Below are 288,358 nucleotides of genomic sequence, written 5' to 3'. Positions count from 1 at the left end.
CAGGCAACACAGGAAAAAATGGGCCAAAACTTTTACCTTTTGTGGTACAACAGTTTGCCACTGGAGCAATACCCTTAAGAGGACATGGGTATCTTTTTTCTTTCTTTTTTTTTATCCCTAAAAGGTACATATTAGTACCTTAGATTGGTAATTTGTACCCTTAAGGCACTGATATGTACCTATTAGAGGTAAGCAAGGTACAAAGATGTTCTTTTAGGGGTACTGCTCAAGCTGTTGTTCCCCAAAAGCAATATTTGGCCCCTTTTTTTTATGTATATAGACTAATGTTATACATCAACAAAAAATTCTGAAACAACAGACAACCCTATTATTTGTATGGCCATCATATAAAAAGGTCTAAATCCTTAGTCTAAGGCCGTGGAAAATAATTAAAGGTACTCTCTTTATAACTGCACCTTCACTTCACTTTTCCTTTTATTCATTTCCCCCAATATCTGTCTCTCCCTTTATTTTCTTGCACCTGTCACTTTTTCACCAGCAAGTTTACTGTTATGACCTTGTTTCAAAACAACCACATGATTGCAATTTGTTTGCACAGAATGTTGTTATTTATCTTAAAATGACTTAAATATCCTAGATTTAACAAACCCATATTTCATGCAAATATATGAAATCACATTTTCTAAAGTGCCTAAATGTCAAAATTAGTTCAATTTGTTTTTTGCACAATCCTAACTCTGAACATACTATTGCATTATTAGGCTGTGACTCATTCATTTTCACTTTGGTACATTGGGAAGGCATAAATATGAAATTATAACAACAATAATAATAATAACTTAAAAAAACAACAACAACAAAAAAACGGGGCAGTGGGCCAAATCAGCTGCACCTCAGGAATTCTCCCAGTGCTCCCGATGACCAGTCCGGGCCTGTTACATGAATGTAAAATTAAGGGCTTAATTGGATCATTAAAATGTCTTAAATCCACATTTCAAAGGTCTTAAAAATGCAATGGAACTGAAAATTTATATTTTATTTTCGCTCATTGCTTTTTTAGAATCGTAAAACTGTTGAGCACAGAGTGTGTGAGACACATCAGATTCACTTTGTTTTTAATTAGTGTAATCTCAAACATTTTGTGGACAAAGGTTTACCTGTTTTATTGCTGTTTTCCGCCTAAAAGTACTAAAACAGTAACAGAATACATGTAACAGCGTTACGTAATCAGGATACAAAAATCTAGTTACTGTAATTCATTGCAGTTACATCAAAAAACTAAGTATTGAGATTACAGTTACATTTTGTAAAAAGTGGGAATACTATCAGGATTACAGTTGTTTCATAAATAAAAGAGCATTTTTGACATAATAAAGCTATATTTAGCACTGCTTTATCATAGTTCCTGGTTCTGTTGACACTCATGTTGACGCACATGAGTCGCTGGCTGGTGCGTGTGCAAATAACACCCGTCTACAATTATTCTCCTCAAACTCAGGATGATCAAAAATTCTGCATTCGAATTTTAGTGCATCAGACAGCCTTAGGCTGTTTACAATGACACAAAAAATCCGATCTTTCGCTCACATCTGACACAGATCGGAATTTGCACACGTGTAAACACAAAAACCTGCGCGAGATCTGTTTTTTTTTTCCGCATCCGATCTGAGCCACTTCCAAATGTGGATTTTAATCGGATACACATCTGATATCTGGACATCCGAACTACGTCTAACACACATCCAATTCTCAACAGAACTGCTAATACCTGTGAGATGGATGGATTATCGGCAAAGGAGAAGTGCTCACTAACACAGATTTAGACAGATTTGTGAACAATATTTGAGAGAGAAAGGCCTTTTGTGTACATAGAAAAAGTCTTAGATCTTTGAGTTCAGCTCGACAAATGGGGGCAAAAACAAAAGTGTTGCGTTTATAATTTTGTTCAGTGTAAATAATTTTTATAGCACTGCCATTTAAAACCCGAGGGTCTACCATGTGCATAGTAAAGCGATCACTGCAGACAATCCTTTTGGGCTGGAATTAATGTAAACACGGATATCGGATACCAGTCGTGTCTAACGTGAATGTAAACAGACGGGCCAAAAAAAATCGGATATGGTCAAAAGATCGGATCTGTGCATTAAGATTTGCAGTGTAAACGCAGCCTTATATGTGGCACACAAGATGCGATGACGATGTAGGTATCGTTGCATTTTAATGCTTTTTTTTAGCCTATCCAGTTGAACGCACTGGATGTGGCGCTGCTCATTCAAAATATTGCAGAAAAAGAGAACATCATTGCAGAGATGTTGTTTACCTCAAAACTGGAACCAAGTCATTCACACAGAACGCATATTATCACATTTTCTATAGGGACATCTATCACCATTGTACTCGCGTCTCGCACGAGAGTCGCATTTTTATAAAGCCATGTAAATTAATGTAAGTTCAACTTAAAAAAAAAAAAAAAAAAAACATGTCTTGAGACTTTATGGCAGTTTTTCTGTATCCCACTGCATCATCTCATGTTTTTAAATGGAAAAAGTAGGCTACTCTTTGTGATTGGTTTTCGGTCCTTAGTATTAAACTATAAATACTTACATGATGCTTGTTGTTTCTAATTGTTTAAGCAACATAATTAGTTATATATGGTTTATAAACATTATTTTAAACATTATGCACTTTTTTTCAAAGATAGTCTTGTTTTTTTATTGCTTTGAAGAATCATGTATTAGTACGGTAATATTTTGCTCGATGCGCCCTCTTCTGGCCTCAGGAGAGAAGCCAAAACTTTTTCCCCCCTAACAGAAATTATGCCTTTTAAATTCGAATATAATTTGAATATTGGTAATATTTTAGTACAAAATTTGAATTAAGTTTTTCAGCCAATTTGACAGCCTTAAAAGGAAATAACTGTTGTACAGTGTAAGCTATGCATGAAGAATCTTGCTTTAACGAAGTAGGCTACTAAACCAACTTGAAAATTTGCTGTACATTTGATGGAAATCATGTTAGCTAAAATTTTGTGTTTGTTAATGATTTAAAATTCCATGGTGTGCATGACTGCAGTTGTGTGTAAGTTTTCTGTAGGGGTGTCCCCGACTAAGGATTTTCATAGTCGAATCAGAATTTTCGAATCTTGCCAATAGTTGAATCATATGTTTACATTACCAAGATTCAAGTCATACATTCGACAGTCATTGCTGATGTTAACACACAAGGAAAATGTGTAACGGACGCCTCGCAGAATTCCTAAGAATTCACAACATTTTTTACAATAGTGCTCTCTAGGGCTGGGTATCGAGTTCGATACTTTTTAGGCACCGACCGAATTGCCTCGATACCATCAAGTATCGAAAAACGTCTTGTCGTTCGGTACCAAATTTCGATACCTAAGGGTTTAATCTCATCAACGTTAATGAGGCAATAAGCCTGCAGCACTAGGTGTGTTCGACTAGAAGTGGCACGGCGCAGATTGATCAGTGTTTGACATCCGCCAGAGTGATTCGAAAGCGTATGGAGCAGTCTGCTCTCTATATCGCGTGGTTTTGTTTACTACACACAAACTGAAGCGCGCGTGACGCTCGCGGTGATTTCAGCGTCTGCTGTCTCACTAAATGAGGGCATAAACACATGAACAACATCTCCAGAACTGCTCTGAGAGTCACTTCATGAGCATTTTACCGTTTGATTTGAGTAAAACTAGTGTCATATCATATACACACAGAACTGTAAAGGTATTCACGGCAACCCATCAAAATAAAAGTTTGGTTTAACTTGGAAGACACTGAGGCAGAAATCCATTACTATTGTTCAGCAGAATGTACATACTGTTACTACTAGACTACTATTAAAATTATTAAAACTTTATTTTTTTAAGTAATAATCACACACAATTTCTTCCATGTTTTAATTTTAATAGTAAACCCCCTTTGTTTGCAAAATAAATAAATAAACTTTGACTTTCAATAATTTAAAGATGAATTAAATTAATGTTTTATGCCTTCATTTGAAAACCAGAACACATAATTTCTGAGGAAAAATAAAACATTTCATAAGGCTATTTTAAGAATAAATTTGAATAAGTTTTTATGCATTCAAATAATTAGTCATACTACACCAGAATTTAATAACATTAAAACATATGGTGAAAGAAAATAAAACACCCACTTATGAAAGAGGATAAAGATTTTTATTTTCTTGTAGTCTTTAACAACCTGGAATAAATGATGATTCTGTCTGAGTTATGCATTTTAAAACGAACATGCACTAGTGTAAATGTAGCCTAACAGATGTGTAAACTGAAAACTATTTGAACTGTATTCAAATTATTTGCACTGATTTATTGCATTGGATATATTTTGTTCCTTTGTGCAGTGGCTCAGGAGATGAGGCTTTGAGTCTGTATAAATGTCAACAAGCTGAAAAAAATAAAACAAAAGTTTTTTTGAGATAATGTAATCTTGTTAAAACTGATTTCATAAAATTGGTAACGAAAAAAAGTATTGTTCAGGAACCGGTATCGAGCTTAAGGTATCGGTATCAATATATACATTTTTTAAACGATACCCAGCCCTATTGCTCTCATTATAAAGTTATGTATATGACAGTAGTTTTACTGTTTTGCATTTCTGTTTTGAGCTGCGCGCACTGAAGATGACCAGTAGAATGAAGCATATGATAGCAGGTTTTTAATCAATGGGATTTAAATAATAATTTATCTTACGTTAAATTACGACTTATAGGCTATCTGCCCCAAATGCACATGACAAGATGCGCGCTGACTAGATAATCACCGTAGTACTACAGCACTTTACTGCAGCACAACTCAACCTGTTTTGAGCGTGTTGCGCTCCAGGTTGTTAAGACTGCACCAGACAGCCAGCTCCTTAACCTCCTGTCTGTAAGCAGACTCGTCACCGTCCTGAATGAGGCCGATAAGTGTGGTGTCGTCTGCAAACTTCACCAGCTTGACAGAGGGGTCTTTAGATGTCTTTGGTGTACAGGGAGAATAGCAGTGGGGAGAGGACACAACCCTGGGGGGCGTCAGTGCTGATCCTACGGGTGCTGGATGAGAATTTTCCAAGCCTCACTAGCTGCATGTCAGGAAGCTGTTGCTCGACTGACAGATGGAGGTGGGCAAGGATAGCTGAGTAAGTTTGGGCAGGAGGAGGTCTGGAATGATAGCGTTAAAGGCCGAGCTGAAGTCCACAAACAGGATCCTTGCATAAGTCCCTGGTCTATCTAGGTGTTGCAGAACATAATGCAGTCCCATGTTGACTGCATTGTCCACAGACCTGTTTGCTCTGTAGGCAAACTGAAGAGGATCCAGCAGGGGTCCAGTAATGTCCTTCAGGACATTAATGAATTCTGTATTTCCAGCAGAAACGGAATACTGAATAGAGGGCAGGGTTTTATTTTAGCGCTCCTCCTCTCTGTCTCTCACTCATAGAAACCTAACGGTCAGAGGGGTGTGTTTAAGGATATTCTGCCCAAGTCGTCAAACTGACGTCATCAAAAAAGGAATGCCATTCCAGAGCGGAAGTAAATGTTCAGATTTTGATTAAAGATTACCAAGACAAACAATTTTTTCAGCGTATTAAGTTGCACGGATTAATTGTTAACATCAAGACTAGCAATGTGCGAAAGTAAATAAAATCCATTTTGATTTCATGCAGACTTTAAAGTTCCCCTTAAGCCCCCCGAAAATACTGATGTTGTGTAAATGCATGGACAAAACGCATGCGTTTTCTGTTTTAATTGAAAATGGTGTTGTGTAAATGCCTTGTTAATGATCATGAGTTCAGTTTAAGAAGGCAAGAAACATTTTTCCAAAAAACTAAAAAAAATAATTGTATGAATTTTGACTGTTAATTTACAAAACAGCAAAAAATGTGGGGCCCTTAAAATGCTAACTTTTGAAAACCGGTATCAAAGTGGAAATCCCAAAGTTTACATGCTACAAAAAAAAACTAATTTGTGAAAACAGTGACATCATGCGCTTGTGTATTGTTCAGTCTATAGGCGCATAGTCTTTATTTACAGTGACATTGCCATCTACTGGCCTGTCAGCATAATACAGCCTTTTTAGTTTTCATGGATCCATGTGAACAGGGAATGTTTTGACAATGTTGTTGTCTATACATATAAAACGTCTTTTATGTCTGTAAAAATTAACAGAAAAAATGTTTAGCTTGCTGTCGTGTTGAATGCACCTTAAGTTCCTTTTAGTTTTCCAAATGTCCCAATTGATTTTCATTACTTTAATGTTTTCATTTAGGCCTGATGAAAGTGAAAGAAGAACAAGATCTGAATGAAGTGGTGGAGAAACATCAGCATCAGAAAGATCCTTCTGTCAATGGAGAAAAATCAGTGAGCTGCTCTAAAACTGAAAACAGTTGCTCACAAAGCAACATTCAAATAACAGAAGTCAAAAGGCTCTTCACCTGCTCCGAGTGTGGAAACTCATTCACTCGTAAAACATACCTTAAGAATCACATGAGAATTCATAATAGAATAAAGCCTTTCAGCTGCTCTCAGTGTGGAAAAAGTTTTACGCAAAAAGGACACCTTAAGGATCATTTGGTAACTCACTCTTCAGAAAAGCCTTTCAGCTGCTCTGAGTGTGGAAAGTCTTTCACACGTAAAGGATACCTTAAGACTCACATGTTAATTCATGCTGGAATAAAGCCTTTTACCTGCTCTCAGTGTGAAAAGAGTTTCAAACAGAAAAGAAGCCTTGACAAACACATAATGATTATTCATACTGGAAAAAGGCCTTTCACCTGCTCTGATTGTGGAAATACTTTCACACGCAAAGAAAACCTTAAGAATCACATGCTAATTCATATGGGGAAAAAGCCTTTCACCTGCCCTCAGTGTGGAAACACTTTCCGCCAAAGAGGAAACCTTTGGAATCACATGAAAATTCATACTGGAATAAACTCTTTCAGCTGCTCTCAGTGTGGAAATACTTTTACTTGTAAAGCAAGCCTGAAGAATCACATGTTAATTCATGCTGGAATAAAGCCTTTTACCTGCTCTCACTGTGGAAAGAGTTTTACATATAAAGGATGCCTTAGGGATCATTTGGTAACTCACACTTCAGAAAAGCCTTTCACCTGCTCCCAGTGTGGAAAGTCTTTGTCACGTAGAGGAAGCCTGAAGAATCACATGTTAATTCATACTGGAATAAAGCCTTTTGTCTGTTCTCAGTGTGGAAAGAGTTTTACACAGAAAAAACAACTCAATGAGCATGTTCATATTCACAGCTCAGAAAAGAATTTCACTTGCTTTCAGTGTGGAAAGACTTTGTCACGTAAAGAAACCCTTAAGAATCACATGTTAATTCATGCTGGAATAAAGCCTTTTACCTGCTCCCAATGTGGAAAGAGTTTCACACAAAAAAAACAACTTAATGTTCATGTGCGTATTCACACTTCAGAAAAGTCTTTCACCTGTCCTTAGTGTGGAAATGCTTTCACATGTAAAGGAAGCTTTGTAAGTCACATGTTAATTCATACTGGGAACAAAAAGCCTTTTACTTGCTCTCAGTATGGAAAGTGTTTCGCCTGTAAACAAGGATTTAACAGTCACATGAGAATTCACACTGAAGCGATTCCTTACGCATGTAATCTGTGTGAAAAGTTTTAAATGGAAGACAAGTCTCGAAGCTTATCTGCACTTTGCAGTAAGGTGATTTAAAAGTGCAGTATGCGATTTTTGAGAAAGCTGTTGAATGTTAGTCAGACTGAGCCCCACAATGCACTTGTAGTCAATCAGCATTAAGGGGCGTGTCACTCGTAAATAATTTATTCACTGTTATACCTTAAAATAATTGTAATATCTTTAATGTACTTGAAGCATGCAGTGTTAATTTTGACAGCAATGTTTATTTAGTTTTAGTCATAGCCTTTTGCATAGATTTAGCATATAGCATATAGTCTACTATATATAAGATTTTAGTTGACTAAATTTACAGTAAATTTTGTCAACTAAAATCTTAATAGAATGTTAAATTGTAATGCATTAAAATTTTCCAAACTTATTCACTTCTGGAGAAAAAAAAAATCTATAAATTTGATATGAATATGAATGATATTAAGGTTTGAACATGCAACACGGACAGATTTAAATGCTGTGACAATGTCTTCATTTATCTTGAAATGAAAATAAACCATTTCTCAACGAAACAAGAATATGGTCTTTTCAATTAATGATATATACATTCTCTATAACAACATGCACACAGTATTCTTCATTCTTTCAAACAGACATTGTGTAAATTAAGTGATGTTCTCTTTTTCTTTCTTTCAGCTTTCTTTGCAGCAGTGAAATGCTGGAGTCTGATCTGGAAAATTTGGAAGATGAAGTGGACAGGGAAGGGGAGAAGAAGAGCTGGTAATCCCTGATCATGACACCGGTCAAGACATTTGCAGAGCTTTAACAATGCCTTTCAGTCAATCTTAAGTTTAAAAGGGTATATTATGTATAAAGTTAATTCAACTTGCTTTTTTCCTCAGATAAGATAGTATTAAAATGTTTCTTTGCTACTAGTTTTATATCGCTACTATATTGTTTTGCTGCTTTCATATACGCACACGAGACACCACATGCACACACACTTCACTCGCAGAGACACAGATCGGCGATCATGCTAACACACGGAAATAGTCATGAGCATGAACACGTCAACGCTGCCGACCAAGTTTTATTAATATAGTAGCTTATATGGAATACTATTTTTACTGATACTGAATCGCTATTTTTCTCAGCAACTAGGGGGTAAAATTTGTTTTGAAGTAATGAAACTCACAGCTTCACTTTTGCAGAATGAGACGCACAGACACAATTCACACATGCAACTTTCATCTCTCTCTCTCTCGATAATTAGGCTAATTCAAATCAATAATATAATTCATGCATTCAAATACATGTGCTCTCACTGCACTACATCTCTGTGTCTGTGGGTGGTTCTTTGCCTCCGTCACGATGAGAATACTTAACGATTCATACATTAAATAAATTAATGTGCAGTTAGCCGTAGATTACATAAATGACAAGAATAATTCTAATAATAAAATATAGCCTATATAAAATAAATACAAGTTCTAAACTGCTTAGTTCAACCTCAAGTATTACTGTTATGTTGGTCCATACAAAGTGTACCGGGACCTCGTTGCTTTCACAAATCATGAGGAAATCGAACTACAAATGGACCCACAAACGAACTGAACTCAGACCGCCTCTGGAGGTAGTCTGAGTATGGATCGTTTTTGGGACCTTTTAGTGGGGTCTGAGATCACTTGTTTGTTCACACATATGAGCTGAACCACTCCGAGAGCATTTGCAGGGCTCAAATGAACTAGGAGTGAGCACACCCTAAGATTAATGCACAGATCCACATCTTGATATTCTCCCAACTGTTTACGTTCACTTAAGATATAAGAGACTGTAACTTGAAAACTCACCAAAACTGTCATTTTTACATAATTGTGTGTTTTTGACCATTCAGGCGTGTTGTGATTGGCCGAATACCTCAAGCGTGAGACGGAAATGTTACGCCCCTTACCGGCGTGATGACACAAAAAACAATAAAACCCATTATAAACGAGGCATTTGTTGCATCCAGTGGGGACATAATTACTGATTATAATGACTTATACTGTCTTTTTACGTGTGGCATCGCGCCGCATAAACATTACCATGTCTGCATTTGTGATTGGATAAACGACAAACAACAAGCGACAAGCGATACTCTACACTGCTCAAAACTCGCGTTTGAATAGTCAGTGGCAAATTCTTCAAATAAGAAAACGTACTTACAGGCTGTGAGTCAGAAGCGCCAGACTGTTCTTGCAAAGTTGGAATTGCCCCACTATATAGAAACGGCCTTTGTGCACAGCTGGCAGGCTACTCCCAGCTTCAGGAAACAGTCCTCCGTAAAATGCACTGCACACACTCTAATATTTGGGTTGAACTGTTCTGGAACAGTGTTGTAAATACAACTTAACCACTGATTTCTAGTGTGCTCTTTTTTTTTTTTTTTTTTTGAAGCCCAAACAAAGTAGTTTCGCTTTCACAACGAAACACAGCGTCTCCAGGACATGGCGCCGGCGGCAGCAACAATACTACAGCGAGAATAAAAATCACACCCCCTTTCTTTGCGTATGCATTTGGGTGGTGTTTTGCAAATCTCCCCACACCGTGACATAGACGTGGGGGTGTGTTAGAATGAGCTGTTTTAGGGGGTGTGGTCGAGTCTTAACTTTTATAAAGAATATCTCTTTGGTTTTGAGACTTTAGTCTTTACAACTTCAGGGATCTTATCTATGCACAAACAGCTTGTAACACACCAAAGAGAAAGGAAAAATTGAAATCGCATCATATGACCCCTTTAATGTTTGCCTACAAAAGCACTGGCTCTGCACCCCTTTACCTAAATTCATTACTTCAGACTTGTGTGCCCTCTAGAAGCTTGCATTCTGCAAGTGATTGTCGCTTAATTGCGCCATCCAAAGAGGCACAAAATCACTTTCACATTAAATGTTCCCTCCTGGTGGAATGACCTGCCCAACTCAATCCGTGCAGATGTGTCCTTAGACTTCAAGAATTGGCTAAAAACACATCTCTTCCATCTTTATTTGACCCTCTAACTCTAGCACTCTCTATTCTAATTATATTCTTTATAAAAAAAAAAATAAATAAACTTTTCTCTTTTGTACTGTTTTATTTTTATTTTTTATACAGTTAACAAAAGCAAAAAAGGCCTCTTACACTAGCTTACTCTATTATTTTTTTCTATTCTATCGGTTTTTTTATTTATTATATAATAAAAAAAAAAAAAACTTTGCTACATGTACTGCGTTAAACTGAGACTTGTTATAGCACTTGCATATCAATTGATTTTGATTGCTTCCATTGTCCTCGTTTGTAAGTCACTTTGGATAAAAGTGTCTGCTGAATAACTAAATGGAAAACAATTCTGTTATTATTTATGTAATCTATGGCTAACTGTGCATTAATAGGCTATATTTAATGCATGACCGTGGCAAAGAACCACCATAAATTTGAACCCCTAGTGGCTGAGAAATAGCGATTCAGTATCGTAGCTATAACATATATTACATTGATTGTAGCGTTGACAACAAGCATCCATGCTTGTGAATATTTCCACACGAGTGTAATCTCCGATCTGTGTCTCTGCAAGTGATGTGTGCGTGCGTGGGCTGTCTTGTGTGTGTCAATGAAAGCAACAAAAGTTATTAGCAAAGAAACATTTTAATACCATCTCATCTGAGGAAAAAGAGGTTGAAAAAAGTCTAATGAACTTTTTACATAATGTTCCCTTTTAATTTTAACTTTGACTGAAATGCGTTGTTAAAGCTCTGCAAATGTCTTGACCGGTGTCATGATCAGGGATTGTCAGCTCTTCCTCACCCTCTTCCCTGTCCTCTTCATCTTCCAAATTTTTCAGTAGGACTGCATGTCACTGCTGCACAAAAAACTGGAGTTTGGGTTCTTGTGAAGTTGCGGTGCGAACAAGAAAGGGTCTGAGATCATATAAGCCTCGTTCAGACTGTCAGCCCAAATCCGATTTTTGTGCAAATCTGATTGAAATCCAGTCATATTTAAATAATCTGAACGACAACAAACTACATGAAATACGATTTGTGCAAATCCGTTTTGAGCTACATTCGTATGTGGTTTGGAATCCTATTCAAATCGCATTTCTGGAAATCCGTTTCAGTCTGAACGGTCAGATCGAATTTAGCGTAGCTTTTTCACGTCCTCGTGCCACGTAAAACGTAAACACGTCAAACGTTTTTGCAGAAAACATGCTGAACATCTTGGCAGAAACAAGCTAGTGTCGTTGCGAAGTGCAAGTCAAGCGGAAAAAAAAACAATATACTGCTAGTATACGTACCTCTTTGTGTTTTGAATGTAGCGGAGACCAAAAGAAAAACAAAGTAGCGGAGACAGCATCATGGAATAAAGCCGCACATTCAAGCTTCCTGCGTTTCCTCACACGACAAAATAATACTACAGCGCAACCGCGATGGTAAGACAACATCTGTATTGCAAACTGTATTGCTGTTACTGTTGTTTTTAGCGTAGTCATAACACAATGGCATTAACATAGAAACCAATGCACATTCAGTAAAAACGAAAGAGCGCTTATGCACACACAAATTGGATATGAACAGTTGCAATATGCTGTGTGTACAGTCAGTTATTCAAATCCGTTTCCATCCGGATATACACAAACTGATTTGGGCTGGCAGTCTGAACGAAGCTTAAAGTGCTGAAGAGGACCAAGAAAAGAACCGGGCTCTCTTTTGAGTCCACTTATTGTGAACACCAAAAAGACTGATGTCACTTTCGTCTGGGTCCCTCTCTGGTTCACTTTAAGTGAACTGGGTTTGGTTCCTTTAAAACAAACTATACGTGAAAACTCCCACAGATGCAAAAAGACATGAAAGAGATCTGAATTCAGTACTCTGGGCTTCTTGATGAGCATTGCGGGGACCATGACTCATTCTTAATTTATCCTTTATATTTCCAGGAAAGTCCCATTGAGATAAAAGGAAATATCTTCAACCAGGGAGTCTTGGCAAGTAGATAAAACATAAGAATGACTGCACTTGTAGATAACAGTGTCTTACCTTTGCAGGATCAACTGGACGAGACCAGACAACAGAGTGTGGTGAGTATGGGTATTTCTGCAGTCCAGGTAATTGTGAAGAATCAGTATTCAGTTGAGTTGCAGGCTCTGGCACTTATGGAATTACTGAATCCTTAACACTGTGTGGGTTATATTATGTAGTTTACACTATACAGTTTAACAGTTTTGTTCAATAAAACCATATCATTACTTGTTTGTGAATTAAAAAAAAAAAAATTAACCAATTATCATCACCTCATTATTGTATATGTATTTGAAGTAATTTTAAATGCTTTATTTCACTTAGGTCTATTTTTATTACCACAAAAAATATTATTTGATTAATCATCAAAATAAATAATACTATTTATACATACATAATACATAGACTGGAGAGTGCACTCAAAGCTTTGTAATTCATATAAAATCATAATTTGGTGGAAAATGTATCTAAATTATCATTCTTGAAAAGGAAATGCGATGTAAACATGAAAATTTATCTGGAAGTGTTTTTTTTTTTATGCTTTTGGACTAAAGCCCCAGTGTTGTTTTGTGCTTCCTGTGAAATAAACAGAAACAGATGCAACTGAATAAGCATGTGTGTTCTCTTCCTTTTGTGAAATAAAGTACGTACTACTATTTCTGCATGACTACTGTGAAAACCTGATGAGGGCCATCGCTAGGGGTGAAAGGTGGTGACGATTGTAGTGGCCCATGACTGTGGGGGGCCCTCCGGCGATTTCAACCGACTGACCGAGGCCAGCATGAAAGGCGCTCAGGACAGCTGACAGGCCACTGCTGCGCATCGTCACGAAAGCTTATTGTTTGCATGTGTTTTAAGCTTTGCCAATTGAAACATTCAAGAGATTTAAAAGCATGTGAAAGAACTCAACTGCATACTTGCTAGGGTTGCCACATTCAGCGAGGCAAAATAGGACACCCATTCATGGAGAAAAACCCCACCAAGGCCACAAATAATCAGTGAGGAACTCAAAGCTCAGCAATAAACCATGAGCAAACATGCTCAATTATGTAAACTCGCAACAGAACACATTAATATTGTTATTTTAAATTTGATTATAATTATTTGTAATCTTTTTGACATTTCTGCATCTGTTACCTGGAAGGGATGAATTTTTATGTTTTATTCAATTGCTTAAATTAGTACTACATTGTCATTATTTGTCCCATTTTTATCTAAATAATTTAGCACTTTTTAAAATGCCAAATTGTATATGACATATGATTATATTTATGATTAATATAAATGATAAATTAAACAGGGTCTAACATTAATTATAATCCGTTAATTAATTTGTCTAATAATGTTTAAAAATATAATTATTTCTACCAAGCTCTGATAATGTATGGGATATTACAGTGCATCCGGAAAGTATTCAAAGCGCTTTAATTTTTCCACATTTTTTTATGTTAGCCTTATTCCAAAAATGTATTAAATTAATAATTTTCCTCAAAATTCTACAAACAATACCCCATACTGACAACGCAAAAGAGGTTTGTTTGAAATCTTTGCAAATTTATTAAAAATAAAATAATTGGGTAAAAAAAAAAAAAAAGTCACATGTACATACGCAAGTATTCACAGCCTTTGCTCAATACTTTGTTGAAGCACCTTTGGCAGCAATTACAGCCTCATAACTTTTTGGGTATGATGCAACAAACTTTGATCATCATCATCATTTGGCAATTATCTGCCATTCTTCTCCTCGCCTCTTCACCTCTCAAGCGGTCTGCTTGGATCGGGGCTGGCAGACACTTTCAGGTTTCTCCAGAAATATTTGATTGGGTTCCACCTCAGGCTCTGGCTGGGCCACCTGAGGACATTCACAGTTGTCGTCTATAAGCCACACTTTCTGTGTGCTTAGGGTCATTGTCCTGTTGGAAGGTAAACCTTCTGCCCAGTCTGTGGTTCTGAATGCTCTGGACTGGGTTTTCATTAAGGCCATTTCTATATTTTGGTGCATTGAGCTTTTCTTCTACTCTGAAGAGTCCCTGCCGCTGAAAAACGGCCCCACAGCATGAAGCTGCTGCCAGCACACTTTACTTTTGGGATGGCACTCTGAAGGTGATAAGCAGAGCTGGTTTTCTTCAAACATGATGCTTAGAATTGAGGTTCATCAGACCAGAGAATCTTGTTTCTCAGAGTCTGAGGGTCCTTTAGGTGCTCTTTTTTTTTTGCAAATTCCAAGTGTGCTTTCAAATGTCTTCACGGAGGAGAGGACTGAGTTTGGACACCACCATAAAGCCCAGATCGGTGGAGTGTTGCAGAGATGTTTGTCCTTCTGTAGGTTTCTGCCATCTGCATACATGATCATGGAGCTCAACTAGAGTGACCACCAGGTTCTTGGTCACCAGTCTAGACAAGGCCCTTCTTCATCAGTTGCTCAGTTTGGCAAGGAGACCAGCTCTAGGAAGAGTCCTGGTTGTTTCAAACTTCTTCCATTAAGGGTAACAGAGACTTCCTGCTTCTGTGAACCTTCAATGCTGCAGAAATTTTTCTGTACCCTTCCCCAGATCTGTGCCTCGATACAATCCTGTCTCGGCGGTCTACAAACAATTCCTTGGACTTCATGGCTTGGTTTTGTGCTCTAACGAGCACTGTTAACTGTGGGACCTTATATAGACAGATGTGTGCCTTTCCAAATCATGACCAATCAACTCAATTTACCACAGGTGGACTCCAATCAAGTTGTAGAAACATCTCAAGGATGATCAGTGGAAACAGGATGCACCCGAGCTAAATTTTTGAGTGTCATGGCAAAGGCTGTGAATACTTGTGTCCATGTGATTTTTTCGTTTTTATTTTTAATAAATTTGCAAAGATTTCAAACAAACTATTTTCACGTTGTCATTATGGGGTATTGCTTGTAGAATTTTGAGGAAAATAATGAATTTAATCCATTTTGAAATAAGGCTGTAACATAACAAAATGTGGAAAAAGTGAAGCACCGTGAATACTTTCTGGGTGCCCTGTATATTAACACATATATTATTGACTATCCAAATTTTAATTCTACCGTTAGAAGCACGGATGTGTCTGTCACTTTAAAGGTATGGTTCACCCAAAAATGAAAATTCTGTCATAATTTACCCAGATTGTTCTAAACCTGCATAAAGTTCTTTCTTCTGTTGAACACAAAAGAAGATACATTGAAGAATGTGTTTAACTAAACAGCTTCTTACAGGTATTTACTGACCTGATTCAAAAACTGTATTTTTCTACTTACAGAAACTACATTTCTAACAGTTTGTATTACAATAGCATCTAGACAGAACAACAGAGAGCGCGGTGAAACTAAACTTCTTCCTCTGAGGTTTATTGGTGTTTGGCAAACAAACGCATGTGTTTTAGCGCCACCCGCTGGACTGGAGTGAAGCGGAGAGAGGAGGGAAATAATACAGGGGAAATTACTCGGTGCGTGTACAAGATGCACATATTTTTATTTATTTTTTTAAATTACGATCTGCACAAATAAATGATAAGGAGTTAAAATTAAAGACTGGTATTTGAGCAACATCAACAGTCTTCGTGAGTGTGGATTAGAGGAGAAAAACAAGCAAATTATTAGTCAAATATTTCTTTGAAAAATCACACAAAGTTGTTGCATGTAAATATGGAAATTAAGATAAATGAAAACACGTGACAATGATCAGATGTAGCCTATTTTAAAATAATAATAATAAAATAAAAAAAGAACATAGGATATGTGTTGGCCTATTTGTCCTTTCAAATTCAAAAAGTCAACTTTTTGAATTCAAAAGGAAAAATATAAACAAAAATATCCTATGTGAAAATATCCTGATCAAATATCATGGTTTTCACAGAAGGCATAGTCCCAGACTAAAATGTAAATCTAAGCTGTCTCATCTGAAATAAACTTCCTATGATTGATCTTAAAATATATCAATGCCTTTCTTTTGTCTCAAGATGGACACCAGTTATGTTTTTTTCCAAAGGTACATTCATAAAAATTACTTAAATGTCCTAATTGAACTATGGCCTAAAATCCTGGTTTCTAAGCCCTGTCAGTGAAACCAGGCCTATAATTTTAAGTTATTTTCATTTATTTGTGCAGATCGGCTTTTTTTAAAGGAAAAAATAAACAGCACACCTTATAGACGCACAAAGTAATTTTCCCCTTATTATTTCCCTCCTCTCGCCACTTCACACTCCAGTCCAGCGGGTGGCGCTAAAACACACACGTTTGTTTGCCAAACACCAGTAAACCTCAGAGGAAGAAGATTTAGCGCCCTCTCTGTTGTATTGTCTTGATGCTGGCTTAACAAAAACTGTTAGAAATGTAGTTTCTGTAAGCAGAAAAATAGTTTTTGAATCAGGTCAGTAAATACCTGTAATATTCTGATCTGACAGTCGTGACTAAGTTTTGAAGCAAGCAGGAATATCTGGAGGAGTATCATCTGAACTGAGATCTGCTGCTGTGAAGATGGTGTTTGTTAAAGAGTGTGAGGAGAACATGAGTGAACCAGAAACCTGGAGAATAAAACACGAGGAACCAGAAACCTGGAGAATAAAACACGAGGAACCAGAAACCTGGAGAATAAAACACGAGGAACCAGAAACCTGGAGAATAAAACACGAGGAACCAGAAACCTGGAGAATAAAACACGAGGAACCAGAAACCTGGAGAATAAAACACGAGGAACCAGAATCTTTGAGAATAAAACACGAGGAACCAGAACCGTTGAGAATAAAACAAGAGGAACAAGAATCTTTGAGAATAAACCACGAGGAACCAGAACCTTTGAGAATAAAACAAGAGGAACAAGAATCTTTGAGAATAAACCACGAGGAACCAGAACCTTTGAGAATAAAACAAGAGGAACAAGAAACATGGAGAATAAACCACGAGGAACCAGAAACCTGGAGAATAAAACAAGAGGAACCAGAACCCTGGAGAATAAAACAAGAGGAACCAGAACCCTTGAAAATAAAACACGAAGAACAAGGAGGTTGGTGTTTATTCTTCATTCATATACTGACTGTTTGTGCCACATTAGTCTTATGAAGCTTTAATCCTCTGGGGTCTGAGGGGTTTTGGGGCCCTGGAGAAGTTTTGACATGCCCTGACATTTGTGTTTTTTCAGTATCTTAAAAAAAAAAAAAAAAAACATTAAAGTCCGATGTCTGTATTCAGCACAAACTGCTACAATAATATGTGAGCAGAATTTTATTTTATTGGATCCTGTGATACTTTTTTCTTTGATTAATAAAAAGTTAGAAAGAACAGCATTTATTCAAAGTCTTTACTATCAATTTTATCCATTTAACATATCCTTGCTGAAAAGTATTAATTTCTTTAAGAAAGAAAGAAAGAAAAAAAAATACTGACCCCAAACTTTTGAATAGTAGTGTATATTGTGACACAAAATTTCTATTTTGAAATATTGTTCTTTTAAATCTTCTTTTATCACAGGTCCCAAAAATATTAAGCAGTACAATTGTTTCCAACACTGATTATATATAAATCAGCATATTAGAATGGTTTCTAAAGAGTCATGTGACACTGAAGACAGGAGTAGGTGTGGTGGAGTAATGATATATATAAAGGATAGTATTCAGTGTAATGAAATTCAGTGGATAAACAGCCAGGAGTTGGAATGTATTGATTTAAACATTGTTTTATCACCACAAATGTCGTTTACTCTTCTTGTAATTTATCGTCCCCCTTCTTCAAATTGCAAATTTTATGAAAAATTCATAAAGTAGGTCGTTATTATGGGTGATTTCAACATTAACTGGGAAGATAAATCCACTAGAAAAAATCTTAAACGGATAACTGATAGCTTTGATCTTAAACAGTTAATTAGTGGACCTACTCGAATAACTAATTCTACTAAAAGTCAAATTGACTTAATATTTAGTAATAGACCTGAGAGAATTGTGAAATCTTTTAACATGTTAACTGGCCTGTCTGACCATAATATGATCTTGATGACTAGGAAATTAACAAAGAAGAAGTTTAGCTCATTTGCTAAGAAATGTGAATCCTTTGGGATACCAAAGAATAACCAGGAGAATTTTAAATGCGCTATTCAACAGATAGAATGGGATAATCTGCTATCGGGTACTGATTATGAGAAAGATAGTCAAATTTTAACAAAAAGACTAGAAAATATTATTAAAGAATATACTTACAAATTTAGTTATAGAAAAAAAAAAAAAAACATGGTACCATGGATAAATGTAGATATTAAAAATTTGATGAAAGAAAGGGATCATGCTTAAAGAATCTCACTAAAAAGTAAACCAAGTCATGATAGACATTGATTTACTATGTTAAGGAATTGTGTGGTAAAGAAATTAAGAAAAACTAAAGCAGACTTCTTCCTTACCATAATAGATAAAGCAAGAGGCAATCCTAGAATTATTTGGAACCAGTTAAAAAAAAACTAACAGGACAACATAATGAAGACAGGACAATTTTAGAACTTAAATTAAAGGGAAAGTCAATAAACAATCCAGCTGAAGTAGCAGAAATTTTTAATCATCATTTTATTGACTCTGTAGATACCATTACACATTGCCTTCTGCCTGCGTATACTAATTTCTGTCCAGTTACAACAGTGGAGCCTGTTTTTAGTATAAGACCTGTTAGTGATTTGGATATTATGAGAACAATTAGATCTCTTAAACCATCTAGAGCAAAAGACAAATATGGTATGGATGTTATTATGCTCAAAGAGTCTAGCTCGACACTAATCAAACCTATTACTGGAATTATTAACCTTTCAGTTTCTCAAGGTAAATTTCCAAGTGTTTGGAAGTCAGCTGTTGTTGTTCCAATATTTAAAGATGGAGATCCCTTTTCTGTTGATAAGTATAGGCCAATCAGTATCTTACCCACCATTTCTAAGGTTATGGAGAAATTAGTTGCAGAGCAAATTAGTCATCATTTGAGTAATAGTTATTTTTCCTTGCATCAAATGCAGTTTGGTTTTAGAGCAAAGTATTCAACAGAGACGGCAAATAGTTTTTTTTTAGAGAAAATATTAAAACTCTTTTAGACAAAGGTGGTGTAGTTGGAGTCGTGTTCCTTGATCTGAAGAAAGCCTTTGACACCGTTAATCATAGAATTCTTATGTCTAAGTTATCTAGTTTCAATTTATCTTTGCATACACTCAATTGGATAGAATCATATCTGTCAGATCGACTTCAGTGTACAAAATCACCAATCAACTGATTTAGGTACTTCTACTGGTGTTCCTCAAGGATCTATTTTGGGTCCACTGTTCTTTGCTCTCTATATAAATGATCTTCATTTGGCATGTCCTGGTATTAATATACAAATGTATGCGGATGATACTGTAATCTATTTACATGGTAATAGTTTCACACAAGTTGCAAATGACCTTACAAATCCCATGGTTAATGTGTCGCATGGCTAAAAGAGAATTGCTTGCATCTAAATGTTTCCAAAACAGTATGTATGTTTTTTTCTAAGTCAAATAGTTTTACTAAAGAGCCGGATGTTTATGTGTCAGGGCTGAGGCTGCAGGTAGTGTCCCAATATAAATACCTTGGAATACTGTTTGAATCTAAACTTACATTTACAGCTCAGGTTAAAAAAGTTTGTAAGCAGGTTAAGTTCATTCTCTATAATTTTAGGTTTATATGAGATTATATGTCATTTGACGCAGCTAAGATGTATATGCATTCTATGGTTATTCATCACATGACTTACTGTTTAACGACTTGGTCTCAGGCGAGTTTAATGACTCTAAAACCATTAGAGTCCTTATATAAACGTACACTTTCATCAATTTTCATCATTGTTCGATATTGAAAAAGTATAATCTACTGAGGAAAACATGATTAAGTATGCAAATGCATGCTTGATGTGTAAGATCATTTATGGTTTAACTTCTCCCCCTCTTAATCAGTTAGTCAACGTTAGAACAACTGTTTATCGTTCTACAAGAGGTGCATTGAGAGGAGACTGTATTATACCACTTAGATGGAGTGAGTTTAGTCAATCCGCATTTTCTGTTAAAGCTACACGAGAATGGAACACTATTGCGACAACCATAAGAGATCTAGATACATATAAGGTATTCAGGCTTCAATTAAAAAAATGGTTAATTAGTACTCAGTTATGTAAACATTAGAATTATATATTGGTGGCTGTCCTTTTTATTTTGGATTGTGTTATGTATTTGTTTTTATTATTACATTTCTATTGATTGTTCTTATTAATATATTGTTTTATGGATTGTGCTATGTAATTGTTAAATGTTAAATTGTCAACTATTATGTATTCTAATCACATTTTTTTAAGGTGACTTGTAACATCTGTCCAGGGACTACAGATGAAAAATAGCCTTTGGCTAATTCTGGTACATTTACAGAAATGTTTTATTAATGTACAATGTCCCTGTTAACTAAACAAAATAAATTAAAATAATTTTTTTTTTTTTTTTAAAGTAATGATGCTGAAAATTCAGCTTTGCTTCACAGGAATACATTCAATTTTAAAATATATATAAGTAGAAAACCTTTATTTTAAATTGCAAAATATTTCACAATATTATTATGTATTTTTTATCAAATAGATACAGCCTTGATGAGCATATAAACTTCTTAAAAAACTACTTTACTGATCCCAAACTTTTGAACGGCAGTGTATTATACTGTTAAAAAAAAAAAAAAAGTTTTCTCAGGCAACCTAAAATGTACATCTTTGAGTTATATCAAGGGTCAAATATAAATAGCACATTAAAGTTAAAAGTTACACGCTTTTTCTATGTGTGCGTTGTACAGGGTATAAAGAATGTTTTTGCTCAGGTGGCCAAAATGTCCGCCCAATAGAGAAAAGTTTTGCTCAGCAAGAAAAAAAAATAGAGGGAACATTAGCCATAACTATGTCAGCATCACTTGGCCACTGAGTGTAGTTTGGGTTCCTCCTCAATGCATCCTATAAATGTTGTCACAAGTCATGCACACATCCAGTCTGTTTTTCTTCAGCACCAATGACTTCCATAGTAGGTAAAAATATACTATGGAAGTCAGTGGTGCTCATCAACTGTTCAGATCCCAACATTTTTCAAAATATCTTCTTTTGTGATCAGCAGACGAAACTCATACAGGTTTGGAACAAGTGGGGAGTAAATGATGACAGAATTTTCATTCTAAAAGTGAACTACTTTAATAAAAGTAAATTTTGCATGCTTCCCATCTCAAGCTCAGTGCTTTTATAGGACTGTAACGATTACCGGTTTGACGATAAATCATGATAAAATTCCCTATGGTTAGTATTACCGTTTCATATTTTAGTTATCATTAAAACCGTATTCGATTACCACGATTTGAACAAATCACGATAAATAAATATACTCCAGCATAAAGCACAGTTTTCAGTAACAGTCTCATGTGCGCACAGCAGCAGAGTAGTGTAGGGTTTGATATGTAAATTATTTAATTTAGCTCAAAGGGAATCATTTACGATTTTATAGGGAATTTGAACAGAATCCCTGTTTTGCGGCTGATCACTGAGTCGGCCGGCAATTCACTGAACGAGCCGTATAACATTAACTCTGCACTGGATATTAAAATCCAAAATATAGTGAAAACACTATTAATAAGCACAGTAACAAGATCGGCAGATTAAGACATTAACTTGTAAGCACAAAACACAAGATACTTCTCTTTTCAATATAAATAAGACTTTATTTATATAAACCTAAGACAAACTAATCTAACACATGAACACACGCATTCACACGTTGCAGAAAGAGAGAAAGGATGAGTTTAGAGAATGAGAATGTGAAATCCCAAGTTTATAGCAATATGTGCCATCACATAGAACTGAACAACCATCAATCACTTAATTAACCCTCGCATTGAGTTTCTCAATGAGGCTAAAATTTATATTAAATGCACCAGCTCAGAATCTGGAGGTTACTTGCGTTGCGTTGCGTTGCCTTGTGTTACAGGGATTCCCTTTTGTCGTCGTCGTTGCAGGAAAAGGGGTTTCCCAAGTGCTGATTGGCTGGACGTTCAGTAGTCGTTGAAGTGATGTCTTGGGCGTTGGCTGAGGATGCAGAGTTGGTCTGGTTGAAGTTTCGAGGCGGTCACAAGCTCGAGTTGAACTCGGAGACAAGGCGTGGCGGCAAAACTTAAACTGAGAACACGAAACTCGCAACGGAAAATAAAAGAAAAGAAAAGAAATAAAGGGTGTAACGAGACTAGGTGGTTTTTCTTCTCATCGTGGCGGAAAAGCTGGGAGGTTTTAAAAGAGTGCTGAGGGAATTAATGAATTAATTATATGAATGTACCTCTGAAGGTTTTGACTGTCTTCATAAACGATTCAATAGCATATTGTTTTCATCTTCGCTCCATGTAATACCTAAAGGAAGTGTTCTTAATTGCAATACTGCTTTATCCACGGAGTTTACGGGAAACAGCTGTTAATTAGCGCCACCTAGTGTCAGAGAGTGGATTTACAGAGACTTATATTTACATTCAACTGGTGTGCAGTTTCTGTCTGGCCAAAAATGGACAAAAGTTGCATGCCCTGCTGTAAATTTTGACCGGTTAATGAAAAACAAGCTTATGTGGATTCTACACATTTAAACAATTCAGATAAATTATCTAGAATTATTTATGGAGCCGATAAAATACATATAATCAATTATCATTGTGACTTAATCATTTTCTTTATTTAAAGGCTGCAATGTGAGGTTTACCTTTTTATGAAACTTTTTCAAAGCTTTATTTGAACATTTTTGATTAGATATTTGAACATGCTATTAAACTGTTGTCAGTAAAGTTGTCATTTAAAATACGAACATCATTGGTAACGTTATTGTTTTAGTGATTATGCAAACAAAATGTCATTTTATTTGTTGTTTGTTGATTTTTAAATATAAAACGTGGAAGTGATTTATGTGTCGGTACTTTTTGAACATCTCCAGCTCATTTTAACAATACCGTGATAATACTGATAACTGTGATAATTTTGGTCACTATAATCGTGATGAGAAATTTTTACTTTTATTTCAGAGTTGATTGAAGAAAAAGAGGAGGATGAAGAATCAAGTGAAGTTGAGAAGAAAAATCATGTCAAAACTGGAGTAAAAACTTTGAGTTGCTCTCAAACCAAAAATAAAGATTTAAAGAAAAGAAGAGCCAAGAAATCTTTCACCTGCACTCAGTGTGGAAAGAGTTTGACAAGCAAAACAAGTCTTGTGCGTCACATGAGAATTCATACTGGAGAGAAACCATTCACTTGTGATCAGTGCGGGAAGAGTTTCACACAGTCATCAAACCTTAAGGTACACATGAACATCCACACTGGAGAGAAGCAGCATGCATGTGAACAATGTGGTAAAATGTTTTTATGGGCTTCAGTACTGAAGGAACACTTGAAAGTTCATACAAAGGAGAAGCCCCGTTCATGCCATTTGTGTGGTAAGAGTTTTTTGCGTCTACAAAATTTGAAAGTACTACAGAAAATACATACTGCTGTGGGAGAGTACATGTGCTTTAAGTGTGAAAAGACTTTTACTTCAGCGACCTGTTTAAAACCGCACGAAAGGATGCAAACTGGAGAGAAACCTTATAAGTGTTCACACTGTGACAAGAGATTCAATAAGTCAGGGGACCTTAAAATACACAAGAGGATCCACACTGGAGAGAAACCTTATATGTGTTCACACTGTGACAAGAGATTCATTAAGTCAGGAGACCTGAAAATACATGAGAGGGTCCACACTGGAGAGAAACCTTATAAGTGTTCACACTGCAACAAGAGATTCAGTCAGTCAGTACATCTGAAAACACACGAGAGGATCCACACTGGAGAGAAACCTTATAAGTGTTCACATTGTGACAAGAGATTCAGTAAGTCAGGAGACCTTAAAATACATGAGAGGATCCACACAGGTGAGAAACCTTATAAGTGTTCACATTGTGACAAGAGATTCAATAAATCAGGAGATGTGAAAACACATGAGATGATCCACACTGGTGAGAAACCTTATAAGTGTTCACACTGTGATGAGAGATTCAGTCAGTCATCAAATCTGAAAAGACACGAGAGGATTCACACTGGAAAGAAACCGTATCACTGCACTGCACATAGGAAGCGTTTCATTCAATCATCTGCTCTACACAGTCATACAAAAAAGTAAGGTTCCGTACACACGGAGATGAATTTAGCTGTATACTAGGGATGTCAGTCGATTAAAATGTAATTAATCTATTGAATTAATCTAATTAATTACATGACTTGTTGATTGATTTAATTAATCACAAAATAATTGACAATACCAACAAAATATCATTTAAAGCTATTTTTTGTGTTAAATGAGAAAGTATCAAGTAGACATTACAAATTGTAGCTTTACAAAGAAATATTTAATTGATTACACATCAACATGTAATCTAACGGCCTAACATAAACTATGGAACATAAAAGAAGATCATTTGAAAAACATCTCATTATTTTTTGTTTATATCCCTGCTTATGTGATATCGTATGATATAAATATGAGACAAAAACTCATACAGGGGCATTTTTTTGGCAGCGGCTATTTGCACTAAGTGTAAATAGCAATTAGATGCTATTTATACTAAGTCAAAATAGCACATTTTCTCTGTATCTCTGTGGCAGAATTACAGCACCACATACTGGTCTGACATATATACTACATCATTTTGAGTCAGTTTCAATAGTTGTGTAAGCAGATATTTCTTGAGACTATGCCTTGTTTACAGAAGAACGAGGGGGGATAAAAGTTCAGACAGGGAAAGCTCTGGCTTCGCGCAGATGAGCCCTAAGTAGATCATCTTCAGGTCCAGCACTTTCAGATCTGATGCTGCCTCCTCACCAAATGCAAAACAATAATGCATCAAGCAATAAAATATTATCTGGATAAATCTGTTCTAAACAGACATTACAAGTGACATAAAAAAGAAACATTATCTAAAGTTTTTACAGTCAATAAAGTTCATCTTCATCTTCAAAACCAGCAGATTCAACTGAGATTCAGATCAACTCAAACATGGAGTTCCTCTCCAAAGAACAATGTCAAAAAGTGTTATCCTTGTATGCCATTTTGCTTCGTGATATAAGTGATATCATTGTGTTTTCTTATGAGTTTCATATTATGTTCAATTGTCTTATAATGCATATGTATCACTTGTAGTTTGCTTACTCTTTCATGAAGGAAAGTAGATGCTTTTTACAAACTGTTCTTGTTCAGGACACTGTTTCTTGTTCAACACTTTTAAGAGAGACTGGGATTTAATTTTAATTTGTTCTTCATTGTTGTTTTTAAAATGACTGGGTTATTCTTCCATTTAAGATGTATTTAGAAAATGCAGATGCAAGACATACTGTCATGTAGTTTTGCAACTGTTTCTTCTGTGCTTCTCTTGTAAATAAGGATGAATAGCTGAACCCGGTATTAAACGAACCCTGTGGCTAAATTACGAAAGACTGTAGTATTGATAACCTCTAATGTTAACTGTTCTGCTTTTGGTGCGGGTTAAATTAAGGAAATACACTTACAGTTTGTTACTGCTACATAAATATTGTCAAGCTAACTGTATCTTGACAACTGTTTCTACATGTGACAATATCAAGACATTCGTCACTGATGTTTTTTCGTTATTTTGCAATCCAGAAATGAGATCTCTCTGTTACTTTAGGGCTGTGCAATTAATCTAATTTTATTTACGATTGAGTTTGACTTTCGAGGATTATGAAACTGCAAATGTTTCAACAATGATTTCATTAACAGCATGCATTTTGAAGCAGTTGATTTAAATGTTGGTTAAATTAATAATAAATATATACATAACATTTTACTCCTGTGGAAACTGTAATGCTAGAATTGCACGTCTGAAATAGATGTTGTTCAATCAGGACAAAAAGAAATACACACACAATTCAGAGAAATAAACCTGAAAACATACGGTACAGACTTAAGCCCTGTTTGGACGGTAATTGTTTCTCAGGGGGACATAAGTGATTTTCACCATTTTCAGGGAGTAGTTGGGATTTTAATGCCGCCCGAATCCAGGATGTCGGTGTTTTTCTTTCACCACCCCCGTAAAAATCCCCGGCCAAATTACCTACTGTTTTTTGAAAAACACCAAGGTCGTGTGGTAATTTAATTGCCGAGTTTATGAGAAGAAATTGATTCAAAATTCAGTGTATAAACCCTTTTCGAGCACTCCAGAACACCGTAAGGTAACTGTTGTACATCGGTGTAATTTGCATACATATTTATTTCTGAAATGCTGGAAAGTATTTAAAAGAACAATACTTCATAACTGCTCCACCACAGCGAGTGAGAGCAGAAAGAGAAGAAAAACACCTACAAATTCCAAATGGGTCTTTATTATGGCAGCAGCAGCAGGTATGCAATACAATTTTAAAATGTGCAGGCCTAATATAAACCGATTATATATCACGTATATATACACAACTATAGTGGGTCTATTTTCCTATTTTTAAACAGCAGATTTAAATAATAAATATGACTATATATTATAAAATATGCTTGGAATAATAAGAATACATTTATATAATAATAAGTATTTTAAAGTACATTTTACACAAGAATAAATGTGACTGGCCACGTGAGCAGCGCGTTCCCGGGTTCGTAGGATCACAGATCTCACTCCTCCACTGGGAATAAATCACCATCCGAATCCATGAGTTTTATCACTAAGGTGATATGTAAATTTATTAATACAGACGTCCATATGAGAAACAATTACCGTCCGAATCGGGTTTAGATATGAAGCTTCATTTCCAAGTTGATGCAAGGTAAGTTTTTAATTTCAATACAGTATAGAGCAACATAGTAACAGAGGCTTCTATTGTAATATTTATTGTACGTTCAAATAAATTTCTGATACTAATACCAGATATATTTTCATGTTTAATATTTCCTGCATAACTACGCACATAAAGAAATATATTTTGTGTTGGATCACCTGTGTCGTCAAAAGACACACCAACCTAAACGATTTCAATATATGGCTTATCCTGCCCAAAAAGACCATAAACATTGCAGATAACATCTGAAGTAAACATTAATTTATGGCAGCGGCTATGTACACTGTGTAAATAGCAATCAAGTGCAATTAGCAATGGATGCTATTTACACTAAGTGAAAATAGCAGTATTTTTTAGTGATATGCTATTTACACTAAGTGCAAATAGCTACAGATTATATTTTATACTATTATAAACAGTATATTTATACTACTATTTATACTACTTATTACAAATAGTGGTAGTTATCTGCACCTTAGTATTGTAGTAGTACATTATAAAACAGTATGCAATAAGTTATTGAGTGTAAATTTAAAATTTTAATTATTAAATGGATGCCACCTTATTGGGACAATAAAGCCCTCCCTACACCTACCCTAACTCTACCCGATACTTTATTTTCAACTTTTTGATTATTTCCTTAATTTTTATTGAAAATAAATGCTTTTCTGATGTGATGTGAAATTTGAAAAAAAAAAAAATGTTCACCAAAAGGCAGATTCGAACCTGGGTCGTTCGCATCAAAAGGGCTCCGACATGTTTTACCATCATCACCACTGGAGCTGACGATTGATGATTTGATTTGTAATGTTGACTAGCCCAATCACACGCTGGTGACCGGAGTTAGTGTAAATAGCCTCTGCCAACAAGGCAGGCTATTTGCACTTAGTGTAAATAGACACTCCGTTAATTTACACACACATATCCTAAAAACTAGTCCTGTGTGACTGATACGCTTCAAATCGGGTGATTTTCAGTCTGTGTTTTGCCTGTCAGTGATGCTCTCAGCTGGTAGGGAATAGTAAGATGGCTGATTGAACACTTCGCCACTTGATGACAGTTTTGAGCGTGTAAGAATTACAGAACCTCAGACACTTTGAACTTCTGAGATGGACAACACACACACAGTTTATTAACATACAGACATCTGTTTCCACATCCCACTGAGAGAAAATGTGGGAAAATGCCTCTCACATATGCATCAGTTCCTTTTCATCCCCTTCCTTTCCCTCACCCATCCTTCCCTTCACTCAACTCACTCGGAATGCTCAATAGTAGAATATAATGGTCTACATCATGGTTCCTCAAATCTTTCCCTGGAGGACCAATCTGCTGCAGAGTTTAGCTCCAACCCTGATCAAACTCACCTACCTGCGATTTTCTAATGATATTGAAGACTCTGATTAGCATGCTCAGGGGTTTGATTAGGGTTAGAGCTAAACTCTGCAGGAGTGGCCAAGATTTGAGGATGCCTGGTCTACATGAATGCAAATGATATTTAAAGTCATGTTTGGTATTATTTGAATTGTCTCAGGGCTTCTGGTACAATGGTCTCATTCTTACAAGAAGTAAACTAAAAGGTAATACAGATCCTAAGAGTTTAGAGATATTTTGCATATTGTAGAGGGCAGGTCAGTTCCCAGTGCTTTTCACGCAGAATTACCTTTTGTCCCAAAAGGTGTTAACTCGATCAATGCAAATTCCAATTTTTAGCTCATGTCTCCATCTTGGGGGATGTTGTTCTTGGTCTGAAGTACTTAAGGAAAAGTTGCAAAAGGATTGAGGACTTCTGTAGCTGGAATGAGCCCATAGGATGAAGTGTGTTCACACACTTCATTCTATGTATTTTTCTGAAGTCAGGTATACTTAAATTCATCTTTGAGATTTTGATGTTTTGTATTGATTTGATATCTTTGAATTGGCTGTATGATTGGCATAATACATATTTACCTGACTGATAATGAATTGTTACATTTGATTTTTATTCGGACTTACTCTGAAATTATTTTCTCAAGTAGATTAAGTGAAGGCGTATGTTACCGCAAACATGCGTCCAGGGTTAGTACAGACTAGATCTCAGGTTAGATGGAGCATGGGGCACATCAAGTGAGTTTCTAGATTCCTGACTAACTGCTTGACTTTAGTTAAGTTGTTATATAGTTGCATTAACTATGGGGGACTAGATAAAATACTGTCGAAATACTAGCATGGTTCGGGCATATTTCATAGTACTAGCAATAACCTCTGGTTTTTGTCTCAGATATAGTTAAGTTGTTATGTAGTTAGATCAACTATAGGGGGCTAGATCAAAACACTATTGAAGTATTAGCATATTTCATAGTGCTAGCCATAACCTCTGATTATTGTCTAAGCTTTATTCAAGTTGTTATATAGTTAGACTAACTATAGGGAGCTAGATAGAAACACTATTGAAGTATCATAGTGCTAGCCATAACATCTGATTATTGTTTGAGCTTTAACTAAATTGTTACATAGGTGACTGTAGGGGGCTAAACAGAACCACTATTTAAAAATGACAAGCATGAAGCGGTCTAATAAATAGTTAGTCAACCTCTGACTAATGATCAGACTGGAGGGTTTGTGACCGTGAGTTATGTTATGTATTACTCGTGTTTTCTAAGAAATACATGTGAGACGAGAGTGAGCGTTCAACTAAAACTTGCCGTTTATTTTCTTTCAAAGACACTACTGGATTAACTATGGCGTTTGCATACTCATAACGTAACATAGGAAAGTGTATAGGAACATAGAAGGGACCATTTGCGTTTCACAAATACACAACATATTTCCTCCCTCCTAATCTAAGCAGTGAGAAAATAAACATTACTTTAATCTCAAATGTATATTCAAACATACATTTCCAAAAAATAACAATACAGCAACTTTTTTTTTTTTTTTTTAAATGTAACTAGGGAATGAGGGTTGACTACCTCTATTCCCAGACATAACCCTGGGGATTATTCTGCCTCAATGCTGTGAGTTTGTCTCTAATTAGAGTATAAGTCTATTAGGAGGTCGACGTTCTCTCTGTGGATATGGCCGATTCGTTGGTACGCTCACAGTCACAGTCTTTTTCACGGGAGTTTGGTCTGAAAAGGGCATTGACGGACTTGTACTTGGAACAGTCTCCTTCACCGGGCTTGGTGAAGTCTCAGTCAGTGCATTTTCAAGGATTGGTGTGGAAGAATGCCTAGACAGCTGGTGGTAATCTGGAGCAGTTTCTAGGTAAGGATCTGTTGTCACCTGTTCTTTGGAGCTGTCACAAGAATTTGCAGCTAGTAACTGGTCTACATGTCTTTTCCAGATGAGGTGACCATCAGCGAGTCGACTGTGTAAGACACTGGCCCAGTTTGTGCAATCACAATTGCTGGTAACCATTTGACACCCTTTCCGTAGTTACGAGCCGGCACCTTGTCTCCAGGTCTGAAACAACGATGTTTTGCTTTTAGACGTCGTTCCATCTGTATGTTTTGTTTTGCTTGAACAGTCTATTTTGTTTTCTGAGGTTTCAACAAATCCAGATGAGTGCGGAGCTGTCTTTTGAACATTGCGGTGGCAGGAGACACTTTGGTGGTGGCATGGGGAGTGTTTCTATAAGAGAGTAGAAAAGTGTTGAGGCGTTGATTGAGTGATCCTTTACCCTGTGTCGACTTAAGAGCTTGCTTCAGTGTCTGGACAAACCGCTCAGCAAGACCGATTGTGGACGGATGATAAGGTGCTGATCGAATATGTTGAATTCCGTTGGCCTTCATGAAAGCCTCAAACTACTCTGAGACCAGCTGAGGCCCATTGTCACTGACAAGATGCTGTGGGAGGCCAAAACGACCAAAAATTGAACAAAGGGCTTCCACAGTTTTCACAGATGAAATGCTTTTCATTACTTCAACCTCTGGCCATTTGCTATGGGCATCAAGAAGAACTAAACACATATGGTCTTCCAATGGCCCTGCAAAATCAACATGGACGGTTCCTCAGGCCATTGCCAGGGATGTAACGGGGCTGGCTGAGGGGTATTTCTCAGCTTTTGACATGCACTGCACGATTTGGCCTTTTTTGCATATTGAGTTCAACTGTCACCTCAATTACCCCGATAACAGGAACTATCTCACCAGTGTAGGTCTTCAGTGTGACGTTGGAGGGCTGAGGGGTGCGATGTGGCAGCATTTCTTTAAATGTTGTTTCTGACACCAATGAAACTGCAGCTCCTGTGTCCACCTGCATACGTCCTGGTTTTCTGTCCAGAAAAGGAGTCACCCAGTAACCTCGTTCATCTCCTGAAACAGATAAAACACATAAAGCATCCTCGTCCTCTGTTTCCGAATTACTCTGTGTTTGCTGGGTGTTTTCCATTTGATTCACAAGCTTTTGTTTGAATTTTTGATGATGTTTCTTTGTAGGTCCCGTGTTTTTACTTGATTGTGTCTTTTTGTTTTTGCAGGCACGCTCAATGTGGCCTTTCTTGCCACAATTTTTAGTTCATGTCCTTGCACCAACAATCTCCAGGCTGATGCCCCACTTTTCTGCATCGATAACATGCCTTTTCTGAGTTTGACTTGCGTCTGAATAAACCTTGTGCACTTGAGCAGATGCACTTAGTTGTTGTGCCTCTTTTGCAGCCATTTCCATCGACGTGCTGATCTCCATGGCCTTCTGTAATGTTAAGTTACTTTCAGTTAGTAGTCGCTTTTGTATAGCCTCACTCCGGAGACCACAGACAAGCCTGTCACGTATAGTGTCACTCAGTGACTGGCCAAACTCACAGTGTTCGGATAATCATTTCAACACTGCCACAAATTGAGAAATAGATTCACCATCTTGCTGATTTCTTTTGTGGAACTGGAATCTCTCAGTGATAATCAGTGGTTTAGGTGAATAGTGCTCTTTGAGCAAACTCACTATTTCCTGATAGGGCTTGTCACCTGGTTTGTCTGGCTGTGTTAAACTCCGAAGCAGATTAAACGTCTTCACACCCATGACACTCAGAAAGGTTGGCACTATAGCTTCATCTTTGATTTCGTTTGCCAGCACGAAGTAGTCAAAACGTTCAGTATAGGCACTCCACTGTTAAATTGATTCGTCAAATGATCCAATACTACCGATTAATCCAACCATTTTGTTTTATTCACTCCTCTCTTTGTGTTTCTCTGTTCGTCAGCTCTTGCGATTCCTCTCCCCTCTTAATCCGCATTCCGTTGTCTGCCTCTTTCCTGTCTTTCACTCTAGTTCCTTCCAGCGAAGACAGTTCCTTCTGCTCAGACCATCGCGGCTCTCTGTACGGAGTCGCCATGCATTCACTCTGCTTCTCTCTCGCGGAGGATAGTGTGGTCGAGACGAGGAATTCACGCCGCGAACATCTATATCTTCAAATACTGACTATCTCTATGAAAACAACAATCTCGCGTGGTACTAAACGTCCTCGTCGCCAGTTATGTTATGTATGTTACGCGTGTTTTCTAAGAAATACACCTCACGAGTGTGAGCGTTCAACTAAAACTTGCCGTTTATTTTCTTTCAAAGACACTACTACAATAACTACGGTGTTTGCGTACTCATAACGTAACATAGGACAGTGTATAGGAACATAGAAGGGATAATTGTGCGTTTCGCAAATACACAACAGGGTACATGTACATTGGTCGGCATGATACACCTAATGTTTCCTAATGAACGAGTAATAAAGTAAAGAGATAACTAGAATAATCAAATGTCAGAAGAATAATAATTAGAAACAGACGAATAAATTTGCATTTCAACCTAAATTCAAGGTCATAGTAAAAATGGAGTCAGATTAGATAATAAAATGGAGTCAGATTAGAATTTATCCTAAACTTAATAACTTTGCACGCTGAAAAGACCGAACACACAGGAAACCTTAATCCACCATTGGATGCCTTCGTTGGGTCAAGTGCGTAGACCTGCGCAATGAGCGATCCAGTCATTATATAGATCAGCAGTTTACACAAAGCACCATAACATGATAGATATGCAGAGGCTGCACTGTAACTAGTTAATTATTAGGAGTTTGTAGGTTTAAAGGCAGGGTAGGTGATTTGGTTCAAAAGCATTTTTTTGATATGCTGGTTGAAAATCTTGATAGCAATCACTAAGTTAAGTGGTCATGTACATTGTTTGTGGAAGGCGAAAAACCATACAATTTGCGACCAATCAGATTATTTGGTCAGAACATTACGATAGGCTGTCCTCTCTGCCAAGTTTATCACAAATCAAGAGAAAAAAAATAACGCTGCATGCTTTTAGGACTTTCGTAAAACAGGGAACCAATGCAGCTTTCCCAATGCACAGGCCTACGCATTTAAAAAAAGTTGTCTTGAAGTCGTGCATCTTCAGAAGTGGAGCCAGTTAAAATTAGATTAAATTTAGATTAAAATTAAAATGGATTAACATTGGAATTCCTTATGATTTAACACTATTTGCTTAAAGTTTTGTTTTTGATGAGAAATAAAACCATTTTATATATATATATATATTTTTTTTTTCAACTGATGTGATGACAGTGATTAACCTCATTCTTTTGTCTCTATTCATAAAGACACATTTGCATAGATGGGTGAACAATCACCTGATTTTGTAAATGTGGTCAATTACATTTGCATTAAGCACCCAGTTGGCGCTTGTCTATAATTTAAATAGCTTACATTCACAAAATGAGCCTACAACAGCAGAAATACACCTTTTTAATTAAAGTAAAGGTCCATGTTTAATTAAATTGTCAATGAAATTAAAATGTAAAATGAAATGAGAAAAAAAACTTATATTGTATTTCAATTTAGATTTATACATGCAAATATTTCCATCAGTGTGGAACCGTCAGGCCCAGGAAGGGCCTAAACTATTGTAAAATAAAGTACAATACCACAGGTACCACCTGCTATGGCCGCCTGAGCTCCCAGCTCCGCCATGGCCTCTGTCTGTCTGTTCCGCTCTGGAGGTCCCCGTCCTGTGTTCCTGTCCATGTCCATGTCTGTCCTGAGGGGCCTCCAGAGTGCCCACCCCCCCTCCCTGGTGGAACTGTTACGGGGGGAGTTATGTCAGTCCTCTGTTGTGTGTGTCATGTGTTCCCGCCTCTTGTTTCCATATTTGGTCATGTTCCTGTCCTTGTTCTGTGTGATTATTAGTTTATTCAGTTCAGGTGTGTCTAATTATCTGTGATTGTCATGTGTATTTAGTTCCTGCCTGTTTAGTTAGTTTTCGTCTGGTCTACTCGTTATTCCCCGGTGTTCCTGTCTGTGTTAACCTTGCCTTGTCTTGCCCTGCCTTGTCTGGATTAATTAAAGACTATTATTTTGAAGTTACTCCTCGTCTGTGTGTTCCTCGTTCCTCCCTGCTGTGTGCACCGTGACAGGTGCGATCGACTAATGAAGCAGTCTAATGAAAATGCATAATATATGATATAGTTAGTTGATGATTATTTGTTCTGTGCATTTTGTTTGCTAATTATCTCACTAAAGGTTAGTGATGTTTTTGTTTGTTTGTTTCATTAAAATACATCGTAAATTCACTCACCTTGCAATAAATGCCTCCCATGAAGCGTCAGTAACGTATCTGTCTGTAGTATTCCCTCCTCCACACACACATTCAAATTTCCTCTGCTTTAATTTCATTGGTTGAATCTGTGAACCAATCATTTTCCTTTCTGTCCTCAGAACATGTTTGAGTAAGTAAAACTCCCATCTGCACAGACCGAACGTGTCTCCAGAGAGCAAACGGATCTGCTCATGCGCAAGCAAATAGGTAGGCTAATTCTTATACATTTTTATATTTATGTAGCCTACACAATAATATTCTTTTACACTGTAATCTTTTTATTTTTAATATTTGGCATGTTTGTGTGCTGCTGCGCATCCCTGTGTGTAATAAGCAAAGTGAACGTGCATTGTGGACCCGCCCAGAGGCGCATTTTCTACTAACGCGCTCTTTAAATAACAAAAAAAAATATTGCTGTCACAAGCCAGGCCTCTGTGGCTCTCTCCGATCACCACCGGAGGGCACCCTCACCCGAGTACTAACACGCTTATGGACTCCATTTCCCACACACCCCGTACCTAGGACTAATCACCGCCAGGTGTTCTCCATCAATCCAATTATATAGGCACACTCACACTCTCCTCCAACGCGAAGTCTTGTTTAGCCTGTCTGACATTTCTGAGCGTTTTACTTTGACTGTTCTTCCGTGTTTGATCCTGTACTGCCTTGACCTTTGGAATTCTCTGCCACCTGCCCCTTTGATTGTTTGCTTGGACTCTGACCTGATTCTTGCCTGCCGCCTCCCCCGACCCAAGCCTGGTAAACGTTTATGATCCTGGTTCACTGTGTTATCCTAGACGCTGTTGATTGACCTCTGTCTGCTTGTTATACTGATCTTAAATAAACACTGCAAATGGATCCGATTGCCTCTGACTCCGTGTTACAATTGCACCATTGACTTTAGACCAGGTTTGAGTTGGTCTATGGCGCAGTCTATTTTCAGTTCCTCAAAATAGCAATGCGCCAACAATGCACCTGAACACACCTCTTTTTTAGACCAGCACGCCCATGGGCGCACAAATGGGTGCTAATGCATTTGCTATTTAAACAACGTGGTGCAGGATGGGGAAATGAGAACTGTGTCAGGCTGAAACTAGCAAACTTGCGCTGCACCTTGCGCCACATTGCGCCGGGTGTATGATAGGGCCTCTTGTGTCAAGCTAGAAGGAAGAGATGATATCAGAATACTTTCTGTATAGACTTCTGCAAGGAATGGAGATAAAAGTTCAGAGAATGTCTTATAAAACTCTGTTGTAATACCATTGTTCCCTAGAGACTTGTTGACTTTGATGATTAATGGAATCGATAGGTTCCTCAAAACAGATAGGCTCATCACATCGATTTTTGTCATCTGCAAAGTACAGATGTAATCTACAGTAATCAGGTCAACTATTGAGTCTAAAAATGAGAACACATCATTTTCACCAAGCCTAGAGGTGCGTAACAACTTATAAAAATTATAGCAATAATCAGAAACTGTCTTGGGGTCATATGTAAGGATACCATCAGCATTTAGACATGCTAAGCTGAAGAAGTATGCAGAATTTGGTTTGCATTGCTCCATCCATCTCCTCCTAGATCGCACAAATGCACCAGCTTTACATTTGTAATATTATCAAGCTGGTTTTGTAAATTGCAAAGCAAAATAGTTTAATCATTTGAAAGATTTTCACTAATAACCACCTCTTCCTCAGCTTTCCTAAGTTTGGGAAGTGTGCTCCCATAGCTTCTCATAAATTAGCACAATGACATTTTAACCCATAAGAAAAAAGCGCAATGACGCCATTTGGGCGGAAATGGTGAAAGCAAGACTAAACCATTGAGTTTTAGGCAGTCAGTGAAACCTTTAATAGTGCAGCCTAGAGTGTTTTATTAACAACAATGTGATGGACAGTTCCGTGATCAACGAATAAGTACATTTATTAATGATATATTAGGAATAAACAATTCTTCCACAAAGCTCATGAATGACCTTTTTTTTATATGCAAAGAAATATTTTATGTTGAAGTCTTAAGGGGCCCCCCTTTTAACTGTAGAACAGGGTAGAAAAATTTCCATTAAAAAAAAATGTCCATTTATTTCTAAATTATGTGATTGATGTAAAAATCTTAATGATTATAGGTAGACTATATATTATATATATAAAAATGCAATTCATGATCCCTTTAAAGTGACAGTGAATTGTTTGGGTAACACTTTATTTTACAGTGTCCTTACATGTTACATGTACTTACTATTATGATAAAAATAAATTATGCATAATTACATGCAAGTAATCCCTAATCCTAACTATTAACCATATCGTATGTACATGTAGTTAGTTAGTATTACTCAATACTTAAATGTATAATTACACTGTAACAAGGTCACCTTAAAATAAAGTGTAACCCTTGTTTGTGGTCAAAATGAACATGGAATGACAAAGTAATTATTTCACCGTAAAAGCATATAGCCTACATGAATATGAAATCTGTTGTTATACAATCACTGTATGACTAAAAGGCTCATCAATATTAAAGGGCACCTATTATGCGAAATTAACTTTTACATGTTGATTGAAAATAAATGTGTGTTAGCAGTGTGTGTGTACACAACCACCCTAAAAAATCCAACCGCTCCTTTTTTAAATCTCCATAAATTTTAAGCAGTGTCTCAGAACAAGCCGTTCACAGAATCTGTACAGGCCCCACCCACGATTGTTGATTGACACTGCCGTATTAGCAGAGACTCCGCCCTGAGTGAGCCGCACACAATCTGCCATGTTTATCTTCACGCTAGAGCATTTAAAAGCAGCAATCAAGTAAAAAATGTCTTTAACCTCTTAACTCTCACCGTCTCCTCTGTGGGACGCCTACGTTTACGTCACTATTTTACAATCGAATCCTAATCTAATCATGACAAACTATATATCGTTGGAAAGGTCTAAGACCCCTAAATTGGTATTTTACCACTTTTTTTGTTAAAAAGTTATGTAGGAAAAGTAATAGATTAATTTATGACAAGAGTGGACCTGAAAAATCTACATCATAACAGGAGTTCTGACCTTTGTCACAGAAAGTCTTCTTAAGCCTGGAATACACTACATGATTTTTGCCCCGATTTTCCCCCGATTTTCCAGTCTGAACAAGTTGATGCTAGTTGAGGACAGTCGGAGCCAGTCTGCAGATTACAGCTGACAGATTCCACAGAAAATCGCGTAGTGTATGATGGTCACAGACTCAGATTTTCTAGCTTCAGACTTTGCGTCTCCTAGCAACAAGGCGCACGTTTCTGTGTGAGTTTGTTGTGATCGGAACGACTTTAAAGTCTGGTAGTGTATGATCTTCAGTCGCGTAGTGTATGATGCCCAGTTTACCTTTGTCACTATTTACAAAGTCGGTAAGTGTATGATGCCTAGTGTTTTAAAAATCTGTTCAGATTTTAAAAGTCGTGTAGTGTATTCCAGGCTTTAGTTGCCTTTTTCTCTATCATGTACAGTTGAAAACTTAAAATCTCAAAATTCATCCTTTGAAACCCATTTTAAAATCAGACATTGCATTACCATGGAAATGGTACATCAAAATCATGTTACAAAATGTTTTCATTCATGAATGATAAAAATTTCAGTTTGGATAGTGCACTATAATGTCTATGTTCAAAACTGTAAGTGACAGTTAAGGGGTTAAGGCTATAGACGTAATTCAGTCCAGAACAGTGGTTTTCTGCTTTTGTTTTATTGTTTGGGTTATATTAACAGTCTAGACAGCAGTATAGGTACTGTATATTACGATGCTGTCACTTAATACACAGATATAATATAAACATGCAATTTCTTTCCCAGCTGTTTAAAGGTGCAGTAGGACATCTTGGAAAATGCTAACTTTAGCCTGATAGCACCGAAAGCGAACGTCCCGCCCTCCCTGCAATTGCCATCAAAAGCCACGCCCCCTGAATGCATATATGCTCACAGACCAGAATACCAGAGACAACATTACTACAATAGGCTACAATATTCCAAAAAAAAAAAAACGTGTCCCGCATTTTTCATGTCACTACCGAAACAGAGAATGTTTTAATCCATTGGCTGAAACTGATTTTAGCTACACCCCTAAATTTATGATCAGGAAATATCCCTGTGTCCCCCTCTCTCATACCTAAAAGGTGTGAGTAGATAGGTCCCATCATTGTTTTAGGTAAATATGTTCAAAGGTCTGTGTGTAACTTTAAGGAACGTCACTACTGAACACCTTTTTTTTCTGCAATTAAGCACACTTTTTTGGGAGTTACTCCATAACATTTAGTTTTTGTGTTTACAACTGTTCAGAACTGTGCTAGTTAACCATGTGCTGATTAGCATCTTTGAGCTAGGTTCAAAAGTATCTAAAATTGTTACTACCGAAACATTTGGTGGAACTTTGATAGTGACATCTTTGTTTTTTTGAGTGTTATCGTAGAATAGAATTGTCACTACCGAAACAGTCACGGATGAAACATGTCACCATTGTTTCACTAGTGACAAAAGGGAACGCGTAATTCTCATATTTGGGGGAAATAAACTACATTTTAGTACGGTTATGCTATTTATTAATTTATTTATTTGTATTTTAGTATGTTTTAGTATGCAATTTAAAATTATGTAATGTTGTGTGGTTGCTACCAAAGCATTATTGTCACTACGGAAAATGTGCAGTCACTACTGAAACATGGGATGTTTTGTCAAAAATAAAGTATACTGCATTATCAACTAAGATGTTATGATAGTTTTTTGTTCAATGTACTGTATATTCAAACTAATTAATGCTTAAATTTGAAATCAGTATGATCAACTTTTTGCTTTTTACAAAGACAAATTTAATTCAAAATACAACAAAACTAATAAATTACAATTGAAATGGTGTTAAAAATGTAATTGTTATTGATTTACCTCTGATTTTTTATTTATTATTATTATTTTTAATAACATAGTAAAAAATATATGTAAGCAAAATCTTAATAGGTCAATATAACCCTTATAATTAAATTATTATTACTGTGTTTCAGTAGTAACAAATTTGGGGAGAGGACAAAAACTTTATGAAAATACAATATACATTTTCCTTTTGAAGTAAATGATTTTTATTTCTATAAAATGCAAAAGAAAAATTGGGGTGGTGCCGCGTGTGCAACGAAACACCGTATAACACCGACTTCTGCAGCAAGCCTAGTGTTTATGTAACTCTATTTTTGTTATGCACCAAATCGCGGGATGGCATGACCCACGTTATATTTTTTTGACTGCCCACTCCTGCCCGTAGTAAAGGTAAAATCACCCACTCCCACGAGGATCCCAATCCTAATGCAACTCTCTAATTTCAACCAAGGGTGGCTTTAAAATCCGTTCATGCCCAGAGCACCGCCGCATCATCCGGCTCTAGTTGTATTAAAGCAATATAAAAGTGTGAGTGATGTAGTGCTGGATATCACAGCCAAGCCACCGGACAGATATTCAGATCAACAGCACTCTTACTCATGAGATATGGATTAAATACCAGAACCATGATGAAAGCAGCAAGATCCAGACCTACAGGAGTAACGTTTACTGACTATTAAATGGTAAGATTCTCAGAGAGTCAAAACAATAGAAGAATGGAAAGAGTGTGTGAGTGAAGGTGGTTGTGATTGTGTGTAGATGTGTGTTAGTTACAGGATCAGAGAATGACACCGTTCCTCTGTCATAGTCTAGATACACTCTCACACGATCAAGCTTCCGTTTCACACGAAAGCCAGAACCTAAATACCGTCCTGACAGAAGATACTCCACACACCAGACATCAGTGTTGAAGAAATCACATCCCTTCCCCGTGTTTGATGCTATAGTCAGTCCAAGACACCAGCGTTGACTCTGTTTAACCTCCACAACCCAGCAGTGTGTTCCTGAATTAAAACCCTCTGAACCCAGAACACAGGGATAGAAGTCAAATCTCTCTGGATTAACAGGAAGAGGTTGTTTGTTCCTGCTGTTTGTCACACTGGTCAGATCATCAGACAGAACAAGCCATGGATTCGCAGTGTTTGGATCCAGAATCACGGGAACTGATGAGACACATTTAACAGATGCTGTTATTCTGATGTTCATATAATGATAAAGAGTGAACAGAACACAGATTATTATGAATTATGTACACTTGAACCCATCTTTCATGCACTAGTACACAAGTATAGTACAAGTGGTAGCTAAATACATTTTTAAATACAAAGATAGTATGTTAAAAGCGCATTTTAGTTCATATTCATGGTGTCTCAAAATAGCACAGTTGAGTACACTTAGATGATCTTAAATTTATCTTAAGAAGTACTAAAGGATCATTTTTAGTATATTAAGTACAAAATTAGTGTGCAAAAGTAGAGCACTTTAAGTACATCATGGGAAGTGTACTTGTTTTTCACTTGAATTCCTCCAAGTGTTCTAAAGAGACACGATCGAAATCCTTGTGGGAATTTCAGTGGCTTATTACAATTAATGTATCATGTAATGGACAACAGCCTATCAACCAAAATGTAACCTTTTAACCCAGGTGAAAAACAAGTACACTTCCATAATGTACTTAAAGTGCTCTATTTTTGCGCACTAATTTTGTACTTAATAAACTAAAAATGTTTCATAAAATATTTTAAACTCACGTGTGAAAGGGTTAATGAAGGGCTATCAGGAACAACTCACTAATCTTCAATCAGTAAACGAAAACCTAACGCATTACATCCGATCGCTCCCCTCACCAATGCCGAAGATGGTAAGCTTTGCTCTTCCTGATAAATTTGATGGATCTGCTGATCAGTGTAGAGGCTTCATTCGTCAAGTAAGAATCTACTTCGATCATCAAGGGGATAAGTTTGAATCTGAGGGGAAGAAGTGTGCGTTTCTAATGACTTTATTGACAGGTCGAGCGATCGATTGGGCAGCAGCAGTTTGGAACTCAGACTCACGATTTAGAACCTCCATAGATTACTTCATTCGACAACTCCGTTTGAATAGCCCACTGAGGGCAAGAATTTAGCTACTCAACTCCTCCACGTTCCACAAGGGCGTCGCATGGCCGCAGATTACGCCATGGAGTTCTGAATGCTCGCCGCTTAAAGCGGATTTAACGACATTGCTCTGAAAACGATATTCCAACAAAGTTTCAATCTTGAATTACAATCTGAACTAGTTTGTAAAGGGGAGGATCTATTATTTTCAGACTTTGTAACACTCGCTATTAGAATTGACAACTTGATGAGACAAGCTTACTGATGTTACTGAAAAGGAGTAACAACAGGGGAGTCTATCACAAACCATGAATTCCATCCCCTAGTTTACCCACAACCGAACCCAAGGCTAGCAGTGAACCCATGCAACTCAGTTTATCAAGATTATCTGACGAGGAAAGAATGAGACGTCATCAGCTCCGATTGTGTTTTTACTGCGGTGAAGCAGGCCACCGCAGCATCGGATGCCCACACAATCCCAAACAGCTCAGAGGGTGAATATAGAACATTTTTCTCTGTTAGATAATAAATCATTCTTGCTTCCTGTTACTATAAACACTGAAGATATCTCTCTTGAATTAACAGAGATGATCGACTCTGGGGCTGCCCTAAATTTGATCAGTAAAAACATCATCGAAGAATATAACCTCCCCACTCAACCCTGCATTCCCCCTATTAAGATAAAATCGACATTGCACCCATTGGAGAAGGAATAACACATCAAACACAAACACTTACCATGAATGTAGGACTATTTCATCAAGAATCCATTTCCCTTTATGTGGTTAACTCTTCTAAACATGAAATCATCCTCGGACACCCCTGGCTATCTGTGCACAACCCTGACATCTCCCTGCATCATGGTGAGCTCCTTAAATGGTCCCTGTTCTGCATAAATCACTGCTTCACCTGTCTTTCAACCAGCATAGAAAGTCCAGAGACCCATAGGACTGTAAACATCCTCTTGCTACAATGACCTATCAGAAGTCTTCAGCAAAACCAAGGCCACACGTTTACCACCTCACCGACCTGGGGACTGCGCTATTGATCTCCTTCCCAATGCCATGCCACCCAAAAGCAAAGTCTATCCTCTGTCCAGAATGGAAAACCAAGCCATGGAAGAATACAACGAAGAAGCCCTGAACTCAGGTTTCATTCGTGCCTCCACATCACCAGCCGTGGCAGGTTTTTTTTTGTGGAGAAGAAGGACGGAGGACTGAAACCTTGCATCGATTTCAGGGAACTCAATAACGTAACATGTTAAGTTCCGCTATACCCACTCCCATTAGTTCCATCTGCCCTTGAACAACTTTGTGAGGCCACCATTTACACCAAGCTTGATTTAAGAAGTGTGCATAATATGATCAGGATTAAGGAGGGAGATGAGTGGAAAACAGCACCAGTCTCACCACCAGGGGGTACTATGAATATCAGGTTATGCCATACAGACTTGCAAACTCACCAGCTGTCTTCCAATCCTTCATAAATTAAATCTTTTGAGATCTGCTTAACCGGTGTGTGGTTGCCTACATCGATGACATCTTGATCTACTCCAAGTCAGAAGAAGAACACATTGGTCATGTAAGAACTGTTCTCTCTCAATTACTAGAAAACCAACTGTACGTTAAGGCAGAAAAATGTGAATTCCATGTGAAGCAAACAACCTTTTTGGGTTATCATATTAGTCACGAGGGAGTAAGAATGGATGAGATTAAAGTCAGGGCAGTCACCTCAACCAACCACGATTAAGGAACTTCAAAGATTTCTGGGGTTTGCTAACTTCTATCGACGTTTTATTCGTAACTATAGCATTGTCTCTGCCCCGTTGACATCTCTCCTCAAAGGCAAATCCTCAAAACTTAAGTGGACAGAGGAGGCTAAAACTGCTTTCACCACTTTGAAAGGAAAATTTACCACAGCACCTATCCTGAAACACCCCGAACCTTGTTTACCATTTGTGGTTGAAGTGGATGCCTCGGACTGTGGAATCGGAGCTGTTCTTTCCCAACGTCATGACCAACCAGGCAAGTTATTGCAATGTGCGTTTTTCTCAAGAAAACTAACAGCAGCAGAACGTAATTATGATGTGGGTAAAAAGGAACTCCTCTCTATGAAAGCCGCTAAAGAAGAGTGAAGACACTGGCTAGAAGGAGCAGTTCATTCTTTTCAAGTAATCGCAGATCATAAAAATCTAGAGTATATTAAGAGAGCCAAATGTCTCAACCCACGCCAAGCTCTCTGGCCTCAGGCAGTAAAAACAGCAAGGCAGATGTACTTTCCAGACGTTATGACCCCCCTACTGAAAATCTCACACCGGAACCCATTCTTCCTCCTTCAGTGGTCAGTGACCTGGGACATCATGGAGGAGTTACAACAGGAACAACAACACGACCCAACACCTAATCACTGCCCCCCAAATAAACAGTATGTACCACACAACTTACGTCAACGAATCATGCAGTGGGTACACACATCCATTAGTTCAGGCCACCCCGGAATTTCCCGCACTCTTCGCTTGCTTCAGAACTCATTCTGGAGGCCATCCATGTCAAGGGACGTTACCACATATGTAAAATCCTGTCAAGTCTGTGCTCAGTCAAAAACCCCCAAGGAATTACCATCCGGACTCCTCCAACCACTGCCCATCCCACAACGTCCGTGGCCCCATCTCTCCATCGACTTCGTAACTGATCTGCCCCCTTCTGATGGCTTCACCACCATTCTCATCATTATTGACAGATTCTCTAAATCCTGTTGTCTGATGTCTCTAAAGAAACTACCTACAGCCATGGAAACAGCTCTAACCTTATTCCACCATGTCTTCCGAGTACATGGCCTTCCGGAGGGCACTCAATTCAGTTCCCAAGTTTGGAGGGCTTTCTGCAAACATCTGGACATTAACGTAAGCCTAACGTCAGGTTATCACCCTCAAACCAACGGCCAAGTCGAACGCCTCAACCAAGAGATCGGCAGTTACCTGCGAACATACTGCAGCCAAGAACAACAGCGATGGTCAGAGTTCTTGCCCTGGGCAATTGCCATTACAATTACCTTCTTTTATGTTCCATAGTTTATGTTAGCCTAAATGTTTATGTTTAATAAATGTTTTAATAAATTTTATGTTGAATCAAATAAAATATATATATTTTTAAAGCTACTATTTATAATGTTTACTTAATACTTTTTCATTTAACACAAAAAATAGCATTAAATAATCTTTTGGAGGTATTTTCACAGCCAGATGTAATTTGCGATTAATTAGATTAATTAATTGACACATTGTGTAATTAATTAGATTAAAAACTTTAATCGAATGACAGCTCTAGTTAAAACACAATACATTTTAATTTAATCTTTATTTGAGTGAATTTTTTTTTTACATTTAAGTACAGTAAGAGCATTTGGTTTCGTACTGTATCGTGTCCCTTGTCGGTGTCCAGCGCTTGCTTGGCCGTTTGTTGTGATTAACAGGAAAGTGTGTTCAAGTGCCAACAGAAGATTGTGTAAAGTATGGTCTTTGAGAGAGGCAGTCTTTCAGCGGGAGTTAAAATCAGCTCGTAAGTGTATTTTCTTGTCTCATTGGTGTTTAGCGCAGTTGTCGTTGCTAGGAAGTGCTTGTTTTGTTTGCTGTATGGAGACGTGCTGAAATCGTGTTTGGTCTCGTACTGTATTGCGCCCCTTGTCAGTGTCCTTTGTGAAGGCGTCCATGTGTGCAGACCGAAGCGTGTGGGGACCGTCGTCTCTGCCGTGTGGCTCCGCCGTGCAGGGGCGCCGGCGAAGGATGTAGGTATCGCTATTTGTTTTTCCTCTTTCCTGTTGCTTGTTTCAATTCTGTTTCAGTTTTTGTGGCCATTTCTTGCTGTGTATGTGTTGTTGCTGTTTTTTTGGCATGTGTGTTTGGCTCTGTGTTGTTTTTTGGGATTGCTGATGAATGAGTGCGGTTTTATTTGTGTTTGTTGTCTATTTTGGTTTTGGTAATGTCATTTTATTATTATTATTTTTTTTTTTTTTATTGTGTCTGCATAGTTTTTTTTTTTTTTTTATTAAGTTTTAGATTTATTTCATTTGAGTTAGTTTAGTACTTCAACATACTAAATGGAAATGAAATAATATATATATTGAATTTATTTATATGTGTATGTATGTATATGTGTGTGGCTGTACATACACATGTAGTTGTTTTTTTTTGGTGTTTGGCTTAGTGTTATGTTAGAATCATTATTATACTCATACCTTTTGTTGTTTTAGTATTTGAATTGTTTTTAGTTTTATTTTTTGTTTTCATTTAAATGTGTAGTTTTTTAAATGTTGTATGCATTTGTCATTTTTTTTATTTCTTTATTTTCTTACATGTGTATAGTATTTATAGAGTTTTAACTTTTAGTTTTAGTTACTTTTTCTTATTTGTAAGTCGCTTTGGATAAAAAGTCTTCTAAATGACTAAAAGTAAAGTACAGTACAGTACAGTTTTTATTTAACTTTTAGGTATAACACATTTTAATTTAATAATTTTTACGTTTTTTATTTACCTGTTTGTAAGCACTGTGCAGTGTTAATGTTCAAACTGTGTATTTACAATGTTAAAGTGCCTGACCCACGAGCATCCTAATAGAAATAAAACCGCCTCGTTTTTGAACCAGGGGTGCAAACTTGTCACCTTTCGGCGAAATTCGCCGTTTTCACCTTATAGGTCATTCACGTGAATCGTGTAGATCTGTAAAAAATAAAAAAATTATTGGGGGGGGGGGGGGGTTGTATCTGCGTGTCATCTGTGTCACGTCACCTGTAGCGTTTTTTCCCCTGTTGGCAAAGGAATGGACCCGTCCTACTCTGCCTCTGATTGGCTTACCTTAATGTCCTTTCCCTCATCCAACCAATCTCACTCCTGAAGCCTAACTTTTAGACGCTGCAGGCAACTATCCATATTTCCAGAGGCTACGTAAAACGTGAAGGAACAAGCTAATGGCAAGCAACTTATGACCGAACGAAGAATGTGCATCAGTGTGTTTTCTCTTTTTTCCGTTTTATTTCATTTATGAAGGTGATGTAAACTGAATAATTATATATTCTATTATAATTATATAATAATATTGTGTGTAGGCTATGTAACTTATATAGTTTTCATTTCATTCATTTCGACAACTTTACCGACACTTCATATAGTCTTTGGCTGCGTCCATTGCATCCGACACGTTTTTTGACAGACACGCCGCCAAAAGAAAATTTCGAGTTTCCCACTCGTAATAACGACTTTGTGGTGGCGTTCATGTGCGTTCAACTCGTACATGTATCTGACATGCCTGTAACAGCCTACTTCAAGACGGAGAAACACCTCGCATTTAGCCCGTCAGCTGCTTCAATAATTCGAGTGCTGAAATAAAGATTTACAGTGGTTTATTTGCCCTGACTAAGTTCGTGTATCTTAACAACAGTCCTTGTTGAGTTGTCGCTCAAACGTCTTTTAATCATATAAAGGTGTTTATCCTTGAATGGTGCACTGCAAAAAATGATTTGAGAATGTTTTTGTCTTGTTTCTAGTCCAAATATCTAAAAATTCTTAAATCAAAAAGCATTTTCTAGATAAGTAAAAATTGTCTTGTTTTCAGAAAAAAATTTGTCAAAATTAAGTGAGTTTTTCCTTAAAACAAGCAAAATAATCTTATTTCAAACCGAAAACAAGATTATTTTGACTTTTGACTTATTTTTTTTCTGGAAAAAAAATATTATTTGATTTAAGAATTATTAGACTAGAATTATTAGATTATTTGGACTGGAAACAAGACAGAAAAATGTAAGAAAAGCATTTTTAGCAGTGTGTAACATTTTCTCCCTATAAAGCACTTTGACTTGCCATTGTGTGTGAAATGTGCTATGTGAATTATGTCAATTAACTTGCCCTTAGTTTTAACACACCTGTGTGTGTGTGTGTGTGTGTGTGTGTGTTGGGGGGGGTATATCACCTTTTTCACCCCTGACGAGTTTGCACCCCTGTGAACTGTGCAGAGCTGTAGCTGAATAGGTGGGCATACTACGCTACTGTATCTTAGTCATAATGGTGGTACTCGGAGAGCTAAATGTTTTCTGAGGAGGTACTCGGTATAAAACGTTTGAGAACCACTGCCTTAGTTTATTCTTATTGTCTCTTGTATTTGACTTATGTTGGCTCAAATAAATTATTATTTTTATTCTGAGACTAAATTTTATAATTGTAACTACTCCTAACCAGGAGTAGTTACTCTACTAATACTAGTTACTCCAATTATAACTCTACCTCTCATTCCATCCTGGTGATCCGACAATAGATGCTCACATCTCAGCTTGTCAAACAGACATTTCTTGCTGGATGAAGTACCATCACCTTCAGTTCAACCTTGCCAAGACAGACCTGCTTGTGGTTCCATCAAACCCATTGTTTCATCACAATTTCACCATCCAGTTAGGCTCATCAACCATAACTCCTTCAGAAACATCCGGAAACCTTGGAGTTGTGATTGATGATCAGCTGACTTTCTCAGACCACATTGCTAAAACTTCCCAGTCCTGCAGATTTGCTTTATACAACATCAAGAAGATCAGGCCCTTTCTTTCGGAACATGCTTCACAACTCCTTGTTCAAGCTCTTGTTCTGTCCAGGCTGGACTATTACAATGCTCTCTTGGCAGGTCTTCCAACCAGTCCTATCAAACCTTTACAATTAATCCAGAACGCGTCAGCAAGATTAATTTATAATGAGCCGAAAAGAATGCATGTCACACCAATGTTTATCAATTTGCACTGGCTACCAATAGCTGCTCGCATAAAATTCAAGGCATTAATGTTTGCCTACAAAATCACCACTGGTTCTGCACCCCTTTACCTAAATTCATTATTTCAGACTTATGTGCCTCTAGAAGGTGAACGGCATAATATTGTGCCATCTCAAAGAGGCACAAAATCACTGTCAGACTGGGTCTCAGCATCTTGTGTTTCCCCTCTCGTGGCCTTATTTGGAGTTCCTGTTCTCGTTATGTGTTCATTAGTTAATCAGTCCCCAGCCCTGTGTTATTAATTATCTTGTCTCCCCTGTGTTCTTAAGCCCTGTGTATCTCAATAATGACCTTTTACATTAAATGTTCCCTCCTGGTGGAATGACCTGCCCAACTAAATCCTTAGCCATCTTCAAGATTCGGCTAAAAATCTCCTCCATCATTATTTGATCCTCTAACTCTAGCACTCTCTGTTCTAATTCTACTCTTGCCCCTTTTAGACTTGTACTCTATTAATTTACCAACTGCTTGTTTTCTTAAAAAAAATATATAATAAAATAACACTAGCTTCTCTATTCGTTTTGTATTATATACTGTATATTTGTTTTCTTTTTATTTATTATACAATTAACAAAAAGAAAAAAAGGCCTCTAACACACAGCTTGCTCTGTTCTTTTTCTATTCTATCTGATTGAATGTTCAAATAAGACAAAATTGTTTAAACTCCAAATGACAAAAATTCATATTTAAACAGACAGAATCCCATTAGACTCATCTGCCATTTTATCTAACATTTCTAATCTATCTATCTAGAAATTATCGACCATTTGAAACCTCCTTTCTGCTCTTATGATGTTCTCCCTCCATGTATTTTAAAACTAATTTTTGACTCTGTTGGACCTAGCTTGGTGTCTTTTCTGAATAAATGTTTAGTTTCATGGGCTATACCTGATAGCCTCAAAGAAGCTACTGTGACACCTCCTCTTAAGAAACCTTCTCTTGATGCTTGTAATTTTAATAATTTTCAACCCATCTCAAATCTTCCGTTTATTACTATAGCACTGGAGAAAATTGTTTGTTCAGCTACAGTCTTTCCTTAGTGCAAATCATATTTTTGAAAATATATTGACGTATTTTGAAATCATATTTTTTCCAGTCTAGTTTTAAGCCTCTGCATAGCAAAGAGTCTGCTTTATTACGGGTCCTTAATGATACTTTGTTGGCGATTGATTCTGGTGACTCTGTTATCTTAATTCTGTTAGACTTAACCTCGGCTTTTGATACAGTTGATCATAAAATTATTTTATCTCGACTAGAATATTTTGTGGACATCCAGGGAACTGTTCTTAGCTGTTCTAACGAATAGAAGTTTCTCTGTCAGATTGAGTAATTTTTCTTTGTTGCCTGCTAAACTTTACTCTGGAGTGCCGCAGGGTTCTATTCTTGCACCCATTCTTTTTTATTTGTATTTACTTCCTTTGGGCTTTATTTTCAGAAAGCATGGTGAAACTGAATTTCACTGCTATGCAGATGATACCCAAATTTTTCTACCTCTGAAACTAAATTTACATGCTGCTCTAAAATCTGTTTTCGCATGCCTGGATGAAGTGAAAACGTGGTTCTCTCAAATGTTTTTATTTCTGAATGAATCAAAGACCGAGGTTATAGTCTTTGGCCCTAGTGAAAATTCAGGGAGCAGAAGTATCGATCTGGACAACCTTGCTCCTTTTACTTCTTCCTGTATCAAGAACCTAGGTGTTTTCTGGGATCAGAGTCTTAAATTTGATAAACAAATAAATGCGGTTATTAGTTGCTGTTTTTTTCAGCTATGTCTTCTCTCCAAAATTAAATCTTTCTCTCTCTGTGATAAATCTCTCTCTGTGAAAACTTTAGAGATTGCTATCCATGTGTAACTGGTGTGAAAAATGCATTGATTTTATCTGACTTGTTTTTTTCTTTTATATTGTATTATTATTTATATTTTTTATTTACTGTTCATAATGTTCTAATTTTATTGTGTTTTGTAATAGGAGTGAGTTAATGATCTTCACAAAACTTTGTTCCTGTTAATATGTTAATAGAGTTATAAGTATTAATATAGCCGAACTTTTCTTTGGATGTTTGGTTTCCTGAGGGAGTGTCATTAGTGGAACACTTCATGAGTTTCCCCTTGCGCGCGTCAGTCAGTCTGATATTATGTGAAGCTGACGAGCGAGTGGGTTGCTCGATTCTCTCTGTGAATACCTCTGAGTGTGACCAGTGTGAGAGAAGCCGATGCACTATCGATCCACTGATGATCTCTCTTCATTTCTCTCAGAATAAACGTCACTGGATCTCACTGCCGAGTGTTTGAGTGGTTATTGTGCAATGAGTGACGGGTTCAGACATGCTACACATGCGCTCATTACATCTCGCTTGGACTACTGCAACTATCTTTATCTTGGCGTTTCTAAATCTTCCATCGCTCGTCTCCAATTAGTACAAAATACCGCTGCTACATTCCTCAAAGGACAACGTAAATTTGATCACGTTCTTTAAATTTGTTTGAGCTCAGATCTTCTGCAGTCAGACTCACTGTTCTGGACGATGTTCTGCATCTTCTTCCAGACTCTGAAGGGCAGGTTGCCCAAGTAACGTGACACATGAATCAAAGCTCCAGAAGGCGTCTGTGGATCCGGCTGTGATGAGATCTGGACTCTGGAAGAACATTCAGGATCAGAACTGCAGTGGATTTGGATCAGAAGCAGAGACACCAGCAGAACACTCACCTTTCCATTGAGACTGGAAACTCCTGCAGAACAAACACACCATTGATCATCAACAACTCAATCAATCATCAATCAACCAATTAATCCTCTGAAATCAGACCTTCAGAAAGCAGACATCACTGGCTTTCATCATCTCCTCCATGTCTTTGATTGTGTGTGAAAGAGCTGAGATGTGTCTGTTCATCTCCTCCAGCTTCTGCTTCTTCTGCTCCTCTTCCTCCCTCAGTGCAGTGATTGTAGCTTCTTCTTCATCTCTGAGAAACTGATGAAGCTTCTCAAACTGCTGTTTAATCTGATGCTCTGTGTGCTCAGCTTGAGACTGAAATCAAATAACATTCACTTCTATCATCTCAATCAAAACAAATCAACACAATCACATTATTCATACCTGTGAAAAACTCAAATACCAACTTAAAACGAATCCAGAAGCAGATTGCTGCTTGTCATTTACAGAAATAATGAACTGGAATCTATTATAATAAATATATCAGATCATAACTATTTATTTCACAGCTTTGTAGAATACTTGATTCTGATTGGTCAGTCACAACATTCCAAGGTATGTTATCCCTCGATAACAACTGGGAAAAGCTGATAACACAGGTTCACCTCGCCACTTGCTAGAAACAGTTTTTGTGTTTGGTTAGCTAATAAAATATTAAAGCTCAGTTCAATTTTATATATGTCCTAACACTGCGTGAAAAGGGTCATATCCGGTAAGTTGGGAATATGTGAAAAGTCAACACTCCCGGATGAGTTTGTGCGAGAAAATGTAATCTTTTAGGTTTAAGTCGGTTTGAACAATCAGGATAAGCGCAAGTAATTACTATTTTGATTAGCCGTCATACCCACAATCTCTGTGCACTGTGTAAACAATGAGTGGCGTATACGCGCGACGGATCACTTCCGGCGCTTGCGTAAACTACACCAGAGCACATACAGACGTCATGGACCGGATGCCGTGCACACGGTCAGGGCAGTTGGACATAGTGGTATATTAGAGGTAAAAAATAATAAAAATACTGTTAAATTTCTTGCACAAACCGATCGTTTCGTGTCTTAGGACAGCAATGTATCATCATGAGCCGCAGGGCTTAGTTTGGATTTGTCTGTGCATGTTTTTTTTACTCTCAAAGATTGTGTTCCCATTGACTTGCATTATAGGACTGACAGACTGCCACGGTTTGAGTTAAAAATCTTCGTTTGTGTTCTACTGAAGAAACAAAGTCATCTACATCTTGGATGCCCTGGGGGTAAGCAGATAAACATCAAATTTTCATTTTTGGGTGAACTATCCCTTTAAGGCAGTGGTGCCTGTAGGTGTACGGCTGTACGCACTGTGCGGACCATGAGCATTCAGACTGACCTGAGATTTGCCTCGCAAACATTTCAGCAGTTAGTAGCTATATGTGTCCTGTATTACTGTCGACTGGACCAGCCATGCCATTAATTATAAATTTATCAGTCTTTTGCACACCAAAGCCAATTTCTGCATATACAGTAAATACGCCAAATAGAAACAGAAAATCATGCTATACGCACCTTCATGAGATCGGGTTAGTGTACAATAATTAATTAGGCTATTTTACAAATGTAACAAATTCGTTGTATTCCCAATGTTTTACATTCAAGCTACCTGCCAAATTTATAGTGAAAAAGCTGGAAAGCATCTGGAATGCAATTGTTAAAGCTGTTATTAAAGCGTTTACTGCACAGATTTAAAAAAAAATGCTAATAAATAATTCGCATAGCCTATCAGACAAAACTGTGTTGCAGCAAATCCTTTAAATTTAAAGGTATTCAGAACAGAGCAACATAAAAATCATAAAATATAAGCAGCTATACAATTATAGGACAAAGTTTGACATATAGCCTATGCCATTATAATTTGTGTTTTATTTTTAAATTGTATAGAATAATAAAATAAAACGCAAATTATAATCGGGCCTGTTTTAGGCTTTTCTTTATTTTTATATTTTAGACATCCATCAATTATGGTGATGAAAAAGCGACTCGTCATCTCTTCATTGGACGTGCCTTTAGAGAGAAATGTACTGTACCTTTACGGATTACATAATTTAAAGAGTTTCTATTTTCAATTTGAATTATTTCATTTTAAAGTAGTAATTTAAAGTTTTCTATATATATATACTGCTCTACAAAGGCAAAAGACCTTAACACGCTAGAGTGTGAAACTGAGAAAAATGACTTTAAAGTTTTTCATTTATTATTTCTCCAGCCAAATTAATTATAGGTAGGACACTGGAAATTTGGCAATTAGATGTTGTAGTAATGAAAATTGTACATTAAAACATAAAAAAATTGTGAGCTCAAACTTTATTTTTACCCCTATTTTGAAGTTGTACTCTGCCTTTGCATTGTCTGCAAAAGACAGTAACTTCCACATTATCAATATTTGGTTGCTGATTACCATTTACAAAATCGTTACAGTAACACCTGTATAAAATCTAGCGATCATGGGACTATCTCATATAGGCTATTGTATATAGAAATCTGACTGTATTAATTGTTTTTTGACCTTAACAAGCAGACTAAAAGTTAATCATGTGAGTGGATACCGTTTTGCAGCCAATTTATTTGCTATGCTCAGTAACGTAAAAGAATGCTAGACATAGCGTAATTGCGTTTATATTGGCTTGAATTAAAATAGCCAAACCTAAAAGAACGACTTGTGGATTGATGTGAACGCCAGCAAGCAGGAATACTCAGAATGCTTGTGGATTAAACTATGGATTGATTTTATTGGGTTACAAGGTAGGATATGGATTTAATTGTGAACTGTTAGTACTGATTTTATAATTGATCATGCTACATGCTACGACATTCACTCCACACGCGTCCAACTAGAAGCAACAGCCTGGTGAATAATCTGCATTATAAAAAGGAAATAATAATAATAAAAAAAAAATCTTTAAAGGTTACTCACGATTATGTATTGCTGCGAAGGTATCGTCTTTGCAATGCTTTGTTATATGGAGCTGTTTGGTAGATCGCTATCTATCTAATTTGTTTGTCTAATAATCTGACAGATCAGATGCATGAAAGTATACAAATTACACTGTAATTAAAACGCAGCAGTCTTTAATGGATAGTAAAACAAAGGGAGAACACCTTATAACTCCAAGCCAGCACCGTAACTTCATATTGACACGCAGCTAAACAAAGGCAGAAAGCCATAACTCATTTTGAGCATTCCAAACAAAGTGAAAGAGCAGTAACTGGTGTTATATAGTGTTCTGCCTTGGTTTCTCCGGGGTTTTTTGAAGTTACAGTTAAGGCGACCCATTATTTTCTCGGAAAAACAACAAAATTGACTCAATATACTTATGCACATGATAAAGGATGTCTTGAGTGTCCCAAAAATATCAATAATGAATTTTCGACCAAAATCGAAGTTACAGTCTTTTGCCTTTGCACGGTAGTATATATATATATATATATATATATATATATATATATATATATATATATATATATATATATACACACACATATATATATATATATATATATATATATATATATATATATATATATATATATATATATATATATATATATATATACACATATATATATATATATATATATATATATATATATATATATATACACACATATATATATATATATATATATACATTAGGCGTGTCAACGTTAACGCGTTAATGCATGCGATTAATCAAAAAAATGTACGCGTTAATATTTTTTTTAACACAAATTAATCGTTTGATCAGGTTTGACCCCAATTTCTTCCCGTCATCGCAGCGCGGAAGGTCATCTATCATTGTGTGATGAGGGTACAGCACCAGTGTTGCCAGGGTAACAGCACAAGTGGCCTATTTTGAAAATACAGTCGCGGGAAAAAATTACAGAGCTGTGGGTTGCGGTTTTTTGGGCTACTTTTATAATGTACTTTGCGGTTGTAACATCACAAAAAATGTGAGTTTCAGCCAGAGCAGCAGAAATAAACATGACAACAGCCACTATAGATTATATAAGATAATAAACATAAACATATAAGATAATATTTCTACAAATTGTGAACAATGCCCCCAAAAACATCACTGTGTGTTATGACATATACATCTTTTCCTGGGCAATAACAGTGGAACTCTTCTGTAGGTATTGTTAGTCTAAACTAGTAAAGTGTATTAATTTATGAATAATTGTAAAAACTGCATATAAATAAACAATCATAGTTTCAAAATATATCTCCTTTGATAAATATTTTTCATAAAAACTGTGTTAAACAGTCCTGGACTTCCATGTATCAAAACTCTTCATAAATGATCCCCTCCCACCTCCACAAACACACACCCACCCCACCCCCCGGCTGCAAAGACTTGTGTTTGAACTGATCTCCGGTCGGTCACACTTCTTGAGGACAGACTGCAGACTAAAACATTTGTAAGCTTGCACAGTTCTGAGAAGAATCCACTTCAACATCATGTGCAAACCAGGTAAGACTAATTATCTATATTGTGTAAAACTAATATATTCAATGTCAAAATTCTATTACTGTGTTTTTCTCAGATAATGTTTCTTTTTTTCCATAGTATCCTACACTCAAGACTGGGGCAACTCATCTTCAGAAATTATAAACAGTAACGGAAGTTCATAAGGTTGTTTCGATCTTTTAATATTCATTTTTTGTATTGTTTTACCTATCCAATTAAATATTTTCTGTATTTTATATATATAATACTTTATGTCTTGTAGGTATACTGCAAAATTTATAATGAGGCTAAGAGGACGAAGTACTCATAGTTTCATCCTGGGAAGGCCCAGCTGAAACACTCAATCAAGGTTGTGTCAAAAAAGCCAAAAAGAGACAACGGTAACACTTTAGAATTATGTTCCAACATTAATGAATAACTACACAAGAACACATGAGTAACACAATATTAGTGCTCTAGTAACTATAGTTGTTGTATACAGTACATATACTGGCATTCACACATTAGCATGCACAAGCAGGTTGTTTTAATATTAAAAACCTGTTTGTAAACACTGCAAGAAAAATAAATAAATAAATGTTGTTTCAAACAAATATATATATATATATATATATATATATATATATATATATATATATATATATATATATATATATATATATATTTATCTGTGTTTAAAATAAAGTTTCCATTATCATAACTTGAAAATGAATGTTAACTTTTTAAACTTAATTTAATAAGTTGAAACAGCAAATATTGGAAAGTCAAATTAACTTAAATAAAGCAACTCAGCACTAGGATTGGTTGGTATGTTGGTAAGTTGGTATGACTTGTGCTTTTAAGTTGATATAACTTAAAATTTTAAGGCAGCCACAAAACTTAAGTTTTTAAGTTGAAATGGGTGAAAACTTTTTACAGTGTACTAGTAACTAACAAGCATCTCTGATTAATGAATTAGTGAGTAATAGTGCTTAGTCGAATGTGGTAGTTCACCATTAGCTAATTAGTAACTATTATTTTTTCATACCTCCCTAAGAACTACTGTATACAGGTTCATAATTAATATGAATAATACATAATGTATTATTAATTCTAAAGTAAAGGTCATGGTAACCCACTAGTAATGACTTAAGTATTAGATTAGATTAGATTTAGATTAGATTCAACTTTATTGTCATTACACAAGTACAGGTACAGGGCAACGAAATGCAGTTTAGGTCTAACCAGAAGTGCAATAGCAGCAAGTGCAGTATATACAATGGTTGAATAAGTGCAGGACAAGGATATGTACTGAATATATGTATAAATATATATAGAAAGATGGTTATTAATATAAACAGAATTTACAGGTGAATATGTATAGTGCATAAATATACAGATGGCTATTACTATAAACAGAATTTACAGGTGATATGTACTATCAATATAATATATATACAGATGACTATTACTATAAACAAGGTGTAAAAGTGCAGTGGAAGTGATTGCATATTACAATTAGACACGGTGCAAAATGTTAATGTAAACATTGATAATGTAAACAACAGTCGGCAGTGCAAATGAGCATAGTCCAATTTAGGTATGGTAGTGCAAGATACAAAAGTAAACAGTTGTTACTGTAATAAAAATTTACATTCAGTAGTGCAAATAAGGCAGATGTGAGGTAGGAGAGAAGAGTTAATAATATATGAGGAAGTGGATCAACGGGGGTTAGAGTTCAGTAAAGAGACAGCTCTGGGGAAGAAACTGTTCTTTAGTCTGCTGGTCCTGGTCCGGAGGCACCTGAAACGCCACCGGAGGGCAGGAGAGAAAACAGTCTGTGGGCTGGGTGAGAGGAGTCCTTAAGGATGCTGCGAGCTCGATGCAGACAGCGTTTCCTCTGGATGTGTTCGATGGCAGGTAGTGGAGTCCCTGTGATGCGCTGGGCAGTTTTCACCACCCGCTGCAGTGCCTTGCGCTCCGCAACAGAGCAGCTCCCATACCATACTGTGACACAGTTGGTCAGGATGCTTTCTATTGCGCAGCGATAGAAGTTCACCAGGATAGCAGAGGAGAGCTGATTCTTCCTCAGTGTCCTCAGGAAGAAGAGGCGCTGGTGAGCCTTCTTGACCAGGCTGGAGGTGTTGGTTTTCCACAACATGTCCGCCGAGATGTGGATCCCCAGGAACTTGAAACTGGAGACACGCTCAACAGCCATTCCATTGATGTGGATGGTGTCGTGTGCCTCTTGACTCCTTCCTGAAGTCCACGATGAGCTCCTTCGTTTTGGTGGTGTTGAGGAGCAGGTTATTTTCAGTGCACCATGTGGCCAGGTGCTGGATCTCCTCCCTATAGGCAGTCTCATCGTTGTTACTGATGAGGCCAATCACCGTGGTGTCGTCTGCAAACTTGACGATGGAATTAGATCCATACACAGGCTTGCAGTCGGAGGTGAAGAGGGAGTAGAGAAACGGGCTTAGCACACAGCCCTGTGGTACACCAGTGTTAAGTGTGATGGATGTGGAGCAGGTGAATCCTGATCAAACATTCTGGGGTCTGTTGGTCAGGAAGTCCAAAATCCAGTTACACATTGAGGTATTGATGCCCAGGTCTCCAAGTTTGGCTATTAACTTGGTTGGGATGACAGTGTTGAATGCTGAGCTGAAGTCAACAAACAGCATACGTGCATAAGTGTTCTTATTGTCCAGGTGAGTAAACACAGAGTGCAGTGCCATGGAAACTGCGTCCTCTGTGCTCCTATTGCTACGGTAGGCAAACTGGTGTGAGTCCAATGTGGATGGTAGAGAGTCTTTTAGGTGTTCCAGGACCAGCCGCTCAAAGCACTTCATGACGATGGGTGTGAGTGCTACAGGGCGGTAGCCATTAGGGCACCTCGGACTAGAGTGTTTTGGCACTGGCACAATGGAAGTGCATTTAAAGCATGTTGGTACGGCTGCTTGGGCAAGAGACAGGTTGAAAATGTCTGTAAAACCCCAGCGAGCTGCTCCGCACATGCCCTGAGAACACGACCAGGGATGTTGTCTGGTCCAGCAGCCTTGTGCGCTGATCCGGCTCAGTGCCTTGCAGACATCTGTGGAGGAGAGTATGATTGGTGGGTGGTCAGCTGAGGGATTGAGCTTGGTGGCAGTTTCTCTGTTGTCTCTTTCAAAGCGAGCATAAAAGTAATTTAGCTCGTTCAGGAAGTTGACATCAGTGGCTGCGGGGGTGGAGTGGGTGGGTTTGTAGTCACTGATGGCCTGAATGCCCTGCCACATGCATCGAGGGTCAGAGTTGGAAAAGTGTCCCTCTATCTTTAGCTTGTAGCAGTGCTTGGCCTTTTTGATGCCCCTCTTCAGGTTTGCTCTGGATGTGCTGTAGGCTTGTGCATCTCCTGATCTGAAGGCAGTGTTGCGTGACTTCAACAGGAGTCGCACTTCCTTGTTCATCCAAGGCTTCTGATTTGGATATGTGGTGATCTGTTTCTGGGTTGTAACACTGTCAATGGTGATATTGATATGATCCAATACAGAGGAGGTGTAAGAGTCAATGTCTGTGTGAGCGCCACTGGTGGCTTGAGAAGCAAACATACTCCAGTCTGTGTGTAGAAACCTTTCCTGGAGTGTGGAATCTGCCCCGCAGGCCACACCTTGATGGTCTTCACTGATGGCTTCACACGGTTGATGAGGGGTGCATATTTGGGGTGAGGAACAAAGAAAGGTGATCTGACTGTCCCAGGTGGGGAGGGGTGTCGCAACGTAAGCTCCAGCCATGTTTGTGTAAACATGGTCTAAGGTTTTGTTTCCTCTGGTGTGACAGGAAACATGCTGGTGAAACTTGGGTAGCACTGACTTTAAGTTTGAGTGATTAAAGTCACCTGCAACAATAAAAGCCGCCCGGGTGATCAGTCTGTTGTTTACTGATGGCTGCGTGAAGTTCTTTCATAGCAAGCTTGGCATCAGCATCCGGGGAATATAGGCTGCAGTTATAATGGTGGAAGTGAACTCCGCGGTAGATAAAGCGGTCTACATTTAACCATGAGAAACTCAAGGTTAGCTGAACAATGACTCCCAACAATAGCAGAGTTTGTGCACCAAGCTTTGTTAATGTAAATGCACAATCCACCACCTCTGGTCTTACCGGAGCCATCTAATGTTCTATCCGCCCGGAGTGTGTGGCGTCCCGCTAGCTCAATAGCGGTGTCCGGTATTCCGCTGTTTAACCAGGTTTCCGTGAAGATTAGGACGTTACAGTTCAAAAGTTTCTTGCTGTGTGTGATGCTGAGTCGAATCTCCTCCATTTTGTTCACTAGCGACCGTACATTGGCAAGGAAAATGCTGGGTAAAGAAATGCTTAGCTTAGCTCTTAGTCCTCCGCGCTTCCCCCGCCTTTGTTTACGATCTCGACGCCGCCTGCGAGCACTTCCGCCCGGCCGGGTAGGGTGCATAGCCTCGGGTGTCCTAGCGATCTCAGGAAGGAGTCGAAGATTGTCCATAAAAGTGTCGGAAATTTGCAAACCGATATCCAAAAGCTCACAACGGGTGTACGATGTGAAGGCACAACTGTTCTGCACGAACAGGCCCGAGATGAGTAAGAAAAATACCGCAAAATTGCAAAATCTGGAGAGACCCAGAGCCTCGCGATGTACTCGTGCCGCCATCTTGGGTACCAGTATTACAAAATTCTTCAGAAGGAATTACTAATTATTTGGATCAGTATTCTAAAGTGAATATCATGATAATTCCCAAGTAATGACTGAAGTCATTGTAAGCTTTTGAGAGTTTTGTAAAGTATTGGATAGTAACTATTCAGGTGGTACTACATCCTTCTAAAGGAATTACTCATTTTTGGATCAGTATTCTAAAGTGAAGTTCGTGATAACTCCCTAGTAATTACTGACGTCATTGCAAACTTTTGAGGTTTTTGTAAGGTTTTGGTTAGTAATTCATTTTGCTAGATTTGGTAACACTTAAATCATTACTAGTGGGTTACCATGATGTGCTGGAACAAGTTTGATTTTGTTACGGGGCTGACGAGACGAGAGGCGTGCGGATCCATTCGCAGGCTTTTATTAGGCAGAGACGTGGTCGTACAGGCAGGGTCAAACAATAGCAAACAGGTATAACATGGACGAGACAAAGAGTAAACAAAGACAAGCGTGGGTCGATGATCGGCGAACAGTATCTAAAGGGGCGAGACAGGAGAGGTAGTCAAAACGTCAGCGATAGTCCAGGCAGGGGAAAACACAATCCAACAAAGGCAGGGCGAGGCGAGGCAAGACAAGACAAGACTAGGGAAACTAACGGAGCTCTGTAGGGCAGCGATAATGCATGCAATACTCTGCAACGAGGGAGAGAATGTCCAGGGTTGAAATAGTGTGTGTGATCAGGTGTGCGTGTGATTAGTGCAATGAGTGATTGGTGACAGCTGTGTGCGTGTGATTGGTGAGATGGCTGATGGGAAATGCAGTCCATGTGATGTGTGGTGTGACCTCTAATGGTGAATGAACGGGAGTGCAGACCAGATTCGTGACAGATTTAAACATATTCCATGTTTCATGTTTAATTTGATTAGAGATTTAATTATTTATTGAGTACAATTCTTTAATGGCAGTATTTCTCCTATTCACTTTATTAATGGTTTAGAGCTCCATCTAGTGGCAAGTTTATTGTTATTTTAAATTGCGATTTCTGGTGTTCACGTAAATCAGGAAGTAGTGAGTGCTCCATGCCGGCAGCAGTAACTTAATGGCTCTCTTTAATCGCCAAATATTTCTGTAATCTTTATCCTTGCAACAGCATCACTTGTAAGTATGTATTTGATTTATATTAATGTTATATAAATGTAAACTTAACAGGTCAAAGTGACTTAATCATTTTCACTGAGCTATCGCATTAGCCATGTTCTACTTTAGCGTCCTATCGCTGTATTGTGTATTTACATAAGTAAAGGCCGTGTGCATTTCCAAGCATCACAGCATATTATATCAATGTGAATGTTGTTTTGCTTCTGTAGATTTGTTCATTTCTGAACATTATTCTTTAATGTGTTCATTTGTTTATTTGTAGTTTAACTCCATACCCAAGACCATTAAACCTGTGGGCAAACGAACTTCTTGTCTTCAGAGTTGTGTGAGGGAAGGGAGTTTATCTGACTGTCAAAACAAAACTAAAGCTATGTTGAGGACAGTACGCATGATCTTCATTTTAGAATTAATTATACATCATGCATAATTCACATTAATTATGAACCTGTATACAGTAGTTCTTAGTAGTTCTCCAGGATATATATAGAAAAATAGTAGTTATTGATTAACTAATAGAGAACTACCAGTTTCAACTGAGCGCTATTACTTACTAAATCATGAATCAGAGTTTCTTGTTAGGTAATAGTAGTTACTACAATGTTAATAGTGCATTAGTCACTTTTTCCTGTGTAGTTATTCATTAACAAAGGATCAGTATTCTAAAGTGTTACTGAGACAACAAATTGACATGATCTAACTCTTCTTAAATAGGCTATTAGTTTGTAGTGAGTATTTTCTGTGGTTACATTACTGTTGTTTTGCAGTTGCTGGAGATGAGGTCAACAGAGAAAAACACAGAAAGAGCATGGTGGAGGACAGAAATGGTGGAGCTCAATGTAAGATGAGGAAGATGTTGATAAGGATTCACGTTGGAGCTACAGTGAGGACCGGAGTTGACTGGGACCAGAGTATGTGAGCGGAGTACGGAGTAGAGCGGTGTGATTTTGAATGGAGCGAGGAGCGGATTTTTTAAAAGTCAGAGCGTCGTGGTTTTCACTCGCTCCAAGAGCGCTCCACCACCACTCCATCACGAGTACAATTCATGCCAACATCCCATAATATAACTGCATATTTAGCAATAATTCATGTTAAATTAGGGTGACCATACGTGCCATTTTTCCCAGACACGTCCTTGCCAGGATTTGTTTTGGCTTCGTTTTCCTGTTTTCATGCTTGCTGAAGGTAATGATCGAAAAGTAGTTTGACCAATAACATGCAGGCATTGTACATAATGGATCAATCATGATGTTTGTGAGAAGGTAGGATCTACGGTCAAAACGATGCATTTACATGTACATATTAGGTGTGTTTGACTTAAAAGCAGCACGGCTCAGACCGATCAGTGTTTGACATCAAAGTACCTCGAGAGCGTTTTGAAAGCATAAGGAACCATCTGTATGGTACTTTGATGTCATACACCGATCAGTCTGCACATGCAGACAAAGCCAAAACCTTGATATTTTAGGCAATATAGAAACCCTGGCCAGGACGTGTCTGGGAAAAATGGCAGGTATGGTCACCCTAGTTAAACATATTTAGCTAGTTTGATATAAATGGATCACTCAAATCAGAAAGAATGTGAAGTCTATGATGACGGCAATGGACATGAGCGGGAAGTTATAGTTCTCAAGGAATTTGTTTGTTCCTTCAGGATACTTAATATTTTCAGGTGAAAGCATGATTTAAACCGGTACAACACTTATTCACACGCAGTCGCTCTCTGTGCATAAGTGCATACGGTATGGGCAGCTTTCTTGTTTGAAAAGAAGAGGAGATGCTACACCATGGTAAACATGCCCCTGTCCCAAATATTTTGAGACCTTTAGCAGGCATCAATTTTTTAAATTAGCTCATTTTGTGCATAAAATTGTAAAATTTCTCAGTTTAAACATTTGTTATGTTATCTATGTTCTCTTGTGAATAAAATATTGGCTCATGTGATTTGAAAGTCTTTTGGTTTTCATTTTATTTAAATTGATTTATTTATTTAAAAAAAAACGTCCCAATTTTCGGAATTCGGGTTGTACAGTGTTCATCTGTATCCAATTTCAAATGAGCAGAAATCTGTAAGAAATGCAGCGATCTGTAGGTAAAATAACTGACGAAAACCTATTGTTATTTTCATCTAGGGATGTGCAACAGCGATCGAGTACTCGGCCGTGACAGCGATGATCGATCATGAAAACGATGATCATGGAAAAAAATTAAAAATAAATTCTGATTGGTTATAGCAGCACTTTGGCCAGCAGCTCTGATTGTTTAGCTTGCAACAGCATGTGGTTTAAAGTATAGACATGAGAAGAGAGATAAGCTTTGAAGTCATGTAGTGATGTCTGGGTTAGCTACATACCTGATTAATCTAATATAGGATGCATTGGAATATTATTAAAAAAATGCTGATCCTATAATAATGCAGCAGTGATTTTTTTTTTTTTTGTCATATTTGTTCAACAGTAGGCATACTTCAATTAAAATAGTTTTCGTACTTCGTATGGCTTCGAAAACACACAGGCGATTTTAGGAATCACTAGGTAATGTAGATGAAAATATAGCACAAATCTGCCATAAACATTAACGACATAAGCATTATAATGAGAACTTTATAGAATGTGAAATCTATAGTGATTTCTGTCCTTGCCCGTGTTTCAGCGCGCTGTTGAAAGCGCATCAAGGCGGGAGCTCTCTCTCTCTCTCTCTCGCTATAGCGAGTAACTGGGGGTTGTTGGTTTCCCCCTCGGTACAGATCACGTTCCGATAGAATCCCCCTCAGTAAATCGCGATCGCGTTCCCGGTAGAGCCCTGCACGGGCCTCAAATTTAGGCCCTAGCCTATACGCTCAGGCCCTTGCCCGGCACGTGTCCGACAGTTTAACAGAATTACCGGCCCGAATCGAGCCTGTCTTTTTTTCCCCCCTTCTCCCAAATCAGATTATAATACTGTTTCAGCTATTAAAATAGTTCAGTTTTGTATGTAATGGGCAAAGTGATTATATTTTGTTTCGTTTTTTTTTTATTAAGTTAATTTAGAAAAACGTTTGGAGCATTTTTTTGTTCGTTAAATAAGTTTTTTCTTTCTTAAAGTAACGACCAAGCGGCCAGCGGCAGACCGGCAGACTGATCATAGCCTATGTTTGATCAATTTAGCCTTCTCAAATCACCGATGTGAAAATTGGCCCGATCAAAGTCTGGCACTAGAGGCGTAAAAAAGTCGGGGCCGTCAGGCCCGGGCTGAAATGCAGGGCTCGAGCGTTCCCCTCGGTAGACATCACGTTCCCCACCATTGTCTGGCCCTTAGAATCTCCATTACGGTCATGTCCCCCCTAACGGTCATGTTTTCCCTAATAAAGACAATCAGTCAATTATTGGTTACACTATATTTTTTCTATCTGCCCCCACTCCTGCAACCATCTGTAAGAGTTTTAGGAGGGATATATTTTAAACAAAACCAATCAAATCACTCACTTTAAGGGTTTTGGGAGGGATATGTTTTAAATATAACCAATAAATTCACTGTGCTGTAAGGGTTTTGGGTGGGATAAATTTCAAGTTTACCAATTAAATTTTGCGGAAAGTCTGTGTGCTCAGTGGCCCAATAGCTGTATGGTTAGGGGGTGGGTTTAGTTTCAAATCAGCCAATCCAGTTTAACATGACTGATCAGAGCAGAGAGCAGAGTGCCACAAAGGTGTAAACGCCCCCTTCATTTAGGGGATTACTTGCCATGGCAACAAATGGCTGTTGCATGGAAGAATACTGCAGTAACATATGTCGAAATTGGTATTGTTACAGAAGTATACAGACATTTTACATTTACATTTATGCATTTTATCCAAAGCGACTTACATTGCATTCAAGTTACAGTTTCTACGTTTTATCAGCTCTTGCTTTCCCTGGGAATCTCTACCATTTGAGCTACAGGAAAGCCTGTGGTATTCCCCATATCTGGTCAGTAATACTCCCGGATTCATTTGAAACACTGCAGTGTATACAGGTCTGTATACACCTCTTTTCATGCAGTGTGATCACCCAGTTGGAGGTTATTCTGCAATAACGACCAGCTGGATGTAAATTATGCCTTACATAGTAATTCTACAGCTGTAATGAAAATGACTCTCGATTCTGTTTCCTCACCTTGATGTGTTGAACTGTTTTCTCAAACCCTCCTTTCATTTTTTTATTGTGTTTTAGATTCTCTTGTAAGGACTTCAGTGCTGTATTGAGCTTCTCCTAGAATTGAACAAAAACACAGATTACAGTGAAGAGAAGAAGAGAAGACATTCACGTATTCACAGATACTGATGTTTTGATAACATAAGGCTGTGGAAAAGAATTATTTCCTCTGTTTTGTGTACATTTCATACTAAATTGATTCAGAAATGAAAACCTACCCACTAAATAGCTCAGAGAAGCACAGTTAAAGTTTTGGAGTGGCCTCATAGTCCTAACTTGAACCCAATTGAGATAATGTGGCAGGACCTTAAACAGGCAGCTCATGCTTAAAAATCCTCCACTGTGGCTGATCTAAAGCAGTTTTGCAAAGAAAAGCGGGCCAAAATCCCACCACTGAACTCCAGTTATCACAAATATTCGGTTGTAGTTATCAGGGCTCTGAACCGGTTCAAGAAACGAAAACAAATTCTATAGTTCTATCGGAAACAAACGAAATTGTGACTGGAACAGAGCCGGAATCAGAAACGAAATCAAATTCTATAGTTCCGAACAGAATCGAAAATTTGAAATGGACATTAACCAGTTAATATCATTATTTTATCGTTCCATATAATATTTGAAATTTGCTGTCAACCAATCAGGAATTCAAATAGTATGGCCTATGCAAATGTGACGCTGATGCATCCGGCGAGTGAAATGCCCGCGTGCTCAGCTGTGAACTCTTCATAGGTAAGTCGCAATGGCAATGCATCGGCGTAGTTTATCTGAGGATTGTGTAAGATGGATTCAACAGATCTTACGCACCAGCAGCGATTCTGTGAATGGAAAAAACTGAATAAAACTATAGGCTTACATAAAAAGGAATATATACGCCTATACACTAAATATATTTCACTTAAATCAATGACAGATTAATTGTGACGTGTTCCAAAGTTCTCAGAAAGGAAAACAAGATGGCAGAAATGAGTTTTCTTTATTTTGCAAAAGCTTTACAGTTTTGTTTATTTAACAGTTTTATTTGTTTTGCAAAAACTTGACAGTTTTGAATGATGTCTTGCATCTGTATAACCAACCAGCGTTGGTATGGCCATATCGCGCTGGCGCCTCACGCGCACAAAGACACAACATATTTTTGCGACATTGCAGCCTGTTCATTATCAAAATAAAATACAGTAAAAGAAACGTATAAAAAGTTAAAGTGCTCCGTTGTCCAGTCTCTTGCATTCAGCGTGACCACTGCCTCACTGTGCTGATATAGGCTAGCCGATGTGAAGGATGGTGTTTTACGTCAATGAAAGTACAAAGCCTATAATAAATAATATTTTAGCATCCAGATACGTCGCGAATATGGAAACATTTGGATTCGTGCCGAATGTGCAACGACATTTTTATAGCCTATAGGCTATATCCTTAAATTTAGAGGATTTGTTGTGGAGAGAAACTAATAACTGTGTTTATAAGGATCGAGCCCTGAGGAACACCAGATTTTAAAGATATTTCAGATGAGGAGTGGTTTCCAATACTAACAACGTACCTCCTATTAGTGAGATATGAACGAAACCACTGCAACACCATGCCCCGAAGGCCAACACATGTTTCAAGACGTGATATAAGTGTATTATGATCAACTAAATCAAAGGCAGAACTGAGGTCTAACAGAACCAAAGCCACTAACTGGCCAGTGTCAGTAATTTAAAACCAGATTTAAATATTTCAGAGATTGAACTGACGGTCAGATAAGACTGAAGTTGGTTTAAAACCACTTTCTCTAAAATTTTAGAAAGAAAAGTCAAATTTGAAATAGGACGAAAGTTAGCCGGTAATGTGGGATCCAAACTAGTTTTTTTTTAAGATGAGGCCGCACAGTGACAAGTTTAAAGTTACCAGGTACAGTGCCAGTATAGAGACATTTGTTAATGACACAACAAGTCAGGGCCAACAGTTTCAATAATCTGTCCAAGAAAACGTGGAGGAATTACATCCTGGGGACACATAGTAGGTTTTAGAGTAGACATGATCTCGAATAGAGTATTCAAGTTTACAGGCTCAAAGACAAACCAGGTGGAAGGGGTGATTAAAATATCTGGCAAATTATATGACGTCAAAGGCATCAAAGATATAATTTGGGAAATCTTGTTATTAAAATGTCTTGCAAAATCCTCACAAAGAGAAACAGATGTCTCAGGAAACAGATTAACATTTGGGTGAAGAACAGATTCAACCATGGAAAAAAGAATGTTTGGCTTTATTATTATTATTATTATTATTATTATTAGGCTATTATTACTATTATTATTATTATAGGCAAAGACAATTAAAAAAAAAAAATTACAAAATTATTTTTTCTACTCGAACCGGTTTCGGAACGGTAATAATACAGAGGAACGCAGGAATAGAAACGTTAAAATATTGATTCTGCTCGGAGTGAACCGATTGACTTTTTTTTTTCGTTTTCAAGCCCTGGTAGTTATTGCTGCTAAAGGGGGCAACTAGTTTTTCACATGTGATAGCTGTTAAAAATGGTATTCAGTGTTTACTGAGGTTGACTTTATTTTATGTTGCATTTAGTTTGAAGATCTGAAACTATTTAGTATGAGACAAAAACAGAAAAAAAAATCAAAATGCGCAAATACTTTTTCACAGGACAGTAAATGTCATATGAAGTTGTGTATGTGAAACAAGAGGCATTTGTCTTACCTTGTATGATGAAACCACTTCACTGATGGGTCTAAATTTATGATTGTCGTGTTGTTTTGAATCTCTGCACACTAAACACACCAGTTGTTTGTCCTCCAGACAGAAGAGTTTGAGTTTCTCACTGTGTAAACTGCAGATGTCCTCAGATCCTGATGAACAACTCTCATTTTTCTGCTTCAGAAACGACTCACACAAGTTTTTTAACGCCAGATTATATGGTGGTTCTTCTCTTGACGATCTTCTCCTGCAGACAGGACACTCTTGGGTTTCCTTGGTTCTCCAGAACTTTTGAAGGCACTCTTTACAGAAACTGTGACTACATGACAGAAGAACAGGAGCCTTGAAGATTTCACAGCACACAGGACAGATATAATCATCTTCGTCTGCTGAAGCCATTCTCACTGTTCGAGCTCCAGCAACCTAAACTTTACTTTCACTTTCAGAATGATGGTTTTAAAAAGAATCACCATTAGAATCACAAAGATCTGCTGTCTGTTCAGAAACAAACGTCTCAAAAATCCTTCTTTAAAGTATATTTCTTTATTCTTCACTGATCGGTGATTCTTTATTGCTTTTGTTAAGACATGAGAGCCAGTTTGACAGAAAAGAGAAATGAGAGTCTCTTCCTGGTAAGTGCTGTAAGAGGGTGGAGTTTATGATCACCTGTGTGTTCAAATAGGTCAGACTACAACATCAGGATTTCATTTTTAACAAAATGCATTCAAAATTAAACAGCACTGACACTCTCTAAAGTGCAATGCCTAAAAAAATTAAAAAAAAACATTAGATCAAAAAGAACACATGGGAGAACACAAATAAGCATGCGTGTGTAGGGAGCAAATTTATTTCCTTATAAAATTAATTCTGAGGCCAAAACTCAGGAACTCTCCCAAAAGACAGATGCCATGCAATAAAGCCATGAAACTAACCTGGAGATCTCCAAAGAGAACAAACACCACCTTGACCAAACTTATCTCCTTGATAATTTATGACCCCATTCTCCCCCTGCCCTCTCTACCTCTCTCTCTTTTCCCCCAAAAAAGCTGTTGACATTAACTGTCAACATCTCAACTGACAGCAGATAGCCTACTGAATCGGGACAGCGCGTTTTTCTCAGCCACTCTTTACTTAAACTGCATCTGATAGAAGTGTCAACGGCTTTCATGCACGTCTTTTAAAATAAAAGTCTCGCATCAGAAAAACATTAAGAATTACGTTTTTTGTAGTTGATGTCGTTTCTTTGGCCGTACACTCCGCGACCCACTCAGAACGGTCTCACGACCCACCAGCTGAGAAACACTGTTTTAGACCGTGTGTCTTGTGTTAAATTAGGATAACTGTTACATGTGTGACTACGTTAAATTCATTCATCTCCTGCGTAGGTCACTTGGCTATTTCCCATATAGCTACAGTATCTATGTACAGGAGCAGGGTTGCCACACGATTACAATTTGATTCACAATTGCATTATCTTTTCTAAATGGCTTCTAATTGTTTCATTATGTAATTGGCATGATACAGCTTTACCTTTATATATAAACTGTTATATTTGATTTATTCTGATCTCTTCTGAAATCATTTTTTTTCTAGTAGATTAGGGTTGTAGTCTAGTGTAGTCCCACAAATCTGCGTCCAGGACAGATCATACTGAAGTACCAATGAATGAAGCAGGGGCTGGTCATTAGGGATCTTCTGATTTCTGTCTGTCACTGACTTAACAAGTTACAGTTTTTGTGATTATAGAAAAAATACACTTTTTATTATGTGCTAGCAGGGTGCAGCCTATTTAAAGGTATTATAGTCACCCTGTATCCTCTGAGTAAGATCAACTGACGAGTTTGTGCCGTGCGCGCAGTTGGCCAGTGAATTACTAAGCGACACTAGGTCGCTAATGAACGAATAATTGAAAGTATGGGATTTCCAGAATAATCAAATATCTAAATTAATATACAATCGATATCTGTGATCAGTTTTTAATTAGAAGTACAGTCTAAATTTAATGATCACTTGAAATTGGAGTCAGATCAAGCACGGAGCTAGACTAAAATTGAAACTAAATCCAGATAAATTCAGAGGCGCAAGTAAAAGACCGAACACACATTAAACCTTCGACCAGGCCGCTGGATTCCGTTGTTTGGACTAGCGGGTGGATCCTTACACGTGTTCTGTGTTCACTCTATAGACCTTATTCTCCAGATAAACAAGCGTGTAGCGATCTTTAAAATATTGTCTCTGAACTTATTTTTTGCAGTAACTTTGTGGTAAGTGTATTTCTATGCCATCATTGTCAAAGAGTAACTTATTTGAACGTTAAAGGGGTCATCGGATGCAAAATTCACTTTACAAGTTCTTCATCTACAGAAGAAGTGAGTATAAGGGTTTCTATAAATCTTTGCAAATCGCCTTTCCTAATAATGTGCTAGTTAGTTTCGCGGCTGAAGTTTACAATTTGCTCGTCACTCCACGGAAGAGAGGTGTGGGGTCAGCAGAGCTCATTAGCATTTAAAGCAACATGGACTAAAATATGGAAGGATTTTTCAGACTATTTTGAAATAGAATTGCAAATTGTATTTTCAATTGCATTTTCCATATGTGGATGCATAAATTGTGACATAATCCAAATGCAATTGCAACTCTTGCATTACCGTTTGCATTTTCGCTTTCGCGAACGCACAGTGACTGCCACATTTCAATTGAAAAAGCAAAGTCCATTTGCAACTGTACTTCCCATGTCTTATGAGTTATGAGCCTGTCATATACACTAGAACCACCAGAGGTCGCTGTATACCTAAAAGCGCCAGCGGGTAAATTTTACCCACACACATGGCAACTGTGTTTATATGGCTAAAGAACATATTATTTCACTGTATTATGTCACTGCCTTCACAAAGAAGTGTCTAGAGTCATGAAATGATTATGTCTAGTCATCAACTATATTTTTACCCTGTTGTTTTATGTTCAAGACTTTTTAATGCAGCCTACACTAATCCATAATGGTCAGTAAGCTAAAAAAAAAAGAAGAAAAAAAAGCCTGCACTGACATGAAAATTATGGGGGTTAATAATGGTAATTTTAGATGACCTTTCGGATGTATTTAATTATAAAACACTTTATAATCTATAATAACATTTATTAACAACTTATTTAATATTTTCTCTAAACCTTCTTGTATATTTAGACAAGCACCTGCAATTCTGGCCAAATTAAAGATACGTTGTGTGTGAATTTGCACATATTACTTTGCAAAAAAAAAATGAAAAAAACGTGTGCAGTTAGTTTTTAATATTACATTCTTGAGGATTCTATGCTTACATTTCTTTTCAGGAGCACTAGTGCTCCTACTTAAAAAAATAATAATAATAATAAAATAAAAAATAGGAACATACCTTCTGATCAATGACAGAAGGGTCATTCCTGGGATTCGTTAACATTTCAACTTGGAATATACACGTTTTTCAACTACATGTGATTCAGCTTCTAAATACCCCACATCATTAGGCACATATCAAACCTCCAAAAAATATTCATCATATTTTAATATATCATATTCAAAATATCATATTTTCCCACCTCAGGCATTATTTTCAGGTTGTTTTTCCTGCTTTTCTTTTTTTTTCTCAACCCCGTAACGGACAAAATGGGATTGGTTTAAAAAGAATTTTACACAGAAATTGTTATAAAACAAACATCTACCTACACTGTAAAAAGGTTGCTGTAAATTTTACAGTAATTTACTGGCAGCTGGATGCCAGTAAGTTACTGTAAAAAATGGCTACAGTATTATTACTGTAATTGTATTTACAGTATAATAATGTATTTACTGTATTTTAATTTACAGTATTATTATCGTATTTGAATTTACAGTATTTTTACCGTATTTTCATTTACAGTATCAGTGCTGTAGTGTTTATTTTCATGTAGTTTAAACATTTTTTTACCTGTAAAAAGCAATCAAATTGTGGTACAGCACTGTATTCCATGATTTTTACCACCCCAACCCCATAAAAATCACTCATGAGCATTAGCTCTGATAATATTCTTTTTAATTGTTGAACATTTTCTTTTTAAAAGTACAGATTACAAGTCTTGATCTCTAGGATGAACTAGCTGAACAAAGGGCATCACAACAGTCCCCTGGGCACTTTGTATCATGGCAAAACATACACATACTGAAAAGCAAAAACAAGTACACTAACAGTCAAAAGTTTTTGAACGGTAAGATTTTTGGATGTTTTTAAAGAATTCTCTTCTGCTCACCAAGCCTGCATTTAATTATTTATTTATTTTTACTATTTAAAATAACAGCTGTCTATCTGAATATATTTTAAAATGTAATTTATTCCTGTGATCAAAGCTACATTTTCAGCATCATTACTCCAGTCTTCAGTGTCACATGATCCTTCAGAAATCATTCTAATATACTGATAAACATTTATTATTATTATTATCATCATCATCATAACAGTTGAGTAAATTTTTTCAGGATTCTTTCATGAATAGAAAGATCCAAAGATTTTGTAACATTATACACTATACCATTCAAAAGCCTGGATTCAGTAATTTTTTTTTTTTTTTGTGGGGATTATAGAAATTACTACTTTTATTTAACAAGGATGGTTTAAATTGATCAATTTTATTGTTTTAGCCCTTAACATGTCAGATGGTAATCAGCAAGAAATACTTTTGTTCTTAATTGTCTTCCCTATATTATTCTAAAAATATTAATGTGACAAGGTGTGATGGGGTTGAAGACTGTAAATTTAAATTTAAGTTTGCTTTAAATTTAAATTTTTGGTTTTGTTTCTCTCTCATATTGTCCCCTTGTTTCTGGGTCAACATATCTGCATGGCCAACATTGTCTTTCTGCTGCAAATGTGGGCGCAATTTCTGATGTATGATGCTTGTCAACGTTTAAGTGGACATATTACGTCAAAAAATGATATTCAGTATATATATTTACTGAAACCATGACTATTTTATTTTCATGAAAATTATTAATAAATGAAGCAAATAACTCAACCCTGTCACAAGTTTACAACCCTGTAACAATGAGAAATACGTATATTTGTGATGGGGTTGAGTGTGACGGGCTTGTGGTTTTTCACACAAAATGGCCACTGCTGCTCATGTAGCATAGGAGAGTAGACTATATATCGCAGCAATAAAATAAACACATTGTATATACTTATGAATTAAAATAAAATGTTGAAAAAGTAATAATTTTCCATCTTAATTTTATATGACAGGGTTGAGTTGTTAAGCTTGACAGTACCCTCCCTGACCATAACATGCCTCAAAAATATGAATAAAAAGTATGATACCTGAAGAGGCCTGGATGAAGTCACATATGAGTGGAGACTAAATTATTATGGGCGTAGAATGGTTAGTGTGACGGGGTTGAGTTCAGACTGAAAAACATAACTTTAAAGTCTGTTTTTTATCAAATATTTTGCATTTTTTCGTAGAAAAATATTTTTTACAAGAAAGGAACACAAGTAAATGCTTACATTGTTGCCAAAAATCACAGACACTATGCACAATTTGTTAATAATTTAAGTTATATTAACATCACAAAATGCTTGGTTCAAGATAGATATAAGATTATTTTATGCTAAAAATATAAAGATGCAATAATTATTTGTATTAATTATAATGGGCATCCCAAAGTTTTGTGAAAAGCTTCTAACAATTCATTTTGGTGAACCACCACTTTAGAAACTCTGGGGGACTGAAATATTACTGAATCCCAGGAATGACCCAGAAATTAACCTTCCTATTGATATTTGACTCCTTAAAGTATTTTTTTATTTTATTTTTAAACCTTTGTAATGCTCTTTTTCTAACTTTATTAAATGTATGTCATCTTTTGTGCCAAAAAAATTTAGATTTATATACTTTTATCAAAAAATTTTAACTAAACAATAAATTCAGTTAAAATAATAAGATATAACAATAACAATCAGGAAGAATAAGTTTCCAGTCAAATGAAATCAGCATCAACAATTCATCTTTGCATGGCATAGAAGAGCACAAATGTGGCATTAAGGAATATTTAGAGAATTTAAGAAATTTTTGACAAGACTCAGAGGTGGCATTAATGCATCTCATAATCCTGATAAAAGCTGTGACTTTGTTTTTTAACTATATTTTTGTTGACGAAATAGAGCAAAATAGACAACAGTGTTCCTAAAATGTAAGTCACTTAATATTAACTTTTGTATAAAACACTAGCGTAGCCAGAAATGTTTAAGTGGGTGGGCCTACATAAAACTGGGTGGGCCACATGTGTAGCATATGAAAACTGCATGTCAAATTGCCAACAAAAAATACAACATTCATTACACGGTACTTCTAAAGCATGCATTAACATTAGTAATATGTTATGTTAATGTTCATTTCAAAATTTAGGACATTATTAAAATTAAAAGTTCTGTTAAAAGTATCTGTTAACATTTGCCTGAGCTGGTTAACAAAGATGAATAAACACGGTAACAGATGTATTTCTAATGTTAGTTAATGCATTAACTAACGTTAACTAAAGGAAGTTTATTAACCTTTTGAGCGGTACGGTCCCACATATGGGATTTAGAATGTTCGGTGACGTGGCATAACTGCCAAATTCAAACTGCGTTTTCGCGCGTTGACTGACGCTGAGATGCAGCTGCACTTGTCATATAATCGCATCTATGCAGTGTTTTTAACCACATAATGTTTATTTTATGCTTTAGACATTTAAATACACATAAGTACTAGTAAAACAATACATTTAGAGTTCGTAAAATACACTCAGATGTTTATGGAAGCAGCAATAACAATCCATTCAAATATAATTTTCAGACGTGTTTTATTAATATCAAATACACATAGTGTAAGTAACTATAAAGTTCACTCTATTCTTCTCCCATCTCACTTATATGTATTTCGCGAGAAATTGATGAATTTACGTGATATAAATCTGACTGACACGGGACTCTCTGAACTGCAGCGCGAACAAACATGGCGGCACCCATACATGGCGGCACCCCATGTGGGCCCCATACAGGCTGTAAATATGGGCCCTACATGGGTTTGTCCATGGGTTCCATGTGGGCCCCATCTGAATCAGCCCATATTAATCTCATATGGGGCCTGACTGGGTTTGTCCATGGGTTCCATGTGGGCCCCATCTGAATTAGCCCATATGAATCTCATATGGGGCCTGACTGGGGCTAAAGTGGGGCCCAAATGGGAAACACATACAAGACCCATATTGGTCCCACTTATGAAGCACATGTGGGATATACTAGGGCCCAGTATGGGTACTGGACTGGCCCCACATAGTGTATATGAGTGTTTTGATTAGGGTTTTTTGAGGCATCTCACCTGGACAATATAATTATAAATAATAATTTACTATATTGATAAAAGCAACATCAGTATTTCAGTTAGGTAAATATCAGTTTTCTGCATGAACATTCCACTCTTTATTAATTTACAAACTCGCAAAACATGAAAGTGTGCAATTTGAAAAATCATATATTAAAATGTTGTACAGGTTCAATATAATACTTTATTATCATTTTCTGACACATTTGTTATACTTTAACATTAACATTAACATTTTGATAAGCCAACAGGGTCATACCATCTCAACAACTGGTCTTATGTAACTAATCTTACATAACGTAAAAATTGACAGTTAACAGTTAAAAGCTTAATTCACCCAAAAATGAAAATTCTTTTGTCATGTCACTCCAAACACATAAGAAATTAATTAATTTTCAGAACACAAATGAAGATCTTTTTTTTTTTTATCTGAGCGATTTGTTGCTCCATTGAAAGTTTACTTCCCCAAAACTCTGATGCTTCAAAACATACATAAAGAGATTGTAAAATAAATCCATATGAATCGAGGGGTTTAATACAAGTCTTGTGAAGAGACATGATCACATTACATGGTAAACAGATTTATATTCAGCTTTTATTTACATATAAACATTGATCAGTGAATATATAAAGAAGTTCAACGGTACTAGCATGAGAACAAACTTCATTGGTTCTCACGCTTCAAGCAAGCAGGCTTGACTTTCCGTCTATTAAAACGTCATTGTCCGCTGATCAGTGTTTATATGTGCACAAAAGCATAAATTATATCTGTTCATTTAAAGTGACTGTCTCTTCAGAAGACTTAGATTAAACAGCTCAATTCAAATGGATTTTTTGTATGATCTTTTTAAGAACATTTAAAAGTGTCAGTTTTGGGATTTGACTTTTAATGGAGGGCCAGAAACCTCTAAAAATATCTTAATTTGTGTTCAAGTCAAGTCAAGTCAAGTTGAGCTTTATTGTCATTCCGCTACATGCGGGGCATACAGTGGAACGAAATGTCGTGCCTCACAGGACCACGGTGCTACATAAATACAGGCATACAACAATGGAGTAAGGCAATATAAACCTATACACAACTATCCTACTGATAGATTTTGACTATAAATATAAATATACTATCTATAAAAAAGTACCTATACAAACTAAAAAATACAAACTATACAAACTATACGAATGCTTCAGATAAGTACTGTACATGTGCAAGGAGAAACATTGAGTTCAAGCAGCTGGCTGGGGAACAGTGCAGGATGATTTGTAGTGCATGAGCATGTAAACATACATATATTACTGAGTTCTTTTGTGGGATTTGTGTACACAGCAGTGTGTGTGAAAAGTGACTAGTGCGCATAGAGGAGGAGAGTGTGCTACTACAGGTGGTTTGTACAGGCCCACTCACCTGTGTGTAGCACACTTGAATTGCACGTTACATGTTACAGGAGGTAGGGGTTTGTATGGGGGTTCAGAGAGGGGCGGGGTGATTTGAGTTCAGGGCTCTCACAGCCTGGGGAAAAAGCTGTTGAGCAGTCTGGCAGAGCGGGCTCTGATGCTCCGCACCGTCTTCCTGATGGTAGGAGCTGGAAGAGACTGTGGGAGGGATGTGTGGAGTCCTTCACGATACTATTGGCTTTGCTGGAGCATCGTGTGAGGAAAATATCCAGGATGGAGGGAGAGGGGCACCGATGATCCTTGCAGCGGTGTTCACTGTCCGTTGTAGGGTCTTGCGGTCTGCTGCAGTACAGTTCCCGTACCAGACAGTGATGCAGCTGGTCAGCACACTCTCAATGGTGCCCTGTAGAAAGTGGTGAGGATGGGTGGAGGGAGACTTGCTCTTTTCAGCCGGCGGAGGAAGTGTAGGCGCTGTTGTGCCTTCTTGGAGAGTGACATGGTGTTGGTGGACCAGGTGAGATCCTCTGTGATGTGCACCCCCAGGAATTTAGTGCTGCTGACTCTCTCCACAGTCGAGCTGTCGATGGTCAGTGGGGGGTGATCACCGGAGTTTCTCCTGAAGTCCATCACAACCTCCTTTGTCTTGCTCACATTGAGGACGGTATGCAAACTGGAGCGGATCGAGTGTGTTGAGATGAATGAAAGTCTTATGGGTTTGGAACAAGTAAATGAGGGAGAGTAAATGATGACAGAATATGCACATTTGGGTGAACTATCCCTTTAAGAAACATCAGTGCTCTTCTAAATTTGACACTGACAGAATGAAGAAACACAAAAACAACAAACTCACCTGAACTTACAGTATAATAATAAAATGTATGTGACCCTGGACCACAAAACCATATAAGGGTAAATTGTTCGAAATTGCGATTTATACATCACCTGAAAGCTGAATAAATAAGTAAATAATCTTTCCATTGATGTATGGTTTGTTAGGATCAGACAATATTTGGCTGAGATACAACTATTTGAAAATCTGGAATCTGAGGGTGCAAAAAAAATAAATCAAAATATTGAGAAAATTGCCTTTAAAGTTGTCAAAATGAAGTTCTTAGCAATGCATATTACTCATCAAAAATGAAGTGTTGATATATTTACGGTAGGAAATTTAAAAATATCTTCATGGAACATGATCTTTTCTTAATATCCTAATGATTTTTGGCATAAAAGAAAAATCAGTAATTTTGACCCATACAATGTATTTTTGGCTATTGCTACAAATATACCCCAGTGACTTAAGACTGGTTTTGTGGTCCAGGGTCACATATTCTGTCTCAAAAACTACACAATTTAGAAACAAACAAGAAAACAACACAAACTGATAACACTCCTGGAGACGGTCTTTCTCGTGCTGTTCTCTAATCTCTTTCCACTCGTCTCTGGTCCCAGTACAGCACTTGGAGCCTTTTCTGCCTCTTTTACATTTTAAATGTCCGCTTATTTTCAACAAAGATCTATGATATTATGATATTAAATTATGAGGATAAATTCGAAACGAAACGCTGAATTCATCAGGACTACTTTGTCAAGCGGAAGGTGTTGTCAGAGACGAATGTTGAGCGTGTATGTGAGACCCATTTAAATTCTGGAATTTGTGATCGTCCCTGCTAAAATGTGTAGGCTACAGTAAAAGAAAACAAATATATTTTGATAAATGCATAAGCAGGCTAACATTGTAATATTGATAATTCAAACAAAATGAAACATCACAATAGAAAATAATGCATTTTCATTTAAAAAGCAGTTATATTGATCAGATCCATAAAATCTATATTCTTTGTTAAAAAGCGACTATTAACCAAAAACATTAAAGGTATAAGGATGTATTTTAAGTGTGAAATAATTTTGCCCACATAGATCCCATAAAGGTCCCATATGTTCAAACTTATATGGGACCCAGATTGTGAAACACACATGGGACCCACATAAATTGCCCCATATGGGGCCCACATATCAGTGTTGGCTGGGACATTGTGGGTGGGACTAATTCCGAGTTCACACTGCACGAGTTTAGCCCGATTTTTCACTCGCCGACAGGTTTTGATAAATCGCCGATAAATGCCCGACATCGGAGGCAAATCGGAGCTCGTTCACGCGAGTGACAATCGCGCAGTGTGAATTATCAAAGACGCGATCTGAGAGAATCGCCGACACGTCGCCGACGCCCGCAAAATATTTGGCATGCTAAATATCTGGAGCTGTCGGCGATTCACAATCACGCTGTGTGAAATGATTTCTGACTGAAAACTACATCACGATGGGCAGAGGGAAGTTCGGTGAGGAGTTATAGACCATATCAGTATTTTAATATGTACAATTATATCATACAGAAACAAGCACAAACGCTTGACCAGTCGCAACATCAGCATAACAGTTACTGCAAAATTATTATTTACCACTCTTTGCAGAACACAATCCCTGTTCCCTGCATCTCCCTCCTGCAATCTGTTTTTGTTTTTGTAGCTGGAAATCAGCACACAGACAATTTGCGGGCTATATTTTTTTAATACTTGAGCTGATCAGCAAACTGTGTTAGTGTTGGTTGATAGGTGTTTATATTTGTTCAAGCTTGACAACCTTATGACTTTATTTTCTAATATATATATTTCTCATTACAGATAAGAACAAAGATTAAATTGTAAGAAGGGTTGCTTATAAAAGCATACAGTACATCTGAAACTGCTGAGACTGGTAAGGTTTTTGACTATATTTCCGACCAGGTACATTGTTCTGTCATTCTTAAATAGAAAACAAATCATCAATCATCATTTGCCTTTTTTGTGCGTGTGAGAAATATTAACATTTGTTGTTTTTATCAGATCAGCTGCTATAGAAGACAAAATGAAATCTGAGTGCAGAGACATGCAAAGGAATAGTAAGTATATTTTAATGTCGTATCACCTCTGTTATAGAGATTTTTGAATCAGGCCTAATAGAGGGGGATTCGGTCAATCTTGGAAGAAAAATGTTAGCAATGTGTCCATTCCAGGTGGCTAATTTGTGCTTCCTTTCAGTCATTCATGTAAAAATCTGTTATCTAATTTTGTTTCTGTTTTTTTTTTTTCTAAAGCTGCAAGACACTACTGACTAGGCTGTGCCCAGGTCTCCGGAACCTGCGACGACGCTCAGCTCCATTGGCCCTTAGTCTGCGGCTTCGGATCCACCAGCTCTGTCTCCATCGGTCGGCCCCCAGATGTCGGCAGCCACACCATCTACATCTTGGCTCCTCCCTCCCTCGACTCCGCCGTGTGTTGTCAGCTCTGGGATGCTCTGGGTCTGTGCCATGTGCCAAACACCATCTAAGCCGCCAGGACATCATCGTCATCCTCTCCATCCTCTCATCACCATCCCTTCACCACATCCTGCCATCATCCCCGCACCTTTGCCTCTCACCATCCCTACACCATCTCCTTGTCCACCTCCAAAACCCCTCCATCCCTCCCTATTCTGTTGCTTGAACTTTATCATCTTCAGTCTTTGCACACGCATCTATTCACTTTACATGTTTTTTTTCTTCGGAAAATTGCATTGTAATTTTTATTTATTCATTGATGTAAAATTCTTTACTTTTCAGTAATACAGGTATAACTGAAATGTTCTACAAATGGATAAGATGGCTCTTCCATAGCATTTCAGTCTTTTTTTCATTTATTATGGTTTTTTGTATAATGTTTTAAAATGTACTTGAGTATGTTTGTAGTAATATAAAAATACTATTAACATACTTGTATTTCAAGTGCATTTTTAATACATTTAATAGTATGTTTTATTAATAGTATAACCCAAGATGGCGGCGCGAGTACATCGCGAGGCTCTGGGTCTCTCCAGATTTTGCAATTTTGCGGTATTTTTCTTACTCATCTCGGCCTGTTCGTGCAGAACAGTTGTGCCTTTACATCGTACACCGTTGTGAGCTTTTGGATATCGGTTTGCGAATTTCCGACACTTTTATGGACAATCTTCGACTCCTTCCTGAGATCGCTAGGACACCCGAGGCTATGCACCCTACCCGGCCGGGCGGAAGTGCTCGCAGGCGGCGTCGAGATCGTAAACAAAGGCGGGGGAAGCGCGGAGGACTAAGAGCTAAGCTAAGGCTAACACCACACCGGCTCTCTTTACCCAGCATTTTCCTTGCCAATGTACGGTCGCTAGTGAACAAAATGGAGGAGATTCGACTCAGCATCACACACAGCAAGAAACTTTTGAACTGTAACGCCCTAATCTTCACGGAAACCTGGTTAAACAGCGGAATACCGGACACCGCTATTGAGCTAGCGGGACGCCACACACTCGGGCGGATAGAACATTAGATGGCTCCGGTAAGACCAGAGGTGGTGGATTGTGCATTTACATTAACAAAGCTTGGTGCACAAACTCTGCTATTGTTGGGAGTCATTGTTCAGCTAACCTTGAGTTTCTCATGGTTAAATGTAGACCGCTTTATCTACCGCGGAGTTCACTTCCACCATTATAACTGCAGCCTATATTCCCCGGATGCTGATGCCAAGCTTGCTATGAAAGAACTTCACGCAGCCATCAGTAAACAACAGACTGATCACCCGGAAGCGGCTTTTATTGTTGCAGGTGACTTTAATCACTCAAACTTAAAGTCAGTGCTACCCAAGTTTCACCAGCATGTTTCCTGTCACACCAGAGGAAACAAAACCTTAGACCATGTTTACACAAACATGGCTGGAGCTTACGTTGCGACACCCCTCCCCACCTGGGACAGTCAGATCACCTTTCTTTGTTCCTCACCCCAAATATGCACCCCTCATCAACCGTGTGAAGCCATCAGTGAAGACCATCAGTGTGGCCTGCGGGGCAGATTCCACACTCCAGGAAAGGTTTCTACACACAGACTGGAGTATGTTTGCTTCTCAAGCCACCAGTGGCGCTCACACAGACATTGACTCTTACACCTCCTCTGTATTGGATCATATCAATATCACCATTGACAGTGTTACAACCCAGAAACAGATCACCACATATCCAAATCAGAAGCCTTGGATGAACAAGGAAGTGCGACTCCTGTTGAAGTCACGCAACACTGCCTTCAGATCAGGAGATGCACAAGCCTACAGCACATCCAGAGCAAACCTGAAGAGGGGCATCAAAAAGGCCAAGCACTGCTACAAGCTAAAGATAGAGGGACACTTTTCCAACTCTGACCCTCGACGCATGTGGCAGGGCATTCAGGCCATCAGTGACTACAAACCCACCCACTCCACCCCCGCAGCCACTGATGTCAACTTCCTGAACGAGCTAAATTACTTTTATGCTCGCTTTGAAAGAGACAACAGAGAAACTGCCACCAAGCTCAATCCCTCAGATGACCACCCACCAATCATACTCTCCTCCACAGATGTCTGCAAGGAACTGAACCGGATCAGCGCGCACAAGGCTGCTGGACCAGACAACATCCCTGGTCGTGTTCTCAGGGCATGTGCGGAGCAGCTCGCTGGGGTTTTACAGACATTTTCAACCTGTCTCTTGCCCAAGCAGCCGTACCAACATGCTTTAAATGCACTTCCATTGTGCCAGTGCCAAAACACTCTAGTCCGAGGTGCCCTAATGACTACCGCCCTGTAGCACTCACACCCATCGTCATGAAGTGCTTTGAGCGGCTGGTCCTGGAACACCTAAAAGACTCTCTACCATCCACATTGGACTCACACCAGTTTGCCTACCGTAGCAATAGGAGCACAGAGGACGCAGTTTCCATGGCACTGCACTCTGTGCTCACTCACCTGGACAATAAGAACACTTATGCACGTATGCTGTTTGTTGACTTCAGCTCAGCATTCAACACTGTCATCCCAACCAAGTTAATAGCCAAACTTGGAGACCTGGGCATCAATACCTCAATGTGTAACTGGATTTTGGACTTCCTGACCAACAGACCCCAGAATGTTCGATCAGGATTCACCTGCTCCACATCCATCACACTTAACACTGGTGTACCACAGGGCTGTGTGCTAAGCCCGTTTCTCTACTCCCTCTTCACCTCTGACTGCAAGCCTGTGTATGGATCTAATTCCATCGTCAAGTTTGCAGACGACACCACGTGATTGGCCTCATCAGTAACAACGATGAGACTGCCTATAGGGAGGAGATCCAGCACCTGGCCACATGGTGCACTGAAAATAACCTGCTCCTCAACACCACCAAAACGAAGGAGCTCATCGTGGACTTCAGGAAGGAGTCAAGAGACACACACGACACCATCCACATCAATGGAATGGCTGTTGAGCGTGTCTCCAGTTTCAAGTTCCTGGGGATCCACATCTCGGCGGACATGTTGTGGAAAACCAACACCTCCAGCCTGGTCAAGAAGGCTCACCAGCGCCTCTTCTTCCTGAGGACACTGAGGAAGAATCAGCTCTCCTCTGCTATCCTGGTGAACTTCTATCGCTGCGCAATAGAAAGCATCCTGACCAACTGTGTCACAGTATGGTATGGGAGCTGCTCTGTTGCGGAGCGCAAGGCACTGCAGCGGGTGGTGAAAACTGCCCAGCGCATCACAGGGACTCCACTACCTGCCATCGAACACATCCAGAGGAAACGCTGTCTGCATCGAGCTCGCAGCATCCTTAAGGACTCCTCTCACCCAGCCCACAGACTGTTTTCTCTCCTGCCCTCCGGTAGGCGTTTCAGGTGCCTCCGGACCAGGACCAGCAGACTAAAGAACAGTTTCTTCCCCAGAGCTGTCTCTTTACTGAACTCTACCCCCCGTTGATCCACTTCCTCATATATTATTAACTCTTCTCTCCTACCTCACATCTGCCTTATTTGCACTACTGAATGTAAATATTTATCACAGTAACAACTGTTTACTTTTGTATCTTGCACTACCATACCTAAATTGGACTATGCTCATTTGCACTGCCGACTGTTGTTACATTATCAATGCTTACATTAATATTTTGTACAGTTAATCACTTCCACTGCACTTTTACACCTTGTTTATAGTAACAGTCATCTGTATATATATTATATTGATAGTACATATCACCTGTAAATTCTGCCTATAGTAATAGCCATCTGTATATTTATTCACTATACACATTCACCTGTAAATTCTGTATATTTATTCACTATACATATTCACCTGTAAATTCTGTACATTTATTCACTATACATATTCACTTGTAATTTCTGTATATTTATTCACTATACATATTCACCTGTAAATTCTGTTTATATTAATAACCATCTTTCTATATATATTTATACATATACTCAGTACATATCCTTGTCCTGCACTTATTCAACCATTGTATATACTGCACTTGCTACTATTGCACTTCTGGTTAGACCTAAACTGCATTTCGTTGCCCTGTACCTGTACTTGTGTAATGACAATAAAGTTGAATCTAATCTAATCTAATCTAATCTATTGTTTTTCACCAAAGTATATATGCTACTGTACTTTTTAATGTACTTTATGAATATTTGTAATGTACACAATATATAATACATTAAAGGTTTCTAAATATCAAAGTGTACGTGTGTGTATATATTGAAAAATATAATACTAATAAATATAATATAATATACTAGTAGTGTAATGCTAATGCATTTCTAATAAGCTAAAATACAATTGAAATGTACTTGAAGCACATTAAAATGATGCTTCAAATATACCTTACCTGTAGTTCATGAAGTATTAAAAGTACATTTTAAATGTATTTTTAAAAATACACTTAAATTGCACTAAATATACTTAAAGTGGTTCCAATTTAACACAATTTTAATATATTAAATATATTACAAGTAGATTAAAATTGAACTTAAACATATCTTGAAATACACTTAATATACTTAAAGTTGTTTCAAAATAATACATTTAATATGCAATTAGTACAGTATAATATAAATATATTAAGTGTGTCTGAAAAAGCACAATTTAAATATATTTCTTTTTCACCTGGGGAACCTGCCATGAATGTGGTAACTATAGCAACGTTGTGGCATCTCGGAGAGAATGGAGGCCCGCAGATTAGCTGGTTTTGTGTTAGCTGCTGTTGACAAAACATACATTAAACTGCAAAGACTGCCTACACTCTCCTGACCGCAATGTCTGGGTTGCTCCGAGACCACAGGGCTGGTGGGAGCAAATGCGGTGGAGGGAGACAGACTGGGTCCAAAACCTAAGAATGAGTAAAATCACTTACCTGCATCTCTGCCATTTACTTGCTCTGCAACTGGAGAAGAGAGACACGCATCTCCGAACAGCAGTCAGTGTCCAAAAGAGGGGTGGTTCAGAGAGCATGAACAATCATTTTCACACATGAATTGGCACCTCTGAGTCCTGACCTTAACCTCAGTGAAAGTCTTTGGGATGTGCTGGAGGAGATTTTACAAAGTGCCTGACCCTTGCATTGTCAATACAAGATCTTGACCAAAAATTGATGCACCTCTTAATGGAAATAACCACAGTTCTTTCAACAACCCAAAGACTTTCACTGAGGTCAGGACTCAGAGTGCCAATTCATATGTGAAAATAAATCTTCATGCTCCCTCACAACTACTCTTTTTTTAAAGTTTGATTCTGATTAAACTTGCCATTATCATCCTGGAATATGGTCGTGGTATGTCACCTGACATGGTTGTTTAAAAAATTATAAGCTACACACTCCATCCTAGTCTATACCATGCTAGAAACTTAATAATCACTGTAATAATGATCCAATCATAGACTCTTAATTATTTGAATATTACAATGCAAGCAACAACTTATTTATTTATTTTTTGGCAGGCAGTGTATAAACTATGAATTAAATATAAACTAAACAGTTTGCAAATTGAATGCTTGTTAAAGTGTAACCCAGTGTTGTTCTTGTCATACTTTTAAACACAGACACATTTACTAAAATTTTATTTAACAAATAAATAAAACCGTTCAATGTATGATCTTTTAGTCCAATGTTGCAAAAAAGCAGACTAGTACAATTTGGACAAAAGTGTGTACATGACACCTTAAAAAGTCAAATTACTGCTTTTATTTTCTTGTAATCTAACTTGTAAAGTGCGTGTGAATGTAAACTTCCTGACAGGTGTGTTGAGGAAAGCTGAAGCTAAACTATGCAGGACCTCCAGGACCGAGTTTGGGCACCCCTGCTTTACATGCATTTTAAAAGTTAGATTTAAAAAATAAATAAATAAATGTAGTTATATTAATTTAATTTAAAATAAAATATAAAGATGTACAACCTTTAACTGACATCACATGTTTTATTTTAAAACTCTAAAAGACCTCTGAGACCAAAGACTCAGACCAAAAAAAATGTGCATTCTAAATTACCTAGCTATCATATGCAATGTGTGTGTTTTCATAAATGTCTGAGTTCATTACAAGATAGTTTTACCTGTTTGTGTTTCACTTGAATTACTGGCACTGCAACTACTCTCTTCTCCTGACACAAGATAGACAGACACACAATTTGTTATGACAGTCTGTTACGTTGACTGTAACCTTATTTAGAACTTTCCCTTTCTACAAGTTCATCCTCTTAGGTGGGTGTTACACTCTTCCTGAACGGGTCACATAAGAATGTCCGTCAGTTTGTTCTGCAACAGAAATGGGCTGCCTGTTACTCTCACACTCAGTATCCGATGACGGCACTTGTTCTGACTGAGGAATCGGCCGTAGATGAGCCCGGTTTCTCCGAATCACTCCATCTTCTGTGCCAATCAGATAAGATCTTGGGGCTGACGTCTGAGACACCACAGATCCCTGTGTGACCGAACGGTTACAGACCAGGCGGGAGTCAGCCTAACCTAAAGAATGATTCTTGATATAATTTTTGGTTGTCGACTACGCCACTTAGGGACTTGCACCCTAAGAATATATTACAAGCCACCGGCTTTTATCTACTCAGAGCACACAGGTTCGTTATCAGCAAGTAACTGGGCAGAGTCATGGGTTCTACAAAAGGATATTTTATTATAACAAGCCTCAGTCACACTCTAAAAACCACCCTCAATGGAGCATTAGACAAACACTAATTCAACATACCTACAATAAATTACAAAGAAATGAGTTGAAAGGCTGAGATGTCAATACCAGCAACGGTAAATTACAACAGAGATCAACACATTCATCAACGTGACCATACAGGGCTGGAGGACATCTCGTTGGGCACCCCGGCTGGGAGTGGCCTATAAGAAAAGCAAAAAGTAAAAGCTCACTTCATACTCACACCTCACCACACCACACAAGTGAAAGTAAAGCACTCAAGTGCACAGGAGACCCCACTACCACAGCCCCAGGACACCCTCGTAAGTGGCCCTCAGCTCCTGTATGGAAATACAAGAAAATAATGAATACAAATATACAATAAACAATTTTACACCACTAGCGGTGTAGACTAATACAAAACAATAAATGGGTTCAGAATGGAACAGTTAGCTGGACTTACACAGCCCGAAAATCCAGCGTCCCCAATAATGTCATAAAAATCACATAAAGAAATAAATCACAATAATGAATATACGAACACAGGAGAATAACTCCTTTTAGTCTTTAACAAAACCAAAAGAATAACTCAACTTAAGTCACAAACACATACAACAACGACCAGACAAAATATCTTAAAGACAAGAGAAAAAAGAAAACTACACATCAATTCACCATTTCACCTTTCAGACAGACAACAAACCAGATTAACTGGAAACAAAAGAAGAGAAAATCAAAATCCAAGCGAGACAACAGCGCTGGCCGGGCCGCTCACACTACTGCCACATATTGCAGCACGTCATGCCCAACCTATCCAACACGAAGATACCAAGGGTCAGAATATAGTAAAATAAATGCTAATGGAATAAATGTTCAATACATACCGACGATGACAATTCTGTTTACCTCGGTGAACTATAACTGGTGCACGGACGCCGCGAAGATGATAATTCTGTTCACTTAGGTGAACTGCAGCTGCTGCACGGACGCCACTAACAACCCGCGCCACAAAACGCTGCAATGATACACATTATAAACGCACGCACACCAACATTAAGCCCACGTGAACGCCACTCACCTGAATAAACAGCCAGCCAACTCCCTCCTATCGGCTCCTGTATCAAAAGGTCCCACTGATTTGCTTGCTAACTCCCAGTCTATACCAGCACCAACAGAGAATATTTAGTAGTCATATCCTAGGAAAATAAATCACCCATAAACGCTTACAAATACCTTTTTCCTGCAGCACGAGCCGGAATGACAACACAATAGAGCGGATGTTACAACCGATTACATCACAACACGGCACAGCCTATTTAAATACGCTTTTCCTAATTGGACATAACCAATGAGTGACATCTACGTCACCCACTCACTACATTCTTCCCCCACCTTTTGCATCGTCGGCCCGACGGTGAGGAAAAGCTTTCAATCCCACGGTCTAAACATGACAGAAACACTACTGGTAGTTCCAAGAACCTCAGGGGCCCCAGTCTCCACCACCACTGCCCTAGGGAGTCGATGAAGATTGGGATGCTGCCCCGCTGTAGCCCGTGTAGTGCGCCGCACTTCTCTATCTATACTTAGACTTGGTAATACAGTCATCGGTACAACAGGAAGGCCTAACTCTGCAGTGACACCAATCCCATCCAGTCCAGAGAATGTCAAGCCCTCCTGCCCAGTCACTGATCCACCCACTCCGAGGGGAGTAGTGCCGCTTACAGGGGCTATGTTGACCTGTGGGGCAGGCGGCACAACAACCCATAGGTCTTCCTCCTCATCCCCAGGCAGCTCCTCCGGTTCTATCATGAGACTACCGAGAAGGGAGTCAGGGAAAGAATCTTCCAAGGGGGGGTCCCTGCACCAGCAAGCTTTCAGTAATGAACGATGCACCCGTTTTATCTTCCCGAGGTCATCTCTTGGAGCAATGGTATAAACCGTACCATTTTCTCCGGGGGCATGGACAACCCGGTATACCACAGAACTCCAATGGTCCTGGATCTTCTGCCGACCTCTCCGATTATAATCCCTGAGGTATACCAATTGGCCCTCCCTCAAAGGGACATCCCTGACACACTTATCGTGCTGAGCTTTGCGTTTACCTGCTTCAATCTGCAACCGCTCACGGGCCCCATCGAAGGCCACCTGCAACCTAGTTTGGTGCTCCAACACCCACTCATGCACTTCCTCCAGAGACTTCTGGGACCCTTCCCAGCAGAAAATCCACCGGGAGACGTGGCTCCTGCCCAAACATCAAGAAGTGCGGCGATACACCTGTAGATTGGTGCGGGGTGGTATTATAACAAAATAACATCTGAGGTAAGCAGGAAACCCAGTCACGCTTCCTTGAGACAGGCAAGGTGCGCAAGAGGTTATGGAGAGTCCGATTAAACCTCTCGCACTGACCATTGCCAGCGGGTGATTTGGAGTGGTTCGAGATTTCTCAACTTGATAAAGGCCACAGAGCTGTCGATAAGGGCCGACTCAAGTTCCGACCCTGATCAGAATGAATCCGAGCCGGTACCCGAACCTGAAAACCACTCAGCCACCAGCACCTGAGCTACAGTTTCCGCTGATTTCTTGTGGGCACAGCTAGAGTGTATTTACTAAAAACATCAGTCATAACCAGAACATTTTCATGTCCTGAACGAGCTGGCTCCAACACCGTAAAATCAATGGCCACCATTTCATTAGGTCGAGCAGCCAACACATGACCCATGAACCCCCGTGCTAATGGCTGAGTGGCCTTAGCCACCTGACAGCGCTCACATTGCCGACACCATTCCACCACCGCTGACGACATACCCGGCCAGTAGCACCTTTGTCGCACCAGTTCCGTTGTCCGCTCAACGCCCTGATGCCCATGTTGCTGATGGAGCTGTGTGAGGACCTTAGCCCTCATAGCGGCTGGTAAAATCAGCTGTAAATTTTCCTCACCTCCATCCGGGCGGAACACCCTACGGTACAGTACCCCATCCCGCATCACTAGCCGGTCTTTCTGACGCAATAGGATTCTACTTGGTCTAGAGAACTGTTGCCACTCTCCTCCAGCCAATGGTGCCTCTTGGCCCCAGCACCTAAACACCACCTGAATATCTGGGTCTTCTTCTTGCAACACATGCAAGTCGGTAGCCTCATAACCCGGTAAAGCCATAATGGCAGCCAGGCAAGCAGGTGCAGTTAACTCCACCTTCGTGGCAGTTCTTACTAGAGCCGGGATACAACTACCCACCGTCAACTGTTCCCCCTCCACGTTCCACACTGGATTTTGCCTAGAAAGGGCATCAGCATTTTGGTTACTGCGACCAACGATACCTCACCTCAAAGTCGAATGAGGCCAACTGAGCGGCCCACCTCTGTTCTGTTGCCCCCAACTTTGCAGAAGCCAGGTGGCTGAGGGGGTTGTTGTCCGTGAACACCGTGCACCGATTACCGAGCAGGTATTCCCGAAATTTTTCAGCCATGGCCCACTTGAGCGCCAGAAACTCTAACTTCATAGAGCTATAATTGCTCATATTGCGCTCAGTGGGCCTAAGGCTACGGCTGGCATACGCCACTGGTCGTACCCTCCCTCCTGTTCCTGAGATAAAACTGCACCCAACCCCGCATGGCTAGCGCCCACCTCAAGAATAAAGGGAGTGAAAAGTCAGCATAAGCCAAAACTGGGGTTGTAGTAAGCTTACGCTTTAACCCCTCAAAGCTCGCCTCACTCTGCTCTGTCCACGCCTCATCCAACCTTTGCTTCGCCGCTTCCCAGGCCCCACCCTAGTACACTCCGCCACCAACCTATGTAGAGGGCCGCCAACTTGGCAAAACCCTCCACAAACCGGCGATAGTAACTGGCAAAACCCAAGAATGAACGTAGCTCGGTCACCGCTCCTGGCCTCTGCCACTTTTCCACAGCTTCAATTTTACCGGGGTCAGTGGAAACCCCTGCAGCTGATATTACATGCCCTAGATACTTCACCTCTCGCTGGAGGAATGCACACTTTGACAACTTAGCCTTCAGTCCCTCACGTTCCAAGCGACTTAGCACCACCTCTAGACGTTCTACATGCTGAGCAACAGAGGAAGAGAACACTACCACGTCATCCAGATACAGAAGCAGCGACTGATACTGCTGATCCCCAAACAACCTCTCCATTAAACGCTGGAAAGTGCTTGGGGCGTTACAGAGGCCAAAGGGCATCCGGTTCCACTCGAACAATCCAAACGGAGTACAAAAGGCAGTCTTTGGGCGATCCGTTCCATGACAGGGACCTGATTGTACCCACTGGCCAAGTCCAGTGTGGAAAACCAACAGGCCCCTGCCAGAGAATCCAGGGTCTCCTCAATGCGGGCAAAGGAAAAGCGTCCTTCCTGGTCTTTGCATTCAACTGACGGTAGTCCACGCACATGCGGAGACCACCGTCCTTTTTCTGACCAGCACAATAGGTGACGATAAGGACTACAGCTTTCCCTTATAACCCGCCTCCAACAGCTGATTAATATGGGACTTGACTACCTCGTACTCCGTTGGAGGAACCCGGCGATGGCGCTTGACGGACCGGGTATCATCTTCAAGAGGTATCTCATGCAAAATCAAATCAGTACAACCTAGATCCCCGTCATGGCTAGAAAACACAGAACTAAAACGGTGGAGCAATGCCCTTACTTGCCCTTGCTCCACTACAGGCAAGCTTGATAAATCCACTGCCTCTATTCGTTCTTGTATCCCCAAGTCATCCTCTACACCTTGTGAATTAACAGTAGCCACGATCGATGGCACCTCAGTAATCCCCGCCGGCCAGCTCACAACGTAAGCGCCAATCAAGGTACCTATAACAGAGCGGGGGTAAAGAATTACATCAATAACCCCAACATTTACAATTGGAACATACACCGTCCCTCTCACCACCTGTACCAAGGATAAAGGGGCCAACAGCCCAGCAGGAAGCCCTGACTCAGGAGGCTCGAAAAATACTACTTGGTCTGCAAACTGGCCTGAACAGGTAGCTGGAACAAACTTCATAGTACCCCCCGGTATACGACATGACTGGCGGCCCCGCAATCTCACCCTTCCTTCATGATCTTCCCCAAGGGAGGTGGCAGCAGCGCCTGGCACTCCTGCAATGCTTGTGACAAGAAACAAGGGGCTTCAGACACCTCAGGCAAATCAAAGAGGGCAGGGCCATGCTGTCCAAAGAGTCCCTGATAACACCGGCTTAGGACATTCATCCCTAAAACACCCGGTGCTTGGTCACGTAACCCATTGGGAGGATCCCTGACAACAAGAACCCCGCACCCTGGGACCAATCGCCCGCATAATACAATATCCAACTCCATATACCCAATATAAGGAATAGGAAGGCCATTGGCCGCTCAAGCTGCAGCCACTGACAAGACTGCAACTTCTCCCGACCCATTGGCTCAAAGTGCTGCAGGAAACAACTCTCCGTGATGGTAGATACCATAGACCCCGTGTCTATTAGACACGACACTGAGATATCTCCAATTGAGACAACGAGATAGGGACATGACGACATTAGACGAGATCTTAGCACAGGACCACTTAATACTGAGCCAATAAATTCCCTCCCCGAGCCTTGACTCTGCGGCTCGGAGGGAATTAGTTTCCCGACAGACCAGAAGGAGGTGGCTGGCTATTCCGATCTACTACTGACCCTAAAGCAATTGAAGGTTGAGTGCGATGGGGAACCTGCAACCCATCACACTCCCGGGCAAAATGGCCAGGTCTCTGACACCTCCGACATATCACCGGTGCCCTATGAGGCGAATGACCGCGCACTTCCGGGCGACGTAAATTAGCCACAGTTTGAACGAGCTGGGTTATCTGTTCTTGTTGCAACCTCAGCATCTCCCTTAACTCTTTAAATTCAGAACTTTGGGTGAGGCTACGGACTTCAGCATGCGGCTCCCCCTGCACCCCATACTGGGTACCGTAAATCAATGGGACAGACTGACTACGGGTCCTTACTGCACCTGACATCCCTTCACGCTCCCAGCGAATAGCCTCCCACGAATGTCCAGAAAACTAATAGTAGCCTGTCGGCGCACCAGCTGCTTAAGTTCACGACGCAAGGAACTATCGGCTACACACTCTACAAACTGGTCTCGGAGCAACACATCCGCATTTAGCAACACAGTTGGAGACTGTTGCTTTACTCTTTCCAAAAGGCTCAGCAAAACGAGAGAAAACTCCAATAAAGTTTCTCCTTCCTGCTGCCTCCTGGAAAAGAAAGCCTCCTGTAAGGCTATGTATGACGTCGAACACCCATATAATTCACGTAGCACGGCAATAATCTTACTGGGATCACCACGTTCTTGCTCTGAGCGATATCGAATCTCCTCCCTTGCTTCCCCCTCTAGATGATCGACCAAAAAGAACGCCTGATCGGCTGGGGTAAGGTATCGAGCACGCATACAGGCCTCAGCCTCTTCCACCCACTCGTCGATACCTATCCCTGACTTACCACTGAATTTTAGACATCTCCTATCCCTAGGTATCAAAACAAGACGATCCGTCACTGGGGCACTACCACCACCCCGCTCAGGAGGAATGGTGGGTGCAGGGTCCACTGCACTAGCAGCACCATGCCCAGCAGCCACCACTCGCTCCTGTCGTAACTTCTCATTATCTGCTTTAAGCTGGGCAATTAGCCCTCGAAGTTCTTGCACTTCTTCCTCCATCACTTACCCAATACGAAAAAGAGGGCTGCAAAACCAATATCAAGGGAGAAGAACCGAATATCCACTCTCTAGCCCGCACAGCGCTGCTGCCTCGCCCCTGTACAAAAAACGCAAAAAAACCAAAACAAAAAAAACAAAAACAAACTCACCCTTGTTATATCACCACACACACTAGAACCCACGTCTCTGCCAAGACTGCCGGAACCCTGCCGACCACGCCAATTGTGACCGAACGGTTACAGACCAGGCGGAGTCAGCCTAACCTAAAGAATGATTCTTGATATAATTTTTGGTTGTCGACACGCCACTTAGGGACTTGCACCCTAAGAATATATTACAAGCCACCGGCTTTTATCTACTCAGAGCACACAGGTTCGTTATCAGCAAGTAACTGGGCAGAGTCATGGGTTCTACAAAAGGATATTTTATTATAACAAGCCTCAGTCACACTCTAAAAACCACCCTCAATGGAGCATTAGACAAACACTAATTCAACATACCTACAATAAATTACAAAGAAATGAGTTGAAAGGCTGAGATGTCAATACCAGCAACGGTAAATTACAACAGAGATCAACACATTCATCAACGTGACCATACAGGGCTGGAGGACATCTACGTTGGGCACCCCCGGCTGGGAGTGGCCTATAAGAAAAGCAAAAAAAGTAAAAGCTCACTTCATACTCACACCTCACCACACCACACAAGTGAAAGTAAAGCACTCAAGTGCACAGGAGACCCCACTACCACAGCCCCAGGACACCCTCGTAAGTGGCCCTCAGCTCCTGTATGGAAATACAAGAAAATAATGAATACAAATATACAATAAACAATTTTACACCACTAGCGGTGTAGACTAATACAAAACAATAAATGGGTTCAGAATGGAACAGTTAGCTGGACTTACACAGCCCGAAAATCCAGCGTCCCCAATAATGTCATAAAATCACATAAAGAAATAAATCACAATAATGAATATACGAACACAGGAGAATAACTCCTTTTAGTCTTTAACAAAACCAAAAGAATAACTCAACTTAAGTCACAAACACATACAACAACGACCAGACAAAATATCTTAAAGACAAGAGAAAAAGAAAACTACACATCAATTCACCATTTCACCTTTCAGACAGACAACAAACCAGATTAACTGGAAACAAAAGAAGAGAAAATCAAAAATCCAAGCGAGACAACAGCGCTGGCCGGGCCGCTCACACTACTGCCACATATTGCAGCACGTCATGCCCAACCTATCCAACACGAAGATACCAAGGGTCAGAATATAGTAAAATAAATGCTAATGGAATAAATGTTCAATACATACCGACGATGACGATTCTGTTTACCTCGGTGAACTATAACTGGTGCACGGACGCCGCGAAGATGATAATTCTGTTCACTTAGGTGAACTGCAGCTGCTGCACAGACGCCACTAACAACCCGCGCCACAAAACGCTGCAATGATACACATTATAAACGCACGCACACCAACATTAAGCCCACGTGAACGCCACTCACCGAATAAACAGCCAGCCAACTCCCTCCTATCGGCTCCTGTATCAAAAGGTCCCACTGATTTGCTTGCTAACTCCCAGTCTATACCAGCACCAACAGAGAATATTTAGTAGTCATATCCTAGGAAAATAAATCACCCATAAACGCTTACAAATACCTTTTTCCTGCAGCACGTAGAGCCGGAATGACAACACAATAGAGCGGATGTTACAACCGATTACATCACAACACGGCACAGCCTATTTAAATACGCTTTTCCTAATTGGACATAACCAATGAGTGACATCTACGTCACCCACTCACTACACCTGCATTTTCTCCAACGGCAACCACACATTTTGTCCTGGCTGCAAAACTGCGAGGGGTCGGGCCCTGTGACGCCTTTTGTGTACTGTACTGCTGCTGTTTTCTCCTCCCTTTCGTTTCATAGCACCGGAACTCTCTCATTCCCGGCCAGCCTGGGGACAACTTTTCCGAAAGCTGAGGCAGCGTAGTGCGAAGTTGCCTTCCCATAAGCAGCTGTGCTGGTGAATATCCATTCCCTAGTGGTGTGGAACGATATGTCAGGAGTGCTTTTCCCTTATCTCCTCCTCCTTTCCACAGGCCTTTGGAATGGGCATTGGCAACAATGGCTCACTCCACGCATTTTGGTGTTGAGCACAGACACTACATCGTTCCACCAACTGGCTGATATGTACAGACATACCAGGCCACCACACTGACTGACCAGCTCTGGCCCTGCATTTTACAATCCCTTGGTGGCCCTCATGAAGAATCTTCAGCATCTCTTGCCTCATAGAACTGGGTATGACAATCCTTTGTCCTCTCAAAAGGAGGTCCCCAACTATTGAAAAATGCCCTCGTTCTTGCCAATATGGCCACAGGTCTTTCTGCAGGTGACTTTTTTTCTAGCCACCCCGACTGGCAGTACTGGCGGATTTTCCCACAGACTGAGTCAGCTTTTTGTTCTTCAACTATTTGTTTCAGCCTTGTTTCTGTGGCTGGCAAGCCTTGCACAACTGAATCAATGAACACCTTCAGATCTGCCTCTTGCTCCATCTCCTCTTCTGAGAGCGTGTGCTTAATAGGCGCTCTTGACAGCACGTCCGCTGTGATCAGCTGCTTTCCCGGGACATGGATTATGTCATAATCAAAGCGCATCAGTCTCAGACGAAATCGTAAGACACGAGGAGGGAGTTGGTCCAATGCTTTAGTGCTCAACAAAGAGACTAGAGGCTTGTGATCTGTTTCTAGGGTGAACTTTAACCCCAACAGATAAGAAGAAAGATGTTCACAAGCCCACGTCGCCACTAATGCTTCCTTCTCTATCTGTGCGTAGTGTTTTTCCACTTCTGACAATCCTCGGGAAATGTAGACCACAGGCTTCCATCGTCCATTCTCGGGTTGTCTTTGGGTCAGCACTCCTCCTAACCCGAATGATGAAGCATCTGCTGACATTCTAGTCTCATATGTCGGGGAGTATTGGGCCAACACTGGAGTTGAACTGAGCTCTCTTTTCAGTTTCTGAAAGGCTTCTTGCTGGGGCGTGCTCCAACCCCATTCATTCTTTTCTGACAACAGCTCTTTCAATGGACATGTGAATGAAGCCAGGTGCGGCACAAATTTGCCCAGATAATTTGCCATGCCCATAACTCTCCTAACATCAGCGACACAGCTGGGCTCAGGCATTGCCATAATCGCTCTCACCTTGTTAGGATCAGGTGCAATTCCCTCTGAAGTAACACTGTGTCCAACAAACATTATCTTGTCCTTGGCAAAGACTCATTTGTCATTCAGTGTTAGTCCTTTCTCTTCAAGTCTGCTCAGAACCTGATGCAATCTTTCATTATGGTGACAAGTGTTTCATAACTGTAAGAGGTAGTCTGTCTTTTTTTTGAGAATGAGTTGGACTGTGTTCTGTAAAGGGAATCATTGTTTAGAGCCGGGGGTTCCCCGGATATATGTATAGGTTGAACAGACCGGAAGTAAAGTTGGCTAGAACGTTGTCCCTGTGTCCCGTCTCATGTTTACAGTCAACGTAACATGGTGTCAGAAGTTTAAGAGAACCAGTTAGTTACAGTGCCACTACAAATACTCGGGGATCGAGAGTGAGCACGTCGCTTTTAAGCGACGAATAAGAAGATTAAAGCGGAGATCAAAGAAATCGCGAATAGCGAGATGGAGAAAGAGGACAGTTGAGCGGATGAGAAACAGCAGGAAAATAAAAGGGAGTGACAATGGATGATGAAGCGGCAAGTGTGCCACATCTGATGCCGTCGCTGATGCCTCCAGGCAAGTTTGATTTCAGTGAGATGAGTGAATGGCCCAAATGGATGCGACGCTTTGAGCGTTATAGAATTGCATCCGGCTTAGACAAGCAGTCGCAAGAATATCAAGTTAACACAGTTAACACATCGGTGACGAAGCTGAGGATATACTGAATGTTCTTCCCCTGAATGAGGAGGAGAAAAAGCCGCATGAATGCCGTTTTCACTGTCTCATATGACTTTTTCTCCTCCTCATTCAATTGTCGATCACAACAATCATGTTACAAGCTGTTCATGCATAGATAAGATCCCCGAAGTCTCGAAACCAAAGAGATATTCTTTATGAAAGTTAAGACTCGACCACGCCCTCCTAAAACAGCTCATTCAAACACTATGCCAGCTATGCTCAAAGACTGTTTCTATAAAGTGGGGCAATTCCAACTTTGCAAGGACAGTCTGGCGCTTCTGACTCACAGCCTGTAAGTACGTTTTCATATTTAAAGAATTTGCCACTGATGATTCAAACACGAGTTTTGAGCTGTGTAGAGTAGCACTTATTGTTTGTCGTTTCTCCGATCACAAATGCGGACATGGTAATGTTTACGCGGCGCGATACAACGCGACGCGTAAAAAGACAGTATAAGTCATTATAATCAGTAATTATGTCCCCACTGGATGCAACAAATGCCTCATTTGTAATGGGTTTTATTGTTTTTGTGTCGTCGCGCTGGGACACGGCATCACAATACGGTAAGGGGCGTAACATTTCCGTCTCACGCTTGAGGTATTCGGCCAATCACAATGCACTGGATAGCTCGCCAATCAGAGCACACCTCGCTTCTCAGAATGATGAGCGCTTTGTAAAAATCAGCGCGTTTCAGAAAGGTGGGGCATAGAGGAGCAACAATAATGTACAGTATGTGATAAATAATGTGTTTTTTGAACCTTAAACCGCATAAACACATTGCATTACACCTAATACACAAAATAATGTTCTTTTTAGCAACGTCATATGAACCCTTTAAGATTAAATTATGTTGGTTTACACCATGGTTTTAATGGTACCTTAACATTTTTCAGATTTTGTTCTCTAAGTACTTGCTGTCAGGCCAAGCATTCAATAGTCTCAAGTAATCATTTCATGTATAAAATGAAACAGAAGCTAACTTATTGTAAAGTTTTAACCTAAATATTTTAAAGCAGTTGAATGAATGCTTGTATATTTATTTATTTTAGTGCTGTCAATCGATAAAAATAAAAAAATAACTAATTAATTGCACATTTTTCTGAAATTAATCGCGATTAATCCCACCTAACATTAAAGTTTTTAAATAAACTTTTATATTGCAATAATTCCACATTCAATCTTCAAATTAATGTGCAAACAACATAAAGACAGTACATTTTTTATATTTGTTTAATGGCATCTTTTTTTTTATGACTGAAGGCCAGTATCACTGATACCAATACTGATTTCTCTATAAAAACAGACATCACAATTCTACGCTGGAGGAAATCGTGCTCTCCTTCTTCTTAATATTCTTCTTCTTATCACTTTGTTATTTAGGCTCCGATTGCACATTAACTTGGAAATTACTAAACACGCGCTAACACGAGCAGCATCCATTTTTATTTCCACAAACACAGTGTGCTGCGTCTGACGTCACGTCTTCTTCTGCGCATGCGGGTCACTTCAGGGCCGTATACGGTTCACACATGAGACTGATGGCAGTCGCATTTAAATGACAATGTGAACAATTGCGCAAAAAATCCGATCTGAGCATTAAGACCTGCAGTGTGAACTAAGCCTTAGAGTATAACTGAGAGATATCAATTTTAACATTTATTAGACTTAAAAAAAGAAAAAAACAACAACTTGTAATTTAAGTGAACTTAAAACAATCTTCACATTGACCTGTGCCCTTCAGCAGAAATACACAGAAATTGAAGTTATCAAACACTAAATTCTAAATTAAATATAGATTAATCCTTAAAGCTATAAAAGTCATTTTTTTCCCACTTTTTTTTTCTTTGTCCTTTGATTAATAGACATCACAGCAGCTGGTTATTGGGTTATTTTGGTTGTTATTTCTACAAGAGCTGTCACTGCTGAACATGATGCGGATCTGACACGCATCATTTTCTCTCAACTCTTTTACCATTTCTGACCCACTTCAGGTCTCTGTTAATGAACTGATGAGTTGAATTGGGCGTGTTAGATGAGGGAGACAGTGATGGGCTGCTCCAGGACAGTTTTGAAAACCATTTCAGAGACATGCTTTTAAATGTGACTCATATAACATATTACATGCACGCACAGATTTAAGGGAGCATTAATCGCCTTAATCTGACCATGACATTGCATGCACGTAGTTTATTTCGCACTTTGATATGAAATGATACACTGTGAGCGCAGTACCGTTTCCGCGCTCGTTTGACTCGCGCTGAAGTGAAGCTGGAGCGCACGTCTGAAACGTCTCCTGTTTGATGTGGTCATAAAGACATTCTGCGACTGAATAAATGCACTTCTTGTCAAGAGAAAAAGCGACAGAAACAGCAGTTGTGAGAGGGTTGGCCAGCCCCCGCCCCTGCGTTAGTTAAATATTTGTTAACGCCTTAAACTGAAAAAAAAAAATAATCGCCTGAGTTAACGCGCTAATTTTGACACCACTAATTAATTTATTTTTCTCTCGTTTAGCTACTGTAAGAAAAAATCGCTTGACACAACAATCATTGTTGATTGAACAGGAGATTGAAGCCTACAGAGATGTCTTCAGTTTGCTCCAGAATAGGATTGCTTTTCACACGTTTAACCACACTGTTTTACTTTTAGTCATTGTTTTAATTTAACAAGTTTGTTTTACACTTTGAATAAATTACTTTGTTTAATTTCAATGTTACATTTACATTTATGCATTTAGCAGACACTAAAAGCGACTTACAGTGCATTCAGGCTATACATTTTTTTTATCAGTAGTGTTGAACCCACAACCTTTTTTTGCGCTGCTAACGCAATGCTCAACCACTGAGCCACAGGAACTATGTTAGAAAGTGTTCAAATGTTAATACCTTTGTTATAATATAAACAATTTTGTGTTTGTGTATGACTGTTAAATAAAGTAATTTTCAGAATTTAAAATTCTCATGACTTATTTATACACGTGATTTGGACAAGATCGGCTGGGTATGGCTCAGTTTTGGGGTTTCTGGTTAAAGGCTGGTGTTGATGTGGTTTTCTTATTGCTGAGAATCTGTACCTATAATAAAACCTGTTCTGGGCCACTTCAGGGCCAGTTATAAGTTATTAACTGACTGAGACTTGGCCCAGTTATGGCCCATGTGTAGCCCTTGTTTTTAATTCAGTTCATTCATTGCGGTATGTGGGCCGAGAGAAAAGTGGTTGTTTGGACCAGAGCTGGGCCAGAAAACAATTGCAGTTTCACAGACAATGCGTAAGCCTAATCCCAGACTAAAATGTAAGTCTGAGCCAGGCTCGGATTGGCTAATCGGGAGCACCCGAGAGGATTCCTGGTGGGCCGGTCTGTTTTTTGGGCCGTGGTGTTGTCATGCCACTGGGTTGAGATATGCTTATAACTGAGATTGCACATTCACAGCAGCCCCACTCTTTTTATTTATAATTTTCTCGCAGCCCCACTCGCAGAGTGCATCCTGCAGGTTAATGATGACTAGGGTTGCTAACGGAATCATTAGCAATAATACGGAATCGTCCCGTATAATGCATCAAAAAAGCCTCCCGTATGAAAGCTATAGCCTACGGAAACACAGTTTGTCCCGTATTCGCAATTGCAGGCATACGTCACATGACCAACAGCCCATAGGTATAACAAATTCTCAATTGATAATTATTGTTTTATTTGTGAACATAGCCATTTGAGGAAGGCTTTAAGACCAAGCGGAATTCTCTGCCAGTTGCTTCCGCTTCACAGCAAACGGGACTCGCTCTAACACCAATTCGCTTCACCGTCTGCGTTTTGATTTTGCCAAATCAGTTTGGGCGAATGCAAACAACTTATTGATCATGAGCCCAACATCCAGCAAGGCAGGAAAATATTCAGTCTACCTGAGAGAAGTCTTTCACGCTGTTAAATAGAGAATATACTTTAAAAATAAATAAATAAATAATAATAATAATAATAATTAGGGTAGCCTACTCTTAGACTTGGACCTCATTATTAACTACAAATTCAAGCAGCAGAAACAGCCCACACTCTCTAAGTTTTCTTTATTTGAAAAATATGCATTTTCATTCATTCAGAGGCTATATGGTTGCATTAAAATGTTTGTTTAGTGCCATTGTTTAAAAAAAAAAAAATGCTTTATTGACTGACATTTAATAGACATTCAGTTATGCTTTCAAATTTCATTCCATTTGTATGTAATTGCACAGTATTTTCACCTAAATTACTACACTACTTGTGCAGTCACTCTTCAATAATGGTAAAATTTACTCAGGCTGATGACATTAAAATTATTTTAAGAGTAATTGTACCTTAGGTTAAGCAAAACAAATGTGATTATTTCTGAGAACTTTTTAACTGCAGGCAGACATAGATTATGGTACAGTACAAATATTTTGAGTGTCCCTTATTTACTTTAAAAATACAATTGTCAATACAACAGTGCACTAATGCAGACTCATATACTGAGCTTTTAATTACAATATTTTAATATAGTCAATCGTGAACTAAAGTGGACCGGTCTAAGGCATGAAACTCCAGGGCTGAAAATGAGTCCCACTCCGGCCCTTGGTCTGAGCTGTTTCGGCTGAGAGAAACTTGCACTGATTGATCTTAAAATATATCAATGCCTTTCTTCAAATTAATTAAATGTCCTAATTGAACTATGCCCTAATTCTGACTTAGTCTAAGCCTTGTCTGTGAAACCAGGCCTATAATTTTATATTATTTTTTATAATTCTGGCCTATTTATTTTTATTATTATTATTATTTATTTATTTATTTTTAAGGAAAAAACAGCGCACCTTACACACGCACTAAGTAATTTTACCTGTATTCACTCCAGTCCAGCGGGTGGCGCTAAAACACAGACGTTTGTTTGCCAAACACCAGTAAACCTCAGATGAAGAAGATTAGTTTCACCGCTCTCTCTGTTGTTTTGTTTCGATGCTAGCTTAATACAAACTCTTGGAAATGTAGTTTCTGTAAGCAGAAAAATACAGTTTTTGAATCAGGTCAATAAATATCTGTAATATTCTCATCTTCACAGTCGTGACTAAGTTTTGAAGCAAGCAGGAATATCTGGAGGAGTATCATCTGAGCTGAGATCTGCTGCTGTGAAGATGGTGTTTGTTAAAGAGGAGAGTGAGGAGGACACGAGTGAACCAGAAACCTGGAAAATAAAACACGAGGAACCAGAAACCTGGAGAATAAAACAGGAGGAACCAGAAACCTGGAAAATAAAACAGGAGGAACCAGAACCTGGAAAATAAAACAGGAGGAACCAGAAACCTGGAAAATAAAACAGGAGGAACCAGAAACCTGGAGAATAAAACAAGAGGAACCAGAAACCTGGAGAATAAAACAAGAGGAACCAGAAACCTGGAGAATAAAACAAGAGGAACCAGAAACCTGGAGAATAAAACACGAGGAACCAGAAACCTGGAGAATAACACACGAGGAACAAGGAGGTTGGTGTTTATTCTTCATTCATATTTAATGGTTGTTTGTGGTACGTTAGGCTAAGCTTTAATCCTCTGGGGTCTGATGGTTTTGGGGCTCTGGAGAAGTTTTTTACACGCCCTGACATTTGTGTTTTTTCAGTATCAAAAAAAAAACATTAATGTCTAAAGGCTGATTACACTGTATTCAGTGCAAACTGTGCTACAATAATATGTGAGCAGCATGAATGTACACAGCAAGAGTGGATTTAACTCCCTCAGAGTTAAAATTAACACTTACCCAGTGTACATATGGGAATCACTGCTAAAGTGTTAAATTAACACTTTTGAAAGAGTTAACATTTTTAACACTCTGACAGTGTTAACTAACAAACTCTTAACATGTAAAATATCAAAACCAGAATAGATGATGAGAACACCAAAGTTGGTGTTGAAAGTTAACACTTATGGATTAACTGGTCAACACTGCACCAGTGTTCAGGTGAAAATATTAAAAAATAAACCCACAAAACAATACACGTTTACATTTATTTATTTTATTGAAACATTGTAAATATTTTTTCCCTACACCAAAATGTCTTCACACTCAATGTTTTCAATACATGTAAAGAACATGTTCTTACAACAATTAAACATCATAATGTAGAAGCAAATCAGTGCAAAGACACAAAAAACATTCTTATTTGGTCCATTAATGTCATAAGGTTTATAATGCTGACATTTAGGAGGTTAAACAACAGCATTCCATTCATTACCATAAAAGCTGAATGCATGTTAATGCTCACTAATCAAAGTCTATGCTGGTGTTTGGACCTCCTTGGAGAGAATACTCTCATCACAGAACTGCCCCTGTAAAATTGAAAAATAAATAAATATAAGTACAAACCAAAACAGGATCATTCCACATCCATTTATCAAAACTATTATCAGGTGAAATGTCAGAGACAAGTATGAATTGCAATACAAGAACTTCACCCAAAACTGAAAATTCTGTCATTATTTATTTATCCTCACGTGGTTCCAAACCTGTATGACGTTCTCTCTTCTGAGGAACACAAAAGGTTATATTTTGAATAATCTACAGAAGAAATACATGCGACCACTCTGATCCTTTTGCATCTTTTTCAAAAGCTTGATATTTATTGGCATATACTGACATTATAAGGACAAGCAGGTCTGAAAAAGAAAAAAGGGCATACCGCATTAGAAAAACAAAAGGGTGAGTAAATAATAACTTAAAGGGTTAGTTCACCCGAAAATTCAAATTACCCCATGATTTACTCACCTGCAAGGCAACCTATAGGTGTATATGACTTTCTTCTTTCAGACGAATCCAATCGGAATGATATAAAAACATTTCCTGGCTAATCCAAACTTTATAATGGCAGTGGGTTGGTGTTTCTGTTCAACAGTCCAAAACAAGTGCAATAAAGTGCATCCATCCATAATAAAACATGCCTTACACGTCTCTTAAATTTAAAACGTTATAAACACTTTTCTCTAGCTTGCGCTAAATGTTGTACGTGGAAGCCTTTCCGGGCGGATGACACAGGACGTCGGTGTAGTGCATGCACCGGTGAGAAGTGACGAAAGCGGAAGAGCAGAGAGCAAAACAAACGAATCATGAATTAGAAATACAAAACAAGGATTTGTAAAGAGAAATGTCGGAGGATTTCGATGTAAGCCAAGAAGAGAGTGGTTTGTCTTTGCTAAAGTAAGGAACATTTTCTTCCTTTGCTCCTGTAAACAAATGTTGGTTCTCGTGAGACTAGCATATTTCACTGGAGCCAAAACTTCACTAAAGTCCTACATCATCCACCCGAAACGGTTTGCGCACACGACAGTTAGCGCAAGCTAGAGGAAAGTGTTTGTTTTAAATATGGATATTTTTCTAACAAAAACGCATTGATTCACTACAGGAGGCCTTTATTCACTCCCCAGAGCCGTGTGAGGCACTGTTTATTATGGATGGATGCACTTTATTGCACTTCTTTTGGACTGTTGAACAGCAACACCCAATCACTGCTATTATAAAGCTCGGAAGTGCCAGGATAATAAAACTCAGATTGGATTCTTTTGAAAGAAGAAAGTCATCTAGGATGACTTGAGGGTGAGTAAAACATGGGCTAATTTTGTATGAACTAACCCTTTAATTTTCATTTTTGGGTGAACTATCCCTTTAAGGAAAAGCATTTAATTCACTGTAAATGTATATTGTAAAAAGAAAGTCAGTCTTACACAGTGTCCTAACTACACGCGACGCCACGACACGCGATAAAAGGTATCTTTCCATGTTAATCAGAGTTTTTGTCCTAACTAGCCGCGACGGCGACACGTGAAATTTCTAATTTAGAAACGGTTTCTATTTCCGCGATGTCGCGGCTGGAACAACAACATACAAACTATATGATAGTAGATAATCTCAGGTGATTATATGCTTTATTCAAAGTTAAACGTGTCTAATATGAGTTTAAATATCATACTGCGTGACCCTATAGCCATACTGAGAGCAACAACAGATAGTTTACCTCAGATCTTGAAAAATAAATTAAATCAAAGATATTAATTAATCAACTCACTGCGAACCAACGAGTGTATTCCATAACAAAGATGTTATCGGTCACTCAGTATGTATATTTAATGATGTTAAAAAGCTTTAATATTTATGAATTAGATTATAAACGTATCCATTTCGTTGCAAGAGCAGTGCGCTTCCAGAGAGAGCCCGCCCACACACGCTTCTGATTGGCTGTGATATTTGATTGATTCTGTCGCATCGCGGTGTCGCGTCGCGTCTGGTGTGGACACCCAAATTGCTTGTCGCTGGAATCTTGTCGCGTCGCGTGTAGTTAGGACACGGTGTTACTAGAAAATGGGTCTTCTAACGACAGAGACAAAGTCACAATTCCAAGTGCATACTGATCTCTGTACGGAGGTTGGACGACTCCTATCAAAATTAATGCACATAAATGGGATAGCACATAAATAAATGACAGTCCAAGCATATCAAAAACTTACAGTTTATATATATATTTTTTTAGAAAGAAATCAGACTCTTTATTATTAATGTTTTTTTTTAAATAAACATGACAATCAATAATCTTAAAATGTGCAATTGTGGCTTACCCATGTATTGGTGGCTTCATACTCTTCAAGCACATCATCTTCTTTTGATTTTTCTGTTAAGCCAGCATGAACCATCTGTAACAATATTAAAGAACTAGTTTACTTAAAATTGTAATTCCAAACCCATACGACTCACTTTTGCTGAATTCAAAACACAATTTAATGCTTAAAGATAATAAGATAATAAAGTGTCTAAAGTAGTTAATTGCAACTCATGTGCCATTCTTCAAGACTTGTGAGGGCACAAAATCACTTTGAATGATGAACAATGTAATTCACTCAGTATAGAGAGTTTGAGTTTACTGAAAGTGTTATTTTCAAATTAATTCAATGAAAACAGCACTCAAATCCAATATAAGGACACATCAACATTCACATCAATTCATGCTTAATGAAATCACAAAAATTGGTCATGAGACACAAGAACAAATGACTTATATTGTCATTTAGATTTGGGTAGTTTACAGTGGTTTGATTTGACAATATGACGTTACAACTAGAGATGTTCCGATACCCTTTTTCCCTTCCCGATACCGATTCCGATACCTAGGCTCAGGGTATCGGCCGATACCGAGTACTGATCCAATACTTGGGTGTGTATCTGGTTATACAGCTGTATGTACTACTAGCCCTGTATGAAACGATACAATTATTTTATGGTGTGCTTCACCATATACTGTGAGATAGATAGATAGATAGATAGATAGATAGATAGATAGTCTGGCGAGTAAACAAAAAAATATAATATATAATGTTTGGAAAATGGCACATCTTTTTAAATATCTAAAAGTACACTCTTAACATCAGTCAGTCAAGCATTATAAATATATTATGATAATCAAGTATTATTTAATGATATAACTTTAGCAATTAGAATTAAAACTTGGTAACCATGTATGAATACATATTAGTCATTTTAACTGAACTTAAGACTGGTGGTGGTGCTTTTTTGGTCATTCAGTGTTTCTGTAAAAAATGGGGGGGGGGGGGGAAACTATCAGTAATACTGATAAAGATAATCATACTATGAATTCTACTAAGAACAATATAAAACGCACTAAGGATTTACGAGCTGATGGATTCATGAATATTAATCAGGTTGTTTGCGTTCGCTCGAAATGATTTGCTGAAATCAAAACAGGGAGGATAATAGGTGAGCGCCAGCCAACGAGATTGTCGTTTGCGCATTAGCTCCGCCTACTACTGGAGAACCCAGCAGTTCTTAAAAGCTGAAGAATTCCAAAGGAACTCCGTTATTTTGACAGGAAAATACAACAAGGAATATCGTTTATATACCATGCAGAATTGATGCGCTACATGTAAGACTCTCTCTCTCTCTCTGTGTGAGGAAAAAGCAAAGCGACGGCGAGTCGTGCACTTCACACTAGAGCTTACGGTACGCCAAATACAGGTGCGCTGCGCATTCATTCAGATGAACTGATAAATAGCACAGATCGCTTAACGGAGAGTGAAACTCTGAAGCGCTCAGTCAGAGTGTTCGGAGGATGACAATATATCTGTGCTAAACTTATACATAGCCTCCAACTCACACACTGGCGAGTAAAATCTGAGCATTTATTAGTCAGTGGCTAATATTTCACATTATTTAGTCGCATATGCGAGTGATTTATTGGCAATGTGCTAGCACGTTTGTATTTCTTCTTCGCTGCTCTAAAAAAGTGGTTGCTTGTGGCAACACAGCACAACTTCCTGTGTTTTCATTCTGAGCAGCGAAGAAGAATTGATTTCCGATTTGCAGCGTTAAGCAAAGCTAGTGCGCATAACTATGGGTGTTTCTCAAACGGAAGGCTGCATCCTACAAAGGTTGCATATCTCGGCTGAAGGCCATCTCAATCGGAAGGATCATTGGAAGACAGCCTTCGTTTCGCGTCCTTCTTTCAGCTGAATTTGAAGGATGCATGGGATGTATCCTCCGCAACCTTCAATCACCCACAATCCTTTGTACCCATTCCATTTCATGAAAATAAACTGACGAAAAACGAGTCCGTACTGAGCTTGTCTGAATTTATTATGAAATCTAAGACAAAAATAATGTTTTCGGACATGAAAGGATAGATGTTATCTTTTGTTTTGGTGTAAATTACTTACTAAACGCTAAACTGCCAATAATTTATGCCACAGGGAGATCATGGCGGTTTTTCATTGTATTGCATTAATAGAAAGCCAAATAATATAAAGATTTGTAATACAAAGGTTTTTTTCCAAAACCAAGTTTTATTAGTGTTTTTGTGCCGTGACGGTAAGGGCGGGAACATATGTGACGTAGCCACGCGCACTTACTAGAGCGTCTCATTCTAGCGTTTATATGCCGATGAGGAGTCTAGCCTACAGGACTCTGAAGGACTGAACTAGGAAGGCTGCAGCCTCGGTAGGATCCAGCCTTCCGTTTGCGAAACACCCTATAGGTCTTGTTTAAGAAAATGGTATCGGATCGTACATGGGTTCAAGTACTCGCCGATACCGATGCCAGAATTTTTTGTGGTATCGGTGGAATTTCCGATACTAGTATCGGAATCGGAACAACCCTAGTTACAACATACATAAATGAGGTAAAACACTTCCCTTCAAATTCAAATGTCATCTGTGAGAAACGTTTCGGATCGTTTAGGCGCGCACATCTATAGATATTGTCATAAAGTAATATTATTTTATAAAATGCATATCGTAAATGAAGTAAAATACTTACTTTTGGCGTTTTCCTCGTTAAAACTAACTTCCTCATCTGCTCCGGAGCATCACGAGTGAACGAAAATATCTCTCTGAGAAAAAGTTTAAGAGTGCACAGCAGATGAATATCACTATAAATCAATATGATGTTATAAAATACATATAGTAAATGAGGTAAAACACTTACTTTCAGTGTTTTCCTTGTTAAAACCAACTTCCCCGTCTGCTCGCACCGCGAGAGAAAGAAAATATCTCTCTAAAAAAAAACATTTAGGAGAGCACAACACATAAGTATGGCTATAAATTAATATGATGTTATAAAATACATATTTTAAATGAGATTAAAACACTTAACGTACTTTCGGATATTCCCTTTTAGAAAAGTCCTCGTCTGTTCCGCATCGCGAGTGAAAGGAATGCCATTGATAAACGTTTTTAGGCGCACCCAACACATTTAAATAATTATAAAATGATATGATATTACAAAACACACTTTGTGAGTAGGATTAAACACTTTACATCGCTGTTTTCCATCCTAATATGCTCCGCATCGCGAGCAAAGAAAATGGCGTCTGTGAAAAATATTTCAGACGGATTAGGCTCGCACATGAGAAAATGTCCCGGATGTCACTAATAACTCTCAACAGTGTTAATGAGGGTAATTTTCCGTATTAACACCGTCCAGAGGGTGCTGTTTACACTAGCTAGTGTTAATCCTTTAAAATTCAACACCACAACTTTAACTCTTTACTCTAAAAGTCCTTAACACTGGGATTTCAACACTGGAGATTTTACTGTGTAGCCTACACTTTGTGTTTTTGAATAAACAAAGTTTATGAGTGGTCAGTGAAAAACCAAACAGTTGCTGGTCCCGTGACTTCCATAGTATTTTTCTTCCTACTATCAAATGTGGACCAGCTTCTGTTTGGTTACCCACATTCTTCAAAATAAATATATTAAAAAAGGTTTGGAACATGTTAGTGAGTAAATAATGACAGAAATTACATTTTAGGGTGAACTTTCCCTTCAATGACAAGCGGCAGCATGTTCTGTCCTTTTAAAGGCCGTTTCATACTGAGCGCAGTGTGAAAAAGTGAGGCGAATCGCCAACAAATGGAGCTTTCGCACCGAGCATGGAAGGATTGATTGATTGTCTTCAATTCACCTAGGATGTAATGATTAAAGGGATACTCCACCCCAAAATGAAAATTTTGTCATTAATTACTTACCCCCATGTCGTTCCAAACCCGTAAAAGCTTTGTTCGTCCTCGGAACACAATTTAATATATTTTGGATGAAAACCGGGAGGCTTGTGACTGTCCCATTGGCTGCCAAGTAAATTACACTGTCAAGGTCCAGAAAAGTATGAAAAACATTGTCAGAATACTCCATCTGTTATCAGTGGTTCAATCTGACTTTTATGATGCGATGAGAATACTTTTTGTATGCAAAGAAAATAAAAATAACGATATTTATTCAACAATTCGTCTCCTCTCTGTCAGCGTAGTGCCATTTTGGAGAGCATGGACGCAAAGTGCGTACGCTATTCTCTGTCATCAGTAACGCAAATCAAAGTTGATTTATTTATTTTGGCAAACAAAGGGGGGTTTACTATTAAAATTAAAACATGGAAGAAATGTTGTGTGATCATTACTTAAAAAAAAAATAAAGTTTTAATAATTTTAATAGTAGCCTAGTAGTAGCAGTATGTACATTCTGCTGAACAATAGTAATGTATTTCTGCCACAGTGTCTTCCCAGTTAAACCGAACTTTTATTTTGACGGGTTGTCGTGAATACCTTTACATATGATATGACGCTAGTTTTACTCAAATAAAACGGTAAAATGCTAATCAAGTGACTCTCAGAGCAGTTCTGGGGGTGTTGTTCACGTGTTTATGTCCTCATTTAGTGAGACAGCAGACACTGAAATCACCGCAAGCATCACACGCTTCAGTCTTTGTGTAGTAAACAAAACCGCACGATAGAGAGCAGACTGCTCCGTACGCTTTTGAATTGCTCTCGCGGATGTCAAACACTGATCGATCTGCGACTATTTGAAGACTATTTCATGGAACTTGCTCAGAGGCAGAGCGCTTTTGGAAAGCTGGAAATGGCGCGGCCGCGATTTCCACGCATTTTTAGAAGCTGTGAACAGGGAAATCTATTTAGATCACCTTATTGTATTAATTTGAATATAGATATTTGGCGCCAGATATCATTTCTCGTATCGCATGGAGAAGGATCGCCATATATCACCATATCGATTTATTGTCCCACCCCTATTCCACACAACTATTTCCAGCACTTTAAAGCTCTAAAAATCATCCAGTTTAAATGTTATGTTTAATGGGACAAAACACAATGTATATCAAATATGGTTTTCTGGTAAACAAACACTTATGTGAAATAAAAAAAAAATAATAATAATTACCACTATAACCAGTAGATGGCAGCAGAGGAGCACTTACTGGCTTATTAGTCATTAATTTCTACTTGCTTTATATTTGAAATTATAAATAACTATTTTAAAACATCAAATCATGAAGAAATCAAATTTTGTCAAAGTTTTGCACCGTTTCAGAAAAGTCACAAATCACCAAACTTTTCTTCACTTTGCTACTGAATCGCACATCAATTATAATGACTTAAAGTTGTTGGTCAGTTCTATACAATACTATAGAATAATAATGGTAGATTCAGTAAGAGTAGAATTAGGGATGTCAATTTTCAATTATTTCCATAATCGATCGTCGTTTAAATTAACAATCAATTAATCGTTAACCTTAAAACTGTGAAATGCGTCTATAGCAGTGGCAGATGTGCAAATGCCACTCAAAACTAGGGTTTGGCACCGGTACCTATGTAACCGGTATGTACTAGAACTGAATCAGAACGCAGATTTTGGTGCCATGGCTGAGCGATCGATTGAAATATTTGTCCTTTGTTTCTCCAAAATGAACGTAAGAAGCATCATCGCCGGCACCTCACGTGAAAAATAATTTCCCGACTGAGAAAATGCACGTGAACAAGTCGGAAAGCTCTAATAATACAAGCCCAACAAATCTTTGTAGTAACGCGAGCGTGCTGTTTTCACATTTCGACTTAAAAGCACAACTCGGGAAATGAGAGCATTCGAGGAGCGCGTGAATGCAGAAATTACACTTGCTCTGACGGCAGCAGGTAGCCCTCCATTAACTAGCTAAGCTAAACATTCTTAAATTAAAATGCCTAAAGCTAAAATTCTCTTGTATTCACGTTTTTAAACCTGTTGTCCAACAAAAGAGAACATTTTAACCTTTTTAGTTCACAACACCAGTTAAATGCTTCCTTTTGTGATCTGCTGTAGCTTCTTGTCACAGAATGAGGCAGAAAATATGTTCCATAGGCTACTAATACATCGATTGGCAATGGATTATAAATATACTTAATTATTATGAAAATACCAGAGATGGCTTGAATAACACAGATAAACTATACATTGTCGTAGTCGAGTGTTTATTGTATTTGTTTTATCATTCAAAACGTTTATATCTTGTTTACTCAGTTACATCCATAGCAATGCATTTGTCCATATTGGGGATTTCCTGGAGCTTCATGAGTTCCGCTACTTCTGTGACTGGATATGTGGATTTTTTTGTGCGAGGGCGCCCTCTGGCATCCAGAATGAATGAAAAAGACATGTGTTTAGTGCTAATGGCCAATCCAATTATTAATTGGTAATTTTAATGTATTTTTTATTATTTTTAAGTATCGGTTCAGGCACCGTTTAGGCACCGGTACCGTTTTAAAAGTATCGATTTGGCACCGGTATCGAAAAAAACCCAAACGATACCCAACCCTACTCAAAACACAGGCTTTCTCCGAATTAAAGGGGTTTTAATCTAAATAAAAGGCTAGTAGCAGGACTGTAAAATGGATAGATGTGATTTATGATCATTTGATAAAATGAAGAGAGCGCGCCGTAGTACGGATCATTTTACTTTGTTGGCTGTTTCAGATCCCGTCACGGAGACCGCTGAACGCGCCTCTTTAAATGGTTTCATTGTAGGCTACTCGTTGTTGTAATTTAAAACACAATTGCAATGTTTGTAATTGACATTATTGGCATTTAAAATAAAATGATCCCACACGTAACTGCGGCTCATGGGCCTGCGCTGCGCGGTCAGAGAACCGCTTCCAAAACCATCGGCGGAGCTACGACAAAACACACTGTTACCCTTTTGAAACATTTTAATGTGAGTATTATAACACAAGTGAGGTACAAACCTTTGTTTATAAGAGAAATAATGGGTTAGCAGGCAAATGTTACATCGTGACTGCGTTTGCATTCATGTTGTTCGATACCTGTACATTTAAAGCCATACGCGTTCTGTTCTGCCGGTTGGTCACGAGTTTCCAGGAATTTAATATTTACTGTTTCTTTTCCCAAATCCTCGCCATCTCACCCTCTAATTTTGCAGGTTTATTTTATTGTCGTTCACTTAATCACTGCTTTTGTATCTCTTACTGTGGTAAGCATGCGGGGGGAAATGAAAGATTTTGTGGCCATGAATTAATAATTCGTTCCTATGACTTAATTTGTTCCCTTATTTTAGTTAAATCATGGGTTTTCTTGGGAATAAATTAATGAAACCTAGACAGTGCCCACAAATTAAGTCGAACATAGAAACAAATTAAATTACGAATTATAGCTTAAGCCTTTATATAGACCTGTCCTGCTCGTGTCCCACAGCCCTGTCGACGCACATGGCTGTGGGACACGTTCAATTGTATGAAACAATTATATCTGGGGAAATTATAATTAAACATGACTAAGTTACTACATTTCAATACAAAATAAATTTATATTGTTTCTGTTTTAATGTACTTTTAAAGTTTGGATCACATTAAAAGCGTAATTTGTACATTAGTGTATTATTTTTGCCAAAGATCCAGCTCCGTCACGTCACTCACAGCCGCACGTGCGTGTTTTGCACATGCGCAGCACGCAGCCCAAAATTAAACTGCTTTAATCGATTGCATCTCTTATCGACCGATCGCCGATTAATCGTTGACATCACTAAGTAGAATATATAAATTTTCTATATGAAAATTAGATTTTGCACGTTATTGATGTTAATGAAAGTAAATTTTGCATGCTTCCCAACTCAAACTCAGTGCTTTACTGTCAAATGTGTATTACCAAGAAATAAACGTGTAATATTATTAGTAACTGCACGTATTACTGCAAAACAGTAGTAATTTTATGATTAAATTATCTTTATTTTTGATACCCCACACACCATCCCCCCAGTGCTACCAAATCTGCTTCTGGTGCCAACATCCGTACAACTTAGTGGCGCTGCTCTCAAATGTTACTCTGGAGCCCTGCACTGTTACATCAGGGTTCACTTTTATGTTCACATTTCTCAGCTTTTAACAAGTTACTGAAAATGAACCATTTTTATTTTTATTTCAGAGCTGATTGAAGAAAAAGAGGAGAATGAAAAATCAAGTGAAGTTGAGGAGAAAAATCATGTCGAAGCTGGAGAAAAACATTTGAGTTGCTCTCAAGCCAAACAGAAAGATTTAAAGAAAAGAGGAGCCAATACATCTTTCACCTGCACTCGGTGTGGAAAGAGTTTCACATGCAAAACAAGTCTTGAGCGTCACATGAGAATTCATACTGGAGAGAAACCATTCACTTGTGATCAGTGCGGGAAGAGTTTCACACAATCAGCAAACCTTAAGGTACACATGAACATCCACACTAGAGAGAGGCAGCACGCATGTGATCAGTGCGGTAAAATGTATTTATGGGCTGCAGGTCTGAAGAAACACTTTTTGAAAGTACATAAAACACATACTGGTGTGGGAGAATGCATGAGCTGTAAGTGTGAAAAGACTTTTACTTCAGCAACCTGTTTAAAACCGCATGAAAGGATGCAAACTGGAGAGAAACCTTATGTGTTCACACTGTGTCCACACTGTGACAAAAGATTTATTAAGTCAGGAGACCTGAAAATACATGAGAGGATCCACACTGGAGAGAAACCTTATAAGTGTTCACACTGCAACAAGAGATTCAATAAGTCAGGAGACCTGAAAATACATGAGAGGATACACACTGGAGAGAAACCTTTTAAGTGTTCACACTGCAGCAAGAGATTCAATAAGTCAGGAGATGTTAAAATACATGAGAGGATCCACACTGGAGAGAAACCTTATACGTGTTCACATTGCAACAAGAGATTCAGTCAGTCAGTACATCTGAAAACACATGAGATGATCCACACTGGAGAGAAACCTTATAAGTGTTCACACTGTGATGAGAGATTCAGTCAGTCATCAAATCTGAAAAGACACGAGAGGATCCACGCTGGAGAGAAACCGTATCAGAACAAAAGTAGAACAAAAGTAGTAGAACAAAAGAAGCAGAAGTACCCCTAAGTAGATCATCTTCAGATCCAGCACTTTCAGATCTGATGCTGCCTCCTCACCAAATCTGAAACAATAATGCATCAAGCAGTAAAATATCATCTGGATAAATCTGTCCTAACCAGTCATTACATGTGACATGACAAAGAAACCTTACCTAAAGTTTTCACTGTGAATAAAGTTCAACTTCATCTTCAAAACCAGCAGATTCAATTGTGAGATTCAGTTCAACTCAAAGATAGAGATCCTCCCCATAGAACAATGGCAAAATTTATGAAAAAAGTATAAATGATATCATTGTGTTTTCTTATGGGTTTTCATGTTATGTTCAGTTGTCTTAAAATGCATATGTATCACTTGTAGTTTGCTTATTCTTTCATCAAGGAAAGTAGATGGTTTTTACAAACTGATCTTGTTCAGGACACTTTTAAGAGAGACTGAGATTTAATTTGAATTTGTTCTTCATTGTTGTTTTTAAAATAACGGAGTTATTCTTCCGCTTAAGATGTATTTAGGAAATGCAGCTTTGCAACTGATTCTTTTTTGCTTCTCTTGTAAGTAGGAATGGATACTTGAACCCGCTATTAAATGAGCCCTGTGGCTGAATTACGAAAAACTGTTGTATCGATAAGCTCTGATGTTAACTGTTCTGCATTTGGTGCTGGGGAAATTAAGGAAATACACTTACAATTTATTATTGGTACATGAATACTATCAAGCTAACTGTATCTTGCCAACTCTTTCTACATGCGATAATATCAAGACATTTGTCCGTGATGTCTTTTCGTTATTTGCAATCTATAAGCGAGATATACTCTCTTTTACTTCAGGGCTGTGGATGTGTGAGGTAAAGTGGTATATTAGAGAAAATCTGAGGTCTTTATGTCCGCCACGTGTATGTGTCCACATGTTTGTAGTAATCCATTATTATGAGTTTGCACCACTGATCTATAACAGAAAACTGGATTGCTCACTGTAAAAGTAAAGCCACTGTGCCACCATATTGCTATTCCCGAGAATTATATTTTATACCCCATCCCCTTGGCCCTTGAATCAGAGTGAGAAAAAGTTTAACGATTTCTATTTATTGGGGGACTAGCCCCCCTCAATGTCTATGGTGGTTACAGCTCTGATCAGACATGAAAATATGTTGTGGCACTATTGTGCAGTCAGTAATGTTAATGGCTTAATGTTAGCAAACCTTAGCGATTTCTTTTATTTTTTTGCAAACATTCCTTTGAATAACATGACCATAATATGAACACATGATTGAATGTTAACATAAAACAAATGATTACTTTTCATTAAAATCTTTATTAACGCCAATAATTCTTACATTTATGCGTCATCTTGTTCGCTCAGGCAGTCATTGCCGCTGTAGCCGGTTTATGCTGAGATAATTCTCATACCGCTTCTTTTGAAGTGTGGTCCCAAAAAATCTTTGTTTGAAGGGCTATGTGGCCCTTCCTCCTACACCTACACCTCCAACCAAAAGAGAATTGAGACACAGTAAGCAGTAAAAATGTGATTGGGCCTTTGTGTTGGGAATGCCTATTTAAAAAAAATAAGTATCACATTCATTACAGTAGCAAACATCAGATGGACGAGATCCTCAACTTGCTTTGTACATAAAGCTTAATTCACCTAGTACAATGATTCACTGTTTATGTAATTGCTATACTGTTTTTATTTGTAACTGCAAATGTTTCAAATAATGATTGAATTAACAGTATGCATTTTGAAGCAGTTAATGATTTAAATGTTGGTTAAATTGATAATTAATATATACATTTTACTTAATAAATAATGTATTTATATGTATATTGTCTGTGGAAGGCATAGGACCATAAAATGTTCAACCAATCAGATTATTTGGTCTGAACATTACGATAGACTGTCCTCCCTGCCTGTCAAAATATTTGCATACCTCTGCGCACCCTGCTCGCGCAGACATACATCATCAGCGCGTTCATTATGCCATTGCAGAAGAAGTGAGAATGGAAGGTGTTATTGTAATATTACGCGCTTCGTACTGTAATGTTTTCTCACCAGTGAATGAGAAATGAGGAAATCTGACAGCGTTTCATTCAATCATCAGTGTTCTCACCATGTCACTAGTTAGCCTCTGGTCTGCCTGTGTGCTTTCATGCATTTCGGAGGAGGCGTGGCTTTGGGGAGTGATTAGAAGGGAAGGTGAGATCTTGCTTTCAAAGCTAGCTCGCTATTGCTAGCCTTTCTGAAATCACCCACCCATACCTTTAACTGTCAGTATTTATTGTGTCCCAGACATAAGGTTATTTTTAAGCTTTACCATGGGCAGCGCAATACATGTGAATTTGTTGACTAAGCTAACGGAACCGGCGAATGCAGAAACCTCATTTGGAAACCATGTCCACCGACCAGGTAAAGTAGCCCGTGTTACACTATGTTCTACAAATAATATCATATAATACAGAGTTTTATTTATTGTTACTCCAGAATTGAAAACTACAATGACAAAAAGTACGGTAGTATGTTTGCCTAGTTTTTTTGCTCGCATAGTTTGTATGTAGCATTGTTTGCAAAGGGTGTAATTTGTATAATAGAATAAAATAAAACTATTCACTATTTTGGGAGCACTCTAGGTTACAGACTTTACTTTCCATCTAGCCACTACAACTGATGTCATGATATCTTACTTTGTTACAGCTATTACAAAACATAAATAATTAGTAGGATGATATGACGTTTGGACTTGTAACAAAACACTGTGTTTTTCAAGGGGAGGTGCAGCAAGTTGGAGGAGCAAGGGCAACAGAAGAACTAGGAGGGAGAACATTGGCTCTGAATTTCAGAGGAGGCTACAAGACCAGCGAAATGAAGAGATGCAGGCAACCCTCCAGACTTTGTCAGGCCCACAGAAACACCAGCTCCTCCAGAAGGTCATGATTAGACTGCCGGGACTAATGTTTGATGTGTTGGCCCTTCTGGAGAACCCTGACAGATCTAGAGTCCCCGATTGGGATGGCCTTGACAGGTGCTTATGCACTAACTCCAGAGAAATGACCACAGATTTGGAGAGGCTATGCTGCCGCCACACGCCAGAGCGCAGTGTTAGTAATATGTCTTGTATGCAGTACTACATGCTTGATGAAGGGGTTTTGAGGCTGGCCCGTGCAGCCTGGAACGATATATTTGCCATCGATGACGACCAGGAGTTGAACAAAAACAATATAGACATGTAGCTTATCTGAAATGTGTGCTGTGGCAGCATGGCTGCCTTGGGGTGGGCAACAGGGTGGTTAATTACGGACACTTTTCCTGACCCAAGGGGTCAGTACACTGGGTTCAGGGTGTGCCGGCTTTTGTAATTATGTACAGTTACCTAGTGTTTGTATATAGTTACTTATTGTTCTTTAGTTATTTATTATTTTATTTTTGCTTTTCTCCATTTTTGATTATTTATAAATGTTAAAAACTGTTAGTTGTAATTGTTTTATCTTGATGCTTTTTTATATTCAACTTTCCTCCTTTTTGGATTATTTATAAATTTTCAAAAATACATTTACAAAAAGTGGACAAAACCTCCAGCGCCATTTACATACCATCAGAAGTATTTACAGAATGTACACACCTTGGGAACTATTTACAGGTAGACGCACACACACGCTCAGAGTTCACTTTGGGGAACACCTTCCCCACGCCACTCATGAATCCTCACGAGCTCTGCTGTGGGCAGTGGTTGTTCTTGTTCGGCCAGAACTTCCAAGCACCTGGGATCGTTAGGCCTGAGGGACTGCCTCCTGGGAAGACCAGCTCCACTTCCGAGCCTCTTGGCAACAATGGCCCTCTGAAGGTCAAGGATGTATTCAATTGCTCAATTAATCTATTGCTGCCAGTTGGGTCCGTGTGCAATACACCGCTGGGCTGTAGGCAAAACGCTTTCCTGCATACATTAAATTTTGTGACCCTGGACCACAAAACCAGTCTTAAGTCGCTGGGATATATTTGTAGCAATAGCCAAAAATACATTGTATGGGTCAAAATTATCGATTTTTCTTTTATGCCAAAAATCATTAGGATTTTAAGTAAAGATCATTTTCCATTAAAATGTTTTGTAAATTTCCAACCATAAATATATTAAAACGTAATTTTTGATTAGTAATATGCATAGCTAAGAACTTCATTTGCACAACTTTACAGGTGATTTTCTTAATATTTTTATTTTTTTGCACTCTCAGATTCCAGATTTTCAAATAGTTGTATCCTATCCTAACAAACCATACATCAACGGAAAGCTTATTTATTCAGCTTTCAGATGATGTATAAATCTCAATTTCGAAAAATTGACACTTATGACTGGTTTTGTGGTCCAGGGTCACATTTGGTTCTGGAAATTCTCCAGGTCCGATGTAGTCGTATGTTATGTAACAAACACAGAAGTAAAATTCTTTTCAGTGAAAATTATAATCCTATCCAGGTAACTACTGTGGTGTGCTAGCCAGATGGCCTTTCTAAAGCACCAGATCTTAAAGAGAAATAGGCCTACTGAAATTGGCTTACAACAAAACACTTGTACTTGCATAAGACGAGCAGTCCAAGGATATCTGTTTGATAATGAACTTAAATGTAGAACTGCAGAGTCCAAAACAATGGCCGATGAGCTGCTGAACCTGTAATCACATCATGTTGTGAGTAGAAGAACAGTCCATTCATCAAAGCAGAGCTAACTCATCAACCAGATTACAATAACCTTGTTTTATCCAGGGCTTTTCTTGACTGCTGTCACCCAGTGGTTCAAGATCACAGCATCCAGTTGACCATGCATGTTGGTTGCGTACATGGTGCAGAACAGCATGCCACTTCAGCTGCAGAAATAGAACACATTACTGTGTCTCTCTAATAACAAGAAACTTTCTCGAAATAATGAGAAATTTTCTCGTAATAATGCCTTATTTTCTCATAATAATGAGAAACTTTCTCAAAATAATGACTTATTTTCTTATAATAATGACTTAGTATTCACATGCATAGGCCCACAATGTTTATACAGTATCCCAGTCTCATCTAGCTAGCACAAAGCCTAGTTGTTCGTTACCACGGCAACCGCTTGGTCTTCAGCATCCCACACCGCTTCTTGCAGGACGTGAACGTGAAAAATGCTTAATGTGGCTTAAAGCACAATGTCTGATTCAGGATACAGTATTATTGATCATGTATACAGGCAAGCATAAGAACCCAGAATTTGAACACAACACCCAAAGTTGCATGTTAAGCGTTTTCCTTTAGAAAACCGTTATAGAAAATGCTGCATAAGCGTTGCTGTTTTGCGTTGCATTCATATTTTTGGGTCCACCTGAATGCCTGTATACAGTATGCATGTCATTAAGTTGTGTACTGAATTTGGTTCAATCTGTCTTTGTACTTCAAGCCACGTTAAGCATTTTTCACGTTAAGCATTTGTCCTGCAAGAAGCGGGACGCTGAAGACAAAGTCTCTTTAAGACTTATTCTATATTATTCTATATATATATATATATATATATATAGGTATTCTATAGTCTTTGCTGAAGATCAAGCGGTTGCCGTGGTAACGAACAACATGCTTTGTGCTTTTGAAATGAGATGGCTTACTGTATGAAGCATATGATGCATGAAAGGGACAGCTAATAAAACTAATAAATCACTGAAATAAACATCTATAGATTAAGTTTATATGAGTAATGGCTTTCATTTCTTCTTAAAATGCCTGTAGTTCTTAACTGAAATATTAGTCTGGAATGTTTGGGCTTCAAACATAACTATGGCAGAGTAATTTGGCAAGTGCTACAAATTAACAAGATTACATGCAGATAATTTATCTGAAATCGTTATTTAATGACAGATTATACACTTTAGATTACAGAACAAGCAATGTTTGCGGTGTTCATGCATGGCTTTGACCAACAGATGTAGCGTGCCATCACTCATGCATTGCGCATGCGTGGATTAAGTCATTATTTAGAGAAAGTTCTCATTATTACGAGAAAGTTTCTCATTATTACGAGCATGGTCAATATCTATGGAATTAGATTTGTGCCAAATAAAATGAATGTAATTTTTAAAGAAACGTATGAAAATATCAAGTGAAACTGAATAAAATGTCTTTGAAACTAAAAAATAAATAAATTACAGGCAAAATCTTTGACCTCGTTTTTAATACACTGCAGGTTTTGCAACTGTTTTCTCATCTTTCATTCGTTGATCTGTACTTACAAATGCACTTCCAGAGTTTTCATTTACGCTTTTAAAGTTTTCGTTTACGATTCTGAAGATTTCATTTACGCTTCTGAAGCTTTCGTTCGCCATTCTGACACAAAGCTCTCGTGGGGGCGGGGTTAACAGCGGTGTGTTCTCATTGGCTACTGAGTTTTTGATTGACAGCTTCTTGACCTGGAAGTGAAGGCGTCAGTATCGTTGCGCCTGTGTGGATGTGAGCGTCTGTTAGCGGCTTCCTATTTCATTTTAATGATATAAAGTTAGGAGTTTTGTTTTTGAATTCAATCTGTATTCATCTGTTGCTACTACTCTGTCAACATAAGCTTTTAGGAGCATGAGAAAACGCGAGAGAAAAAGGTCATATTGAGGTTTAATTATTAAAGTACTGTAATACTGGAAATATCGTATAATGTCCAGTGTTCTCTTATTATGTGTTTATTGCTCTTGATTCTTTTGCATTATAGGGTCTAATTAGGTTGAGCTGTTACATTTGAAATACAATACTATACTGTGATATTCAGACGTCAAGAAAGTCTCACTCCAACCAGGCAATCAAGCTCATTTTATTACATATCCCACACAAACAATGTTCTTGCTGCCAATTGTTTTTATCATGCTGATCATTTTGTTTAGTTATTTTATTTAGTTAACATCATCTAACATTTAAAATTGAAATACATTTTTAACAATCATCAACTCTTTCAAGTGTGACTTTTATAAACCAGTTGAATGAATGTAAATGAAAATATGAATTAATTCAAATAAATTGACATTCTTTATTGTCACTATAGCATATAAACAAGTATCAAAGTGAAAGTCTTGGATGCAATTATGTTGTGACAGGAAAGACCAGAATCCACAAAACACTAACTGCATATATACATAATGCACAGTATTATTATAATTTACATTACCACACAAAATGCACAAGAACATAACATACAGAATGTTTAAAATTCATATGTTTTAAACACTGCAATGATCCTTTCAACAGTTCCTGTTACAGTATAAGTTACAAAACAGTGAATGAGTATGTAATGTACTGGAGTGCAATATCAGTCTTTACGGGGATAGTCCACGCCAAAAAAAAGAAAATTCTTTCATTTACTCACCTTCATGCTATTCCAGATGTATATAACTTTCTTTCTTGACACAAAGATTTTTAAGAAAATAATCCATTTCTGAGAATCCACATAACACAAGTGAACTGTAACCCATGCACATTTGACAGTTGAGTGGAAGTGATTATTAATAGTCAAAAGTTTATATTATTAGTGTTTTTCTTATCTGTTGTTTCACTTCAAAAGATACTGATTTAAAACTAAGGTCAGATGGATTACGGTCATGGTCGCTGTGTGTGGTTTTAAAGCATCTTTAGGACTCACAGAGATTAATTATTTGCCTAAAAATCTTAACTTGTGTTTACCTGTCCAGTAGAAAGAAAGTACAGTAATATGCATTTGAGACAGCATGAGGGTGAGTAAAATTAAAATATATATTTTTTATTTTTGAACTATCCCTTAACAATCACATGCTGTTGGTATGCCAATTTGAGATCAGCATAGACTAATAAGAATAAAGTGCAACCTCTTGTGTACTTGTGAACAGTGTTTGTTTTATCTAGAGCTCCAAAGAAGTAAAGATATTTGCATAATATCAGGTGTCTGAAGATCAAGATCCCAGTCATTCAAAGGTGATGTGTCTGAACACAATAAGATTCTTGTCTGATGAGGGCTCTCTGGTACTATCACTACATCCTCTGGGTCAGCATCAGAAGTTCATGGAAGAGTTGCTCTTCTCTCTGGAAACAGAGAAAGGACATGTATCATAGTCTAACAATACAAACTGCTTTGAACTCCCATGGCACATTTCAAACTTAAAATATTTCAAACAAATAAATACACAATATAATTATTTAATATATATATTAGTATTAACTTGGTACTAAAATACCTCAAAGTGATGTACCATTAATCATCTGTAATACCGCTGTGTAACCATTAGATGGCTCTGTATAGCCCTATATAATCATGACTGTGTATACCCTAGTTGCTGGAAACTGTTTTCAGTCATAATTATTTGCATGTATTAGGTTTTGCATTTGGATATATATTTAGGCATTATTTGTCAAAGTTTGTTTGTTTGTTTGTAAAAGGCTTACCTTGCTAAAGTTGACAGCGCAGTGATTGACAGCGGGCTTGTAAAATAGCATTGGTTATTGTCAGATACAGTAAATTTAGTACTGTACAATCTATGTGCTGGGGGAAAATATGAACTAATCGAAGCAAATATGATCTAATTGAAGACTGTAACTGTGTGTAGATAACCAGGTCCTGTGATTGGACTAAATCAAGAACACTTACCGTGAGTATCCTGATAACAACGATGATTGATGATCATGATGATTATATCATTCATCTGTGCTATTCCTAAGAAATCGTCTCATCAATGTAGTGTAGCAGCAGAAAAATACTGATAAAATAATAATAAAAAATCTTTATATATCATTTTATATCATTAAAATGAAATAGGAAGCCGCTAACAGACACTCACATCCACACAGGCGCAACGATACTGACTCCTTCACTTCCAGGTCAAGAAGCTGTCAATCAAAAACTCAGTAGCCAATGAGAACACACCGCTGTTAACCCCGCCCCCCACGAGAGCTTTGTGTCAGAATGGCGAACGAAAGCTTCAGAAGCGTAAATGGAATCTTCAGAATCGTAAACGAAAACTTTAGAAGCGTAAATGAAAACTCTGGAAGTGCATTTGTAAGTATGGATCAACGAATGAAAGATGAGAAAACAGTTGCAAAACCTGCAGTGTATTAAAAACGAGGTCAAAGATTTTGCCTGTAATTTATTTATTTTTTAGTTTCAAAGACATTTTATTCAGTTTCACTTGATATTTTCATATGTTTCTTTAAAAATTACATTCATTTTATTTGGCACAAATCTAATTCCATAAATATCACCATAGAGTGCCTTTCAACCCTCACAATACTCAAAAATGTTGGTTTTAATTTCCCATTCGCTTTGTGATATTATAAACAGTAGACACTCAAGTACTATAGAAACATATTAGCTGAGCTCCCACACATTTTTTTTTTTTAGATAATTATGGGCCATTATTCAAAGCATAAACCTTAAGGTATGTCCACCCTGTCATGGACATATATTACTGTTAAATACGTTTTCATTGCAAAATTAAAATGCAAATTATATTTTCTGAAAGGTATGATGTCCCTTTTTTAAACAGGGTTATTTGTTTGCTTTCAAATTATAAATATATAAAAGATTTTATGTAAACTATGTGTTTTTAAAGAAACTCATACAATTCACACATGTATTTTTTCTTATTTGGAGAAAACGGTGATATTTTAATGCAGTTTTTAGTTTGCATGTTATTGCCCCCACACCTAGCTATTGAACACACTGGATTATACAGATATGATTGAATTATTATTTAAAATATTTTTGTAAAATATCAAGATGACAGGGTGTACACATAATGCAGAACACACAAATCATGACAAAATATGAAAATGAAACATTTATTCAACTTCTATAATAATAATAATAAATCATATAATTACATCAATCACATTGATATACCCCCCTCCACATTCATTTTCATTCAGTCCACCCTGTCGTGTTTATGTCCACTCTATCGAGTCTAAGTGGCCGACAGGGTGGACATTTTGAGCTTCAATTAGCATATTAGCTTACAACAAACTGTGACTAGCTAAATATTTTGTCGTTGTTGAAGAGAATTTGGTATATTTAAATATACAACATATATATTTACATATTTTGAAAATACTGTATTCTAATCACTTCTGGCACATTTTATGCCGACAGGGTGGACATGTTAAGCTTTGGCAAAGCAAGTAAGCAAACTCAGACGAAGAAAATTTGTCAATTGAGAAGTCACCAACTTATTCACCTCAGCGGTTGAAATTCCCGCCACTGAAGAGACAAAAAATATGCTTTCCTGATGTCACTAAAGGGGATGGCCTTTTCTTAAATGGGCGGCTTTCCCAACGTGACAGGGTGTACAATCATTCAAGGGACATGGACAAACTCTTCTTTTTTTATTAAATAAAAATATATTTTTTATTACCAAATGATCAATACACTCAAATTGAGTTTAACAAAAAATTAACAAAATATTAATAGAGGACAATTTTTTATTTATTTTATGATTTGATTCTACTCTCAATCAAATTTAATGAGCAGTGCATGGGACATAACACACATCCTCTTACACAAAACTAAGAAAAATCTAGAAAATGTATCTAAAGAGCCAAGTAATGCTTTTGTTATGAAAATACAAACTTGGCCTAATATAACACATCCTTTCGTGGTCATTTTTATGTTAAGTTATCATGGCAAATGAGTTATTTATGTACAGGACTCCAAAAGGCACCCTACAGTGATATTGACCCAGAAACTAAGTTATTGTTGCGAGAAACTAAGTCGTTATTTAAGTCATTATGTCATTTTCTCATTATTACGAGAAAGTTTCTCAATATATTGAGATACTAAATCATAATTATGAGAAAGTTTCTCATTATTACCAGAAAGTTTGTCAATATAACGAGATACTAAGTCATAATTATGATAAAGTATATATTATAATGACTTACAGAATTATATTTTTTCTCAAGGTGGCGGAAACGGGCTTCCAGAGGTTTGACACCATTATGAATCTGTTTCAGAAAATTCATACATAGACACAATCTCACACATAAATTTACACAGTTTTTTGTTAGATCTACACATACTTTACCTCGGTACACTGGAGTTGAGTGTTCAGTAAGAATAAATAGGCTACTGTTAAGGAAGTTTCTTCTAGTAGTCTAATTTACACACACTTCTGCATCTACAGAAAGTGGATTTGAGCTGTGACCATTCTAGAAAGTGCGACACTGTTTTGTATTGTTCTGACATTGACATCTTTTAGATTGTTTCAATAAACCTGTTTTTGAGGCAAACCTAATGAAGTGGCTGCTGTTTTTGCTTATTTGTCTAACTATTACAACCACGGGAGTCTATAAATCCAAGTTTTTTTTCATTTATTTCTGCAGATCGGATTTTTTAAAAGGACAACAAATGTACACGTACCAAGTAATTTCCCCCGTATTATTTTTTCTCCTCTCGCAGCTTCACTCCAGTCCAGCGGGCGGCGCTACAACACATACGTTTGTTTGCCAAACACCATAAAAACCTCCGAGGAAGAAGATTTTCACCGTGCTCTCTGTTATTTTGTTGTAATGGTGTTTTAATATATACTGTTAGAAATGTTGTTTCTGTAAAATACAGTTTTTTTTTTAATCAGGGCAATAAATACCTGTAATATTCTGTTCCTCACAGTTGTCACTAAGTTTTGAAGCAAGCAGGAATATCTGGAGGAGTATCATCTGAACTGAGATCTGCTGCTGTGAAGATGGTGTTTGTTAAAGAGGAGAGTGAGGAGGACACGAGTGAACCAGAAACCTGGAGAATAAAACAAGAGGAACAAGGAGGTTGGTCTTTATTCTTCTTTAATGTTTGTGGTATATCCATGGACCCATATTGTAAAAGTAAGACCTTAACTGTCATTAAAAAGTGTTAAATCAATGTTTCAAAGTTCTTATGGAAATGTGACTAAACTGACACTGAGGAGATTTAATTATTAGGGCCAGTGTACGGTGGCCGAGACAGCTCAACGCGCTGCAAATGAAAAAAAAACACGTGCAAATAGAAAAAAAAGACCTGCAAATTAGGAAAACATCTTCATCTGTGTTGCAAATACTCCCAACACAAACAAATACAAACACACTGCAAAAGCAGAAACTGCTGCAAATACGCACAGACCACAGCGGAAATGTTTAAGGGAACCTGCTTATCAGTCTTCTCTGAAAGGTGAGATTTTTGTTTATTTTAGCATCCTGATCATATAATTTCTTATCTTTTTTTTTTTTTGGATACTATTAGCCTAAATAAGCTGACAAAATACTATACAATAACTGTAACTTTGAAATGTTATGTAAGCTGGCAACTTCTACAACTTCTACAAAAAAAAAAAAAAAAAAAAATCATGGTTTTACTATTAAAATGAATAAATAGCCTGTATATTACATTTATTATTCTATAAGGAAAAAAATAAAATAAAAAAAGGTTACTATAGTTTAACCATGGTAAATTATGGTTATTCAAATGCTAATCAATACATGGTTACTACACTTTTACTATAATAAAATTATGGTTAATTTTCGTAAGCATTGTTGGGGTCCCCCGTTGTGGTTTGTACTACATGCAGCGTGTTTCTGGTTGTTGAGTATTTGCAGTGTTTTTCTGTTTTTGCAGAGCATTTGTTTTTGTTTGTGTTGTGAGTATTTGCAGAACATGTGCTGTCAAACTGATGCAGATGTTTTCTTTATTTGCTGGTGCTTTTTCTATTTGCATGTGTTTTCTGAAGTTGCAGCGTGTTGAGCTCTCTCGGCCACCGTACCCGAGCACTGGTGGTGTGAGGACCCTATTGGAATTGCTTCTTCTCCAAAATGAATTGCATTTTTGAGGGTCTAAACATGCTCAAACTCATGAAACTTTGCACACACGCCAGAAGTGGTGAAAAATTACGTCTGATATGGGTTTCAGAAGTGGGTGTGGCAAAATGGCTCTATAGTGCCACCTATAAAATTTCAAGAAAGTGCCCCTCGAGCTATGTTTCACATACAGGTGCATCTCAATAAATTAGAATGTCGTTGAAAAGTTCATTTATTTCAGTAATTAAACTCAAATTGTGCAACTCGTGTATTAAATCAATTCAGTGCACACAGACTGAAGTAGTTTAAGTCTTTGGTTCTTTTAATTGTGATGATTTAGGCTCACATTTAACAAAAACCCACCAATCTCAACAAATTAGAATACTTCATAAGACCAATAAAAAAAAAACATTTTTAGTGAATTGTTGGCCTTCTGGAAAGTATGTTCATTTACTGTATATGTATTCAATACTTGGTAGGGGCTCCTTTTGCTTTAATTACTGCCTCAATTCAGCGTGGCGTGGAGGTGATCAGTTTGTGGCACTGCTGAGGTGGTATGGAAGCCCAGGTTTCTTTGACAGTGGCCTTCAGCTCATCTGCAAAATTTACTTTCATCTGAAAAGAGGACTTTGGACCACTGAGCAACAGTCCAGTTCTTTTTCTCCACAGCCCAGGTAAGACGCTTCTGACGTTGTTTCTGGTTCAGAAGTGGCTTGGTAGCCCTTTTCCTGAAGACGTCTGAGCGTGGTGACTCTTGATGCACTGACTCCAGCTTCAGTCTCTCCTTGTGAAGCTCTCCCAAGTGTTTGAATCGGCTTTGCTTGACTGTATTCTCAAGCTTGCGGTCATCCCTGTTGCTTGTGCACCTTTTCCTACCCAAATTCTTCCTTCCAGTCAACTTTGCATTTAATATGCTTTGATACAGCACTCTGTAAACAGCCACACCTTTCATTAATGACCTTCTGTGACTTACCCTCTTTGTGGAGGGCGTCAACATTCGTCTTCTAGATCATTGCCAAGTCAGCAGTCGTCTCCATTATTGTGGTTTCAAAGAACAAGAGATACCCGGAATTTATACTGTAGAGATGGTTATTAATTGAAACTCAAATGTAAATATTCTAATATTTTGAGATACTGATTTTTGACTTTCATGAGCTGTAAGCCCTAATCATCAAAATTAAAACAAAAAAACTTTTGAAATGTTTTACTTTACATGCAATGAATCTAAAATATATGCAAGTTTCACTTTTTGAAATGACTTACAAGAAAAAATGAACTTTTTCACAAGATTCTAATTTATTGAGATGCACCTGTACATGTACAAAATTAGGTAGACACATGTAACACACCAATGCCTACAAAAAAGTCTCCTGGTACAAAGTCCAAAACCCAACAGGAATTCTGTTATTTGGAATTTTCTCAGCAAGTTTTGTGTTGTACTGGCCTGGCAGCATAATGCAGTGTTTTTAGTCATTTTCATGGATCTGTGTGAACTGGGACAGTTTTGACCATGTTTTCATCTGTACACAAATATTTTTAATTCCTTTTATTTTCCAAATGTTCCAATTGATTTTCATCTTTTTAATGTTTTCATTTTAGGCCTGATGAAAGTGAAAGAAGAAAGACAAGATCTGAATGAGGTGGAGGAGAAACACAAGGATCAGAAAGATCATGATGTCAATGAAGAAAAATCAGTGAGTTGCAGCATTCAAATAACAGACGTCAAAAGGCTTTTCAGCTGCTCTCAGTGTGGAAACACTTACAAACATAAAAGAAGCCTTATTAAACACATGAGAAGTCATACTGGGGAAAAGCCTTTCAGCTGCTCTCAGTGCGGAAACACTTTCACGTGTAATGAAAACCTTAAGAATCACATGTTAATTCATGCTGGAATAAAGCCTTTTACCTGCTCTCAGTGTGGAAAGAGTTTTACAAAGAAAAGGCAACTTAAGGACCACTTGGTAACTCACTCTTCAGACAAGGCTTTCATCTGCTCTCAGTGTGGAAACACTTTCACACGTAAAACAAACCTTAAGGATCACATGTTAATTCATGCTGGAATAAAGCCTTTTGCCTGCTCTCAGTGTGGAAAGAGTTTTACACAGAATGGACACCTTAAGGATCATTTGGTAACTCACTCTTCAGAAAAGCCTTTCAGCTGCTCTCAGTGTGGAAAGTCTTTCAAACATAAAGGAAGCCTTGTGAAACACATGAGAATCCATAGTGGGGAAAAGCCTTTCAGCTGCTCTCAGTGCGGAAACACTTTCACGTGTAATGAAAACCTCAAGAACCATATGTTAATTCATGCTGGAATAAAGCCTTTTACCTGCTGTCAGTGTGGAAAGTCTTTCACACGTATAGGATATCTTGAGACTCACATGCTAATTCATGCTGGGTAAAAGCCTTTCAGCTGCTCTCAATATGGAAAGAGTTTCACCTGTAAACAAGGATTTAGCCTACTCATTACATGAGTTCACACTAACGAGATGCCGTACCATAAAGTTCATACAAATTAAAAGCCTTACGTCTGTCCTGTTTGTGGAAGGAGATTTTTAAGGGTTTTAAAAGCGTGAAAAACTTGTGTGCTGTGTAGGGATGGATATTGTTAAGGTTTTAAAGGTATTGCTGCTTTTATTGATGTTGCTGATCCATTTGGTATTTTAACAGTATTTTTATTGGTTCTTTTTGTTATTTAAAAAGAAAAACAATATAGACATTTTAAAGAAATCAAGAACATTGCTGACATTTTTAAATTTATCAGTCCCTATTGGCCCAATTCTCAGGATGTGAACTTTTTCTCTCAAAACTATACAATTCTCAAACAAATTATATATATATATATATATATATATATATTTATTTATTTCATCATGTGAGTCTCGCATGCATTCACATAGAAAATGATCCAAAATTTGTCTAATGTATCTGTATACTCCAATATCTATGAATGTCCACCAGGTTAGCACTGTTGTCTCACAGCAGGAAAGTCTGTTGTTCGAGCCCGGCAGGGATGGGAGGCCTTTCTGTGTGGAGTTTGTATGTTCTTCCTGTGTTAGAGTGGGTTTACGCCGGGTACATCGGTTTCTTTCCACAGCCCAGAGATATGTAGGTTAGTCAAGTCAAGTCAAGTTCAGCTTTATTGTCATTCCGCTACATGCGGGAGCATACAGTGGAATGAAATGTCGTGCCTCACAGGACCACAGTGCTACATAAATACAGGCATACAGCAATGAAGTAAAACAATATAAACCTATACACAACTATCCTACTGATAGATTTTGACTATAAATATACTATATATAAGAAATTGTTTTACCTATACATAAACTAAAAAATACAAACTATACGAGTGCTTCAGATAAATACTGTACATGTGCGAAGAGAACATTGTGAGTCAGCAGCTGGCTGGGGAACAGTGCAGGATGATTTGTAGTGCATGAGCATGTAAATATACATATATTACTGAGTCTTTTTGTGGGATTTGTATACACACAGCAGTGTGTGAAATGAAGATTCAAAATATTAGAATTAATTAGGATTAGAGATGCGCGGACGAGCTCAAATGTCACCCGAATCTGCTGCTTCAAATAAATTATCCGCCCGCCATACAACCACACCTATATTTTTCTCTGATTTAGATATCCGGCCCGATCTGCACCCGATCGTCACATTACAATGATTCTGATTCTTAGTTTTGGATGATAATATGATGAAGGAATGTTTAATTTTTCACTGCAGATTCAGTGACGTGAGAGCTGATCTGCGCATCACGTCTGCGGAGGCCCTTTCACGCAGAATGCGGAATGTGCTGCTCTCTGCTATGAAACCCATTCATTTCAATGGCTTGTGCCGCATGGGGGTGGTTTGTTGCTACACTGACCAAAGCGCATGCACAATGGAGCACACCATTGTCGAGCTTGTTCATGTGCCGCGGTCAAAGTTCTAAATAGTTAAACTTATGCCGCTGCGCTCTGTAATGATTACCTGCATGGCCAATAGAAACGGGGCATCCAATCAAGCGTGGAAAGTAAAATGGATGAACAGCTAGTACTGTGTGTGTCAGAATTTCCGGAGCTATATAATACAAGTTGGGACATCGAGAGAAAATGCTGTGTCATGGAGACATAGTTGGCATGTCAGGTGTGTTTTAAGTTAGGTAGCTTGTTGTAGGTAGGCAGTATGTGTCAGTATGTTAGGTGAAATGGACACAGGCATTTAGCCTATAGAACTCATACTAAGTTTTGGAAGCTCCGCCTACTTCACTCTGGCCAGCGAAGCTTCACTTTGTATTTGAAGGGCTATGCTGAACCCAGTCGGCCAGCGCAGCACATTCCGCGTCTTGTGTGAAAGGACCATTATAGCTCTACAGCCACCGGAGCTGATCGCGGCCGCTCTAGTGAATGCTTGTGTTTATACCAGCCGGACTGCTGCACATTTCTGAAGCGTCCCAGAATCTTGTGCTCTCACGAATCCAGTTGATCAAACTTTATCTGGAACTTTATCTGTTTGTCACTGCAACTTCCCGAACAGGCGAACACACAAAAATGAAATTTGTGGGTCTGTCTGCTTGATTAAAAACAAACATTTAAAACACGTTCATATTTTAGAAAATATTTGCATCATTAATGATTTATCTCACCCACCCACAATTAATTAGAATGCATTTTTTTTTTTTTTTTACCCGGCCCACGGATTATCCCGTAGCACCCGTGGATATGACCGCCATCTGTGCATCAGTAGTATGGATTAGTTTAACTGGTTCTCGCCATGAATATAGCCATAGATGCTGTAATTAATAAGAATGTAAACAAACAAACCAATGTCCACCAAGAAGATGGAAACTTGTAGCAATAGTATTTTTTCCCTCTCTCTCTCTGATGGATGTCATTTTGTGGCAATTTTCTGTTCAATGTCTCTTCATGAAAGAAATGTGTTGAAATAGACATGCAAATGTGAATTTTCTGTTTACATGCAACACACTACTACATAAATAAATGTACTGTTTAAATTCAAATGTGCATGTTCTTTCTCTGTGTAATATAATATTGACTTTTCCCAGGAAACTTACCGTTGAAATCAGCCAGTGAACACACCTATGTGGTGCCCAAATGGATTGGGCCCTGTCAATTTTGTCCCATAAAAGAATGTTATCTGCTGAGAACCTAATAGATTTAATCTCTTCTATTTAATTGCGCAAAAAATGCTGAAAAACGTGCTGAGAAATTAATCAAACACAGCGGGGTTATGTTTAGTAATAGCAAGGTAATGCCTTTTTCACACTACAAGCAACATGCAGCGACACGATCCAATTCATTTCAATGGAGAGCCAGCGATTTCCCACAACACGAGTGACAGTGACCATTGCAAGCAAGCAAATATTTATTTATATAGCACTTTTCCAAACAAGTTAATGCAATTCAAAGTGCTTTACAAGCAAAAATCAATCAAATACAAAAACGATAGAAATAAACTAAATACAAAATAGAAATTAACCCATTAAAATACAAGAACAAAATTTTAAATATACGTATATATTTCAGCACATCTTATATCCTCTGGAAGGTTGTTCCAGAGGCGGGGAGCATAATGGCTAAAAGCAGCATCACCAATTTTGAGGTACAGTTAGAAGAAAAGAATCTGAAGGCCTGAGAGTCCTTCTGGGTTCATATGCTATAAGCATTTTTGAAAGATAGTCTGGAGCAAGTCCACTAAAAACTAGAACTGTCCCTTCTGCTCACTCCACTCCTTGGTTCACCCCTGAACTTAGAGTAATGAAAGCTGAATGCAGGCATCATGAATGACTTGGTAACACTTTACAATAAGGTGTCATTTGTTAACATTAGTTAATGTATTACCTAACATGAACAAACAATTAACAATACATGTATTACACTATTTATTAATCTTTGTTAATGTTAGTTAATGAAAATACAGTTGTTCATTGTTTATTCATGTTAGTTCACAGTGCATTAACTAATGTTAACAAACACAACTTGTGATTTTAATAATGCATTAGTAAATGCTGAAATTAACATTAAGATTAATAAATGCTGTAGAAGTATTGTTCGTTCTTAGTTCATGTTTACTAATGCTGTTAACTAATATTAACTAATGAACCTTATTGTAAAGTGTTACCGACGACTTTATAAAAAAAACCTCCCTTGTAGTGCATGCTATCGCTTTTTCAGATTCAGTAGTGAAGTATAAAGAAGCACTTAACACTGCACACTCTACCTATCTCTCTACGGTCATTAATAAAGCCAAGTGCAAACCTAAAGAGATCAACAAACTTGTTAAACCATCATCCGCAGCTATTAATGGCTCTGTTGATCTTTGTGAAAGTTTATCGAAAGTGTTATCTATCGGATAGAGAGCAATTCATTAGAATAGATCTTGCACTGTCAATATTTCCCATGGTGTACCCCAAGGTTCTGTACTTGGTCCACTTTTATTTCTCATTTACGTGCTGCCACTGGGTCAGATCATCAGACGTCATGGTCTCAATTTTCATAGTTTCACTGATGATATTCAAATCTATTTTATAGTTCAACCAAGCTCAGTTTGTCCACCCCCTTCTATTGTTTCCTGTCTTCAAGAACTTAAAACCTGGATGTCAGATAACTTTTTACAACTAAATGCAGACAAAACTGAAATTCTGCTGGTTGGCCCTAAATCACAGAGCTCCTCTCAGCATGACATTTTCATAGATATCGATGGTGTCCAGATTAGGCCCTCAACAACTGTGCTAAATTTGGGAGTGTTGTTTGACTCTGTGCTATGCTTTGATTCACATATTGGTCAGATTGTTAAATCATGCTTTTACCAACTGCAAAATATTGTTCGTATACGTCCCTCACTTAATTTTGCAGATGCTGAAACTATTATCCATGATTTATAACCTCTAGATTGAATTACTGTAACTCCTGATATAGGGGCTTACCTGCCTAATTTATTAATCGTCTCCAAATGGTACAAAACTCTGCTGCTCGAGTCTTACATTTAATAAAAAATCTCTGCACATATCACTCCCATCCTTCACCAACTTCACTGCCTTCCGGTGGCCAAACGTATTCAGTTCAAACTTTTAGTTTTAGTTTATAAGGCCCGAAAAAAACCATAGATGAAGAAAAAAGCCATAGATAAAGTCGCACAGACCCAGGCAGGTGCTGTTCATTCAAAAGCTAAATGCAGAAAATATGACGGGGCATATGCATTCTTGCTCTCGGCTTCACTCACCGGACGTGTGGCTCGCACCGCAACCGCTCTACACTGGACACGACAAAGCGCCTGTTGTAGATCATTTTAACTTTGTGTCGGTACGTCATAACTAGACCAAGGCATCAGTTTAATGTCGGGGATTGTCGTGCTGCGCCGCGCCATATCCAGTGTGTAGACAGCATCACTTATTATAATGGGTTCTGCTGTAACTTATTTTGCTGCTCACGTCCAGTGTAGACACGGTGTTAATTTAATTTCGTTGGTGAGGAGGAAAGTCCTCGGTGTGTCCTATGCCTTAGCGGACAGCATGAAACCCACAGAAATAAATAAATAAATAAGATAACAGAGAGAATAATAATAACATATTTTTAATAGGTTTAAAGGGGGGGGGCGCGACCAAAAAAGTCTGAGAACCACTGAGTTAGTGCAACCATATGTTCCTGCACGGACTCTCAGATCTAGCAATGATAACTTGCTTGTTGTGCCCAAGTATAAACTCTCTACGGTGGGTGGTAGAGCTTTCTGTATTATAGGCCCTAAGCTATGGAATAAGCTGCCCCGTAACAGTTGCGTGCCACTATGAAAAAAATATTAAGAAGCACCGGTGCCACTGACCTGTTATGCAAGCTCATGAATCCTCTCATCATAACAAAGGGTAGACAGTAGACACACATAACTAAGAGATTCATTATGCAGTGTAGAGAGCTTTGTTGATTATAATGGAGCTTTGTGAGATTGTAACGAGGAGAGTGACAGCTTTTAAAGATTATTAAGGGAGTCTGCAAATGTTATATTGATTTAGATCAGGGGTGCCCAATCCTGCTCCTGGCGATCGACTGTCCTGCAAAGTTCAGCTCCAACTCTAATCCGGTCTCTAATTCAGTCTAAAATTTTAAGTCATTTTCATTTATTTGTGCAGATGGTTTTTTAGAGAAAAAACAACAGCGCACCTTTTATAAATACAAATCAGTTTTCCCCATATTATTGTCCTCCTCTCGACGCTTCACACTCCAGTCCAGTGGGTGGCGCTAAAACATACTTTTGTTTGCCAAACACCATTAAACCTCAGAGGAAGAAGACTAGTTTCACTGTGCTGTCTGTTGTTTTGCCGTGATTCTGGTTTAATACACTGTTAGAAATGTAGTTTCTGTAAATAGAAAAATACAGTTTTTAAATAAATACATGTAATATTCTCATCCTCACAGTCGTGACTAAGTTTTGAAGCAAGCAGGAATATCTGGAGGAGTATCATCTGAACTGAGATCTGCTGCTGTGAAGATGGTGTTTGTTAAAGAGGAGAGTGAGGAGGACACAAGTGAACCAGAAACCTGGAGAATAAAACACGAGGAACCAGAAACCTGGAGAATAAAACACGAGGAACAAGGAGGTTGGTGTTTATTGGTCATTTACCTTTAATGACTCTTTGTGGTGCGTTACACTTACAAAACTTTAGAGGGTGTCCACAGATCCTTAATGTAAAAATAAGACCTTATAACTATGGAGCGAGATTGATCTCAATAATAAGTCATGCAAAAGACATGATGCATACATGCATATCCCAATTCACATTCATGAAACCTGATTCACGTGCACAAAAATATATATATATGTATGTATATATATATATATGTATATATATATATATATATATATATATATCACAAAAACCAATTCACGTGCACAATAAGAATATATGAAAAGTTTATTTGCAAAACCCAATAACTATTTATTTTCAGAAATCACTTTTTTTTGTTTTGTTTTTTATTGTGCATTCCAGGTAATATCAAACAAACTGCAGTTGGGTTGTTTTGATTAAGTAATAATAACTTGCTTAATAAATACAGGTAATTTAGAAAATTAAAGTTCATTGAAAGTAAGTTTTTTTTTTTTACATTTTAAAAGTTTTATAGCAAAAGCAGATAACTCCAATAGTCATTTTTTGGCAAAAGCAGATAACTCCACATTTCATGTTTTAGAGTAAAAAAAAAAGAAAAGAAAAAAGTCTCGTTTAATCGTTGTAATCTCCTCAGATGACAATGTAGATGCCTGACAGACGTTGTTGTGGTGATCATAGACTGTATGTTGTGATTACACGCAATACACTGAGCTTCTTGTCAGCTTCTGCAGTAAAACGTGAACTTGCGGTGCCTTGAATGTGGACAATACTGGCTATTTTGACACATTCTTTTTTTTAAAAACTCTAATTGCTAAAGTTCTATCATTAAATAATATTTGATTATTGTATAATCCCCTTCAAACAGAGCGTTTTAAATCAGAAACTAAAATCAAGAAAATATTACATTTACTTCTGTGTATAAACATTATAAATGTGCACTTCAAGAAACAATATGAAATAAATATAGCTGCAAGCAGCAATTACGGGACCAAGCACTACAGAAGCAAGCATCAGACCAACTGCAGAAATGAGTAATTGAAGACATTTTAGGATGTTTTTAGTCAAAATGGCTGATAAATCATATATAAAGCTATAGCAATATGATTTATTGACTTCATCCTACACTTAAAAAAAAAAAAAAAAAAAAATTATCTTTATTTATTCCTTCCCTTGCTAGCTTGTACTTATTTAAACAATGCCTGAGACTTGAGCTGTGTCCGAAATCGCTCACTCGTTCACTCATTCACTAATCCCTATATAGTGTAAGGCAGTTGAGTGCACTATATTAGAAAGGAGTGAACTAAATGAAGTGAACGGATTCGGACGGTGACGTGTACACTGCGTGTGAGACTTGGCTGTTGCAAAAACATCTTAGATGTACTTTTATATTTCATGTACCTCATTTTAGAAAATAATATTAATAGCAATAACACTTAAAATGACTATTGTAATCAGCTTTGGGGTTTCATTGATGGTATATTATTCATTTGTTCTGTAATATGGTCATAATCATTAAATACTATTAAAATATTGTCAACAAAAATAAACTCACATTAGCACATATTAATAATTGTATGTATTTATTGTTTGTAGTATCTTGAAACTCTTCCGAGCAGCATTTTTGCACTCAAATAAGATGACCGTAGAGCGCCCTCAGGCGACCGTTAATTTGACATCAGAATGAATACACTACCAACGAACATTTTTAAAAATCCACCAAATTCATAATTTTGCAAATTAAACGGCATCTCGTTCAAACTCGCTCGCTCGCTCTAACAGCTCGTCGGTTCTCCGCATTGGATTGTGGGAAATAGTGCTTCAGCGAGTGTACATCGGTTGTACACTCGAAATCAGAATGCATTGTGGGTAAAAAGTAGTGTACGAATGTAGGGAATGAAGTCGTTCACTCAGAATTCGGACAGCACTACAAAATGGCTGACACCCGATATAGTGCACTATATAGTGGATAGGGAGTGGTTTCGGACACAGCTTTGGTGTTACAAGCACTTCGTTTGTCTGATTGCCTCTTCAAGATGAATCGCTTTATGTATTCCCCAATTGTAAGTCGCTTTGGATAAAAGCGTCTGCAAAATGACTAAATGTAAATGTAAATGTAAATTTATTGGCTTATCACGTATGACTAATAGCTGGTGCTGTTATTAATCGATGTGGTATGTTCTGTGTGAGGTGACAATGGCACACACAAAGTTTGGTGTCAATATGCCAAAGCATTGCAGAGATACAGCCTCAAGTGTCATTTTGGCATCATGCCTCAAAATCGTTGCTGTGGTATGCGAAAATGGTTTTGTCTATCGACACGAAATACATAACTTTTGGTCAGCAAGGTCTGAAGATGATATGATTCGATTTTGGTGAAAATCGGACAAACGGTTTAGGAGGAGTTCGAAAAAGTAGGTTTTCAACTTTCAGCTTACTATGACATAATTGGTATGTATGTTGTCGGCATGACAGTTTCATTACAATAGGCTAATGCAGTCAAAAGTTATTAGCATTTTTGGAAATTTCATTATTAATAATTAATGAATGGTTTATTACTCTTGACCAATAGGTGGCGCCGTTACCAAACTGACGTGGCGTGGTCAATGTGAGGTGACAATGTCACATACAAAATTTGGTGCGAATATGTCAAAGTTTCGCTGAGATACAGCCTCAGATGCAGTTTGGCATCTTTCCTGCAAATTCGTTGATGTGCTAAACGAAAACCATTTAATATATTGACACAAAATCCATAACTTTTTGCCAGCATTGTCTGAATATGATCTGAGTCAAATTTGGTGAAAATCGGACTAACGGTCTAGGAGGAGTTCGAAAAAGTAGGTTTTCAACATGAATCAAAATGGCGGACAGGAAGTTCAGCCAATTATTGCAAAATTGATTACTTGAAAATTGAAAAAGTTTGATTACAATAGGCTAGGGCTGAGCGATAAATCGATTTTATTGATTAACTCGAATGTGTAGTTCACGTCGATTTGTTTGAATGAAAATCGGTTTTCTCTTTAACATCCACCGACGCTCCCGTAGTCCCGAATGGGCTCAGCCCTCCCCACGCGCGTTTGCCATATTAGAGTTTAGGTAGGGTTTCGTGATCCTACCGCAATCCGCCGCATCCCAACGTGTTCGGAAAGATGACGTGTACTGCGGAATGCGGATCCCTTAAAGCAGTGTTGCACGGCTCACGAGACTCATGCGGCCCGCCAAGCTTTAATTTGTGGCTCGCATGGCTGTAAATAATACGATGATATGAGCAATACAGAGATTTCATAAAAACATTTAAAAAAACAAGCAGGGCTATAACATAACCCATAAAAAAACTCACACCGTGTCTACACCGCTCGTGAGCGTCGCGGTGCGATCAGGGCTTATGATTTCCGCGATGCGGAAAACGCGGACGGAATCACGGAATCTAGTTATAAACACAGAATGTACTGTATAACGTGGAACGTCATTGAATTTGTCAAAGTTTGGATGAATAAATCAAAAGTAGGTCATTACACTTAAATCAAATCGTGGTATGAACTAGTATCTGTAAATGTTAAGCTGCAAAAATACCATTTAAATATGAATCCTGCGTGATCACCTTATGAATGAATGCACAGACACGCAGTTTACTGAAGCGCGCAGTGTTTTCAGCATCTGCCGTCTCGCCAGATGAGGTCATAAATACATGAACAACAGTCAGTGTCTGCTCTATTACAAATATATATATATATATATATTTTTAAATACCCAAAACAGCGGGATTACAAGATGGAAATATAGACTAGAAATATATTTAAACTTGCTCTACCCCTACGTCCATGACATTGACTCACTGCAGAGAATAAATACAAGGGAGGAAAATGTATATTTCTTCTCTCCTTACTCTGTTTATGTGGTAAGTGACATTGAATGTACTGTAATGTAACTGTAACAGGCAACCGTTAGCAATCGTTATTCGTTTTCCGTGCCTTTCTGAATACGGATTCACGCTTTGGGCACACCCCCAACCCCACGATGTCATCATCACATCATTTATCAGAACTACCTCCTATCTACTGAATAGGGGGTCGATTTAAATCAGAATCGGATTTTTGTGAAACAATCGGGATTTTTTTTTAGGCCATATCGCCAAGCCCTACAATAGGCTAATGTAAGCAAAAGTTATCAGCATTTTTTAAAATTTCATTATAACTTTTGACCACAAGGTGGCGCTTCCCCCAAACTTCTTGAGTACCATCAGGGCATGGTGCTGAATAAGCATACCGAGTTTCGTAATGATACGTCTATGCGTTCGTAAAATATAGCATTTTACTACAAAATTCAACATGGCCGATGCCCAAAATGGCTGACATGGGAAAATTGGATATGGTTCGACTCGGCATGATGCGCCGAATCTAAAGAGACCAGTTTTGTGATTTTTGGTCAAACCATTCACAAGTTATAAGCAAAAATATGCATTTTTCATGTCTCCTGACCACTAGGTGGCACAATGTCGAAACACTGCATGTAGCCTCAGGTCATGCTTGTTATATAACACACACCAAGTTTGGTCTCAATACGCCAAACCGTTGCGGAGATATAGCCTCAGATCCATTTTTGTGTGCTTTTTGGCGAATTCGTTAGTGTGGTATTCAAGAACGCTTGGACGAATCGACTTGGATTCCATAACTTTTTGCCACCATGCTCTGAAGATGATCTGAGCCAATTTTGGTGAAAATCGGACGAACCATTTAGGACGAGTTCGAAAAAGTAGATTTTAGAACAATTGAAGATAGCGAAAAAACTAAACCTTACGATTTTTGAATTTTGGACTTAATTCGACTCGGCTTGAGCCAAGGATTCAGAGGAAAAAAGAATTTTAACATAAAAAGTTATTAACATAAACATGAGTGAAACTTTGGACAAGTGGTGGTGCTAGAAAGTTTGAGTTAGAGACTCCAAATTTGCCGTGTTTACTATTGACACTATCCTCTATCAGTGTTCCAAATTTTACAACTTTCCCGCAATCGGTTCTATGGGCTGCTATTGACTTTGCGGCGGAAGAAGAAGAATAATAAGAACGCTAACGGATATAATAGGTGCCTACGCACCTTCGGTGCTTGGCCCCTAATAATAAAAAATGCAGTTCAAGATTACTTTAAAATCTATTACATTTGAAGTGCTGATACTTGCAGATTCCCTGTAGACAGCTGTGAAATAATGTAGTTTAGACAAATACATCAAAGGGTCCATTACACGAAAATATATTTTGTTTCTCAGGGTTTTTTAAATTTTTTAATTTTCACATACAGACAACAGCATTGATCCCCATTTGTAAAAACAGTAGGCTAACATCATATGCATGTGTATTACTTATTCAGTCTTTAGATGTGTTGTGTTTCTTTATAAATGACATCACCAACTACTGGCCTGGCAGCATAATGCAGTGTTTTTAGACATTTTCATGGATCTGTGTGAACAGGGACAGTTTTGACAATGTTTTCGTCTATACACAAATATTTTATCCTTTTATTTTCCAAATGTCCCAATTGATTTTCATCTTTATAATGATTTCATTTTAGGCCTGATGAAAGTGAAAGAAGAAAGTCAAGATCTGAATGAAGTGGAGGAGAAACATAAGGATCAGAAAGATCATGATGTTAATGGAGAAAAATCAGTGAGTTGCAGCATTCAAATAACAGACGTCAATAAGCCTTTCAGCTGCTCTCAGTGTGGAAACACATTCAAACAGAAAGGAAGCCTTATGAAACACGTGAGAAGTCATACTGGGGAAAAGCCTTTCAGCTGCTCTCAGTGCGGAAACACTTTCACGTGTAATGAAAACCTTAAAAATCACATGTTAAATCATGCTGGAATAAAACCTTTTACCTGCTCTCAGTGTGGAAAGAGTTTTACAAAGAAAAGGCAACTTAAGGATCATTTGGTAACTCACACTTCAGAAAAGCCTTTCACCTGCTCTCTGTGTGGAAACACTTTCACACGTAAAACAAACCTTAAGAAGCACATGCTAATTCATACTGGGATAAAGTCTTACAGCTGCTCTCAGTGTGGAAATAGTTTTACACAGAAAGGACACCTTAATGATCATTTGGTAACTCACTCTTCAGAAAAGCCTTTCATCTGCTCTCAGTGTGGAAAGTCTTTCACACGTAAAGGATACCTTAAGACTCACATGTTAATTCATACTGAAATAAAGCCTTTCAGCTGCTCTCAGTGTGGAAAGAGTTTCATATGTAAAGGAATCCTGAGGAATCACATGTTAATTCATGCTGGAGTAAAGTCTTTCAGCTGCTGTGTGTGTGGAAAGAGTTTTACACAGAAAGGACACCTTCAGAATCATTTGGCAACTCACTCTTCAGAAAAGCCTTTCAGCTGCTCTCAGTGTGGAAAGTCTTTCACACGTAAAGGATACCTTGAGACTCACATGTTAATTCATGCTGGTTAAAAGCATTTTACCTGCTCTCAGTATGGATAGTTTCACCTGTAAATGAGGTTTTAATCATTACATGAGAGTTCACACTAAAGAGATGCCTTACCATAAAACTCATACAAATTAAAAGCCTCACATCTGTCCTGTTTGTTGAAGGAGATTTTGGGTTGACTCCTTTTTTTTTAAAGCGTGAAAAACTTGTGTGCTGTATGTTGTTAAGGTTTTAACGGGGTCCTGAACTGCCTGTTTTTTTTAATTTTGTACTTTTTTCTGAGGTCCACTTATACAGGTGCTGGTCATATAATTAGAATATCATCAAAAAGTTGATTTATTTCACTAATTCCATTCAAAAAGTGAAACTTGTATATTATATTCATTCATTACACACAGACTGATATATTTCAAATGTTTATTTCTTTTAATTTTGATGATTAGAGCTTACATCTCATGGAAGTCAAAAATCAGTATCTCAAAATATTAGAATATTACTTAAGACCAATACAAAGAAAGGATTTTTAGAAATCTTGGCCAACTGAAAAGTATGAAAATGAAAAGTATGAGCATGTACAGCACTCAATACTTAGTTAGGGTTCCTTTTGCCTGAATTACTGCAGCAATGCGGCGTGGCATGGAGTCGATCAGTCTGTGGCACTGCTCAGGTGTTATGAGAGCCCAGGTTGCTCTGATAGTGGCCTTCAGCTCAACTGCATTGTTGGGTCTGGTGTCTCTCATCTTCCTCTTGACAATACCCCATAGATTCTCTATGGGGTTCAGGTCAGGCGAGTTTGCTGGCCAATCAAGCACAGTAACACTATGGTCATTGAACCAGCTTTTGGTACCTTTGGCAGTGTGGGCAGGTGCCAAGTCCTGCTGGAAAATGAAATCAGCATCTCCATAAAGCTTGCCAACAGAAGGAAGCATGAAGTGCTCTAAAATTTCCTGGTAGATGGCTGCGTTGACTGTGGACATCAGAAAACACAGTGGACCAACACCAGCAGATAACATGGCAGCCCAAATCATCACTGACTGTGGAAACTTCACACTGGACTTCAAGCAACATGGATTCTGTGCCTCTCCACTCTTCCTTCAGACTCTGGGACCTTGATTTCCAAATGAAATGTAAAATTTACTTTCATCTGAAAAGAGGACTTTGGACCACTGAGCAACAGTCCAGTTCTTTTTCTCCACAGGCCAGTTAAGATGCTTCTGACGTTGTCTCTGGTTCAGAAGTGGCTTGGTAGCCCTTTTCCTGAAGACGTCTGAGCGTGGTGACTCTTGATGCACTGACTCCAGCTTCAGTTCTCTCCTTGTGAAGCTCTCCCAAGTGTTTGAATCGGCTTTGCTTGACTGTATTGTCAAGCTTGTGGTCATCCCTGTTGTTTGTGCACCTTTTCCTACCCAAATTCTTCCTTCCAGTCAACTTTGCATTTAATATGCTTTGATACAGCACTCTGTAAACAGCCACACCTTTCAGTAATGACCTTCTGTGACTTACCCTCTTTGTGGAGGGTGTCAATGTTCGTCTTCTGGATCATTGCCAAGTCAGCAGTCTTCCCCATTATTGTGGTTTCAAAGAACAAGAGATACCCAGAATTTATACTGTAGGGATGGTCATTTATTCAAACTCAAATGTAAATATTCTAATATTTTGAGATACTGATTTTTTACTTTCATGAGCTGTAAGCTCTAATCATCAAAATTAAAAGAAATAAACATTTGAAATATATCAGTCTGTGTGTAATGAATGAATATAATATACAAGTTTCACTTTTTGAATGGAATTAGTGAAATAAATCAACTTTTTGATGATATTCTAATTATATGACCAGCACCTGTAATGTCATCAAGATTTTTACATCAAAAAAACATGATAATTTTGTCCTTTTTCTGTCCTGTTTTTAACCCCCCTCATCAGAACGCTCTGGTTGAATAGGCGTGGCAGATTGTAGACTGGGAAGTAAACTCCCACTGCTATGATTGGCTTGTGTATGTTTGAGTCTACGTCCTTCACAGATGGACGCTGCTGTGATTTAGGTTAAAAATGCATAAATACTCAGTACATATCAAATGATCTGTTTAACCGATAGTGATCACGTAATGAAAAAAGTTACTCACGTGCTGCGACATTACTGTCGGATTCAATATAGTCGCACAGCATCATCTTTTAATTTCAATCTTTATGAAAATCCCATGTTGATTCGAGTGTCGAGCCTTGTTTGTAAATGAATCTGTGCTAAAATGAAGTGAACAAAGACCAAGACCGTTAGAGGGCTGCAAATCTCGCGGGAGGGGGTGGTTTTACCTTTGCAGTGGGCGGTCAGAAAATTTTGCCGGAGACCCGCAGGGAACAGTGAGATTTGGTGTGTAATAGAAATGGAGTCAACACATTAAGTTGAGAAGAAAATGAAAGCGGCTGTTTACTTGACCAAAGCAAGGCAAGGAAAGTCATACATCTAGAAACAATTTTCAATTGTCACTGAAAAAAATGGGAAAGAGTTAAACTTCGTAAGTTGTGATAAATGTGCACAAAGACATAAATCTGGCACCTCTGCCCTGAGGCGACATACCTGTTTTCCAAGTTCTATGTGTTTATTTACTTAAGTTAAAGTTGTTTCATATTTTGCTTTGGCTTATTTAGCCTAACCCTGTTTGTTAACTGTTAAGGTCATTGCACACTGAGTCCGAATTTTTTTTTAATTTTTTTATGACAGACGAAAGTGTGTAAACGTGATTGACATAACGTGAGGTTGTATTTATTTTTTAACGTGCGAAAAGTTCGGACTGGGTGTGAAATGACCTTTAAACTGTTTAGTAAATCGTTTGGTGCTTGTGTATCAAGCAGTAGGCTGCTTTTAAAAACTGAGGTGCTGCTATCTGTGCTTTTGTTTTAACAGTTAATGTTTTATAACGCTAATAAAAAAAATACCCAATGTTTTTGTCAGGTGTGGTGCTTTGGTTTAACATTACTTCATCTTATTTAAACACAGTCATGTTTAAAGCCTGCTATTCTGGATGTTAAGTTGAACTAATATTTGAGTATTTGTGTAGCCAACATTTTTTACAAGCTCTGAGAAAAAGTCCGCGGGAGCGGGCGGGAGTGGAACACGCGGGTTGTGGGAGCGGGCGGTCCTGGTCAGAAATTCAGTGGGTTTAAGAAAACAGTCCCGCGCAGGGCTCTAGTCTGGACCTAGCACCCCTCAGCACCTGCGTTCAAAATTCTCTTCTCTTATATATATATATATATATATATATATATATGATTGTATTCTTGAAAACAATCTTTTATTGTATTATTGAAAAAAATAGTAGTTAAATATCAAAGAAAGAAAAAAATAATAGCCATACTCAGATACTTTGATTTCCTTCTCACATTGCTGATTTCACCATTAACAGTTTATGTTGTTGTATGTTGTAATATTGTAATCCTTGGCCAACAAAACATGGGGGTAGACATCACCTTTTCTGTGTTATCATGTTTGGTTCAGGAAATATGACACAAAGTACATAATTTGGTGATGGCGGAAAGTAAAATGGTTGCCATGGAGCCATCGCAAAAAACCTTGTGTTGGCCATTACTGAAAATGTTCAGGGCCACAAACACATCACCTGGACTGTTAATAATAAAGAAAACGTAAAGAATCCAATGTCCTGATCCAATATGTAAAAAGAATGGGACAGGGCTCCATGAGACATTAAAGACGAGAGTCTCTGTAGTCTGGCTCATTTGACTTACGATGAAGAGAACAGGAACCTCATGCTAGAGACTTTGCTTAACATAATCATTCATTCAATGTCATAGTTTTTTTTACCTTAATTAGGGGTTCAAGTGCAGTAGTGACATCTACACCTGTGACTCATGTTGTACCAGACACACTCTGAGGGACGCTGAAGGCCAAAATGCATCAGTGTGAAATCTTTAAACCATTCTAAATGTTTCTATTGAAGTAGCCAGGTTGTGAATAAAGCCTTTTTTTTTCTTTTTGTGGAACTGAAGAAGTGTCTTGGATTTATTTCTATAATGTACAAAACGGTAGGACACCCTATTGAATTCCATGTTTTCCATATCAGGACATAATAAAACATTATTTGGTCCTTGGCAGGTCACAAAATTTGGAAAACAAAACATTTAGATGAACAGCAACACATGACATATCACATCGTGCCATTTTTCATTTAACAAAAATAAAGACAAAATGCAAAGCCATTGGTGACCATCTAAGGACACCCTGTTAACATAAGAGTAAAGATGGTAAGTCATGGTCAGGATCTGCTAATCAAATATATTTGATTAACTGATCATCGACAAATCTGAGCACCTCAATAAAAGCAGAAGTTTTGTCATGTTAACAGTGAGTTCCTGTACTATATACAGGGAAAAACTGTAAAAGATCTAACCAGACATTTCATGTAATTTTACAGTAAAATGCTGTTAATTGTACAGTTTTTAGAAGTAAAAATAACAAATCAGTGTATAATTTACAGTCAAAAACTGTAAACTGATATTCCCAGAATTCCCTGCGTGACACTCCACATTTGAAAGTATTTTGTTTAAATAATCATGTTTTTTAATACTTTTTGTTATCAGTTATGTACATTTGGGCTTTATGTTACATATTCTGTTGTTTAATGAAAGTTTATTGCATTATCTAAGTATCATGTGTGTTACCATGATGGTGTTTTGTGTTTGCATGAATGACTCTGTGCACCTTCTATATATTAGTATATTCTTCTACTTGTACTGAAGCTACCTGTGATGAGCTTTGATTCTTCATGTGGCTTTCTCTTTTACCACCTGCATTATTATGGTGGTTGTCAGTATGTTAAAGGTACAAAACAGATTTTAATAGCAGTGTGTGTCGTTGAATGTAGTGGTTTACATTCAAATTTCCCTGTTTGTAAATTAAAGTTTTATACTGTAAATTTTACAGTTTTGTTCTGTAAATGTGTTTACAGTTTTCCTGTATTTTTTACAAAATTATTCTGGCAACCACATCTGCCAGAATTATTTTGTAAAAACTACGGAATTTTTTTTACAGTGTATTACAGCCATTTTCAAACAATTTGAAGTCCATCATTCTACAGTGAGGAAGATTATTCACAAGTGGAAGGCATTCAAATCAGACACCAATCCTCCGAGTGAACATCCCAGCAAATTCACCCCAAGATCAGACCGTGTATGGCAGACAACCCAAAAACAACTCTACAGGCCTAAAGACAGCCACTTCATTTCTGGGGCTTGATTGTGCCTCATCAGGGCTTCCTTGAGGCAAATGGCCAGGGTTTTTTGACCCATCAAATATCTTGGGCCAAAGTGGGCCAGCTTGGGCTTGAGGAGTAGTTATGAACAAAGGCAGAGTTTCTCCAAGTCTGGCTGAGCATCAGCGCCGCAGATGTTTTCATATAGTTACTAGTTAACATCAGCATTAAAGACAAACCTCACATTGAGACAAAAGCTATTGTTTGAAATAACTGTCTGATGGTCATATTTAGCTCTGCATAAATTTTATTATGATAACATTTATCATAATATATCATAGTTTTTCTCTCACTGATAAGATAACAATGTTTTGGGACTGGAGGGAGCACTAAAGCTACTAAGGTTGTATTTTTGATGGAAATAATTATAGAAATGATCATTCTTCAATGTGATGTTGACCTAAAAATACTGTCTGTGACTTCAAATAAACTGAAACATACACAACTAAATATGCGTGTTGTCTTTCTTCTGTGAAATAATGGTAAATGCCATTTTGTTTCTGTGTGACTTGCAATCCTGAAAAATGAATTCATTATGATCAATGTATCACTTATTATTGTAAAACTGGTAAAATATTGATGCTTTGGTTGTAAATCTAATTTAAACAACAACAAAAATGCAAACAAACGGCTGCCTTTATCATGTTCGTTTTGTGATCTCGCTAGTTACAGTTTATTTCTGATTAGTTTTCTGACAAAAGCATCTCTTTGTTGGTGAAATGTTGGGATTTTGTTCCAGAGGGGCATGTAAAGGGTGGAAGAGCTGTGCATAAACAAATGCCAAGGACCTGCCAAAGACCAGATCATTTTTTATTATGTCCTGATACGGAAAACCATGGAATTCAATAGGGTGTCCTCATGTTTGACTGTATGTCTGTATTACTGAATGTATGTTTGAAACCCAACCAAAGAGCACCTTATGGGATTACTTCACAAGGACCTTTTAGGAAGTAGCATTCCAACATGCTTTATTTGTACTGAAAATGCAATGAAACATTTTTCGTTCATTTCAGACCTAAAGGAATAGAACGAGGAGAGTGAAGAACTGAATGGAGTGGAGTGGAGGAGGAACATCATGACAAACCTGGAGAAAAACCTCAAAGACTAAAAGAAAAAAGCCAAGAAATCTACATTCTGCCTCAGTGTAGAAAGAGTTTCTAAAGCAAATTTAATCTAAAGCAGCGGTTCTCAATTCCAGTCCTCGCGTACCCCCGCTCTATGGAAGCAGAATAATGACAATAGTTTTTGAAACATAAAGCATGCTGAATTCCACAAATCGAAAAAAAGATGCATTGCAATTAACAGTGCTTGCATTTTAATGCCTTGTATTTACAGGGCTTGCATTTTTAGGTCCTGAAATTTAACACAGTTGTTTATTTAAGCTGTGAATATTTCAATTCAAAATATTTCACACACATTTTCATAATTAAAAATTCAACAATTCATATTCACCTTCCAGAATTCATTTCCAAAATATTCAGTCTGTTTAAAAATACGATGTATAATATTCGACAGGCAAATTTCGGTCATTTTATTTCACTTTCCAAATTCGCTGCCACAAATTCAGTGGTTAAAATTCGGCAGAAAATTCAGCGCTGCACATCCGGGAACCGCAGGAATAGCAGTAGATGTATGATCTTCAGCTGATGTCAGTCGCGCACCAGCAGGTGGCGCAAGCCGCTGTTGATGAAGGCCATATGTGGATCAAGTCATTCATTTACAAAAACTGATTTGCAGAAATGGAGCAGTGAAATGTATTTAGTTTTATTGTTGTTAATGATGATAATATTTTAACATATACCTTTAGATTTTAAAATAGGTTTAACAATCAAAATATTGTAAAATGCTAATAAAATAATAATAATGATCTTAAACAATGTAGTAATAATAATTTAAAAGGCAGAAATTTCTTTTGTATGCTGTTGAAGACATTAAGTTGATTCGACATACAGTTCTTGTAAAAAACAAAAAACAAATCAACATTGAAGTGTTTTTGGTAAACTTTTTCAACCATTTAGCATTAAACATTTTTTCAACGTTGTTTCAATGTTCATTATATGGTCATTATTTCAACCATATTTCAACGTTGAATGTCGGTCATGTGCCGGCTGGGGTGAATCATTTGCAGCTGACCACAAGTAGATGTCACTGGTAGGGTCTGTCTTTGAAGCTTTGAATCTTTTTTTTTTTATTTATTTATTTTTGGTAGAATCAGGAAAAGGCCTCAAAAGGCTTCCTCTGCCCATCTCTATATGTCCTACTCTCTCCTCTCGATGCTTCACACTCCAGTCCAGCGGGTGGCGCCAAGACACACACTTGTGTTCACCAAACACCATTAAACCTCAGAGGAAGAAGTTGTTGTGAACAACACAAGTTGTTATGTCCTGATGCTGTTTTAATACAAACTATTAGAAATGTTGTTTCTGTAAATAGAAAAATCCAGTTTTTGAATCAGGTCAATAAATACATGTAATATTCTCATTCTCAAGTTTTGAAGTAAGCAGAAATATCTGGAGGAGTATCATCTGAACTGAGATCTGCTGCTGTGAAGATGGTGTTTGTTAAAGAGGAGAGTGAGGAGGACACAAGTGAACCAGAAACATGGAGAATAAAACAGGAGGAACAAGGAGGTTGGTGTTTATTATTGATTTTAATAATTGGGTCAGGGATACTTTTGAAATTACAATCATGTTGGAATATTTAAACCAGCCGCTGATCCAGAGAGAGCAGTTCATCATGTGTGCTTTATGTTTGAAACAGCTTCACGAACAGTCTGCAAGGTAGACTACATTTCTGTTACAAACATTAAATAATAGTTTATAGTCCGAATCATTCACTCAAGAGAACGAAACAAGTCTTCATTCATTTTATTTCAAATGATTTTTTTTTTTTTTTTTTACATAATTAGTTAATTTAAATAGTTAATTTAATTTAGTTAAATTAAATATTTTTTGAATGTGTTCTCACGTAACTTTTGCGTTTTCTCGCAAAACTTTTGTGTTCTTTTGCAAAGATATTTGCGTTCTCTCGCAAAACCAGTTGATCTCAGACAATACCTTCCTGTTTACTTTACAGCTTGCAGTGGTTCATATAGCTCTGTACGTTCACAATGTAGAGATTCATACAGTTTTATTTTGAACTTGGACTCAAGTATAAAGAAATCCAGTCAGTTATTATAGTTCAAGGCACGGTTTTGGGACATTCTAAAACGCTTAATGTAAAACACAGTTTGACCAAATTCAGTGTACACCTTATTAATAAAGCATACAGACAATAGCCCAGAATATGAACGTACCCTGCTAAATTCCACATTAAGCATATCCCCCATAGAAAGAAAATGCTTAATTAATGGTCTAAGACAGTGGTATAAAAAGTCAGAAATGGTTATATTCAGTTATAGCAGGTAAGCCCAGAATATGAAAAAAAGCACTAAATTGCATGTTAAGCATTTCCTCCCATAAAGAAACCGCGACTTAATGAAGACGGTGATTAAAAAAAGGACCAAATTTAAGAGTTTATAATGTTTTTCTTCGGGGGAGAAAACGTGAAACTTTGCGCATTCCAATTATATTCTGGGCTCATCTACTTCCCTGTGTGTAATATATTTGATTAATAAACTGTGTACCAGATTTGATCTTTTTATATTACTGTCTTCTTCCATTAGCCTACCTTAAGCGTTTTCTATAATGGTTTTCTATGGGGGAGAAAAAGTTGCAAAGAAAACGTGCATTAGCACGTTGCGTTCATGGCTATCTGCTTTATTAATAGTAATTTTATTAATAAGGTTATTAATATAAATTGTTATTAGTATTAATAGTATTTAATAATACTGAATTTGGACCTCCAGTGTCACCGTTTTAGTACATTAAGCCACATTAAGCATTTTAGAATGTCCCAAAACCATGCCTTGAACTAAGCACTGACTGTATTTCTTTATACATGAGTCCAAGTTCAAAATAAAACTCTATGAAATGCTACATTGTGAACATACAGAGCTGTATGAACCACTGCAAGCTAAAAATCGACTTTTATTTGCGTACCCTTAAAATGAAAACAAAACATTAAGCTTTTGAAAAATAAAGAAAGCAACAGAATGCCGCTTTCTGCGGTCTCAGTTCCCTTTCTTTTTTGAAGCGACAGTCATCACAGTTTTTTCTTGCGTTCTGTGAATTTGTTAAATAAGTGAAATATATTTCACATATAGGCCTATTTAACTTTTCTATATATTTGTATATGAATTTATTCTATTTTCAGAAGTGCTGTAGGTGCGTGATGTGAAGGTGTGAACCTTCAGCAGCACATTGCCATTACAACTTGCCTATGATGACTTGACAACTGAGCGCAAGCATTTCACTCACGTTGGATGCACCAACATCACATTTGTATAGGCCAAATATTAAACCGGATGATAAAATAATGTTATTATTGTATTGCAAACATATCCTAGTTTCATATTTTCCAATTGTCCCAAATTAATTTTCACCATCACTTTAATGTTTTCATTTTAGGCCTGATGAAAGTGAAAGAAGAAAGACAAGATCTGAATGAAGTGGAGGAGAAGCATCAGCATCAGAAAGCTCATGATTCCACCACTGGAGAAAAATCAGTGAGTTGCTCCAAAACTGAAAACAGTTGCTCACAAAGCAACATTCAAATAACAGAAGTCAAAAGGCCTTTCACCTGCTGTGAGTGTGGAAACACTTTCAAACATAAAAGAAGCCTTATGTACCACACGTTAGTTCATGCTGGAATAAAGCCTTTCACCTGCTCTGAGTGTGGAAAGAGTTTTACACAGAAAAAACAACTCAATGATCATGTGCGTATTCACTCTTCAGAAAAGCCTTTCACCTGCTCTCAGTGTGGAAACACTTTCACACGTAAAGCAAGCCTTAAAAACCACATGATAATTCATACTGGGAAAAAGCCTTTCAGCTGCTCTCTGTGTGGAAACACTTTTACACGTAAAGGAAGCCTGAAGAATCACATGTTGATTCACAATGGAGTAAAGCCTTTCGTCTGCTCTCAGTGTGGAAAGAGTTTTATTCAGAAAGGACACCTTAAGATTCATTTGGTAACTCACTCTTCAGAAAAGCCTTTCGTCTGCTCTCAGTGTGGAAAGAGTTTTACACAGAAACATCAACTCAATGATCATGTGCTTATTCACTCTTCCAAAAAGCAATACAGCTGCTCTCAGTGTGGAAGGAGTTTCTCACAGGAAAAAAAACTTAATGATCATGAGCGTATTCACTCTTCAGAAAAGCCTTTCACCTGCTCTCAGTGTGGAAACACTTTCACGCGTAAAGCAAGCCTCAACAATCACATGATAATACATACTGGGAAAAAGCCTTTCAGCTGCTCTCAATGTGGAAACACTTTCAAACGCAAAGGATGCCTGAAGAATCACATGTTGATTCACAATGGAATAAAGCGTTTCGTCTGCTCTCAGTGTGGAAGGAGTTTTACACAGAAAGGACATCTTAAGGTTCATTTGATAACTCACTCTTCAGAAAAGCCCTTCACCTGTTCTCAGTGTGGAAACACTTTCAAACGTAAAGAATGCCTTAAGATTCACATGTTAATTCATACTGGGAAAAAGCCTTTTACTTGCTCTGTGTGAAAAGTGTTTCACCTGTAAACAAGGATTTAACAGTCACATGAGAATTCACACTGAAGCGAAGTCATCTGTGTGAGAAGAGATTTAAATGGGAAGCTGGACACAGAGCTCATCTTCATCGCTGTCACTGTGCCGTGAGGAAATTGAACTGATCCGGACAGAGATTTCTAAATGTTGACTCTTTAAAAAGGCACCAGAAAATAATGCTTAAGAGAGTGAAAACTGAGCTGTGAGTGAAGCAACATTTAGATCCATATTTAAAAGTACAATTTCTCTCAGAATCTTGACTTTATTGCTGAGGTAAACAGACATCAAGTTGATTCATTTTTAGACCTCAGCTGCAAGGTGGATAAAGTGAAAAAAGTCTGAACAGTTATTTTGTTGTTCACACCAAATTTGAATTTCTTAAGCAAATTGCATCACTACATATATGACTTTACATAAAAGAAATGTGTAAAAGTAGGGTAACACTTTAGAATAGGGAACACTTATTCACTATTAACTACAACTTTTCCCTCAGTAAATTCCTAATTTGCTGCTTATTAATGGTTAGTAAGGTTGTTGTTAAGGTTAGGTATTGGGTAGGATTAGGGATGTAGAACAAGGTCATGTAGAATAAGGCATTAATATGTGCTCAATTACTACTAATAAATGGCTAATATTCTAGTAATATGCATGCTAATAAGCAACTAGTTAAGAGACCCTAAAATAAAGTGTTACCAAAAGTAGATATGCAAATGTGAATTCTCTTTTTAAATATAACGCATTTCTACACAAATAAATGCCATGTATACATACAAATGTGCATATTCTTTCTCTGTGTACTATAGGGCCCAGCCAGTTTTGACCACAGTCACATTTACGTTAGTCAAGCTCGCGTTAGCTGACTGTCAGCTGATCCATGTCTACCTATAAGGATATGACACCTATCACAGCATCCATATGCAGGAGAAGTCCAGGACGGCCTGGCTGGTTCATCATCAAAGACAAAGTGTAAGATTAAGTGATGTTGACGGCTGACAAAAGGGGGCACTAATGCAATCTATTTTTGCTTATAATAAACCGAAACTGACGCGAAGGAGAGCGGGCTCGTGATGGCAAGCAAAAGACTTGAAGATAAAGGCGTTTGGGAGAAGCTAAATATATATATATATATATATATATATATATATATATATATATATATATAAAAAGAAGTTACATCAGGGACAGGACGACTGGTTGCAATCGAGGGAAAGATGAATGCGGCCAAGTACAGGGATATCCTGGACGAAAACCTTCTCCAGAGTGCTCAGGACCTCAGACTGGGCCGAAGGTTTACCTTCCAACAAGACAATGACCCTAAGCACACAGCTAAAATAACGAAGGAGTGGCTTCACAATAATTCCGTGACTGTTCTTGAATGGCCCAGCCAGAGCCCTGACTTAAACCCAATTGAGCATCTCTGGAGAGACCTAAAAATGGCTGTCCACCAACGTTTACCATCCAACCTGACAGAACTGGAGAGGATCTGCAAGGAGGAATGGCAGAGGATCCCCAAATCCAGGTGTGAAAAACTTGTTGCATCTTTCCCAAAAAGACTCATGGCTGTATTAGATCAAAAGGGTGCTTCTACTAAATACTGAGCAAAGGGTCTGAATACTTAGGACCATGTGATATTTCAGTTTTTCTTTTTTAATAAATCTGCAAAAATGTCAACAATTCTGTGTTTTTCTGTCAATATGGGGTGCTGTGTGTACATTAATGAGGGAAAAAATGAACTTAAATGATTTTAGCAAATGGCTGCAATATAACAAAGAGTGAAAAATTTAAGGGGGTCTGAATACTTTCCGTACCCACTGTATATCATTTGAACATTTAAAATCTCAAAATTCATCCTGTGAAAACCATTTTGAAATCGGATATTGCGTTACCATAGAAATGGTATTTCAAAATGTTTTAGTGGTCTCCTCCCCCTTAGCGGGGGTGTCATATTACAAAATGTATTACTGTCTTTTAGAATCAAAACTTTTTATAATCTTGACAAAATACATATCATTGGAAAGGTCTGAGTCTCAAGATTCCTCAAAATATTTTGTTATAGATATAATATTGAGAGAGAAATTGATAGAATTGTGACAGAAATGCATCAAAATGCATTCAATGGTGTTTGAATGGCACCCGATGGCTGTTTTTGGTATAACGCCTAAACAAAATTGCATATGAACCTCAATTTTTTTTTATATCAACTTCAAATTTGGAACACAACTTATGTACACATATGGCTTTAATTTTATAGCAATTTTGGATTTTTAACTATTTTTTTAAATATTTATTTTATATAAAATAAAAATTGTATAATACGTTTTTTTACAGTAAATTTAAACTTCTGTAACTTTTTAATACTTTAATTTTACTAAATGATTTTTATTTCTGTAGTAATCTGCCAATTGTCTTCTTAGGTCTGTATTCAAAAGCGTTCATGAATTATAATAATTTAAGTTTGTATATTGCACTTTCTCGTGAATTTTCAAAAATGGGGGTGACAGTTAAGGGGTTAACATTATATCAGTTTACGGTATTTAACTGATGTAAAACCTAAAACGTTTCTACCGTATATTTTACGGTATAATTCTGGCAACCACAGCTGCCGTTTTCTTTACCGTAAATTTTACGGCATTTTTTTTACAGTGTATGCTAATTGTTAGTCATCTTTGACGACAGTGGTCCTGATAGTGTGTGTGCAAGAAGGGACTCTAGAGAGGCAGTATTAACATTAAGTGACTGACGGACGGAAGCCATTGGCACATGCCACAATGCTCAGTGGCACAACCGGTGAAACTTCCGGTTTTCACTGATGTCAGTGGAGAGTGGCATGTGCCAGTGACACTTGTGACAGGTGGCAATGGATTTTGTCAGTGTCACTGACATTGTTGCAGGACATGTCACCTTATGTTGCTGTAGTAACACTGACGACAGTGTTACTGTCAGCCGGAGTATAACGTAGACTGTAACACACGCACTTAATGGCAGAATGATATTTAATTGATGATACATTTCGGTTTCTGTCAAGCATAATAATTGCATCATCTCGATGTTTTGTCAAATACTTAAAAAAATTACATTGGTATAAAATGGTTTCATTTCTAATTGCACAGTTCTATAAAATACTAAAGCCATAGATGATATAGATTGTGCTGGCCAATGTTATATTGATGAAGCTGCATGCATGCAGGTAGGTGTCAGTAATTAAATAAAAGTTTACAGTAACGAATACCACTGTAAATGTGGTATTCATAGTGATCCATGATAGATTGATTCCATGTGTTGCCAAGAATGGACAGTTTGCATTATTCTGTTTAATTTTTACAGAATTCCGTGTAATGTTCACGGACTTAATTAACCCCGTGATGGGCTCACAGAAGACATCAGCACGGATTCACTGGTTCAACACCAGCGCTGCATCGGACCACGTAAAAAGAGTGACTCCGATGCAGTTACCTAAACCTACCCAGTTCTGAACAATAATGATAACGATAAATTTCCCAGTATCGCGTCGGCATATTGATGCTAAGGGTTTCCTATTTAAAGTGTTGAACCAGTGGATCCGTGCGTGGAGCACGGCTGATGCCTGTCACTGACTTGCATTGGTATCACTTCTGTGAGCCCATCACGGAATTTTTTCTGTGAGCCCATCACGGAATTTTCGGCGATTCCGTGATGCCACCACAGATTCGGAGGTTAATTAAGTCCGTGAACATTACACGGAATTCTGTGAGATCATGTTGGTTATATCTTTCACTTGGATGTTATAACTTGCACTGAGTGAATACAGCTGGATAAATCAATAACTGTGTCCGTCTTCATTTAAAACAAAGTGTGATTATTTTAAGGCAGCAGCTATTTGCTCTTAGCGTAAATACAGATTGAGGCTATTTACACTGCGTAAATAGCAATTAGATGCTATTTACAAGGGGTGACCCCAAATAGTCGACGATTCAATGCTTCGATAAGAGGAGCCTGATTCGACTACCAGTCTCACAGTCAAATATTCGCAAAGGTGTTATGATCATGCCATTTTGACTATATGAGGGTACTCAGTGTCTGATTTCAAATAGAACTACCAGTTTTCTCCCAATGAGTTAATATACAGCCTATTATGATAATGCTGTAAAAAAGAATCTGAAAAGAAAGAAGCTTTTACCACCCTTATGAAATTTTAAATTACACTTTCCATAATCCATGACCGATGGGATCACCTTGGCGGCAGGGATTTACATCTTTAACAAGAAACAAATTGACACAGGCAGAGTGAAAGTTTTTTTTTTTTTAATCAGGTAGGGCACAAGTGATTTCAAAACATTTCAGCTGGTTCTAATAAGATTTTTCTTGCATGGTGTAAACATTGGCGCCAGAACCAGTGCTTAATGTGGAACGCAGTACCGGCACTTCTATATTTTAGTCTTTAGCATACCAGCACTTCTGACATGTTGTCGGTACTTGAGTCAAGGCTTCAGTGTCAGTATCTGGGTGATTAAAAATGACACTATATAAATCACACTAGGTGAGGTCACCTCTCATCTTGATAAATCATGTGAATGGTAGGTGTGTCACTGTCACAGTCAACAATCAAGAGAAGACTTCACGAGAGCAAACAAGGCCAGATTAGACTTTGCCAAAAACATTAAAATAAAAAAAACAGACCACTTCTGGAAAAGCATTCTTGGGACAGTTGAAAATAAGATCAACCTGTACCAGAATGACTGGGGAAAAAGTATGGAGAATGCTTGGAACAACTTATGATCCAAAGCATACAACATCATCTGTGAAACATGGAGCAGTGTGAAGGCATGGCTTGCAAGGGTTACTGCTGTTTAGTTACGATGTGACAGAGGACAGAAGGCACTCTATTCACTTGAAGTCAAAACTAAAGGCAGAAAGACCCACAAACAAACAACAACTGAAGTCAGCTGCAGTAAAGGCCTGGCAAAGCATCACAAAGGAGGAAACCAAGTCTTTGGTGATGTCCATGAGTTCCAGACTTAAGGCATTGACTGCAAAGGATTCTCAACAAAATATTAAAAATGAAAATTTTATTTATTTATATATATATATACAATTAAAAATTGTTGTAATTCCTAAGCATTTTGTTATATTTTTGTTCAACCCCTTGAATTAAAGCTTAAAGTCTGCACTTCCATTTCATCTTGATTGTTTTTTATTCTGTTCTGGTGGCATACAGAGCCGAAATTATGAAAACTGTGTCAGTGTCCAAATATAAAGGGACCTAACTGTATGTATTTAATATTGTACAGTAGAAACACCTTTCAGGGGCAATCCTTCCAATGACCCATTATAATAGTTATTAATGCTAGTTTTACACGTGTATTGTAATACACTTTTTAAAATGTAACATACTAATAAAATCTACATGTGTTTGAACAAACTGTTGTATTTCTTAAGATAAAATAATGTCAAGTGGTTTACACCATGGTTTCCATACCTCAACATTTTTTTCAGGTTTTTGCTTTCTTCAGCACTGTTGGGCTCGTTACTCAAAGAATGTAATATATTACTCATTACTAGTTACTCCTTTCAAAAGTAATATTGCTACTTTACTTATTACTTTCTGGCAACAGTAATTAGTTACACTACTAGTTACATTACTTTTTCTTCACACCCCACAGAAGTTGTAACTGTGTATATTCCATATAAAATTATTTTACAATGTTACTGACAACATATTTCTGCCTCATCATTTGACCAAAATCCACATTGGATCACAGTCAGAATTATTACAAACACTCAATAGTGATTGATAGTGACATTCAAGTAGAAGTGCTGTATTTATCTCATTAATTCATGTGTAGCTTGAAGTAATTTTTCCGTTACCCATATGTGATTAAATTTTGTTATGTATTTTATCAAATCACGAGTTTGTAAGAAACTGTTTAATTTTCCAAAAATATTTTTCATTATATTAATATAATGTACCACATGCTGATCAGAGGGATGTAATGCCAGAGTAAAGTAAAGCACAACAGATATTTTTTCCTGACAAAATCAATATAATGCAATATTTCTATCTGCTGAATGTAAGCTTTTCCATATTCCGAACTTGCCTGCTGCACTGGGGACATCACATGCATGTGCGAGTCATGAAAATTATGAAAATAAATCTAGGAATTATTTGATTGTTAGATTTGAAATCAGCGGGGTTGAGGCATCAAAAGTAACTAAGTAACTAAGCTGTTTTATGGAAAGTAACTGTACGGCATTATTGCTGAAATCTTATTAGTAATTAGTTACACTACTAGTTACTGCAAAAAGTAATAAAACAGTAACTAAATTACTAGTAACTAGTTACTGCCCAACACTGCTCTTAAGTACTTGCTGTCAGACCAAGCATTCAATAGTCACAAAAGTAATCATTTCCTGTATAAAATGTAACAGAAGTTACATTTCAGTAAGTTTAATTTCCATCTCTCAGTAAGTCTTCTACAAGATTCGGTAAGTCATGTACCATCTCTTGCCATGTTTAAAATGGTTTCAGTTTCAGAATCTATCAGAAAATGTTGCTGTTTTTGGTCTTTTAGTTACAGGTGGTCAACTCTGTTTTCTGATGTCAACTCTGTTACCATCAATGTCAACTCTGTTTGTTTAATGTTTTGCTTTAAAAATGATAATTATATGTGTTTTATTGTTAACAAATTGATCAGAAGCTAATTAGCCTGATTAGTACTACTACTACATGAAATTATATAAAAAAAAATCATTAAAAGCTATGTTTAGAGAAAATGCACACCATGTTGACAACTTTTCAGTTAAACGTGTTGATATTTTTACTCTAAAACAAAAAGTCTGTATATTAGGTTTAAAGTTGAATTAATGGATTAAGAGACAGATGTTCTTCTAGGGAGGACAGGGCTTTAAATTGTGTTACATTTTTTAACTGTATATGTTTGACCCAATTTGTCTGTAACAGAGTTGACAGATTTTTCTGTTAGTACATTGATTTTCAGAATAAATATTTAAAAATTTTATGTTTAAGATCAGCAAATATAGAAAATATTAAATGTAAAGTGTGTTCTATGAAAATAAAAAAAAGTTTAACAAAAAAATAAATTCCAACTGTATATGAGTTGATCGAATACCATGCAAGTCTATAATTTATGTTCTTTTCATTTATTTGTGCAGATCGGCTTTTTTTAAAGGAAAACAAATCAGCGCACCTTGAACACGCACAAGGTAATTTTCCTCATATTATTTTCTCTCCTCTCACCGCTTCAGTCTCCAGTCCAGCAGGTGGCGTTAAAACACATTTGTTTGTTTGCCAAACACCATTAAACATCAGAGGAAGAAGTTTAGTTTCACCATGATCTCTGTTATGTTGTGATGCTGTTTTAATACAAACTAGAAATGTTAGAAATGTTGTTTCTGTGAATAGAAAAATACAGTTTTTAAAATCAGGTCAGTAAATACTTGTAATATTCTCATCCTCACAGTCTTGAGTTTTCAAGTAAGCAGGAATATCTGGAGGAGTATCATCTGAACTGAGATCTGCTGCTGTGAAGATGCTGTTTGTTAAAGAGGAGAGTGAGGAGAACACGAGTGAACCAGAAACCTGGAAAATAAAACAGGAGGAACAAGGAGGTTGGTGTTTATTCTTCGTTCATCTTTAATGATTGTTTGTGGTACACCCACAGATCCTTAATGTAAAAATAAGACCTTAACTGACATTAAAAAGTCTTAAACCAATGTTTCAAAGTTCTTATGGAAGTGTGACTGAACAGACACAGAGAAGATTTAATTACTTTATTTTTGCCTTTTTGGAATTGTAAAACTGTGTTGAACTCAGAGCATGTGAGACTGAATTAGTTTTTACGTCAGTAGAAGCCAAATTTTAAGTAAAGTCGTTATAGGAATGTGGTTATTTTCAACCATGTGAATGTCTCAGAGCATTATTTGCTTGTTCGGTACATTTCACTGTAAATCAGTAACAGTTTTGCAGCAGGCTTTGCAAACAGACTTTTACTGTTTTCGGTACCAATTTCGGTACCACATGCTAATTAAAAAACATTTTTAATAATAAAATCAAACAAAAATAAAATGTACAAAAATCAATGCCATTCTTTATACTTATTTAAATGGTGTTTCAAGTTTTTCCGCAAGTAATAAAAGTATGAAAAGCAGTAAACAAGTTTCACCCAAATTTAATGTCTTTTAAATAATGAAATTTAAACACATTTTATTTTTTTGGTAAATAAAGGGGATTTACTATTAAAATTATCGTCACTAAATATGGAAGAAATATTGTGTGATTATTTCTTTGAAAATAAATATTTATAATTTTTTTTCAACAGTAGTAATAGTATCACGTGAAGTGACTCTCAGAGCAGTTCTGTAGATGTTGTTTATGTATTTATGTCCTCATTGAGACGGCAGATGCTGAAATCACTGCGAGCATCACGTGCGCTTCAGTGAGTGTAGTAAAAAAAAAACAAATTCACCATTCTGCCATTCACACCGAGTGTGTCTCACTCGTCCTTAAAAGTGAAGCTGCGGGCTCTTTAATCGCCCCCTGGTGGCTGGCTGCAGTACAGGTCATAAACCCCGCCCTCTCCATGTAAACAAATGGGACTTCAGTCAAAATAAAAAAAAATAAATTATACTTCCAATACAATTTTCTGAAATATGGTTTTGGTTATTTAAGGTAGTTGTTATCACGCTGATATATGTTCAATTGTTCGTTTTTGTGATACGTTTGATTTTAGCTAGTAATTTGATGCTATAAAAACGGGGCGTGTCGTTATGGTTGATTGGGTCTGCAGGAGTTTGGGAGGGAGTTGATTCCGCGGCTCCACCTCATGACTCTACTGCGCAGACTCTGGCTCCAAATGAATCTCTACTGCGCAGAATCGGGCTCCAAATGACATCATTTACTCAAGATGGCAGCGGCCATACTGAGATGTATTTGCTTCATTTTTCTATAGTGGAAGGAAGCGGAGACGTGCCGTCCATCTTTTTTACAGTCTATGATTCACACAGAGACTCGCAGAACATGCGGGATTCATATCTGAATCGACTTTTGCGGCGTAATATTTACAGATACTAGTCCATGTCGCGATTTGATTTGATTTTTGATCGCGATTTGTCGCGATAATGATCTACTTTTGATTAATTCATCCAAACTTTGACAAATTCCGTGACATTCCGTGCTAAACTGTAAATTCCGTTTTTATAACTGGATTCCGAGATTCCGTCCGTGTTTTCTGCATCGCGGAAATCATAGGGCCATACGCGTCATGAACCGGGTTGACCGGGTACTCGGTACCACCGGTACATAAAAAAACCTGGTACCATGACATTTTCATTTTTTTAGTACTGACTTGGTGGTAGCCTACCGAAGTACCGGGTCTTTTGACAACACTAACTGTAAGATATATATATACCTGACAGCACTGTCACAACATGGAAGTAAACTTGTTTACTCTAATGCCCGATCGGTGTTAAGTTAAGTTTATTTGTCTCAGAATTGTTTGTGTGTGTGGGTGTGTGTCAGTAAATTAAGCCAGTTACCAAACTTAACATTGTTTCTCCTAATAGCATGATTATAATCTGTTACTTAAATTGTGATTAAATTGTATACAAAACGTGATCAAAGAATGCTCCCTGTTTGCTGGAGCTGTCAATCAAACAACACGAGTTTATCTGGACACTAAAACTCTCATTATAATCCGTGGTTCTCTTACACATCACAATGAACCTTTTACAGTATTTACATCAATAGACATTTATTTCTATGTAAAAACATGATCAATTTTAACATCAAGAAACATTATATTTTCATGTAAAAATGTTATAGGTGCACCTATATGCAGCTGTGAAATAATGTAGATTAGACAAATACTTTTCATAATACATCAAAGGGCACAATTACACAACAATATTATTCTAAAAATGGAAATTTGTTTCTCAACATTTTTAAGTTTGGTAACACTTTATTTCGATTGTCCACTTTAGACATTCTACTAACAGTAAATAACTTTGCAACTACATATCAACTAGCAGTCATTAGAGTATTAGTAGACAGTGCGCTAAATATCTTCTAACACTTTATTTTGATGGGTCCACAACATACAACATACTGACTATGAGAAACTTTGCAAGTATATGTCAACTTGTTCTACTAACCCTAAACCTACCCTACTGAGAGTTAGTAGACATGTAGTAGCAAATTAATGAGAATTAGTTGACATGTAGTTACAAAGTTACTTGAATGTCTAAAGTGGACTATCGAAATAAAGTGCAACCTTAAGTTTTGCATACAGACAACAGCAGACAACCCTGTTTGTGAAAACAGTAACATCATGCGTGTTACGTGTGTAATAGCATGTGTATTAGCATGTGCATTACGTGTTCAGTCTATGGGTACGGTGGCCGAGAGAGCTCAACACGCTGCAAATAGAAAAAACACCTGCAAAAAAACAAAAAAAACCCCAACTTCATCAATTTGACAACACACAACATGCTCATAACACAACCAAATAAACACACTGCAAAAACAGAAACATGCTGCAAATACTCACAACACAAAAAAACACACGCTGCGAATAGAAAAAAAAAAAAAAAAAACACCTGCAAAGAAAACAACTCCATCAATTTGACAACACTTGCTGCAAATGCTCACAACACAAACAATATAAAGAAACTGCAAATTAAATTCTTTATTTGTTTGTGTTGTGCGCATTTGCAGCACGTGCTGTCAAACTGATGATGTTTTTTTGATTTGCTGGTGCTTTTTCTGTTTGCATGTGTTTTCTGAAGTTGCAGCGTGTTGAGCTCTCTCGGCCACCGTACCCGAAACATAATGCAGTGTTTTTAGACATTATCAAAACTGTCCCTTTTCACACAGATCCATGAAAATGTTTTCATCTGTACACAAATGTTTTATCCTTTTATTTTCCAAATGTTCCAATTGATTTTCATCTTTTTAATGATTTCATTTTAGGCCTGATGAAAGTGAAAGAAGAAAAACAAGATCTGAATGAAGTGGAGGAGAAACACAAGGATCAGAAAGATCATGATGTCAATGAAGAAAAATCAGTGAGTTGCAGCATTCAAATAACAGACGTCAAAAGTCCTTTCAGCTGCTCTCAGTGTGGAAACACTTTCAAACATAAAGGAAGCCTTATGAAACACGTGAGAATTCATAGTGGGGAAAAACCTTTCAGCTGTTTTCAGTGTGGAAACACTTTCACGTGTAATGAAAACCTTAAGAATCACATGCTAATTCATACTGGAATAAAGCCTTTTACCTGCTCTCAGTGTGGAAAGAGTTTTACACAGAAAGGACACCTTAAGAATCATCTGGTAACTCACTCTTCAGAAAAGCCTTTCAGCTGCTCTCAGTGTGGAAGGTCTTTCACACGTAAAACAAACCTTAAGAATCACATGTTAATTCATGCTGGAATAAAGCCATTTACCTGCTCTCAGTGTGGAAAGAGTTTTACTCAGAAAGGACAACTTAAGGATCATTTTGTAACTCACACTTCAGAAAAGCCTTTCAGCTGCTCTCATTGTGGAAACACTTTCAAACATAAAGGAAGCCTTATGAAACACATGAGAATTCATAGTGGGGAAAAGCCTTTCAACTGTTTTCAGTGTGGAAACACTTTCACATGTAATGCAAACCTTAAGAATCACATGCTAATTCATACTGGGATAAAGCCTTTCAGCTGCTCTCAGTGTGGAAAGAGTTTTACACAGAAAGGACACCTTCAGAATCATTTGGTAACTCACTCTTCAGAAAAGCCTTTCATCTGCTGTCAGTGTGGAAAGTCTTTCACACGTAAAGGATACCTTGAGACTCACATGTTAAGTCATGCTGGGTAAAAGCCTTTCAGCTGCTCTCAATATGGAAAGAGTTTCACCTCTAAACGAGGATTTAATCATCACATGAGAATTCACACTAAAGATGCGTTCCACTCCACTTTTAGACATGCACTAGCGAACTTCCCTGATCACTTCCCTTCGGGGGAATCCCCGCTGCCATTTTGAAGTGCGTTCCGCTTCGTGAGTTTATATGGACAGACCCTCAACCCCTCGATTTTAACCGAGGGAGCGAGTCTGCTTCATATTCACACTTCAGGCCACTCCATAGACCACAATGCAACACGATTATGACGTCATTGCAGACCTCGCTTAATTTATCCCCACCCCAAACGACTCTATAATATATAAATTATTATTATTATTATTATTATTTTTACATTAATAACCCAAACATACCTATATACATATAGAATGCTGCACCAAACATATTCGTAAGGGAAAAAACGTAATCAATAAACCAACTCCGTAGCAGACTCTAATGGCGCTTTTCCACTGCATGGTATGGCACGGTACGGTTCAGTACGGCTCACTTTTGGGGGTTTTTCCACTGGGTACAGTACCTGGTACCTGGTACTTTTTTTAGTACCACCTCGGCCGAGGTTCCAAGCAAACCGTACCGTTACCAAAACGTGACTTGAAAACTGATCACTGATTGGCCGGAGAAAATCGTCACTGCCTGCGTCATTGAACTTGCGGCACGAGACACAACAGACCCGCCAGATTTAAATCAGCACAGCCAGTGAAGGATCGAACGCAACTGTTTTGAATGAGCACACCTTTCTTTTAACAACCAAAAATGTTTCGTTGTCTGTTGAGGAAGTACAGACTGTCTCTTGTTGATAGCCGAGGAGCAGATCCAGTGAGAGCTTGATGCAGCGACGTGGAATTAAAAAGTTTTTCAGGAGTCATGGCAGTAGAGGCGGCGCAACTATATAATCCCACCCACTCTAAAGCGGTACTAAACTGCAGTGGAAACACAAACCGAGCCGAACCGTGCCGTTCTGAACCGTGCTGAGCCGAGTCGTACCACGCAGTGGAAAAGCGCCATAAGTGATCAAGGGCTTAGGACGTTCCAGTTCAGTCCATTCCAAGGGTTTCTCCAGTAGTGGGCACTCATGCAACGTAATCAATGATGTACAGCCGAGTGAACGAGGCGGAGGGAAGTTTGCAAGTGAAGGGCATAAAAAACGGACTGGAACGCAGCCTTATTTATTATTAATTATTAATTATTGCGTCTGTCCTGTTTGTGGAAGGAGATTTCTAAGGGTTTTAAAAGCATGAAAAACTTGTGTGCTGTGTAGAGATGGATTTCAAAGCAAGAAGGTATTACTGCACTTACTGATACTGCTGATCCATCTGGTATTTTAACAGTATTCTTATCGGTTCTTTTTGTTATTTAAAAACAAAAACAAAAGACAATCAAGAAATAACAAACAAATTAAGACCATTGCTTTCATTTTGAAATTTATCAGTCCCGTTGGCTCAATTCTCAGAATCTTAAGGTTTTTTTTTTTTTCTCACTCTCTCTCTCTCTCTCTCTATCTCTCTCAATACTATAAAACTATAAAATAATGTTAATCTCTCTAAACAATTAGTTTCTTGTCACACTAGGTTTGGATTTCTTAATTTATCTAAGCAAATTGCGTCTGTTTTGGCACATGTGCAAAAGAGTAAGTATATGTCTCTTCATGAAAGAAATGTGTAAAAGACAAAAGTGAATTTTCTGTTTACATGTAACACAGTGCTACTCAAATAAATGTACTTTATGAATTCAAATGTGCATATTCAACGCTCTACAGACACCTTGGCAATATAATTGCTTTGGCTAGTAATTTTTTAGTTTACTTGCCAGAATGATATGCTGTTAAATAAAGCTATATATATATATACACTGAACAAAATTATAAACGCAACACTTTTGTTTTTGCCCCCATTTTTCATGAGTTGAACTCAAAGATCTAAGACTTTTTCTATGTACAAAAAGGCCTATTTCTCTCAAATATTGTTAACAAATCTGTCTAAATCGGTGTTAGTGAGCACTTCTCCTTTGCCGAGATACTCCATCCACCTCACAGGTGTGTCATATCAGGATGCTGATTAGACAGCATGATTATTGCACAGGTGTGCCTTAGGCTGGCCACAATAAAAGGCCACTCTAAAATGTGCAGTTTTATTGTATTGGGGGGATCTGGGAGGGTCCGAAAACCAGGAAGTATGTGTGACCACCATTTGCCTCACGCAGTGCAACACATCTCCTTCGCATAGAGTTGATCAGGTTGTTGATTGTGGCCTCTGGAATGTTGGTCCACTCCTCTTCAATGGCTGTGCGATGTTGCTGGATATTGGCAGGAACTGGAACACGCTGTTGTGTACGACGATCCAGAGCATCCCAAACATGCTCAATGGGTGACATGTCCGGTGAGTATGCTGGCCATGCAAGAACTGGGATGTTTTCAGCTTCCAGGAATTGCGTACAGATCCTTGCAACATGGGGCCTTGCATTATCATGCTGCAACATGAGGTGATGGTTGTGGATGAATGGCACAACAATGGGCCTTAGGATCTCGTCACGGTATCTCTGTGCATTCAAAATGCCATCAATAAAATGCACGTGTTCTTTGTCCATAACATACGCCTGCCCATACCATAACCCCACCGCCACCATGGGCCACTCGATCCACAACGTTGACATCAGCAAACCGCTCACCCACGCGACGCCATACACACTGTCTGCCATCTGCCCTGTACAGTGAAAACTGCGATTCATTCATGAAGAGAACACCTCTCCATAGTGCCAGACGCCATCGAATGTGAGCATTTGCCCACTCAAGTCGGTTACGTCGACGAACTGCAGTCAGGTCGAGACCCCGATGAGGACGACGAGCATGCAGATGAGCTTCTGACAGTTTGTACAGAAATGCTTTGGTTATGCAAACTGATTGTTGCAGCAGCTGGTGGCTGGGTTCAGACGATCTTGGAGGTGAAGATGCTGGATGTGGAGGTCCTGGGCTGGTGTGGTTACACGTGGTCTGCGGTTGTGAGGCTGGTTGGATGTACTGCCAAATTCTCTGAAACGCTTTGGAGACGGCTTATGGTAGAGAAATTAACATTCAATTCACGGGCAACAGCTCTGGTGGACATTCCTGCAGTCAGCATGCCAATTGCACGCTCCCTCAAAACTTCCGACATCTGTGTCACTGTGCTGTGTGATAAAACTGCACATTTTAGAGCGGCCTTTTATTGTGGCCAGCCTAAGGCACACCTGTGCAATAATCATGCTGTCTAATCAGCATCTTAATATGCCACACCTGTGAGGTGGATGGATTATCTCGGCAAAGGAGAAGTGCTCACTAATACAGATTTAGACAGATTTGTGAACAATATTTGAGAGAAATAGGCCTTTTGTGTACATAGAAAAAGTCTTCGATCTTTGAGTTCAGCTCATGAAAAATGGGGGCAAAAACAAAAGTGTTGCGTTTATAATTTTGTTCAGTGTGTGTGTGTATGTATATATATATATATATATATATATGTATGTGTATACAGTATCTCACAGAAGTGAGTACACCCTTCACATTTTTGTAAATATTTTATTATACCTTTTCATGTGACAACACTGAAGAAATGACACTTTGCTACCATTATTGTCCAGCACTGCTTTAACCCTCTTGGGCATAGAGTACACCAGAGCTTCACAGGCTGCCACTGGAGTCCTCTTCCACTCCATGACGACATCACGGAGCTGGTGGATGTTAGAGACCTTGCGCTCCTCTCAGATCCTCAGAGAGTTATTTGCCATGAGGTGCCATGTTGAACTTCCAGTGACCAGTATGAGAGAGTGAGAGCGATAACACCAAATTTAACACACCTGCTCCCCATTCACACCTGAGACCTTGTAACACTAACGAGTCACATGACACCGGGAGAGAAAATGGCTAATTTTCACTTAGGGGTGTACTCACTTTTGTGGCCAGCGGTTTAGACATTAATGGCTGTGTGTTGAGTTATTTTGAGGGGACAGCAAATTTACACTCTTATAGAAGCTGTACACTCACTACTTTACATTGTAGCAAAGTGTCATTTCTTCAGTGTTGTCACATGAAAAGATATAATAAAATATTTACAAAAATGTGAAGGGTGTACTCACTTCTGTGAGATGCTGTATATATGTATGTGTATGTGTATATATATATTAGGGCTGGTAAGCGATTACATTTTTTTATCTAATTAATTACATGATGTGACGATTAATTAATCGCAAAATAATCACACATCAAATTTGGCTGAGAAATTAATCCTAAAAGATCATTTAAAGTCATTGTTGTGTAAAGCATCAAATCGACATTACAAAAAGTAGCTTCAGCAAGAAATATTTTGTTGCCACAACAGTGATGACACAATTGTCATTTTTGGGTGGGTGAACTATACCTAATAATTAATTGTATTAATTGTATTATTATTACTATGGAAATATGAAATAATTTCTTTAATGAAATGATCCTCTAAATAACAAACTAAAACTGACAGTAGGTGGTGGTAAAAGTCATCGAGTCATTTTTATTCATTTATTTGATTTGTTCAAATGGCCGATTCATTCAGGAGTGAAGTAAACAGTTCTTTATGAATGGTCCATTGAATCATTAGGCTTGTTCGACTTGAAGTTGATCATCACCATCAGACCGATTGGTGTGTAACATCAAAGTACTGCAAGAGCTATAGAGAGCAGACAGCTCCTTATGCTTTTGAATTGCTCTCGCGGCACTTTGATGTCATACTCTGATCGATCTGATGATGATAATCCACTTCAAATCCAACGCGCCTATGGCCAATGGTTCAATGCGCCAAATGATTCACCCAATTTGTTCAAAATTTGCATTAAGAAATGAAATGCCACTGTGTGTTGCTCGGAGACGAACAGTTCTGTTTTGTCTTTATATTTTCATTGGCAAAATTGAGCAAAACAGACAACATCGTGTCTAAAATAACACAATATTAACTTCTTACTTACTGAACTGTAGTATAAGATCAGTATCACATTTGCACTCGTGTGATATTGCACTTAGCCTATTGCTCGTGTGATATTGGTTAACTATATGATGTAAATATGAGACAAAAACTCAGAGGCATTTTTGCCCCATATCTTGAATTTTAGGGACATTCTAACTACGTTCCCTAGGCTCCATCGCACAGTGAGTTGTTGCCCTGCCTCATATTTGTCATCAATCAACTGTATGAAATGTCAGATGACCCACATAGGTCTGGGGAGGGGCAAGAGCGTTAAATGCGTTAATAATTTTAACGTGTTACTTTTCACCGTAATTAATTAATCTAATTAACGCATTAAATTACCAGCCCTAATATATATGTATATATATATATATATATATATATATATATATATATATATATATATAAAATTTATGTATGTATGTATGTGTGTGGAGGGATTTTCCCCCTCTCGTTTATGCATCCCTGCCTCTGCTGAGTTATTTTTATCCCCGGCGGGATATTTTTATTTTAGGTCCCAATCTAAATCAAATGATTCGCAATACGCGCTTTGAGGCTGTTCTGAATCAAATGATTTGCGATACCCGATCAGATTGGAACGCTTTGAATCATTTTGCGACTTGTTGTATCAGGTTCATTGTCACTGTTCCCAATTGAGAATTGATCAGGAAATTGTGTATTTATTGGGTCACCTGATACAACAGACTCAATGATTTATCTGATTTGGAGTTTCAAAAAGCCCTGTTGATACTGTGTTCTTTGCTCGCTTTCTCTAAATAATGTATTCGTTGCTTGAATAACCGTGGAAATGAAATCATTACAATTAATAGGCCTAACTCACAATGTTTTTAATAGATTAGCGATCACGTTACAGTTTCCGTCATATATTAAAAACATTTCATGACACGACACCCATTATATGGTACTTGCCAAAAAAGACGGGTTTATTATGTGCGTTATTAACAGATTACACTAACATTAGGTTACTTAGGCTATAGTCGTACCCTTACCTTCCACCTATGGGGAGAGAAAAAAAAAAGTTTTCAAAAGCATCTCCTCCTCTGCTTTTTTCACAAATTGCACCCTGTATATATACATATGCACGTGCCTATGCTTGCTCGTCAAGGGGGGCCCAAGCACAATGATATATAATATTTTTGTTATACTGTAGCAAATTAGCTCAAAAGGGAAATATTTATAATTAATAGTAAATATTTAGATTAGATCTTAGAATTAACTGTAGCAGAATCAATATTACAATTATTTGATTTGTCAGTCCACCGAGCAGACAATATAATCATTTATCAATTCTAGGAAAGGTTATTTTCCAAAGCCAAGGAAGAATAGCTTTCCTGCTTTATGCAGTACTAGCAATAGTAGCAAGGATCGACATTCAGTGACTTCGAATTGTGAGCAGAACACAGAGACAATCAATTGTGAATATAAGGGATTTAATAAATTAAACTATAGCTAACATACACTAAACTAAGCAAAACATATATATACAGAATGAAGGAAAGTAAGGAAAGAGAGAGAAGAATAAAGAATGACAGTATTTCACATCAATTAACCACAACCTTGCCGCTGTCGCATCTGGCTTGCTCAGTTGGGGACACTTAATTTCTAGCGATTATCGCCAATTTGATTGCACAGATACTATTTAAACTAAACTGAGCTAGACAATGACATCTCTGAATTCAATAATGAAATGCCTTTAACTGAAAATTGAGTGTTTAATCATCATTATACATTACTGACACTCTATCCTCCAATTTGATACTGTTAAGTGCTTTGACACAATCTGTATTGTTAAAAGCGCTATATAAATAAAGGTGACTTGACTTGACAACCCAAAGAGAATCATCAAAGAATCAAAAATCACCTTTAAAGGGGGCTTAAACTTAAACACGCATCTAAATAGTTGTAAACAGTTACTTGCATTGGCTTTGTTGCTGAACAAGAGTCCAGATGCGATAGACAATGGAGGTTCTTGATGAGTTCTTTAGGAGTGAGCTGGAGATTTTCCTCTGGTTCTTAGGAAAGTCCACAGCGAGTCGAAAAAGTTACTTGAAGGTAAAACTCAAAAGGTGAGTTTTGAAGAGTCTTTGTACACACCTCCGTCTTAAGAAGAAGGGTTTTGATAGTTCCCAGCCGCACCCACCTTTTGGGTGGAGTGGCCAATCAGAGGCATGAATTTTGAGCGAGATAAACTTTCTTTGTCTCAGTTTATGGTCCATTTGCATTTTTATTGCTGGTCTGGAGAGTTGGTGCAGTTTTACTTCAAAGCATAGTAAAATTTGTATGATGCATTTCACAATCACATAGTGTACATCAGGGATCCTCAGATCTGGCCCACGAGATCCACTTTCCTGCAGAGTTTAGCTCTAACCCTAATCAAACACACCTGAACATGCTAATCAGTGTCTTCAGGATCATTCGAAAATCACAGACAGGTGAGTTTGATCAGGGTTGGAGCTAAACTCTGCAGTGGATTGGCCCTCCAGGCTAAGATTTGAGGAACCCTGGTGTACATCATTGTTTGAGGAATAAAAAGAAGATTATTTTGATACCAAGAAAGAAATAGTCCATGGGCCAAGCCAGAATTTGGTACCACCTAAGGTGGCAAAATCTCTTCGGTACCATTTTGTTTGTAGAGTCCATATAAGTACTTTGAAACATGGTAACCATTTCAAATGAGTAGCTTTACTAATCTTTTGGGACAATCATTATTTTAGCCATTATCGTCCTACAGTATCTGCACAGCAGGTTTGTATGAAGTCTATTGTAAGAGGTAGCCATACATCCTATATGTTGATTTTTTCAGGACAGTCAGGACTATCCAGATCTGACATAATTTGACATATTTGTTGTATACATTTTATATTAGCCTTCACATTAAATAATACAATTTTTTGCATATATTCAATTTTTATATTTGTATATCTATCTCAAAAGATATTGATGTTAGGGGATATCTTTTCAGATAAGGATAGACAAGACTGTCTGTAATCTGGTGATATCAGAACCATGATGGTGGGACAATCCATGACCTAGCAATTTGAAAAAATATGTATGAACTGTATATGAAATAGTATATTATGCAACAACAATGCCTGGTGCTAGTTTCAAAACCAGATTACTCCACCGTACTTTGTTGTAATGATAAGCCACTAGCATCATCTGAGAAGGTAAGTCCTGCTGTTTATTTTGATATGTGTTACCCTTGGAGGCCACAAGCACTTTGCAACTTATTCAGCTATGACTCAGCTGTGTGAAAATGAGTAAAGAAATGACCGATGATTGCAACTTTGTTTAATTTTATGCATTTTCATATCAAGATTACTCCGACCATCTTTGTTCTATAAGCAAGGTACTAGTGTCACTGTGAAGCAGAAGGTCCACTCTTTCATTTGATACCTGTTTTATGCGATAACAGCTTCGTTAATAATTAAAAAAAGATTGAGTGTGTGGAGATGCAGAGATGGAAGTAGTGCAAGACGGCTGAAATTTCATGTGATTTCAAAATTTCACGTTCGATTACTTCACAATACTTTGTTGCACAGACTAGCACATGACATAATTGGAAACTGCTAGTCCTGATGCCATTTTTAACACCTCATATTTAAATGTTCCTTGTTCTTGATATACCGGTATTTCTGTTATTTTCAATGTACATCACAGAATAGAGAAGTATGGCAGAACAAAGTGCAAGTGTTACAGTCAGAGTGTTTAATACACTGTTCGGATGATGACTCTAACCTTGTGGCACCTATGAATATACAGGTGCATCTCAATAAATTAGAATGTCGTGGAAAAGTTCATTTATTTCAGTAATTCAACTCAAATTGTGAAACTCGTGTATTAAATAAATTCAGTGCACACAGACTGAAGTAGTTTAAGTCTTTGGTTCTTTTAATTGTGATGATTTTGGCTCACATTTAACAAAATTCAACAAATCTCAACAAATTAGAATACTTCATAAAAAAAGTGCATTTTTAGTGAATTGTTGGCCTTCTGGAAAGTATGTTCATTTACTGTATGTGTACTCAATACTTGGTAGGGGCTCCTTTTGCTTTAATTACTGCCTCAGTTCGGCGTGGCATGGAGTTGATCAGTTTGTGGTACTGCTGAGGTGGTATGGAAGCCCAGGTTTCTTTGATAGCGGCCTTCAGCTCATCTGCATTGTTGGGTCTGATGTCTCTCATCTTCCTCTTGACAATACCCCATAGATTCTCTATAGGGTTCAGGTCAGGTGAGTTTGCTGGCCAGTCAAGCACAGTAACACCATGGTCATTGAACCAGCTTTTGGTACCTTTGGCAGTGTGGGCAGGTGCCAAATCCTGCTGGAAAATGAAATCAGCCTCTCCATGAAGCTTGTCAGCAGAAGGAAGCATGAAGTGCTCTAAAATTTCCTGGTAGATGGCTGTGTTGACTGTGGACTTCAGAAAACACAGTGGACCAACACCAGCAGATGACATGGCAGCCCAAATCATCACTGACTGTGGAAACTTCACACTGGACTGGAAACATGGATTCTGTGCCTCTCCTGAAGACTCTGGGACCTTGATTTTCAAATGAAATGCAAAATTTACTTTCATCTGAAAAGAGGACTTTGGACCACTGAGCAACAGTCCAGTTCTTTTTCTTCACAGCACAGTTAAGATGCTTCTGACGTTGTCTCTGGTTCAGAAGTGGCTTGGTAGCCCTTTTCCTGAAGACGTCTGAGCGTGGTGACTCTTGATGCACTGACTCCAGCTGCAGTTCACTCCTTGTGACGCTCTCCAAGTGTTTGAATCAGCTTTGCTTGACAGTATTCTCAAGCTTGCAGTCATCCCTGTTGCTTGTGCACCTTTTCCTACCCAAATTCTTCCTTCCAGTCAACTTTGCATTTAATATGCTTTGATACAGAACTCTGTAAACAGCCACACCTTTCAGTAATGGCCTTCTGTGACTTACCCTCTTTGTGGAGGGTGTCAATGTTCGTCTTCTGGATCATTGCCAAGTCAGCAGTCGTCCCCATTATTGTGGCTTCAAAGAACAAGAGATACCCGGAATTTATACTGTAGCGATGGTCATTTATTGAAACTCAAATGTAAATATTCTAATATTTTGAGATACGGATTTTTGACTTTCATGAGCTGTAAGCTCTAATCATCAAAATTAAAACAAAAAAAACTTTGAAATGTTTTACTTTACATGCAATGAATCATATAATAAAATATATGAAAGTTTCACTTTTTGAAATAACTTACAAGAAAAAAATGGTTCTAATTTATTGAGATGCACCTGTAGATTCATGGAACATACTACTCAGAGCAGCTAAAATAAGAGGCTACAGCCCCATCCTTGATCTTGCTAAAGACCTATCTGAAGGTAGCATACCATCAGTATTGTATCACAGGAAAGTCGTAGCATCTTCACTATGAAAAAACTGCACTCCTACATCTCTAGTGGAGTTTCTTCAGATACTCCTAACAGGTTCATTCATTTACAATGCAGGAGAGCGTAGAAATGTGCAAGCTACAAACCTGCAGCAATCAGAGGGAGGAGGAGGAGGATACTGATGTCATGAAACTAGTTGAATATGATGATGATGACGAGGATAATGAATAAACAGAAACAGTTTGCAATGACCAAATAAGCTCATGAACAAGGTAGAATTATGTTGTTTTTCTTTGTATGACATGCTCTGTTCAAATAAAGTTACAAGATATTTTCATTATCTGGCTCAACGGTTAGTGTCATTGAAGGCTGATTTCTGTGACAAAGCTACCACTAACAAAAGGTTATCATGTTGTAATATCATCTAGAGATATGGATTTAAAAAAAAAATCTAACTAGAATTTGCCACCTTGGGTGGTACCAATTAGTGAAAAATGTGGCCTGGGCCCATGGACTAAAACCTCTAGAAGATATTAAAGCAGAGATACACTCATACACTTGAATATAGGTATTTGGAATCTAACTAATACAAGTAAAGAGTTGTAACTAGGTTAATATAATAGGGGAACATACATACAACACATGCATATACCAGATACATTTTTTAACTGCTTAATTATGGCCTAAATAAAGAAAATGTCTTTATGTGTGTGTGTGATGTGTATTGAAATTGTGGAGACAGACCACTGGTCTAGTCAGGCCGTTGGTGCCTGGCATTGGGGGGTCATTTACTTCCCTTTGGAATGTGTTTGAAGTCCGAGGGAAGACCAGAGAGCTGATCTGGTTAGCATCTTTTTGATAGTGGGGGAAAACCATTGGCAATTAAGCACCCATATAAATGTAGAATGTGGGACCAGGGCCCGTATTCAAAAAAATGTTTTAGCGCTAAGAGTTGCTCCTAGTAACAAGATTCTAAGAAAATTCTTAGAAATGTGGGTGTTTCCCCCTACAATTAAAGAAAAGATCCTAGTAAAGAAAAAAGAAATTCAAAAAGCATCTTAACCCTTAAAAGAGGTCTTAAGGTCCAAAATTGTTAGGAGTACGGATGAGGACTTTTAAGAGGCTTAAGAGTTTCTTTAGCAGTGGAGAAATGGACAAAACATGAAGAGGGAGAAGAAATGTGTTGCACACAATGCATGACAGTGAGTTAATAAGACGCTACACATTAGATCGTGCAGGGATCAAGTTTGTGACCGATCTTATTAAAGACATGCTAACATCTCCGACACCGCGCAGAAATGCCATAGCGCCAGAAATGGACGTAATCACTACATTAACTAAATTAACATATTTGGCAAATGGAAAAATGCAACTATGCCGCAGCGATGATTTGGGTCTGTTACAGCACTTTCAGAACCTCATTGTGTCGCTGTTTATTTCCTATAAAATACGTTAAGTATCATGGTAAATAAAAAATAAAGTGTATAGTTTAAATGAAATTTATAATGTAAATTTATAATGTATGTTTGTGTGTGTGTATGTGAGAGAGAGAGAGAGTACGATAAAACAAAATTAAAAATTACGCCTGTAATTTCAAAGTGAAGGCTTATAATAGACCCTACTCTTAAAAGCGCTCTTTTATTTCCTTCTTGGACAACCAAACAATCACAGTCTTCAAAAGACTGTGTCATCGCTAGCAACGGGGTCAGCCCCACCTCCTCACTAAGGTAAAATTTTTGTCTTTTCCTCGCTCAGGGTTGCTCTCAGATTGGTCCTGAATCACTTTTAAGCTAAGACTCCTAGTTAGAAATTTTTAAGCTAAGTTAGGAGCTCTCTGAGAGGATTCTTAGAATCTTTAAGAATACGGGCCCAGGTCTGTAATTTATATGCAAATATCAAAAGGCTAAAAGGGTCTTTTAAAACATAAAGCCCCAACGATCGTCACTGATCCTAAGCAGACGCTACAATACTATGGGCTATCTATAACAATAAAAGAACCAAAACCCCATAAGACGTTGAGCAAATAAATATAACAAGTAATATGGTAAAAAAAATGACAAACTATTTCCATGTTTTCCACTTTTTATGTACAGAATCACGATTTCTCCCATTCTCTCTCACAGACACACAGTAGTGTAACGCTTTGCTTGCGCACTTGTGGGTGTTTACGGGGCTTTAATTAAATGTTTAGAGAAATAAAGCCTTGAATAATGACGAGCTCTCTTTCTACACTTTATTTACTATTCACATCCTCCTCTCTTCTTCTCTGCCTTCCACCCCATCAGAATAAAAGTCCTTATAACAACAGGCACTTTAACGTGGGGCATTTCTAATTTTTTTAACTCTTACATTACTTCCCCTTTATGAAAAGAAACTTTGTTGAAAAAAACCCACAACAGAATCATAAATTTGTAACAACATAAGCTTTCCAGACCTTAGTAATTTCAACAAAAATCACTTTCAGGTACAAAAAAAAAACACAATTCTGAAGTTTCGACAACAGTAAACTTTTACAGCATACAAATAATAACTTGAATGTGTTATGTTTCTGACCTCATTTTACATTATTCCACTGTGTTTTCTACATACCCTTCAAAATCCCATACTCAGGAATGTATTAGCAAATGGGAAGGGGAAAAAAACACCATAGAGATGAATAAAGACATTATAATTCCCTATAACGTATTGGAAGACACACAGAACGTCCTGACCTTGTTTTCGTGCCATCTGCTGGTTTGTCACAAGGGATTTCTACTAGCAATTTAGCTCTAGACCCCTCAGAAAGTTCATCCTGAACAGGAGGTAATGTATCATCCCTCTCCTGCACCACTTGAATGGACCTTACAGACTTGAGTACCGAAGAATCTTGAAGAACATAAGTCTAGATCCTGATAGCCCTGTAAGCGGAGGGGATATCAGAGGATATCAGGATATTAAAGGGGATATCAGAACAGGACGAGGTTCAGGGGACCACACAGAGAGGTAAGGTTTTAGCCGGTTATATACTGAATCACTTTAGGCTTTGACCTAGGATCATGCAGATCTAACACTTTATATGTCACTCCAATATCACCTGTGGATGAATTCAATCTGCTCAAGACCCTGTATGGTCCAGTCCATTTTGGAGAGAGTTTGTGTCTTGACATAACTGGAAGATCAACTCATACGAGATCATCAGGCTGATAAGCTGTATGGCGGATATGGCGGTCAAAGTAATGCTTTTGCTGTGCACCAGCTGTCTGAATATTGTCTGCAACAGCGGTGAATGCAGAACGTAATCGGCCAAGCATAGAATGTGCATATTCATTTGGGGTTCCTGGTGTACCTCTAGAACAGTGGTGTAAAACTCAATTCCTGGAGGGCCAGAGCCCTGCAGAGTTTAGATGCAACCCTAATTAAACACACCTGATCCAACTAATTATGTCCTTCAGGCTTAATTGAAAACTGCATAGTATGTGTGTTGGAGCAGGGTTAGAACAAAACTCTGCAGGGTTGCGGCCCTCCAGGAACTGAGATCGGCACCCCTGCTCTAGAAGGTGCTATGAGAACACCAAGAAGAAAATCAGCAGGAAGGCGAGCTTCTTGGCCATGTGCCAAGAAAAAAGGTGTGTGTTTGGTTGATGAATGAACACTTGTATTGTAAGAAAATTCAACTTATTTTAAGTGGTCATCCCATTCTCCCCCTTTGGTATACAGATACTTTGCAAGCTGATCTTTTATAGATCTATTGGCACGTTCCAACATACCGTCCGACATAGCATGATATGGGTATGTTCTTGTTTTATGAATTCCAAGTAGGGAGCACAGTTCTTTCACCAAGTCAGAGTCAAACTGCTGCCCTTAGTCAGTGTACAAACTCTGAGGCACTCCATGCTGGCCCACATAATCTTCGAACAAACACTTGGTGATATTCATTACACGTTGATCAGCAATTGCATAGAGGTTGAGATATTTTGTAAAGTAGTCCATTACTGCAAGAACATAACTGTTCCCTTTCTGAGTAACAGGAAACTCCGTTAGATCAGCAGCAATTTTCTCAAAAGGCATGCTTGCGATTTATGTTTTGCATTGGTGCCTGCTGATGAGGCATTGGTGGTCTCCTAGATTAACAGGCTTGACATTGAGCACAACACTGTGTAATGTCCCTAGACACGTGGGGCCGAAAACATCTCACTAGAGCACGCTGCAATGTCTTTTGTGCACTGAAATGTCCAGAAAGTGAGGACCATGCAAATTCTCAAACACTTTTGGCAGCAGCGCAGGTGGAACTACAACCTGCAAGATCTGATCACTTGGTGGGGGTCTAACTTTACGGCAAAGAACAGAGTCCACCAAAGTAAGCCTTGGGAACTCTTTCCAGAAATGCCTCAGACTGCTAGCAGTTCCTTTCAACATTGTATACGGAGGTCTCTTCTTACTTGATACCCATTCGGTGACAACGCTCAGGACAGGATCAGCTGTCTGAGCCTGCTGTATATCTTCACTACCCATACCCAGGCATGCAATGCTGGAACAGGTAAAGAAAGCAGAGTTTGAAGGTTCAAACCCAGAACATGTATCAGAAGAAGCAGGCTGTACAGAAGTAGAATACGGTTCGGTGACCTCAGTCTGCCTTGAAGTGGACACTAAATGAATGGTATTGTATTCTTGACAATAGACTTCCTTGTGCTAATTGCTCTTGGCTATGTTGCCTTCTCCTGTTGCCATCTCTCTCTCTCTCTCTTTTCCCTCATATGTTTACTTCGTTTTAGATAATTTACTTATTTTGTATTTTAGTTTTGTTTGTGTGTGAATTTGTTTCTGTAATATTTTTTTTTTTCTTTTTCTCTCTCTCCATATGATGTGTATATGTGTAATGCTCTGCCTTTGTCTACTGATGAAAAATAGCCTTTTGGGCTAATTCTGGCACCTATACAATTATGTTTATTAATGTGCATTGTCCCTGTAAATAAATAAATAAATGTGAGCAGCATGAAAGTACATGTTAGTGTTTTTGAGAAAATATTTATACGTGGTTAGTGAAAAACTAAATTTTTTAAGTCACTGAAATAAGGCCATAAAACACATACAGAATATTTGTTCACAAGACTTTTGAGAACTGGATGTGGTAGACAAGAGTTTTTGCTACAAAATAAAGTGATAATGATCCTGTTCACTCCTTCACAGAAAACAATATATTGATTTAACATTTGTAAAACATGTTTCGTGATCGAAAGCCTGTATGTGAGGGAGTGACAATGGCTACTCCACTGGATCTAGAATGTGAAAAGCGCGATCGGCGCGTGGCCGTGACTGCCTTAGATATGATGAGTTGAGACAGGAAAAATGGACATGTTGGTTTCATACGGATTACTTTACTTTAACAGAGAATATTTGTTTTGGACGTGACTTACTCCATTTACAAGTAGACATTTCAAGCTTTCTATACATATATTTCTCATGTCTTTGAGGCAAGTTTTCGCTGCGATTCATGTTGTTTTATTTACGTGTCTGTGAAGAGAGGTTTTATTTTTTAAAAGCACATTGGTTTGTTATAATCTACGCAAAAACGCCAGGTGCCATCTTTTTTCGACACCATAATGATAGGTGCAGCCCAAGGGCTATGACTGGCCTCCACAATGCCTTTTGCCACCATGTCGTCCACATGCGACTGAATCACCTCCTGCATCTGAGGCGAAGTGCGATAAGCACGTTTCTGTATGGGATTTTGTGTGTGACTTTGTTTGTTCTACCAAAGTCTGTAGGGCTCTTACTAAACACACAAATGCCGTTCGTTCATCTGAGAATCAGAGAGACCCCCACTTTGAACTTCAAATTTAAGAGGTGACACCTGTGTAGAAGGGGTAGACACATTACATACAACATCAGAGTGCTCAACAATATCATCTGAGCTTATTGGAGTGAACTCCCCCAGTTGCATACCTGGTTGCAGTACAAAATGGCTGTTAGTTGGATTCATGAGCCACACTACAGTTTGACCGTTTTCAGCTATTGTAAGGGTGCGTGCAACTGCAATACCATCTAACTTGGACAGATATGGCTCAAACAACCCACAGTATCCATCTGCTAAACCTGCATTAACAGCAGATGGGATAAGTTGCACTATACAGTGCATTTCACATCAGGCTGGAATAGTAGTTGTCACGGTAATTTGAACTGTACAATGTATAGGGGTAAATTGAGATTTGCTTAACAGCGGCAGAGTTTGGTCATATAGGCAGCACATTTACCCACATTCAAGACCACCTGGTGCTTCTGGAGAAAATCCCAACCAAGTATGATACCCTGATTCACAATTCTGATGACGTGCATGTCATGCTGTAATGTCAGTGTACCTACACTGCGTTCCAAATTATTATGCAAGTGATATATCAGTAGGATTTCGGTACAATAAAGAGTCAGATTTTTGTTTGTGTTGTTTTTCACATCTTTTTATTTAACTGGTATCAATCTCAGACAGGTTTGTTCAAAACAAACAATATTTCGCGAAAAGCAAATAGAAATTATTGAACTGTCAAAAGATTTGTGAGTGACTTAGAGCACAGAAGATCTTGGTCAGATAAAGATTTATTAAGGAAAGTTTTTGTCAAACAAAAAAAAAAGCCACTGCTGAGCAGCAAACAGGTGTTTGAAGCTACTGGAGTCTAAAGATCCTCTTCATGCAGACTGGCAGTTGTATGTAAAGCTGCGTTTCAGTCACTGCTAACCAAACCTCGCAAAGAGAAACCTGCACGGTGGCTGTAGAAATATATTTTCAAACCATGGTATTTATGCAGCATGGCATAGTGTGTTGTCCTGCATGAAAATCCTTTTATTTCTGAGAGCACTATTCTTCATTTTATACCACAGCAGAATATGGTCAGTTATGAACTCCACATATCTTGCAGAAGTCATTATTACACCCTAAAATGACCTTACATCTCACTTCCCAATATTCCAACCCAAATCATCACCCACCAACTCCTTGCTGATGTTGCAGTCTCATTGGAATAGGATGGCCATTCATCAACTATCAGAAATCCATTTATCAGCCATTGTACTGCAGCATTCGTAAGTGAATAAAACTATTTAAAAACAAGTCTTCATGTGTTTCTACAGCCTCTGTAGCCGCTGTTAAGCAAATTTCAATTCACCCCTATACATTGTACAGCTCAACTGTGCAGGTTTCTCTTTGTGAGGTTTGGTAAGCAGTGACTGAAATGCAGGTTTACACACAACCAGGGGCGTAAATTTCATCTGACAGTGGGGGGGGACAATAAACGTAAAATTTCTCAAGAGCAATTTTTGAAGGGGACACAAATAATACAGCCAAAATTATACTTGTAAGGATAGATATGTGTACATAGCATGGAGACCGTGTTTAAATATGAGTTCATGGTTCACCACGCGGTCATTTTATAATTATTATTTTGTGTCATCCATAGTATTTTAGGTTTCCTCTGAAACCTAGTACGTCTCTTTCGCATTAATTCAACCACATTAAACCCACTGATCTGCCACTTAACATCATATTGAACAAAACCCAACACGTAGGTCTACAATATTAGCCTAATATCAGTTCACACACAGGCTTATCGTCGTGTTAGTTGTAGTGGGTGACAAGCTACGGTATTAAGCTTGTTAACCTTATAATCGCTCATAGAAAATACATGGGATGTCATCATTTTTTTGTCATGACTAATTTATTAATGATCCAACATCATCTGTATTAAAGAGAAAGAATCATTTCACCCGATGTTTAAAGAGAATAAAATAGCCTTGACAGCCTACTTACACATAACTAACTTGATCTCTCACACCGGACTCATGTGTGTATCAGTAAAGAAGGAAACGAGGCAGTGGACCAAACCACTGTGAGGAAAGGGAGGGGGGAATCATTCGCAGTCAAAAAAGTACATTATCGGCATCTGCTTCAAAGACTTACTGGTTAAACGATTCGTTCGTGTGCTGTTCTGACGAGCGCCTTTTCTGAGCACATACACCCAAAGCACGTGCTCTAAAAAGCCCGTCAAACAGTGCCTATTACTGAACTAAGTTATGTTTTGTGCTAATACTGTCAAAACACACAATGTTTATGTATAGACTCAGTTGGTTATGTCTACAATGAAAGTAAACAGCTGAGAGAAACGGATGCGTGCCTGTATATTAGATGCGAGCAGGTCTTAAAGGGACAGTACTAAACATGCTGCAGACTGTAATTAAAGGGATAGTTCACCCTAAAATTGTAATTCTGTCATTATTTACTCACTCACATGTTGTCCCAAATTCATTTATTTCTTGTGCTGAACACAAAAGAAGATATTTTGAAGAATGTGGCTAACCAACTGTTTGGTTTTCCACCTTGTTCAAAATAGCATTTATTTTCAGCAGAAGAAACTCGTTCAGGTTTAAAACAACTTTTGAGTGAGTAAATGAAGGTATAAAAATAAAACACTAGCCTATTTTAATTTTGGGGTGAATTATTCCTTTAATGTTATTAAAACACCAAACACAAAGAGAAAAATCACTCACTACTCTTGACTGAAAAACTTTAATACAGTTGCTTTAATATGAATCAATCTATATAGTGTTTTATTTTGATATTTGTTCATTCAATTTCTTGAATGCTCCTGCTAAATACACCTATTGTAGACTACCTGAAAATAAAACACGGTTTATTTTATTTGTATATTATGTGTATTTGTAATGTATATCTTTGCTCTCATTTTTTAATAACAAAGATAAAATAATGACAACGATTTTTATCTTCACCCACTTTGGCCTAAATATCCGCCATACTTTTTTATATTTTGTTACCTTGAAAGGCTTTGTCTTTATAGTAGGAAAATTAGTTTGGCTGTACTGCTCAAACAACTTGCGAAATAGAAAACCCAACATGACAAAGAATTGTGATAATATTGTGAATTGTGATATTTTTACCATATCACCCACCCTTTGCCGAGGGGGCTCTATTTTTTTAAGAAGGCTGAGACTGTATGGGGTGGGTAGCAATATATTGCTTGTTTTTTACCGAGCCATGTTTGAAAGTCTCATTCGCTATGGAATTACAGTCTGGTTTGGAAACTTTTCTGTTCAACTGAAAAACAAATTGGCTCATATCCACAAAACAGCCATGAAAATCATAGGAATAAAACAATATGTGCCTATACAGACTTTATACGAACAGGCAGTGGTGAGACGGGCAAAAAGTATTTAGTGAATACCAGTTGCTGCCATCAAGAAAGAGACTGAGAATACCTATGTGTAAAACTAATAGATTGAAGCTTTCATTTGTTCCTGCCTCCATAAAACTATTGAATTCTAATAAGAACAATGCACCTATGGCACATTAGCACTTTTCTGTGTTTTTGCAATTATTTATATTACACATTGTTGTATTTTAATGTATGTTCTTAATTGTTTTATTTAATCTGTTTTGTCTATCATTATTGTATATACTATTGTTTAGAGCAACATTGTAGCACTCTGCACGAGACAAATTTCCTTTCGGGGACAAATTATGTTTATCTTTATCTTTATCTTTAGTGTAGTATTTTGGAGAATAGTAATCCTCAAAACTCTCCCTGCGGTGCGTTGAGAAGTCCACTGTCATTATGCTGGTATGTGTCGTCCTGTTGTCTGTAAAGGTCTCTGCGACGGCTGGGAGATCTTCTGTAGATGCCAGGTGATGGAGAACGTAGATGAAACTGCCCTTGTGAAAAAGAAGTGTGCTTTAATTGTAGTAAAAGTGTACTTTTTGTGTACTTCAATTATTAAAAGTATACTTTTTAAAATATGCACTTGCAGATAATATAATTTCAATTAAAGGCCACTTAAGTGTACTTAAAGAGAGTACACTTTAATGACAATAGTCTTAACATACTTAAGTGCACTTTTTAAAAATGCACTTTATAATAATGTCTAATTAATTAATTAAGTATTACTTAAACATACATTTCACATAATTATGATTTTATTGTGTTTTAAATAAGTACATTCATTTTGATATATTTATCAATATACCAAAGCACATGTAAAATAATTGATTTTAATTTCAACTTAAGTGTGTTCTCCAAAATTACATTTGTTAATGTATTTTTAATGTATTATGTATTATAATATATACTATGTGCACTAATGCACCTGAAATGTATTTTTCTTCTAAACTTAAATACATTCATCACCAGCTCTTGTGCTATGAACTCTATGAAGTTTAATTTTCGGCGTAATATTTGACATACAGGGTCATTTATGAGAGTACTGTATTTGTATGTAATAGTACTGTACTTTACATCTGTGTACAGAATACTTTCAATATCATTATGTTGTTCTAAGTCACCTAAACACATTTAATTGCATTAATTGCAAGCAAAAGATCTAAACAAAATTAATTTGCATTCAAATACATTTGATTTTAATTAGACTAGGCTACACTGCACTATAAAAAATGACTGACTTTTAGTTAGGTGAACGAGTCATGAATGAGTCTAACAATAGTCTTTGGTCTAACTACACAATGTATTAGGACAACTTGAACTTGAACAGAAATGGAAAGCCTGAAATAACATGTAACCACACACAAAGTATCTCTTTTGTTTTATGAGCATGCGCCAAAAATACTACGTCATGATGGAGCGCTACTTCAGCAGAGTTTGAAAAATGTTTCTGGAGTCGCAACGCGTGTGAGGGAGCTTCGCTGATCAAACGAGAACAGAGGAGCGTTTGGATGATTACAGATGAGACTTTATGTACTGCAGATAATGAATCAAGTAAGTATATCTTGATATAAGCTTTATTTATTCTTAATTTAGTCTTGCCATTCGTCTTTCACCGTAACCCAGCAGTTCTTGCTATATGGACTCAGGAGGGGAATTAATCGTGTCCTATAATTTATTTATAAATGCATTCTGATATCTGAATGTCATCGCGTGCGTGGACCAAGAAATTTGGCTGCTGAAAATACAATATTGTATTTTAACTAAACAATTTAAAATTCAATTTAACGCTACTGAACAAAAGTCAAAAGATCTGATCTTGTAATATTTAATGTATATAATCGATATTATAACCACCAGTAATATTCAATATATCAGCCACCTCTAGAAATAATGTTGTTGTTTTTTTTGCATTTGAAGAGCGAGACGTTCCGTTTTTGCTTGTGTTTGTAATAAGTAATATTACTGTACTGAAGAGGTGATGTTAGAAGTTTTTAATGAATTGTTGCCTATAGTCAGCTCATCCTGACACATGACAAGCTATAAGTGCTATATTAAGTCACTATCCCTATGGATTTTAAATGCTTTGAATCTTTTTCATTTGCAAGTAATATATTCCCACCTGTGCATGTACAGATCCCCCTCTAATCATCATATATTTTACAGGTAACAAACCAAAGGAAGAGGACAGCAGCTTTGCTGTTTCAGTCAGGTAAATACAGGAACATTATTCAGGAAGATGTGCGAGAGAAGCTTGCAAGGCAAGATGAGGGAAACAAATTAAAGGTACCTTTCTTCATTTTCATAGATTTTGGGATATTTATCAATATTTGGGTAATTGATAAAGTTATGTTTTATTCCATGTAAAGTAGGAATAAAAAATGTTTATAAAAATGTTATCCATTTTTAAAGCCCAGTGTCAGTGAAGATGGTGTGATCAGGAAATCTGAAGGAACATCTCCCAGTATTCTACTACGATGTTGCCCTGATGTCTGAGGTAATTCACCTCTTAGGTGATGCAGATGTGGTCAAAGTTTACATACACCTTGCAGAATAAACTGCTTCATCAGAGCAGAAATTGCCATTTTTGAATGATTCTACCCCTCTACACTCTGCTTAAATTATTAACATTTTGCAGATACCGCAAAGTGTATATAAACTTTGGACTGCAACTGTGTCTATTGCTTTCACTCAACTGAACCATTTATAATGACTGGATATGTTTTATAATAATTGTTCTTCTTTCTTTCCTCAAGGAATTTTTTTCTGACTTTCCTGCCTCTTTGGAACATTTCCGTTCACAGAGACTGTGGAGAGATGCTGTGCAGCTTCATGACATTTGAAGTTTACTGCCGATGGAGAGCTTCTGGGACACTGACAAACACCACTTCCCAGCAAGTTCATTTGGAGTTCTTTTTTTTTTTTTATCAATTAACTTTTATTTAGTCAAACTTGCATTCACTAATGCTGGAGTAAGAATTTAGAAGAAACCTTTCGGTCCTGTTTAATGGCCTGGTTTCACAGACAGGGCTTAGACTAAGCCAAGATTCGGCCATAGTTCAATTAGGACATTTAAGTCATTTTCATTAACATGCCTTAGAAAAAACATTACTGGTGTGCATCTTGAGACAAAACAAAGGCACTGATATTTTTAAAGATCAGTCAGTGCAAGTTTCTTTCAGTTGAAACTGCTCAGAATTACATTTTAGTCTGGGGCTGGTCTTAAGCCTTGTCTGTGAAACCGGGGATACCATTACCACAGTTTGGTAATGTTTTACAATAAGGGCTCATTTGTTGTACATGGAATGATAATTTTCTTTATTTTTATTTTTTTGTATTAAGTGTGTGTATTTGTGTGTTAGTAATCCTATACATTATGGAGACCAAATGACTACACAAGGATAGTAATACTAGTGGTATTACTATCCTTATTAATTTGGACTTTGTGGACATTTTAAGGTCCCCAATGAGGAAACAGTTTTATACATCATACAGAATGATTGTTAAGATGTACGTGCGACGGTGCACTGGCTTTTCAACATCTAGATCTCAACCTCGGTCAGAAGGTTAATAGGCGAAGATCCACGACAGTTTCAGGTCTCAAGCAGTGATTTATTCCACAATCAGTTTGTTACGTGTGTGCGGTTTCTGAAATAAAGGAATAGTAATGAATAAATTAAATCAACTTTCCAAACAACACACAATGCTTTGCAAATATATTACAATAAATAAAACAACACTGAAGTGGGAATTGAAATTACAAAGCGTAGTTTCGCTAATGGCCGCTAGGCACCAGTAATAAAACAGACGGTACAACGTGATATCATGCTAATGGCAATCAAATAGGATTACTCGTTCATCATGTAAAAAACATGCACTGGTTGTAAATACTAATGACAATACACATATCCTAGATATCCGTACTGGTATCATGTATTTGCAGTAAACATAAATCTTAATGTATTTGTAGATCTATCGATCGAACTCTCAGAACGTGCATAAATAAAAGTAAACCAACAATATAACATAAAATATGCATACATAAGTCTACACACACATATACATATTTCCTAACAATGTACGGTGAAGTCAGCTAAAATGGGCTATCAGGTAAAATGGGCCAAATAAGGTTGTCCTTTTAAATTTTTAACAGAAAATCACAATAACTGATCTTGCATTGTTGCTTCAACACTTGTTGACATGTAACAACAATTTTTGTTGGTCTGAGTTTTTTTAAGGTGAGCAGGGAAGAGTGTTACATGAAGCTTGTCAGAGAAATTGTAAGGTGAATGAGCATGACAGAAAATTTCATTAATCACTAATAAGGGTACTAAAGCAATTATAAGTTAGCTTACCAACAAAGCAAAGGTTCATGAACACATTTTTTTGGCATTCTCTTTCAAATTAAAAAAATAAAATAAAAAATAATAACAATTTATAAAAGAAACTTTGATTTTTGTGAAAAAGGTCATTTTAGGTAGAAATGGCTGGTTAAGCTAAAGTGGGCTGCATACACACACTTCTAGACAGAAATTGAGGGTGAAAATAGGTTTATAGGCCTAGATATGTATCCATACAAAATCTTAAGTCTTTAAAAAAAAAATACAAACATACACACATACATGCACACAAATGCACAGAAACACATACCTATATATCATGATCAGTTCATTTTTAATTGCATTGTTTAATTAAACTTTCTATTTAATGAAATACATTTAACGTGTTGCTATGGCACACTAAAGTCAATAGTGTCAATTTACTGTTAAAAATAAAATTATTTAAGCTGAAATTACCCGTGCTGTTCACTTTTTATATTGGCCTGTTTTACCTGAATGTTGTATCTGCTGATACTCTAACTCTCGTAATTATAAAACTTTTATACTTTTTCACTTTAAAAAAATATAAATATATTTAAGAGACCCATGCTAATTCATAAGGATATCATTAGATCTCATGCATAGCTTATTTGATGGTATCATAAGTCATTTACCAAAACGCGGCCCATTTAAGCTGACTTCACCCTATATCAATGTAAACTTACGTTTTTAAGAACGCACACACATCAGAACAAACTATGATCGGTTTCAGTGCAGTGGCAGAACATTCTGTGGACCAAACTTGTCTGGGCACGTCCCTGACTCTGCCCAGTGTCCACATGTGATGTCACGGAGTACTTCAAAACAAGAGTTCAACAGGGATTTTATACAGCCGCCCCCTAATTTGCCCGGCAAATTAGAAAGTCCCTGTTCTTTAAGGTTATGTATCATTGGTGTCAATGTGCACCTCTCTGGTAACACAATTAGTTTAGAAACAGGGCAACTGTAGACTCTGTTACCGATAGTTACTTCCGCCACTCGAACTGCTCCATCACTACTGGGAACAACTTGGTTTACTCGGCCTACTGGCCAGAGGGCTCGTGGCAATTAAGAGTCCATAACCAGAACTACCTGCCCCACTGATAGATTTATTAAGCCTTTCTTTATTGATAAAGTGTTTAAGACAACAGAAAAATCTTCAAAGACGACAATTTTTAACTATCTTCCCACCCTCAGCATCCACATGTTCAATTACACAGGGCAAAAGAAAGAATAAAAAATTTTAAAAAAGGGAAAATAATTTTTTGCTGCACATGGGCCAAGACAGACAAGTATTACCATATCAAATAAAAGTACATCACATTTACATCAATCACTGGATTGAGAGGAATCTAAAATTTCTTGTATTACCATTTCGTTGTTTAAGGAAATTTATAAAAAGGTCCCATATTTTATAGTAATATTTCAGTTTACCCTTAGTACTGTATGTCAGTTTTTCCAAAACAATACAGTGTGATAAATCTTTTAACCAATGACCAATTGATGGACCTTCTATTTTCTTCCAGTAAAATGCCATTGACCATCTTGCAAGAACTAAACAAATGTCTATCATTTTAATTTGATGTCTTGATACTGATATACCAACAGGAACTAGACCTAACACACATATTTCAGGAGTCACTGGAATTGGTTTTAAAATAATTGAAGATAGTAAATGTCATCACTTTTTGCCAGAATGTCCGAATAACATCACATTCGCAAACACAGTGAAAAAACCTTCCCTTATATTTTTGGCATTTGAAAGCAAACATCTAGAATATTAGGGTTAAATTTGTTCAACTTTTCAGGTGTAATATAAGTGTGCATTACACAATTGTATTGGAGCAGTTTAAATTAGTATTGATTGACAAATTCTGGGGTCTGACACATATTTCACTCCATTCGGAATCTGAAGAATCGTACTGTAAATCTGTACCCCAAGCAACTCTCTTAGATTCCAATGATTCTTTAGAGCCATTAACAAATTTACAATAAAGAAATGTAATTTCATTTGTACTAAATTCCTCAAACATAATTTGTTCTAGTTCTGTTAACAATGGTTTGGATATTGAATAGTGTTGCTTGACTCTGATGTAACTGCAAACTTGTAAGTATTTGAAGAAGTGTGTCATAGGAATTCCAAATTTATCCCTGAGTTTATTGAAAGACATGAACGCATCTCCCTCGAACAAGTCACCAATCTTTTGAATACTCTTTAATGCCCATCGTTTAAAACCAGAATCATTTTCCCCTGGACTGAAATCCTTGTTTACCCAAATAGGGGCAAAATAAGAGAGAGCCGGGACTTCTCCCAGTGTACGCTGTGCTTCATTCCAAACTATTAATGTATTCCTATCAAATGGATTTTTGGTGTCCTTTTTCAGATTCTTGAACAAGTGCGAGTATAAATATAAAGCCATGTTCATATTTTTTGCAGTGATCGATTCAACTTGTACCCAGGGTAATTGCGGCTGCAATGAAAACCAGTAGGTGGCATTAGCCAATTGGGCAGACTAATAGTACCAGTAGATCCCCTCTGTCATATGGAAGGCATAGTAGTGTTAGGCAAAGTCTTGCCCGTCTGTTTTTCCAAATGAATTTAGTAAATTTCTTATTCATATTAGGGAAAAAAAAAAAAAACCTTGTGGAAGTGGAATTTGAATGAAATAGATACAGGAATTTGGGGATGATATTCATCTTAATAATATTTATACGACCAATCAAGGAAACTGGTAGGGATGACCATCTATCTAAAGATTCACTAACTTTTGTTAAGACTGGATTATAATTAGCAGGGATTAATTTATCAATTGTAGGAGTGATCACTACTCCTAAATGATTAAAACTAGGGATGCACGATGATATCGGCACAACATCGGTATCGGCCGATAAAAGCTTAAATTACCATCATCGGCATCGGCCGATATGAATATTTCTGCCGATGAGGCTAACCGATAGGGGGGCGTGTTTCATGTGCGCGCGCGACGACCGTGAACGTAGCTTGAGCGCCAAAAACTTAAACTTACAACATGTCAGCTGTGTGGAGGCATTTCGACGTCTGTCAAACAGATAACAAACTTGCTATTTGCAATATTTGTAAAGCACAAGTAATGCGAGGAGGCGTAAAACAACAGTCTTTCAACACTACAAATATGATTACACATCTTAAGAGCCGTCATCCTGAGCAGCACCAAGATTTTTTGAAAAGTAAGAAAGAAAAAATGCCGGCAAAAACCCATCAGCAGCCTCTACTTCAGTCCTTTGACAAAGCTAGAAAATACAGCAGCGACCACCCAAAGGTAAAAGACCTAAACGACAAAATAATTGAACTTATTGCTCTTGATAACCAGCCGTTTAGCGTGGTGGAAGACGTTGGCTTCAGGAGGCTAATGATGTACCTAGAGCATGCTATGCCTAGCCGGCGCTATTTTTCTGACGTGGCCTTACCTGAACTCCACAGTGTTGTCGCCAGTCACATTGAAAAGCTCCTCGCCGGCGCTTGTCACATTAGCTTCACCACGGACATTTGGACATCAAGCGTGAGTCCTGTAAGCATGTTGAGTCTCACTGCCCAGTGGATAGACGAAGATTTCACCCTTAAAAAAGCTGTCCTACACTCACAGGAATGCTCCGGTTCTCACACAGCAGCTGCAATTGCGTCCGCATTTGAAGGTATGTTTGGGAAATGGAAAATAGAAAGAGAACGAGTGCATGTCGTGCTACGTGATAATGCCCGTAACATGGCTAAAGCTATGATGGAGTTTGGTGTGGCAAGTCTACCGTGCATGGCACACACACTGCAACTCGCGGTAAATGACGGTGTCCTGTCTCAGCGCAGCGTGGCGGATGTTGTGGCCGTGGGAAGGAGAATAATTGGACATTTCAAACACTCCCAGCTGGCATACAGTCGACTGGAGGATGTACAGAAAGAGCTCGGAATGTCGGTAAAACGACTTCAACAAGATATCGCTACCAGATGGAATTCGACTTTTTATATGATGCGAAGCTTGGTCGAGCAGAAGAGGGCACTAGGTGCTTATGCCGCTGATTTCGAGCTTCCTGCTACTTTGACGGCAAATCAGTGGGGCATTATAGAAAATATGATCACACTTCTCGCCCCCTTTGAGCAGCTGACCAGAGATATAAGTTCTGCAGAGGCCTCTGCTGCTGATGTGATCCCGCGGTTGTGGCACTGACGCGACTGCTTGGCCGGCCGAGTGAGACAGACAGAGGAGTGCAGACTACCAAAACTACTCTGCTGGAAGCCGTCAATCATCGCTTCACCGGTGTGCATTGTGAGGCACTTTATTCTGTTGCAACCATGCTTGATGCCCGCTACAAAGACCGGTACTTTGACAAGGAAAAAAAGAGGAGTGCTCGCGACCTGTTGCTCAAAGTTTTGGATGACATGAGCGGCAGTGCAGATTCCAGCACAGACGATCCCCCAGAGAAGAGGACCCGAACAGGATCACTGCTGGATATGTATGACGAAATTCTGGAGGAGAATGTCATGTTTGAGGAGCAAGACAAGACCGCGTCAGCGTCACAGGTAAGCATCAAACATGCACAAATGTAGGTTATTATTTTTTAGAATATTTCACTTTTGGGCCGAAAGCATCCTAATTAATAATGCGACTTTCGCTATTATATTATTATTCTGCAATGTCATAACATAGATAATCGCCTATTTATCATCATTTGCGATGTGTTACGGTAGTAATAATAAACGTGCAACTAATAAATCATTTGATTTCTGAAAAAAAAAAACGTTAGTGCTCTGTTAATGCCTAAAGCATAAAGTAAAAAAAAAATCCGTAAGTGATATTTTGGTATTCTGTTACTTCATAGGTCATTTCGTACCTGGCCGAACCCACAATTCCCAGGAACCACAGTCCACTGGAGTACTGGAAATGCAACCAGGCCCGTTTCCCTGCCCTCGTTCCTGCTGCACGCAAGTACCTGTGTGCGCCCTGCACAAGCGTTGACAGTGAACGGCTTTTTAGCGTTGCCTCTGATGTGATAGATGAAAAGAGAAATCGAATGGACGGTGAAAAAGCAGAGATGCTAATTTTTGTGAAGAAAAACCTACCTCTGGTATTAAAAAAATAGCTGAACAGAAGCCTACCGGTCAGCCGAAGTTATCACCCTAGTTAGTTGGACTGAAAAGGTTTGCAGTGCACGACTCAAGTTCAAGCAAAGGATAAGATCGATGTCCTTGTATTTTTATTTAATTTTTTGCAATATAGAGAGCACATTGTTTGTCACTGAGTTGTTACAGGATTGTCTGTGGCTCACAAGATAATATGTGGAGTTTTTTTTTTTGTTTGTTTGATTATACTTTAAAGTGGGTCCTCAGGACTGAAGTGGAGGTCTGGACTACAGCTGCTTGTTTTGTGCACTTGAAGTGTTTTCTGTAAGTTTCAGTACAATGGCATGTTAACCACTATGTTGGGGGAGCATTTGGTAGACCTGTTCCAGTAGGAAAAGATGTAAAAAAAATATTTGCACTGCAAATAAAATGTGGCACTGTCATATCATTTATTCTCCAAGTGAAATAATTTACCTGTTTTTCAGGGGTGAATGTCTGTCTACATTTGTAAAATGATACATTTATGGTAGAATCAATACAGGAGAGAGACTTGGATTTCTCTTCAGTAAAATTAAATTGTAAATATATCAGGCGAAAAATGTGTATATATATCGGTATCGGTATCGGACAAAATTAGTTTGAAAATATCGGCATATCGAATATCGGCCAAAATCCAATATCGTGCATCCCTAATTAAAACCCATTTACTGTATTTATCAAAGGGTGTTTGATTGGTGGTTTATTTCTTTCTTGAGTAGTATCATCCGCATAAAGAGCTATTTGATGTTCACGATCTTCAATTTTAATGCCCTTTATGATAGAACTACTTCTAATTGCAACTGCTAAGGGCTCTAATGCCAAAATGAACAGCATTGGTGACAAAGGGCATCCTTGTCGTGTGCCTCTATATATATTAAAAGGTTTTAATATTATTCTATTGGTCCTCACTTCAGCTATTGGTTTAAAATATAAAATATTAACCCAACGTAGGAATGAGTCTCCAAAACGAGACAAAACATCCTTCATATAATGCCACTCCACCTTATCAAATACTTTTTCTGCATTGAGTGATATGATACATGTGTCTGTAGGCCTGTCACGATAACAACATTTTGTTGTGCGACATATTGCCCCAGATATAATTGCGATAAGCGATATTATTGTCATTTTAAAGACCATTTTATGCCACTGAACATATAATCAATGTAACAGCATAATAATGAAAGAAGGCCTACACACTTCCAAATGACAACAAACTTTTCATTTTTAAGAATATTTAGATCATGGAAATGAAGGATCAAAATATTGGATACCTTCTTCTTGGCGTTTGCATTGGGTGCCCAACCATAGAACAGCATCTTGTTCAGCCAGGTGTAGAGCCTCGAGTCCGCCGTTGAAATGAGTCAGCGGACACTCGTTGACAATGTGCTGCATGGTTTCTGGTTCCCCACAGCAGCAGTTCGGATTGGTGGCTTGGCCCCACAGGACAAGATTTACTGCACATCGACCTTGTCCCATCCAAAATCAGTTCAGCATTGACCAGTGTCGTCGATGAAGGTCGAAGCCTGGAGGATAGACCAATGGCTCAGCTACGAGAGAGTGGTTCACAACATCAGTTACTGCCCACTCAACACTCCATGCCGAATTGACTGTCATATCCTGTCGCGGCGGGTCCAGCCAGACAGATGGGCTACTGGACGCAGTGTGATGTCCGTGTTGAGTGGCAGCTTGTCATTCACTTGGACTTTACTCAGCAGCTTGGCAGTGGCCTCCTGTTGTCGGAGATGTGGTGGTGGTGGTGGTATGTTGCTGAGAACTGGCAGCCATGGTAGAGGAGTAGAACGTAGGGTTCCAGTGATTGTATGCATAGACAAGTTTAACTGAACGTCTACTAGCTTGGTGTGGGATGATCTGGACCAGACCGGTGCACAGTACTCTGCTGTTAAGTAACACATTGCAAATGCAGTGATCTTGAGTGTCTGGGCCCTTGTACCCCAACTTGTGCCGGCCAGTTTACGGAGTAGATTAGAGAGCTGATTTTGGCTGCTGTCTTCTTCAAATGATCATGATACGTTAATGAACGGTCCAGGGTAACACTGAGGTACGTTGGATTTGGGTCATGTTTAATCCACTTGCCCTTGAGGAAGATATAGAGCTCCCGTTTGGCTTGTGCATTGTGGAGGTGGAAGATACTGGATACCGTCTTCGTTGCACTGGGTTGGAGTCGCCACCTACTGAGGAAGTCCACCATCAAATCCATGTCCTTGTTCAGTACGTTCTCGACCTAGTCAAATGTCCGATGTTGGGTCCCAATACAGATGTCATAGACGTAGATGAATTTGCAGGACTGTGTTGCTGGAAGATCATTAATATAGATGTTGAAGAGACTTGGAGACAGGACAGACCCCTGCGGGAGTCCGTTTGTTTGTTTTCTCCAAGAGCTGTTTTTGTCTGCCATGTGTACTCAAAAACGTCTGTCATGGAGGAAGAGTTCTATAGCCTCTACTACCCAACACAGTAAAACTTTGGATAGTTTCAACAGGAGACCAGCATGCCAGACAGTGTCATAAGCCGCGGTTAGGTCAAGGAAGACGGTCCCTGTTTTCTGATTTTGCTGGAATCTCTTTTCAATGCATGTCGACAGGGCAAATACTTGGTCATCGGTACTACTTCCTTTTCTCAACCCTGGTTGTCTGAACCATGGTTTTCTCCAAGACTGGGCCGATTTGGTGAAGGACCAAGGGTTCGAGTAGCTTGAAACACACGAGTAGCAAGGATATTGAGCGGTAGCTAGCCGCGAGATTTGGGTTCTTGCCAGGTTTCGGGATGGTGATGACTTTTGCCTGGCACCAGGCTCATGGCATCTTTTTTTCTCGAGTTATCCGCATGTAGAACAAAGCGAGCCATGATTTAGCCTTGGGTCCAAGATGTTTAAGAAATTCTGGCAGGAGGTTGTCATATCCTGCGGCGGAGCCGTACTTCACCATACGGAGCACCGCATCCAGTTCTAACTCTGTGAATTCCTCTGGACAGTCACCCTCCAGTCCGACTGTCTTCAAGTGACAATACTGCCGCAACTCGTTGCGCACAGATTGTCGTGTGATTTCGACAGTGGAGCTTTTTAGGCACAGATTCCTAAACAAGACCATATCTGCAGATGAAACCTTTTTTGTAGAAGCATTTTTTAAAATTTGAACTAGCAACTCATGACTACACCACGTTATGTACGAGAAGCTGCAAAAGACACAGGCGCAAGTGGAATGTACAGAACATGGTGACATAAATTCTTAAGTAAATATATCGGGCGATATATTGCTTCACCAAAAATGATTGAGGTCATGCACATATATTGCGCGAAAAGTCGATATATTGATTATTGCGACAGGCCTATGTGTCAGTGGTTTCCTTTTTGTCATGCAAAATATTTAAGACTCGTCTAATATTGTGAGTAGTCTGTCTGTCCATCCTTATGTATAATCTACAATATCTTGTAATTCAGCTTCATTCATCACATGCAAAGAAAAATTGCAGTACTTTACAACTATAAGACGGAAGAGCTAAATAAACTTATCACTGCATCTAAACCAACAACATGTTTTTTAGATCCTGTATCTGTTAAATTACTGAAAGAGCTGTTACCTGTAGCAAAGAACCGCTTCTCATTATTAACTCATCATTATCTATAGGTCACATCCCAATACCCTTCAAGCTGGCGGTTATTAAGCCTCTTATTAAGAAACCACAACTAGATCCTAGTGAACTGGCAAATTACAGACCCATTTCAAATCTTCCATTTACAGTGGGTACGGAAAGTATTCAGACCCCCTTAAATTTTTCACTCTTTGTTATATTGCAGCCATTTGCTAAAATTATTTGTTCTTTTTTTTTCCCTCATTAATGTACACACAGCACCCCATATTGACAGAAAAACACAGAATTGTTGACATTTTTGCAGATTTATTAAAAAAGAAAAACTGAAATATCACATGGTCCTAAGTATTCAGACCCTTTGCTCAGTATTTAGTAGAAGCACCCTTTTGATCTAATACAGCCATGAGTCTTTTTGGGAAAGATGCAACAAGTTTTTCACACCTGGATTTGGAGATCCTCTGCCATTCCTCCTTGCAGATCCTCTCCAGTTCTGTCAGGTTGGATGGTAAACGTTGGTGGACAGCCATTTTTAGGTCTCTCCAGAGATGCTCAATTGGGTTTAAGTCAGGGCTCTGGCTTGGCCATTCAAGAACAGTCACGGAGTTGTTGTTAAGCCACTCCTTCGTTATTTTAGCTGTGTGCTTAGGGTCTTTTGTCTTGTTGGAAGGTAAACCTTCGGCCCAGTCTGAGATCCTTAGCACTCTGGAGAAGGTTTTCGTCCAGGATATCCATGTACTTGGCCACATTCATCTTTCCCTCGATTGCAACCAGTCGTCCTGTCCCTGCAGCTGAAAAACACCCCCACAGCATGATCCTGCCACCACCATGCTTCACTGTTGGGACTGTATTGGACAGGTGATGAGCAGTGCCTGGTTTTCTCCACACATACCGCTTAGAATTAAGGCCAAAAAGTTCTATCTTGGTCTCATCAAACCAGAGAATCTTATTCAGGTGTTTTTTTAGCAAACTCCATGCGGGCTTTCATGTGTCTTGCACTGAGGAGAGGCTTCCGGGCCACTCTGCCATAAAGCCCCGACTGGTGGAGGGCTGCTGTGATGGTTGACTTTCTACAACTTTCTCCCATCTCCGACTGCATCTCTGGAGCTCAGCCACAGTGATCTTTGGGTTCTTCTTTATCTCTCTCACCAAGGCTCTTCTCCCCGATAGCTCAGTTTGGCCGGACGGCCAGCTCTAGGAAGGGTTCTGGTTGTCCCAAACGCCTTCCATTTAAGGATTATGGAGGCCACTGTGCTCTTAGGAACCTTAAGTGCAGCAGAAATTTTTTTGTAACCTTGGCCAGATCTGTGCCTTGCCACAATTCTGTCTCTGAGCTCTTCAGGCAGTTCCTTTGACCTCATGATTCTCATTTGCTCTGACATGCACTGTGAGCTGTAAGGTCTTATATAGACAGGTGTGTGGCTTTCCTAATCAAGTCCAATCAGTATAATCAAACACAGCTGGACTCAAATGAAGGTGTAGAACCATCTCAAGGATGATCAGAAGAAATGGACAGCACCTGAGTTAAATATATGAGTGTCACAGCAAAGGGTCTGAATACTTAGGACCATGTGATATTTCAGTTTTTCTTTTTAATAAATCTGCAAAAATGTCAAAAATTCTGTGTTTTTCTGTCAATATGGGGTGCTTTGTGTACATTAATGAAAAAAAAAAAAGAACAAATGATTTTAGCAAATGGCTGCAATATAACAAAGAGTGAAAAATTTAAGGGGGTCTGAATACTTTACGTACCCACTGTATGTCTAAAAATTTTGAAAAAGTTGTATCTGCTCAGTTGTGCTCCTTCCTGCAAAATTTTAGTGCTGCATTTCGACACTACAGATCATGACATACTTATAGATTGATTACAAAACTATACGGGTATTCAAGGGCAGGCTTTAAGATGGTTTAGAGCCTACCCGTCCGATCGTTATCACTTTGCCCATTTAAACAGGGAATCATCTCAATTAATGCCAGCAAAGTATGGAGTGCCACAAGGATCCGTCTTAGGCCTTCTGCTATTTTCAATATACATGTTGCCCCTGGGTAATATTATTAGAAAATACGGGATTAGTTTCCATTGTTATGCTGATGATATTCAACTATATATTTCAACAAGACCAGATAAAACTTCTAATTTATCTAAGCTAACAGAGTGTTAAAAATGTAAAAAGACAGTATGACCAATAATTTTCTCCTATTAAATTCGAATAAGACTATAAAACTTGGACCAAAAAAAACAAAAAACAACAACAGTACACACAATCTCTTAGATTACATTTAGCATCTAGACGGATGTACTGTTACTTCCTCTACAGTCAAATATTTGGGCCTTATATCAGACAGGAACTTGTCTTTTGAAAATCATATTTCCCATGTGCATTCTTCTATCTTAGAAACATTGCCAAGCTACAGAACATGCTACCTGGGGGCTGTTTCATAAAACAGGTTTACCAAACAAGCCAGGCTTATTTCAGTTAGTCTGACTTATTTTGAACCAAATCAATTGACAATAAGTCAGGCTAACTGAAATAAACCTGGCTTATTTGGTAAACTTGTTTTATGAAACAGGCCCCTGTTTCTGATGCAGAAAAGCTAGTTCATGCATTCATGACTTCTAGACTGGACTACTGTAATGCACTGCTAGGTGGTTGTCCTGCATCTTCAATAAACAAGCTATATTTAGTCCAAAATGCAGCTGCTAGAGTCCTTACCAGGTCAAGAAAATATGAACATATTACCCACATTTTACAGTCTTTGCACTGGCTCCCTATTAAATTACGTATCAGTTACAAAATATTACTACCTTTAAGGCCCTTAATGGTTTAGCTCCTGCATACCTAACTAGTCTTCTACCACGCAACTATCCATCCCGCTCCCTAAGGTTGCAAAACCCTGGACTCTTGGTAGTTCCTAGGACAGCAAAGTCTACCTCCTTTAGTAGAGCTTTTTCGCATTTGGCTCCCAAACTCTGGAATAGCCTTCCTGATAATGTTCTGGGTTCAGAAACACTCTCTCTGTTTAAATCTAGATTAAAGGCACATCTCTTCAGCCAAACATTCACATAATGTATCTCATAATCTTGTACTTTAGTTATATCTGATCAAATGCACATAATCATTATTTTGCTTGGGTTGAACAGCAGCTACACTATTTTTGTCTCTATTTGTTTCTCTGTTTCTGCAACGGGATTGTCATCCTGAGGTAACTAGGAATTACAGAAGCTTCAGTCTGGATTCAACCCTGACGAAGATCTGAGATGACCGAACACCTGACAAGAGATAATGCTAACCCCTCAGAGGACCTCAGATGATGCCAACCCTGAAGCAACAAACAAAACAACCAAATATAATACCATATAATCATTGCTGTTAACAGTGTTCCCCATCTGTTTGTTTACGTCATTAACTAACTGCATGATCTTTACTCTACATTTCTGCCATATGGGCATCAATTTGAGAGTCTCCACTAATAAGCTACTACTAAATATATTGTAGAAAATAACATTTTCTGTAAAGTTGCTTTGCAAAGATTTGTATCATGAAAAGTGCTATACAAATAAACTTAAATTGAATAAACCCATGTGGAGCCTACATGGAAACTGGTCAAAACTGGCTGGGCCCCAGTAAAATAACCCAGATGAAACCCATTTGAACATCACATGGTTGTGGTGGCTGGAAGATTACAACAGAAGGTAAAAGCTTACTGGGAGTAGTACACAGAGAATAAATATGCACATGTCATACATACATACATAGTGCATTTGTGTAGAAATGCATTACATGTAAAAAGAAAATTACTTCTACACATTTCTTTCATGTAAGTCATATATAGTGATGCAATTTGCTTAAACTAATAAGAAATTCTAATTTGGTGTGAACAACAAAACTGTTCAAAGAGAGCTGAATTATAAAAATTATAATTCAAGAATTAAGCCAAAGTGACTGGGAAAAACTGAAAATGAACTCTAAATTAATAGTAAAATTTCTATTCATTTAGTTTTCTATTCAAAAAGTTTTCAATACTTAATTGAAAATTGCATCATGTAAATACACCCAAAACAAATGAATTCCTTAAATGCCTCAAAATGGACAAAATCTCATGAACAACACCGTTATGAAGGAGAAAATTGGCAAAACAAAAATGAATAACACAAATAGACTTGTTATTGTCCACTTTCTCCACCTTGCACCTGAGGTCTAAAAAGGAGTCAGAATCAACTTAATGTCCGTTTACCTCAGGGACAAAGTCAGGATTATGAGAGAAAATGTACTTTTAAATATGGATCTAAATGTTGCTTCACCGTATTTCAGTCACAGTTGCTGCCATATTTTCTTTATCAAAGCTCTTCTCATACTCACAGCACAAAGAGAGTTTACACTCTCTTAAGAATTATTTTCTGGTGCCTTTTTAAAGAGTCAACCCTTAGAAATCTCCTTCCAGATCAGTTCAATGTCCTTACGGCACAGTGAAAGCGATGAAGATGAGCTCTGAGACCAGCTTTCCAACTCTTTTCACACAGAAGACTTTGCTTCAGTGTGAATTCTCATGTGAATATTAAATCCTTGTTTACAAGTGAAGCTGATTCCACATTGAGAGCAAGTAAAAGGCTTTTTCCCAGCATGAATTAACACGTGACTCTTAAGGCATTCTTTACGTTTGAAAGTGTTTCCACACTCAGAGCAGGTCAAAGGCTTTTCTGAAGAGTGAGTTATCAAATGAACCTTAAGGTGTCCTTTCTGAATAAAACTCTTTCCACACTGAGAGCAGACGAAAGGCTTTATTCCATTGTGAATAAACATGTGATTCTTCAGGCTTCCTTTACGTGTAAAAGTGTTTCCACACCGAGAGCAGCTGAAAGGCTTTTTCCCAGTATGAATTATCATGTGATTATTAAGGCTTGCTTTACGCGTAAAAGTGTTTCCACACTGAGAGCAGGTGAAAGGCTTTTCTGAAGAGTGAATACGCACATGCTCATTGAGTTGTTTTTTGTGTGTAAAACTCCTTCCACACTGAGAGCAGCTGAAAGGCTTTATTCCAGCATGAATTAACATGTGGTGCATAAGGCTTCTTTTCTGTTTGAAAGCGTTTCCACATTGAGAGCAGCTGAATGGCATTTTCCCAGTATGAATTATCATGTGGTTTTTAAGGCTTGCTTTACGCGTGAAAGTGTTTCCACACTGAGAGCAGCTGAAAGGCTTTACAGAAGAGTGAATACGTACATGCTCATTAAGTTGTTTTTTGTGTGTAAAACTCTTTCTACACTCAGAACAGGTGAAAGGCTTTATTCCAGCATGAACTAACGTGTGGTACATAAGGCTTCTTTTCTGTTTGAAAGTCTTTCCACACGGAGAGCAGCTGAAAGGCTTTTTGACTTCTGGTATTTGAATGTTGCCATTTTCAGTTTTGGAGCAACTCACTGGTTTTTCTCCAGCAGTGACATTATGAGCTTTCTGATCTTGATGCTTCTCCACTTCGTTCAGATATTGTCTTTCCTCTTTCACTTTCATCAGGCCTGAAATGAAAACATTATAATGATGAATCCAACGTGAGTGAAATACCCGCGCTCAGTTGTCAAGTCATCATAGGCAAGTTATGGCAATGCGCTGCCATTACAGGTTTTCTGAGGATGCAACCAACTGTTAAAGCATTAGATTTAAAGGTGCAATAAGCGATTTTTGCCAAACGATGTTGATATTTGAAAGCAGCAAAACAAACGCGCCCATACCCCAACAGGACCTTGCCCTTATTTTGAAAACTCCGCCCCACACGTACGTACACAACCATGGCATAACGACGATCGAAGATGACACACAAGCATATTCAAACAAAAGCCAACACGGATAAATTGTGTGAGACGAAGCAAAATCAACGCTACCTACCTATAAAGAAGAAACGATGCAACCTCTGTGTCTGATTCCGATTGTCTAATCGTAACCCTTCTTTTTAATATTTTGTTTCTTTGATATTTTCCTCTTTTTTTTATCTGCCATCTCCCTATATCTGCTAATATCCGTCCTGTGCACTCAAATTGAGCAGTCTCTTCAAGACACCCCCCCTTACTACTGATTAGCTACAAGTATGGATGGTATCGTTTACATTTTATCGATACCGATACTGCTTATCGATACCGGTACTTATCGATATTGTTATCAATACTATTTGGTGCAAAAAGTTGTTGAAAATTTCAAGTTATTTTATTACTGCTTAACTTTAGCAACGGTATTAAAGTTCTTCAGTCAGGAGCAGGGAGTTATTTTTCTCTTTGTGTTTTATTTTATTAACATTAATGAAAATTTACTCACTCTCAAGTTGTTTTAAACCTGAATGAGTTTCTTCTGTAAACACAAAAATTACTTTGAAGAATGTATCATTTTTATTCTTGTGCTGAAAACAAAAGAAGATATTTTGAAGAATGTGGGTAACCAAACAGTTGCTGGTCCCCAGTGACTTCCATATTTATTTATTTTTTTTCCTACTAACAAAGTCAGTGGGGACCAGCAACTGTTTGGATACTCACATTCTTTAAAATATCTTCTTTTGTGTTCAGCACAAGAATACAAATTAAAACAGGTTTGGTACAACATGACAGCGAGTAAATAATGACAGAATTAAAATTTTTGGGTGAACTATCCCTTTAATGAAAACCGGCAGCATGTTTAGTACTGTCCCTTTAAGACCTGCACGCATCTGTTCCTCTCTCAACTGTTTACTTTCACTTTAGACATAACTGTGTTTATATTAGCGCAATCAGACGATAACTAAGTAATCAGGTGCTGTTTGACCAGCCTTTTAGTGTCCGCATGCTTCAGGTGCAAGTAGGGCTGTCGCGAAAACCGCAATATTGCAATACCGTGCTATTGACGAGCATAACCGCAGAGGAATGTAACAACCGCAGCAACCGCGATATTTCAGTGTTTTCTTTTTCGTAAGGTTACGCCCTTCTTGTTTTACACTTCGTGCATGTGTACTGAATATTAGTAATGATAACAATGTATACTATGCTGATTTGCACAGAGGCTCAGTAAATTTGCACTTAACAAGCCTAAATAGACTGCGTGCGAATGAGAGAGAGAGAGAGAGAGAGAGAGAGAGAGAGATCGACTGACCACGTGCGATTACCTGCGTCTGTCCTTCAGGCCGAGTCATGTATATTTGTGTCTTAGCATCGATGCTCTGCTGGTCAGCTGAGCCTTTAAAAGTGGCGCTCAAAGTTAAAATGATTTAAACAGCGTGTTTCATTTACAAATCTCTGAATGAATCAGCGCTTTTGAACGTGTAATTGAATGAAGACTCACTCAAAGACAGTTCCTTGACGCCACCTTGTGGCGTAACAATGAAGCTGCACTGACTGACAGCCCGTCTAGTACAAGCAGGTGAAATATCAACAGAAAAAGTATCTTGTCAGTCAGAATCGAGGATCAGAACTAACTGTATGTATATAGGCTAACAATATACTAATGATCTTATTGTCAGGTTTATGTTTTGTTATGTGGACCGTTATTTTGTGATTCTCTTCTGATTACTTCACTTCCTGTTTCAACGCGATTTATTTTCGGTTTAGTTGGTTCCTGAATATGACCTCCAGGATTATATACACACAGATTATATATATATATATATATATATATATATATATATATATATATATATATATATGGTAATACCGCTACTGAGCCACTCAAAATTACCGCAAGGGAAATTCCTTAACCGCGACAGCCCTAGGTGCAAGCGCTCTGAATAAGCGCACGTCAGAACAGCACATGAATTAAAGGTTCAACCAGCAAGGCTTTAGCACACGCAAATAATGTACTTTTGTGATTGTGGATAAATACAGTGTCTCATGAGTGTAACTCTACCGCTGAATCAGCATTTGATGTGAATGTGTCTCGCATGTTGCAGTTGGAGCTGCTGGAGCCTGGAGACATAGTAAATACAGCACACTGCTTGAGGTAGATGTGTTTTGTTAGTAAATGTTTCATTATATTACTGGTGTTGCCTCCTTTGTTCACTATTACACTACTGCATATATTGCATGTGACACTGGTGTCGCTTATTTTTGTCACGCGAGCTCACACTTTCAAACGTTTCACTCTTGCCGCAAACACACCGCACATGCACCGCAAAATAACAAGCAGCAGCTTCTAATTCGTAATTAACATTGAAATATACAGAGATAAAACAACGCAAGTATCTCTAACAGTATTGTTTGTCCTCAAGCTTATCAGTAGCTCGGTATTGACCCAATTATGTACCGGTCCAAAAAATACCGGTTCTCGGGTACCCATCCCTAGCTACAAGTGTGTTTTGGCACTCAGCCCGATACTGTGGTCAAAAGTGTTTTTCAAAAAAATCGCTTTGTGCACCTTTAAGTGAAAATCAATGGCATATACTACAGCATGGTGTGTGTTTTGAAACCACCCTTGTCAAAAAATCCTAAAGGATTCCAATAGGAAAATTGTACAGGATTCTAATTGGAATTTCTATCATATTTTGGAACCATTCCTATAGGATTCCAATAGGAATAGTCTTATAGGACAAGACATAAATATCCTGTAGGATCATTCCTATAGGATTTTAATCCTATAGGATTTTTATTCTAAAGGTGCACTTTTCCACTGTATTTGTTTTACTAACAAATAGTACTTGACGTTTGCTTAAACTCACCCTGATGTAGACATTGTTCATTGTATGTTGCACAACCTGCAGCAACATTGTAAACAACATGGGAGGTGATTTGTGCAGCACACAGCATTAGTGCAAAAAATTTCTAAGGCACTGATAATTGATTGATGACACACACACACAGCACACATAGCACTTGCGTCCTCCAATGGAAATATTCACTGGACCAGTTCTGGTCTCGAAAGGAGTGGGGAGGAAGATATAAACCTTATACCAGGAGACCAGAAGTTGAATATAAAAATAACACTTTACTGTAACAATAATAATAGCAAATACAATCACATCACAACACAGAACAATAAAACATCAAACAGTAAGTAGAATTTGATATCGTAACTCAGTATAAATTCCCTTTGAGGTGTATAATACTGTTCTTTTCATGCAGTAAATGTAATAAAGTTCAGTTTGTGTGTAATGTAAAAAGTAAAGCAGTAAAAAAAGTGATTCAGACTAAATGTAGGGTATCAAAACTACAACAGTAACAAGTCTGTGTTGACAATATATTTAGCAGCTAAAGTTAAAACTTTAAAAAAGATTTTTTTTAAATATTACAAAATTTAAAAACAATATATATATATATATATATATATATATATATATATATATATATATATATATATATAAAATGCATTATTTAATTGGTATACTATTAGTAATGAACTTACTTCATTTGTAGTTAACTAGTTAAGTATTTAAATGATTCTCCCTTATACGCTGTTGGTGTCGGGGCATATTTATTTATTTATTAAATGACATGAGACTTTGTGATTCCTGCTCTTGCTATACTTTAGTACAATAAAAGCACACAAATTTGGAGTTGAAATGGCAGCTGAGCTAATGAGTGATCCTCTGATGCCATGTACTAGTTATATTGATAATTTAATATCATATTCATCATAAAAGTCTTTGTTTTTCACCAGGAGACACATTTTTGGCACATTTGTTTCATGCCATCTTCATGAATGAAAAGTATATCTTTAAAGTGAATTTTACTGCACCATAGAGTTGAGAAGACAAATATCAGTGTTTAAAATGTGTTCATGACTATGAAGTATTTATTTCTAGTATTTATTTACTATAAACTATGATTGTCAATGATACCATTATGATGCCATTTGGGAGATAGCATCTCTAGCTACTAGTGGTGGGAGAGAAAAAATATCAATTCAATTGTCGCGATTCTTTTTAAAACGATTTAAAAATTGATTGGTTTACTAATTTTTTTTTTTTTCCTAAGAGGTGGTGGAGTGAAGTTAGCGCTTTTTAATTACAACACACACACACACACACACACACACACACACACACACACATATATATATATATATATATATATATATTTATATTGCCCCCAGAGATTTAGTTTTACATAGCAGCATAAACAACAGAACATCAGGATTCTCACATCTTCACATTACGCACCTGCAGCACTTTAAAACTAAATAGGTGTATACACTAAATTAATTTCACTTAATTAACAAAATGAAAGAAAACACACACACACGAGTGAAAATAAAATGTAAATCTCTGTTCAGCTGCATTTTAAGACATTTGAAACATGGATTTAGTTAATGGCCGTTAAGGTTTTATTTTTACATTAAAGAATTTAAAAGTTTTTAAGGATCAGTGGACACCCTTAAGTTGTTAATGTACCACAGAGAGTCATTAAAGATTAATGAAGAATAGAGACCAACCTCCTTGTTCCTCGTGTGTTATTCTCCAGGGTTCTGGTTCCTCGTGTTTTATTCTCCAGGGTTCTGGTTCCTCGTGTTTTATTCTGCAGGGTTCTGGTTCACTCGTGTTCTCCTCACTCTCCTCTTTAACAAACACCATCTTCACAGCAGCAGATCTCAGTTCAGATGATACTCCTCCAGATATTCCTGCTTGTTCCCGACTGTGAGGATGAGGATAAGAATACAGGTATTTTTGACCGGATTCAAAATCTTTTTGTACACTACAAATACATTTCTACAGTGAAAACTAAACTTCTTCCTCCGAGGTTTAATGGTGTTTGGCAAACAAACGTATGTGTTTTAGCGCCACCGACTGGACTGGAGTGAAGCGGCGAGAGGAGGGAGATAATACGGGGGAAATTAGCGCGTTTATGACATATAACATGTTCAGCTCCCTTATCTTTAACTAGTAAATATTCAAAAAAAAAATAAAATAAAAAAATTCATGCTACATTTATGCTGTACCATTTATGACGGTATAAGAGTGCAGGGTAAATGTGAAAGAGTCTCAATGTGTCTGTGAAACAACAGAATCGGGTGCTGACAGATTCTTCATTTCATGAGTGTCTTATGTGTTCTGTGAGCAAAACAAGACATATTGTCATTGTGTACTACCAGGTTATGTTAGGAAGGGCAAGCAAGGCGAGCTCCGTGGAATTTACTCGGAAGCAATGCATCCGGGATTTTGCAGTGTCCACTGCATGCAAGTCTATTGTGCTGAATGAATGATTGTACATAATTTGATTCATCAGAAATAAAATAATTTACCCACCCTGAGATTTCAAATTAATACATTGATTTGTGTAACATGTTCTGAAGAACATTAGTCTGTCATTTTCTGTAATTTGATTAAAAAAAATATGCAGTACAGGCAAATGGTAACTACATTTTCTTAACAGTACTCAACATTTTCTTTATGTATCACACATTTACCTCCTAAGTGCAATTGCATCTCACTTTAATATTCCTTGGTAGGCTACTGTAGAAGAATTTTAGAAGTAAAATGTAATATCCAGAAATATGCTTAAATTACTACAGGTAAAGGATTTAAAATGACACCATCACGAAGCATGGCAAAAGGTGTAAAGACATGATTCCAATGTTGAGAGTGAATGGTATTGGATACACACAATAATGACAAAACTAAGAATTTCAGTTGAAACTACTATGAAAATGCGTTATATTTATATCATTTTAAACTACGATGAAATCCAGCCCTCTAGTCAATTCCTTCAGCTTCAGGCCTTCAACTAAATTTAAACAAATGTGAACTTTTGGCCCTACACCCCATTCAAGAGTTGTCCTTGTTTAACATTCCAGTTAAAGAGATGCATTCTAGGCATTTCTATTTCCAGAGATTTGAAGATTAGTATGATTTTGATTTTGATTTTGAAAATAAAATACATAAAGCCAGTGGTATCTTGAATTGCTGGTTGCAAAGAGACATATCAATTTTCGAGAGGATTCTTCTATCTAAAGTTGAATACTTATCTAGACTGATTTATCCAGCTTTTGCTTTAGCTCCCTCTTCAGTTATTATAAAAACAAACAATCAAAAAATGTATGACTTTATTTGGAGGTACAAAACCCATATTAGAAAATCTGATATTATTAAAGTGTACGAAGAAGGTGGTCTGAATGTAACTGAATTTGAGAGTATGAATATTTTGCTAAAACTTAAGTGGCTTCAAATGTTTTTAGGTAATACTGAGAGCTTCTGATATGCTGTGCCTTCAGCTTTGTTTTTCGTAAATTGGGTGGTATCCGCTTTCTTCTCAAATGTGACTTTGATTTATCCAAACTTCCAGTGAAACTAGCAGCATTCCACCAACAAGTCTTACTATGTTGGAAATTGGCGCATACACACAATTTTACACGTCACAATACTCCTATCTGGAATAACAAGTATATTCTACATATAAACAAATCCTTATTTTATGAGGACTGGGTAAATAGAAATATTTGGTCAGTGTTGGATCTAATGGATGAGAGGGATAATATGTTAGACTACAATTGACTCACTTTAAAACACGGATTTGCCTGTCATCCAAAGCAATTCTTTACTGTTATTAATGCAATACATTCATGTATAAAAATGTTAATGAGATGTTCCCTTTCCTACTCCAAAATTACCGCTGTCCTTCCTTTGTTATATGTTGGTGATATTGAAATAGAGAATAAACTCTGCACTAACAAATATATAAGTCAATGTATCATCCAGTCACACTACCCTTGTCAAATATTAAGAAATAAATTAGATCACACATTTGACGACAAACACTGTTAAATATTTCAGAACAGCCTATCTAAAATGTCCTATTCTCCCCAAGGTAAAAGAAATACAGTTTAAAATATTCAATGATATATATCCCCCCAATACATTTCTGCACTCAAAATTTAATTTTGAAAATGTGCCTTGTTATCTATGCAAACATTTATTTGAAGATACAGAACATATATTTTTTTACATGTAGTTTGTCTCAGTCTTTTTGGAAAGCATTGCAGGACTGGATGGTAGAGAGGTGTATGGTTAACCTTAGAGTGACAAAGACATAGCAGTATTCTTTTGAGATTGATGCGAGTTATTTTTAGAAAATAAATGTTTCCATTGTCTCCTGCCTGTTTACTTCACATTTTGATGCAACAACATGATTACGTGTTCATATTTTATGTAAACCATTGATGTCTGTGTTTTTCATTGCAGAACTCAAGCCAACTTTGGAGTTGTCTGATTTGGAGAGTCATCATTCTTGATCTTCCTTTCTTAAAGGAATAGTTCACACACAAAATCATTTACTTGCCTTCATGTCTGTTACATTTGTGGTCTGTTTTGGTTTTGTTTTCCTGTGTTTTTGCCTTTTGTTTCAGTTCCTCATTTGTTTCCATGGGTTTTGATTAATTAATTACTCCTCACCTGATGTCTATTAATTACCTGATTAGTCCTCATTTGGTTTAGTACTTTTAGTACCTTGTTTCCTTTGCTTGGTGTCCTGTCTTAATGTTGTGTTGGAAACGTTGCTTACAAGTTTCTCTGTATTATTACCCTACGTTATTCGGATTAAAGACTTCTTGTGATTCTGTGTTGTGTGCACTCTGAGCTGCACGTTCCGTTGCAATGTCATTCCAAACCTATAAGACTTTTGTTTATCTTTAGAACACAAATGAAGATATTTTTAATTTTCTCATAATGTTTTGTTAATCCATCGAGAGTCTAGATAATCAGTATTGTGTGAGGAAAATTCAATTTACCATATCTAGGCAAGGCAAGGCAAGTTTATTTATATAGCACATTTCATACACAATGGTAATTCAAAGTGCTTTACATAAAAGGAAGAGAAATAGTCATTAAAAATAATAAGAAATTAAAAATAATAAAAATCACAACAATAAAAACAAAGTGATTTAAAAATTGATTTTAAAAGAATTTTAAACATTTAAGAATAGAAAATGATTATACATAGTTTAATCAGTTCGGACATAGCACAGTGCTCATTCAACAAATGCGCAGCTAAACAGATGAGTTTTGAGTCTGGATTTAAAAGTGGCTAATGTTTTAGCACATCTGATCTCTTCTGGAAGCTGGTTCCAACTGCGGGCGGCATAATAGCTAAAAGCAGACTCCCCTTGTTTTGTGTGAACCCTTGGTATTTCTAACTGACTCGATCCTAATGATCCGAGTGGTCTGTTAGGTTTATATTCAGTGAGCATATCTCCAATGTATTTAGGTCCTAGGCCATTTAGAGATTTATAAACGAGTAAAAGTACTTTAAAATCAATCCTAAATGTAACTGGAAGCCAGTGTACGGACCTGAGGACTGGTGTGATATGCTCAAATTTTCTGGTTCTAGTCAGAATCCTGGCAGCAGCGTTCTGGATGAGCTGCAGCTGTCTAATGGTCTTCTTTGGAAGGCTGGTGAGGAGACCATTACAATAATCCACCCTGCTGGTGATAAAGGCATGAACCAGTTTGGAAACAAAACATCTAATTCTTGCAATGTTTTTGAGACGATAGTATGCTGATTTAGTTACTGCTTTGACATGGCTACTAAAAATAAGGTCTGTCTCCAGAAACACCCCAAGATTTTTGACTTGGTTTTTAGTTGATTGACCCCTAGAGTCAAGGTATGCATTCACCTTGAGAACTTCTTCTTTGCTTCCAAATGCAATGACTTCAGTTTTCTCCTTATTTAACTGAAGAAAGTTCTGGCACATCCAACAGTTTATTTCATCAATGTATTGGCAGAGGGAGTCAATGGGGCTATAGTCGTTTGGAGATAAGGCTAGGTAAATCTGCGTATCATCAGCATAGCTGTGATAGGCAATTTGGTTAGTGGGAGCATATACAGGCTAAACAAGAGTGGTGCAAGAATTGAGCCTTGTGGGACTCCGCATGTCATGGACGTCCACTTAGACTTATGCTCTCCTATACTCACATAATAACGTCTCCCTTCTAAGTATGACCTGAACCATTTGAGTACCATCCCAGAAAGCCCGATCCAGTTTTCCAGTCTCTCTAGAAGTATGTTATGATCAACAGTGTCAAACGCAGCACTAAGATCTAGTAGTACCAGAACTGATATTTTGCCTGAATCAGAATTGAAGCGAATATCATTTATTATCTTAATGAGTGCTGTCTCTGTGCTATGATGTGCTCGGAAACCAGATTGAAAATTGTCCAGGTATCCATTTAAGTTTAAGTGGTTGTTCAGCCGATTAAATAATCTTACCTATGAACGGAAGATTTGATATTGGTCTATAGTTGTTCAACATTGTGTTATCAAGATTGTGCTTTTTCAGAAGGGGCTTAACAACTGCAGTTTTCAGGGAGTTTGGAAAAGTCCCACACTGTAAAAAATGATTGCGCCAATTAGTTATCATAACTTAACATTTTGAGTTAAGTTAACTTATCTGGATTGAACTTGTTGAGATAACTCAAATATCAACGTTTTTCTTGGCTGAACTAATCAGACTTAAAAGAATGAGTCAACTGAACTCAGATAAATCAGTTAACATAACTGCTTCAAACATTTGAGCTTTAAATAGCCTAGTACAAATATGTGCAAATGGAAACTAATAAATATTTTATGATATCAATACATTTTAAAATTGTATTTGCATGCAATCAACTATTTTTTAATTTTATGTATTTTATATATTTTTATGCATGCCATTTATAAAGTAATGTACATGAACTGCAAAAATGTAAATATCAGTGTAATGTTAAAGCTATATTATGATATGTTGTAGGAATATCTATAATTTTCGGATGACGTCAGAGGATGAACGTCCTTCTGCAGCACCACCATTTTCTCACTTTAATGATGCGGTGTTCTCGCCTGAGGTTCTCCTCTAAAACCTGCCTCTTTATGAGTTACAATTGTGTAGATGGGTAATGCTCAATTGGTGATTGCAAGCCGCCAATAAAAAATGAATAAGAAGAAGTTTTTGCAGACAGCTGCAACCTGTTTTGTTTTGTTGTTGTTGTTTTAATTAAACTACCGAGGGTCATCTTGATTAATTTAAGGTAGGAATGCCAAGTATCTGTCAATTTATGTAAAATGTTTAACCGAATAGATTTGAATCTCATATTGATCCACAACATTAATATTCAGAATGTTTGTGTAGCCACTCCTAATATATAATTTTAACAACCACCACCTTAATTCAGTTTCACAAGAAAATCATGTGACCATTGTAAGCCAAATATTGCAAGTTTCATATTTAAAATGTTATAAAATGAAATACTGTTTGGGCAAATTAGATAAAATTGATTGTACTACTGATTAGATAAAAAAAAAAAAAGTAGTAAGAAATTAGATTTTTTTTTCTTAATGACGCCAGAAGAGTCTTTCTGTAGCACCGCCATTTTCTCACTTTAACGTTGTGATGTTCTTGCTGGAGTTTCTCCTCAAATACCTGCGTCGGTTATCTTTCAAATTTGTTTTGGCAGACAGTACAAACCAGCTCTTCATCGTGTTAATTGAGCCGTGGACCTTCATCTTAGTCAGTTTAAGGTGAGTAATGCAAAATCTGTTTAATGTCTATCATCTCTGATAATGCCATTGTGAATATCAGAAAAGTATACGCTACGTGAAATAACTTTACTTAAAAGATAGATTTTAATCTCTAATTGAGTCACGACATTTATTATTTGGAGTGCTTCTGTACTCACTTCTAAGATATTGTTTTAATACATTCAATTTTGTCAACTAACGTTAATTATAGTATAAACCAGGCCAACGCCTTAAACCAGTTTCGCGTTCAAAAATTACTTGAACTTTGTAAGCAAAGTCATGTAATGCTTTTCATATTGAAAACTGAATACTCGGTGGGAAAATAATTCGCTTTAAACAATCCCATCATTAGAAATTTAATTTACAGATTTTTTTTTTCTTTCTACATGACTTAAGACGATGAACGTCTGTTTGCAACCACCGCCATTTTCTCACTTTTACGCTACCATGTGCTTGCTCCAGTCTTGAGTTTTTCCTCAAATGTCAGCGTCGTTTATCTGTTAAATGAGTCTTTTAGGGTTAGCAGAAACCTGTTTTTAAATGTGTTAACTGAGCCTTCGAGCTTCATCCTGGTCAGTTTTGGGTGAGTAGGCCAACTATAGTCCTAACGTTACACATTTGAATGAAAATTATTTGTAAGCCATTTAACGCCTTTCATATTGCAATCGGTACTTTGGGGGAACGATTTTTTTTCCGCTTAAATAAGTTGTATTGATTAGAGACAAATGATTTAACGTTAGATAATGTATTTTTTATAGACGATGAACTGAAAATACACCTGCAACCTCTGATATTTTCTCAATTTAACGCTGCAACCTCGCCATGTTTGTTAGTAATTCATGTGTGCTTGTTTTGGCTCTGAGGATTGTTTATCTGTTAAATGTAATAGATTTCTGCAATCTGCCTTGCTTTTATTTTTATTAACATGTGAGTTCTGTAATTCTTGTCTTTTTGTTATTTGCAGAATTACACCTGATCTTCCTGTTTCTGTCCTGACTAAGAGGATCCAGTACACTTGATCGGTAAGGTTTGTTTGTATATAACTGTAGTTTGTTGAGCAGTATTTTTATTAACATGTGTGTTCTGTAATTCTTTTGTTATTTGCAGAATTACACCTGATCTTCCTGTTTCTGTCCTGACTAAGATGATCCAGTAGACTCGATAGGTAAGGTTTGTTTGTATATAACTGTAGTTTGTTGAGCAGTATTTTTACTAACATGTGTGTTCTGTAATTCTTTTGTTATTTGCAGAATTACACCTGATCTTCCTGTTTCTGTCCTGACTAAGAGGATCCAGTAGACTCGATAGGTAAGGTTTGTTTGTATATAACTGTAGTTTGTTGAGAATATTTTCATAGAATCTTACATTATGTAGGATGATTTAATGTAGAATTATCTCAGATAAGGGTCTCAGAATTAAGATACTTTCACTACATATATTTCTGCTAAAAACTGTTATACACTTTCAATAAAATAACTGACATTGAGTAAATATTTTGATAATACACTTACTGTAGGAAACCGACATTGAAGACCATGTGACGGCAGGAATGGATGTGGGCATTCTCATAATTCCTGATGGAGATGATGCCCTTGACTACTACGTGGTGCTGGAGGAACAGATTGCCCTGAGAGATGCCATAGACCTCCCTCATGCTGCCGCTCTACTAGTCGGGCTGATTTTTGCGCTTAATATTGATTATCCCAAAAAACTACGCTACACATTTGAGGTCATTCAAAAGATTTTCATTGACCTTGGAGGTGATCAGTGTTCTGGTGCATGGACTGAAAAATAGACTACTTCGCAAAACTGTGTAGTGTCCTAACTGAAAGGTATATGATGTGTGCCTTTTTGTTCATGATTTAGCCTGGTGAATTTCTGGTTGTTTTAAAACGATGAATGTTCAATTCTTGACGTGGTACTTTATGCAGTGCTAATATATGTAACTCAATATAAAAATATCTTGTTTGATTTTTAGACACTTGTTTTCTGTTTATACAGTGTTATTGTTAATGTACATTAAGTCAAGTCACCTTTATTTATATAGCGCTTTTAACAATACAGATTGTGTCAAAGCACTTAACAGTATCAAATTGGAGGACAGAGTGTCAGTAATGTATAAGATTAAACACTCAATTTTCAGTTAAAGTCATTTCATTATTGAGTTCAGAGATGTCATTGTGTAGCTCAGTTTAGTTTAAATAGTATCTGTGCAATGAAATCGGCAATAATCGCTAGAAATTAAGTGTCCCCAACTGAGCAAGCCAGAGGCGTTACTTTGTTTGTACAGTATTGTTCATGCAGTGCATTTGTTTTATGCAGTACAGCACTGTATGCTTTATTCAGTATTGTTCATGCAGAACATTACTCTGTATTTTATGCTGTTTTGTTTATGCAGTACATTACTGTATGTTTAAAGTATCAGTTAATGAACTGGTTTTAGTGGAAAAATAAAATCCAGATGATTTATGCTCAGTTAAGACAAGTTGTCATTTTAGTTAAGACAACTTAACAATTTAAGTTCACAAAACTTAAATGTTTATTGTACTTGTTTTATAAAGTCCTATCAACTTCATTCTTAGTTGAGACAACTTCACAATTTAAGTTCACAAAACTTAAATGATGTTTATTGCACTTGTTTTTGTAAGTCCTGTCAACTTTATTGTCAGTTAAGACAACTTCACAATTTAAGTTCACATAACTTGACATTTTAAGGCAGCATGAACACTTACTTTAAGTTGAAACAACAACAAAAATTTTTACAGTGCAGAAAGAAGTGAAGCATTCACCACTTCTAAGAGATCTGCTTCTAAACAGTTAAGCACACTTTTGAAAAAAGATGTGGGAAGTGTGTCAAGATAGCAGGTTGATGATTTAAGGTGCTGTACTATTTCTTTCAATATTTTTCAATCAATTGCTTCAAAAACAGACATAGTCACTTCTTTTTGAAATTGTGGTCGAATCTGTGTGACCTCTGCAAAAGTAGATATGCCAATATCCTTTCTGACATTATTGATCTTCTCAGAAAAGAAGGAAGCAAACTCATTGCATTTACTGTCAGAGAGCATTTCACTGGGAATTTGACTTGGGGGGTTTGTCAGTCTCTCCACAGTAGCAAAAAGAGTGCGAGAGTTGTTTAAGTTACTGTTTATAAGGTTTGAGAAGAAGGTCTGTCTAGCTGTGGCTAGTTACATTGAAAGCATGAAGGCTGTCTTTATAGATGCTATAGTGAATTTCAAGTTTTGTCTTCCGCCACATCCGCTCAGCTTTTCTGCATTGTCTTTTCATACTCTGAACTGCTGTTGATTTTCTCCAAGATGATTTTTGTCTGCCAGTCTTCTTGCTCACCTTTACCGGAGCAATATCATCAATAACATTCTTAACTTTTGAGTTAAAAGAATCCAGGAGAAGATCAACAGAGTCTGCAGAAATGCTTGGTGTTAAAGATATAGACTTCATAAATAGCGCACTAGTGTTCTCATTAATGCATCTCTTTCTGACAGAGACAGATCTAGATTCAGTGGTAACAGAGATCAATATATCAAATAAAATACAGAAGTGATCAGATAGTGCTACATCCTTAACAACAATGGATGAAATGTTTAGACCTTTACTGATGAGTAAATCTAGAGTGTGTCCACGATTGTGTGTGGGTTCATGCACATGCTGGATCAGATCAAAAGTGTTTAAAACAGTAATAATTTATTTTGCAGTTTTGATTTCTGCATTATCTATGTGAATATTAAAATCCCCTGCAATAGTAAAACAGTCAAACTCTGAGGAAATCATTGATAACAGTTCTGTGAACTCTTCAACAAAGGCTGGAGAGTATTTTGGAGGCCTGTAAATAATGATAAACAGAATGCGTGGAGCACCTTTCAGCACAATACCTAGATATTCAAAGGACAAATACTGACCAGATGACACTTGCTTGCACTGATAAACATCTTTAAATAGAGCAGCTATACCTCCACCTCTCCTAACAGTCCTGCAGACACTTGTAAAGTTAAAGTTAGGAGGGGCTGTTTCATTGAGGACTGTTGCACTGCAGCTGTCTTCTAGCCATGTTTCATTTAGAAAAATAAAATCCAGGTTGTTTGTGGTTATAAAATCATTGATCAGAAATGATTTATTTTTTAGTGAGCGAATGTTTAAAAATGCTAACTTGATGGAATTACATTTTGTCTCTATAGCAATCTTAGATTGACGCATTACAGGCCGCAGATTAGATGGGTCAGCCGTACGGCTTGAGAAGGCCTTAGACTTTCTATCACGTGATAAAACAGAAATATAGAAAGCTACAGGCACACTGGGTTCCTGCTTGTTCTGTGAACATTTGTGAATGTTGCTGCTAATACAGCGGGGACCCGACACATATCACTGAGAGCTGTTATCAGTTGTTTTTGGTTCACCTACAGCCGATGGAGGAGGGTTTGGGCCTGGTGTTGTGGCAGCGGTCGGAGAGCTCTCACAGGAGGAGGAGTGTGAGCTGGGCCTGCTGTCTTTGGTGGTTGTGGGGCCCGCCGTTTTTTAGTTGATATCTGGGGGCTTGCAGCGAACGAGTGGGAGAGTTTGGTCCCAGCATACACCAGTTCCTCCATTTTCTGTGAGAAGCTTAGAAGTGGGGATCCCGGAGAGAGGGGTAGTGTGTCTGGCGAGCGGGGCTCTGGCTCTGGTGTTTCCGGTGGCTGTGATATGTTGTCCATGGCTTCCCTGGCTGTTTTCCAGATAGTTGTCCTTGGGTGTTGAGTCTTGGAGCTGATGTAGTACGTCACAGTCTGTTTGTGATGAGCTGTGTGGGCAGGGCTCAGCCGGGATAGTCTCTGTGAGGAGAGCTTGTTTTGGCTGCATGGTGTTATCAGTGTCCTTGTGGGATGTGTCAACCATAAGATGACTCTGAGGCTGACATGAAGTCCTGTGGTCACTCATATTCTGTCTCAGTCTCGATCTGCTGTGTGTTCCACCTGTTTTGGAGGTCCAGCAAGTAACTTTGTTTCAAGAACCGCAATCCTTTGTAGAAGTCTGTGGCAGTTCATGCAGCAAGTAGATTCCACAAGAGGCATTTTCTTTCCCGTCTGTTTGAATGTTGGCAGCTGTGTTTTCCTGTCTCCGGAATGTAAACTGCTGGCAGTGGGAGGCAAAGAGTCTTCCTTTTCTAAAAACTGTGTTGTTTGAGCACTGTGCTGATATGCTGAAGTTAAAATCTTAGAGAAATCTGAGAAAAGTGCATAAATAGGGAGCGAAGCGCAGAAGAAATATATCTAGTCTACATATATTTACTATATGCATATATTATTCATAAATACTCAATATATATTTCATATTGATAATCATATATTTACTGCAATACATCTTTCACAGTGCAATGAGCGTTTGAGGCCTACTCTAGCCTGAATACGAGGAGATGTCACGATGACCTGCTTGTTCTTGCTTGCTGAGGAAAAACAGGATATCATGAGATTTTCAAGACGCTACATGAGGAATGAAACATATCAAATGTGTTTATCATGCTTGCTTCGCTATATATGGTCATATCGGGAGATAGCTATTGAAAACAATGGGCAAAGGGGTATAAAAACAGAGAGCCATGCTCACTTGTTTTTTGTCACAAATATTGCAGAGTTCACTGCTGTATTGTCTGAACTTCTTGCAAGAATAAAAAAAAAAAAACTCTGTCCGTGTTTTTGTTAAAGAGAAGAAATCTACAACAGTATTTTCAAGCTTCAAAAATACAGAGTTATTGTAGAAGTAATCCATGCCAATATTTATATATGAATAAATCTTAAATTATATCATAGCCAACATGTCTGTTCAGAAGAAAATATTGGTCTCCCAGACTTGCAATGGAGGACAAAAATTAAGAGAATATTAAATATATTTATTTATGCTCCAAAAATTAGCAATGTTTGTATGGGTTTGTCATGTAAAAGATGTTACATGCCTTTGTTGTGCTGATGGAGCTTCTTCATGACTACATCAATTATGCTAAAGAGATCATGAAAATTGGCAGTGATGCATGATCTGTATTCATGAACTATGAAACAAACTATCTATTTGGTAAAACAATTATCTTAATTTGAAATGTTTCTTAATACTTTTCCTTTTGTTATACTAGAATAAATCATATTGGGATGTATGCTAAATAATGTATGTTGGATGTGGCGCCCCACACAGAAAATTTGCCACCAACCGCCACTGCATCAGCGCTCATCAATACGGTCTTTCGTAATTTAGCCCCAGGACCCGTTTAATACTGGGTTATGTTACCCATCCCTACTTAAGAGAAGCAAAGAAGGATCAGCTGCAAAGCTACATGGCAGTATATATTGCATCCATGATTCTAAAATACATCATAAATGGAACAATAACTATTTGTTTTAACAACAACAATGAAGTTAACTCTCTTAAAAGTGTAACAGCCTCTACATCAGCCTCTATGCCAGCCTCCTGCGTAAGAACGGTTTGTAAAAAGCTTCTACTTTCCTTCATGAAAGAGTAAATAAACTACAAGTGACACATATGCATTAGACAACAGAATATAACATGACAAACACAAAAAAAAAAAAATCACAATGATATTTATATCATGAAGCAAAATGATATACAAGAATAAAACTTTTTGGCATTGTTCTTTGGGGGAGGAACTCCATCTTTGAGTTGATCTGGATCTCACAGTTGAATCTACTGGTTTTGAAGATGAAGATGAACTTTATTCACTGTGAAAACATGTTTCTTTGTCATGTTGCTTGTAATGTCTGGTTAGGACAGATTTATCCAGATGATATTTTATTGTTTGATGAATTATTTTGTGGCATTTGATGAGGACGCAGCATCAGATCTGAAAGAGCTGGATCTGAAGATGATCTACTTACTGTGATTGTGTTTTGTATGACTCTGTAGAGAAGATGAATGACTGAAACACTTCTCACATACAGTGCAGTAATAAGGTTTCTCTCCAGTGTGGATTCTCACATGTGATTTCAGATGTGCTGACTGATTAAATCTCTTGTCACAGTATGAACACTTATATGGTTTTTCTCCAGTGTGGATCCTCTCATGCAGTTTTAAATTGTTCGCTGAAGTAAAAGTCTTTTCACATCTAAAGCACATATAATCTCTCACACCAGTATGAAGTTTCTGATGTAATTTCAAACTATGTAAATGTGAAAAACTCTTTCCACACAAATCACATGAATGTGGCTTCTCCTGTGTATGAACTCTCTGGTGCTTCTTCAGGTTTGAAGCCCACAAAAACATTTTGCCGCACTGATCACATGTGTACAGTTTCTCTTCCGTGTGGATGTTCATGTGTTTCTTAAGTCTTGCTGATTGTGTGAAACACTTCCCGCACCGATCACACCAGTGCGGTTTCTCTCCAGTATGAACTCTCACATGCTCCGTCAGGTGTCCTTTTTGTCTGAAACTCTTCCCGCACTGATCACATGTGTACGGTTTCTCTCGAGTGTGGATCCTCTCATGATTGTTCAGGGTTCCTGACCGACTGAATCTCTTGTCACAGTGTGAACACTTGTACGGTTTCACTCCAGTGTGGACGTTCATGTGATCCTTAAGTTTTTCTGATTTTGCAAAACTCTTCCCGCACTGATCACAAGAGAACGGTTTCTCTCCAGTATGAACTCTCATATGGTCTGCAAGGCGTTCTTTTCGTGTGAAACTCTTCCCGCACTGATCACATGTGTACGGTTTCTCTCGAGTGTGGATCCTCTCATGATTGTTCAGGGTTCCTGACCGACTGAATCTCTTGTCACAGTGTGAACACTTGTACGGTTTCACTCCAGTGTGGACGTTCATGTGATCCTTAAGTTTTTCTGATTTTGCAAAACTCTTCCGCACTGATCACAAGAGAACGGTTTCTCTCCAGTATGAACTCTCATATGGTCTGCAAGGCGTTCTTTTCGTGTGAAACTCTTCCCGCACTGATCACATGTGTACGGTTTCTCTCCAGTGTGGATCATCTCGTGTTTTTTCAGGTGTCCTGAATGAATGAATCTCTTGTCACAGTGTGAACACGTGTATGGTCTCTCTCCAGTGTGGACTCTCATGTGAACATCAAGACCATATTTGCGTGTGAAACTCTTTCCACACTGAGTGCAGGTGAAAGATTTTTTGGCTCTTCTTTTCTTTAAATCTTTCTGTTTGGTTTGAGAGCAACTCAAAGGTTTTTCTCTGGTTTTGACATGATTTTTCTCCTCAGCTTCACTCAGTTCTTCATTCTCCTCGTTTTCTTCAATCAACTCTGAAATAAAAGTAAAACAGTTCATTTTCAGGAACTTTTATGAAAGAATATAAAAGCGAACCCTGATGTAACAGCAGAAAAAAGACAACTGTTGTATAAAATGTTGTTTTGATGCATTTTTATAAATTATATGTCCCTGAAATTTTCCATGAATGAGGTACACTGATCTTCCAATTATTATTTTTAAAACAATAATAGGCACAAATCCCATGCTTCTGTAGGGAGAACTATTAAATATGTTTGATCAACTATACAATTATCTAACATTTTGGAAGAAAAAGTAGCCAGTTCATAGAAAGTGTCCCATATATTTGATTCATCAGCAAGATTATTCAGACGCGCTAAAGATTTTTCCTATTACAGCAAAAATATAAAAGTGCTTGAAGGTTTATAACCATCAGCATTATTAATCAAGAATCAAGAATAAACACCAACCTGTTTGTTCTTCAGTATCTTCAGTGTGTTCCATTCTGCAGGGTTTGTGGGAGGAGCTTCACTGAACATGAATTTCTGCCTGGAAGAAGCAGATTTGCCAACATCAACAATAAATGAGTTTCCGAGTTTAATTCATTTACACATTTAAGCATTTATGTAAGCCAAAGAGACCACAGCCTAACACATATAAAGGGTTTTCTCTTTGTTAATCATTATTACAATATTAAATGTAACAGCGCCAACACAAAAAGCACAACTTAAAATGCTCATTCATTAACACTGCACTCACATATGTGCTAATTCACACATTCTATAGACATAGTCTTTCTATTGTTAATTTCTATCCATATTTCTTTTCATTCTGCTCCATGTATTAACATAAAAGATGATATCTGTATAGAAATACAGAAAATAATATAATGTGAATTCTTCCAAATATAAATATAAAACAGCATAAACACAGAAATTCGATGACACCCATCTTCATTAACAACTACAGGCATATAACTACACTACAGCACATAATATATAAATATATATTTTTATTTTCTAATAAGTACATTCAGATAAATAAAATAATTAACATTTAGTTTTATAGGTGCAGAAACTGAAACTAATAAATAATAATAATAATAATAAAGTGCTACAATTATCACAAATAAACAAGATTTTCTTATTAAGAATTACATCATTGTTATTAAAAATTGTTCCACCTTGTACACACTACAAACTGATAGAGAATCACTGTAAGCATGCAGTTAACACAATTTGATGTATTCCAATTAATAATACACAATAAAACTAGGGCTGCAACAACGAATCGATTAAATCGATAAAAATCGATTACTAAAAGCGTTGGCAACGAATTTCATAATCGATTCGTTGTGTCGCGCGACGCGGAGACGTTTGATTATTAAAAAAAATAATAATAACTTTAGTTGAGCGCGGAGCGGAGTGAACACACTCTCTCGCACACGGATGGTAGCAGAGTTTGGCGCCTCATAAATAAATAAAAAAAGGAAAAAAAAAAAAAAAAAACGAGCGGAGGTAGAGGAAAGATACATGGCGGAGGCAGAGAAATCCGTACGACCCAAGTCATCCAAGGTGTGGGAGCAGGGGCGGCGTTTGCGTATGGCAGAGTATGGCACAGTCAGGTGCTGTGAAAAATTATCCAAACTTGAGTCGCTTATAATTCGTTTTATTATTTTAAATCAGAGAGTTTTAAAAATAGTAAACCAATGATAAGCATTAAAATAACTTGTCAGTAAAACTTCGTAACGCCATTGGATCATCGAGCTCTCAGCGAGACCTCGTAACTTCACCCGCCTCCGTTCAGATTGACGCGCGCACAGCCTGGAGAAGATGAGATCTCTGCTTTTTCGCAATGCAAGGGTGAATAAATAATTGGTGTTTGAATAGTACAGCGTTTTCTTTACTCAAACACTATGTCAGTAAAGGATAATGTTTTGTGTGTTTGAAGAGTGGAGAAGAATTAGTTATTTGCTGTCTATATACGTTTTAAATATCCTGTGCATTATGTGCATAAGCGCTTAATTTGAGATTTTGGCCAAGTGTATTAAACAACAAGAAAAACTAAGCGCCCATATAGCTGCAATCAAAGTTATATAACCTGTAAAGTTGATGAAAGCATAATGCACTTGCTGCTTCAGATAACAGTTACAGCCGTTCTAATGACAGACAAAACACTCCATCTCCGTCATTCTCTGGTCAAAACATTATTAACTCCATTTGAGCTTGATTTTCATATAATGTTAAGTGCAAGTGTCTGATACAATACCAACGCTAACGACGCAGTGTTGTTAAATTATTTAATTTTTGCACTCCCAAAAAGTCTATATATTTGGCAGATGTAAAGCATACATGTGTATGTTTTTGTGTTAGTCCATTTTATTTTATTTTATTATTATTATAACAGCTCAGGGATGTTCAAGGAGCAACATGTTGGTGCACTTTCTAAAGATTTTAGTTCTGTTTTTGAATAAAGCGTTGGCAACGAATTTCATAATCGATTCGTTGTGTCGCGCGACGCGAGACGTTTGATTATTAAAAAATAATAATAACTTTAGTTGAGCGGAGCGAGTGAACACACTCTCGCACACGGATGGTAGCAGAGTTTGGCGCCTCATAAATAAATAAAAAGGAAAAAAAAAAAAAAAAAACGAGCGGAGGTAGAGGAAAGATACATGGCGGAGGCAGAGAAATCCGTACGACCCAAGTCATCCAAGGTGTGGGAGCAGGGGCGGCGTTTGCGTATGGCAGAGTATGGCACAGTCAGGTGCTGTGAAAAATTATCCAAACTTGAGTCGCTTATAATTCGTTTTATTATTTTAAATCAGAGAGTTTTAAAAATAGTAAACCAATGATAAGCATTAAAATAACTTGTCAGTAAAACTTCGTAACGCCATTGGATCATCGAGCTCTCAGCGAGACCTCGTAACTTCACCCGCCTCCGTTCAGATTGACGCGCGCGCACAGCCTGGAGAAGATGAGATCTCTGCTTTTTCGCAATGCAAGGGTGAATAAATAATTGGTGTTTGAATAGTACAGCGTTTTCTTTACTCAAACACTATGTCAGTAAAGGATAATGTTTTGTGTGTTTGAAGAGTGGAGAAGAATTAGTTATTTGCTGTCTATATACGTTTTAAATATCCTGTGCATTATGTGCATAAGCGCTTAATTTGAGATTTTGGCCAAGTGTATTAAACAACAAGAAAAACTAAGCGCCCATATAGCTGCAATCAAAGTTATATAACCTGTAAAGTTGATGAAAGCATAATGCACTTGCTGCTTCAGATAACAGTTACAGCCGTTCTAATGACAGACAAAACACTCCATCTCCGTCATTCTCTGGTCAAAACATTATTAACTCCATTTGAGCTTGATTTTCATATAATGTTAAGTGCAAGTGTCTGATACAATACCAACGCTAACGACGCAGTGTTGTTAAATTATTTAATTTTTTGCACTCCCCCCCCCCAAAAAAAGTCTATATATTTGGCAGATGTAAAGCATACATGTGTATGTTTTTTGTGTTAGTCCATTTTTATTTTATTTTATTATTATTATAACAGCTCAGGGATGTTCAAGGAGCAACATGTTGGTGCACTTTCTAAAGATTTTAGTTCTGTTTTTGAATAAAGGGTTGGAAATGAATGCTTTTCTTTTTTTTTTAAATCCGATTCATCGATTAATCGGAAAAATAATCGACAGATTAATCGATTATTAAAATAATCGTTAGTTGCAGCCCTAAATAAAACAATACAGTTTTTACAAACCCATGGGAACGGATTGCGAAAGCATGCACATGGATTATGAATTTGTGAGTACGGACTAAAATACAGAAGGTACGGTTTTCAAAATGGAGAATTTCTTGAATTTTCTAAAAAAACGATAGAGAGTTGGATGTACTCAAGATGAATTCAAGAGTATGTCAGATGAGCATCTACTGACATATGTCCCCAGATTTGGAGACCGGACTGCAATAAGACAGTATACTGAAGAAGAGAAGTAGCTGCATTAGGAAATACCATAGTATTGGATGGAAGCATAAGACTAGACAGTGAGAGAGTCATTGGGAAGCATTCTGTACAATGTGTTTAAACCCTATACACTGAAAAGTCTATAATTTACTTTTAAAGTCATTTTGGGGGGGGGGGGAAGCTTAGTAGGCCTCACTGTAAAAAAAAAAAAAAATGACATTTTGAAAAATTGTGGAAACTGACAAATAAATATTGGCTCAACAAATTGCTTCCCAATAATTGTACAAAGCAGTACAAATGCAGTACAATGAAGTACAACTGGACAATTGCAGTATAATGAAGTATATAACTGCAGTTCATTAAAGTTCAAGAGCAGTAAAACTGAAGTATAATGAAGTGCAACTGTAGATTTGCTGTATAATGAAGTGCAGATACAATATACAGTAACTGCAGTTCAGTGATACGCTGAAATGCAGGTGAAGATATCAGATGCAAAAACGTCTAAATCTGTCTGATTAAATTCATTTAATTGTATTTTTTTTTTTTATGAGCATTTTTTTAAATAAAGCTCCTATGATTAGGTTCAGTAATTTCACTTATGGCAATGAGGTTCTTTTCATTGCCAATAAAGTCGTCTTGTATAGGCCCTGTACTGCAGTTTTTGTACTGTATTGTGCAACATGTAGCAAGTGCTGTGGTTGGCAAGTGTTTTTTTTTTTTTTTTTTGTAATGTAGACTTCCTATAAAATATTCGTACAAAAATATTTTTGTACAAAAATATTTGCCTATGGAATATTTCACTCACATAGATTAATAACCCGCACGTGTGATCTTCCTTCGCGCCAAAGGTCGTTGTCCTGACAACGAGTCTCGAGAGCAGCTGATTACTTGTAACAGACAGTAAATCAGCGTCTTTTCCGTAGTGTCTACTGCAGGATGGATATAAAAGTATAAAACACGTTTTGGTTTGACAACATCGTTCATATGTGAACTATCACAATTAAAGGACAAAGACATAACAACATTACACCCCGAGACCTTTCACAAGTGCGACAAAAGAGAAGAAACGCTTTCCGGAAGAAGTTCATCAGGCGAGTTGGAGACTAGTCGACTCATCCAGTTTAGCGGTGAGTATAATGTCTAATGTCCTCATATATCTTTAGTTATAATTTTAGAGAGATGTAAAAAGACTTGACGGATATCGTATTCAACCCGCTGAGATGAGAAGAAAACGAGAGAAACGCCGCTTCAGTGCTGATCTGTAGCCTCGCGGGTCACTGCACAGAACTGAGAGGAAGACAACACAACTGGTTTCATGCTGTTTTACTTTAGTGATGCACGATCATGATTTTTCATGGCCGATTCCGATACCGATTTTTTACAAGCAAACCGGCCGATTCCGATACCGATTTCCGATTTTTTTAATCAAAGCAACAAACAAGATAGAATGAAAGTATACATAAACGAGATGTTTATTTGGTAGGCTATTTAACAGGCCAAACTGGGTTTTGGCTATTGAAAATAACTGTAACCATCTGAAATTAACAGCAGTAACTGCACAGTAAGTAGGTTACATTCAATACAAACACAGGTACTGACAAAAGCATTTAGCTTTTGTTTTTAAATTGGGTTGAATCTATAAACTGGCCTTAAATGAATACATTAACTGTAACCATGTAATTTTAAAGGTAACAACTGCATAGTTCCACAATCCAAACAGCACAATCAAAACACATTCAACACTTCAAACAAAGATGTTACTTAATCAGCATTCAGCATTTGTTTTCATTTTTAAATTTGGTATAAAGAAAAAAAGGTATTTACCAGTGAAACTAAATAAAAACAAAGTTGGCTATATGAATATATTATTCCAAAATGTTAAATCAAATAATGTTTAGTGCAATGAGTAAAACAAAGATGCTACAGCAGGTGCTTTTTAAATCAAATTAAGTCAATGTAATTTTAAGGTAAAATAAAAAATAGGCCTAATCATCCTATATCTTACAGAACCGATGTTTACTTCTGGCTTTTCAAAAGTGTATAAGAGTTCTTCTTTACAAAAACAAGCATTTCAGCTTTGTCACAAGTTAGTCTGTTTCGTTTCTCATCCAACACTTGAGAAGCGGAGCTGAACAAACGTTCACTGTCTATGCTTGTGCAGGGCGCGTGCAGGGCGCGGACAGATACGCTCGCGCAACTTCAGCGAGCGCAGGAAAGCGGCTCTTATTTATCCGCGATTAACTTGTCCTTTGCAGACATTGCAGATTGCAATCTTCACGTCCTGCGCACAGATTTCGAAATACTTCCACACAAATTACATGTTCGCGAATGATTAGGCCTACAAATGTAGTCTGTGTACGTGGGCGCACTTCCGGAAAAATCGACCGGAAAAAGACAAAAAACCGGCCGGTTGCCGATCGCACATTATAAGCAAAAACCGGCCGGTTCCGATTTATGGCCGGTCAACCGGTGCATCCCTAGTTTTACTACACTTTTACTATAATAAACACCAACATCCCAATCCAACCAGTGACAAACCTGTGTATAGATGCATTTAACTCTGCTATGGCTCGGCAATTTGTTATAAGCAGATCTGTAGAAATCAGTCATGTCATTGTCCAGCTCAGTTCAGTTCTCAATAGCATCAGTACATCATTTATAATAATGGAATAAACAAAATTATACTGAATACAGTGTATTTGTTTGTTTGTTTGTTTCTAGGAGAGCATCAACCCCTAATTGACATGAGGAAAAAATCATTGAAAAGTGTTCAGTGTACAGTGTACCCCTCTTTGCAGCAGAGGAAGCTTTAGGAAAGAGGAGAAGAGAGAAAGTGAAAAGGCTCTCAACAGATGTTGGTGAGACTTGATTTCTGGAAATGCTTCAAATGTCACTCACATTCTAGTTAGCCACAAATGTAAACCTGATTTTAGATAGTGTTTAAATGTGATTAATAACTCCAGCTACTTGTAGGCCTACAGTCCTGTATATTTCACACTAAATTGTGATGCAGCCTGAATCATAATCACACCATGTTCATTTGATGGTCAGAGGAGAACTGATCCCTAAACTAAACATACTTTCTCCCAAGGGTTTTTTTCTCCATTCTGTCACCTGATGGAGTTTGAGTTCCTTGCCGCTGTCAAATTTTGGCGTTATTTGAGGACTAATAATATTCAGCAATATTATTGATCTGACTCCACTGACACTATTGATGAGGACTGAACTGAGCTAGATGATGACACCACTGCTATCTAGATGCACTGAAATTATTTTATATTTGATGATTTTTATACAGTTATTCGAAATTAACTGAGTCAACACTGATTTCAACTGAACAATGACATGTTTTACTGTTTAGAGCTGCTTCACAGCAGACGTGAATTCTGTTTGCATCATTATTTTTCTTTCGATCACTGTAAAGCAGCTTTGAAACAATCTGTATTGTATAAAGCGCTATATAAATAATGGTGACTTGACTTAAATTGGTTCAAATCTTCAAAAAAAAGTGCATGAAACAGGCAACCTGAATAAACACAGTTTACTAATAAATATACAGTTTATTAATGAAACTTGCCTTTGTTTTGTGTTAATTTTCTTAGGAATATTTGACAATATTTAGTGCTGGATATACTCAAAAATAGAATAAATCAGGATTTGTTTTCACAGCACTGTACACCAGCATTTATGTTTAGTGTGACATTAATGTGTGGAAATGGACATTTTATCAGTGTGTGATTGCTATTTTCAGGAAATGCACTGGTAACAACTAAAAAAAGATGACCAAACATATAATTCAACAGAAGATGATGGCTGTGGTGAAACAAGCACTCAAATAATGGTGAGCAGTAATCTACTTTATTTAATTGATCTTTTATTAACTATTATCTTTATAGTTTACTTGAATGTGTGAGTTGCATTGCTGTCTATGCAGGGTCAGAAAACTCTCTGATTTCTTTATAAATATCTTTGTTTGTGTTCCAACGAGGAATGAAGGTCTTACGAGTGTGAAACCACACAAGGGTGACTAATTAATGACAGAATTTTCATTTTTGGGTTAGCTATCTCTTTAAAGGCAGCTTTAACTTAACTTTTTAAACTAGCTGTAACAGGTGTGTATTACACAATTTTAATAAACTTCAGTGGAGGCAACCTGTTTCATGTCGAGTGGTTCTTTGCCTCCACCTCATGCATTAAAATCATGTAATGCACACCTAGCTATGGATTAGCCCTTATGTGTGAAGAGGGTTATAGGTTACACAAAGTATTAAATGAAGGGGGCACAATAACTGTGGAACACACATATTCTATATACTGTATTCTAGTAGTATTTAAATTATATACTTTTATGTGTGTAAATTATGGTTTTTTTCTATTATTATTATTATTTTTTTTTATTTAATTAATTTATTTAAGGTTAGAATTTTGAACGAAAAACCAAAATGATAAAGAGGGCAAATAACTTTGGAGGACTCTGTACACTATTTAAACATGATTGTGTCTATGCTTTTTTCCAGAAATGCATGTTATTGTGGGTAGTTGCATGGACTATCAGTGGAGGAACAGAAAGCTCTGAGATTTCATTATAAAGATCTTCATTTGTGTTCTGAAGATGAATGAAAGACTTGGGTTTGGAACATCATGAGGGTGAGTTATTGATGACAGAATTTTCATTTTTGGGTGAACCAACCTTTTAACTTCTGTTATCTGGAGTGTTCAAGACATTGTTAATGCTGACCAATATGTCATAAGAAATTAACTGGGAGTAGAATGAATACTTTGCACAAACACTTGGTGACATCACAATTCAAGATATATTTTAAGCATACTAAATATGCCTGTGGTGAAAAGTGTAACTGAAACTTGAGAATTTCTGATCGTTTTTGCTTGTTTGTTTTTCCAGACTACATCCAAAATAGTGTTTCCACATCTGAGATGAAGGCAGTCATAAGAGCCAAGCAAAACGATGAGGATAAGCTCTTCAAAAAATGAAACCTGTTTAAATAATGCGGGAAGAAATGTGCATGATTGTGTGATTTGTAAATAAACACTAAGTACATTTAGTGTAACTCTCAGCCTGTTATTTTAAGTTTAAAGAAAAGTAAAATAATTTGTTGCATTGCTGTTTGAGACATTCACTGTTGTTTTGTACCTTAATTTATTATATTGCAGTTGTGTAAAATAAAACTTGTTATTCTGAATATTCTGGTTGCATTTCAGTGTTACTGTACAGCATTTTATTAGTATTGCACTTTGGTAGTATTGAATTATACTTCAGTTGTATTATATATTGCAGTACTACTGCAGATTTATTGCAGTATAACTGTAGTAATACTTCAGCTGTATTGCAGTAATACTGCGGTTCTATTGCAGTTGTTTGTTAGTAATACTACAGCTCTACTGCAGTTGTATTTCAATAGTACTTCAGATGTATTGCAGTAAAACGGCAATAATGCAGTTTTTTCGTCTCCAAAAAAAATTCATTTTTCTATATGTAACAAAAACTGCAGTATTACTTTAAAAAAAAACTGCAGTCAATTTTTGTAAGGGTGGTGTCACGTTGGCGTTTATAACCTAGTTTAGCCCGTACTGGTAGGACTCGTTAGGGGTGTGCGATATATATCGTCTGTGATATATTGTAATTGTTGTCTTAACGACGTGGGATTTCACATTATCCTGTATATCGCAAAAACCAAACAAAACACACCTAACTTACAGAGAGCAAGTTTTCAAGTAAACGCTCAAAATGCATTATTTGGGTAACGCTTTACAATAATTCAATAACACTTAAATTAAACAGAAAAGCAAGCAGGTGCATGATTTGGCATGGCAGCCAATACAAATAGTGAATAAACGTTTCCTTACCATTCTTCACATGCTTGTTGTCTGCTCTCAAGTCAGCAATATTGTTGCATTGTATAAAGAAATTGTGTAAATATGCGAAACAGGCTACCATGAATTGCTCACCTCTCAAGAAGACTCGCTGCAGCTGCGTCCGAAAGCTGTTATTAACTGTGAAACAGAGTGAAAAACCAGTCAAAGGATTTGTCTTTGGTCGTTTAGTTCTCGGAAGAATGGTCAAACTAACACAGAAGCTCTGTAGTGAGAAAGCAATACAGTTATTATGTTGTCATGTAGGCAAGAAACACAGCAATGGACTCTTCTCAGGAACTTTTAATAACTCATTAAACCAGTAACTCACAGCATTCTCTGTTACAACTTCATTACCCCTCCTCTATCGCCTTTTTCTTGTACAGCCTCTAAGTAAAGAACTAGAGTGCCATCTAGTGGGGCATTCATATAAGGACTTATTCCCCTCTTGCTAAACTGAATTCTTCCAACACTAGTTTAACATGAAATTAAATAAAAATAATGCACACCCGAGTTGGTGATGCGGCCACGGCGCGAAGCGAAGTGCCACACCTCAAGACGATCAGATGATATATTTCAAGGTATTTGTCCGGTTTTTGTAATTAAAACTCTATTTGTGAGTAGGATTATTTCTTCCGCATCTCATCCATCGCCTCCGTTGCTAATTCCAAAATGTCATTTTAGACCGTTGATAGCAGATCAATACCGTTAATAACTAAGAGAGAGAGAGAGAGAGAGAAAGAGAGAGAGAGAGAGAGAGCATGTGAATTACCTCTGTGAGTCTGTGCATCTCTCAAAAGTGTTCGGCTAATGTCTTTAACGTCACTAATAGTGAAACTTTAAGTTCATTTTCTTCACAAACAGCGCCGTTGTTACCTCGCTTGTGAGAAGTCATAGTTTGTAAGTTGTTAAACTTACTGTTACTGATAAAATCGCCAGAGTAGCGGTATGGTGTATGTTACCTTACCTTTGAAATAACAGAAATCATTTGGGAAGTGATATGATCATGTAATGCTGTCAAGAGCTGCCTGGAACTACGTTCGCCGTGCGTTTCCCTGAAAATAATTGCACACCTTAGAACATTCCTCAGCCAATCAGATTCAAGCATTCAACAGCCCTGTAGTATAATAAGCAATATGAACCAAACTACTTAATCACTGTTTAGTAAGTGTATATGAATATGCAGAAGTCCATGTCAACTTCTGTAACTACTGAACATAATCCTTAAGCCAAACTGGTTATTTGACTTTTCTCTCTTGGCCAAGTATCAGAAGACACTGAATATCCAGACAACAGAACATAAGAAGTAATCACTTTCTCAGCATTAGTGATCAGTTCATTATCCATCACATCCATTTTCACAGGTGCAAACATGACGCGTGCCACTTCTTTCCATCATCCAAGAGGTAGGTGTAAGGGCTGACTCTTTTCCTAACCTCAACTGGATGGGTGAATTTTGGATGAGCTTTTTGTACACGCACTGGCTTCTTTATGCACACTTTATTCCCATTTTGAAAAGAAGCATATCGTACTTGTTGCTTGCGATCAAAGTGAGCTTTCATGGCGTTCTGTCATGCTGAAACACGTTGCTTTAATTGTGCAGGTTCATAAGCTGATGGTGAAGGTTTCAGGACAGTGAGGCGAGTACTTTTTTTCCTCCCATGGAGTAATTCGAAAGGGGATACACCTGTTGCTGCATGAGGTGTAGCATGACAGATCTGAAAGAAGTCAGTCTCTGTTGCTTTCCATGGTGCGGAACATAGAATTGCAGATTGAATAGTACTTTTAAGCACTCTATGAAATCATTTGAAAGCTCCATTTGAAGCAGGGTGATACACCGATGTACGAATGTGCTTAACATCCCTCTATTTCAAGAACGCAGCAAACTCAGAAGAAGTGAACTGAGGACCGTTCCCTGAAAGCACATGTACATCTCAGAGACGTCTATTTGACGTCTGTATTTACAACCCGAATTCTATTGTAAATATTTTATTTACAATAGAACATAGAGAACATAACAAATGTTTAAACGGAGAGATTTTACACTTTTATCCACTAAATGAGCTCATTTAAAATTTGATGCCTGCTACAGGTCTCAAAAAAGTTGGCATGGGGTCAACAAAGGGCTGAAAAAGCAAGACATTTTGAAAAGATTCAGCTGGGAGAACATCTAGGAACTAATTAAGTTAACTGACATCAGGTTTGTAACATGATTAGCTATAAAAGGGATGTCTTAGAGAGGTAGAGTCTCTCAGAAGTAAAGATGGGAAGAGGCTCTCCAATCTGTGAAATAGTGAGTAAAAAGATTGTGGAATACTTTAAAAACAACGTTCCTCAATATCAAATTGCAAAGGCTTTGCAAATCTCTTCATCTACAGTGCATAACATCATGAAAAGATTCAGAGAAACGAGAGAAATCTCTGTGCGTAAGGGACAAGGCCGAAGACCTTTGTTGGATGCCTTGGTTTTCGGGCCCTCAGTAATGTCATTAACATTACTAAATGGGCCCATGAATACTTCCAGAAACCACTGTCGGTAAACACAATCCGCCGTGCCATCTGTAGATGCCAACTAAAGCTCTATCATGCAAAAAGGAAGCCATATGTGAACATGGTCCAGAAGCGCCGTCGTGTCCTGTGGGCCAAGGCTCATTTAAAATGGACTGTTTCAAAGTGGAAAAGTGTTCTATGGTCAGACGAGTCCAAATTTGACATTCTTGTTGGAAATCATGGACGCCGTGTCCTCCGGGCTAAGGAGGAGAGACCTGTAGCAGGCATCAAATTTGAAATGAGCTCTTTTTTGCATAAAATTTCTCAGTTTAAACATTTGTTATGTTAGCTATGTTCTATTGTGAATAAAATATTGGCTCATGTGATTTGAAATTCTTTTAGTTTTCATTTTATTAAAATTTAAAAAATGTCCCAACATTTCCAGAATTCAGGTTGTACATCTGTAAGATGTATTTTTTAGAGTGTTTGCTCATCTGCAATACGTCTATAGGACGTTTCTTTTTAGATGTCAAATAGACGTCTATTAGATGTCTTATTAGATGTCTTTAAGATGTCAGAGCGTATCGACAGTCCCAGGCCGCAGTCTCGAAAGGTCCCACAATGTCTATCGCCAGTTTTTCACAAGGCGCAGAGGGTAAGGGAACAGGTTGGAGCGGCACCACAGAGGCTTTTGCAGTTTTATACAGCGAAGAGCATAACTGACAGGTTGTGACTTTTTCTTCAACAAGCGTATCCATTTTCGGCCACCAATAGATCTCACGCAGAAGTTGCTTCATTTTTACGATTCCCTAATGGCCCTCACGTGCAATACGAACCAGCGATTCACGCAGTTCTCCAGGTACTATTAACCTTGAACCTCTGAATATGAAATCAGCCTACACACTGAACTCATGTCTTAGTTTGTAGTATGGACATAAAACAGGATCCAAAGCAGCAGGAGACGGAGGCCATCCACATCCTACCAGAGAGTTCAGGACAGCGAGCAGAGGCATCCGCGAATTCATCCTGGGGAATGGCGGTTGGACCAGTGGACACTAGAGCAACAAACTCTGGCTCTGTATCCAACTCTGCATCCAAAGCGAGAGGAAGGGACAGGCGAGACAAGCAATCTGCCATGTGGTTCTCAGATCCAACACGGTACTCAGCTGAATAGTTAAAACAAAGTAAGCGTGCAGCCCACCGAGCTATACGCGTTCCAGCTCTATCTGTCCCTTTTGTAGTCAGCAGCATAGTCAAGGCTTGATGATTCGTCTGCAGCATAAATTTGTTATGTCTGCCATTTCTCTACTGCCTAAATGCATGCCAGGGCCTCTTTTTCAACAGTAGAGTATTTCTGTTCAGCTGGAGTGAGTGTTCTGGATGCGAAAGCAATAATACGTCCTTGACCATCAGCGCCTACTAGCGAGAATACAGCACCTAATCCGGAAGCAGATGCATCGGTAGAAATTATCACAGGAGCATTGATTATTGCAGAGAGGTGTTCCTGGTCTGGTTGGATACCCTGTGCCGTTACCAGGTGTCCTAGAAACTTCAAGCTCTGCTTCCTGAATTGACATTTAGACTTGTTCAGCATTAATCGAGCCTCTTTAAGACGTTGCAGTACATTCTGTAGCGCTGGATCATGCTCTTGTTATGAGCGTCCCCACACAATGATGTCATCTAGATAGTTTGCAACATTCGGAAGGACTTTGAGAATGATAACCATCATCATTTGAAATGCAGATAAAGCAGATGCCAAACCATACCCGGCAGAACCTGAATAGGCCCTCGTTTGTAATGAATGCAGTGAGGTCCCTGCTATCTACGTGAAGAGGTACCAGGTGGTATGCATTTTCCAAGTCTATAGTCGAAAACACAGTTGCACCTTGCAAAAATGTCATCACCTCCTCCATGTGTGGCAACAGGAGGCTGTCTACTATAACTGCCTTTTTGGGCCCTCGCAGATCCACACACATGCGGATCCCACCTGTTTTATTTTAGACCACAACAATCGGCGAAACCCATGGAGAAGAGTCAATCCTCTCAAACACACCCACTTTCAGGAGTTGATCTAACTCTGCTGAGACAGCATCAGCGGCCTCTAGCTCTGTGGCGATTGTAATTGCAGTTTCCAGTTTCAGTTTCAATTCCACTAATAGTCTTTCCCGAATACGAGGATTAGCAACGTTTTCAACAAGTTGATCACGCAGCATATCATCTAAAGCAGGGTTCCTCAATTAGTTTTTGCCGAGGGCCGAATTCTGCCAACAATACCAAGACAAGGGCCACTGACATATATATATATATATATATATATACAGTGCCCTCCAAAAGTATTGGAACAGTGAAGACAAAATTGTTCTGTTGGCTGTGGAGTCAAGACATTTGCAAATATGATGAAAAGATGAATATGAGACAAAACTACAGAATGTCACATTTTATTATTAGCCGTTTCAACACATACACGTTTTACCAAATAAAAAGAACAGCACTTTTAGAGTTCATCCCACTCATTGATGTGAGCATAAGTATTGGGACAGTTGAACATAAGGCAGATATAAAAGATTAAAAGTATTATTTAGTTGCAGATCCCTTGCGCACAATCACAGCAGTGAGTCTGTGACCCATAGACATCACCAGACTCTTGGTCTCATCCTTTGAAATATTTTTCCCAGCCTTTAACCTTTTCAGTGGTGAGTTTAAAATATTCCAGCGGTCCCCCCAGAGTGAGTTTTTTTTTAGGCGACCGTTATTTTAGAACGTTTCCCCTTAATGTTTCCATGGCGACGCGTCATGCTTGTCACGTGACACACCGCGGCCACAATACTCACAACCGGCGCAACGTCATAGAATGTCTCTGAACAGGTTCACGCCCACTTTTAGGGGAAAACAAACCGCCATACAGCATCGGATCGAGGAAGTGGACTAACCTTACAACATGCCAAAGAGTTGTTGTGTGGTTGGGTGCACCAATAATGTTTGAAAAAACCCAAATTTAGCCCAGGCTACCTGCCATCATCATCCATATCTTGCTGTTATGGAAATATTATGAATTACGGATGATGCTATCGAAAGCTAAGCCAGGCTAGTTGTATGGCTGTACAGAAAAGTGCACTCAGTACTCTAAATATAAGGACATAATATATATATTTAAAGATGTTTACTTTAAAACGAAGTAAAATCATTCACTGGTTTACCTGGTGATTAGATTAGGTACGAGTAAATGTCCGGTAAGACACCTCTGGCCACTGGGTGGGGTTGTTACACCAATTTGACGCTGGGATAATGAGTTTTTAAATTAACCAAATTAAGTTTGTGGATGTATCTTTCACGCTCTATGGCAGGCAGGGTGGACATATAATTACTTGACATGATTAATCCTAGTGATTACTTAAGTTATTCACGTCTGTCGGCTGTGTAGGGACGTTGCTTTTTGCCGCTATTTTGTATTGAAGCCTATGGGAAGTCTAGTTTGTTTTCCCCCAAAAAGGGGCGGTAACGAAATTGACAGTTAAGTTCCCGGATGTGCCGGTAGTGTGTATAGCACTGTATGACAGATGGATCACTTTTATTTAGTTTTTCCTTTTTTATTCAAAATATTCATAAACTTGCTTACCATATAATCAACTATCTGATATTCCGATTCACCAATATGTGCAAATGAGTGTGTTTTATCCTTTAAAAAACAGTTCTAAATGATCTTGATCGTGATCTGTAATGTGAGATGGGCGCCGCCATGTTTGTTCGAGCTGCAGTTCAGAGTCCTGTCAGTCGATTTACATCACGTAAATTCATCAATTTCTCGCGAAATACATGTAAGTAAGTGGCGGGTGAAATGGGAGAAGAATAGAGTGAACTTTATAGTTACTTACACTATGTGTATTTGATATTAATAAAACACCTCTGAAAATTATATTTGAATGAATTGTTATTACTGCTTCCATAAACATCTGAGTGTATTTTACGAACTCTAAATGTATTGTTTTACTAGTACTTATGTGTATTTAAATGTCTAAAGCATAAAATAAACATTATGTGGTTAAAAACACTGCATAGGTGCAATTATATGACAAGTGCAGCGGCATCTCAGCGTCAGACAAAGCGCAAAAACGCAGTTTGAATTTAGCAGTTATGCGACGTCACCGAACGTTCTAAATCCCATATGTGGGACCGTACCGCTCAAAAGGTTAATGCAGCCAATTCCAATTGACCTATCGGTAAGCCCCTCCCCTCGAACGCAGACTAGCCAATGGCAGTCGAGTATCAGTTGCACGGGGAGCGGAACTCGCACATCTTTAGGTTTTAGTGCCATAGAGAAACATTGGAAGATCCGAAGCTCGCGTCGGTTTTATGGGGTTTATGCTTCAAAAATGGCAAAACGATGTGCCTGGGGTACTTGTAACACTGATTCCAGGTATCCTGAGAGGATGGGCAATATAATTTATTTTATTACATTTCCTGAATCCAAACAAAACAGAGCAAAATGTCCCCAAGTATTCACCCCAATACAAATGAAGACAAAAACGTTCATTTTCTGGTTGTCATACACTCATTAAGTTACGGTTTTCATCTGCTCAAGCAGAACGTTAATGTTATCTTGTGCTTTAGCAAGGTATCTTTGGCTAAAACTAGCCAACGTTAAAGTTAATGAGTCCATGCTAACGTACAAACTTAAATAGCGGACTGTTCTCGTGTCTTGTACAGTGTAGGTCAAAAACACACAAACGAAGGTCTACATTTCAGTGCCTCTCCATATTAAACTGGTTAAATGTACATTAATTTAATCGTACCCTGCGATACATGAACCGTGTTGATCCTGCATGTTGTCATCCGTGATCGTGATGACCGACCGTAATATGAGACTTCTCCCGCTTGCATTGTGATCTGTAAACCCTGGCTTCGAGTTACCCACCGTATTTATTTTTAAATATTTTATAAATCCCTCCATGGAATATTTAATTCCCATTTGGTGGCCTTCTGTGTCCAAAATTGCGCAAAAACATTGTGGGACAAAGTTTTCACACTGTAGCTGTCATTGAAAGACAGCGAGCAACTCCATTTGTTTGTCCGAGGGAGCAACAGTAACTAAGGGGGGCGGGGCTTACCGATAGGTCAATTGTTGCTTGCTTTGGGGAGTTTCTGCCTTGACTCTCCTCTTCAGCTGGTGAAATTCATGTTCAATCGGATTTAAATCTGGAGATTGACTTGGGCAATCTAAGACTTTCCATTTATTTGCCCTTATAAATTCCTTGACTGAACTGGCAGGGTGTTTTGGGTCATTGTCCTGATGCAATATGAAGCACTTCCCAATGAATATTTCTTGAATATTGGTAGGCAAGATGGTTTTGTACCCTTCCAAATTCATTCTGCTACTGTCATCATACATTAAGTCATCAGTAAAGTTGAGAGGGCCTGTTCCAGAGGCAGCCATGCATGCCCATGCCATGACACCACCTCCACCATGCTTTACAGATGAGGCTGTATGCTTGGGATCATTGCAGTTCACTTTTTTTCTCCACATTTTTGCTTTCCTATCACTTCGATAAAGGTTCATCTTTGTCTCATCGGTCCATAACCACTGTTCCAAAACTCTTCTGGCTCACCTTTGTGCTTTTTTGCAAACTCTAATCTTGCCTTTCTATTTTTGGAGCTGATTAGAGGTTTGCATCTTGCTGTGTAGCATCTGTAATTCTGTGTCAAAGTCTCCTGAGGACAGTAGATTGTCAGAGCATCACCCCAGCTTTCTGGAAGTTGTTGGTGATTTTACAGACACGTCTTTTAGGGTTCATTTTCACAGCTTTTATGATTTGTCTGTCATCAACTACTGTTGTTTTCTCAGCCGATCAGGTAGTTGTTGGTTGCTGGTGTTGCTGGTGGTTTCCAAACTCTTGATTTCTTCATGCCCTTTGTTTTTGCTATAGCTCTAATTGACTTCCTCTTTTCTTTTAGCATCCAAATTGCTTGCTTTTCTCTCAAAGTCAGCTCCCTCATCTTCATCCTGGTTTGTGTGTGTCATCACCGAATGCAAGATTCAGAATGCAGAAGTAATGGATATAACTGATACAACACATTCCCTGCTTTTAATATCTGAAGAATCAATGCAACAGGACACAGCTGATCACTTAGAAAGACCTGTGAGGCAACTGTTCCAATACTTATGCTCACATCAGATAGAGGGATGAACTCTAAAAGTGCTGAACTTCTTAGCTGGTAAAACATCTATGTGTTGAATCACCCAATAATAAAACGTGACATTCTGTAGTTTTGTCTCATATTCATCTTTTAATCATATTTGTAAATGTCTTCTTGACTCCACAGCCAACAGAGCAATTTTGTCTTCACTGTTCCAATACTTTTGGAGGGCACTGTATATAATTATTGTTATTATTATTATTATTATTATTATTATTATTACTACAATTATTATATTGTTGCTTTTGTTAAAATAGTCACAAGATGGACACAAGATAAATATTCAGATTTTTTTCCCCAGTAGTCTGTTTTATTCAAACAATTATGAACATTTTTGCATTTAGAGACAGAAGAACTTTGCCTGTTGGATATTAAAAACAAATGAACAAACAAAAAATCTGAATCTCCATGTCTGCCATGCAAATCAACTGTTCCTGCTCATCTCCAGACTGGATATCTTCTCTCCACTTTCCCTAATTGCCGATTCTATTATTAGATCTGTCAGCATTAATATATTTATACTTAGATTTTTTGGGGGAGGATCAAACTGTAACACCATGTGTCCCAACCAGTGGTGGGTAGAGTACCCAAAAACTGTACTCAAGTAAAAGTAAAAGTAATAGTCTGAATAGTTACTTGAGTAAAAGTAAAAAAGTATCGGATAAAAAAACTACTCAAGTAGTTATAGTTACTAGTTACTTTGGATCATATACTGTATATATATAGTCTATTTTTATTTAGATATATAGATATTTAGATAAAATGTATACATACATACATACATACACACACACACACACACACACACATATATATATATATATATATATACTGTATATGCCGTTCAAAATACTTTTTTTTTTTTTTTTTTTAAATGTAATTTATTTCAGTGATGCAAATCAGTATTTTTAGCCTGGTTTATTATCAATGCTGTTCTTTTTTTTTAGCTTTCTATTCATAAAAAGAATCCTGAACAAAATGTCACAGGCTCCAAAAAATATTAAGCAGCAAAACCGTTCCCTGTTGAAAAAACAGCATATGCTGGTAAGGTATGTTTTGAAGCATGGGATGCTGGTTTGAGCTGATTTAAGCTGGTCATGTGCTGGTCCTAAACTGGTCCGACCAGCTCAAGACCAGCACATGACTAGCAAAGGACCAGCATAAACCAGCATCCCAGCTTCAAAACATACCTAACCAGCATATGCTGTTTTTTTTTGTTTTTTTTTGAACAACTGGTAACAAATCAATATATTTGAATGACTTCTGAAGGATCATATGACTCTGAAAACTGGAGTAACAGTTGATAAAAAATTCTGATTTGCATCACTGAATTAAATTAAATGATATTTTATATATATATCAAAGCAGAAGTTACACTATTGGACAGCACAAGGTCACTTCGTGATCATCTTATGTACAGACATCCTAATATAAAAGTAAGTAAGTTTGTCTGGGGACAGGCTAAAGTTTAGATCATATGCAAACAGCAACCTAAGCGAAAAACAAGCATCATCAGCATTGCATCAGTATCAAAGGGCACAGAGTGTTCTGATAAAATCTAACAAGTATATTAATTATGTATTATAAATGTATATATGTATATAACTCCTCACATGACCGCTACAGAACATCTGAACATAACGAAACAAATGCATTGACGGATCTTCTTCCGTCTGATCTGCAAAATGTAAATCAATGTCACCTTTATTTCTGCAAGCGTAAATATTGTGAAAATATCAATATTAATAGTGTCTAGGCAAGGCATTCCTCCTGGAACTAACGCGGGTTTGGCGGGTGTTCATTTCATACTCTGTGACAGCTTATTTAATGAATAAATTATACATTGTATTTAATGTGTAAGGTACATGTACAACAAACTGTAATGTCATAGTGGTATCGTGTATTGTAATCGAATCTACAGTATACCTATGGAACAGCACACGTGGTGTTCGTCTAATAAAGATCTTCATAGCTAGCAAACCATAGCCTTTGCAGATTTGCTTTCAACTGACTGTTGATCCAAAGCCACGTCTTCAGCACTCTTGATGTTACAACTCTGAGAACCGCTTCAGACGACTCAGTACATGCGGCAGGGAACTGAACGAATCATTCAAACTGAGTCGCGAACCGATTCACTGTTTGCCAACCGCATTTGGAATAAATTGAAGCATTCTTAACTTGCATTGCATTAAGATAGAGTAACGCGACGTCGCGGCAGGAACAACATACAGAATATGACAGTGATAATCTCAGGTAATGATTATGTGCTTTATTCAATGTTAAAAGTGTCTAATGTGAGTTTGAATATAATTTTGCGTGATCTTTATAGCCATAGTGAAAGCAACAATAGATATTTTACCTCAGATCTTGAAAATAAATTAAAGCAAACATGTACGTTAAAACTGTGAACTCACTGCAAACCAACACGTGTATTCCATAACAAAGATGGTATCAGTCACTCACTCACTCACTCAAAACTGTTCAGTCCATTCATATCTGAATCATCTATTTTCCGTGTCCACTTTTCTTTACTTCACACTCACCATGTTTTTGCTGTCACATCGTATCTACACTGGACGCGACAAAGCATTGCAAATCATCTGAACTTTGTGTCAGTACGTTATAAATAGAACGAGTCAGCAGTTTACTGTCGGGGATGTGTCACGCCGCTCGCTTACGGTGTAGACACGATGTAAGTTAATGTCGCTTTCCTATGCTGCATTTGAATTTTCATGCCACATTATTTGAAATTAGCACGGGCCAAACATTTTTCTCTCACAGGCCGGACATGGCCCTTGGGTTCTTCCAGAACTTTAATAGCGTCTGCTAGTGTGTCATCGGTGTTGGGCAATGTGTAAAAAAGTCTATGGCCTTCTGTTTCAAGGCAATGAAGAAGCAAGGCCCGTTTTCTGGCTTATGGCCAGGAATCTCCATTCACATTAATGACTAGCATGTAGTTCTGGAACATCTTCAGTCATGTAACTAGTGGTATAGCAGGCTCACAAGGCAAAAAAGGACTTGGAAAAAGAGAAAATGTCCTCATCGCCAATTTGTTATGTCATCATGTAGGCAAGAAACACAGCAATGGATTCTTCTCAGGAACTTTTAATAGCTGAGCTGATCTGAATGAGAGAGAGAGGGAGATGCAGAGTGAGTGCAGAGCAGGGCGACGTGAGGAACAGGATTAGAACCGATGCTTTAGAACATTGATTTTGAAACTTGTGAATCCATTAGAATCGTTAGAAGACAGAATTGCACCCCTAGTTTTCTCTTCCTCTTTTCTAAAGCAGCGCAGCATGGCCTCGCCCCCTTCGTTGCATGTTCCCGGGGGCGGGGCTTTATCTGGGTTTATGATGTCATTAACCCGGAAGTATTTTGTTGTAGTCCCTTACCAGCTGTTCGCTGTAGGCGATGCTGTGCTAATTCTGTAAAAGACAATTTCTCACTTTGCATTGAACTTTGAGCTTCGTAACTTTGCAGATGTTGTTTATGCTCACACAGCTACATTACACACTAACAAAAGTTAAAAAGGTGAAATCGTATTAGATGACCCCTTTAAGAAAATTTTCGACAGATGATAGGCTAAGGTCAGACACATGGCAAATAAATGTCTATGTAAAATATTGGCTACAATCAGTATTGCTATTGTGACAAAATGAACCAAAAAATGTCATTCATTATAGTATATGCAAAGAAATGTTTATATTTATCTTTTACAGCTGCATGCCAAATTTTCTTTTCTAGTGTAAACCTTAGTTATAAAAGATATTAAAGTGTGGCATATTGCTACCAAGGAGATTTATTTTAGTATAAAATGTTATTCCACTGATTCTTGAGGAGTGGGACAAAACAGGGTGAATGGTCTAACATTTCCAGCTCTTACCCATACTATTGCATTTTGAGTGGAATTAGATGTTTCAGTTTTGTTACCGTATTTCACAAGATACCAACATGATCTTACAGGGGAAAGCGCCATATTTCCTTTAAGAAATATCCAAAAACACTTACCCCCTGATCTCTGGCATGCTTGTCCTACTCGACTTTTCCTGGTTCGTAGGAGGAATCCCCCCTTGTAAGCCCCCAAGTGTTAAAATAAAGTATTTGAGAAGATCTAATCTGAGCGATGGAGCACAGAAAGCGGGTACCCGGGACCAAGAATAACAAATAATGTAGTTCACTGAAGGTTCAAAGCTTTATTGTGAGGGGCATATTTATATAGCTAGCAGAGGAAGTGAAACTGTCAACTCAGCACAAGTAAAGGAAAAGGACTTTGACAGCACATGTCTTGTGACCATGATGCAATGCTGCATACAGAAGAGCACAGGGTGTTACAGAGTCTTACATGTATTTTACAATTGTTTAAATATCCGAAATACAACAAATTGCTCACAATACTAATTTCTCACTAGAAATGACATCAAAAGTGGAAAAGGTTCTTACAAACTGTCCAAATGTCTGTTTCCAGTTATTTTATGTCTGAAACAACTTATGTTGAGATCATAAGAAATGAAAAATAATATTGCATGCTTTTATGGCTTTTGTGAAACAGGGAACCTATGTGATTTTCAGGCAAACTTTATTCAATAAATTCCTAATAAATATTACGGTTGCACTTTACTTGGATGGTCCCCTTTAAGACCCACTCAAAGACCGTCCCCTGAACCCAGCCATCAGTGGATGAGAACAAATTCATTGTAATTCATTGTATTTTTCTAGAGCTTTCTTTTTTTTCTTTTTTATTCTGGCCTTTTCAGCGCCACCTTTGCGCTTTCTATTATCCATTTTTTATCTCTTATTTTTTGTTTGCATATCTCCAACAAAAAAAAACTTGTGCTCCCGATTTGCCAATCCGGGCCACGGTCATGATGGTCAAACTGTGCTCATTACAAACCACAGATGTTCTCTATGCTTAAAATAATTATTTGTTTATTCTGCAAATTCAGAGTATGTTTCTAAAAAGATCCTCATTGTTTTCACCTTGATTGTGTCCCCCAATATAACGTGACTAACTGTGGCTTATTAGAAAGTCTTCTGATTTTACCTGTGGTGTGACTGAGGAGAAACCAGCGATCATCCACTTCTTGTAAACATTCCACTTTCATACTTCTAATATTTTCAAAGGGTCATAATGTTGCAAATACCTCCAGGTCTGTAATGCTGTTAACAGAACAATCTTTAAGATGATTGACTGTTCTGGTATTTTGAGTATGAATGGTGTTGACTGTACATATTGTTTTTCTCATATCGTGGCGATATAGAGGTACCTATGTAAGTACGTTAGAATTATGAAAGTGCATGCAAGTCCATTCTCTGATTAGATAAAGCACCAACTCATAAACAGGGCAATGCAATGTCAGTGCAGTGCATCTGGTCTTGGGTCTTTAAAATAAAGATTTTCTTTTTAGAAAGTTCAGTGCTTATGGAAATTTGCTCATTGTTTGCGTTGCATAAACATAAAAAATAAGTTATTTTTAGAGGCCTTTTTTGCTTTTGTTAATTGTATAATAAATAACAAGAAAACAAATTTTATTTATTGATTTTATTTATTTTAAAGAAAACAAGCAGTAAATGAATATAGTGCAAGTCTAAAAGGGACAATTTATTTTTTTTTTTTAAGAATAGAATTAGAATAGAGAGTGGGTCAAATAAAGATGGAAGAGATGTGTTTTTAGCCGATTCTTGAAGATGGCTAAGGACTCGGCTGCTCGGCTTGAGTTGGGCAGGTCATTCCACCAGGAGGGAACATTTAATTTAAAAGTCTGTGAAAGTGATTGTGTGCCTCTTTGTGATGAACAATAAAGCGATGTTCACTTGCAGAACGTAAGCTTCTACAGGCACATAAGTCTGAAGTACTGAATTTAGGTAAAGGGGTGCAGAGCTAGTGGTGGTTTTGTAGGCAAACATTAATGCCTTGAATTTTATGCGAGCAGCTATTGGAGGCCAGTGCAAATTGATGAACAGAGGTGTGACGTGCATTCTTTTTGGCTTTGTGTATCTATTTCATGATACACATATGAGTTAAATGATGGATTGGGATGGGTTTTTTCCTGTGTTGTACATGCATTCTACAACCTATTTTTCAACCCTAAAGGCTTTCAAAATTTGGTGGAGACAAAATCAACTTTGATAAAAAAAGGAAAAAAAAAAAGAATTGATGATATGTCCCACCCACATCTGCAAAAGACACCTATGAGAAGCTCAGAATAAGCTTTTTTTTTTTATTTTTTATTTTTTTTTTGAAAAATGCGAGTCGGAGATGAACGTAGTAGTGGGGTGTAGACAGAGGACTCTTGATAAATGCAGTGGTTCTTGCTTTCGATCTCATCAGAAACCTGAGAGTCGAGAAACAGCAGTTAGATCACAGAGCAGAACAGAAGTATGAAGTTCAACACCGCTTTGAGTTTTGCTGGAGTCACACTTCTCAACATAGCAGGTGAGATCATTCAAAACGTCTATAACATGACAAAATTAGATGTACATTTAATACTATCTGCTTAAGTTGTTTAATAACTCACAAGCCATTTAATTCCTAAGAACCTTTGTAAACACACTTAGCAATGTATGTTTCTCATGACTGTAAAAACCTTTGCATCGGAACACTTATGATTGAATTTGGTTTTGTAGATAAAACAAAATCTGAATTTGTATGAATTTATTTACAAATGCAGAATTTATGTACTTTAGTAGATGAGGCTTTAGGTCAAAGTCAGCGTGAAAGCACAATGTAAGCCTGCTGCTAATTCACATACACATTGCATGTGCCCGATGACTAACTGGATTTAGGTTATTCATGTCATGATGTAAACAGCAAATGAGTGATTGTGATCTACACAAACCAGTTTTTCAGCTCTGTCTCGATGATTGTCTGCTTACTTCGTCTTTGTCTTTGTCTATGCACACACAGGTTCCCTCTGCCAGTTAGATGGTAAGTTGTCATAATGACCATAAAACACATAATGTGTCTTCTATGTATGAAGCATTTTAAAAAGATAATTCATACATTCCTTCTCTCGTCAGTATGTGGTCGAGCCCCCCTAAACAGTAAGATTGTTGGAGGGGGGAGTGCAAAAGCAGGGAATTGGCCGTGGCAGGTCAGCGTTCATGTCGTCGGCTTTGGCCATCACTGTGGCGGGACTCTCATCACTAAAGACTGGGTTATGTCTGCAGCGCACTGCTTCCAGAGGTATCAAGTTTAAGGCTTAAATAAAGCTTACGTAGTGGTGGACAGTATTTTTTTCACTTCATTACTGTACTTATGTACATTTTTCAAGTTTGTCAAAATATTTGTTTTGAGGAACTTTTACTTACATTCCAAAGCCTAATATCGTACTTTTCCTCCAGTACATTTCAGTACTGCAGTACACTTTAGTCGTGATAGCGGCATCCGATTCGCGAATGAGCTGATTATTTTTCAATGAACTGAACGTTTCATTCACATACTGGACTGAATGAATTGCAGCTATTCTCGAGTCAACAACTCCCTGATTCAAATGATCCAGTTTCTAGTTAACAATACAGAGAATTCAGAAGTCTGACCGACATCAAAATTAGCCAAGAACGGAGATCTTCGGAGCCGAGAGTGCATGTGCGACTGATGGCGCAAAAATGAATTTATTAATGCCAAATGATTAATGTCATGTCATAATAAAACTTGAAATGGCCCGAAAACATGATGACTGTGCCGGTTTTTAGTGAGCATTCAGCTTGATGAAATGAAAGATATATCTTCGTTTCTGTGATAGAGCTTTTATGACGATGACCCAAAAAATAAGATGACTATTAAAAAGAACAGCTGAACATAAGTTCAAATAAAATATATATATATATACAGTGGGGCAAAAAAGTATTTAGTCAGCTTCTATTTAGTCAAGTTCTCCCACTTAAAAAGATGAGAGAGGCCTGTAATTTTCATCATAGGTATACTTCAACTATGAGAGACGAAATGAGGAAAAAAAAAAAATCCAGAAAATCACATTGTAGGATTTTTAAAGAATTTATTTGCAAATTATGGTGGAAAATAAGTATTTGGTCAATAACAAAATTTCATCTCAATACTTTGTTATATACCCTTTGTTGGCAATGACAGAGGTCAAACGTTTTCTGTAAGTCTTCACAAGGTTTTCACACACTGTTGCTGGTATTTTGGCCCATTCCTCCATGCAGATCTCCTCTAGAGCAGTAATGTTTTGGGGCTGTCGCTGGGCAACACGGACTCCAAAGATTTTCGATGGGGTTGAGATCTGGAGACTGGCTAGGCCACTCCAGGACCTTGAAATGCTTCTTACAAAGCCACTCCTTCGTTGCCCGGGCGGTGTGTTTGGGATCATTGTCATGCTGAAAGACCCAGCCACGTTTCATCTTCAATGCCCTTGCTGATGGAAGGAGGTTTTCACTCAAAATCTCACGATACATGGCCCCATTCATTCTTTCGTTTACACGGATCAGTCGTCCTGGTCCCTTTGCAGAAAAACAGCCCCAAAGCATGATGTTTCCACCCCCATGCTTCACAGTAGGTATGGTGTTCTTTGGATGCAACTCAGCATTCTTTCTCCTCCAAACACGACAAGTTGAGGTTTTACCAAAAAGTTCTATTTTGGTTTCATCTGATTCTCCCAATCCTCTTCTGGATCATCCAAATGCTCTCTTGCAAACTTCAGACGGGCCCGGACATGTACTGGCTTAAGCAGGGGGACACGTCTGGCACTGCAGGATTTGAGTCCCTGGCGGCGCAGTGTGTTACCGATGGTAGCCTTTGTTACTTTGGTCCCAGCTCTCTGCAGGTCATTCACCAGGTCCCCCCGTGTGGTTCTGGGATTTTTGCTCGCAGTTCTTGTGATCATTTTGACCCCACGGGGTGAGATCTTGTGTGGAGCCCCAGATCGAGGGAGATTATCAGTGGTCTTGTATGTCTTCCATTTTCTAATAATTGCTCCCACAGTTGATTTCTTCACACCAAGCTGCTTACCTATTGCAGATTCAGTCTTCCCAGCCTGGTGCAGGTCTACAATTTTGTTTCTGGTGTCCTTTGACAGCTCTTTGGTCTTGGCCATGGTGGAGTTTGGAGTTGGACTGTTTGAGGTTGTGGACAGGTGTCTTTTATACTGATAACGAGTTCAAACAGATGCCATTAATACAGGTAACGAGTGGAGGACAGAGGAGCCTCTTAAAGAAGAAGTTACATGTCTGTGAGAGCCAGAAATCTTGCTTGTTTGTAGGTGACCAAATACTTATTTTACCGAGGAATTTACCAATTAATTCTTTAAAAATCCTACAATGTGATTTTCTGGATTTTTTTTCCCTCATTTTGTCTCTCATAGTTGAGGTATACCTATGATGAAAATTACAGGCCTCTGTAATGTGGCAGAACTTGCACAATTGGTGGCTGACTAAATACTTTTTTGCCCCACTGTATATATATATATATATTAGGGGTGTCAACGTTAACGCGTTAACGCATGCGATTAATCTAAAAAATGTAACGTGTTAATATTTTTTTAACGCAGATTAATCGCTTGATAAGGTTTGACCCCAACTTCTTCCTGTCGTTGCAGCACGGAAGGTTATCTATCATTGTGTGATGAGGGTACAGCGAACCAGTGTTGCCAGTGTAGCGGCACAAGTGGGCTATTACAGAGCCGTGGGTTGCGGTCTTTTGGGCTACTTTTATAATGTACCACGGCCGCCCAAATTGTATATAGACAAATAAATATTAAAATAGATCCTTTTACTAATGTGTATTATACTTGGAATGTATCCCTGGCAACTTAAGAACGGAGAGGCGGTTGTAACATCACAAACAACGTGAGTTTCAGCCAGAGCAAAATAAACATGACAACAGCCACTATAGATTATATAAGATAATAAACACATGATTACGATAGGATATTTGTATGTAATTTTCTTGAGTTGAATGTGTACATCTGAAATGCTAATTTGTGCAGCGATATAAAAGGCTATAAATAGCATATTTTGACAACAGTAAACGACCAAATTCCACGTGATCGTAAAAGGAAGTTATTACAAACACTCGATGGTGGTTTAAAGTGAGTTCTGAGTAAAAATGTACTATTAATCTCATAAATTGTCTTATGAAACATGATGCTAATATTAGCTCTAATGCACCTGCAGAACAGGTCCAATTCTTCTTCATAATGCATTTTGTCATACTACTTCATGTAAGGTCGCAAGAAAATGTTTTGTTGTATTTATTTAGAAATGCTTTTGATAATAGTTGGGTAAATGTATACTGATTGAAGCGATGTGGCTTGGTAAACGTTTTATTGCCAGTATAAAGGCTGATAATGGCTGAATAAAAACAAAAGAATAATGATAAAAGAATAATAAGGATTATGTCTCATACCTGGTGGAAGTGTGAAAGGTTCTGTTTCCTTAAACTAGTTTGTCATGCATCTTTATTTCAACACATTTACAGGTAAATCCTAGTATTTTAAATTTGTGATTAATCATGATTAATCACAGTCCATGACTGTGATTAATGCGATTCAATTTTTTTATCTATTTACAGCACTAATACATATATAATATATATATAGTGTTAAGATTAGTTCATTTGTTAACTAACATAAACAATGAACATTTATTACAGTATTACTGATAATATCAATATTATTGATTTATTATTACAGCTTATTGATAATAGTGGGATTTTTCTATTGTCAGATTCGGTGTGTCTAACATTGTGATGTACTTCGGGCGTCTACGCCAATCTGGCTCAAACCCTTATGAGACATCCAGGACAGCGAGACAAATCATCACCCATCCTAATTATGATGATTATAGTCTTGACAACGATATAGCACTGATCCAGCTCTCCTCCTCTGTGAATTTCTCTAGTTACATTAGACCGGTCTGTCTGTCTACTGCTAACAGTACATTCGCTGCAGGTACAGAGAGCTGGGTCACTGGATGGGGCAGGATACAACCTGGAGGTGAGTAAACATTCACTGTAAACCTCAACAATTCACCTACAAATAGTTTTTAAAAGCCGTAAACTTTGCCCTCTGATCTGTGTCACAGGCCCGTTTCCTAATATTCTGCAGGAGGTGATGATACCAGTTGTGAGCAACAGTGACTGTAAATACGCTTATTGGACGTTCTTCACAAGGAATATGATTTGTGCTGGATTGTTAAATCAGGGAGGGAAAAGTATTTGTCCGGTAAGATACCAGTCACTCATTTTAACCTAAATGCAAAGCAATTTACAAAACACTACTCATCGGTGAATTAAAATTAAGCCCTCAAATGAAAGCAAGGGCACCCTCAGTTGAAGCTTTAATAATAGCATATTGGAGAACAGTGTTGGGGAAAGTTACTTTCAAAAGTAATGCATTACAATATTGCGTTACTCCCTAAAAGTGTAACTAATTGCATTACTTAGTTACTTTTTATGGAAAGTATTGCGTTATGTTATTTTTGCATTTCTCATCTGGGCTGGGCTTGTTTGTTTGTTTTTAATATAAAAGGCTCCATTTAAAAGCCCTTTCACACCAAAAGTGAAATGAATAAGCCTCAGGCTTAAGGAAACGTAAATATGTCTGTACAGTAGATGGTTTGGGTCTTTAAAATAAAAGAAATCTTTCTTTCTGGATTGCATGAAGATGTAACGGAGCCGACGAGACGTGAGGCGTACGGATCCATGTGCAAGCTTTTATTTAGAAACATAGTCAAACACAGGCAGGGTCAAACATCAGCAAACAGGTATGGCACAGGCAAGACAAAAGAGCAATCAACGGGATTCGTGACAGAAGAAAAGAATACAGGGGAAAAAAGTTCAACACTCTTCAGCAATAATATATATATATATATATATATATATATATATATATTATATTTATCGAAAGTAAATTTTGTTCATAATTATAGTTGCATTGGATCATCTAAGGTCAGCAGCAAAGACACTGGTTAATAATAAAAAATCCCATTTTATTATGTTATTTAACATTTAATTATTGCAGGTTTGTATCGCACTGTTTTTATTCATTTTGAGGAATACTGAATCTGTTTTTGTGCAAGTGATGTGTAAATGCATGTTGACATTTAGTCTAGAACTACAGTATCATCATGTTCACACACAACGCCTCTGCACTTACTCTCAACATGAGAACAGGACAGCTATCAGTCAATAATGTGAAAACAAAGTAACCAAAGAATCCAGTTGCAAGTGAAGTGCAGTTTATTTAGAACAACAGTGAAAATAAGGCAAGGTGGGTGGTCAGATGATATCATGCAGATGAGCAGGTCTCAGAGGCACGGACACTGCAAGGCACTGACCCGATCCGACACAGCAAGAGAAATCCTACAACTGCTCAGTGGCGTATCCACAACGTTAGGTAATCCGAGGCAGGACGCAACCAGGAAACAGAAGCACTGGAGAGAACAACAGGCATGAGCAAAACAACAATCTGACAACATGCACAGCAAACGCGAGACAGATAAAGGCAGCAGATAATGCACTACAGGTGCAGCCGCGCTGATTAGCTCGTCAGCACCGAGGTTGCCGGACACAGGAACCTCAGGAATGAACACACAGACCCGTGAATCGTGACAAGGTTTCTATTTTCAACAAGCTTGCAGTGTTGAGCAATGTAGCCTACATCACAGACATAACTGTTGATTTCAAGTTTTTGTTGAGTGCGGAGCTGAGCTTGAGAATTATAACAAAGAAAGTGTAGACACAATGTAAACAAGATGGCAGCTTTTTAGAGATTATAAAAAGTGTATTCTTGATTGGCTTCTCCATAGGATACACCTGTGTATTTTTGCTCATAGCTCCTTTGGAAGCTTCCTTGCTCCTCGTTCCTCAACTCCTGGTGCATGGTGCAATTAATTGAGATCCAGGTCATGGACTGGAGGACGGAGGAGCGAGGAAACGAGGAAGAACCAGTTTAAGCATTGAGAAGCACCCTTGGTGATGAGAAAAACGCTCAGGGCGGTCGGCATACTTTACCATTGGGCTACACTATTGCATATTTTACAGTATGTCTATAACAGTTGTTTGCTGTATAATATAAATGCTGAATGTTTGTCAATACAGGGAGACTCTGGAGGTCCAATGCTCAGTAGGAATGGTTCCCTGTGGATTCAGTCCGGCATTTCGAGTTTTACTGGGAAAAAATGTGATCATCCCAACTATCCCAGTGTGTTTGTCAGAGTTTCTCGGTACCAGGACTGGATCAAGTCTTACACAGGCAGCAACCAGACTGGATTTGTTGCATTCAATCCAACATCCAACTCCAACTATGGAAGGGTTCCCAACCTCCTCTTATTCCCTCTTTGTCTTATATTCTCCATCATTACTTTCACCTCTCACTCTCCCTTCCTCAAGATCATTTGAACAGTAATTCTCAGGCTTCTTTGATGAAGAGGACAGTGCTGTACATGCTCTCTAAATAGGTGAAAAGAACAGTTAATAGCAGATATATAACAATACCAATTAATTTTTTATGTTTATAAGTCCGATAACCAGCATAACCTAAATAGGGTCTGATGTATAAATGTTGCATGCACAAAAGTGGACATAGAAATGTGCATACACAAATTTCCACGTACATATCTAGATTTATAAAAAATTAACTAGGTGTAAATATGTGCGCACCGTACAGACACTCTAGACCATGCATATGCATGTTTTTACTGGAGTGAGCGAAATAATGAAGTAAACAATGATTTTAAAGTCTGTTTACATTTGATAATACACATTTAGTGTAAATATGACACTTTCATTAATGGAGTTAAGCACTGAAATTTCATGAAATCATTATCCAGAAGTTACAACATTTTTTAACATGAACTTAAATATAAATATTTGTAGTGGATGTGCTGCTTTCCAATCATTTTCCAGTGGTATGCTGTTTTAATTTTTTATCCACAGCGAGGATTGCTTGGCGCATGCCGCATTTGTTCTAAATAGCAAAACTCATGTTCTGAGTAAATATTTTTTGGCGAATAAGGATCATTGATGTGAACTTGACTTCGTCTGATGGCTTTGGAACATAGACGGTAATGATAGACACAGTGTTGGGGAAAGATACTTTTAAATGTAATGCGCATTACAATATTGCATTACTCCATTAAAAAAACCTAACTGCGTTACATGGTTACTTTTTATGGAAAGTAATGCATTACATTACTTTTGCATTACTTTTGGTCACCTGAGCTGGGCTTACTTATTTATTTTTAATAACAGAAAACACAAAAGTTATATTTTTGGTGACTATAAAGGCCCTTTCACACCAAGAGTGAAATTAATAAATTTAGGCTGAAGAAAATGCCTCTGCCTCTGCCTCTGCCTCTGCACTTACTCCCAATTTCTCTCAACAGGGGGCAGGAAAGGTGTAATGGTATAGATGTCATGCACAGACAGACAAGAGTAGACTAATGATAACCCATTTCCAATATAGTGATACGCTGTATTTAAAAGACAGAATTTGAAGGAAACTGTAAGATATGCACATTTTATTTTTGAAATATTTTGTTCTTGACGTGCTGAGTCAAACACTCAGCTGCCCTCAGTCCAGTCCCCATTAATCACTTTCATCCTCTTTAATACAGTCTAAATAACTCCATAATTTACAACCCTGCGAAAAAAACAAAACAAAAACAATAGAAGCCGAATAGAAACCATCACAGAAATTCCAGTGGTTTCCATCAAAATACCATTATGAACCATTAGCTTTTTCCAGTAAAACCATTACAAAATTAATTTTTGTAATGTGTTTTGGGCATTTTTCCAATAGGATTTAACATCCCACCAATAGAATCCATCACATACCAGTAGACACCATTATAGTTTCCATTAAAACCAATACAATTCCCATTATAACCATTAAATCCATTACATTTTCTATTGTGTTTTGGGCAGGGTTCTACTGTTTTTTTTCAGCAGGGAAATAAGTTAATTATAAAACATTATGAAACAACACTGAGCATAAAAACAAAGAATTTATTTATTTTACATGCGCTATGTGAGTCTATATGAATCAAGCCTTTTGCAACCACGTAACGCACATTTTGGTGCTGTCACACACTCCTGACAGTTTTTTCCTTATTTGGATCGACTAGACCAGCAGGTGTAGTGTGCATTCAAATCGAGAAATGAAATGAACCACTTGTCAACACATCTGGCTGGAAAGCTTCAAAGCTTTATCTCGCCACCACTAGAAAACAAGGCTGAAACGACCTCGTATTGTTGCATAAACAAACTGTAAAGTGTATTTTACAATAGTTTTACAGTAAATGTGAAGTACCGTGATCTGCTTACCTCTCCTCCTGAGTGAACACGTGCCAGTGGTGATGACGTCATCAAAAAAAAAAAAGTGCAAAAAACTATTTTAAAAGAACAAAACATTTAAAAACCAACACATCAAACAAAAATTGTAACGCCAAGCCAGCAGAAGGAGCCCTCACCCGAGTACTGACTGCATGCTTCTCCCTCTGCTTCCTCTACTGACACTTCCTGTTTGGTGGCTTTATAAGACAGATGCTGAGCACATGGCAGGTTGCGAAGTATTGCCAGTTTACCTGCCTTACCGAGTGATTTCCATAGTTATATTCTGCCTGGCTTATTGTGTATTACTCTGCCTGATTATTTCGACTACTGATTTCCTGGATTTGCCCCTTTGCTCTGTTTGCCTGATTGGACTGTTACTCTGGTTTTGACCCTTTGCCTGTCTTCACATTTCTGTCTGCTGCAAATCCCTTTAATAAACTTCTGCAAATGGATTCTAGTTCTGCCTCAGTGCCATCCTTACAAAAATAAGGGTTACTAATGTATGCAGCCTTCTCATTCAATCTAAGTCATGTGTTGAGGAAAATAGTTTATTAGGCAATTAAAAGCTTTATTGAGGAATTAAAAAGCCCAAAAAGCGAACATTCGTGGACTTTAGATATAACTAAAATTATAAAATTACTTTTTCCTGATAGAAATACAATCAATAAAGCTGTTGATAAAATAAGATAACAATGTACAGTGGTGGCCAAAATTATTAGAACACTAGAAGGCCTATTTTCAGCAGATAAAAAAAAGAAAAAGGTTTTAAGTTATTTCTGTTGTTTGCTGTAGTGTGTCAGTAGTAAATATCAGTTTACATTTCCAAACATTCATTTTTCCATTAATTGTAATAATCCAGTGAGATTGTTCAAATAAAAGGGTAACAATCAGCAATTAGGCTACTCAAAGCAAATAGGAAAATTAGCTAAAAATAAGTGAAAACATGAGATCGATCTCTCTCCTACTGACCAGCAGGGATGGGTATTGCTACTCTTACAACACTGCTTATTGATCTGGTGCTTCTCATTAGCTATAAACCTGAAAAGTTTATATTCTGAAATGTAAAAATCTATAGCAAAGAAACAGCATGTTTGAAAAAATTACAATTATAAAAATAAAAATAAAAATCAAATGAATATACAAAATTTATTTGTAATGTGAAAGAAATTTCATTTTATTCATATTTACTTCATATTTCTACTGCAACATTTCTGTTCTTATGAACTGTTATATGAGTGTTTAACTGTGAGGCCTGCTGCTGCCTGAATATGAGAAAATGTCACGACGACCTGCTTGTTCTCGCTCGCCGAGGAAAACAGGATAACATGAGAACGCTGAGAAGATGCCACGTGACAAATGAAGCAAATGCTTAACACACTTTTGACTATGTGTGGCAACATCAGGGAGACAGTTTTTTAAACAATAGGCCAAAAGGTATAAGCAGACAAGCATGTTCACTTGCTTTTGTCACACATTCTGCAAGACTCACTGCTGTATTCTCTGACCTTCTTGCAAGAATACAATACTAAAAGACTAAAAGTCTCTGACCATGTATTTTTATTTAAGAGAAAGATTTCTACAACAGTAAACAGTCTGAAAGCATTATACATAAACAGAAAGCATTATGTACATCATATTCAAATGTAATTTTGATACATAAGAAAAAACTATAGGCCTACTAACTAAGATCTAACAATAGTATAGCCTACAAAAGAAACTGAATTAATCAAATGCAAAATGTAAAATAACACTGCATAAACCGATAGATTAATGCTTATTAAAGCGACTAAAGTCATTACCGTTTATGCGCACACCCAAAGCCCAAAGTATACTCGGATTGCGTTTAGCTCCATCTATGAACGAGCACAGAAATCAACCTGGGAAACGTGTCTCTTTGTCAGCTTAATGCACTTTTAATAACACTTTTTATTATCAAATGTGTCCTGCAGTTTAACAACAGTAGACTGCTTTTCACAATCAATGATTTACCTGATGTGGACGCTAACTGATAACGTCGGAGCTTATCAATACTGCGCTCTTTCATAGTTTAGCCCCAGGGCTCAATTAATATCAGGTTAAGGTACCATCCCTGCTTACAAGAGAAGCAAAGAAGGTTCAGTTACAAGCTGCGTGACAGCATATGCATTTTCTGAATACATCATAGTTGGAAGAATAACTATTTATGTTAAAAACAACAGTAAAAAAACAAGTTAAAAATAAATCTAAACCTCTCTTAAAAGTGTTACAGCCTCTTCTTCAGCTCTCTAAACAAGAACGGTTTGTAAAAAGCTTCTACTTTCCTTCATTAAAGTGATGCATATGCAATATAAGACAATAGAACATAACATGAAACTCGTAAGAAATTTGATATCATTTATATCATGAAGCAAAATGACATGCAAGAATAAAACTTTTGACATCGTTCTTTGTGGAGGAACTCCATCTTTGAGTTGATCTGAATCTCAGTTCAATCTGCTGGTTTTAAAGATGAAGATGAACTTTATTCACTGTGAAAACTTTAGATAATGTTTCTTTGTCGTGTCGCTTGTAATGTCTGGTTAGGACAGATTTATCCAGATGATATTTTACTGCATGATTCATTATTGTGTGGCATTTGATGAGGAATCAGCATCAGACCTAAAAGTACTGGATCTGAAGATGATCTACTTGCTGTGAATGCTTTTTGTATGACTCTGTAGAGAAGATGAATGACTGAAACACTTCCCACATACAGTGCAGTAATAAGGTTTCTCTCCAGTGTGGATTCTCTCGTGTGATTTCAGATGTGCTGACTGATTAAATCTCTTGTCGCAGTATGAACACTTATATGGTTTTTCTCCAGTGTGGATCCTCTCATGCAGTTTTAAATTGTTTGCTGAAGTAAAAGTCTTTTCACATCTAAAGCACATATAATCTCTCACAGCAGTATGAAGTTTCTGATGTAATTTCAAACTTTGTAAATATGAAAAACTCTTTCCACACAAATCACATGAATGTGGCTTCTCCTGTGTATGAACTCTCTGGTGCTTCTTCAGGTTTGAAGCCCACAAAAACGTTTTGCCGCACTGATCACATGTGTACAGTTTCTCTTCCGTGTGGATGTTCATGTGTATCTTAAGTCTTGCTGATTGTGTGAAACACTTCCCGCACCGATCACACCAGTGCGGTTTCTCTCCAGTATGAACTCTCACATGCTCCGTCAGGCTTCCTTTTTGTCTGAAACTCTTCCCGCACTGATCACATGTGTACGGTTTCTCTCCAGTGTGGATCCTCTCGTGTGTTTTCAGGGTTTCTGACCGACTGAATCTCTTGTTGCAGTGTGAACACTTATATGGTTTTTCTCCAGTGTGAATCCTCTCATGCAGTTTTAAATTGTTCGCTGAAGTAAAAGTCTTTTCACATCTCAAGCACATATAATCTCTCACACCAGTATGAAGTTTCTGATGTACTTTCAAACTTTGTAAATATGAAAAACTCTTTCCACACAAATCACATGAATATGGCTTCACCTGTGTATGAACTCTCTGGTGCTTCTTCAGGTTTGAAGCCCACAAAAATGTTTTGCCGCACTGATCACATGTGTACAGCTTCTCTCTAGTGTGGATGTTCATGTGTATCTTCAGTTGTAATGATTGTGTGAAACACTTCCCGCACCGATCACACCAGTGTGGTTTCTCTCCAGTATGAATTCGCACATGCTCCGTCAGGCTTCCTTTTTGTCTGAAACTCTTCCCGCACTGATCACATGTGTACGGTTTCTCTCCAGTGTGGATCATCTCGTGTGTTTTCAGGCTTCCTGACCGACTGAATCTCTTGTCACAGTGTGAACACTTGTACGGTTTCACTCCAGTGTGGACGTTCATGTGATCCTTAAGTCTTTCTGATTTTGCAAAACTCTTCCCGCACTGATCACAAGAGAACGGTTTCTCTCCAGTATGAACTCTCATATGGTCTGCAAGGCGTTCTTTTCGTCTGAAACTCTTCCCGCACTGATCACATGTGTATGGTTTCTCTCCAGTGTGGATCATCTCGTGTTTTTCAGGTGTCCTGAATGAATGAATCTCTTGTCACAGTGTGAACACGTGTACGGTTTCTCTCCAGTGTGAACTCTCATGTGAACATCAAGACCATATTTGCTTGTCAATCTCTTTCCACACTGAGTGCAGGTGAAACAATTCTTGGCTCTTCTTTTCTTTAAACCTTTCTTTTTAGTTTGAGAGCATCTCAAAGTTTTTTCTTGGGTTTCAACATTATTTTTCTCCTCAACTTCCCTCAGAACTTCATTCTGCTTATTTTCTTCAATCAGCTCTGAAATAAAAGTAAAAACGGTTCATTTTCAGGAACTTTTATGAAAGAACATAAATGTGAACCCTGTTGAATGTTGAAACTTTCCAAGAATTAGGTACATTGATCTTCCAATTATTATTTTTAAACCAATTATAGGCACACATCCCATGTTTCTATAGGGATAACTATTAAATATGTTTGATCAACTATATCTAACATACATTTTGGAAAAAAAAGTACCCAGTTTATAGAAAGTGTCCCTTATTATTTGATGTTTCAGCAACATTATTTAACATCTCTAAAGATTTTTCCTATTACAACAAAAATATAAAACTGCTTGAAGCTTCAGCATTATTAATAAAGAATAAACACCCACCTGTTTGTTCTTCAGTATCTTCAGTGTGTTCCATTCTGCAGGGTTTGTGGGAGGAGCCTTCACTGAACATGAATTTCTGCCTGGAAGAAGCAGATTTGCCAAAATCAACAATAAAACAGTTTCTGGGTGTTTTTTAATATATATATATATATATATATTTTTTTTTTTTTTTTTTTTTTTACTAATTTACACATTTAAGCATTTATGTAAGTGAAGCAGAAGAGACCAGAACCTTACAAATACAAAGTGTTGTCTCTTTGTAAATCATTACATTACTGTATTAAAAGTAACAGCATTGACACAAAAAGCACAACAACTTAAAATGCTCCCTCAGTAACACTGCAAACACATATGTGCTGATTCACAGATTGTAAGCATTTCTATTGTTAACATTTCTATCCATTTTTTATTTATTTTGCTCCATAACATATAATATGAAATCTGTAGCCTATAGAAATACAGAAAATAATATAATGTAAATTATTCCAAATATTAATAACAGTAAGAATAAAAAAAGCACAAACAGAAATTTGATGACATTCATCTTCATTAAAAACTACAGGCAAATATCTACACTGCAGCTCATAACATCTAAATATAGTTTGATTTTCCAACAAGTCCATTCAGAGAAATAAAATAATAATTAACATTTTGTAGTTATATTTGTGCAGAAACTAATACTATAAACAGGAAAATTACCACGATGCAAACTTACAATGTTTCCCGTGTCTACATTATATAGGCTATCTGTACGTATACATGTAACCTGTATATATATATATATGAAAAGTTCAGATGCAAAAGCCTCTAAGTGCCGTCTGAAATTTTCTTCTAAACATAGCATTTTTACCAGGCTCCTATATATTTCACTTTAATTGCATAGAAAAGGACCTATACATTGTTATTAGAGAAAAATTACTGAACCTAAACATAGCAGCCTGATAAAAATACTCATTTTAGATGAACATTTCTGATGGCATTTAGAGGCTTTTGCATCTGAACTCTTCATATATATATATACATACATACATACAGTGAGGAAAATAAGTATTTGAACACCCTGCTATTTTGCAAGTTCTCCCACTTAGAAATCATGGAGGGGTCTGAAATTGTCATCGTAGGTGCATGTCCACTGTGAGAGACATAATCTAAAAAAAAAAATCCAGAAATCACAATGTATGATTTTTTAACTATTTATTTGTATGATACAGCTGCAAATAAGTATTTGAACACCTGTCTATCAGCTAGAATTCTGACCCTCAAAGACCTGTTAGTCTGCCTTTAAAATGTCCACCTCCACTCCATTTATTATCCTAAATTAGATGCACCTGTTTGAGGTCGTTAGCTGCATAAAGACACCTGTCCACCCCATACAATCAGTAAGAATCCAACTACTAACATGGCCAAGACCAAAGAGCTGTCCAAAGACACTAGAGACAAAATTGTACACCTCCACAAGGCTGGAAAGGGCTACGGGAAATTGCCAAGCAGCTTGGTGAAAAAGGTCCACTGTTGGAGCAATCATTAGAAAATGGAAGAAGCTAAACATGACTGTCAATCTCCCTCGGACTGGGGCTCCATGCAAGATCTCACCTCGTGGGGTCTCAATGATCCTAAGAAAGGTGAGAAATCAGCCCAGAACTACACGGGAGGAGCTGGTCAATGACCTGAAAAGAGCTGGGACCACCGTTTCCAAGGTTACTGTTGGTAATACACTAAGACGCCATGGTTTGAAATCATGCATGGCACGGAAGGTTCCCCTGCTTAAACCAGCACATGTCCAGGCCCGACTTAAGTTTGCCAATGACCATTTGGATGATCCAGAGGAGTCATGGGAGAAAGTCATGTGGTCAGATGAGACCAAAATAGAACTTTTGGTCATAATTCCACTAAACGTGTTTGGAGGAAGAAGAATGATGAGTACCATCCCAAGAACACCATCCCTACTGTGAAGCATGGGGGTGGTAGCATCATGCTTTGGGGGTGTTTTTCTGCACATGGGACAGGGCGACTGCACTGTATTAAGGAGAGGATGACCGGGGCCATGTATTGCGAGATTTTGGGGAACAACCTCCTTCCCTCAGTTAGAGCATTGAAGATGGGTCGAGGCTGGGTCTTCCAACATGACAATGACCAAGCACACAGCCAGGATAACCAAGGAGTGGCTCTGTAAGAAGCATATCAAGGTTCTGGCGTGGCCTAGCCAGTCTCCAGACCTAAACCCAATAGAGAATCTTTGGAGGAGCTCAAACTCCGTGTTTCTCAGCGACAGGCCAGAAACCTGACTGATCTAGAGAAGATCTGTGTGGAGGAGTGGGCCAAAATCCCTCCTGCAGTGTGTGCAAACCTGGTGAAAAACTACAGGAAACGTTTGACCTCTGTAATTGCAAACAAAGGCTACTGTACCAAATAATAACATTGATTTTCTCAGGTGTTCAAATACTTATTTGCAGCTGTATCATACAAATAAATAGTTAAAAATCATACATTGTGATTTCTGGATTTTTTTTTAGATTATGTCTCTCACAGTGGACATGCACCTACGATGACAATTTCAGACCCCTCCATGATTTCTAAGTGGGAGAACTTGCAAAATAGCAGGGTGTTCAAATACTTATTTTCCTCACTGTATATACAAACATATATGTATCTAACGCACCTGCCTGTAGCTTTCTAATGATCTTGAACACCTTGATTAACTGGTGTGTGTTTGATTAGGGTTTGAGCTAAACTCTGCAGGACAGTGGTCCTCCAGGGCCGATGTTGCCCCTCCCTGGTCTAAAATCAGTCCGTGAGTTTACAAACCCGTGGAAACAGATTTCGAAAGCGTGAGCATAGATTATGAATTTGTAGTTATAAGGTATGTAAATTTATAAAATCTAAATGCACGGATTGGAAAATTTGTGGGTATGGTTCCATGGGCAAGGTTTTTTAAACCGAGAGAACCGTTTAAGAATTTGTGAATACAGTTTATAAACTGAGGGGACGAACTGCAAAAACATTCAGTAAATCAGTCTGCCCACTAGCTTTTACTACAATGTTTATAAAAATTATTCATATGAATGAATGACTGGACATAAGGTTTTTTTTTTTTTTTCTTACTGTGGCTGGAATTTGCTGATGGTCCCTTAAACAACATTAATGATTACCCGGCGAATATTGAAACTAAAACTAACATTATTGTACTATAAGCGACTAATCAAAAATTTGATATGCCAAAGATACATCTCAAATGAAAAATAAAATAAAATCGCAGCAGCAATTGGCTTACTATTGGTTCAAGTCCATTCCCTCACAGATCACGACACATTCAGTAAACATTACCACTCTCAAAACAATCATTCACACGAACACACAAAACACAAAATCACTCAGGTCTTAATGAACTTGTTTCTTCACATGTTGCCTGCTGTTCTCAAGTCAGCAAACACTCGGTATCCGATTAAAAACAAGGCAGAAACGACCTCGTATTGTTGCATAAACAAATTGTGTAAAATATATTGTTTAAATATGCGAAACCTTAAATTGCTCACCTCTCCTCAAGAAGACTAGCTGCAGCTCGTCCGAAAGCTGTTATTGACTGAGACAAAGAGAGAAAAAAATAGTCAAAGGATTTGTCTTTGGTCTTTTAGTTCTTGTGAGAATGGTCAGTCTAACACAGAGGTCCTGTAGTGAGAAAACAATGCAGTACAGTCTCTTCTACTGATAAAGGCTGTGCAAGGATCAAGCTTGACCTTCAACAGTATCTTTTCAGATTAGCTCTAGCCACTCATAGCCTGGTCATTCTACAGAAACATCCACAGGTGACAAACCAAATCCACCCCCACCCCCCACCCCACCACAAACATAGCACATTTCACACACAATGGCAAGTCGAAGTGCTTTATAGGGAGAAAATGTTACACACTGCTAAAAATGCTTACATTTTTTTTTGTTGTTTCCAGTCCAAATATCTAATAATTCTTAAATCAAATAATTTTTCTAAATATTTTGTCAAAAGTCAAAATAATCTTGTTTTCGGTTTGAAATAAGATTATTTTGCTTGTTTTAAGGAAAAACTCACTTAATTTTGACTTTTTCTTTTCTTTTTTTTTCTGAAAACAAGACAATAATTTTAACTTTAATGCTTCTTGATTTAAGAATTTTTAGATATTTGGACTAGAAACAAGACAAAAACTCTAAGTAGGATGCAGTGCATCATTCAAGGATAAACACCTTTATATGATTAAAAGACATTTGAGCGACAACTACGGTCTACAATCAACAAGGATTGTTGTTAAGATGTTACATGAACTCAGTCAGAGCAAATAAACCACTGTAAATCTTCATTTCAGCACTCGAATTATTGAAGTAGCTGACGGGCTAAACGCGAGGTGTTTCTCCATCACACTTTGCTATGGCTTAGTAGGGCTGGACGATATGGCCAAAATTGATATCACGATATATTTCTTAATTTCGGTCGATACGATATAATTCCAATATCGATATGAACACTATTAAAAAAAGCCTCATGAAAACTGCCAAGGATGCCCACAACAGATATCTGTACCAACAAACTTATGAAAAATGAATTTGCCGAGTCTATGAACTCCTCCTATAAAACTATATAATATTTTAGTGGGGCAAAAAAACAAATAAATTAATGTTCACCTTTTATTTGTATTTAGCCTTCATACAAACAAGAAATGTGAAATCACTGTCAAATAAACATCTCAGACTCACCTTATTAATATCTTTAACTTCAAACTATACGCTAACATACAGTACACTACCAGTCAAAGGTTATTGAACAGTAAGATTTTAGTTTTTTTAAAGAATTCTCTTCTGCTCACCAAACCTGCATTTATTTGATCAAAAATACAGCAAAAACAGTAACATTTTGAAATATTTACCATTTAAAATAACTGTTTTGTATTTGAAAATATTTTAAAATGCAAGTTATTCCTGTGATTTCAAAGCTGAATTTTTAGCATAATTTCTCCAGTCACATGATCCTTCAGAAATCAATCTAATATTCTGAGTTGCTGCTGAAAAAGCATTTATTATTATGTTGAAACCAGCGGAGTAGAATCTGATTCTCTGCCAGCAGGAGGCGCTCTGAGAGCGGCAGAACTAGCGGTTTCCCCGGTAACGGCTGTAATCTAAGCAGCTCTGCTCGTGAACTATACTTTATCAGATAAAATGAAAATGCCATAAAAACTATTCTGAAGACAGTATGTTCCCTTCAGAGATACATTCATGTAAATCACCAGCTTTTTTAAACATGCAGTGCTCATGTTTATTCAACGAAGTCAAACGCCACAAATAAATCAATGTATGGGAAACACTGGTAATGTATATCGAAATATCGGAAATGTGTTTAAAAATCATATCGCCGTTACTGAAAAAAATTATATTGCGACACATATTGATATTGAATTATTGTCCAGCCCTAGCTTAGCACTGCCTCCACTTAAGCTGAGTAATACTAATATTACTGTACATTAAACAGTATGCTTTACTTGTAGGTCGAACAGTTGTCAAATTGACTTCATGTCAGAGTAATAGCTGATATGTGAGACAAATGTTAAGGTCGAGACTGAGGTGCATTTTGCAAAGGGTAGCAAACTAATGTAGCGATAACGTAACTTACAATCTTCATAGCAACAGCAGCCTGACGCAAAAAAAAAAAAAAAAATAAATAAATAAATGTATGTTAAATATATATATATATATATATATATATATATATATATATACATACATATATATATATATATATATATATATATATATATATATATATATACATACACATACAGTATATATATATATATATATATATATATATATATATACACACACACACACACACACACACACACACAGGTGCTGGTCATATAATTAGAATATCAAAAGTTGATTTATTTCACTAATTCCATTCAAAAGTGAAACTTGTATATTATATTCATTCATTACACACAGACTGATATATTTCAAATGTTTATTTCTTTTAATTTTGATGATTAGAGCTTACAGCTCATGAAAGTCAAAAATCAGTATCTCAAAATATTAGAATATTTACATTTGAGTTTGAATAAATGACCATCCCTACAGTATAAATTCTGGGTATATCTTGTTCTTTGAAACCACAATAATGGGGAAGACTGCTGACTTGGCAATGATCCAGAAGACGAACATTGACAGTCACAGAAGGTCATTACTGAAAGGTGTGGCTGTTTACAGAGTGCTGTATCAAAGCATATTAAATGCAAAGTTGACTGGAAGGAAGAATTTGGGTAGGAAAAGGTGCACAAGCAACAGGGATGACTGCAAGCTTGAGAATACAGTCAAGCAAAGCCGATTCAAACACTTGTGAGAGCTTCACAAGGAGAGAACTGAAGATGGAGTCAGTGCATCAAGAGTCACCACGCTCAGACGTCTTCAGGAAAAGGGTTACCAAGCCACTTCTGAACCAGAGACAACGTCAGAAGCATCTTAACTGGCCTGTGGAGAAAAAGAACTGGACTGTTGCTCAGTGGTCCAAAGTCCTCTTTTTAGATGAAAGTAAATTTTACATTTAATTTGGAAATCAAGGTCCCAGAGTCTGAAGGAAGAGTGGAGAGGCACAAAATCCATGTTGCTTGAAGTCCAGTGTGAAGTTTCCACAGTCAGTGATGATTTGGGCTGCCATGTCATCTGCTGGTGTTGGTCCACTGTGTTTTCTGATGTCCACAGTCAACGCAGCCATCTACCAGGAAATTTTAGAGCACTTCATGCTTCCTTCTCTTGACAAGCTTTATGGAGATGCTGATTTCATTTTCCAGCAGGACTTGGCACCTGCCCACACTGCCAAAGGTACCAAAAGCTGGTTCAATGACCATAGTGTTACTGTGCTTGATTGGCCAGCAAACTCGCCTGACCTGAACCCCATAGAGAATCTATGGGGTATTGTCAAGAGGAAGATGAGAGACACCAGACCCAACAATGCAGAAGAGCTGAAGGCCACTATCAGAGCAACCTGGGCTCTCATAACACCTGAGCAGTGCCACAGACTGATCGACTCCATGCCACGCCGCATTGCTGCAGTAATTCAGGCAAAGGAGCCCCAACTAAGTATTGAGTGCTGTACATGCTCATACTTTTCATTTTCATACTTTTCAGTTGGCCAAGATTTCTAAAAATCCTTTCTTTGTATTGGTCTTAAGTAATATTCTAATATTTTGAGATACTGATTTTTGACTTTCATGAGCTGTAAGCTCTAATCATCAAAATTAAAAGAAATAAACATTTGAAATATATCAGTCTGTGTGTAATGAATGAATATAATATACAAATTTCAATTTTTGAATGGAATTAGTGAAATAAATCAACTTTTTGATGATATTCTAATTATATGACCAGCACCTGTATATATATATAAAACAGCAGCCTCACACTGCAAAAAATGCTTTTCTTACTTAGATATTTAGTCTTGTTTCCAGCCAAAATATCTGAAAATTCTTAAATCAAGAAGGATTTTCTAGATAAGTAAAAATGTTTTTTTTTCAGAAAAAACATGTCAAAATTAAGTGAGTTTTTGCTTGAAACAAGCAAAATAATCTGCCAATGGGGTAAGAAAAATAATCTTGTTTTCTGTTTGACATAAGATTTTTTTTTTTGTGCACGCGGTAATCACCATTTATACCGGAACATCATTTACAGCAGATACAAATGCATTCCGTCCTGCTCTACAGTGAACTTAATTTAGCTAGCTACAAACAGGCTAATCTAACCACCAACATACCCCAATTACTTCACAAATAAGCTGCTTGCCATTAGCTTGTTCCTTCACATTTTACGTAGCCTCTGGAAATATGGACAGTTGCCTGCAGCGTCTAAAAGTTATGCTTCAGGAGTGAGATTGGTTGGTTGAGGGAAAGGACATTAAGGTAAGCCAATCAGAGGCAGAGTAGGGCGGGTCCATTCCTTTGCCAACAGGGGAAAAACCTCTACAGGTGACGTGACACAGATGACTCGCAGATATGCAGATTTTTACGGCAAGAAAAAGGTATTGGTCCCCTTTAGAGTAAACACCCCACTGGGAACAATTCCCCAGAGATACACTTACATGATGTTGTGGTCAATATCCCTGTCTCCATCCCCATGTGTGCTGTCAGCTTTCATCAAAATTTAAATGTTGATCCAACGTACTTTAAACACTGACATATCAATCTCAACCAAGTTGATGAACCAAAAAACTCAACATTATTGTATCAATGTCACCTTGCTATCTGGGTATTTAATGCATTTCTTGACACTATTTTCCTTTTTTGACACACTATTTTGCTATAAGCAACTTTGACACAATCTGTATTATTAAAAGCACTATATAAATAAAGGTGACTTGACTTGATTTGCATGACATGATGTGCAAAAAAGCACTATAGCTGTACATGGGTGTAATTTGAGCCCAGTCTCATGAAAATGCATATATAAATAGTACGCCAAATAAAAACGAAAATTTGTGGTATTGATATGCAAAAATGGACTTTGGTGTACATATGATACGAACGTGTTTGGCGTGCATATAATACGCAGTTTTCGCGTGCATATGATATGAAATTTGTTTGCGTGCATATGATATGCAGTTTTCGTGTACATATGATATGCATCTACCCCACAACCCTAATCCTACCCATCGCGTAGCATATACATGCCAAAGTCCAATTTTGCGTATCAATACCACAAGTTTTCGTTTTTTTATTTGGCGTAGCATACGCACTTTCATGAGATCGGGTTAGTCTGTTTCACAAATGATCATGTGATTCACTCAAACTCACTTCAAGGCTTTCTTTCTCTCAATTTGTTTCACTCACCCATTTTCTGAATCCTCACGCTGACAGATGACTTTGAAATTTGGCAATTGACTTCTGAAATGATAAATGATTAATATCATTAATTTAAATGATATTACTGAGTTCACTCTCACCTGAAGATCATTTTACGCAGAAAGAAATGCTAGGCCCTATTGACACTCCAATGCAGCCTCCATTCTTCACAACGATGGATAAAAAGGCGCTCAGAAAACAAAAACCTTGATTTTTACTTTACAAATTCCGCAATTATTACAAATGACTAGAGGATGTCAAGTCAAGTCACCTTTATTTATATAGCGCTTTTATCAATACAGATTGTATCAAAGCACTTAGTATCAAATTGGAGGATAGAGTGTCAGTAATATATAATGATAAGATTAAACACTCAATTTTCAGTTAAAGGCATTTCATTATTGAATTTGAGGATGTAATACTAATCTCGTGCGAATAGGGCTTTAGAGGTTATTTTGATTCTGTATGCACTGAATCCTGCTTAATGTGTAACATACTGAATTTACACACATGCACATGAAGATGTTGAACATAAACTCAGAGACTCCTCTTAGCTGAAATTACCTGTTCATATCTGAAAACTAGCAGTTTACTGTTACACACAGAAAGAAAGAGAGATACATGCTCAAACATGCTCAGACTTTATCACAAGCTGCAGCTAAACACATGAAACACTCACATATAAGAGAGTTGGTTCAACTGTACTTCAATCAGCTTTATTCAGTCTGATATTTATCACAAAGGTAACAAATCTTGAATTAAGAGTCATGTAGAAGAATAAATTGTACTGTACTAGTGTTTTCTAGAGGACAGCAAAACCCCTTCAAATACTGATGATGGATGAAAAACGCATAATACACTCAACAAAATATTCTGCACGTGACACAAAACACATTAACACAATCACACGTATAATGACATACAGAATCACATATACATTTATAGCGAGCACTAAAAAATATCGACAAGTAAATGAAAGTAGATGAAATATTGAGCAATACTTATTCATCACAGTTTATCAGCACGAGACCTTACTGTAAAGTGTTACTGAACTGCTCGTCTTCACTGGTGTTTATGATATTCATTTCAGATTCACACTCACTCTTGATACAGATATAATCAAACACGGACATAATAGAGCAAGAAAAGGGCATTTATGAAAGCATCATGTGAATAAACAGCAATGACAGTGAGTGGTATCTTGGTTTCAAGATATCAACAAAAACATGATCAAGTTTAGTTGAAGGAGCTGGTCGGTAATCTTATGAATGTGATCATGATTGAGGTTTCTCACTGAATCCCACACAACCTCTGTTTTGCTAGCTTCCGTGTGGCTCTGATTGCAAGTCGAACGGCCTCTCTACGACTGATTCCTAAGCTCTCAGCCTCCTTTATGGCGCTCTCTTTCTCCTCAGAAGTCACCATCACCTTCCCCATGAGTTTGGCTACAGCTGCTATGTACACATCACCTAACATAACATGCAGCGCCTCCTGTCGAGAGTCCTCTGCTAAACTCCAGTATATCGTCTGCCACTCTGTCAGAATGCCCTGTTTCTGCTTCTGTCTTAACTGCTCCACTTTCTCACGCAGCTTCTGTTTCTGAATCTCCCGAATGCATTTCTCTGTTCCTTCAAACAGGTCATTAGTAAAGTGGCCTCCGTTTTCACTCACCATCATCTCTATTTTACTGAGCAGATCTTTGAACTGTGGGAAACTGGCAGATTCATTGTCTAAACAGAAGAATCGGTTTCCGCAGCTCTGTACCAGATTTTTAAGATCTGGATCACTTTCCTGTAGAAACTCTTCAATGGTTTCTTTTTCTTCTCCAATTGATCTTTGTGAGTAAAGAGGACCATGGCATATTTCTCTATCTGTTCTCCAAACACTTCTTTAAGCTCCTTTATTGTATTTTTCTCCTCCTCAGTGAATCGACCCACTTTAATCACAATAATAAAAGCGTGTGGTCCTGGAGAGGCGTACGCTATGCATTTCACTAATTCGGTAATAACCTCCTCTTTACTGAGTACATTATCATAAAGTCCAGGTGTGTCGATCACTGAGATATTTTTGCCCATCCTCTCATTGGTTTCTGACTGACACCGTTTTGTTTGAGAGTTCGAGCTGATGGAGGATTCAAACACTCTTTTACCGATGATGGTGTTTCCTGCAGCACTTTTTCCAGCTCCAGTTTTTCCCAGCAGAACCAGCCTGATTTGGTTTCTCCTCCCTGGAAGCTGAATCTCATCTGGATCTTCATCCATTAAACTTTCTCCTGAAACTACATCACAACAGTGCGATATTACTTTTCTTCTGAGATCAGTTTTATATTTATATGTAAGGCATTTGCAGATGCTTCTAACTAATTAAAGCACAACAAAAATATCAGTGCTTTACATTAAATGAACATGTGAGCACATTGCAGTAACTTACAACAACAAAACAACTTACAATTTATTACAATGTCCTTGCTGGCACTCCTCTTCATTCGTTCCATGATAAATTTCCCACCATTTTCCTCCGTCCTTCCTTCAATCTTCTGCAGCAGTTCTTGTACCTGATCATCTGATTTAATCCTGTTGTTGAAACAGTGAAACTTTCCTCCACATTCAGTCACCAGTCGCTGGAGATCCTCATGGGTTTGTAGATGTTCATCAATAGTCTGTGGTTCATCCAGTGCATCCAGTTCATCTCCACATGTGAACAGGATCATGATGTATTTCTGAACTTCAGGACCAAATAAACACTTAATAAAATCCAAGATCTCTTCCTCACTTTCCAGTGGTTTCTCTAGAGGAACGGCGAGCAGAACTGCACTGAGACCTGCTGAACATCGAGAGACCAGCTGCTCTTTCATCTCCTCCAGCTGCTCTTTATTCACATCTGGATCCAGCAGATCTGGACAATCAATCACAGCAACCTGCTTCTCTCCAACCTTTGCTACTGCATCACAAACTTCAGCTTCCTGCTTTTTAAGTTTAAACTTTCTTTCTCTCAGTATTGTGTTTCCAGACGAGCTTTTCCCAGAACCCTTTCTGCCCATCAGAAGAATCCGGATCACTGGATCATCCGGACTGGAGCTGATCGCTGACATCTCTGCAAGAGACAAAAAATATGGAGTAAGATTGTGTAGAACAGAAAAATACTACTTGTCACACAACGCTGTGTCAAAAAGACAGGAAGACTCAAGTGCTGTTCTAAACAGAGGAATGAAGTTTATTAGAAACTTCGGATGATCACATCCAAAAACAGAAACACAAAGTTCGGGAGCAAAAACTGGGCTCCCAGTGCCCACACCAACTGGAACGGATGGCTGGGAGGAATAGACCGAAAAGGGTTCAGTCTCACGCTCCCAATCCGGACACGCTATCCAGTGGATCGATTAATCCTCGCCTGAGGATCCTGAACACAGTACAAAAAATAGAAGAGAGTAGATCTCTACATATGCAAGGTTAGACCAAACACAAGACGACATACCGACACAGAGAAAAGGCATTGATGGGAATAAATAGGAAAGGGGAAACGAGTAACAGGTGCGGGGCTAATGGAGCGCACAGCGCTGTGAGTTAGCGTTGATTGCTCCCCCACATGCAGCCGTAGATGACAGGATGAAAACAAACCACCACGTGTAGCTGACATAGCAGAAATGAGTCGGAGAGAGGTGCCGACCATGACACTACTTCTACACAGTGGTCTCCAAAGGTCTGAAAACTTGTTTCTTTCTTAAATAAATAAATAAAAGGATGCTTCTGTTAATTAAGATTGCATTTAAATTGATCAAGAATAGTTCAGTCATTACTGATGGCAATTATTATTACTGTTGGAAGTAACCATTTAAACTAACTTGTGGTTAAAAGCAGTTTGAAATTTATTTTGGCTAAATCCACAGTGTGCTATTCAAGTAATATTGTGCGTCATTCTTCATGATTTGTCAAATCTTTCACAGTACAGTTTTGCTCAGTTAATGGTCATTGATGACCATTTTTAAACTTATAAGCTTACAAACTATATATACTGCGGTCGTTTACTGTGTATACCAGTGTCACCTCGTTAAAAGTGTTGTCTTGATTATTATCAGTAAAATACTACTTAGAATTCCTTGTTTGGTCAGAGATTATCATATCCACCTTTTTCCTGAGTAACCGATAAGCGCAACTATGATGGATTTTAAATCTGTTTAGATGCTGTCATGTTCTGGTCTTCATAGAAATGCATGTTAAAATAGCAAAAATTATAAATGAATAAAAAGATTGTCTTAATTAAACAAACCTTTTCAATGTCACTAATTATAAAAATGTGCGCAGGGTCAAGCTTGTTGGCAGCCACAGTAACAGCAAGAAGCTTAAGGAATTCCTGTAAAAAAAATTGGGTCCCACTTTATATTAGGTGGCCTTAACTACTATGTACTTACATTTAAATTAATAATTTGGTACAATGCACTTGTGTACATACATGTTTTTACATCATACTTATATTTTTAAAAATACCTATATGTAATTACATCTGTAATTAATTTCTGTAATTACATTTATAATTACACTGTTGACCCATCCCTTACACCTTAACCCACCCTTAAACCTACCCATACCACCAAACCTGTCCCTAACCTTACCCGTATCCCACCTCAATAGCAGCAATAGTGTTTTGCAATACAATATGAACACAATAAGTACATTGTACTTATTTTTCGATGTAAGTACATAGTAGTTAAGGCCACCTAATATAAAGTGTGAGCAAAAATTGAGCACCAGCAAACTTGTCCATCCCCTGCTACCAGCAGGAGCCACAACGGTGCGCACAATAAATCAATATTCACCATTAAACAGAGTTTTCACCTGCCTCAAGATCTCTCGCTTTTTATATTCCAATTGATGGATGTTACCAAATGAACAGTGCAACTCTACTCTTATTCACCTATTTGCCACCTTACTTTATATTTTTATTTCTCTATTTTAATCCATAATAGAGCCTGAGGCCCCTAGGTGCCACGCCTGCCTCAAAATTTCTCAAACAGGTAATTAGGTGAATAGAGTTGCACTGTTTATTTGCTCACCTGCATCAATGGTAATATAAACAGTGAGAGATCTTAAGGCGCAACGCTTAGTAGGTGCCACGTGATGCGTGCTACATAACAGATTAAACAACAGGAATAAAAAAAGTGTTTGGTTAATGGTGAATATTGATCTATTGTGCGTACCATTGGGAAGCATGCGTACAAGCATGTGAATTACTTGCATATAAGCTGCTTTCCTGAAATGATTTTATTGATTGTGCTTGTCTTGAGTGTGAGAGAGAGACAGAAATCCCTGTCCACAGATCACTGTTTGATGCCAAGGACCCGCAAATATAATTATTACTTTCAGGTCTGCTTCTACAGGAGTGCTAAGCAGCTTCAAATGAAAGCAAGAGCACCCTCAGTTGAAGCTGTAGTAATAATGAAATAGTCTCTGTTTACATCAGAGCAACATTGAGTGCTGTCAATCGATTAAAAAAAATTTATTAAAATCGCATGTTTTTTTTCTGAAATTAATCGCGATTGATCCCACCTAAAATCTAACTTTTTAAATATACTTTTATATTGCAATAATTTCACATTTAATCTGCAAATTAATGTAGAAACAACATAAAGACAGTATATTTTCAATTTATTTTTTAATGGCATCTTTTTTTACGATTGAAGGCCAGTATCACTGATACCAGTACTACTGATGCCTCTATAAAATTCTTTTTTCCCTAATATTTAACCATTGACTATAGCCATTCAACATTACAGTATAATTGAGATCTATCAATTTTAATATTTATTAGACCTTAATAAAATAACTTCAATTTAAGTGAACTTTAAACAATCTTCTCATAAACCCATTATAACAAATGCCATATTTAGCTACCTGCCCTTCAGCAAGTAGGAAATATACAGAAATTTAATAAAGTTATCAAACACCAAATTCTAAATTAAATATAGATTATTCCTTAAAGCTATAAAAGTTATTGATTTCCTCTTTTTTTCTTTGATGAACAGACATCACAGCAGCTGGGTTAATAGGTTATTTTGGGTGCTGTTTCTTTAAGAGCTGCCACTGCTGAACATGACACGGATCTGACACGCATCGTGTTTTCTCTCAACTCTCTTTGCATTTTCTGACCCACTTTAGATCTTAAAGTCTCTATTAATGAGCTGACGAGTTGATTCGGGTGTGTTAGATGAGGGAGACAGTGCTGGGCTGCTCCAGGACAGTTTTGCTAAAAATTAAGTGTCCCCAACTGAGCACACATATACACATATATATATGCACACATCGATTATTTCATCCCCTGCTGATTTTGTACGTTTGCCCTCTGACAAACAAATTATCAGTCTATAATTTTAATGGTAAGTTTATTTGAACAGTGAGAGACAGAATAACAAAAAAAATCCAGAAAAACGCTTTAAAACTTTTTTATAAATTGATTTGCATTTTAATGAGTCAAATAAGTATTAGTTCAACTTAAATATTTTTGCCCTTCCAACATTTACAGTGTATTACATATATATATTAGGGCTGTCAATCGATTAAAAAATAATAATTGCGATTAATCACATGATTGTCGTGAGTTAACTCGCGATTAATCACAACTTAAAATCACACATTTTTATTTGTTCTAAATGTACCTTAAATTAATACATTTCAAGTTTTTAATACTCTAATCAACATGGGCATGGATAAATATGGATGCTTTATGCAAATGTATGTTTATTGAAACCATAGTCATACATAGAGCATGAAGACTAGACATGTTTCAAAGGTCATAGATGTTTTTCAAATATTTTTTTCATGTCTATTAGACACATGAAAAAAGAAATACCAGGTTCCCATTACTTATCTTTCTTTGCACTGAACAATTTATTTACACTAACCTGTTTACATTTTTGCATGACAGGGCAGCTCTTCTTCTGAACATGCAAAATACATATATTACATATAGTACATATATTATTATTACATTTGTTTCCCTCTCTGTGCCCACATACTGTATTTAGATGAAGCTAAATTCTCAATAAAACTGTTTTCATTTGTATATTTTACTGTTTCCTTTAAATGAATATGAAATAATGACTGAAACGCGATCCATTAAGACAACATAACCAGCTCTCCCTTCCAAGATATTAATCTGCACAAAAAAAACCAAGACCTCGCGTTCGTGAGGCAGAACCGGCGATTCTCAGAAACTAAATAAGGTTTGGGCCTTTTTTAAAGGGAAAAAAGTCGCTAAAGGGGTCTGCAGTGTTGCTAAGTTGGCAACACTGTGCATTTCCATTTATCCAACTACAGGTTGGGCCACGGGTCAAACAGAAAATACGCGCTGCGTTAATCGCGCGTTAAAAAAAATTGTGCCGTTAAAATGAATTATTAACGGGGGAAAATTAGGTTATGATAACCAAAACAGTCCTGAGCTAGATCAAACTTTGATCTCTGTAAACCAATCTGTCACTTTAATTAATTTTTTTTTCCCACTAATAAAAATATTTTATTATTAGCTAGCGCCAATAATAGAGCTAGCTAATAAGCTAGCTTTATAACAGAAAATCAAGTTGTAATTTTAACTGAAAGCGACACTAACGCTGGTTTTTCATGTTTAATACCGTAAAGCTGCTTGAATTAAGGCTATCTACTGCATAAAGTACTATATAAATAAACATGATGTGAACGGACTTTACTTGAGTACTGAACTGCAGAGCTCATGCAAACATCCACATTGTTGTAATCAGATGCATTTTTAACTGCTGCTTTCACACTGCTGTCAGTTTTTGTTGTGTTTATTTCGTTACTGAGAGGAAAGCGCGCAATATATATTTACATATTCATCCAAACGCCGCTCAGGTTCGGCTGCATTTGCTCTGAAGAGCTGTGTGTGTCGTCTTCTCTTGAATTGCATCCAGGAGGGCTGAATTACATTCTTGCGCCACACTGGTCAAATTGCATTACTGCAGGCTCTTACATTAGGTTATATGAGATCAAATGACTACTCGACAACAAAAATATTTGTCGACTATTTTTTATTGTCAACGTTGTCGGTAATGTCAACTGATCATTTCAGCCCTACTCCACAGATTTTCTGTGGGATTAAGGTCTGGAGACTGGCTAGGCCACTCCAGGACCTTAATGTGCTTCTTCTTGAGCCACTCCTTTGTTGCCTTGGCCGTGTGTTTTGGGTCATTGTCATGCTGGAATACCCATCCACGACCCATTTTCAATGCCCTGGCTGGCTTCAATGCCCTGACCCTTACGGTACATGGCCCCATCCATCGTCCCTTTGATGAGGTGCAGTTGTCCTGTCCCCTTAGCAGAAAAACACACCCAAAGCATAATGTTTCCACCTCCATGTTTGACGGTGGGGATGGTGTTCTCGAGGTCATAGGCAGCATTCCTCCTCCTCCAAACACGGCGAGGTGAGTTGATGCCAAAGAGCTGGATTTTGGTCTCATCTGACCACAACACTTTCACCCAGTTCTCCTCTGAATCATTGGCAAACTTCAGACGGGCTGTACATGTGCTTTCTTGAGCAGGGGGACCTTGCGGGCGCTGCATGATTTCAGTCCTTCACGGTGTAGTGTTACCAATTGTTTTCTTGGTGACTATGGTCCCAGCTATAAATAATCCAATTAACAAAATGTTGGATGGGCAAAAATATTTAAGTTGAACTAATTTTATTGCTTGGGCTTAGTTGAGAAGGCATATTATATTAAGTCTGCACAAATATATATTAAAAACATTAAATTATTTTCAAATCCAGTCAACATTCAGAATGCTAAATGTTGACTAAACTAATAAAAACAAATCCAGCCAACACTGAGATCATTCTGCATGTGCACGCACCTGAGTGACTTCGCGGGAGAAACAGCGCCACCATTTTGTCAAGCTCACGCGTCAGGTAAATTGCACTATAATAAATAAATGTTATTTTTTTAGACTAAAATTAACGAGAAAATCATACAACATATTCAAGTGGACATTTAGAAAGTGTTTTATGAGTTGTATATCCAAAGAAAAGTGGATATAAGACAGTATGTCAAGTTCAGGCGTCCATTAAGTCAAGTAAGTTAACGTATACTGAATAAATATTTGTACTTAATGTTAGACTGAATTTATCAAAACGTTTATTTAAAAGGTGTAAATGTTTTATTTAAAATGTATATATATACACACACACACGCGCCGCGTTAACCAATCAGGAGCTTGCTCTAGTAGTGACGTGATTACGACGTAGTGAGCAGAGGCAGAAATCTGAAACAACAATGGAGGACAAAATTATCGTCGCTGTATGTGGACACCCGGAGCTGTACGATACATCTTCGTACTTTTACAGAAACAGGAATAAAAAGGATCTTGCTTGGAAGAAAGTGAGTGAGGAGGTCGGACAATCTGGTAAGTTGTAAAAAACGCTCTTTACTCAATTTGAGCTATATATACACAGTAAGGTCCATAAATATTGGGACATCGACACAATTCTAACATTTTTGGCTCTATACACCACCACAATGGATTTCAAATGAAACGAACAAGATGTGCTTTAACTGCAGACTGTCAGCTTTAATTTGAGGGTATTTACAAATTTCCAAATCAGGTGAACGGTGTAGGAATTACAACAGCTTGCATATGTGCCTCCCACTTGTTAAGGGACCAAAAGTAATGGGACAGAATAATAAATCATAAATCAAACTTTCACTTTTTAATACTTGGTTGCAAATCCTTTGCAGTCAATTACAGCCTGAAGTCTGGAACGCATAGACATCACCAGACGCTGGGTTTCATCCCTGGTGATGCTCTGCCAGGCCTCTACTGCAACCGTCTTCAGTTCCTGCTTGTTCTTGGGGCATTTTCCCTTCAGTTGTCGTCTTCAGCAAGTGAAATGCATGCTCAATCGGATTCAGGTCAGGTGATTGACTTGGCCATTGCATAACAGTCCACTTCTTTCCCTTCAAAAACTCTTTGGTTGCTTTTGCAGTATGCTTTGGGTCATTGTCCATCTGCACTGTGAAGCGCCGTCCAATGAGTTCTGAAGCATTTGGCTGAATATGAGCAGATAATATTGCCCGAAACACTTCAGAATTCATCCTGCTGCTTTTGTCAGCAGTCACATCATCAATAAATACAAGAGAACCAGTTCCACTGGCAGCCATACATGCCCACGCCTTGACACTACCACCACGCTTCACTGATGCTTAGGATCATGAGCAGTTCCTTTCCTTCTCCATACTCTTCTCTTCCCATCACTCTGGTACAAGTTGATCTTGGTCTCATCTGTCCATAGGATGTTGTTCCAGAACTGTGAAGGCTTTTTTAGATGTCGTTTGGCAAACTCTAATCTGGCATTCCTGTTTTTGAGGCTCACCAATGGTTTACATCTTGTGGTGAACCCTCTGTATTCACTCTGGTGAAGTCTTCTCTTGATTGTTGACTTTGACACACATACACCTACCTCCTGGAGAGTGTTCTTGATCTGGCCAACTGTTGTGAAGGGTGTTTTCTTCACCAGGGAAAGAATTCTTCGGTCATCCACCACAGTTGTTTTCCGTGGTCTTCCGGATCTTTTGGTGTTGCTGAGCTCACCGTTGCGTTCCTTCTTTTTAAGAATGTTCCAAACAGTTGTTTTGGCCACGCCTAATGTTTTTGCTATCTCTCTGATGGGTTTGTTTTGTTTTTTCAGCCTAATGATGGCTTGCTTCACTGATAGTGACAGCTCTTTGGATCTCATCTTGACAGTAACAGATTCCAAATGCAAATAGCACACTTGAAATGAACTCTGGACCTTTTATCTGCTCATTGTAATTGGGATAATGAGGGAATAACACACACCTGGCCATGGAACAGCTGAGAAGCCAATTGTCCCATTACTTTTGGTCCCTTAACAAGTGGGAGGCACATATGCAAACTGTTGTAATTCCTACACCGTTCACCTGATTTGGATGTAAATACCCTCAAATTAAAGCTGACAGTCTGCAGTTACTTGTTAGAAAATGTTAGAATTGTGTCGATGTCCCAATATTTATGGACCTGACTGTGTGTGTGTGTGTGTGTGTGTGTGTGTGTGTGTGTGTGTATATATATATACATATATATACACACACACATATTGAGACTACAAGCTAGCTAAAGGCGGGAAATTGAGCTTATTCGCCGTATTTTACAACTACTTTCCCGCTGAAGAGTTAATGTGTTTATTCAGAGGAAGTGTGCAGAAAGAAGTGGAAGACTCTGAGGGACACATTTAAAAGAGAGGAGAAAGGAGACAGAGAAGAGGAGTGGGTCAGCAGCAGGGTCAGGGAAAAAGTGGAAGTACTCTGCGGTCCTGTCTTTACTCGACCCCTTCGTCTCCCCACGGGAGACAAGCAGGAATATGGAGAGGGGGGATGAGGAGAATCAGGCCGCAGGGTACGACCACCCCGAGGACCAGGGCGAGACAGAAGCAGCAGCAGCAGGGCAGTCAGAGACAGGAGGTGTGTTGACAAGTGAAGCAACACAACAGGGCATATATGTTGTTGTTTTTTTTAATGATGAAAAGTCTAAATTAATTTCTCTCTGACTGGTGTAATGTGCAATGTGTGTATTGTTGTATTAATATTTAATATCGTCATGACAGAGCCGACTGGTTCTTTTGATGGCAGTGAGCCTGGGTCCCCTCTGCCAGAACCTGCTGCTGCTTCTGCTTTCCCTGCCGGCCCTTTAACACCTGCTGCTGTACCCACAGGTGTGTACAGGCAACAATGACCATGTTTACATGCATATTATATTTACAGTAAGCACTCATAGCCTCACACAACACTGACGGTTTGTGAATGAGTTTAATCCTTTTCTGCCTTCTCATTGTACAAAATGTGTTAGCATTTGATACAGTGCCACCAAGAAGAAGAGCTCAGAGAAGGCCTAGGGAGCAGCCATCGGAGGTGGAGCGTCAGCTCCTAGAAGCACTCCGGACCCGTCCTGTAGCTCCAGTGCCACCTCCACGCTCAGAGGATGAGCTCTTCCTCATGAGTCTGGTCCCTTCCCTGCAGAGATAGCTGCCTCAGACGAAAGAATTCGTCAAATTTCAAATACACAAATTAATTTATGAAAGCAGCACAGTTCTGCTTAATTTGGAACAATTGGAGCCTTAAGAGTAGTTTTTAAAAAAGAGGCAGCAATCTCTGCAGGGAATAAACCAGACTTTCTCTCCTTTCTCCTCTCCTTCACTTTGGCCCCCACTCTTCCCTCTTCAAAGCAACATCCTTTTTATTCCTGCATGTAAATAGTTGTAAATGTTCTTTGTATATAGTTTTTATATTTTTTTATTTGATTTGATTTATTTTGTATAAATAAATGTTCTATATAATGACTAAGGTTTTGGTGTGTTACTTTGTGCACAACATAGTAAATCAGTAAATCATAATTTATATTGTTACATAAAAATATTATTTCTATGTTAAGACTAGAATACTTATGGCAAACATTTGTACATTCATTCTAATTATATCCTATTGCAAATACACTCACAATAGTATAGTAAAAAAAAATTGTTATTTGTGATTGGACCAGTGTTGTGGTATAGTGTAATGAGAATGCAGCATCGAGACAGGGATTCCTTTTGGAGGCTGGCTCCATTTATCATTTGAAAACAAGAAAACTATAACAAATCTAAACTTGAACAAAAAATGATGAAAGATTTACAAGAGTTAAGGATGAAAAAAGATAGCAATATTTACAAGAGAGGTTGAATTATAATAATAATAATAATAATAAACTTTATTTTCTATAGCGCTTTTAAATGGAGATCTCAAAGCGCTTTACAACAACAAATACAACCATACACAATAACAATCAAAAACACGACAAATAAAAAAAAAAACAATTTTTTAATTAAAAGCTACCCTAAAAAAAATGAGTTTTAAGACGAGATTTAAAAGTGCTAAGATTTTTAGCTTGCCTTCTCTCAATCGGTAAAAAATTCCACAGTTTTGGAGCTAATGATGAAAAAGCCCTATCGCCCATCAATCTTAAACGGGTTAAAGGAACGGTTAGAAGACCAGTTTCAGAAGAACGAAGGTCACGTGTTGGAATATAAGGAATTAAAAGCTCAGACAAATATTGAGGTGCCAACCCATGTAAAGCCTTGTAAGTAAGCATCAGAATTTTAAAATCAACCCTAAAACTAACAGGAAGCCAATGTAAAGACTCCAAGACTGGTGTAATATGATCTCTCATCCTAGTTCTAGTAAGGATTCTAGCAGCCGAGTTTTGCACTACCTGCAATTTGTTTAGGGTAGCTTTTGACGCCCCAGCCAACAAGGCATTACAATAATCGATCCGAGTAAACACAAAAGTGTTAATCAACCTCTCAGCAACAGGAAAAGACAGCATTGAACGTAGTCTGGCAATATTTCTAAGATGAAAAAAAGATGTTTTAACAGTGCTTTGAACATGAGGTTCAAAAGTTAATTACATGTGTTACAATTACACATTGTATTATTTACAATATGTGTGATTATTTACAATATATAAAGGGTGTAAATCAAAAGAAAAGACAAAAGGATGGGAATATTCATGTCAGCCATTTCTCAACGAGACTGGAGCCGCCTGGCAGAAGCCCCTCCCATGACACGAATTTGCGACTGTTGTGAAGTGAATTTCACGCGCGAATGAAGCGAGTAAACTCAAAATGTTCAATGGAAATGGACTCCAGCTTATTGCCATCATCGCAGCGCGGAAGGTTATCTATCATTGTGCGATAAGGGTACAGTGAACCAGTGTTGCCAGGGTCACGGTTTTCCTGCACAATTGGGCTATTTTGAAAATGCAGTCATGGCAAAAATTACAGAGCCGTGGGTTGCGTTTTTTTGGGCTACTTTTATTATATATGCAGCAAACCAAAGTGCATATAGACAAATAAAAATGAAAATAGATCCTTTTACTAATGTGTATTATACTTGGAATGTATTCCTGGCAACTTAAGAATGGAGAGGAGGTTGTAACATCAAAAAAGGTGAGTTTCAGCAGAGCATACATGTTAAGGCTTTTACACAGCAGAAATAAACATGACAACAGCCACTATAGATTATATAAGCTAAGAAACTCACGATTACGATAGTATATGGTTTGTATGTGATTTTCATGAGATTTGGATATTTTCATAATAATGAATGTGTACATCTGAAATGCTACTGTGTACAACGATAAAAAGGCAATAAATAGCATATTTTAACAACAGTACCAAATTCCACATGTGATTGCAAAAGGAAGTTACTCGATGGTGGTTTAAAGTGAGTTTTGAGTAAAAGTGTACTATTAATATCATAAATTGTCTTATGTAGCATTATGCTAATGTTAGCTCTAATGCACCTGCAGAACAGGTCCAATTCTTCTTCATAATGCATTTTGTCATAATACTTCACGTAAGGTCTTGGTAAACGTTTTATTGCCAGTTCAAAGGCTGATAATGGCTGAATAAAAACAAAAGAATAATGATAAAAGAATAATAAGGATTATGTCTCATACCTGCGGAGGTGTGAAAGGTTCTGTTTCCTTAAACTAGTTTGTCATGCATTTCTTTTTCAACACATTTACAGGTAAATCCTAGTATTTTAAATTTGTGATTAATCATGATTAATCACAGTCCATGACTGTGATTAACGCGATTAAATTTTTGAATCAATTGACAGCACTAATATACACACACACACGTTTGTTTTAGTGGTTTACGGGGACTCTCCATAGGCGTAATGGTTTTTATGCTGTACAAACTGTATGTGCTATTGCCCTACACCAACCCTACACCTAAACCTACCCCTTACAGGAGACTGTCTGCATTTTCAGATTAAAAAAAATAAATAAAAAACACCATTTAGTATGTTTTTTTAAGCCTTTTGATTTACGGGGACATAGGCAATGTCCTCATAAACCACCTTTAAATTGTAATACCTCTGTCATACCCATGTCATTATACAAATTTTGTCGCCGTAAACCACAAAAACCAGTACATATATACCTGTGTGTGTATATTAGGGGTTTAACAGTTCACAAAATTCACCGGTCGGTCCAATATGGGGGGCGGGGTAATTGGTTACATCGCAATGTTGGAAATATTTCTGTTCTAGACCATGAAGGTAAGCCAATGGATATCACACAAGTACGTGTATATATGTGATGCTATCTAGGAAAACCCAACACATGGTGAAATTTGACCTTTTTTTAAGGTTTTGATGCAGTATGAAAGCTGGGAACGTAACATAAAACGTAACAAAAGTTATGGCTATCTGAAGTTGGCTGATAGCTATGATTTTCAGGAATGGAATTTTGAGAAAAACGGGTTTAAAATGAGACGGGTTTCACTTTCACTTCACGAGTTTAATGAGAGCTGTCTGTCAGGAGCACTATACTGCATCATTACACAAACAGACTAACGTTACCCTGAAGAGGACAGTTTCCCTTGTTTATCATGGGCATAGTCTCTGAACTTTTGATCACCCCTTGTATGTTTAGATAGCACGAATAGTGTCCCTTGTAGTTTATATTTAGAAAAGCGAGCACAGCGCAACTGTTTGCACACCTGTGGACATAACAAACTGTCATCGGACTCCTCCTCTTTAGTAACTTCATCATTCGATCCTTCCTCTCTGGATGTGAAATAGTCCATTATAACATCGTTTAGGCCACTGAGATCACCAAGATTGAGCGAACTGATACGAGCAAGATGGTTTAACTGAACAGCTACTTCAGACTGCTTTGTTCTCTTCCGCTCCGCCATATCACGATGTTAAAAAATAAATAAATAAAAACTTTGCATGCCGTAGTTTACGCTGGACTGGTGGGAAATGTGCATTGATATAGAGGGCTGCATTGGGTTTGGGCTTCCACGGGATCCAATACAAATCTCGCGGGCGGGAGTGGGCGGTCAGAAAATTTCACGGGAGACCCGCAGGGAACAGTGGGATTTGGTGTGTAATAGAAATGGAGTCAACACATTACGTTGAGAAGAAAATTAAAGCGGCTGTTTACTTGACAAAAGCAAAGCAAGGAAAGGCAAGGCAGGCATCTGGAAACAATTCTCAATTGTCACTGAAAAAAATGGGAAAGAGTTAAACTTCGTAAGTTGCGATAAATGTGCACAAGGACATAAATCTGGCACCTCTGCCCTGAGGCAACATACCTATTTTCTAAGTTCTATGTGTTTATTTACTTAAGTTAAAGTTATTTCATATTGCTTTGGCTTATTTAGCCTACTTAAACTGTTTGTTAACAGTTAAGGTCATTGCACACCGAGTCCGAAATGTTCGCGTGTGTTTTTCCGATTTTTCGTATTCCTCATCCTTTCATATCAAAATGCATGCTACGGATGCGAAACGCAGAAACTCGAACCTGATCTGGATTTTTTTTTTTTTTTTTTATGATGGACGAAAGATTCGGAGGCAGAGTGTAAACGTGATTGACATAACGTAAGGTTGTATTTATTTTTTAACGTGCGAAAATTTCGGACTGGGTGTGAAATGCCCTTTAAACTGTTTGTTTAGTAAATTGTTTGGTGCTTGTGTATCAAGCAGTAGGCTACTTTTAAAAACTGCAGTGCTGCTATTTGTGCTTTTGTTTTAATGGTTAATGTTTTATAATGCTAATAAAAAAAAATACCCAATGTTTTTGTCAGGTGTGGTGCTTTGGTTTAGCATTACTTCATCTTATTTAAACGCAATCATGTTTAAAGCCTGCTATTCTGGATGTCAATAAGTATTTGTGTAGCCAACATTTTTTACAAGCTCTGAGAGAAAGTCCACGGGAGGGGGCGGGAGTGGACACAAACATTGCGGGCGCGGGCGGGAGTGGAACATGCAGGTTGCAGAAGCGGGCAGTCCTGGTCAGAAATTCAGCGGGAGCGGGCGGGTGCGGGTTTAAGAAAACAGTCCCGCGCAGGGCTCTACATTGATACACCTTTATTATATGTGTTACGTGGTATATTTTGATAGGATAGGTTAACTGTTTTTGTGGTGTTAAGAGAAAGACACAGTCTTTTCTGCACTAAACAAGTGAATTTTGCCAAGATATTTTCATAGATGATAGACAAGATATTATAGAATAATAATTTAATGAAAACCTAATTTTGACAAAAAAAAAAAATAATAATAATAATTCGACATTCGACCTATTTTTGAATTTCCTGAAAACGTCCCAGCGCGACATCCGACGGGTTTTCCCAGATCGCACACATACTCACAGAAGTGAGCCTACACCCCTCACATTTTTGTAAATATTTTATTGTATCTTTTCATGTGACAACACTGAAGAAATAACACTTTGCTACAATGTAAAGTAGTGAGTGTACAGCTTGTATACTGTATAAGGCATCATATTATAAGT

The 288,358-nt window shown here is 37.7% G+C and overlaps 9 protein-coding genes, 5 long non-coding RNA genes and 3 pseudogenes across 18 annotated transcripts in view; 11 read left to right on the top strand and 6 right to left on the bottom strand.

The window, feature by feature from the left end:
• The window catches only part of LOC131537329 (gastrula zinc finger protein XlCGF26.1-like), an 8,722-nt gene extending 571 nt beyond the window's left edge, over positions 1-8,151 (top strand). Inside the window, exons 3-4 of one of the 2 annotated variants that reach the window (XM_058770682.1) lie at positions 1-88; positions 6,245-8,151. The exon at positions 1-88 is cut by the window's left edge and continues 46 nt beyond it. In XM_058770682.1, the coding sequence (XP_058626665.1) occupies positions 85-88; positions 6,245-7,431 (1,191 nt within the window). In that variant the 5' untranslated portion in view covers positions 1-84 and the 3' untranslated portion in view covers positions 7,432-8,151. The remainder of the gene's footprint in view (positions 89-6,244) is intronic. The other variant, XM_058770681.1, reaches the window with a different exon arrangement.
• An 8,548-nt stretch (positions 8,152-16,699) lies between these two features.
• Positions 16,700-36,441, top strand: LOC131537321 (zinc finger protein 501-like). 3 transcript variants are annotated; one of them, XM_058770657.1, is made up of 3 exons: positions 16,700-17,620; positions 23,670-24,795; positions 25,386-27,567. In XM_058770657.1, the coding sequence occupies exons 1-3, from the start codon at positions 17,095-17,097 to the stop codon at positions 25,450-25,452; spliced, it is 1,719 nt and encodes a 572-aa protein (XP_058626640.1). In that variant the 5' UTR covers positions 16,700-17,094; the 3' UTR covers positions 25,453-27,567. The 3 variants fall into 3 exon arrangements, with proteins under 3 accessions (XP_058626640.1, XP_058626641.1, XP_058626642.1); XM_058770658.1 differs by having other exon boundaries at positions 16,702-17,620; positions 23,670-24,551; XM_058770659.1 differs by lacking the exon at positions 25,386-27,567 and adding an exon at positions 35,145-36,441 and having other exon boundaries at positions 16,703-17,620; positions 23,670-24,551.
• A 427-nt stretch (positions 36,442-36,868) lies between these two features.
• On the bottom strand, positions 36,869-69,700 carry LOC131537327 (E3 ubiquitin-protein ligase TRIM35-like). The gene is made up of 6 exons (XM_058770679.1): positions 68,652-69,700; positions 65,916-66,011; positions 51,625-51,843; positions 51,525-51,547; positions 51,332-51,453; positions 36,869-41,077 (listed from the first exon to the last, which is right to left on the bottom strand). The coding sequence occupies exons 1-6, from the start codon at positions 69,045-69,047 to the stop codon at positions 40,581-40,583; spliced, it is 1,353 nt and encodes a 450-aa protein (XP_058626662.1). The 5' UTR covers positions 69,048-69,700; the 3' UTR covers positions 36,869-40,580.
• Positions 69,701-80,041: 10,341 nt separating this feature from the next.
• LOC131537342 (uncharacterized) lies at positions 80,042-80,938 on the top strand. The gene is made up of 3 exons (XR_009270253.1): positions 80,042-80,156; positions 80,285-80,340; positions 80,536-80,938. It is a non-coding gene; the product is annotated as an uncharacterized LOC131537342 (long non-coding RNA).
• Positions 80,939-88,172: 7,234 nt separating this feature from the next.
• On the bottom strand, positions 88,173-88,582 carry LOC131537340 (uncharacterized). The gene is made up of 3 exons (XR_009270251.1): positions 88,505-88,582; positions 88,333-88,441; positions 88,173-88,236 (listed from the first exon to the last, which is right to left on the bottom strand). It is a non-coding gene; the product is annotated as an uncharacterized LOC131537340 (long non-coding RNA).
• Positions 88,583-103,262: 14,680 nt separating this feature from the next.
• On the top strand, positions 103,263-117,124 carry LOC131535801 (zinc finger protein 501-like; the record flags this gene model as incomplete). Its single annotated transcript, XM_058768306.1, has 2 exons — positions 103,263-103,569; positions 114,835-117,124. Coding segments are annotated over 2 exons (1,278 nt in total), but the record flags the coding sequence as incomplete, so codon positions are not given.
• A 9,801-nt stretch (positions 117,125-126,925) lies between these two features.
• Positions 126,926-168,210, top strand: LOC131535799 (zinc finger protein 585A-like). Its single transcript, XM_058768304.1, has 8 exons — positions 126,926-127,556; positions 130,158-130,252; positions 136,982-137,163; positions 142,734-143,615; positions 151,360-151,488; positions 153,367-154,469; positions 162,026-162,104; positions 165,463-168,210. The coding sequence occupies exons 3-8, from the start codon at positions 137,055-137,057 to the stop codon at positions 166,344-166,346; spliced, it is 3,186 nt and encodes a 1,061-aa protein (XP_058624287.1). The 5' UTR covers positions 126,926-127,556; positions 130,158-130,252; positions 136,982-137,054; the 3' UTR covers positions 166,347-168,210.
• Positions 127,478-130,957, top strand: LOC131535800 (gastrula zinc finger protein XlCGF8.2DB-like). Its single transcript, XM_058768305.1, has 2 exons — positions 127,478-127,556; positions 130,158-130,957. Exons 1-2 carry the CDS (start codon positions 127,478-127,480, stop codon positions 130,955-130,957), a joined length of 879 nt encoding a protein of 292 aa, XP_058624288.1.
• An 18,226-nt stretch (positions 168,211-186,436) lies between the features above and the next one.
• On the top strand, positions 186,437-189,574 carry LOC131537343 (uncharacterized). The gene is made up of 3 exons (XR_009270254.1): positions 186,437-187,483; positions 188,096-188,215; positions 188,342-189,574. It is a non-coding gene; the product is annotated as an uncharacterized LOC131537343 (long non-coding RNA).
• Positions 189,575-194,471: 4,897 nt separating this feature from the next.
• LOC131537339 (zinc finger BED domain-containing protein 4-like) lies at positions 194,472-196,672 on the top strand. The gene is made up of 2 exons (XM_058770700.1): positions 194,472-194,836; positions 195,136-196,672. Exons 1-2 carry the CDS (start codon positions 194,609-194,611, stop codon positions 195,394-195,396), a joined length of 489 nt encoding a protein of 162 aa, XP_058626683.1. The 5' UTR covers positions 194,472-194,608; the 3' UTR covers positions 195,397-196,672.
• Positions 196,673-201,617: 4,945 nt separating this feature from the next.
• Positions 201,618-209,939, bottom strand: LOC131537333 (gastrula zinc finger protein XlCGF8.2DB-like). Its single transcript, XM_058770690.1, has 2 exons — positions 209,404-209,939; positions 201,618-204,539 (listed from the first exon to the last, which is right to left on the bottom strand). The coding sequence occupies exons 1-2, from the start codon at positions 209,540-209,542 to the stop codon at positions 203,539-203,541; spliced, it is 1,140 nt and encodes a 379-aa protein (XP_058626673.1). The 5' UTR covers positions 209,543-209,939; the 3' UTR covers positions 201,618-203,538.
• A 5,255-nt stretch (positions 209,940-215,194) lies between these two features.
• On the top strand, positions 215,195-217,786 carry LOC131536825 (uncharacterized). Its single transcript, XR_009270094.1, has 4 exons — positions 215,195-215,456; positions 216,421-216,478; positions 216,707-216,764; positions 216,973-217,786. It is a non-coding gene; the product is annotated as an uncharacterized LOC131536825 (long non-coding RNA).
• On the bottom strand, positions 217,784-233,818 carry LOC131536823 (zinc finger protein OZF-like; annotated as a pseudogene).
• LOC131536826 (uncharacterized) lies at positions 227,095-232,862 on the top strand. 2 transcript variants are annotated; one of them, XR_009270096.1, is made up of 5 exons: positions 227,095-228,775; positions 230,370-230,506; positions 231,400-231,489; positions 232,166-232,295; positions 232,552-232,862. It is a non-coding gene; the product is annotated as an uncharacterized LOC131536826 (long non-coding RNA). The 2 variants fall into 2 exon arrangements; XR_009270095.1 differs by having other exon boundaries at positions 232,166-232,862.
• Positions 233,819-248,578: 14,760 nt separating the features above from the next.
• Positions 248,579-255,635, top strand: LOC131536824 (tryptase-like). Its single transcript, XM_058769963.1, has 6 exons — positions 248,579-248,633; positions 249,105-249,125; positions 249,218-249,383; positions 252,881-253,149; positions 253,238-253,377; positions 255,255-255,635. Exons 1-6 carry the CDS (start codon positions 248,579-248,581, stop codon positions 255,552-255,554), a joined length of 951 nt encoding a protein of 316 aa, XP_058625946.1. The 3' UTR covers positions 255,555-255,635.
• A 3,407-nt stretch (positions 255,636-259,042) lies between these two features.
• LOC131536822 (gastrula zinc finger protein XlCGF57.1-like) lies at positions 259,043-262,255 on the bottom strand (annotated as a pseudogene).
• A 9,776-nt stretch (positions 262,256-272,031) lies between these two features.
• LOC131535798 (GTPase IMAP family member 8-like) lies at positions 272,032-281,735 on the bottom strand (annotated as a pseudogene).
• Between the last annotated feature and the right edge of the window lie 6,623 nt (positions 281,736-288,358).

The sequence above is a fragment of the Onychostoma macrolepis genome, chromosome 03 (assembly GCF_012432095.1).
Source record: "Onychostoma macrolepis isolate SWU-2019 chromosome 03, ASM1243209v1, whole genome shotgun sequence".
Classification (NCBI taxonomy): domain Eukaryota; kingdom Metazoa; phylum Chordata; class Actinopteri; order Cypriniformes; family Cyprinidae; genus Onychostoma; species Onychostoma macrolepis.
Note: the sequence above shows the minus strand (reverse complement) of the source record. Positions and strands in the feature narration are given on the sequence as shown.

Coding starts and splice junctions, on each gene's coding strand:
- LOC131537321 (XM_058770657.1), top strand. CDS start 17,095: ATGGTGTTTGTTAAAGAGTGTGAGGAGAACATGAGTGAACCAGAAACC. Junction 17,621..23,669: donor AAAACACGAAGAACAAGGAG/GTTGGTGTTTAT, acceptor CTTTTATTTCAG/AGTTGATTGAAGAAAAAGAG. Junction 24,796..25,385: donor CTACACAGTCATACAAAAAA/GTAAGGTTCCGT, acceptor CCTTGTTTACAG/AAGAACGAGGGGGGATAAAA.
- LOC131537327 (XM_058770679.1), bottom strand. CDS start 69,047: ATGGCTTCAGCAGACGAAGATGATTATATCTGTCCTGTGTGCTGTGAA. Junction 66,012..68,651: donor AAGTGGTTTCATCATACAAG/GTAAGACAAATG, acceptor GTTCAATTCTAG/GAGAAGCTCAATACAGCACT. Junction 51,454..51,524: donor TTTCCAGTCTCAATGGAAAG/GTGAGTGTTCTG, acceptor ATGTTCTTCCAG/AGTCCAGATCTCATCACAGC.
- LOC131535800 (XM_058768305.1), top strand. CDS start 127,478: ATGGTGTTTGTTAAAGAGGAGAGTGAGGAGGACACGAGTGAACCAGAA. Junction 127,557..130,157: donor AAAACAAGAGGAACAAGGAG/GTTGGTCTTTAT, acceptor TTTTCATTTTAG/GCCTGATGAAAGTGAAAGAA.
- LOC131535799 (XM_058768304.1), top strand. CDS start 137,055: ATGGTGTTTGTTAAAGAGGAGAGTGAGGAGGACACAAGTGAACCAGAA. Junction 143,616..151,359: donor CATGTTAATTCATGCTGGTT/AAAAGCATTTTA, acceptor TTTTGAAGTAAG/CAGAAATATCTGGAGGAGTA. Junction 151,489..153,366: donor AAAACAGGAGGAACAAGGAG/GTTGGTGTTTAT, acceptor TTTTCATTTTAG/GCCTGATGAAAGTGAAAGAA.
- LOC131537339 (XM_058770700.1), top strand. CDS start 194,609: ATGCTTGATGCCCGCTACAAAGACCGGTACTTTGACAAGGAAAAAAAG. Junction 194,837..195,135: donor AGACCGCGTCAGCGTCACAG/GTAAGCATCAAA, acceptor GTTACTTCATAG/GTCATTTCGTACCTGGCCGA.
- LOC131537333 (XM_058770690.1), bottom strand. CDS start 209,542: ATGGTGTTTGTTAAAGAGGAGAGTGAGGAGAACACGAGTGAACCAGAA. Junction 204,540..209,403: donor AACACACGAGGAACAAGGAG/GTTGGTCTCTAT, acceptor TTTTCATTTCAG/GCCTGATGAAAGTGAAAGAG.
- LOC131536824 (XM_058769963.1), top strand. CDS start 248,579: ATGAAGTTCAACACCGCTTTGAGTTTTGCTGGAGTCACACTTCTCAAC. Junction 248,634..249,104: donor CACACTTCTCAACATAGCAG/GTGAGATCATTC, acceptor ATGCACACACAG/GTTCCCTCTGCCAGTTAGAT. Junction 253,378..255,254: donor GAGGGAAAAGTATTTGTCCG/GTAAGATACCAG, acceptor TTGTCAATACAG/GGAGACTCTGGAGGTCCAAT.